General features: G+C 40.3%; 1 protein-coding gene across 1 annotated transcript; it reads left to right on the top strand.

Moving 5' to 3' along the window:
- The first annotated feature begins 103,738 nt into the window (after positions 1-103,738).
- TACR1 (tachykinin receptor 1) lies at positions 103,739-249,252 on the top strand. The gene is made up of 5 exons (XM_012757345.2): positions 103,739-104,664; positions 175,275-175,469; positions 242,043-242,193; positions 244,328-244,524; positions 246,045-249,252. Exons 1-5 carry the CDS (start codon positions 104,276-104,278, stop codon positions 246,334-246,336), a joined length of 1,224 nt encoding a protein of 407 aa, XP_012612799.2. The 5' UTR covers positions 103,739-104,275; the 3' UTR covers positions 246,337-249,252.
- The last annotated feature ends 39,106 nt before the right edge of the window (positions 249,253-288,358 follow it).

Raw genomic sequence — 288,358 nt, 5'->3', positions numbered from 1 at the left:
GCTTCATGTTCTTTGAATCTCTCAGTCTTTTTACTCCCTTCAACAGTTCTATAATAAAACACCTCTTAATATAATCTTCTTCATGTTCAAATCTATCAGGTAGCTAATCTGGATTGGGGGAGTTGTGAGGAGTGGTGGTGATTATGGTAAAGTGGAGGAGATATTCATTCGGAGGTCCTCTGTCCTCCCAATTCTAAGACAGGTTTCCCTTTAACCTGCTGCATGCAAGGTCCCACAGGAGCCACCTTGCCATCGTCCTTGGATTTCTCTTGCTTCCCTCCTGCTTGAGACTTTTGCTTCCTGAATCCTATGCTCTTCCCTTTCTTACTATAATCCTCACTTTGGTACAAAACATCCCTCTGTAGTTTCTTGAGAGGATTTGAACAAGGATAAATGTAAGTATGTTTTTGAGATTTTACTGTCCAAAAAATACCATTATTCTATTCTTATACATGATTGATAGTTTGGCTGGATATAGAACTACAGAATAAAGATCCTTTTCCCTCCGATTTTTAAAAGTATTTTTGTCTTCTAGCCTCCAATGTTGTTGTTGAGAAAATCTGCTGCCTTCTTGTTTAAGTCCTTTGTCTGATGCCTAATTTTTCTCTCTGGAAGCATTGAGAATCTTCACTTTATCTCTAGAGTGTTCTGAATCTTCACAATTATGTTGGTATGAGTCTCCTCCCCCCACACCCCTAATGTTCACTGTGTTGGGCAGTTGTTGCACCTGAAAATCTTGAAACAAATATCTTCTAGTTCTAGAAAATGTTCTCATATTTTTTACTCCTTGATCATTTCCTCTCCCACTAATTTACTTATTCTCCCTTTTGGAAACATTTATTAGTTGGATGTTAGCCCTCCCAAATCGATTTTTCGATTTCCTTATCTTTGTCTTTTCATCTGCTTTCCAGGAAATATCCTCAGTTTTGTCTTTCAAACATTTTACTGAATGTTTTCTTAGCTATTATATTTTTAATTTCTAAGATGACATCATTATGTATTAGCAACATGATATTTCACTTTAAGAAGAGAATATAATTTAATTAAATCCTCTATATTAGACACTTAGGCTGCTTACACATAATGATGCAATAAACATACCTCTCTGATTTATTTCAATACAATCTTCCAATATATATCTGTAGCCACATCTCTAACTGACTCAATAGAATGTTCCAAAAATGGACTTACTGAAACAAAAAATATGACTATTTTAAAATTCTTAGTATAACACATAGTACTAAACTGCTTTCTAGTACTTTGCATGCATCTGTAACACCACACACAGTAGTATAATCATTTATTTTAAGATTTGCTAATATAATAGATGAAATTTCATCACTGATATTGATGTTTTATTTTAATTTATTTTATTGCTAGTTAGGTTAAACTGTTTCTTTGGTTTATTGTGTTTGGTCTTTTTTGCACCTATTTATTGAATTTTGATATTTTTAATGGATTTTCCTGAGGTGTTAAATGTTAAGCATGTTCATATTTTGTTGAAAACATTTGATGCAAATATCTCCTATGCTTATGCATTTTATATTATTTTATAAAATGTACAAAATTTCATTTTGCATTATCAAATTTATTAGTATTTTCTGTGCTATGTAAAAATAATGAACAAAACCAAAGAAAAAGATAATGAAGTAAAAGAAATTGCCATAATGACATAAAAAAGATTAAAAAGTAATGTTCTTACTGTCCAGAGAGCCTGTTCAAATCAATAAGGAAAATTCTGCAACACTATTGAAGAACTGAGCATAAGAAACTTCAATTTACAGAAAAGACAAGTAGTTAATAAGCATCTGTAATACATGTTCAACCTCATTAGTCATCTAAGAAAAGTAAATTAAAATGCAACACCAATTTTTTGCCCATGAAATTAAGAAAGATTAAAAAAATAATAATGCTGGCTAGGAGTGAGGTGAGATTGGTATTCTTATGCTAATGGCATGTAAATGGGTTTAACCTTTCTGAAATTAATTTTATAATATGCATCCAAAATCTTAAGAATTCCCATAGCTTTTTGCACAGTAATTACACTTTCATAACTCTGTTCCAAGTAAATCATCAAATGAGAGCACAGCTACCACAAAGACACTTACCATAAAATCATTTATGACCAAAAAATGAAAACATAAATTTCCAGCACCAGAGGAGTGGTTTAAAAACCCATGGCACATACATATGATATATAAATAATATTGCTCCACCATAAAATGATTTTCAGAAGGAACTTTAAATATTATGGAACTACTTATAATGTTAATAAAAAAAGGGCACGAAGCTATATTACAACAACATCTCAAGGAGTAATGGTGTGCTCAAGGTCAGGAGTTTGAAACCAGCCTGAGCAAGAGCAAGACCCTATCTCTACTATAAATAGAAAGAAATTAATTGGCCAACTAATATATATAGAAAAAATTAGCCAGGCATGGTGGCACATGCCTGTAGTCCCAGCTACTTGGGAGGCTGAGGCAGGAGGATTGCTTGAGCCCAGGAGTTTGAGGTTGCTGTGAGCTAGGCTGGCGCCATGGCACTCACTCTAGCCTGGGCAACAAAGTGAGACTCTGCCTCAAAAATAAATAAATAAATAAATAAATAAATAATTAAAAAATAAAGCCAATGTGAGATTTTTAAAAAAAAGAAAAAAAGAGGAGTAGTGATGTGTATGTGTATGTAAGGAAACAGAGTGATATCTAGAGAAAGAGAGGCTATCACCAAGTTATTGGATTATGGGCAATTTTTCTTTCTTTTTATACTTCTACTTTTCAAATTTTCTAGAATGTACATGTAAAATGCCTTTAAAAAAGAACTAAATGTATGACTTCCTATGTTTCCTAACAGTTCTAGTAAAAGAGAACTTACTAACATCAAAATAATTCATCTTCCTCAGAAAGCTGTTAAGAATTTTGTTTGTTTTCAAATATTAAAGAAAAGTAGGTTTACCTAAAGCTCTTAATCATTATGACTTTTGCTCCTTTGGGGCTATCCAGATACATCTTATATCACTTCTGCACAACAGCTATTAGCTATTACTCCTTTCTAGAATCTCATCTTTTTACGAGTAAGCATTTTTTCCCTAACGTTGCTTCTGTGCCTATGACAGTCCCTGATACAAACTAGCCACACAGCAAATATTTGTTGAATGAGCTAAACATAGCCCAGGTTATCCACATCTTAGATGTAGTCTTCAGTCTTTCTCTCTTGGTTAAACTCCTTTATGTCCATTTGTCAATATTCTTAAGTGGCAACTGCTAAGACACTAAATATGGTCTGACTAACATCTCTCTCTGGATAATTTTTTATTAATACCACCTGGGATTGCAATAATTTCTTTGGCAATCAAATCACACTGCTGATATTGACCCCTCTGAATGCTAAAACCTCTACATCTTTTTATGAATGTGTCTGTCCACTCACAACTTTCCACACTTTCATTTGTTTAGTTGTTCTTTTTGGACCCAGGTACAAGACCTTACGTGAATCATCGTTAAATTACACTTTTTGCATTTGAATCCTGATTCTGTCTTTTATGTATTCATGTCTCTTTGCAGCTTTATGTCATATTCAAATTTAATTAGCAAGCCCTCTATGTCTTTATCTAAACTATGGGCAGGTTTCCATATTTACAAGAAACATCCCTTCAAGATGAAGTTGAGCTATTTGCCATATGGGGCAAATTCCCTCAATAAATTACAAATCCTTGTATTCTATACTCCATTCTTTTCCCATTTTATCCACTAGGCTATCACAGGAGATCATGGCATATGTCTTCCTGGGGCTCAAATATCCAAATGCTGGATAGCTATGGAAGATACAATCCAATTTATCCCGATACTCGGTCTCCCCTCTTCAAAAATAAGATATAGTTGGAAAATCATATTCTGTGTCTATATTGAGGAAGATAATTATTTTCCTGATTGCTCCACAATCTTCCACGGTAGCCACGGTCTTCAGCCCTGGTCTTCAGTGGAGGTGGCATTCTGCACTGTCTCTCCTTTGGGCATCTCCTGCCAAATCAGCTCTCAAAATGTTTGCCTCTCTAGGGATGTTTCTATAATCTTCTCTTTTTTTTCCTTCACATCTCAAATATAATTTAGCAGTAAACCCCTCATGATCACCTTCAACATACATTACAACAGGTGTCTTCAAACTGCGGCCCGTGGGCCACATGCGGGTGTTTTTGCCCGTTTGTTTTTTTACTTCAAAATAAGACATGTGCAGTGTGCATAGGAATTTGCTCATAGTTTTTTTTAAACTATAGTCCGGCCCTCCAACAGTCTGAGGGACAGTGAACTGGCCCTCTGTTTAAAAAGTTCGAGGACCCTTGCATTACAAATTTGACCATTGACTGTTACCACGCTGCTACAACTGTGGTGCAAACCACCACTTCTCACACCTGAAAGAATGTAATGGTCTCTTAGATTCTGCTCTGACCCTTCCCACTGCCAGTCTATCAGCTACGTGGTGGCAACATGATAAAATAGTGTGATATCTCTGCTTAAAATAAAATCGAAAATCTTTACCATGTCCTACAAAGTCCCACACGATCTTTCCCCGGCAATTAATGAAGAATTACCTCCTTACCCTCCTCCCTCTCGTCCCAATGCTGTAGTTAGTTAGATCTTCTCTTGCTCCTCAGCCATGCCAAGCATCTTTCCCTTCTCAGGATGCTTGCACAGGCTGACCCTTCTGCTTGGAGCACTCTTACTCAAAGATGATTTAAAGATTCTTACTTGTTAAATGCTAAACCTCTTAATGGCTACAGCTTAGCTACCCAGAAGACAGGTTTTAGAATTATTCTTGCCTTCTCAACCAAATTGAATTCTTGACAAACATATCATCATCCCACTACTTTTTATAAGAAAAAGGATGACAGTGGGGCCATTTTGATCTTCTAGTTCACCTGTCTTCTGTCCCACATATTGGGGGGCATGAGTACTGCTCTTTGTGGCTTATATGTATGTATAGATAAAGACACTCTCCTTTGAGCAAAACTTGGGTCAGCTCCTGATTCATTTCTGAGTAGGCCCAACCTTGGGATTCCTTCTCTATGCTTGTAGAATTTAGTATGAGCAAGAATTCTGCTAAGTCAGTTTGGTGAAAATCCCTCACCCTTGGTATCTGACCACTCTTGGTGGTCTTATCACTCTGGCTTGTCTTTAGCTATAATCCTATCAACTCAGTTTAGCCAGACACCCCGTATCCTTGGTGTTTCCTCTCAGTAGTTTTCTGACTGAACCTTCCCCCTGCTTCTTGGCTGCAAATCTCTGTTCACCCTTGTTGGAGTCAGAGTTGAATCTAATGTCTCTTCCCCCAGTGCGAGACCCCCGTTGTGTTGGGTCTGATCTTTCTTCAGTGCTGCAAGCACAGGCCTATCGCCATGGCTCCCCTTGGATAAAGTGTGCCTTACCATCTCTAACAAGTTTTATGAATAATTTTTTTCTTTAAGTATGTGAGTGTGGGTGTGTACTATGTGTGCATGTATGTATTTTTTTGTTGTTAGGAACTATAGCTATCTACCATGACTTTGATGCATTTATCTGCTCTTTGGTGAACCCCAATCATAGGCCATATCTCTTGGGGAAAGAGCTGTTGTATTATTCAAATTTAGATTTCATCTGGAATTTTTAAATTATTAAACATTAAAATTATGCTTATGTTATTAAACATAAAATCTTTCTAAAATGAAGTCATTCTCATTCCCATTGGGAGGAAGCATTGAGTGTAGATTAATCTACCATCTCTGAAACTCTCTTAGTGACTAGAGTCCAACTCAAGTAAATTATGGCACTCTGAAGCCAAAACCATTAGGACCACAAACATACATACTAGCCTGTATGGAGATGTACCTGGTAACTGCACTGCTTTGTCATTTTCAGGCTGGGTTAGCCCTGGGGAAATATTCAGCAGGTAGACTCCAGGGGGTGGGGAGGATTGCTGGCTGGTTTGGAGTTGCTCTATCTCCTTATCATTTGTTCCACTTTGGAAATTCTCTCTCCAAACCCTGCACTTGCCACAGTGTTCTCTGATATATCCTATAAATACCAGATGCAGTGTGTGAGGTATTGCCTTATCTGGCATATTATGATACCTGGTGTAATGAACTGAATTGTGTTCCCCCAAAATTCATATGTTGAAGTCCTAACCCCAACGTAACTGTATTTGGAGAGAGGGCCTTTAGGAGTAATTAAGGTTAAATGAGCAGGACCCTAATCCAATAGGACTGGTGTCCTTATTTAAAAAAAAAAAAAATGGAAGAGACACCAAAAGGCCATGCAAAGACATAGCAAGAAGGTGGCCATTTCCAAGCCAAGGGGAGAGACTTCAGGAGAAACCAAACCTGCTGATACCTTGATCTCTGACTTCCAGCTTCTAGAATTGTCAGAAATAAATTTATCTTGTTTGAGTCACTCTGTCCGTGGTATTTTGTTATGGCAGCCCTAGCAGACTAATATACCTTGCTAATGCATTCTTTTTTATTTTAGAGTTCTTAGGGTCTAAATGTGTTCATACACTAAGAAAAAACAAATATTATAAGAACTGTCCATTATTAAAAAACATGTTTATAAATAGTTGTACACAAAATTGTATATAATATACCTATAGAAAAATTCTAAAATAGTCTTTATTCCTCAGTTTCTCTGTGACATTTTAACCACTTTCCTACAGCCTTCAGCAGGCTGTAGATAGGAGGCTCCTCCTATCATATTGCCGGCTATTGAAGAACACCTTCTGACATAGTCCATTTTCTGTTGTTATAGCAGAATTTATAATAATTCTGTTATAATAACAGAATGGGTAATTTATAAAGAAGTTTATTTAGCCCACAGTTTTGGAGGCTGGGAAGTCCAAAAGCACGGCACTGGCATCTGGAGAAGGCTTTCTTCTATGATGTGCTGTCATAACACGGCACTGGGCATCACATGGTGAGAGCTGGGTCAGCACAAGAGAGCGAAGGAGAGGAGAGAGCTCGCTTTTATAATAAAGCCACTCCCATGATAAGGAACCCACTTCTGTGATAGTGACATTAATTTATTCATGAAGGAAGAAACCTCATTAAGCCATTAATACATTCATGAGGGCAGAGCCAACATTAATACATTTATAAAAGCAGAGGGATCAAGTTTCCAACACATGAACTTTTTGGGGACAAACCATAGCACCTTCCTACAAGTCAAACATCTAGGACCTGAGAGTAGGACATGCTTGATGTTTTGGTAAGGCTGGGGAGGGGGGGAGTGGGGAGGAATGGCATGGGCAATATATGTAACCCTAACAATATTTGTACCCCCATAATATGAAAAAATAAAAAATTAAAAAAATAAAAATAAAAAAACCATAAAAATGTAAACACAGCCGTTTACATAATTTACATATATGAATGGCTGTACAATCATTTATATGGTACATTCTATGATATAATCAATTTATATGGCTGTGAGTAAATAAATTTTAGACACTGTGGGATAGTCTTTTAAATAACTACAATCATCTGCATGTCATTTAACATTTTAGAATGTAAACATGATGCTATAGCAGTAAAATAATGGATTGAAAAAAAAAACAGTCTGTATGGAATCAAGTATAAACACCATATTATAGAGTTCCCTAATTAAATTACTCACTATCATGGTCATAGCTTTAAAAAAAAAAACACAAAAGAAAAACATCTAGCGATGCTTCTCCCACTTGTCTGCACCATTTTGCTTCAAACCTGTGGTCCTCTCTTCACCATCTTCCTCTCTCTATTTTTCTTGCCTGGCTTTGCTATCCTTTTCCCTTTTCCTCTTTATTTTTCTTCACCCCTAGATTGACTGGGTACAGTAGGTTTAATAATGGTCCCCTAAAGATATTTGTGTTCTAATTTTCAGAACCTATTAAATGTTTCCTTACATAACAAAAGGGACTTTGCAGGTGTGATTAAGTCAAGTATCTTGAGATGGGAGCGATTATTGGGGATTATGCAAATGAGCCCAATGTAATCACCAGGATTCTCATAAAAGGGAGGCAGGAGGGTCAAAGACAGAAGGCAATGTGATGAGTGAAGCACAGAAATGGAGAGAGAGAGAGAGAGAAGATGCCATGCTGCTGCCTTTGAAGAGAAGGAAGAGGCCAATGGCCAATGTGGCCTCTAGGAAAGGCAAAGAAACAGATTCTCCCCTAGAGCCTCTGGAGGAGCTCAGTCCTGCCCACCCATTTTAAACTATTGACCTCCAGAACGGTAAGATAATAAATTGTGGTGTTTTAAGCCACTAAATTTGTAATAGTTTGTTACAGTAGCAGTAAGAAACTAATACTGGCTCTCTGGGAAGCAGGATAGAGTGTCTTAATTTGTTTTGCACCCTGCAGTTTGTGAAACACACACATACAACTAAGCTTTCTATTTTTATAAGGATTTTACTGCTAGCAATTAGAGAGAAACCAACTACATATCAAATTTTAATGTCCTGGCAAGTATGAGGATGGACTCCATGGGTGTTTCTGTAGATAATGCTTACCATGAAGAAATAACACTAGAGTGAAAATTACTAGAAATTACAGAATGCACAAAGAACCTTGCCATTATTGCTCTGTGTTTAGGTGACATTGGTGCAAATCTATTAACTTTCTGCTCGATTCATTTCAAGAGTACCTCGTGAGAAAGAAGAGATAAAGACTTTTGAAAACTCCCAAACGTCAGACCTAAAATCTATACCAAAGGCAAACTCTGAAATATATTAGTTCCTATATAATAAAAAGACTTCCTGAAAGAAAAAAGTACACTTATTAATTTAATGATATGATGTCTGTAATTTGCTTCAAAATAATCCATGGTGGGGGAGAAGAGTAAAAAGGAATATAAGTAGATAATTCAGGATTTGATACTATTTTTTATACTTTTGTGTTTGTTTGAAATATTATTTCCTTCATCAATTCTATAAGACAATGATCAGAAAATGCATATCAAGTAAACAAGTACACAAGGTGTTTGCACAAATTTCTTCTGGAATTGGCTATTACCTCAGCTACCAAGATCTGACATTTTATTGTTTTATGTGGTTTGACATGTCATCTCATTTAGTATTCATAAAAACACTTGATTATCATCTCCACTGTGTAGATGAAGAAACTTAGGTTGTAGATGGATTCTTTTGTTCCTGATTACAAAAGAAGTAACTAATGGGGCTGGGATATGGATCCATGTCTTCTAACTTCAAGTCAGTACTCCTTTCCATTATAGGGCCCATGTTCTAACAGGGACATGGAATTCCAAATCTGTACCGCACGATGTAAATGATGTGTATTTTACAGCCAGAGTGTGCCTTGCTTGTGATGATCTCATTAAAAATTATCTGTGGAGTTCTAGACTTTAAATTATACCATTCTATGGAAAAGATCCTTATGGATAGAGGGCTAGGGAGAAGCTATCTTAGTATTTGAAAAGCCTAGGGCAAGAGAACAAATAGAGGAAAATACGTTCTATCTAAATATGAAGTTACAAACCAATCATTAAGTAAAATGTTACTTCCGACCTTAACAAACATATCTTTATAAAGTCAAAATCAAAAAGCATCTATAAAGCTATGCTTTTCATATAATGGAAAGTCAATAGAATATCAAAAGAATTACATTTTAATTATTATTGTTCATGTCTGGGTGTCTGGCAATGTTTAGATAAGTAATAATATTAAGACTTGCATAATTCAAAACTCACCATAAATTTATCTCATTATATTCATTTTTCTTGTCTCTATTCTGGCAAAATCATATGTTTTATTGATAACAATGATATAAAAAATTAAAAGTGAGCCATATTATATATGAATTCTAAAAAATTATGGACATTAATAAAAAAAAGACACTCTACAAAAAAGACATCTGCACTAGAATGTTTATAGCAGCACAATTCACAATTGCAAAGATGTGGAAACAGCCCAAGTGCCCATCAATACATGAGTGGATTAAAAAAATATAGCATAAATATACCATGGAGTTCTACTCAGCCATAAAAAACAATGGTGATCAAGCACCTCTTGTATTATCCTGGATAAAGCCAGAGCCTATCTTACTAAGCGAAGTATCACAGGAATGGAAAAACAAACACCGTATGTATTTACCATCAAATTGGTATTAACTGGTCAACACTCATATGCACATATAGTAGTAACATGCATTGGATGCCACGCAAGTGGCTGGGGGCAAAGGACAGGATGGGTATATTCACACCTAATGGGTGCGGTGTACACTGTCTGGAGGATGGACACGCTTGAAGCTCTGACTCAGGTGGGCAATATATGTAACCTAAACATTTGTGCCCCCATAATATGCTGAAATAAAAAAAGGAGAAAAAATTTAAAAAAAATTATAGGCATTTTATTTATTTATTTAGTTTCAAAGTATTATGGGAGTACAAATGCTTTGGGTTATATGGATCACTCTTGTAATGCTTGAATCAAGGTTACAAATGTGCCCATCACCCAGATAGTGTTAATCATACCTGTTAGATAGGTTTTCGCCCACCCCTCCCTCCTCCGCCTCCCTGCTTGATTTCCATTGGATTTTACTTCCTTCTACATAAATGCGTGCTCATCAGTTAGTTCCAATTTAATAGTGAGTACATGTGGTGTTTATTTTTCCATTCTTTAGATACTTCACTTAGGATAATGATCTCTAGTTCCATCCACATTGTTGCAAAAGACATTAAATCATCCTTCTTCACGGCTGAGTAGTATTCCATGGTATACATATACCACATTTTGTTAATTCACTCATGAATTGATGGGAATTTGGGTTGATTCCACATCTTTGTGATCATGAATTATGCTGCAATAAACATTTGAGTGCAGGTATCTTTTGATAAAAAGACTTCTTTTCCTTTGGGTAAATACCCAGGAGTGGGATTGCTGGATCTAATGGTAGATCTACTTTTAGTTCTTTGAGAAATCTCCACTGTTTTAAGATATGTTGTATTAATTTTCAGTCCTGCCAACAGTGTATAACTCTCTGCATCACACCAGCATCTATCATTTTTGGTTTTTTATAAAAGCCATTCTGACTGGGTGAAGGTGATGTCTCATTGTGATTTTAATTTGCATTTCCCTGATGATTATTGACATTGAGCCTTTTTTTATGTGTTTGTTGGCCATTAGTCTATCTTCTTTTGAAAAGCTTCTGTTCATGTCTTTTGCCCACTTTTAAATGGGGTTATTTGATTTCTTCTTGTTTATTCAATTGTATTCTTTGTAGATGCTGGTTATTTGTCCTTTATCAGATGTATATCTTGCAAATATTTTCTCCCATTCTCTACATCATTTGTTTGCTCTGTTGATTATTTCCTTGGCTGTACAGAAGCTTTTTAATTTAATCGAGTCCACTTATTTATTTTTGCTATTGCTGTGATTGTCCTTGGGGTCTTCTTCATAATTTTTTTTGCCTAGGCTGATATCTAGAAGAGTTTTTCCAACATTTTCTTCTAGAATTCTTATGGTTTCATGTCCTAGACTTAAGTCTGTTATCCGCCTTGAATTAATTTTTGTGAGTGGCAAGAGATATGGATCCTATTTCAATCTTCTACATGTGGCTATCCAATTTTCCCATTCACCATGTATTGAATAAGGATTCTGTAGACCAATATCCTTTATGAATATTGATGCAAAATTTCTCAGTAAAATTCTAGCAAACCAAATTCTGCAGCACATCAATAAAACAATACACCATGACCAAGTGGCCTTCGTCTCAGGGATGCAAGGATGGTTCAACATACATAAATCAATAAATGAGATTTACCACAAACACAGAAGCTAAAACAAAGTTCATATAATCATCTCAATAGATGCAGAAAAAGCATTCAACAAGATTCAGCACCCTTTTATGACAAGAACTCTTAACAAAATAGGCATAGATGAAAAATATCTCAAAATTATAAAAGCCATATACAACAAACCCACAGCCAACATCATATTGAATGGTGAAATATGGAAACATTTCCACTTAGAACTGGAAGATGTGGATGCCCACTGTCACCACTTCTATTCAACATAGTCTGGAAGTCCTAGCTGGAGCAATCAGGCAAGAGAAGAAAATCAACGGTATATAAATGGGGAAAGGGAAGGGCAAATATTGCTCTTTGCTGATGATATTATCTTATATTTAGTAAACCCCAAAGATTCTGCCAAGAGATTCCTGGAACTGATAAATAAATTCATCAAAGTCTCAAGTTATAAAATCAATGGACATAAATCAGTAGCACTCCATACACCAACAATGTCAGGCTGAGAATCAAAGACTCAATACCTTTCACAATAGCTACAAAGAAAATAAAGTACCTAGGAATATATTTAACTAAGGAGGTGAAGTATCTCTACAAAGAAAACTACGAATCACTGAGGAAAAATGTTGCAGAGGATGTAAAAAAAATGGAAAAACATATTCTCATGGATTGGCAGAATCAACATTGTTAAAATGTCCACACTACCCAAAGTGATTTATTTACAGGTTCAATGCAATCCCCATCAAAATACCAGCATCATTTTTCACACATCTAGAAAAAATAATTCTATGCTTTGTATAGAACCAGAAAAAAAGAGCCCAAATAGCCAAAGCAACCGTAAGCAAAAGGAACAAATCAGGAGACATACCTTTACCAGACTTCAGGCTGTACTCCAAGGCTATAGTAACCTAAACAACATGGTATTGGTCCCAAAATAGAGACATAGATCAATGCATCAGGACAGAGAGCCCAGATATAAAATCATCCATATATTACCATCTTATCTTTGACAAAGTAGACAATAATATACACTGGGGAAAATAATCACTATAAAACTTAAATAAAACAACATATGAAGTATCTAGAATACATCCCTGCTTATGGTGAAAGCTTAATAATTGCTTTTTGTAGCTTAAGGAAAATCACGTTATTTTAAAAATTGGCTGCAATTTGAGCTAGTTGGCAGTGGTTCTCAAATGTGAGTATATCTAAGATCCCTGAAAGGACATTACATTACTTATGTCATATGACTGCCAAGAATGTGTAACCTGAATCTAATCATAAGAAAACAATCAGGCAAAACCAAGTAGAGGGACATTCTACAAAACTAATGGCCAATACACTCTAAAAAATATCAAGGTCATAAAAGGCATAGATACTATTTTTGAATTAAAAGAGAATAAGGAGACACAACAACTAAATAATACTATTGTATCAATGTTAAATTTCCTGAATTTGACAATTATTTATGGTTATTTAAGAGATAGTCTTACTTTGGGGAAGTATATATACCGAAATATTTAGATGAAATGTCTTGATGTCTGCAATTTACACCCACATAACACAAAAAATGTGTGTGTGTGTGTGTGTGTGTGTGTGTGTGTGTGTGTGTGTATGTAAGAAAGAGGGAATAAAAGAAAAGGCTAAGGTGACAAAATATTAATTGGTGAATCTAGAAGGGTTATGGATATTTGTTGTTTGTTGTTTTTTTCTTGCAATTCTTTTGTATTGGCTTGGACTTTTTTTTTTTCAAAATGAAAAGTTAAAAACAAACAGGGACACCTGGGAAATTTATTGAAAATACAGACAGCTAAGTCCTTTCTCAGAGATCTACTTTGTTAACTATTGCCCCTGGTGATCCTGATACAGGCAATCTTTACCAGATATCCTGAACTTGGCCTCCCTGGATCTACTTCTCTTCTCCTGAGGAGGGGAAAGGCTGACCTGTCTGGGACACTTCAAAGGCCTCCCTTGCATTCTGGTTTTTGGTTAGGCTCAGCGCGAATGGAGAGTTCCGGAAGGAAATGAGAAGAAGGGAAGAGAATGAGTTCAGGGAATTTTGCTCCCAGCCTCACCCTACTGATTTGTCTTCAGTTGGCTGCAGCCCTGAACTGAAGGTCCCTTTCTTCTCAAGATATCCTTTTTGCGGGAGTCTCTTGTGATTGCTTAAATTAACATCTTCCTTCCATTGTCCTTTGGGATTACAGATGGTAATAGTTCTGCTGTTGCAGAACTGCTGTTGCAGACCCAGGTTACTGTGCTATTCATGACAGTTCCCTGCGTCCTGCTCCAACATTTATAATTTGATAACCAGTTTCCCCTGGGCCCCTGGCTGATATATGATCCCAGGTCCACATCTTGAAAAACACCATTATGGGATGGAAGAATTCTTTTAAGGAAAAGTTTAGGGTTTTTTTTTTTTTAATTGACTTAATGGTTTTTGCTGTTATTGTTTATAAAAGGTTAAGCTCTTGAATTAGTCTTGAAAGAAAGTGACAGTAAAACGAAAAGCATTAGATTATTCCATGCCACAGTATAAAATAATGGGAATTTAGAGGTTACCCCTGCCAGCTCTAGAAAAAACCAGGGAGTGAACCTGAGGGAATTTAGAGAAAAGGAGAAACGCAAGAGGAATTATCTACAGGAGAGCAGCCCAAATAACATGGTAAGTTTAAGGAGCTTGGGGAAAAACAAGGCCAGTGAGAAATTTCTTTCTCAATGAGATTGACTAATGAATTTCTGAATTTCTGACAATCTGACATTCAATTTTACCAGTTTGTACAGAATTTATTCTCTATTATCTTGAGTAAAGCTAGTCCTTGCAATAGCCTTGAGTTAGTGGCACTTTGGGGAATGAATAGGAAGTGATTGGTTCCATGCTTAAAGTTATGAGAGAAAGAGAGAGAACAGCAGCTGTCAGAGGTAAGATAGTGAATAAATATCAATAATTCAGTGAGGTCAAGAATTTCGAATAAGAACTGACCATGAGATCATAAACACCCTTGGAATGGAGTAGAGGCTTAAGCTATTTTATTCAAATATTAAAGGAAGAATTACCCCAGAAGGCTAAATGACTTGGGGACATCTGGATTACACATTGTTATCATTATTTTTTTGTCTTTTCTTCTATCCCTGCACTACATTTCAAAGCTTACTCCTCATTTAGTTCCTGGATTACAGCCCTTTTTAGACTTACCTACCTAAAAATGGACTAGAATTACTATGTTCAAACCTAGTATTTTATTGTCCACCCTTCAGGGATTGCTCATTTGTTCCAATATCTCCAAATTGCATAAGAAACCTGGTCCTGGTCTCTGTGATGACAGTTTTTGGGGATGAGTAAAGCAGATAACTATTTATTAACTATAGCTTATAATATGACTGAGATATGAGTTATAGCACAGATTTAACTGTGAATAAAGCTATTATTTTCTATCCTTTATTGGTTCTGATAAAAGGCCAAGCATGATTTCATTATTTTTCTACTATTGATAATGCATCATTTTTCTCTATATACTTTCAAAATTTCCTTTTTTTCTTTCCATTTTATGAATTTGACTATCATGTGTCTTGTGATTTTTTTTTTTTTTTTTTTTGCATTTCTACTGCTTGTGTTTGTGGAGCATTTTGGATTTCTAAATTGAAGTCTTTCATAAACTTCACTCAGTATTTCTTTAGGTATTTTTTGAGCCTTTTTTCCTCTTTTCTCCTTCTAGAACTCCAATTGCATATATATTAAGTTGCTTGATAAATGGTTCCATAATTCTCTCAGGGGGTCTGTTTAGTTTAATTCCATCTTTCTTTTCCTCTGTTCTTCAGATTAAATAATTTCTATTGATCTATTTGCAAGTTCACTGACTCTTCTGCTATTTTCAATCCATAATTAAGTCAATCCAATGAATTTTTTTTATATTACTATTAAATAATTTTATTTTTCAGCTCTAGCATTCACATTTGGTTCTTTAATATAGTTTCTATTTTCCTATTGAGATTCATTTGTTTATTCATTGTAGATACATTTTCCTTTGGGTCCTTGACCATATTTATAATAGTTGCTGTAAAGTCCTTGTCTACGAACTTCACCATCTTGGCAACTTTGGGATTGGTTTATATTTGCTCCTCTTCCTCATCCTTCTTCTTCTTGAGTATGATCATCATTTTCATGGTTATTCACATGACTCATGACTTTTATTGAAAACTGTAAATTATGAATATATGTGGTAGGTATTGAGAGCTGCCAGATGTCAAGGTGGTCAATTAGGGCAACTGCAAGCAACAATTAAGCCTCTATTTACTTGCTGCGATAGTGTGAGCAAGAAGCCAAGAAGAGAAGGGTAGTGCTGGCTCTCCAAATGTTCCATTTTTCCTCGTGGACTGGCAATAGGTGAGGGTCAGATGGATCCACTGTAGCCAGGGAACAAAAGATTCCTTCCATTTTCTGGACTCAGGGGCTGGAGTGAGGGAAACAGGTGAAAACTAGGAGTGAAAAAGACTGAGTCAGAGTGGGGAAGAGTGGCGGCCTCAAGGCCCCTGATAAGGAGCTCTTGACAGAGGTGCCTAACAGTGTCTAAGCTGAACCCCACCCCACACTGCACTTAAGGAGGCTCCTGAAATGAGATGCCTGGGCTGGACATGCAGATTCCATCCAGTCTGGGTGGGGAGAGGGTGGCTGAGTCCTTCACTGCAATTCCATTCAGAGACTGCAAGGCACTAGCTGTGCACCAAGACTGGCATGGGGAGGGCAATTTTTTCCCCATGAGGCTGCCAGGATGCCAGGTAGGATTTGTAATTGCTTGTGTCTGAGACTGAAGGGCCACACATAGGATTTTCACCTGGAGCAGCTCCTCAATAGTGGCTTTAGAGTCTGTTAGGTTTCTCCAGAGTGTGTTTTTTTGTTTTGTTTTGTACTAGCAGGGTGTTAACTTGGCTAGACTCAAACTCCAAACTCTCTCTCTTTTACTTGGCAGTGACTGAAATCTCCCCTCAGTCTTTCAGTTTCCAGCTCTTGCTTTTTTGACAAGGTTTGCTTGGGCCTCACCCATATGTGTTTAGCTTGACAGCTAATCAAAGCTTCGGGTGTGTTTTAAATGCACACTTTGGGGCTCAGCTCCTCTGAAGAGCCCTTCCTTCCAGGATTTGCTCCACGAAGTGGATTAAATGGTGGCTCCCCACCACCACTAAAGTGTATATCTACATTCTAATTCCTGGAACCCATGCATGTTACCCTCAAAATGAATGAATGCAATGAATGTGACAAATGACACGATTAAGTTAAGGGTCTTGAGAGGAGGAATTTATCCTTGATTATATGGGTGGGCCCTAAATGCAATCACTAGTATCCTCATTAGAGACTGGCAGAGGGAGTTTTGGGACAGACACACGGAAGAGAAGACATATAGAAGAAGAGGAGGCAACGTGACCATGGAGGTAGAGATTGGAGTGATAGAGTCACAAGCCAGAGAATGCCGGGATCACCAGCAGCTAGTAAAAGCAATGAGTGGATTTTCCCTGAAGCCTACAGAGGAAGCATGGTCCTGCTCAGAATTATAAAGGAATAAATTCCTGTTGTTTCAATCCACCCAGTTTATGGAAACTTGTTTAGCAGCCACAGGAAACCAATACACCTTCTAACTTTCTGGTCATTCTGCCACCCCAACCTTTGTCCTTAGATACCTCAAGATGATAAGTTTGAGGATTTCTGTGCTCAGAGTCCTGGGTGAATTGGGAAAGGCACTCAAGCAAAAAGCCTCAAACTATAAACCCTGGAGTCTTTCAGAATTATCCCCTTAGAGTCAGGCTGTTTCAACACAGCTCCTGGGTGAAAAGCTAGGATTGCAAATTATAAATAATAACCCTGCTTTTTGCCAGTCTGTATATAGCACTTCTGGCTACTAGACATGGGGTCACTGCTTCTAGCACGCATGGGTGTGCTAGTAGGACCTGAATGGAATTTAAGAAGTATGCTATAACACAATGCCAAGTGTTCATTTCTTACTGCCCAAGGCATTGCTTTCCCTGTCATGAAATCAGGAAAGCAAATTGTGCTGCCCTGTTATGAACCCTGGCTCAGTCTGTCTTTCTAAGAGCCCATGAGTAAGAGTCCATCAAGGTTATCTCTGACTGTCTCCACACGTGGCAGCAATGGGGATCATTGTGCTGATTTATTGAGTTTTAATCTCAGATTATCAGCTACCTCAAACAAACGCAATGCATCATTCCTTGGCTTAAAATCCTTTTTCTTTTTATTAATAACTTTCCATACCTTTAGAACAAATTTCAATTAGTATAGCATCCAAGGTTTTTCATTAGTGTTTTCTAACCTATGTTTTCAGCTTTTTACTGGGCTTAAACATGCCAGGCTCTTTTCCGCCTTTCTTCTTATCCATATGCCTCATGATAATTGCTAAGGTTAGTCACAAATATTTTGCCTCTCCCTCTCTGGGAACATGGAAGAGTGACTTCCCTGCCCACTTGAAGTTAGGCATGGCCATGTGACTTGTATGGTCCAGTGGAAGGTAGCAGAGGTGTTGTGTGTCACTTTTGGAGTCAGTATGTTTTGCTGTATTTACTTTTGTCTCTGGCATGGCGACCAGCAACGTTGGAGCTTGGTTCCCGAATGACCGCAATGAGCAGCGTGAGTGCCTGCACACCCAGAAAGGACAGACAGCGTGAACAAGAACAAACCATTGCGATTTTAAGCTATCAATGCTTGTTGGCTGTTTATTACAGAAACAGCTATAATGTCTTCTTATTCTCAATATGTCTAGATGAGCTCTACCTTTTCAGCATTCAATGACCAGGGAAAATGGCCCCTCTGGGAAACTTTCTCTAACTCCACTGTACAAGCAGGCATTTCCTCTTCTGTACACCTATGGCTGTTTTTCTTTCCAAGACCAATATATCTTGATAGTCGATGGTTTGGGCCAATCCAAGTTCTCTCAAAGAAAGTGAAAATAACTGTTGCTTTTTTCTATTTACTCTAGAACAAGAAAACAGTCTCTGCCTCTGTTTCTATGTCACCAAACAGAGTCCCAATTCAGTAAGTCATAACTTCACTGACAATTTATCCTCCCTTATAGGAAGCCCAGTTTTCACTAAGATGCTAGGAATTGAGTGAAGTCTGGATTTAAGCTAAAAAGCAAAACAACAACAACAAAACTACAGTTGTTTAGTTGTTTTCTGTCACAATACTAGGTTGCCAAGATGTCTTTCAAACATGTTATAGGAGAAGTCATCGCAGCAATAAGGAAGAACAACATAAGAAGACCTTGCTCATCGCGTCATGAGGGCCACCATGCCAGGAATTCAGTCACCATGTGTGGAACTGTGACAATTTTCCATGAAAAAAACAGAGATTCTGCCTTGGCCCATTGCATTTGGTGATGTCCTGTGCAGTAACAGATTGGCAGGTGCAAAGCAAGTATCATCAGGAAGGGAGAGCTTGAGGTACAAAAAGAAGAAGTTTCATGGCCAAGGTCCCACAATAATTTAATGACCAAGCAATGGCATCATTATTTGTTCATATATATGGTGTGATTTTTTTTAGAAGCATTCAGAACCTCTCTCTGTCGACAGTTGCCTTTGTGATGACTAAAATCCTACCACCAAAGAGTAATTTTCTTTGGATTGTAAAGTTTTTCAGACTTTTAGGGTCCTCCATTATCATGTAACTATCCTGGGATGACATAACAACTTCCTCCATAAACTAACTGTGACAATTTTGAAAACAATCAGAAAGCAAGGCTCCGTAGAGAAAGGGACAAGGCTAGGCATCTGTTGGGAGAGTAAGGACATGACCCATGTCCACTGATTTCTGCTTCAATATTTATCTGCCGGAATTCTAGCTTCAATATTTAGCTCCCAGAGCCAGACTCAGGCAGAGAGATGGGAAGAGATAGTCTAGGGAGGGAAGAAGTGACAGCTAGATATGTAAAATAGTTGATCTGAAATTATCCACTAATTCAAATTAAGGTGCATTAATTTCTCCAGAGGCGAGGGATGCTTTGTCTTGATGGAGAGAGCTAAATGAAGCTGTCCTGTAATTCATCATTGGAGTTACTGCCTATCACTTTCATTTCTCATGGGGCCTAGGCATAAGTAAGCAGATTACGCAGATTGCTATACACAGGCATGGAGTGTGCTTTTTTTGTTGTTCCTTTTTAAATGCAGAGCCGAATCCAAGTCTATGATAAGGTGATATGATTGCCAGAGTACTCACTGGGAGATTTAATCCCTCAATACGTTGGAACATGTTCAAGTTGTCCTGGCTGTGCTGAGCATAGATGGATGGGAATGGCATGACCAATTAAGGACATCATCAATCAGCTAGCCAATTAATAAGCACTAATTGAACAAATATAGGACACTTGGCTAAGCAATATGGGGTATGGGGGACATAAACATGCATAAGAACTGCTCGCTGTCCTTAAATTCTGTAAGGAATACTTGCATAATTTACAAAGGCCACTTTCAACCCTATTGACCACCCTCTCTCAGCTGATAGTAACCAGCACCTCCAGATCCACTCCGAGTCCATGCGGGCATGTAGGCAATGCTTTCCCCAAGAGTGCTCAAGCAATCTCAGCCATGGCCGAGCTACCCTAAGTGACACTGTGCAAGACCACACTAGCATGTAGACACAACCTGCCCTTCTACCACTGCTGGTAGTCTATATATCCAATGGGCCATGTGCCCTGGTTCCCAGGTTTTTGTTTTGTTTGTTCGTTTGTTTTGTTTTGTTTGTTCCTGTTCTTATTATTGCAGGATCTCAACCCCCATCCTTAGCCCAGTCAGCAAGATACCTGGTGCCCTCAGCCTCGTTGCCCTCCCACCAAAGCAGAGTTTCTCAAACTCGGCACAATTGACATTTAGAGTCAGATGATTTCTTTGTTGTGGAAGCTGTCTTGTGCATTTTAAGATATATAACAGCGCCCCTGGCCTCTACTCACTAGATGCCACTAACAGCCCTTCCTCCAGTTGTGGCAATTAAAAGTATCTTCAGACATTACCAGATGACCCCTGGGGAGCAAAATCGCCCCCAGTTGAGAACCTCTGCTCTAAACCCTCTCCTACATCTCTCCACTGACTTAGAAAGACTTCCTTAGGCTATGAGTCCATGACTGCAATCATGAACTTCTGACCCTTTACTTTTCTTTCTCTCCCCACCAGACTGCTAAGCCCCATGATGGCACGGTGCTTGTCTTCCTTATCTCAGAGCACAATGCCAGATGTAGAATAGGTACTTGATGTTTATTTTCTGAATGCCAAGGAGCCTGAGTACTTCCACCCTTGAATCAAAGACCCCTGGAGACAGATACTTGCTAGAACTAGACTTAGGTTGGCAGAACCCTTTGTTGTTGACAACTTGGACAGTTAGCTGCCTGGTCATGCCTATTACGCAAGTTGGTTTATCCAACCCACCCCCTCCTCAGCCACTCCATAAAACAGGCTCGCTGTCCCCCTGACAATAAAAACTCCCAGTGAGCCTTGAGATAGAGCCACGGTTTTAATGACAAACATAAAATCACAGGAAGGTTCCTAACATCATAAAGCAGCACACAATAAATTCAGTTCGAAAGATGCCTGTTACTGACTGGGATAATTGTGGAGCATTTGAAACTTGAATTGGGCTTCAAAGAAAGGGGTAATTTGAAGAAGTGGAAGTAGAAAGGTAAGGGAGTGGTTAATACCAAATGTTCAATGTTGGGGAAATAGTATGAGCAGTGCAGAAATTTGGAAAAAATATGGTATACTTTGGAGGACAAATGTTATGAGGAAATGACCCAGGTAGAAGGGAACCAATGACGAGACAAAGGTATGGGAATACACAAGGTATTTTTTTCCACAATAATCTAATGATCTGCCTATCTGGAGTGACTATATGTATATAGAAAGTGTTCCTGAGAAAAGGAATTTTCTCTAGCAGAGAGAACCTGAGAAAAGGATATACCTGATCAGGTACATAATTTATTCAACAAAATACATTGGCAAAATTATCCTTAGTTCATAGGGAGAAATGAACAAGAAAGAATACCTATGAAGTTTTTGACAAAAGATGAATGAGGGGGTTTGTCCTTGTCAGTTTGGGCATGGTCCAGTGTCAAGAGTGCAGGTTTGGGATCTGACAGCCACATAATGGCTTTGTAATCTTGAACAACTTCCTTAAACCTCAGCTTTAAAATAGGGAAAATAGAAACCTCGCATGCTCATTGTGAGGGCTATACAAAATAATATCTGATGCAGAGTAGACCCTTGCTAAATGGAAACTATTTCTTTAATTTTCTAAATATTAAATCATCTTTCAGATTTTCAGTGGACGCCATGGTATACTCCTGGCACATAGATATAGAGATAGATAATAGAACATAAATGAAAACTCATTAATAAACAACAATACCAATATATGTAACTGATCTGGACTAAGTAGTGCATACGCACAACACCACTGGGTCTTTTTTCTCACTATCCCCTGGTAAAATGACTCTCTTTAATCTTTTTTCTGTGGCACTAGATGGAATCTCAGGCAAATTACAGAACTTTTCCTTATATTCAAAATTCCAAAACTTCAATATCAAATACCAAAACGTCAATCTTTTATCCAATGTAAAACTTCCCTTCTTTCTTTACTCTGAATCAGGTTTTGACATCAACGATAGGGAAAGGGACTGTGGTGACTCTTTCATGATTTCTCCCTGCCTTGATCTTCTACCCATCTTCCCCACTGACTCTGCCTTTGGCTCCTGCAGGGTTGCAGACTTCGAGCTAGAGACATCCAGCTGCAGCTCCCGGTTACAGATGATGCCTGCTCCCCTGGTCACTGGAGACTCCTCACTCAGCACCTGGCTTCCAGTGGCTCCTGCTCCAGGAAGACAAAGAATCCCAATCTGACCCACAAGAAACACACACTCCCATGCAATGGAAGTCTGGTTCTCTCCCTCCTCTGTGCTGTCAGAACAGCTAGACAGCCTCTTATCTTTGGGCTCTTTGAGGAGCTCTCGTCTTTCCCTCTGTGGGTGGAGACTGTCCCCGCACTCTGACTCCAGCTAGACCTCTTGATGAATCCTTGGTTTGTCCTTACGTATCCTGGAGGTCACAGGAGCTAAGGATGGCAGAATTAGTTTTGAGTCATCCTCTTTGCAAATCCTGCAGAGACCATCAAGTAACTTGCTTTTGAATGAGGGGGTGCTTAATACTGGTTTTTCCTAGGTTTGACATCTAAGCTAAAAGTCCAACAAAGGAAGTTTCATTTTTACATCATATTACATGTATACTTGATGAAAGTTGAGGCATAAATACAACTGATAGTGACACAGTAACATATAGTGATAGATCATTTGTTGTCAGCCACTGTACAAAGAGCCACACAGAGTTAACAGTATAAACACAGAAACAACTCACTAAATCCTTGTAAGACCACTAAGTGTCCACTGCCACACTCATACACATACATATAATGGAGTATACATACATCATGCAATATTATTCAGCCACAAAAAGGGAATGAAGTTCTGACACATATTACAACATGAATGAACCTTGAGGACATCAGGCTAAATGAAATAAGCCAATCTTTCAAAAAGATAAGAAAGTGTATAATTCCACTTCTATGAAGGATCTAAAATAGTTAAATTTACAGAGACAGAAAATGAAATGTTGGTTGCCAGAGTGGGGGCAGAGGGTAACAGGGAGTTACTGTTTAAGGGGTGCACAGTCTCAGTCAAGCATAGTGAAAAGTTCTGCATATGGATGGTGGTTGCATGACAATGTGATTTACTTAATATTACTGTACTGTACACTTAAAAATGGTTAAAATGATAAATTTTATTATATATATATATATATATATATATATATATATATATATATTTCACCACCATTTTCAAAATTAAAAAGAAAAAGCAGATGGAGGAAGGGTCAGAAAACAGACAACTTGATGTGAATGCCTGAGGAGGAAAATAGCCTAAAGCAGCAGGGTGCTTGTGTCACAGAATTCAAGAAAAACCCAGATACAATTATTGGGTGAAGCTTGGGGCTGAAAACAGAAGGAATGAATTACAGCCACGGTCCCTACACCTACCCCATTACCGGACTTTCCTATGCTCTGGACTTGGCTGATGACTTTTCTTGGGAGAGTGACAATCCTACTGCTTTGCCCAGGACTGAGGAGTTTTCTGAGACAAGAGAATTTCAGTACTAAACCAGAACAAACAATCCTGCAAAGTTTAATGTGTTCTTCTGTCCTCAATCTTTCTTTAAAATTGAGGGTTGAAAATGAAGGCTGATCAGACTGAGGCTTAATTTTCTGGAAAGACTATTTTGTAGGTGGTGTTGGGTTCTTTCATCGGAAGACACATGACATTTCCTTGGGTCCTTTTTGTGTAGCGTTACCAGACACTGATGCTTAATACCTAGATTCACTCATTTTGCAATGTCACTATATTGTAATTCTGTTATTGTGTCTTTATTTATTAGGTAAAATATTTGTACAAAGAGAAATTTCCCCATCAACTCTTTAATTCTTTCTACTTGCCACTTTTAAAAATAATGAGTTGGTTCCTCAGTGTTCTCTAATGTTAACCAACTAGATTTCTTTGATATACTTATGAGCTCATGATTTTAAAAATATTTAATGTGTCTCCATCCATTGGAGTTATTTTCTTTCCTGATGCTCAATTGTCCCATCTTTGTCTATAAGGGCCTTTTACAGTGGGCTCCTGAGCCCTTTTGACATGATGCCATTAGTCATTCATAGCTTTCCTTGCTGTCTGTATGACAACTTATTCCGGGCCAGGAATCAGCCATTTGTCTAAATAACTCTGGCTGTTTTTAATGGGAAATGGTATTATGAGACTATAATACCTCTGGTTGCTAGGGATACTTACTATTACTGGGTTGGTCGTTATTTCTGGATCTCTTTAGTAGACATGGCTAGGATTTTATTTTTTTAATAAAACACTTGGCAAATTTAAGCTGATAATTTCATTTAAATTCAGAATAGGGTTTTTACTTAATCTCTTCTATTTTATCCTTTCTCCTAGGCTGAGAATCCTGATTTCATAACACTGAGGATAATAGAATTTAAATTTCACATAACTACTCATTTGTTCTATGTCACAATACATACTCTACAGTCTTAGAATAGTAATATCAATTTCTACAAACATATGATCACTGAAAATAATTTAAATATATTTTGGAGTAGTTTTGTCTTTAGGGTATAACCCATGAGTGTTGCATAGTCAAATTAGTGTGTTTTAAAATTACTTGGAATAGTTTCCTAATTAGTTTTTAAATACTTTATTCTTAAATATGAATGTATACCTCAGGATCACCAGATTTTTTTGTTAATGCTAAAAAAAAAAAAAAAAGGAAAATCTACTAAAACAAAGTGACACCAAAAAGGATATAAGAGTATGATGATAAAACTGAGAAAGTATTTTGGAAAGTGAGCAAAAAAGAAAAAAAAAAAACAAAAAGATATAAGGTAGGAGAGAAAAAAGAAAGAGGATCAATCCAAGAGAGTCAATTAGCAGAAATTCCAGTGGATCAGAGGTAGAATTAGGATATTATTAATATTAGACATGGCTGAAATATTTATCCAATCATGTTCTCTTTCTTAGAAAGATATGGAAGATATATTTTAGCAACATGAAGAATAAACTAAGAATAAGTTAGACAGGAATCCAGGAAACAGCAACTCCAACATAGGGAATAAGAAAGGGAAAGTTCTAGATCAACCAACCCAGATTAAAGCAGTAGAATCAAGGGTTCAAGCAAAACATATTTAACTGTGCATTATCAGATGCATTTAAGCATTTGTATAATAATATTGGGAGACATTTATTATACCTGTTAAGCAGGTTTACTGGGGGATTTGAGAAATAGTTACATAAATTAATTTAAAATGAGGCAAATATTAGCTCCAGAAAAAAATGTAAATGTTGTACCCAATAGGAACAATAACTACAGCATACTTTTGGGGTCAACCGCAAATATATATATGTATATATATATATATAATAATGTAAATACTGACTTTTAGTAGTTTACAATAGTTTGAGATTTACAGAAAAGTTGCCAATATAGTACAGAGAGTTCCCATGTACCCTTCACCAAACTTCCCTTCATTTTATTATCTTCTATAACACCGGGACATTTGTCAATACAGTACTATATTACACTACAGACTTTAATTTTACCAGTTTTTCCACTAATGTCATTTTCCTGTTTCAGCATCCAAGACATGATCTCACATTGCATTTAGAAACGCTGACTTCTGATTTAACTAAAAAGTGTGCTTTAACCACCTTAGGGGAGTTGAGGGAGACTGAGGAGTAAAAAGAGAAAACTCTTCATCTTCCATAGTAGGACACCACCACAGATCTCATCTAAGACTCAGAAGTTAAACTATGGTCATACAAGAATATTATTTTTAAAAATGAAAGTAATACGGAAGACACAGCAAAAAACTTGAAAGTAGTTGCTTCCGATGCCTGAGACTAGGTCCTGAGTAGGGGGTGGAGGAAGGGACTGCTGCTTTTTTGTCCTAATCCTTTTAGCTTTTAACTATATAGAGTTATTTTTATAGAAGTAAAAATGAATTCAAATATGTAATAAGCAAAATATAACTAATGTTCTTCAAATTAGCAGATTGGAAAACAGATTTCAATAGTACAAAAGGCAAAGATTATGAATAAACCATTTACATGAGAAAATAAAAATACCTAATAAAGTGTTTGTCTGAAAACAAATTCAATCTTTGTAATAATCTCATAAAGGCAAACTTTAAAAGAGCAAGTTAAAATTTTGCCAACCGGGTTCTAAAAGAATAGTAAAATGATAGTAATCAACACTGATTTTTATGTGACAAGGCAAGCTACTCACACACTCCTATTCAAATATGGGAAGTGTAACCTGGTAAGTATTTTGCAAAAATAAAAATATTTTGCAAAGTACTGTATATAAATGTGTATTAACCTGAAAAATGTTCATGCTCTTTGACTGAGTTAAAATTACTTTTTGGCTATTACTTTTGGGAATATGTCTGAAGGAAATAACTCAAAATATGGAGAAATCTTTACAGTGAAAAACTTTCTCATTTAAAAAAGTGATTTTTAAGAAGTATCTCCACTAGCATTAGAAAATGCTAATGTTATGATATGAACATTTAGAAAAAATACAAGTTTGTGTATATAGCATGATTCCAACTATGTGAAGGAAATATTGTGGATGAAGGAAATTCACCAATATTGTGCCTTCAAGGAAATTCACCAATATGGAAGTTAATGGCTACTATCACAAGGCAGTGAGATTATGGGCGATTTAGGTTTTATTCTGCATACATACTGAACTTTCTACATTATTTTATAATGGAATACATTGCATCCACTACCCCAGAAAATGTTAAAATGTTATTTAAAGAATTTGGGATATGTGCAACTGACACGAGGCAGGAATTAAGGTTTTGGGGACGTGTTTTGATTCCACATTTACTCTGCTGTCCCCATGCTCCTCCTGTTCCCTTCCTAGCACTCCACCTGCAGCCTCCAGCGTCTTGATTTCAGATAGTTTCTTTAATTTTTTCATTCGTCCAACGGCTATTAAAATACCTACTAGGTCCAATCCTCGCAGGGTGTCACGTGCTAGGCAACTTGATGCAAAGCAGAATGAAGCATGATCTCCTCAAACAGCTGTGAGCCTCACAGGCAAGTACATGAATAAATACAGCACAAGGTAATAAATACCATTAAATCAAACCGTATGAAATCGCCACTTTTATAGGTCAAAAACAGTCAACTCGTGGCAATTTCTTGTTATAAATGCTATAGAACAGAGAGATAAGTTGGGCAAGTGGCTTTAAAACTTACAGTGTATTATTTTTGTAATAGGAAGTTTCTTATGGTGGAATGTCAAGCCCTGGGACAGTCACTAGGTGACATGAAATGATAAGAGCCTTTGATTCTCCCGGGTGGTTGTTTGTGAGGGACAAACTACTGAATGAGGTCACTGGGAACTATAGTAAGCTTTTTTGCAGCCAGATGAAAGTCGTCTGCAGAGAGGTATTGGAAATCGGGAGAGTGGGTGTGCTTGGAAAGGGAGATGCCAAGAAAGAGAAGTGAACGACGTGCTGTGTGGTGGGTGCAGAGAGCAGGGCAGAGGAAGCCAGGAAGAGAAAGAAAGGTCCAGGCCCTGCAGAATAAAGGGGGAAAGAGCTCCCAAGGACGCAGAGTGCAAAAGTGCTGCACAGTGGGTAGAGATGCTAATTAACAAAGGCTATTGGATCTGTCCACAGGAGGGTATTGATTATCCTGACAAGAGCGTGTTTTCGCAGGTGGTCAGGTCAGAAACCAAACTGCAAAGGGGAGTAGCAAGGCCAGGTGCACAGTGGTTAACAGACACAGGTCGTGGGGTCAGAGGGCCCAGGTTTTCTGTATACATACTGGTTATGCAGCTAACAAGCCATGTGACATTAGGCACATTACCATTCCTGAGCTTCCCTATCCTCATACCAAAAAAAAAAAAAAAAAGAGAGATAAAAATGACAATATCCCTTTCTGTGATAGATTGCTCTGGAGGACCCAGTTCTTCACCCTAACGCATATCACATCCTTTGCCATGGAACCTTCCAGTACCCTCCACTCTTACTCTGCGCTCAGCCTTCTGACTTTCTTTGACCACTAGAATGAGGTAGAAGTGACCCTAAGCCAGTTCTGACCTCAAGAAGCCTTGTATGCTTCTTTTTGCTTGCTTTCTTGCCCCTATGCCCTCACCTGGAGAATGCTCTTGGATTAGCCTGCTGAAAGAAGAGAGGCATATTGGAATAAAGTCGAGTCTCCCTGGTAGTGCCAGCCTCGATCAGCTGACCCCCAGGCACGTGCCTGAGCAGGCACACTCGGCGGAGCCATCTAGCCATGCCCGAACCCCGCTTTGACTAAGCTAACTTCAGATTCATGAGTAATAAATACCTATTGTTGAGTGCACTGGGATTTGTGGGTGCTTATCAGGCAGCATGACTGTGAAAACAGACAACCAATATACCTACCTTATAGGGGTGTTGCAGGATTAAATGAGTTGTGTGTAGGTGATTTTGAACAGTACCTAACACAAGGTGACTGCTCAAACAAGTGTAACTGGTTAGAACATTTTCAGAGATAGTGATTATTTTCCTGTGGACACCCAGGGACCTATTGAGACACAAGGGTGGCCTGGGTCCCTCTCCAAATTGATGTTTTTTTCTATCTTTCTGATTGGTTATTTAGTGAGGGAGGAAGAAAACTGAATTCCTTTGAATAATTATTGGAGACAAAACTGATTTACTTATTTAGCCATTTCTACTAACTGAAAGAGAGTTGGTGTTCTTTAAAAAATGTCTAAATATCTGCCACATTTCTGTGTGCCACTTCCTTTCTAGTGTTCGTTTGTTATTTCCAAGCAAGAAAACTTCTGGGGCAATATATTGAAGGATGTAAAGCTTAGAAAATAAAACAAACCTCTAGTTTCCAGTAAATGACACTATACCATGCATTATTCAGTTTTGGAATTTCAGCTGAATGAGGCTTCTGACTTTCAGCTGACTGACTACATGTGGAGTCATAAAAATACTTGACAGGAATAGGATGCACTCCCCAGGAGGTTTTCCTTCTTTTCTTGTTTTTCTTCCTCTCCTCCTTCTTATTATTAATTCCACATGAAATCAAGATCCAGCTCTACAGAAGCAATATATATTTTTTCAGTTTATTGCAATGGAGGTTTGCTATTTCTTAGATTAAGCAAGAGTCCTGACACCTTAACAACTAACCCACTCCCTGCTTGGCTTTTGGGCTTTGGGGACACTGCGTAATCAAATGTACTTTTTGTAAATGCATCTGCAGATGCTGGCAGAATAGAATTCAGGAGGAACAGTGTGGCATCTAATGTCAGTATCTTGCTTTATAGTTGTGAAAGATCACTCGGCCCAGAAAGGGAAATATAAAAAACATGGTGTGTCAAACCAAAGGTTAAGAATCACCTAAATCCAGCCTCAGGTTTTTGTTCCTGCCTTTTCTTCCATTATTGATTGAAGCAAAGCACAACAGGGATAGATATTAACTATTCTCAGAGAAATGAACATTAACCACAAGCAGCAAAGCACAGTTCAGGAGTTTATACTCCACACAGGTACAGGCTAATTATCCAACAAGCTTCCTTCCTTTACAACTGTCTTCAAAAGGCTGGGAGCCCTCCTGGCAAGGGGACTTTTAACTCTTAGCTGACTGACTACATGTGGAGTGATAAAAATACTTGACAGAAATAGGATGCACTTACCAGGAGATTTTCCTTCTTCTTCTTCTTCTTAATATTATTATTAATTATTATTATTATTTCCGTGGGAAATCATGGTCTGGCTCTTTTTCAGTTTATTGCATTGGAGATTTAGTATTCCTTAAACAAGAGTCCTGAATGCCATCACAATTAAATCACTACTTGCTTAGCTTTTGGTCCAATCAAGTAATTTGCATTTGCCCCAGAGTAGAGAGTAGTGGCTCTTCAGTAAGTCTCTCACCCTGTTTCACTGGGTTCAGATTCCAGCTCTATCAAGTATTAGCTGTGTGGCCTTGGGCAAATTATTTAACCTCTCCATACTTCTGTTTTCTCATCAATAAAGTAAGGATGATAATACATAACACTTCCTAATGATGGTTTTGAGAAGATGTAAATCAATAATTCATACAAAGTGGTTATTACAATTTCTGCTGCATAGTCAGTGCTCATTTATTTATTCCACAAATATTTATTGAATCTACCTATGTACCAGGCACTGTTCTAGGCATTTAATAATACAGATCAAGGATATATGTCTTACATTCTAGCAAGGGAAACAGACATGTAACCATGAATAGGCTAAATGGGTACATTTTAGAGTATATTAGACAATGATAAGTAGTATGAAACAAAAGGAAAAGAAAAATTAATGGAGGGTGAGGGGGATGGGAGGGCCAAGTGGGAGTGGAGAAAGTTGCAATAGTTGAATAGAAATAGCCTTATTAAGGTGAAACGGGAGCAAAAACTCAAAGGAGGTAAGGGAGTGAGACAAACAGCCAGCAAAGAGCATTTTAAACCAGAGCCAAGGCCAGGAGTGAGGGGCCATCAGGATTAGGAGTCAAGGGAGAGTGAAAAGAGACAAGGTCAAAGTGGTAACAGAATCTGATCACTTAGAACCTTGAAAGCCATTTCAGAGTTTCAGCTTTTACTCTCAGTGACATGGGAAAAGGATGCAGGACTGAGCAGAGGAGTGTCGATCAGATTTACATTTTAAAAGAATCACTGTGGCTCTTTGTTGAGAATAAATTGTAGGGAAGAACAGTAAAGTCAGGGAAATCTATTGCTACTTTTTTTACCTCAGGGGATGGATAATATGAACTCAGATTGGGGTTTGGGGTTGGGATGGGGGTAGGGAGAAAAAGAGGAGGATAGCCCTGGAGATGATGAGAAGTGGTCAAATTTGGGATGTATGTTAAAGGCAAAGCTAATCACACTCTGGGCAATTAGATATGGAATATTAGAGAAAGAGTAAAGGCATTAAGTCTGAATAACTGGAAAGATAGTTTCTGTAAGATACTGGGCTATAAGGACAATGGACACCTTCCAGCTTCTGTTTATGCTTGTTTGCTAACCGCAAGGCATTATGAGTACATTATGGGATACAGAGGAAAAAGACAAAGAACGCGGAAACCAGAGTCTCTCAGCTAGGACCCGGAACAGGTTAGAGCCTATCAGGGCCAGGATGAAGTAAGAATCACTGTGGGGGCGGATGCATGACCAGTGTGTAAACAACTGAGTTATAAAAAGGGACTAACACACAAAGGAGGGTCCCTGCCTGGAGAAGAGGCCACTGCGCAGGCACTCTGGGGGCTCGGACCCTAGCTCGAGCTAGACAATAAAACTCCTTTTGATAATTACAGCCTCGGTGACTCTGTCTCTCATCCTGCGGCCTTGCGAATCTCGAATATAACAGTTTCCATCTGCTGGAATGTAAAGTTTGTAGACAGGAAAGAGCAATAGTTCAGGCTTGTTACTTAAGAAACCTTAGCTACTTTTATTAATAGTATTATTACATGCTGCCTCATACTGTTATAAATGCACGTACCTGTCTTTTCTCTATCGTCAGATGGCAAACTACTTGAGATCAGAAACCATATCATGTTCTTTCAATTGACCACTGTGCTACCACAATTTAGTTGATATGGATACACTCCAAATTAGAAACACATACCAGCTACATTCTTGGTACTTGCCAAGTAAGCAAAACAACTATTGTTCATCCTTCAAAGTCTTAACTGGAAATAAAAGGACAAGAGGAAAAACTGATGGATGGAAAAAAGTGGGGGTGACTCAGTAAGATGGGAAAATAGAACATCCCCTGGCACCACTCCCCCCTACAAAAATACAACTATAAACTGTTCAAAGACAAGAATACCACCCTGTATTCATGAGAACTCAGGAAAGAAGTGGAGAAATCCCCAGATCTACAGAATTGAGAGAAGCCACGACAGGTAGGAGAAATGGCCATTTCAGACTGTGACATCTCCTTTCCTAAGCCAGCATAAAGCCACTCAAAGAGAATTTTCCTAGACCCACAGTTTCAAAGATGAGAGGAGGGAATTGGAGGTGGACATTTGATCTCCCCACAGGTCTGGGAATCTTTTCAGGAAGCCCACTCTAGTCCCATTCCACAGGAACCAGTGGGAGTGTCAAGAAGGCTGAAATACCTGGGGTAAATTGGGGGCAAAGAGCAGGGCACTGACTGCAGTGAATAGCATGCAGATCTTGGTGGCTGCTCTGCATGTCAATCAGTGGGAACACCACATTGAAGAGACTGGCTAGTGCTGTAGTGCTTCAGGGGGTAGGGGGGAATTCCATGGTGAGGCCTAAATTCCTGGCTAGATATTCTGCAAGACCCAGGTGCTTATGTAGAGCCTTCCTTTGTCTCAGAAACAACTAAAAGGTCAGTATCAAGTTCCATTGTCTGCTTTAGTCTTTCCCAGACTGGGGAACAATAGCAGGGTAATTAATTAGTTCAAGTGCAGTGTTTTAGTTCCAGTGCTCTCTATAAGTTCTCCTCAGAATTAGAAGCAACAACAAATCAGCATTTAAGTTCTGATAATAAGTAGCAAAACTCTAACACCACCAAAGTACACTTGAAAAAACTATAAGAGGTGGCTATTTCCTTAAATGCACAGGCATCAGTTTTAAGATGCAAGGATTGTGAAAACTCAAGGAAATAAAACACCACCAAAAGAAGTCAGCAAAGCTCCAGCAGTGGACCCAGAAAGATTAAAGATCTATGAAATGTTTGGCCAAGAATTCAGAGTAATCCTTCTAAAGCTGTTCAGGAAATCACAAGAAAATATAGATAGAAAACTAAATGAAACACTAAACTGAAAAACTCATTAGAAAGCAGACTTGATCAAACAGAGAAATAAATGAGCAAACTTGAAGAGAGAACATATGAAATTACTCAGTCAGAGGAGCAAAAAGAAAAAAGAATAAAAAAGAGTGAAGAAGGCCTATGAGAATTGTGGGACAGCATCAAGTGAACATACCTCTGCATAATAGGAATCCCTGAGGGAGAAGAGAGAGAAAAGGACCTATAAAGCATATTTAAGGAAATAATGACAGAAATTTTCCCAAATCTGCAAAAGACAATAGCATCCAGATACAGGAAGCTCAGAGATCACCAATCAAATTCAACCCAAAGAAGGGATTCCCCAAGGCACATCATAATCAAATTAGCAAAAATCAAAAGCAAAGAAATAATATTCAAATCAGTAAGAGAAAAGAAACATATCAAATTCAATGAAGTCCCAGTACAGCTTTCAGTGGATTTCTCTGAGAAATGATATAGGCCAGGAGAGAGTGGGTTGGGACACTATATTCAAAGTACCAAAGGGGGGGGAAAAAGCCTGTCAACTGAAAATACTGTACCCAGCATAGTTACTGTTCAAACACAAAGGAGAGAGAAAGACTTTGCCAAACAAACAAAAGCTGAGGGAATTCATCAACACCAAGCATGTCTTATAAGAAATGCTAAAGGGAGTTCTTTAGCATGAAAGAAATAGATGCTAATGTGTAATAAGAAAACATCCAAATATATTAAATTCATTGGTTAAAAAAAGTAAACAGACAATTTTGGAATATTCCTATACTGTAACCAGGGTAAGTAAACTACTTACATCTTAAATATAAAGACTGAAATATAAAACTGTTGTAAATAATAAAAGCTACAACAATTGGTTAATAGATGGGTGATCTAAAAAGATGCAAATTGAAACCTCAAAAAGTCAAAATGCTGGATGGTATTTAAGTGTAGAGTTTGTTTTTGTTACTTTTATTTGCAATAAAACTTAAGTCATTATCAATTTAAAATAACCTGTTATAACTAGAAGATATTTTTATAAGTCTAATAATAACCACACAACAAAAACCTATAGTAGATATGCCAAAAATAAATAGCACAGAATACTAGTAGAGAAAATCATTTAACCTCAAAGGAAGACAGAAAGAGAAAAAAAAGAAGAAAGAATCTACAAAGCAACTAAAAAACAAGTAATAAGATAGCAGTAGTAAATACTTATCTGTCAGTAATAACCAATGTAATGGATTAATTCTCCAATTAAAAGACATAGTGGCTGAATGGATTAAGAAAAAAAGGACCCAACTATGTACTGTTTTCAAGAAACTCACTTCACCTGTAAAGATAAACACAAACTGAAAATGTAGGGGTGGAAAAAGATATTCCATGAAAATGGAAACCCCAAACCAGCAAAAGGAGCTATAATTATATCAGATAAAATAGACTTTGAGTTAAGAATGGCAAAAAAAAAAGAGATATAAAGAAGGCTATCATATAATGATAAAGGGGTTAATGCAGCAACACTATATAACAATTGTAAATACATAATGTACCCAATATTGGAGCACCCAAATATATAAAACAAATTATTAATAGATTGAAAGGGAGAGATTGACTGCGATATAATAACAGAAGAGGAATTCAACACCCCACTTTCAGCAATGAACAGATCATCCAGACACAAATGCTATCAAGAAACATTTAAATCAATCTGCACTCAAGACCAAATGGAGCTAACAGACATTTACAGAACATTCCACCCAAAAACAGCAGAATACACATTTCTCTCTATAGCACATTGAATATTCTCCAGGATAGCCCATGTTAAGTCACAAAACATGTCTTAGAAAATTTTTAAAAAATCAAAATCATATCAAATATCAAATATTTTTTCTGATCACTATGAAATAAAATTAGAAATAAATAACAGGAGGAACAGTAGGTACTGTATAAATTAATGAAAATCAAGCAACATGCTCCGGATCAGAGAATGGGTCAATGAAGAAATTAAAAATGAAATTGAAAAATATCTTGACACAAATGAAAATGATGATTCAAGCCCATAACATTCATCGTGCAGTCAAACCTCTCTGCTAATGATAATTTGTATTTGCAGCCATTCCCCAGTGCTACCATCACTGCCTCAGCTCCACCTCAGATCATCAGGCCTGAAATCATCCTCCTTCACCCCTGGGTTCATGGAAAAATTGTCTTCCATGAAACCTATACCTGGTGCCAAAGAGATTGGGGACTGCTGGTATAGAGGACATTCCTTCACTGATACATACATTTTATCTCTATGTTAAAGTCATCGAGAAGCTAGGTCCCTGATATGTAACATATAGGCATCCCTAAAATAGTTGTGTTAACAGTATTTTGCGATTAAGTGATGCCTTTGGCCAATATGGAAGAATGTTATAACAAATAGTCTTTTATATTTTATTTTATTTTTTTTTACCTCACTCCAAATGTCCAGGGAAAGAAATAGTCCTTTAAACTCAGTGCTATGCTTCCCATATGGATGTAGCTGAAGGTCTAGTTCAGTACATGACAATATTTCTTATTTTTTTTTGAGACAGAGTCTCACTCTGTTGCCCAGGCTGTGGGCAATAGTGCCGTGGCATCAGCCTAGCTCACAGCAACCTCAAACTCCTGGGCTCAAACAATCCTCCTGTCTCAGCCTCCTGAGTATCTGGGACTACAGGCATGCACCACCATGCTCGGCTAATATATATATACATATATATATATATTTTTAGTTGTCCAGTTAATTTCTTTCAATTTTTTTAGTAGAGATGGGTCTTGTTCTTGCTCAGGCTGGTCTCAAACTCCTGAGCTCAAACGATCTCACCCGCCTCAGCCTCTCAGATTACTAGGATTACAGGCATGAGCCACTGTGCCTGGCTGACAGTCTTTCTTTATGGGACAAATTTTTCTCTTGAGTCCATTTGGTGTCCCTAATACAACCCAATGTCTGCTCCTTTTTGAAATAAAACTGAGCAATGATGTTTATATCAGTGCTTGGCAAACTTTTTGCCAAGCAAAAAGTTGGCAAACTTTTTCTGATAAAGGGCCAGAGAGTAAGTATTTCAGGCTTTGCAGGTCAATGGGCTCTATTGCATTTAATCAACTCTGCCATTGTAATGCAAAAGTAGCCACAAACAATACAAATAGCTGGGACTGTGTTCAGTAAAACTTTATTCACAGAAACAGGTGGCAGGCTGGATTTAGCATGTAGGCCTTAGTTTCCTGAGCCTTGCTCAACATTATTTTTTCCAATTCTTCTTTTATTCTGTCTTAAAATTGTTGACCTCTCCATTGCTCTGAATCTGTGTTTTTGAAAATTACCAGTAACCTCCGTGTTGCTAATTCCAATTATCAGTTTTCAGTCCTTATTTTAACTTGACCAACAGAAGCATTTGGCACAGTTGATCACTCCCTCCTTGAAACTCTTTCTTCCCTTGTTGTCATCCCATATCACCGGCTCCTCCTTCTTTGGCTTGTTTTTACTGGTTTCTTACTTTCGCCCTGATTCTTAATAATGGAGGGCCTCCAAGCTCAGGACCACATCTTTTTTATATTTATTCTCATTTTCTGGTGATCTCATTGATGTTTAAATATAATTTATAAACTGATGAATATCAAATTTTTGTTTGTAGCGCAGACTTCTCTCCCACTTCCAGATCTTATTTATTTTTTATTATTTGTATAAATTTAAGGTGTACAAGTGTAGTTTGTTACATGGATATATAGTGGTAAATTCAGAGCTTTTAGTGTGACTATCACCTGAATGCTGTACATTGACTCCATTTAAGTAATTTTCTATCCTTCAGCCTCCTCCCACCTTTCCACTCTTCTGAAGTCTCCAATGTCTATTATTTCTCACTCTATGTTCATATATACACATTATTGAATTCCCACTTAAGTAAGTATCAGTCATACTTTGTCTTGAGTCATATCAAGAGCACAGAGAAATCCTCACCAGGAGACTTTTCTTCTTCAGTTTCTAAGCCTTCTCTCTTCTCAGGCTGAGATGCCATGTCCCCTCCCCACCCCAACTCCCCTGCTGCAGTTCTCCGTCTCTCCACTGCTCCAGTGCCAGCTGTTGCCAGCTCAGAAAATCACTTTTGTTTCTTCCGCAGAGCCTTTAGCACTTACTGTGCCCCCAGCACACATCCCAGCTCTTTAGAAGGTCCTGGTCTTCAAAATCAAGCACATTAAGGGCATACCTCTAACCTTTGCTAAGTAAAGGCAAAGTTATAAAATCTAACCAAAATGTTATATATATATATATATATATACATATATATATGTGTATATATATATATATATATATATATATATATCTGTTGTCAGGCAGGTAGGGGGCAGGGGATGGGTTTATATATATATACATTATAAGTGTGTTGTGCATTGTTGGGGGCATGGACCCGTTTGAAGTTCTGACGTGAGGGGGGAGGGAAGGTAATAGCAATGCATGAAACCTTAACATTTGTACCCCCATATTACGCTGAAATAAAAAAATAAAATAAATATGAATTAAAGGGAAAAAATGAGAGTATACAGTAATTGACTCTATGTTTCTGAGTTATTTCACGTAAGATAATGGCCTCCAGTTCCATCCATGTTCCATCCTGTTGCAAAAGACATTGCTTCATTCCTTTTTACAGCTGAATAGTATTTCCATTTGTGTGGAATATCTTTTCCCACCTATTTACCTTTGATCTATAAGTGCCCTTACCTATAAGGTGAATTTTTTAAGCATCTTAAAATCGCTCATTTTTTTTATCCATCTGTAAAGCTATATCTTTTGGATAGGGCATTTAATCCATATACATTCAAAATTAACATTGATATGTGAGGTTTTGTTTCTGTCATAATGTTAACTGTTATCTAATTGTTTTGTAGATTCTTCTCTCTTTTATCTCTGTCTTTGTGATTTGGTGAAGTTCTGTCCCGTTCCCATTTGATTTCTTTGTATTCCTCCTTTGTGTAATTGCTTTAAAAAACCTATGAGTTTTATACTTTGAAGTGTTTTTATGATGGCAAAAATTGATCCTTAGTTTCCATGTTTAGAACTTCTTTTAGCATCTCTTGTTAGGGCAAGTCTAGCAGTGACAAATTGCCTCAGTGTTTGCTTATCTGGGAAAGACTTTATTTCTTCTTTATTTATGAAGCTTGTTCTGGCAGAATATAAAATTCATGAGTGGAAGTATTTTTCTTTAAGCACTTTGAAAATAGGATCCTTTTGGCTTTCAAAGTTTCTGCTAAGAAGTCTGCTTTTAATCTGATGCAGTTGCCTTTATAGATGACTAAATGCTTTTCTCTTGCTGATTGTAGGATCTTTTCCTTCAGACAGTCTGAGGACTGTACATTGTGGTGAAGCTCATCTTGCTGTGTATTTACATGGGCCTCTTGTATCTGGATGTCTAAATCTCTTGCCAGACTTTGGAAGTTTATATCAATTATTTCCTTAAATAGATTTTCTAAACTTTTTGCTTTTTCTTCCTCCTCAGGAATACCAATGATTTCTAAGTTTGATCATTTTATGTAGTACAATATTTCTTGAAGGCTTTGTTCACTCTTTTTTATTCTTTTTTCTTTATTTTCATCTGACTGGATTAATTCAAAAGACGTTTGTCCTCTAGTTTTGAGATTTCCTCTTCTGTTTTGGTCTAGTCTATTTTTGAAGCTTACAACTATATTTTTTAATTCCTTGAATGAATTTTTTATTTCCAGAAGTTCTGTTTGGTTCTTCTTAACACATCTGTTTCCTTGGCGAATTTCAAATTCATATCCTGAATTTATTATCTGACTTCTTAGTATTTGTTTTCAGATTTCCCTTGCATCTCATTGAGCTTCTTTAAAATCAATATTTTGAATTTTGTATCTGGCATTTTGAAAATATCTATCTGGCTTTTTCACAATCCCAGTATTATTACACTGATTTCTTCACATTTAGAGAAATAGTCACTTATTTTTGAATTTACTTTTGTTGGGGCAGGACTTTTTTTTTCCTTGAGGATGTGACTATGATATATGTTGAGTGGAACCATTTGTCTTTGCTTCTGGGTATGTTCAGTGGCAAAGACTCTGTATGATTTCCTTGGTTATAAATAGCCTTAGTGTGGTGGCTTTCTCAAATGGTGGTTGTAGTAGCACTGTACTGGGCAGATGAGTGGGCTCATGGCCTCCTGAGGAGCTGCAGTGGCATAGGCGATGGTGTTAGCAGAGGTCACAGAAGTTTTTCTCCTTCCTGAGTACTGTGCACCTGTGTCTGTAGATGTTGTAATGGGCTGTGTGGGTCGACCTCTATGCAAGTAGATGGTGCTTGAAGGTGAGAGCCAGCTGTGGCAGTAGGGTTTATGCGTGACCTTTGCCAACCCAGGTATGCACTCAGATTTCCTGGGCAATGGGCTGGGCTGTGGAATGCTCAGTGGTTTGGGTTTGGTACTCTGCCTTTGAGGTAGGCGGTGAAGCTGGTCAGGGCTGGGCATCACAAGCCTACACTAGGGCCCCCCAGTGGAAGGCGCAAGCACTGGCCCTGATGGAAGCCAGGGAGCAGTCCTCAGACCCCTGGGGAAATGCAAGGAGTAGAGCAACTGCTGTTGTGCCAAAGTTCCAGCATAGGGAAAAGGCGCAGTCTCAGTTCTATAGCCAAGTGAGCAGGACTGAGATGCATTTCACTCTTATCCTGTGGACGTGGTGGGGCTTTCTTCCATTGCCCAACTCGGGCATTGGATCAAGACAGTTAGCCAACTCACATGCAGTTTGCCTTCAGTCTACAGAACTGCCTCAGGCTGGAAAAGTTGCTGCCCAATCAAAAACATATCTCTTGGGCAAATCCTCTTCCATTCTGTTCCCAGAAAAGGGTGGTGCCCAACTCTAGCACCTGTGCTGGACCCCACAACATACTTGCCTCTCAGTTCTGGCCAGTAGAGACACAATCACCAGTCTGTGTCCTGAGACTCTCCAAAGCAGTGGCTGCTGCTCCCGCTAGCTGGCAGGTTCCCACACAGCTTGCTGTGAGTTGGGATCAAAATGGCTTCCTTCTATTGTCATCCTTGTCTGGGATCATGCATGGGACACTTGCCAGTGCTGTTCCTTCTCCCAGCTGATCTCCAAGTTAGATCTAAGGCTTGGGAGGGTCAAAGTGCTCCCTCATGGCCTGGGTTGCATGATTCACCAGTGGCAATGTGTATCACAAGGACACTCTCTCCCCTTTTCCTGCACTGGAGATTCACTCATGGTTTTCAGCTGAATCCCATCACATGGGCTGTTGCCCACTTTCTTTTCCCAAGTCTGAAGTTTCTTTCATTTTTCCTGTCGAACTTCTGTCATCCTTCTTGGATAAAAGTTCACAATGTGAATCTCTACACACTATTTTGCTATTTCTAAGTGTGTGAGGTGCACCAACAAAGTTTCTATTCTGCTATCTTGGAAAAAAAACTTATCATAAATTGAGAATCATATTTCTAATGGCTTTTTAAGGACCTCTAGTTGGAATCTAACAAACACCTCAAACTCAATTGTCCAGAACTGAATTTCTGTTCTTTGTCCACAAATCTGATCCCCTTGCAGACTTCTGCATCTTAATTAATCTTAGAGTCTTCCCTATCCCCTCTCCTTCTCTCACACCCTACAACCAATCCACAAAAAAATCCTATTGATTTAACTTCCAAAACTATATTAACAAAATATGTTCTCTTCACCATCACTGCCTGGTCTAAGCCCTGTCATCTCTCACCTAGATGATTGATGTATCCCCTTACCTAGGTTCCCTAATTCCTTTTTCTTTCTCACAGTCAATTTTCAACACAAAAACTAGAGGGGTCATTTTAAAATACAAGCCAGGTCATATCACTTCTCTGTCTAAACCCCCATTTCACTCACAGCAAATACCAAAGTCTGTGCAATGCCCAACATCATCTCCCGTCCTATATCTCAAAGCCCCACATCGTCTCATGTTCTCTCTGATATTCTCCCTGTTTTCCTCTGGACTTATGTTGCTCAGTGTGCCTTGGACACAACAAACCCCTCCCAGTGCACAGCCCTTGCTCCTGCTGTTCCTTCCACCTAAAACACTCTTGCTCCAAATATTCACAAGGCTCTCTCTTTCACCCTACCAGGCTTTACTCGAATGTTATCTTCTCATTGAGTTCTACCTTCACAGCCCTCTTTTGTAGACTCTTCACTCCCCAGAAGTTCCCATCCTTCTTAACCTTCTTTGTTCTTTCCATAACACCTATCTCCTTTTAATGCCTATCTTCCTGGCGTGCCAGGTCCACAGGCAGATGTACCATCTGTTTTGTCCACTGCTGTATTCCCAGTACCTAGAATAGTACCTGTCTATAAATATTTTAATGGTCTTAGAACTAGGAATAACTATCCGCCTAAGTAGATGGTTTATGCTAGGAACAATATGGATTTAGCAATTGATCATACATTCCTCTTCAGTTTGGCTACTAGGAATTTTAGGATAAAATTTATAGCACTTACATAGGAACTCACATGCATTTTATGGCTGTGGTAAAGAACCTCAGTTCTGGAGCTATCCTTTGAGTACCAGTCTTTCCAACTACTAGATGTGTGACTATGGGCAGTATACTTAAACTTTTTGTGCTTTAAGCTTTATTTTTTTCTTGTAAAATGATTATAATAATAGTAACTTACGTCAAAGGGTTATTTTGAACTAAGATGAGATAGTAGATGTCAAGTGTTTAGACCAGGGTTTAGCATATTGAAAGAGCCCCATAATGGCTTGTTGATATATTAAGATGACAATCAAATAGGTTTCTCCAGGACTGAGGGGTTTTCCCAAAATGAGACTTTTGGTGCTAAAACCAAAACAGTCCCAGGTACACCATCTTATTTTTCTATAATGAAATTTCCTTTTGTCTCTCTTTATTTCTTATTTATATTTATTTTATCTTGCTGTAAAAAGTTTTAAAGGTGCTTTATATTTTGTTGAAACAAAGTGCAGTATAAATAAACCCTACATGCAGTCACTAATAATGTGTACATTATTAACCATCTTTATAAAGAATAAATGACTGAATGTGGGTGTAGTGATTTCTTCTCTAACAGGGTTTAAATTCACTCTTCTCAATACCATATGCAAACCAGATGCAGAAAAAGATAAGGCAGAAATGAGAAAGCCTTTAAGACTCTATCATGAGCAAGTTTAGTATTACACAGCAACCGTAAGATTATGTAAATGAAAAGACTAACACTGTTAAGTGCCATGCAAATATTGGTTGATATTATTATAACAATCTGGTCTTATGATACCCTGAGGATTCTTGAATAACAGAGAATTGTTAATGAAATGAGGCTACATATTTTTAGAATACAATACAAATTTTGTGTCTGTCATTCTGCACAAATTCTCCATATAATTAGCTTCTTCTATGATTGCCTTTATTGGCATTTTTCCCTGTTCTTTAACCTTTGTGAATACCTGAAATTTGAAATGGGTATAAACATCTTTCTTAATAGAAGATTATTAAGACTTTTAGAATTACAACACAAAGATCTTTCTCCCCAGCAAAACAACCATAACTGGTAAAAACTATGAAAACATTTTTTAGGTCTTTGGAAATTGTCCTAAGGGAATACGGCCAATGGAAAAACATTTATTCCAAAAATTCTAATATCTTGGTAAGAAGAATGAGAGTCTGTGGCATTTGAGTCTTCTCCTTCTTCTATCCCCCAAGTCAGCACAATGGAAGCCTTATTATGTGTTTTGGTAAAGCCAAACACAGGGCTGCCTTTTCCCCAGCTCCCAATCTAGGACTACAGAATTGTCCCAGGAGAAGCAGGACATCAGCATTTCTCATCCACACCCCACCCAAAAGTCCCTGCTGCAGAAGCTCTATTCCAGGCAAGAGAAGCTAAGAGATAGGGGGCTCCCTTCTTTAACATAGTACCCATTCATGGGGTAGAAGCTCTACAATGAAGCAGAATGGGAACATTGGACCCAATTTCCCCCACTGCAATTTGCTCTAGGGTGCAAGTTTCATGCCAGGAGAGGCAAACCAAGAAGACCAGAGGCTAATGCCCCCAGCCAGTGCCCCAGTCATAAAGTAGGTGTGTCACTACCCCCACTCCCACCCCCACCCCCAGCTCTTGAATAATGATGCAGAAATTTAGGTCAACAGGAAAGTCAGATAATAAGAACAAAGAGCTTCAAGCTTTTCTCAAGTGAACTAAATTTATTTGGAATAGAGTATAGAATTTCAAGCCTAAGGATGCTGTTAAAAACAGTGAGAGCAACATGTTTAAATGTAGAGAAGCTATTAATATAAACTTAACAGAGAGAACCAGGGAAAGAGGTAGCTAGAGAGAGCCCTTTTGGAGTTGAAATAGGCCTCCAAGATTATTTTCAAAGACTACTCTTGCAAAGAGGCCTGAATTTAACTAAATGAGAATATTGGAAAATATACATATCATAGCATTGCTGTAAACAACAGACAGTCAGCTAGCAACTAGTGGAGGCTAATACTGAGTGTGATACCACCAGAGACAGGCAGCTTAACAGAGAGATCAAGGAAAGAAACTGTCAGGGAGAGCCATGTTAAAACCATTGTCACTGCAGGGTGACTTTGTGCATACACAAGAAGACAACCTCTGAGGAATAACATGAGAAGTTACACATTGAGGAGAGAAATAGGCTGAAATAGTTCATCCAGGTCACTAAACAAACAAGCTAGCAAACAACATCACCAAGCTCCTGTGTGTATGTGTGTTTATCACGGGGAGAGGATGGAGGCAGGGTGAATCAATATTCAGGATTGTTGTATTACCTAAATATTTCATTTTCAACAAAAAATTATGAAAAATGCAAATAAACAAGGTAGTATGATCAATACACAGGAAAAAAATAGGCAATAAAAACTGCCTTCGAGAGGGCCAAGATGATGTTGGACTTAGCAGACAAAGACTTCAAAGCAGTTATTACAAATATAATCAATAAACTCAAGGAAACCATACTTAAAGAAGTAAAGGAAGGGAGATGACAATGTCTCATCAAATAGAGAATATCAACAAATAGATATAAATTATAAAACATTGAATTAAAAAGTAAAATAACCAAAATGAAAAATTCATAAGAGACCTCAACAGTAGATTTGATTTGGCAGAAGAAAGAATGTGCAAACATAAAGATATATTAGTAGAGGTAAATGTGGACATAGTTAAGCACTCAAACATATACATAATAAGAGTACCAGAGGAGGAGAGACAGAAAAAGGAGAATATTCAAAGAAATAATGGCTGAAAACTTCCAAAATTATAAAAGATTAATGTACACATTCATAAAGCTCAAAAGATTCCAAATAGAATAAATTCAAAGAGATCTCCACTTAGACACATTGGAGTAAAAAAGCCAAAGGCACAAAGAAAATTTGTGCCTTGTCACATGGAAAGGAATCACAATAACAGCTTTCTCATCAAAAACAATAAAGTCCAGTTATATGATATATTTGAAGTGCTAGAATGGAAAAAAAAACAAACCTGTTAACAAAGAATCCTATGTCCAGTAAAATATCTTTGAAAAATGAAGGTGAAATAAAGACATGCACAGATAAACTAAATGAAAATCATTTGTTGCTGCCAGACTCACCATATTGTTGTCCTGTTAACACATAGAATGTAATATATTTAACAATATGCACAAAGGAAGTGGGTGGAATCAAAGCTATCTTAGAGTAAGGAAATGAAACCAGATGGTGATTCAAATCCATAAGAACAAATGAAGAGAACTTGAACAGGAATATAAGAAAGTTAATATAAAAAACTCTAGGCCAGGTGCAATGGCTCATGCTTGTAACCCTAGCACTCTGAGAGGCCAAGGCAGGAGGATCACTTGAGGTCAGGAGATCAAGACCAGCCTGAGCAAAATGAAGACCCTGTCTCCACTAAAAACAGAAAAAAATTAGCCAAGCAACTAAAAATAGAAATAAAAAATTAGCCAGGCATGGTAGTGAATGCCTGTAGTCCCAGATACTCAGGAAGCTGAGGCAGGAGGATTGCTTAAGCCCAGGAGTTTGAGATTGCTGTGAGCTAGGCTGACACCACAGCACTCTAACCTGGGCAAAAGAGTGAGACTTTGTCTCAAAAGAAACCCCCCCCCCCAAACACTAGAAATATAACATATATTTTTTATTCTTTCTTCCCTCAGCTTCTTTAAAAGACATATAATTATATAAACCAACAATTATAACTGTCTATTGTTGGGTTTGTAATATAAATAGATAGAATATGTATAACAAAAAAAGAAGTGAAGACAGACTAAAACTATATAGGAGTCTATATCTTACTGAAACTAAATTAGTATAAATGTGAAGCAGACTCTGACAAGTTAAGATATGTATTGTGAGCCCTAGAGTATCTATTAAAAAAAAAACTCAAAAAATAGTTGAAAAATTATTAAGGGAATTAAAATGGTAAATTAGAAAATATCCACCTAATGCAAAAACAAACAAAAAAGCAATAAAGGAAAAATACAGGAATAAAAATACATGAGACATATAAATACTTCTATTGTTGGAAGAAACTAAAGAAGACCTAATAAATGAAAAGACATCCTATGTTCATGCATCAGAAGGCAATAATATTCCCCAAGCTGATCTACAGATTCAATACAATCCCTATCAAACTTCTTCTAGCTTCCTTTTTTTTTTTTTTTTTTTGGAGAAATTGATGAGCTTATCCTAAAATTCATATGGAAATGCAAGGGACCCACAAAAGCCAAAACAATCTTGATAAAGAACAAAGTAGTTCTAACAAAGTAGGAGGACTTACACTCAAATAATTTTAAAACTTACTAGAAGGCAACAATAATCAAGACAGTATAGTACTGACACAAAGACAGACATATAGATTAATGGAATACAATTGGGAGTCCAGAAATAAACTCAGTTAGATAGATAGATAGACAGGTAATTGATCTTCGACAACGGTGCCAAAAAATTTCAATGAGGAAAGTACATTCTTTAAAACAAATGGTGCTGGGGCAACAGGATATCCACATACAAAAGAATAAACTTAGACCCTTATCTCATCCTACATACAGACATTAAGTCAAAACAAATTAAAGACCTACATGCAAGTACTGGAACTGGAAAATTCTTATAAGAATATGTAGGTGTAAATCTTCATGAATTTGGATTAGTCAATTGTTTCTTCTATATGACACTTAAACATAAGAAACCTAAGAAAAAAAGTGGACTTTGTAAAAATTAAAAAGTGTTGTACTCTCTTGAGTAATTTTTAGGATACTCTCAAGAAAGTGAAAAGATGATCTACAGAATAGGAGAAGATATTTGCAAACCATCTATCTAATAAAGGTCTTCTAGAATAAATAAAAAACTAGTATCCAGAATATATACAGAACTCTTACAAGTCAACGACAAAAAGGTAAGTAACACAATTTAAAAAAAGAGTTTACAAACACAGTTCCTCAAAGAAGATATACAAAAAGCCAATAAGCACATAAAAAGATGTTCAACATTTTTAGTCATTAGGGTAATCAAAATCAAAATCATAATTAGGTGACACTTCACACTATGATGGCTATGATCAAAAAGACAGAAGGTAACAAGTGTTTACCAGGATGTGGAGAAATTGAAACCCTCATACATCACTGGCAGAAATGTAAAATGGTGCAGCTGCTTTGGCAAACAGTTTGACTATTAGGCTGTTCAAAGAGTTAAACATAGAGTTGTCATGTGACCCAACATTTCCATTCCTAGATTCAAGAGAATTGAAAACATGCCCACACAAAAACCTTTGCATAAATGCTTATATCAGCATTATTCATAACAGACAAAAAATGGTAACAAATCAAATGTCCATCAACTAATAGATCAATAAACAAAATGTGGTGTATCTATCTACACAATGGGCTATTATTCAGGTATAAAAAGAAATATTTACACATGTTACAACATGGATAACCTTGAAAACATTATGCTAAGTTAAAGAAGCAAGTCACAAAAGGCCACATATTATTATATGATTATATTTATATGAAATGTCTGAAATAGGCAAATCTATAGGAAAAGAAGGCAAATCAGCGGTTTCCAGGGGCTGGAGAAAAGGGATAATAGGAGTGACTGCTAATGTGTAAAAAGATTTCTTTTTGTGGTGATGAAAATATTCTAAAATTGATTGTAATGATGGCTGCTCAAGTTTGTGAGTATATTAAAAGCCATTGAATTATATACTTTAAATGTGTGAAAGTTATGGTATGTGAATTATATATCAATAATGTTTAAAAAGTTTTTATAAAGTTATTTTAATTGACTAAGGATATATAACAAAGTATCATTGATTCAATAAGCATTTATTAAGCATCTACTACTGCCTGACACTGTTCAAGGCACAGTGGATATAGTAGTGAACAAAAGAGAGCTAAATCTCTGCCCTCATAGAGCCGACTTTTTAGCAGAGGAGGCAGACACTAAGTGTAAAAAGAGAATACATTTTTAGTATTGCTGAAGATTTAACAATGAATAAATCCCCTGCATTGATGGAGTTTGACATAATGTATTTTCATCTTTATATCTCTTGTACCTAGATGTCATTATGAAAATGGGCTGAATGAAAACACACATATGACTTACATATACTGAAAATTCTCATACCACCAATTCATCCAAATCTGAAAGTACTTATTCAAAATATTTATTTCATATGCATGGTGACTGTCTCAATCCATTCCTGCCACCATAGAAAAGTCTTAGATTAGGTAATTTATAGGCAGTGGAAATTTATCTCTCCCAGCTCTAGGGGCTAGGAAGACTAAGACTAAGGTACTGTCAGATTCACTGTCTGGTGAGGGCTTGTTCTTTGCTTCCAAGATGTCACCTCTTGCTGCATCCTCTCATAGTGGAAGGAACAAACGCCATCTTCTCAGATGACAGAAGGAGCAGAAGGGCAAAAGGGACATGCTAGTTCCATCATTCCCTTTTATGAGAGCACTAATCCCATCAATAAGGGTGGATCCCTTCTGGTCTAATCACCTCTCCAGGGCTCCTCCTCTTAACACTATCACATTGGGGTTTGAGTTCCAGCATACATACTTCAGAGGGACAAATACATGCAAACCACAGCAGAGGCAGAGAGATTTCCTGGCTAGCAGCAGGCTCTCCCATATCTCTCACATATTCTGGGGTCTAAGGACCCAGAGTCAGCATCTGCAACACAAAAACATCCTTAACCATGTACTCAGTACTTTGGACTTTCCTGAAATTTGTTATACATCCATCTTCCCGGGTAACAGGGAAAGTGTGCCGGTCCTTTCTCTCTGGATTGCCAGAATGTGTTGAATAATGAAGCCTTGCCATGAGTCTGTGGCTTCAAGTATTTCATCAATGGGTGCATCATAATATCTGTATCCAATTTCCTCTTGTGGAACATTTAATTCTTCACAGATTTTGGACAATTTAAATATTGTGAGGAGAACTTTTAGCATAATATCTTCATTTTACCTTTGCACACCAAGGCAAGGCCCTTTCAGGTGGGTTTCCCAGAATTGAGGAATGATTTGCCCAAAGATCAGTTTCAGTCAACAATAGTGTAAATCAGAGAATTACTCAAAGGGTTGAAACTACATTTTTTTCTGAGGTATAGTCTCCTTGTGTCATACAGGGTCCTGACAGAAAACAGAGGGTAAACTCAAACTAGGTAAACTGAAACGAAGGGTGAGCAAAGCAGAGTGTAGGTAAAACTGTCAGAAGATTAAGCCAGTAACGAATTACCATTACAGTAAAAATGTACTGGATGGCCAGTATCTACCTGAAGGGACAAGGGGAGGAAGCAATTGTTAGATTTTCTTCATTCAACAAATATTTATTAAACACATACTATGTATCATGGGGAGTGTAGATACTAAAAGTGAGATGTTTAGGTAGGCAGGTGTTTCATTGCTGCTACCACCATGTGAGGAAGAAACCTTCCTTTAATATTCTAAACTACCTTTGGAAGGAAAAACTAATACTCTTTCCATTTTACAGATGAGGAAATTGAAGTTCAGCATGTTTAAGTAACTTGCCCAAGTTTGTAGAGCTAGTATGTGGCAAAGCTAAAATATAAGCCCAAGTGTGCTGGCTCTAAAGCTTTCAGTCTCTGTGTGTACGTTTTCTTCCACATGAACCACCGCTAAGAAAGCAAGAATGTGGTGATGCCTAACTTTGAGAAATAAATGTGGTCTTAGAAAGGGAAGACCTGTTTGAAATCTTTGCAGTGAAATCAGATTAGTTGTACCTTATTTATCAGGTGTGAAATTGGTTTTTAATCCTCTGCTGGTAAGCATAAATACATTCCTAGTTGCAGCTGAATTTTCTTGATCTTCTCAACTTTTATTTACTTAAAGAAAATTGATCTGACAGAAACAAATGCAGCCATCTCTGCACTTGTTTTTATGTTTTGGAAATGCACAGGAGAAGGGCCCCTGCGATGATTAATTTTATCTGTCAACTTGAATGGATCGTGGGATGCCCAGATATCTGATTAAACATTATTTCAGGTTGTGTCTGTGAAGGTGTTTCTGGAAGAGATTAGCATTTGAATTGGTGGGCTGAGCAAAGCAGATGGCCCTCAGTGTCCCCAGTGTCCAATCCACTGAGGGCCTGAACAGAAAAAATGGTGGAGGAAGGTTGGATTTGCTCTCCCTAGAATACCCTATTGTATGTGTGTGTGTATGTGTGTACATGTACACACATCTATATATTCTTATATATGCTGTCGCTAGAATATACACACACGTGTGTGTACATAATTGATTGTTTCTCAGCTCCACTGAGTTCCTGTACGAAGCAAATACCTTTCAAATTCCGGCATCCCTGAAACCAAGTCCAGCCATTAACTGACAATCCCAGAGCTACCAGGGATCCCCAAAAAACCACACAATTCTAAATACCACTATAAAAAAGAAAGGGAAATGGACTGGATTCGGCCCACTTAGCTCTCAGTTTTCACCTTAACAAAACATTATCTTCGATGATTCTCCTCAGATACCAGCACATTTTACATAACAGTTACTGCAAACATTTGCATAATTTCCTTCAGAAGTCAGCTAGGAAGATTTATGTGGCAAAATGGTATCTGAGTAAACAGAATAATTTCAATAGTGTGCTCTTTTTAGAGGGCTTTATGGTTTTGAAAATAGCATAAAATCTAATTTACAACTGATAGCAGCCTGTTGTGATAGTTTTGACTCTATTTAACAAAGGGCAAAAAGTAAGAACAAAAAATAAACAAATTACTGAAAGTTACACAGCTTGGAAGAGCTGGTGTAGAGCCCACTGCTTCTTATCCCTAGAACAGTCATCTTTCCATTCCACTATAAACCAAACAGCAGATTGGAAGCTATTCTGTCTCTTACTTCGAGCTTATGAATTTGTTAATAGAAAAGTCCTTGATGCCACATGAATGGATTAGGTGCTGATACCCTCCCCCATGATAGATGATAGAGATATAATTATAGATGTGGGACAAAAAAGATAGAGCAATGGGTTGATGAATTTGCTAATAGAAAATTTAAAAGTTTGGAGAATTAGAATGCGAGATCTATGTTGTTAGTAACTGCCTTTTGTTGAATGATATTGTTGTAGATGGAATTTTTAAAAATATTCTAACATCTCTCAACATCTCATATGCCTAATATTAACATAAAGTTCTCCCTCACAGAACCTTGAACCATCTATCCTCCCGAACCAACCCAAACTCTCTCTTTTAGATCTGATATACATCTGACCTCCTGAAATGTTTTTTCACTGTTCCTCTCTGTTAGAGAGCTCTCTGCTTCCTGGACACCAACTCTTCTTTTCTTCGTTTACTCCCTTGTTTTACTGAAGCACATCCTCTATTATATTCCTAAGGAAAGACATGTGAGAAGTATGTATTTCAATCTTTTGAGTATCTGAAATTGGCTTAACTTTTCACAGTAGACTGACAAAATAGAAGGCATAACATTGTGTCCTGAAAGTAATTTTAACTCAGAATTGGGAGAGCATTCAATCGATTGTGTTTAAATATTCAAATTGTTATTAAGGAGACATTTTCAATGCGGACCTTTGAAACTGCAACCAGGATGTCTTTTCTCGCGGGCCTTTTATTTTCGCATAGAAAAATTTTTTAATATCCTGATTGTGGGTGGGGGTTGGTATACCCCTTCCTGCTGGCATTCTGGAAGCAGTACTAGAGAAAGGGGCTGAGGGTCCTCAGTACAGGAGGTAATTTTTTACTTAACTCTCTCTGTTTTCAGCACTGTGTCTCATTTCAGTACACTAATGTACCCAGAGTACTTGAGATATTGCTGTTCAGTTTACCCAAAAATTAAACTTCAAGTCTCCCTGGAGGGGTAGTGATAGCTAGGTGTTGGTGGTGGAAGTAACGGAAAGGGGAGAGTTTCCTGCATGTGCACAGTAATGAAGGGACTCTAGTGTTCACCTGTTTAATATATACAGTTTTTTGTGTTTTTTTTTGAGACAGAGTCTTGCTTTGTTGCCCAGGCTAGAGTGAGTGCTGTGGTATCAGCCTACCTCACAGCAACCTCAAACTCCTGGGCTCAAGCAATCCTCCTGCCTCAGCCTCCCGAGTAACTGGGACTACAGGCATGCGCCACCATGCCCGGCTAATTTTTTTCTATATATATTAGTTGGCCAACTAATATTTATAGTAGAGACAGGGTCTCGGTCTTGCTCAGGCTGGTTTTGAACTCCTGACCTCGAGCAATCCGCCTGCCTCGGCCTCCCAGAGTGCTAGGATTACAGGCATGGGCCCGCGCCTGGCCAATATATACATTTTTAACTGTTCTTATTATCTTCAACCCCTCAGCTAAACCTTGTATTCCTTAGTTACCTGGAAGCTCCAAGTAGTGAGCCCTTCAGGGGTTCTTCAGAGTAAGTTGGCTTGTGTCTTATCTGAACTTACCATTATAGGCACTTGGATGACAACTTTCAAAAGTCTGCTGTGTCAGTTACCACTCTACCATTTGCTATAGATTCTTCAAAAATTGTGGAAATCTCTCAATTGCTACTCTCCAACTTTCTATTCTCTCTATCCTTATGGATTTATTATTTTTACTCATTTACCATTATGTTAGCAGGTCTGCAGAAGGATAGGAGATAAACTAGTACATAAATCCAACATTTTAAACCAGAAGTTGAGTGGGAACATTTTAAACATTTGGAGTGGATCAACAAAACTCTCACTCAGGACTGAGCCTCTGGGACTCAGAAACTAGTATTAGGATACTGGACTGAGAATCACCAAGTTTTAGTGCTGTCTCTTCTATTAATCTGTTCGCTTCAGGTCTGTTTGCTCCTTAGGTCTCATTTTTTTTTTCCACGATAAAACAGAAGTCATATGCCACAATTCCACCCAGCAACAAAAAAACAAACGTTCTAAGAATAAATGGGTCAAGAAACATCACTTTCACTTTATTTTGTTTTAGTTCGATGAAGAAATGATTTGTCCCAGTCATTTACCACTGAGCTTCAATTCTCCAGGAAATTAGCTCAGAAATCAACTGTGCTCCCACCTTTACCCCTTATGCCTCCCTCACCCAGCCACAAGATTGTAGGCATATTTCAGAATACTCATGCTTATTCACTGGAGGAAATATTTTATCAGCTATAGACAGTCTTCCCATTTTTGTTCTGCTTGGTTATTTAGGATTACATAGCCTCAGCCTGGGATCATTTTAGAGTAAAAACCTGGTGGTTTCTGAAATATTTAGCTATACAAGCCTTGTCACTAGTTGCAAATATTAATAGATCACGTCCTTGGTGGACACAGCCAGGACAGAAGATGTTTCCATGGGGAAAATGACACTGACACAGAAAACTAATTCAAAAATATTCTTAGGGAGAGGTCACAGTGGGAAAGTATTAATCAGTTCATGAACATGTGTGTGTGTGTGAGTCAGCTTCCCACTGCGATCTCTCTTACCACTTCAGAGTCTTCCTTCAAAGCAGTTATAATGATTTATAATTATGAATCTATTTATGGAATTATTTGTTTAATGTGGGTCTTTCCCTCTAGCTTTCTTGAAGACAGGCATCATGCCTGTTCTGCTCACCATTGGGCTTCTCTTGCCTAGAAGAGTGCCTGGAACATAGTAGGTGCTCAGTAAATATTTGTTAAACAAATACATGAAGATTCTATAAACAGGGTGATCTGACAATAATTTCCTTTCCTTCCCAATTTCTAATTCTAAGCTACTTGCTTTTCTTAAGCCAAAGGACTGCTCAGACAGATGGGTGCTAAGTATAAGGATTTAGACTCCTTTGGGGATCTCAGTAAGGAGAACTGCGGTGGGCCTTTCTCCCATGGGAAGGACAAGTGTCAGGAGAAGAGCATCACAGTCCAGAGATAAGAATCATAAAGCAGAGGATTTGGGAAAGAACTTGGTGTTCAGAGATCTGGAGTAGGAAGAGATTTGACATTTTCCTCACGTGAGAAGACTGGTCTCTCAACTCATAGAGGACTAAGGGGGAGGAGGAGAAGGAGGAGGAGGTGATGGATACCCCAATTACCCTGATCTGATTAATTCACATTGTACGCCTGTATCAAAACATCACACATATGCTATCCTCCTCCTCCTCCTCCTCCTCCTAAATAGTCTGAGTCTTTGTGCCGCAGAGGCTTCGAGAGTACATGAAGACAAGGGAGCAGCTTCCTCAGGTTCCTCAGCAGAGAGCTAACAGCCAGTCAGCCTCTACTGAACAGACCTTCTAGCGGCTGCAGAATTCTTGCTGTGCAAGGTATTCTATTAACCATTCTATCAACCATTCTATAACCCTGAGCCAACAAAGTGACAACCCACATAATGGGGCAGAGAAGCTGCAGAGAGGGAAAAACATGGAAAGAAAACATATGAAGACATGCCTAGTGGGGTTCTCACATTCAGCTGTGACAAAGCAACTACTCTGTGAGATTGGCAAACTTTTTCCATAAGCGGTCTTATAATATTATTTCAGGTTTTGAGAGCCATACAGTCTCTGTTACAACTACTCAATTCTACAGTTTTAATGTGAAAGCAGCCATATAAAATATGAAAAGTAGAGCTTGTTCTAATAAATTTTATTTTTTAAAATGCATAATAGGTCAGGTTTTGCCAACAGGCCATAGTCTGCTGACTCTTGTAAGGCCAACTCTAGGCCTGCCTTGCAAAATGAGGCCTAGACAAGATACACAAAGTAAACAGATTTTGAAGGTTGAGTTTTACTAAGTAAGATAGGCTTGGGAAATATCTTAGACATTCCATAGATTTTCCTTATCAAAGCATAAAACCAAGCCTACACAAGTTCAAGATGGTCAATCAATCAAGCTGACAGTTAGAACAAAATAAATGTTCTCCACTTAAGACAGCACTTAGTGTCTCTATAATGTATTATCTGTTAAAGCCAATATATATTTTTAGTTACCAAACATGTTAAGAAACAAGAAAATGACACCCAGAGGGAAGAGGAAAAAGCCAATAGAAACAACCTCAAAACTGATCCTGATGTTAGATTTAGCCAATAGATTAAAATATCTACTTAAAATATCTCAAAGGATTTAGAGGAAAATGTAGTCTTTTTTTTTTATGGGGAAAGTGGTTTTTATTAAGATTTATAATTTGTTGATTTCTTGATTTATAATATATTACTTCATTTATTGATAAAATGTCAGCTGATTACTTTTTATATATTTAAGAGTATAAAATGTAGAAATTTTAAGATTTAGCTTTGGAAAGTTGCTTCCTTCTTCCAGGTAGTGGCATGACAATGATAAAGTTGATATGAGAAAAGAGAGGATGAATAATATAATAGTTTAGTTTCTTTGGTCTGCTTTAGGTTGATTTGGATAATTATGGAGTGATGGAAGGTAAAAGAGAAAGAATGAGAAACCAAAAAGGAAGAAGTTTTCAAATATTAAAAAAAATCCAATTAGGAAGGAATTTAGAATGAATATTAGTCTTGACCTCATAGCTCTTTTTTTTTTTATTTCATCATATTATGGGGGTACAGATTTTAAGGTTTTAATAAATGCCCATTTCCCCCCCTTCCCCCACAAGTCTGAGTCTCCATCATGACCATCCCCCAGATGGTGCACATCTCACTCATTATGTATGTATATACCCGCCCCCCGCCCCCCTCCCATCTGCCCAATACCCTATTACTGTAGTACCTATGTGACCACTTAGGTGTTGTTCAGTTAATACCAATTTGCTGGTGAGTATATGTGGTGCTTGTTTTTCCATTCTTGGGAAACTTCACTTAATAGTATGGGTTCCAGCTCTAACCAGGAAAATATAAGATGTGCTATGTCACCATTGTTTCTTAGAGCTGAATAGTACTCCATGGTATACATATACCACATTTTATTAATCCATTCTTGGATTGATGGACACTTGGGCTGTTTCCACAGCCTTGCAATTATGAATTGTGCTGCTATAAACATTCGAGTGCAGGTGTCTTTTTTGTAGAGTGTCATTGGATCTTTTGGGTAGATGCCCAGCAATGGGATTGCTGGATCAAATGGTAGAATCACTTGTATCGCTTTAAGATATCTCCATATTGCTTTCCACAGAGGTTGAACTAGTTTGCAGTCCCACCAGCAGTGTAGGAGTGTTCCTCTCTCTCCACAACCACGCCAGCATTTATTGTTTGGAGATTTTTTGATAAAGGCCATTCTCACTGGGGTTAAGTGATATCTCATTGTGGTTTGGATTTGCATTTCCCTGATGATTAGAGATGTTGAGCATTTTTTCATATGTTTGTTGGCCATTCTTCTGTCTTCTTTAGAAAAGTTTCCGTTCAAGTCCTTTGCCCACTTTTTAATGGGGTTATTTGATTTTTTCTTCCTGATTTTCGTGAGTTCTAAGTATATTCTAGTTATCAGTCCCTTATCGGATGCATAGGATGCAAAAATTTTCTCCCATTCTGTAGGTTGTCTGTTTACTTTCATGACTATTTCTTTGGCTGTGCAGAAGCTTTGTAGTTTGATCATGTCCCATTTATTTATTTTTGTTGCTGCTGTGATTGCCTTTGGGGACTTCTTCATAAACTCTTTGCCCAGGCCGATGTCTAGGAGAGTGTTTCCAACTTTTTCCTCTAGAGTTCTAATAGTTTCATACCTTAGGTTTAAGTCTGTTATCCAGCGTGAGTTGGTTTTTGTGAGAGGTGAAAGGTGTGGGTCCTGTTTTAGCCTTCTACAGGTGGCTATCCAGTTTTCCCAGAACCATTTATTGAAAAGGGATTCTTTTCCCCAGCGTATGTTTTTGTCTGCTTTGTCAAAGATTAGATGGCTATATGAGGATGGTTTTATATCAGGATTCTCACATCTGTTCCACTGGTCAATATTCCTATTTTTGTGCCAATACCATATTGTTTTAATTACTATAGCTTTGTAGTATAGTTTGATATCTGGCATATTAATACCTCCCATTTTGTTTTTGTTGCCTAGAATTGCTCTTGGGAAAATGTAGTCTTAATGGGTAAACAGAGGAGAAGAGAACAGAAGAGAAATAAAATTTATCTTTAAAAAAAAAAAGTCAAAATTCTGGAGCTGAAAAGTACAATAAATAAAATAAAATATTCACTAGCTAGTCTTAACAGTAGATTGGAAATCATAAGTAAGGGCTGGTGAACTTGAAGATTGATACAAATCATCAAATTAGAGAAGGAAAAAAAAGACTAGGGACAAAAGACCAGAGTCTCAGGAACCTATAGGACAATATAAAACTCCAATATAACTAAAAATGGAGTCCCAGAAAGAGATAAAATGAGAATGCAGCATAAAAACATACTTGAAAATATCCTAACCAAACATTTCTCAAATTTGAGAACTTTAATACAGGAAGCTTAGTGAACTCCAAGCAAAATAAATGCCAAGAAAGCAACATCTAGGGGTATTCTAGTTAAATTGCTTATAAACACACATAAAAAAAGAGAAAAAATGAACTTTGAAAGGAGCCAGAGGTCACATATTAGGACTCAAAAGTAAAAATTACTGCAGACTTTTCATAAAAATAATAGAATTAATCAGATCAGGGCAATTGGGGTATCCATCACCTCAATTACATTTATCATTTATCATTTCTTTGTGTTAGGAACAAAGCAGACAAAAATATACACTGGGGAAAAGAATCTCTTTTCAATGGTGCTCAGAAAACAGGATAGCTACATGCAGAAGAATGAAACTGGATCCCCACCTCTCCCCTCTCACAAAAATCAATTCAGGATGGATAACAGACTTAAACCTAAGGCATGAAACCTGAAGAATTCTAGAAGAAGATATTGGGAAAACCCTTTCAGACATCAGCCTAAGCCAAGAATTTTTGAAGGAGACCCCCAAAGCAATCACCACAGCAACAAAATAAGTAAATGGGATCTGATCAAATTAAAAAGCTTTTGCACAGCCAAGGAAACTATCATTAGAGTGAATAGACAGCCTACAGAATGGGAGAAAATATTTGCTCTCTACACATCCGATAAAGGGCTGATAACAAGAATCTATCTAGGACTTAAAAAAATCAACAAGAGAAAAAAGGAAACAACCTCATCAATAAATGGGCAAAGGAAATGAACAGAAACTTCTCAAAAGAAGACATAATAATGGCCAGCAAACATATAAAAAGAAAGCTCAGCATCTCTAATCATTAGAGAAATGCAAATAAAAACCACAATGAGATATCATCTAACCCCAGTGACATTGGCCTCTATCAAAAAATCCCCAAACAACAAATGCTGGTGAGGATATGGAGAGACAGGAACACTCTTACACTGCTGGTGGGACTGCGAATTAGTGCAACCTCTGTGGAAAAGAATTTGGAGATACCTCAAAGAGCTAAAAATAGAACTACCATTGGATCCAGCAATAACACTATTAGGCATCTACCCAAAAGAGCAAAATATATTCTATAATAAAGACATCTGTACCCGAATGTTTATGGCAGCACAATTTACTATTGCAAGGATATGGAAAAAACCCAAGTGCCCGTCAATTCATGAGTGGATTATTAAAATTTGGTATATGTACACAATGGAATATTACTCAATTATAAGTAGCGACAGTGATGTAGCACCTCTTATATTTTCCAGGATTGAGCTTGAGCCCATTATGCAAAGTGAAGCATCACAAGAACAGAAGAATAGGCTCCACTTGTACTAGCCATCAAATTGGCACTGACTGATGAACACTATGGTGCTCACATTGCAGTAATATTCTCCAGGGATTAGGGGCTTGCGGGAGGGTTAACTCACAACTAAAGGTTACAGTGAGCAGTGTAGAGGGGAAGGGCATGCCTCTAACTCTCACTTGGGTGAGGCAAAGACATAAAATGTAACCAAAATGTTTGTACTCTCATAATATCCTGAAATAAAAAGAAAAAAGAAAAGACCTAGGCAAATCCTGGTAAAAATCCCAAACATTTAATATAGAAGAAAATCTTACATGTGTCCAGGCAGAAACAAGAAGTTATTCTTCAAGGAAAAAAAATGGCATTGACATTGACCTTCTAATCTGCAATGCTAGAAGCTAGAACATAGTGGACTAATAATATTGAGAGAAAACAAGTTTAATCTGAGAATCTTTAACCAGTCAAGGGATCATTGATCTTTTGCGGACAAGGAAGATATCTAAGTCTTGTCATGGGAAATTAGGATATGCAAGAACTTAAAGACTGCATCTAAGTACCCGTGTACCCCACCTATGGAAAATATTTGAGGAGAGATTCCAACCAAATAGAAAATGAACAAGTACAAAGACCCAAAGATGGTGTAAGAAAAACAGGAGAAGAAATAATGATGAAGCATAAATCACTCTCCAGCACTCTCCTTCCTTCCATCCTTCTATAATATATTTTAAACCATTAATTAATGTACTTCTGGAACGAAGAACTATCATGACTTTCTCATTAAAAAATAAAACACCTAAATTGACTAATAAATATGGAATCACTATATAAATATTTTAAAGCTGTCAGAAAATTATCTCCAAAAAAGCTGATGCACTGAGATGCTTTTTAAAAAGCGAGTTCAAAAGGCCAAAGATCAGAAAATTGGTTTACCACAAAAACTATTCCGGGACATAAAAAAATAACAAATAATTTACGAATTATTTTTCTATGACTTTGATATAAAAGTATGACTATCCTGAAGTCTTTGCTAATGCAAAAAAAAAAAAAAGTATGACTAAAATAGAGCTTAAAAACATCAATCTCAAGTATAAATCATCAAAAACAGAATTAATAGTGGTAAATCAAATCCAACAATATTTTTAAAAGACTATTTATTCCAGGAATACAAGAATGACTTCAAATTTTCAAATATATTAACATAATATTGCTATATTAATAAACCAAAGAAAGATAAGATTCCACACAATACTGACAATGAAAGTATAGTAAGCTAGGAATCATTTCCTTAGCATGTAAAAAAAAGTCATATAATCTCCATTGTGGTATAAGAAATACACACCAGAGTTTTTTCCATTGAAAACAGTAAAAATCTCTAAAGTTATTTAACGCAGTTGTGGAAATACTGTTGAATGCACTGACATGAAAGAACTAAGTACAATAATTATGAGGGAGACAGAATATGTCCTTATGAGATACTATAGACAGACACCCAGAAAATGCAGAAGTGTAAACTGAGAAGACCCTTTGAGTTGAGCACTCACTAAGCCTATTTTTGATACATACTCTACAGCAAACAGAAGACAACAATTGACAAATCTGTTCCTAAAGGGCGAGATAGCAAATATTTTAGGCATGCCAACCAGATCATCTCTGTCATAACTTCTTGATTTTGCCTTTGTAGTGCAAAATCAACCATAAACAATATGTAAACAAATGGACATGGCTGTGTTCAAATAAAACTTTATTTATAAAAATGTTATTTACAAAAAAAAGAGTTATATTTCTCCCAAGGCTGTAGTTGCTCATAGCTGATCTACAGTGTACAATATTGATTATTTTTTATTCAAAAGATTTACTAAATATCTATGACCAGTTTAAATATATGAGAAAATGATAAATATACATGTAAAATTCTCAGTAATAACATTAAGAAGTAGTATGTAGACCTACATAAAGAAAATTATAAAAAATGACTGATTATATAAAAATAACTTAAACAGAGAGGAATAAGACAATTATATACTTAAAGGGAGAAGGCAGTACTATAAAGATGCTAATTCTTCCTAAATGAATATTATGTTCAACATAATTGTAATCAAACCACCATGGGGGTTGGAATTTGATAAAATTATGTTAAAATTCACCTAAGGAATGAGAATAAGAAAATAATTTTTAAAAATAAGAATAATAAGGGGAGAGGAACTTGCTCTGCCACATATTAAAACAGATTTTAAAAGCTGGGATACGAAGATGGCGGACGAGAAACACAGCCAGACAGAGTGTCTCTGCAGAAAAAACAGATTCTAGCAGAAATTAGAAAAAAGAAGCAAGAAGACGAGCATACAGCGGACGAGGGCTAGAAGGAGGGGTACCTGAGACCCTGGGAGACTCCACGGGAGGAGGCTGCGGAGGAGAACTGGAGGCTGAGACCACCGGAGCAGCCCGGAGACCAGCGGCAAGGGTAGGTGGATTTGCTGTTTCCCCTCCCCTGCATTTGGGACTGCTGGTGGGCTCCCCAGCGGGTGGAGAGACCTGCGGACACCAGCCCAGAGACCCCCGCCGCCAGCCAGGGGTGAGCCTGTAGCAGACGTGGCACCGGGTTCCCAACTTCCTCCGGGCACCTCCGTGTGCACAGACCCGAGCCGCGCGGCAGGCACCATATTGCCTCCTCCTCCCCTCGGCCGACCCTACCTGCGGCTGCCCAGAGAGACAATACAGCCCCCAGCCGGAGGCACCTCCAGGGAACGGGACCTTCCCTTTTGGGACCCTACAGCTGACTCAGGGGAACTCAGACTGTGAGCTCCCTACCCGCCCACCCTCCCAGGTGCTGCTGGCACAGTGTTCCCAGGAGAACGGTGCCGACTCAGAGGCTGAGAGACATAGACCCAGATGGGCTCCCTGTGGGTGAATTGGGACCGGAACTCCTCTCCCTGGTGAGGATACAGTTTGAACTCTGGGACCCAGAGGTCGGACCTGCAGACCAGATCCCCTGCACTGAGGGCTAGAATTGCCCAGGGCACAGAAGGGTTATACGTGAACAGCCTACTGAGGTGTGTGTGCCTCCAGGGGCAGATCGGCGTCCTAGAGGGCAACCCTCCTCCCAGGAGGAGGCCGTGCGCCCAACCCAGGTGGTGTTCCTGTGCAGGGAACATCCCCGCCGGCATCACAGTCCGGGGAGGCCTGGTGGGTTGTGGTCTGGCCTGCTAGCAGAGGCCCAGGAGTAGCTGCGGAGTTGGGGAGGGTGGAAAGAAGCGAGGCCCGCTCCAGACTGTGGGTCTCAGACAGCCCCACCCCCACACCCAGACTTTCTGGCTCAGCAGGACCATTCCAGCTCTGCCCTGACAGCTTTTCCTGGAAGCAGAGAAGAGAACTTTGACCCCTGCTAATTGCCTGAGGGCAGGCTTACCCAACCTAGCTCCGCCCAGAACAAGAGCTGATAACAGGACACAAAATCAACAGCATAGCCTGTTCCTCCAAACAAACGTCACCTACTGACAGGGACAGCATCTTGCACAGCCTTTCCACGGCACCCACTGACTCAATATACAGGGAGTGGTCGAATCTCACCCACAGACACCACCTAACGGCTCAGAAACTAAACAAGGTGTGTGAATACCCAAACAATAACCTAAAGGAAAGAAACAACTGATTGACATGGGAAGAAATCAATGAAAGAACTTAGGAAATATGAAGAACCAAACAGAAAACACACCCCCAAAGAGAAGCACCGGCCCCCTAGAAATGGACACCAACCAAAATCAGGCAACCAATATGACAGAAGAGGAATTTCGTATGTGGATCATAAGAACACTCACCCAGCTGCAACAACAACTCAATAACCAACACAAAGAAACCACAAAAAGCCTCCAGGATATGGGAAAAGAAATAGACACAATGAAGAAAAGTGTAACCGAACTCCTGGAAATGAAGAATCAATTCAAGGAACTACAAAATACAGTGGAAAGTCTCAAGAACAGGGTAGATCAAACAGAAGAAAGAATCTCAGAGCTTGAAGATAACACCTTCCAATTAAATAAATCAGTCACAGAAATAGAGCAGAGAAACAAGAGAAAAGAGCAAAGCCTACAAGAGCTGTGGGATTATGTGAAGAAACCTAATGTGAGGGTCACAGGGTTACAAGAAGGGGAAGAAGACAACACTCAAGGGTTGGACAAGCTGTTTGAAGATATAATAGAGGAAAATTTCCCAGGCCTTGCTCAAAATCTTGATATACAAGTTCAAGAAGCTCAGAGGACCCCTGGGAGATTCAATGCAAACAGGAAGACGTCACGACATGCAGTCATCAGACTGACCAAAGTATCAACTAAAGAGGCCCTTCTAAGAGCTATAAGACAAACGAAGCAAGTAACATACAAGGGAAAGCCAATTCGAATAACATCAGACTTCTCTAATGAGACTTTACAAGCAAGGAGAGACTGGGGCCCCATTCTCACTCTTTTGAAACAAAACAATGCCAAGCCTAGAATATTATTCCCTGCAAAACTAAGCTTCATATATGAAGGAGAAATAATAACATTCTCAGACAAGCAAAGGCTCAGAGAATTCACCAAGACAAGACCAGCCCTACAAGAAGTACTTAAAACAGCGTTACGCACGGAACATCATAATAATAACCCACGAATATAAAAACAACCAAAACCCAAAGATATTAAAGGCCAGATATTACAGTGGCTCAAGACAGAAATCATAGCAACAACATCCAATCCAACAGAATGAGCAGTAATCTACCTTACCTATCAGTTCTCTCAATAAATGTGAATGGCTTAAACTCTCCACTCAAGAGACATAGGCTGGCTGAATGGATAAGAAAATACAGGCCAAGTATATGCTGTCTTCAGGAAACACATCTAACCTGCAAGGATGCATATAGACTAAAAATAAAAGGGTGGAGCTGGATATTCCAAGCAAATAGAAGCCAAAAGAAGGCTGGCGTGGCAGTTCTAATTTCAGACGATTTAGTTTTTAAACCAACAAAAGTAGTGAAAGACAAAGAGGGTCATATAATGGTGAAGGGCACAGTTCAACAAGAAGAGATAACAATTTTAAATATATATGCACCCAACTTAGGTGCACCCAGATTCATAAAGCAAACCTTACTGGAGCTAAGCAAATGGATTAATAGTAACTCCATAATCACCGGAGATTTCAACACCCCTCTGACGGCACGAGACAGATCCTCCAAACAGAAAATTAATAAAGAAATTATTAAACAAAACTTAAACAAAACTCTAGAACAATTGGGTATGACTGACATTTACAGAACATTCTACCCAAAATCCACTGAATATATGTTCTTCTCATCAGCTCACGGGACATTCTCTAAGATTGACCATATCCTAGGACACAAAGAAAATCTCAAGAAATTTAAAAAAATAGAAATCATACCATGTACCTTCTCAGATCACAGTGGAATAAAAGTAGAAATCAACCCTAACAGAAACTCACATTTCTACACAAAAATGTGGAAATTAAACAACCTCCTACTAAATGATTACTTCATAAATGTAGAAATCAAGACGGAAATAAAAAAATTCTATGAAGAAAACGACAATGGAGAGACAAGTTATCAACTCCTCTGGGACACAGCTAAAGCAGTTCTGAGAGGAAAGTTTATCTCCATAAATGCCTATAACCAAAAGATAGGAAGATCACAAATAGACAATCTAATGAAACGAGTAAAAGAGCTGGAAAAAGAAGAACAGACCAACCCCCAACCCAGCAGAAGAAGTGAAATCAACAAGATCAAATCAGAACTAAATGAAATTGAAAACAGGGAAGCTATTCAGGAGATTAACAAAACAAAAAGTTGGTTCTTTGAACAAATAAACAAAATTGACACACCATTGGCTAAGCTAACGAAAAGCAGAAAAGAGAAATCTCTAATAAGCTCCATCAGGAATAAAAAAGGAGATATCACAACTGATCCCAAAGAGATACAAGATACAATTTATGAATACTACAAAAATCTTTATGCACACAAACTGGAAAATGTGGAGGAAATGGACAAATTTCTAGAAACACACAGCCTCCATAGGCTCAACCAGGAAGAAATAGATTCTCTGAACAGACCAATCTCAACAGCTGAAATAGAAACAGCAATTAAAAATCTCCCTAAAAAGAAAACTCCTGGTCCAGATGGCTTCACACCCGAATTTTACCACACTTACAAAGAAGAACTAGTACCTATCTTGCAGAAACTATTCCACAACATCGAGAAGAACGGAAACCTCCCTGACACCTTTTATGAAGCGAATATTACTCTGATACCAAAACCAGGAAAGGATGCAACAAAAAAAGAAAACTACAGACCAATATCCCTAATGAACATAGATGCAAAAATTTTCAACAAAATCTTAGCTAACCGAATCCAGACACTTATCAAAAAAATAATCCACCACGACCAAGTGGGCTTCATCCCAGGGATGCAGGGATGGTTCAACATACGTAAATCTATAAATGCAATTCACCACATAAACAGAAGCAAAAACAAAGACCACATGATTCTTTCAATAGATGCAGAAAAAGCTTTTGACAAAATTCAACACCCTTTCATGATACGAACACTTAAGAAAATAGGCATAGAAGGGACATACCTAAAAATGATACAAGCCATATATGACAGACCCATAGCCAACATCATACTGAATGGGGAAAAATTGAAATCATTCCTACTTAGAACTGGAACCAGACAAGGCTGCCCACTATCTCCACTTCTGTTCAACATAGTGCTGGAAGTCTTGGCTACAGCAATCAGACAGGAAAATGGAATCAAAGGTATCCAAATAGGGGCAGAAGAGATCAAACTTTCACTGTTTGCTGATGATATGATATTGTATCTAGAAAACCCCAAAGATTCAACCAAGAAACTCCTGCAACTGATCAATGAATTTAGTAAAGTCTCAGGATAGAAAATCAATACACAGAAATCAGAGGCTTTCATATACGCCAACAACAATCTAATTGAGAACCAAATCAAAGACTCAATTCCCTTCACAATAGCAACAAAGAAATTAAAGTACCTGGGAATATACTTAACCAAGGAGGTAAAAGACCTCTATAGGGAGAACTATGAAACACTGAGGAAGGAAATAGCAGAGGATGTAAACAGATGGAAATCCATACCATGCTCGTGGATCGGCAGACTCAATATCATCAAAATGTCTATACTACCCAAACTGATCTACAGATTCAATGCAATACCTATTAAAATCCCATCAGCATTCTTCACAGATATAGAAAAAATAATTTTACGCTTCGTATGGAACCAAAGAAGACCCCGAATATCAAGAGCAATTCTAGGCAACAAAAACAAAATGGGAGGTATTAATATGCCAGATATAAAACTATACTACAAAGCTGTAGTAATTAAATCAATATGGTATTGGCACAAAAATAGAAATATTGACCAGTGGAATAGCTCTGAGAATCCTGATATAAAACCATCCTCATATAGCCATCTCATCTTTGACAAAGCAGACAAAAACATACGCTGGGGAAAAGAATCCCATTTCAATAAATGGTGCTGGGAAAACTGGATAGCCACCTGTAGAAGGCTAAAACAGGACCCACACCTTTCACCTCTCACAAAAACCAACTCACACTGGATAACAGACTTAAACCTAAGGTATGAAACTATTAGAACTCTAGAGGAAATAGTTGGAAACACTCTCCTAGACATCGGCCTGGGCAAAGAGTTTATGAAGAAGTCCCCAAAGGCAATCACAGCAGCAACAAAAATAAATAAATGGGACATGATCAAACTACAAAGCTTCTGCACAGCCAAAGAAATAGTCATGAAAGTAAACAGACAACCTACAGAATGGGAGAAAATTTTTGCATCCTATGCATCCGATAAGGGACTGATAACTAGAATATACTTAGAACTCACGAAAATCAGGAAGAAAAAATCAAATAACCCCATTAAAAAGTGGGCAAAGGACTTGAACGGAAACTTTTCTAAAGAAGACAGAAGAATGGCCAACAAACATATGAAAAAATGCTCAACATCTCTAATCATCAGGGAAATGCAAATCCAAACCACAATGAGATATCACTTAACCCCAGTGAGAATGGCCTTTATCAAAAAATCTCCAAACAATAAATGCTGGCGTGGTTGTGGAGAGAGAGGAACACTCCTACACTGCTGGTGGGACTGCAAACTAGTTCAACCTCTGTGGAAAGCAATATGGAGATATCTTAAAGCGATACAAGTGATTCTACCATTTGATCCAGCAATCCCATTGCTGGGCATCTACCCAAAAGATCCAATGACACTCTACAAAAAAGACACCTGCACTCGAATGTTTATAGCAGCACAATTCATAGTTGCATGGCTGTGGAAACAGCCCAAGTGTCCATCAATCCAAGAATGGATTAATAAAATGTGGTATATGTATACCATGGAGTACTATTCAGCTCTAAGAAACAATGGTGACATAGCACATCTTATATTTTCCTGGTTAGAGCTGGAACCCATACTATTAAGTGAAGTTTCCCAAGAATGGAAAAACAAGCACCACATATACTCACCAGCAAATTGGTATTAACTGAACAGCACCTAAGTGGTCACATAGGTACTACAGTAATAGGGTATTGGGCAGGGGGGAGGGGGGAGGGGGGCGGGTATATACATACATAATGAGTGAGATGTGCACCATCTGGGGGATGGCCATGATGGAGACTCAGACTTGTGGGGGGACAGGGGAAATGGGCATTTATTGAAACCTTAAAATCTGTACCCCCATAATATGCCGAAATAAAAAAAAAAAAAAAAGCTGGGATGCTTAAGACAGTATACTTCTGGACACAATGAAACAAAATAAAGTAAAATCAGATGTCTGAATTAAACAGAATAGGAACTGTGAAAATGACCATGCAAGCTGATACCATGCAAAACAATTTAAATAATCAATGGGAAAATTACAATCGGTTCATTATACTTTTTTTGAAAATTGCCAACCTCTGTGGAAAAAAGTATGGAGATTCCTTAATGTATCCTGAAATAATAAAATAAAATAAAAATTAGCATTCAAAATTTTTTTAAAAAATAAATAACTACCATTCAATCCAGCAATCCACTGCTACCGTGTTTCCCCCAAAATAAGACCTACCCATAAAATAAGCCCTAGCAGAATTTCTAAGCATTTGCACAATATAAGCCCTACCCCGAAAATAAGACCTAGTAATGGGCGTGGCTACGCAGTGTATCTGCACAAACCATGCATTTCATTGCAGAGCAGTAAAGAAGATGAGCAGCCCTTCTCATCTGCCCCATGAGAGCTCTATTGCTCGACATGAGAGATTGGGGCTAATGGTTCTAAAGGAAACAGAGTTGCAAGAAATTCAGGATGGAATTCAGGGTTTGGAGAGTTATGATGATGTTTCAGAAGAAGACGACTTAACTATATTTGAATAAATGTAGATTGTTGTACCGTACTTAAAAAAAATAACACAGCCCCTGAAAATAAGCCCTAGGGTGTCTTCTTCAGGAAGAATAAATATAAGACCCCGTCTTATTTTCAGGTAAACATGGTAGGTATCTACCCAAAGGAAATGAAGTCATTTTATCAAAAAAACAACTGCACTCAAATTTTTATTGCAGCACAATTCACAATTGCAAAGATGTGAAATCAACCTAAGTGTCCTTCAATTCGTGAGTGGGCAAAGAAAATGTGTGTGCATGTATATATGTATGAGTGTGTATACATATATATGTATACACACACATGCACATATACACACACACCATGGAGTACAACTCAGTTATACAAAGGAGTGAAATAATGTCATTTGCAGCAACATGGAAGGAACTGGAGACAATTATCCTAAGTGAAGTATCTCAGGAATGGAAAACCAAACACCATATGTTCCCACTAATAAGTGAGAGCTAATAGATGGGTACACATGGACACCACGCAATATAAAGGACACAAGAAACCAAGAAGGGGGAGGGCAGAAGGCTGGGTATGGTAGAAAAACTTACCTGTTGGTACAATGAACACCATTCTGGTGATGGGCACACCAAAACCCTCATTGACTTAAGCGTTATACAAGATATCCTTATAAAAAAAAACACTTGTGCTTCTGCCTCCTTAATTAGTATTTTGGTATAAAGAACATTTTTAAAAAGGGAAAATATGTCAAAACATTAAAAACTCACTGTGAGTTATAAATTGCATAGGAAAATGAAAAAATGGTAAAGCTAATATTTATTTAGCACACTGAAATTTAGAACATTATAAACATTGAAGAATTAAAATGTTTTATTTCTCTGTTAAAAACTTTTCAAGAGTCATTTTAACATTGCTTGCCTTCTTCTCATGGTATATCTCATGACAGAAAGCAAGCTACTTTTCTATGCCTTGGCGACTTGTCATATTCCTTTCTCAGTTTGGAATAGCTTCCATTATTTTACCCTTTGCACTTTCAACGTTGTGAAATATCTCTGAGAGTTCATTTGATGTTAAGTTTATTGCTGACAGCACTTCCTCCAGGCCATCTTCATCCTTTTCATCATAACCACTTCCCTCATTTATGCCATTAAGTGCACTTTTACTAAATTCCTTCTGGCTACTTATCTGAAATTTCTCCAATGGCAGCAGTGTCAACATTCCCATAGTCATTTATTTCTTTTATAACTCCATTTATATTCAATTTGATTTCCACCTCCAGTGTTACCACTTTTTATTTCTTTGCTGCACTTTCATCTTTGTTGGCCAGTTCTCTCATTGACTGTCCATTCTTCTGAACCATCACATGCATTACTGGAAGACGAGGCACTATAACTGCACACTTTTCTACCTGTGCCTAAACTGAATAACAGGTGCACAGTGACCAGATAGAGGCAGACTTTGAAGGAATGTGGCTGGTTATTGATTAAAATGCACATCTGTTTTTTTTTTATGTAGTAATTTATGGGCTGAAGCTTGTACTTTGTACATTCATTCACAAGTAATATACCATGGTAGCTGAAATTTAATTGTGTTGTTGGGGGACGGATGTCATTTAACCTAACCATGGTAACTAAAATGCATGTGTATCAGAATCATGCCAAGTAAAGAGGTGTGTGTGTGTGTGTGTGTGTGTGTGTGTGTATGACCATCTAATTCAGGGTCAAAGGAGGGAAAAATTATATAAGAGATACTGGGACAATTGATGGGTTATTTTTAATACAACAATGTTTTTATCTGTCACTCTATACTCCAGAATAAATACACTCAAGGTTGTTCAGAGTTAAAAGTAAAATAATCAAGCTACAAGAAAACTGCAAGTGAGATTTAAACATAGTTTGGAGGTAAGGCTGAAGTCTACAAAGCTCAGGATAATGTTGTTTGGGATGACTGAGCTACTAACCAATACATTTTATTAAAAATTGCTTTTTAATACATTATCTCATTCTATTCTTTCAACAATCCTGAAAAATAGCTAGTAAAGATAGCATATGTGTGAAAATGTCTTTGTTCCTGTAAGATGCAGGTTAAAGTATTTAGATATGAAGTGCCTTGATGTCTGCATTCAACCTTCAAACAGTTTAGTCTAAAATACGCATATCTATAAATATATGATATATAAACAGCAAATGAAAAAATATTAACAGCTGATAAATGTCAGTGAAAAGTATATGGGTGTTCATTATACTATTCTTTCCACGTGCAAAATTTTGGAAAATAAAGCATCAAGAGTATATTTTTAAAGGATATTTACATATAACTTGCTTTATAAATTTGATTTATTGTTTTCTTTAATAAGACTCAGAGGAAAAAAATGCATCAATTTGAACATTTGTCATTTTGGGCTTTGGGCATTAAATATTTACTACAGTCCAGCTGTCTTTTAGACAGACAAATGCTTCCCCACCACCACCACCACCGATTCTTCCAATGAATAGACAAATGCTTTTAAGGGTTTATGTTGACAGCTCTTTCCCTTAGTTAAAAGCTAATCAAAATTGGTTTGCTCCTGAGAATGAGGGTGGTAAGTGAGGCAGTTTTAGTAGCTGAGTGAAAAGATGAGCATTGTTTTCTAGTTTACAGCCTTTTACAAACCAGAAAATCTAATTTTATCCTTACTGCCTTATGTGGCTTTTCCCAGCTAGCTTATAATTGACCATCACTGGCAATTGGTCCTCTCCTTGACCATCTAGGACACAAGATGTGTGTGTAACAGTCGATTCTGCAGGTCCCCTCAGGAGCAGGAAGTGTGGTACCATGGGAAGGCTAATTTCCAACAAGATGAGGTGAGACATATGGGAACCAAACAACACTATTGCTTGAACATCAACTAGGTTTCAGCAGCTCCTCCTAGAGTCCCCGTTCTTTCCACCCACCAGGGCATGTTATCTACATGGATCTGGGATATTTTAAAGCATGACCAATTCTATAGGCTATTGCTGCTGCCTTAAGGAAGGCTTGAGTCCCCCCATCTCTCTGATGGTAGTTGCTCCTTCTACTGCAAGCTGAGGGCCCTGCAAACAACATAATCCTGTCACCTGTACACTTGGGTGAGTATTTCTTAAGGGAAATATAAGCATAAACAAAGAGTCTGCAGGTATCCATAGACCTCACATAAATTCAGGGCCTCAGTCTGCACTAGCATCAAAAACACTTTAACCATAATTCCATTTTGAATCTTGAGATCTGATAATTTCATCAGCTCATCCTCCTATCTTGTCAGCGCCGGTTATTCACTTTTTGCAAATTCATTCTGTACTCTTCTCATCCCTGATCTGCTCACAAGGAAGTCTGAACTCTATGGACTGCATTGATTGGTCTCCTTTGCCAACTACCTTCCAGTTGGGTGTGGCCAGTGGTGATGCTGGAAAGAGACTGGAGGAGAAAAGGGGAAAAAGTTCAGGGTGTTTCTTTCCCACTAACTCGTACTTTGCACTGCATTTGTGGCAGTAGCAGATCCTTCCACACTGTAGTTCCTACTGGGCCCCCCGCCCCACCTCTGTGGTGCAACTGTCACCACATTCCTCATGATCCTTCAAGCCTAGGGATGCAATGGCTGTGTCTTTTGCTGATCTCCAGGTACCTTGACACTCTGTGTTGGTCCCCATGACCCAGCCCACACCTCAGTGACTAGTCCCTTCACTTAAGCCTCTTCAACTGAATGATCTGAAGGGATCAGATTCTGTTGCCTGCAAGGACCCTGACTAGTCATCTTTCCTTTCTTTTACATCACGCTATACCATGTTTAATTTCTTATACCTTATATTTTGCACAGTTTACCTCACTCTTGACACTTGACAGTGTCCACTCTAAAGAACCATCCAATGGTTAACAAACTTTTCACTATCTTCACACTCATCACAAATGCACCTTCCCCCCTGCCTTAACTGACAATTACAACTTCCCTAAGGGTACCTTTTCTCCTACAGCCTCCTTGAGGGAAACAGCTCATCACACACAGCCAACATACTGTAGGTACAAGGACAAGATTTCAAATTATCTCTACTCCTCATTGCTGTTTGTGAATCAATATCCCACCACCTTCACTTAAAAATTATTTTTACTTTGAGACTCCTAGCACAGAACTAGAATAGCCTATTCTCCTTTTCTTGCTATCATTCATCTACCCCTTCATTCTTTGAGAATATGGCCATGTAGGTCAAAGTCATCCTCTCCTGTCATTATCCTAGGTGATTTCAAAGCTCCTTGATTCAATCAATGTCATTCAAGTTCACCTTCATTTCACTGCAGCCAAACACACCTATGGTAATGAGTTAAGACATAGATTCAGTTTCATGGAGCAAACATGTAAAATGATGGTAGATTAAACAACATACAAATTTCCTTCTTTGTCTTGTATAAGTTTAAGCTGGTATGTTGGCAGGGCTCTGTGAAATCTTTAGGGGCCTAGATTCCTTCCACCTGTTGCTCTGCATCTATACATTACTGCTGTTGTCTACATGGACCATGATGTCTTGCTACCATGTCTGTGTGTCAGTTGGTGCTAAGGGTGAAAAGGGCAGGAGAAAGCATGTCTTTTGTTTCAGAGGCATGACCAAGATTGCAAATATCACTTCTCATTTACCATTGGGTAGAACTTTGTCATATGACCGCATGAACTTGTAAGGGAGGCTAGAAGTACATTCTTTATTTGGGGTATCATGAATCTTGCTAAAAATTCTATTGCTAAGAAAGAAAGAAGAGAATGTATACTGGGATACTACTAACAGTTCCTGCCACATATCACATCCTAGACATTGCCATCACCCATATCCACTAGGAAATGCTTAACTCTCTAACAACCACCTTCTATCCATGTATCCCTCTCACTCACCAAGTCTAACTAAATTTATTTATCAACAAAAATAAGAATCTTATCCCTTAACCCCCTCCATATTATTTCAAGTTTTCAGATCCTGTTGCTAATAGAAGCTTCAAGATGCATTTCTCTCTTGCCTATTAATTCCTCTGCCACACGTGGAGAAAATCCAATTCATGATGATCCTAGTTTTTTGCCAATTTTTTTTTTTTTGCACATGGGTGGATAAACTCCCACAACCACATTGGTTGGTCCCATGGCACATTTCAGGTTGCCAATATCTATCTGTTGGGTTCTCAGTGTTGCCTGGAGACCCTTCTGAATGTTCCTCACCAGGTCCCTCTTCAGTTCTCCACAGTGAGTATCTTCCCTTCTTTAAGACCTTTGCCCCCACCAGCTTTGCTCTTATGTCCTGGAGCTGACTGTATTAGTTTCCTATTGCTGCTATAACAAATTAGCAGAATCGAGTGCTTAAATCAATACAAGTTTTTTCTCTTGCAGTTCTAGAGGTCAGAAGTCTAAAATCAAGGTGCCAGTAGGACTGCATTCCTTCTGGAGGCTTCAGAAAAAAATAATCTTTTCTTTGCCTTTATTGCTTCTGGAGGCCACCCGTGTTCCTTGACTTCTGCCCCTTTTCTCACATCACCAACACTTCTGTTTCCATTGTCACTTCTCCTACTCAGACTCTGCCTCTCCTGCTTTCCTCTTTTGCAAGGGCCCTTGTGATTACACTGGACTCACGCAGGTAATCCAGGATAATCTCCCCATCTGAAGATCCCTAATTTACTCACATCCAAAAAGTCCTTTTGGCCATATAAGGTAACATATTCACAGGTTCCAGGGATTTGGATGTGGACACTTTGGAGGGGTCGTTATTTAGCCTACCACACTGACCTTCCCCCCTCCTTCCCAGGCAGAAGATAGACATCAGATAGAGGCTCCCTTAAAATCTATTCCCACTCCCTCGGGGACACATTTATTTCTATTCAGGCTCATCTTGACCTCTCTCTGTCTCAGTTTCTGTGGAGACAGTGTTCTTCCTACCAAAGGCTGATCTCCCAATCTATATTTTTTATAACCAAAACTTCTTTACTCTGTTAATGCTTTCACCTTAATTTTTTCCTTATCTGATATTAAGATTGCTACACCAGCTTTCTTTTAGTTTATTTTTACTAGTATAGTTCATCCCTTTAATATTAAACTTTTTATGTCATTATACTGTAGTGGTTAATTCTGTAATTAACTGGATGCTTAAAAGTATAGTAAGTTCTGCTAAAACATGACATATGCATTCCTAAAAATCACCACGTTGTGCAAACTTGCACAGTAAAAACCACAGAGCTTATGAGAAAAAAAATGGACTTAAGGGCATAAAACTTCATCAGTAGTATATTCTGAAGAAAAAGAAAAAATGGTAAAATAGCATTACACATTTTAGACAGTTAAGAAATACAAAAGTACTGCAATAGATATGGCATTTTTCCTTGAAAAAGACCTGAAGTTTTCTTGCAGAATTCGATGTCAGAATGGTTGCAGTTTATACATTTTTAGAAAGAGGGTTAACTGAATCAGAAGGAAGGTTGTAACACCACATGTGGATGGAAGTGGTTTATAACGCGCGGTAAATGGAGGAGCCGGTAGATGTTTGAGGTGTGTGCATCCTGTGAGTCCTGCGCAGCTTGGCCCCACTGGGTGAAGTTTTCAGCATTCATCTAGTCTTTCCTGCAGATGTAATTACACAAAAGCAAAGCAAATGTGAAATTTGTGTTATGGTCCAAGTTCCTCCTAATATTAATTATTATTAATTATATATAAGTAATATTTAATTGTGTTAAGAAATTCCTATTTCTAAAAACAACCATTATAGCAAAATGGACTGTACATTCTGAATGTCTCTATATTTGAACAGGCTAGTTTAAATCTACAGTTTAAATCTAGTTTAAATCTACATTTAAGCTTATTTCTAACACTTTACCTTGTGCTTTTTGTTCTTCTTTTTTTTCTTTTTATTGTCTCCCTTCCTGTCATCTGTTGAATTTATTGAATTCCTTTCTTTCTTTTTTCTTTTTTTTTTCCTTTACTGTTTTGGAAATTATTTCCTTTCTATTATTTTCATTACCACCCTTAAATTTTAACATGCATAGTTACTCTGCCCCAAAGTTAGTCAATATGCCTATCATTCTGCACAAGTCCCTAGGGACATTTCAACAACCTTTAAGCAAGTTTCTCCCATCTTCCATACTATTGTTGAAATTCACACCTAACAGTTATGATGCACGCTAACTGGATGATGGACACACTTATAACTTTGACTCGACTGTATAAAAGCAATTCATGTAACCAATCGTTTGCACCCCTATAATAATCTGAAATAAAAAAAGAAAGAAGAAAAGAAAATACAATTTCACCTTGTTGTTAAGTGACTTGTTTGAAAACACTTTGCTTTTAAATACTTTCACCTTATTTTTAAACACCTTGTTTTAAACATTTTTTATTCTATTTTATAGTCAATTGTTGTCAGATTTACCACTATGCTTTACAAATGTCTTTGTGCATCTGTTACTTCTTGCCTCTCACTCCTTTTTTCTGAGTTCAATTTACTTTTTCTGAAGTTCATCCTCCAGTAATTATTTCAGGATAAGCTTGTAGGCAATAAATGTTATTATGAAAATTCTTCTATTTAGCTCTTCCTCTTGTGTGATCATTTAACTTGACATAAAGCTCTGAGTCTCCTTTTTCTCCTCAGCATTTCGAAGATGCTATTTCTTTGTCCCTGACATCTATTGTTGATAAGAGATCTGCTGTCATCGTAACTGTCATTTCTTTATAAATAATCTGTGTTTCCTCTTAGGTAGCTGCTTTCAAGGTTTTCTCAATAGCCATGATGTCTGCAATTTTATTACAAATTGTCTAAGTATGCATTTATTTTACTTATACTGCTGAGGATTTGGTGTATCATTTCTCTCCAAAGGCTCACAACCATTTTTTAATATTGGAAAATTCTCACCATTATTCCTTTCAACACTGTGTCTCCTCCATCCTCTTCACTCCCTCCTGAACTCCTTTCAGATGTATTATATATTGAAGTTTCTCATTAGGTGCTTCACATCTCTTAATTTCTCTTTCATATTTTCCATCTCTCTATGTCTCTGTGCTGCATTATGGGTCATTTCTTTTGATATTTCAGTTTTCTCATTCCCCACTTAGCTATCTAGGGTCATGTTTAACCAATTTATTCAGTTTTTAAAATTTCAGTCAGCTTCTTAAAATTCCTAATGTTATTTATCTACTTATTTCTTATTTGTAATATTCTACACTGGCCTTAAGTATTTCATTCCTTCCTTTATTTCTTTAGATGTTTAAATAAATTTATTTTAAAGTTTCTGTCAGAATGCCATACTATGTTAGCAGTGAATTCTTTCATTTCCTGTTTTGTGTGACTCTTCCTTGTGTTTCTCTTTTTCTCTATCTTCAATATTTTTCTCTCTCAGTAGCCTGCCCTCATATGGCTGCTCCTTGTGCTTCGTTTTTTCTGAGAGCTCCTCTTCAGCAGGAATGGTTTCCGTGGGACATCCTTCATAAGGCAATGCTGCGCAGCATTAGCCTGAGTTTCTGATTTTTCAGGAGTTACTGTCTTCCCAGCCATGGGTCAGAGCAGGTGTCCTGTTTCATGCTTGCTCAGAAATAGAGCAGCCCCTTCCCAATATCCAACTTAACACAGGGAGTGCCATTCCAACCTAGAAGCTTGAGACCTGACATTAGAAACTCGCCTGTCAGGAATTCCCTATTCTTCTCTTGGCCCTTTGGCTTCCACGCTAGTTGAGCTCTGTGGTTTGGGGTTTCTCCTTCATTTCTAATCCTGGAAGCTTTCCTTTTCCTGTAACAAAACATGACTGTGTGTTTACAACTATCTCATTCCAAGATATCTAACAAATATATGATATACATTAGGAGATAAAGGTCTTCCTGCCTCTGCTTTGTTTGCCACATTGGCCAGAAATCTTTTCAAATACTAGTATCTATGGATAACTCTAAAGTCTGTGTTGCTGACCCAGATATGACTTCTGAGATATTGAAACATGTCCTGTCACCTACAAATCACTGGATGCAGCACAGTCACCTAAACCCATAATGTACAAAATTACTTTTTCTTATTTTCTAGATTTCAAATCTTCAAGTCTTTTCTCCATTTTCCTATCGTAATAAATGTGCACCACCACCATTGGTCAAGATGCCCAGTTTAAAACCCTGGAAGTCATTTGTCTTTGACTTGCTCTAATTCTCTATCTCCCTGAAGGGTTCTGTTGATTTTGCCAAGGATGAATAATAATCCTAGTTTGCCAAGGACTGAAGGGTTCCCAGGATTTGGGACTTTCAGTGGTCAAACAAGGAAGGTCCCAGAAAACCAGGGCAAGCTGGTCACCTAATTCCACCCTTAAGTATTTCTTAAAACCCTGCACTTCCCTTCATCCCACTGCTTTAACTCGGACAACCACAATCACATGCTAGAATCCCTGTAGCACCTCTCACTCTGGTCTCCCCACCCCAATCTTACTCTTTCCCATACATCCTCCACGGCATTGTTAAAGTGACTTTCAGGGATGTGAATCTGGTTAGTTCCAAATTAAGTCATCCACTGGCTCCCATTATCTCAAGGACAATTTCTAACTTTTTAACACAATCTTCAGCAAATCCCTCCAGAATGCGGCTCTTGCCCGCTGGTTCCATTCCTTGATTCCCTTTTTCACAGACATGCTCCAGGCATATTGAATGACTCATAATTCCTCAAATGTGCCACAAGACTGGGTGCCTCTGGGTCTTCCAAACAAGCTACCCCTTCTACCTAAACTGCTCTTCTCAGACCCTTTATCTGGTGATCACCTACTTTTCACTCAAAATTCAAATTCAGAATCACTTCCTCAAGAAGCTTTGTCTGATTCCCTTGCTTTCCTATAGCCTGAGTTAAGTGTCATCCTTGTATGCACCAAAGTGCTCCCTGTGCGTGGAGTTATCATGGCATTCATTGTGTTGCGATTATTTATGTGCCGGTCATTCTATTAGACCACATAATGATTCTTCTATGTAATTCTGCTGCCTAGGATGTGCTCAGAAAGTGGACAAACAAGGAACTGGGAGTTTGAGGGTTTGAGAAACAGTCCTGGCTCTCCCTTTAACAAGCCACTTAGTCCTCCTGGGCCTCAGTTTTCTTCCCTCCCTTTGCTTGGCTACCCCTTCTTATCCTTGAGGTCATAGCTCATGTGTCACTGGCTCTGAGAAGCCTTCCAAAGGCAAGTTTTGATGGAACCCCTTAGGACACTATGCTGCCCCTGCCTGCCTGTCCATGAATCCCATTAGTGGAGGATTCACTTCTGACTTGTTTATCTCTATCCCCCACATCCAGCACATTGCCTGACACACAGGAGAAATTTAATAAATAATGGTTGGTTTAATAAATTATAAACTAAAAGGCATCAAACAGAAGAAGATACTTTTAGGCTCTAACCATCTGTCAAGCAGAATAAAGCCCTATATTTCTCTAGTAACCAAGAGTCATCAGATGACGTGTGCCACCTTTGGAAACTGCCCTAAATGGCATGGTGTCAGCCATTGTCAAGGCAAACACATATTCGACTGGGTTTTGGCCAAAAGTAGGGGAAACATGAATGAAAAGAAACTTGAATAAAAAGAAATAGTCATCTAAAAGCAATGCTAGAGAAAAAAGAAACACTAAAGGCAAACTATGTGTTCCTCATAAATATGGAAGTAATATGTTCTCACTAGAAGACATGATGCCAACCCACAGCAGGCTCATGGAATCTTCCAGCATCTCCATCGGGAAAGGCGAAGGATGCTCTAATTTCACCTTGTCTGCTCCACCTACTCCTGCCGCAAGGGACAGACCAAGCCCACAGATCAGCTCCCACGGACAGAGCACACCCCCTACAGGCTCGGGCCCAGCTTCTGCCATCACCAATCTGAGGCACCATGACTGTCTCTCTCCACGGGCGTCTCTACCACCAGCCCCAACCAAACCTCCTGACCGTCTACTGCAATTTCTTCCCTTCTCATCTTCCAGAAATCCCTGTAACTCATGCCTGTCTAGCCTCGTTCCCCTCTGACCACACACTCTATTTGGCAAATAGAGAGAATTCCATTATAATGACTGGCAGTGCCATCTTGCTTTTCCTATTCCTACGTTCATTTTACTCTTCCCCAGAGAGTCACTTTCTATGTCCACCAATTACCACCAGGGCTTCTCATCCTTTATCCCCCACAATACAGCTCTGTGCTAATTTTATATCTAAAGAGAACATGGATCATTAAGCCTTTATCAAGTCGTTTTCTTAAGTTATTCACCAAGAATCATCCTCAGGCCAGAATTCAAAACTTCGAAATGGCCAGACAAGATTAACACATTTTTTCTGGGAGGATTATTTGGATCCCAGGGATTTCTCTACTTCTTCCTATTATTGTCATAGCCTTTCAATTTCCTTTACTTGGGAAGAAGCATCTTAAGATAGAAAAAGCTTTAAAGTAAAATAGAAGTCTCATGTCCAGAGAGCTGATTTTAGAACTCCCAGGGGTAGGTGAGTGATGGAAAAGGAGAAAGCTTTGAGGAAGAGTGGAGACTGCTTCTGGGGAAACTCCTCTGTGAGCCTTGAGGAGGGAGCAGCCTCAGACAGAAATGGAGGGAGCGATTTCACTGAAATACTGAGTCGTTGCAATGCAGAGGATCACAGAGAGGCGGAGATGGATAATGCCCCCACTTCTGCTCAGTCTTGTCATCAGAGAGCCTTGAGGGTGGCCACTCGTCGGTGGGCAGCCAGGACAGAGGACTGTGGCAGGCCTCATTAAAGAAGGCTGGAGCAGGGTAAAGGAAACTGCAAGCACTATGTGGCAGCTGGCAGGATTTGTTAATAAACACCCAAGAGAGAGTCGCTGGAAATTTCTAGGAATAATTAGGAGAGACTTTTCAGGGTCCCGAGGTCCTTTTAATAATGGATGGGGCCAAGAACCAGTGTAATCAGGTCTACTGTAGCTAACACGACCCTGAAATCAAGTGTGGCCTCTGTGAACAGTTGTTCTACGTTAGAGGAGCTAATCCAAGGTTATTGATGAATTCTGACACAGCGCCCATCTGCATAATAGAATAATCACTATTCATAGAATAAAGCCAGGAGGGCATTGGCACCCCTGGTAGAGTCATGCCTTGAAATATGTGCCAGTTCCCAAGGATTGGGCTGATCCCACTCGAGGAAGAAAAAAATTGTTGAAGCTAGGTAACTTTCTAGGGGCAAATGCTGAGTGGGCTTGAGATAGATGGTGGACACAGATTGGGACCCTCACAAATTTGTGATTAGCCATAGGTGGGAGAAGTGTCAAAAGAAGAGAAGTCCTAGAAGCCAGTATCAATAAGAACTAATTATTTTTTTTCAAATAGGGTCTTTTCTGGAGTTGAAAAAGGTACTTATGATAGTAAGTAAGTGTGGATCAATTTGAATCCCCTTCCCTGTCCCATCTCTCTAGACAGAATACCCTGGGACGAGCCTCTGTGACAGGCCACAGGGAAAGCAGTGAGGCTGGGGGTGATGCAAATGGTATGCCGGATGGGCATGCTTGGGGACACTGCAGCTCCCAGTCTGTGCAGAAGATTTTGAGATTGAGTTAGGATGTGATACTCATAGCACCTGCTATGGTCTGAATCTGTGTGTCCCTCCAAAATCCATGTGTTGAAACCTAATCACCCCTATGATTGTATTAGAAGGTGGGGTTTGGGGAGGTGATAAGGTCATGAGGGCAGAGCTCTGATAAATAGAATTTACTCCCCTTATAAGAGAAGTCCGGAGAGCTACCTACCGCGCTAGGACACAATAAGCGGGCACCATCTAGGAACCAGGAGGCAGGCCCTCACCAGACACCAAATCTGCTGGGCCCCAGCTCTTTCAGAGCTGGGAGAGATAAGTTGCTGTTATTTGTAGGCTGCGCAGTCTGTGGCATTCTGTTGTAGCATTCCAAAGAGACTAAGACAGTGCCCTAGTGCCAGTTCCCTGAGGCAGAGAAGAGAACAAAAATTGTGGAAAGTCAGTGTTTCTGTCATTAGAGGTCATATATAACCTTGAGGTTGTTGGAGTCTTTATTGCAACTGACTGCTAAAACACATGTGGGGATTTCACACTGCATCACAGTGAAGGGAAACCCACCCCCCAGTTGGATCTATACCAAAAGTACTAATTATGAAAAACAGTGAAGAAGGGTCAATAGATTTGGAAACTGGCTAATGCGGGCCTATTTGGAACCTGTGACAATAGAGACTATAAACAGTGACATGTTACTGTGGACACTCAAATTGCATTAAAGTCTCAAGGCCTATTCAGGTTCTCACTGTCACTGTTAATCAGGAGAAGCAAATGAACAGCAGGAAAAGTACAAGACATGGAAATACTGCTTCAGGCTTTCGTGGTAGAAGTTAAAGTGACTGTGGCCCAGCAATTTAGGATCATGTTGTTGGGGTCATTGATGCTTTTAGGGAGTAGGAGAGCAAGGCCTCATCCCTGTTAGCAGAGACTCACTCCCAACACACACACACACACACACACACACACACACACACACACTGTTCTGTAGGAAAGAGAATGTGCCACAATTTATTAGCTCCAATGGTCAAGATAAAACACCCTCAGATTAAAAAAATTGAGGTGTATTTCAGAAAAGTAACATAAGCTTTTTTTTTTTTTTACATTATGAAAGAAAACACTTAAAATGCCTTAAATACCATTGACTAGTACATTGAACAAGTGTAAGTGAAGACTCACCTAACCACCACCCAGGACAAGAAAGAGAACATTGCAGCACCTGGTAATCTCCTGCATATTCCTTTTCATATACCCTAAAAATAACTACTGTCCAAAATGTTTTGGTAATTGTTTTTATTTCTTTATAGTGTTACTACTTAAGTGTGAATCCTTAAAATTATAATTTACTTTTTCTTGTTTTTGAATTTATATAGAGGGAAATTATAATATTTAGTCTTCTGTATCTTGTTTTCTTTCCATTCAGTGTTAATTTGTAAGTAATACTTTTATGTTTGTGTGTGACTCTGGTTCATTTACTCACATTGCTACATACCATTCCATTGTATGAGCATAGCACAGTGTGTCTGAATATTCTACTGTTGCTAGACATTTGTGTAATTATAGTTTGGGACAACTATGATCAATACTGCTATTAACATTCTTATCCGTGTATCTGGTATCCACCTGCTTGACTTTCTTGATGGTGTATACCTAAGGTGGAATTATTAGGCTGCATGGTTAGTATATGTATTAGTCAGGGTTGTCCAGAAAAACACAACTGATAGAATGTGTATCTATATAATTAGAGATTTATTTTAAGGCATTGGATCTTGTTATTATGGAGGCTGGAAAGTCCCAAATCTGCAGGGTATGTCAGCAGGCTGGAGATGCAAGAAAGAGCTGATATTGCAGCTCAAATCAAAGACCATCAGCTTCAAAGTCCACAGATTTAAATGTTAATCTCATCCAAAAACACCTTCACAAAAACATCCAGAATAGTGTTTGACCGCATATCTGGACACCATAGTCTAGCCAAGGTGAGACATACAATTAACCATCACAGTATTTGTCCAAGTTTTGTAAGTAATACTAAACTATTTTCCAAAGTGACTGTATGTTAGTGACTGCATGTTATGGGTGGGGGACTTCAACTTCTCATTAGGATACTGTTGATGTTGATATGCAGCCTATTTTTTTCCTTTAGGGTGAATAGCTCCTCCACTCCAACACCCCAGAGAAGTGGAAACTAGAATGATAGAAGGCCTTGCTCCCAAAGATCCATGGCTAATGAAATAGTTTTTCTGCAATCAACATCAGGCCACCTCTCTACTATAAAACCTGGCAGGGAGGAGTGTCTACATGTGAGTGCTGGAGCTTCTGCCTGTGTTCCCCATTAGTGAATGATGCCACAGCCCATGGGGTTGCATGATCAGAAACCGGGGTTTGACTCCTGACTCCTCCACCTGTTTACAGCTAATTACCCATCAATTCCTATTGAAGCTGCCTCCTATGACTCTCTCAAACTCATCCATGTCACTCTTTCCTCTTGGAAACTACTCGAATCTCTTGCCTTGGACAACTGCAAGAACCTCTGAACTGGATTCCTGCCTCCAGTCCTGCCCACTCCAACCCATTCTGGACTCTGAGAAGCCAGAATGATTTTTCTAATATATATGTATGCAATTATCACTCTTCTGCTTAAAATCTTCACTTTGACATTCAATGAAATCCTTCCTCTTGAACATGATGTACAAGGCTTAGCATGATGAAAACTCCCACCTGGTTTTTCTTCGTTCCCTTCTCCTACTCCTTTCTTCCAATATTGCCCTCACAGTGTTTCAACCACAGAACACCTTCTGTCAATTCCTCCAGTGATCCAAGTTCTTTCTAGTCTCCAGGCTTTCACACATTTAATCCCCTCTGCCTGAAATACTCCTCCCTTTCCATCCCCTTCACCTCACTAATTCCATATAATCTTCAAATTCTCAGCTCAGCAGAGACAATGTTTTGTGTTCGTCAAATCTATTTTCATATACTCCTTTCTTGGGCATATGGAAAAGTACACTTCCCAGCCCTTGTGATGTTAGGTGGAGCTGTACCACTCACTTTTACCAAGGAAATGTGATCAGAAGTGATGTGTGCCGTTTCCAGCCTGAGGCAGTGAAAGCTTCTGCCTGATTCTCATGTGTCGCTACATCTGCTATTGCAAACTTGGAGGTCTCGAGTTGAGAAGGTAGAGTCGTAAAGTTGAAGAAGCAGGATCTCTGGGTGACCACAGAAAAGAGAGTCACCTAAGATCACAGCAGGATTTGTGTGAGCAAAAAACAAGAGATATTTTGTTAACCCACTAAATTTGGAAATGTTTGTTACCCCAACATGGCCTCATATCTTTTGACAAATACAGAAAATGTTTTCAGGAGTTAAGCACTAGCACAGTAAAAATATATGTGTCATTGACTTAGTAGATGGGTGATAAAGGTAAGAAAATGGGTAGCCAAGGCTGGGAAAGGATTTCAGAATTGTCATGGACTAGCGACTACTGCATATTTCCTATTCTTCTCCTTTCTAAATGAGAGTGTTTATTGTGATTTCTTCTGTCCTATCTTGCCATTGCATATTTTGTGTATGGTGAAAGCACAGATATTGTCTATTTTTAGTTCACATGTTTACAGACCCAAGGTAATCTACATTCATATCTGGAAATATCTGAATATGTGTAGTATACCATATGTTTAATCACCAGATTTGTCCAGAGATCTGGACTTTGAATTGAGGCTGTAACTGGCTGGGAAACTGGACTGACTCACTTGGAGGATGGATTGTATTCCATGTGTGGAAAAGAGAATGAAGTAGATATCTGGTGGTCAAAAGAATGGATTGTGGCAGAGATAATGCTATGAATGCAAAAACTCTGTTTCACAGTCCTCCTTCCTGGGCACAGGTCAATCACCCTTTCTAAGCTCCTTGCAGCTTGGGGGGGGGGTGTGCATTTGACTAATTTTGTCACAGGAAATGTGATAAGATTGCTTCTTACTGAAGCAAGAAATAAATATCTATTGATTAAGCTAGTTGGACATGGGGCTGTTTGTTACTACAGTATGGCCTTGCCAGCTCAGGCGTCACCCCCATTGTGAAGCCTACCTCTCCAGCCAGGACCAGGTCCCCTTTTTATGTGCTCTATGCATCCCCTAATGTGGCATTTATCATGTTACATTGTATTTCCCTATTTACACATTTCTATTGTTGGGGACAGGAATCATACTTATTTATCACATGTGTATCACAGAATTTGGCACTCAAATATTTGTTGAGTGAACAGATGATGATTACTAATCTTAGACTGGTGAGGCTGAAATTCACTAAACAGATTATAGGGAGGAAGAGCCAGCTGTTGATATCCCATGGAAATAATATGAGAGAAAAATCCTTGATTGGGCAAACACCAACCCCACAAAAGGTTGTAGCTGATGACAGATGTTTAATTATGCTCTCCTTAATCACAGCAGTCTTACTTTCACAACATGGAGAAAAGTAGGAAGCAAAATAACTCCCAAACCATTTTCATCCCAAGCACTATTCTAGAAAATTCCATGAGCTGAGTTCAGACAAATTTAACTTTGATGACTTTTCAGTTTCTGAGACTGAAAAGGGGAGATTGAAAGTGCTTGGGGCTGAAGCAACACAATTTTCTCTACAAGAATGTGAATGGGGTGTGTTCAAAGCAACCTGCACACCGTGAAGCTAAATGACTCAAGATCATTCAAGGAAATATCTATTGACAATTAATGACCTGAAAAATCATATTAAAGAACTGCTGTTTAACTGGAGCATTACCAAAACCCACAGTCCATATGCTTTCCCCATTGTGGTTGTGATAAAAAGTCTAGAAACATTTGAATATGTGTGGTGTACTATACTCTTAATTATCTGATAAATATTGATGATTACACAGCAGCCCATGTACAAGATACATTGGAGTATTTGATAGGAAGCCAGCAGTTCACTGTGTTACTACATCAGAGTAGATATACCAGGTGCATATGGCTCTTGAAATTAAGGAAAAAATAGCCTTTATTGCTTGGGAAGCTTTCATCCATTTTGGAAGATGCCTCAAAAAATTTCCAGAGTCCCTCTTAATTTTAATGCTTAATAAAGAAGTTCATAGACAAAAAAAAAAAAAACTACTTAAAAATACTCAAACACATAGAAAGATATTAGAAAGGCAAAGTCTTAAGTTACCTGGTTGAAACTTCTGTGAAATCCTTGGCCAATGCCAGTCTTACCTAGACTTTATCATATATATAAGATATATAGTATTCCAAGTGAGAATGAGCACTGATTCAGAAAAGATTTCTCCTGTTACCTTTTGGCCATGTCACAACAACTATTGAGAATTAAAGACCTGTGCAAAGTACTATGGAAAATTAAAGAATTCTGGGGAATTTTATCTCTAAGAAAATTTGTGAAGCAATATTTCAATATTACAAAAGTTCTTTTTAAATCTGACACAGGGCCATCAGGCCAAAGCTAGGGCAATGGCTAGAAAATGAAGTTAGAAATGTTTTGTCTCCTTAGGTGTTAGGAGGAAGGGGAATCTGAGAGAGTTTTCAATGCTTTCCTGGCCTACTTGGCTTAGAAGCCAACGAAAACATAAGCCTCTCTGGTTTTTTGTTTGTTTGTTTGTTCGCTTGTTTACTACTACCAGTAAAACTATATTAGGAAGATCAAAGGAGAAAAAAGATCATGGCTTTACCAGCAGAAAGATGCCTGTCCACTAGCATGATATGACACTTTGTCTATAAGGACAGAATTTTGGCTCTGACATGGGCGATCGATTCCCTTCACAGACATTTACTGACAAAATATTCCTTACCTATGTGCTTGCTAGTGCCAGATTGTCACCTCAGAGAGCCAGGTAAAATACCAGGTCATCAGGGTGGGGGAAGTTCAAGACCATAAGACTTTAAATTTCCCTGGGTTCTTTCCCCACTAGGCACCAAAACTGGCAGGAAATCAAAGCAGTTATTCAGGTGTTATGCATTGTCAAGGCTAATAGTAACAGGAAAACTTGGTGAGGGGGAGGGGGTATATAGGAACTTGTGTGTTTTCTGTTCGTTTTTTTCTATAAACTTAAAACTGCTCTAAAAAGTAAAGTCTATTAATTAAAAATACATTGAAACACTTCCATACTTGTTAGTAAATAGGTACAGCCCACTGCCCAGTAGCTGCTTCCCATTCTGGCCAATCACATTGGCCCCTCTCCCCTCCAGGCCTTTGCCTTTTCTTAAGCACTGACTAAGAAGGCTGAGAAATTGAGCAGAGGTTTCAGTAGTCTCATGAGGCTGAAAAGACAAAAGATGGAGTTCCGTGATCATGAAGATGGAATGGTCCTTATACATGTCCAAGGAGTCACTTGGAACTCCCAGAGAACATTACCGTAGGAGTAATGGTGAACTGAAAATAAACCAGGCCTCACAAACACTAAACTGTCTCTTCTAATCAGCTCAAGCCCCGATTGGATTAAAGCCATTCTAACCACATGCCAGGAGCAAAAATAACTCCTCTCTCTCTGGGGAAACAGAACATTATCCAGGGCCTCAAATTATCTCCATAGTTTTTCAGATACTTTTTCATATACAATGAAAATAATCAAGCAGGCACAATGACAATAATTGACTAAAAATCAAGAGAAAAATAGATAGTAGAAAGAAACTCACAGGATATCCAGATATTGGTAGTATCAAGCGTGGACATTAAAGAAACTATAGTTAATGTGTTTAAGAAATTAAATGACAAGATGAAAATTTAAGTGGATAACAGGAAACTTTATAAGAAAGAAATGAAAGTTCTGGAAATAAAAAATAAAATACACACTGCAAGTACTAACCAAAAGAAAGGTGGAGTAGCAATACCAGTAACAGACCAAGTATACTTGAAGGCAGGAAATATAACTGGAGGTGAAGAATTATATTCCATAGTGATAATAGGATGAATTCAACTGAAATATATTCATACCTATCTTAAATCTGTATGCACCTAATAACACACCCACATAAAAATATACAAAGCAAAAGTTGACAGAATCAAAACTGTCTTTATTCCTTTCAATAAATGCATGCATAGACATTCTAGAGGAATCTAAAGTTAAACAATGAGAAATAAAAAGTAAATTTACCAAAGTCCCAAATATAAGGTCAAACTACAAAAATCAATTGTTATCTATATACAACAATTAGAAAATGAAATTTGAAAAATTACCACTTACAGCAGCACCAAAATTATCAAACACCTAGCAATGTATATAATAAAAGATGTGCAAGAACCTCCATACTGAACATCTAAAACTTAACTGAGAAACATTTAGAAGACTTAAATATGCCGAGATATACCACATCCTTGGATTGGAAAGTTCAATATTATATATATCAATCTTTTCCAAATTAATCTAGAGATTCAAAACAATCTCAATTTAATTGCAGCAGAGTTGTGTTGATTTCGGTTTTGTTTTTGTTTTTTATAAAAATGGATTAGTTAATTGTAAAATGTGTGTGGACATGCAGAAAGCTAAGAATAGCCCAGGCAACCTTGAGAAAAAATTGGAGGACTTATATTGCTAGATTATAATACAGGTTATTATAGACTTAGAGTGATTTGGGGGCAATGGAACAGAGTAGAGAATCAAAAAGTAAAATAGGCCAATGGAACAGAGTAGAGAATCAAAAAGTAAAACTTCACATGTGGGAGATATTTGATTTATGGCAGAGGTGGCACTGAAGACAGTAGAGAAAGGACATTCTTTTAAGTAAACTGTTCTAGGACAATTGAATATCCATGAGGATGTTCATCCATGAGGATGAAGATGAATCTTAACTCTCTACTTCATACCATTCACATGAATCAATTCCAAGTAGATTACTGATGTAATAGATGTGAAAGTTAAAGCAATCAAGTAAATGAAAGATAACATGAGAATGTCTTCATGACCTTGGGGCAGGCAAAGATTTCTCAAACAAAGCACAGAAAGCATTGACAAAAAAGGAAAGATAAATTGGGATTTATTAAAATTCAGAATTCCAGACCAACAAAAGACAGAGGCAAACCACAGAGTATGAAAGATTTGCAATACATATAACTGACAAGGAATCCATTTCCATTATATATAAGGAACTCTTACAAATCAATAGAAGACATCAACCAATAAAAAAAAATTGGACAAACATCTAGAACAGACACCACAATAAAAAGATGAAAAGATGCTCATCCACATTCCCTCATTCATCAGGGGAATGTAAACTAAAACTACAATGAGATCTATCACGGGTATCTCACTCATCAGAATGGCAGAAATTAAAAAGATTGACAATACCACTCATTGGCAAGGATGTGGAGCAGCTGTAGAACTCATGTGTTGCTGTGGAAGTGTAACTGGCACAGTAATTACATGTTTGTAAATATCTACTAAAGCTGAGCATATGCAAACCCTATCACCTGGCAATATATTCCCAGGCATATATCCAACAAAAACGCATGAACATGTGCTAAAAAGACATAGCAACATTATTCTCATTGCCAAAAACTAAAACAAATCAAGTCTCCATCAACAGTAAATGAATAAACTGATATTTTCAAACAATGGCACACTACATGGCATAAATGATTTGAAAATAGTCTCCAATAATAGAAAATAGAGATTTTCTTTAGGACAATGAGAACTATACAAAAGCCCATGAAAATTTTGCCTATAAAATCACATGAATCTGTAAAAGATGCTAAACAGTAGATGTAGTCTGTTAGCATTTATTCTGAAAGACAAGAATACATACATATATGCCCAAGCTAACCTTCTATGGTAAAGATTGTAGAAAATAGTTTAAAAAATGCAAAACTCTACTCATGGGCACTTCCTGTGGAATCAACTATAGAATCAGCTTCTTTCAACCAAAAGACCAATGTAGAAACTTCAGCAGAAGGACTGCTGGTAAATCTTGAATGTATCTTATTACAGATCTAGGACAGAAGAAAGGTAGAGATAGTGTTAAGGAATAAGAAGTAAATGGTAACTATTCCAACAAAGCAGAAATTACACAACTTTTAAAATGGGAGAAGGCAAGAAGTGAAAAGGGGAAAGTATTTTTGAACCATATAAAGTTACTGATAATCAACCATTTTTCACCTACAAAAAAAAAAAAAAACATTTAGTGTGGGTCCACTTAATAGGAAAAGCTCATAGACTGCTAACTGGGTAATGGGTGGGAATCACAGAACATCACTGAAAGTTGATAACCCAAATAATAGAAGCCTGTATGAATAAAGAGAGACTAAAAATATTATAAAAGATACTAGAATAAAGGTAGCTACTAGGGAAAAAACCACAAATCTTTCTAAATAAGAAAATAATTTTAAAGCAAACAGACAATAAACACAACTCATACATATACACCTAAATGCAAATAAAAGAATCAGGAATATAACAAAGTAATATGACAAACTTGAAGCCAAACATATCAGTCATATCATTAAATATAAATAGATCAAACTTATCTTAAAAGAAAATGATTTTCACGTTGGCTCAAAGAGAGAAACCAAATGCTATATTATATACTAGATCAACACATGAAACAAAGTCTAAGAAAGGCTAAAAGTTAACTAAAGGTGTGAGCATAGCTATGCCAGATAAATACAAACAAACAAACAACAACAACAAAAAACAAGAGCTGAGATCCTGATAGCAAGCAAGGCCGAATTCAGGCCAAAAAAAAAGCATTAAATGATATAAAGACGTTTTATAATATTAAAAGCCATGATTCACTATGAGGACATAAGTTATAAATATCTATGTACCCAAACGACAGAGCAACTATCCTCATAAACAAAAGATAGGAGATGCAAGAAGAATTCAAGGGACCACTCTACTAATAAGAGATCTGAACACACCATTCTCAGTTCAAAAGTGGACACAAAATAAGAAAGGATATGAAAGACCTAAATAACATAATTGGCTAGATTTCATGTATTTATACCAAAATATATTTTCTTCTCAAGTTTACATAGAAAATGTATTAAAATCACCATATTCAAGCAAATCTTCTTTTATTGCACTTGACAGAAAATGATTTTTTTTACAAATTGAAAGTTTGGGGCAATCCTGTATCGAGCAAGTTGATCAGCACCATTTTTCTAACAGCATGTGCTCATTTCATGTCTCTGTATCACATTTCAATAATCCTTGCAATATTTCAAACTTTCTCTTTATCATTATATCAGTTATGGTGTTTTGTGATCATTGATCTATGACATTACTATTGTAATTATTTTGGGGAGCCACAAACCAGGTCCACAAAAGACAGCAAACTTAAAACAATCAGACACTTGACTGTAAGATACTGTATGAGATTACTGCCATGAACTTTTCAAAACTATTAAGTTCACCAAAAGATTTTAAAAAATAATATAAAGGCAGAGGACTATTTTAGGTTAGGGGAAATAAAGTGACATGACAATCAAATGAATGTAGTCCATGGTCCTTGACTGACTCTGCATCCTGGGGGGAAAAAGCTAAAAATGGCATTTTAGGATGATTGGGAAAAATTAAGTGGAATGTTCACCATATATTAAATAATAGATAATATTGTATCAGTGTTAAATTCCTTGGATGTGATAATATCTTAATTGTGTATTGACTTCAGGATGATGGATCTTAAACCTATGTATATAGCACAATCACCTGGAGGGTTTATTAAAACACAAATTGTGCCCCTCCCGCATACCACACCTTCTCTTTCAACCCCCACTTTCTGATTCCGTAAGTCTGGGAGTCAGGCTTTAGAATTTGCATGCGCTGGATCAGACATCCAGCCCCCAGCAGGGTAGAGGAGTTTGTGGGGTGACACAAAGGAAAACCTCAGCCAGCAACTGGCTGGAGAGCCATCCAAAGTCAATGCTGTTGGCAAGGTGATTATTTTTCCCTCCATTATCCTTTTCCATATTTATAATTTTTAAAAAATTATAAGCTACTTTGATAATAAAAGAAGTGGATAAAATTTTAAAATTAAATATCTTTCCAGGTCATATTATAGAACCATATCTGAAAGGTGGACCTGATTACCATTCTTCCAAGTCAAGAACTGGTACCCAGAATGGGTAATGCATAGCAGAGCCTCTTCACAGTTGTTGAGCAACAGAACTGATGCTGTCTGACAGGTTTCAGTGTCTTCCCAGATCCTAACATGATGCTTCCAGTACTGAGAGATAAGTGAGTTTCACAGCAATGCCCTATAAATAGCTGCATTTGAAGAGCTTGAGAAGATGGCAAAGCCCAAAACATCTAGCCATCCTGAGCCATCCTGAGGAGTCTTTGTAACATCTAGCAGCTCAGACATCACTCTGACTGGAGGAGCCTGATGAGATGGCTCATGTGACAAGGTTAACCACCTCCCTGAGCCACTAGTTGCCAAAACCTTAATCTGCCCCAGAAACCTCAGAAGGGAGGAAGCTATGACACTCAGGTCAGCTGGCATATCACATCCAGGACCTAAAACAAACAAACATTTTCCAATTATTAAATAAAACCAATTTTGTACAGAAGGGTTTTGCAACATGATAGCTTTGTCATTTTCCAGGAGAAGATACTTTTCACAAGTTATGGGAATCACTTCAGCTTCACTGATTTTATAGTACAGGTCTCCAGATTGTATACCTGATTTTCCAATTTTAAAGAATTCCTCTTTTAAAATTTTATATTTTCTTCATGCTAAAGAAAAGTATATTAGTCATAAAAATATTTGGAAGATGCTGAAAAATGGACAAAAGAACATCTTAATTGTTTCTATGTCACCACTGCTAATTTTTTGTGGGGCTCTTTTCAGTCTTTTGTCTCACAAGTAATATACATACTAATTTTTACAGAACTAGAATCACTATCTTGTATCCTGCCACTCTCAAACATCTATTATAAACCCTTTCACAGATCATTAAAGTTGAAAATGTTTTTTCAAGGCTGGATCATTTTCCGTTATTTATAAGTGTTATGAATTATCTAACCCAAAGCTTCTATTGTTGAACACTTAATTTATGTTTATTATTTGCTATAATGTATAAAACTGTAGTGAATCTTCCTAAACAAAAATCTCTGTGCACATCTCTGATTTTTTTCTTTAGAATAAAAAACTAGAAGTAAAGTCACTGGATCAAAGGGATAAGTATGGCTTTAAGGCTTTTCATGCCTAACATCAAATTGTCCTCCAGAGAGTTTATATCAATTTACACCTCTGCCAGCAAGGATTTGATGCCAAAGCCCCAGTAGTAAAGAATGTCCATTCACCCAGAGTCTCTTATAGACATCTGCCATTCAGTAATGTAGGATGCAATAGATACTGTACCTGTTTCAGGATTTGAAGATCTTGGTTCCCAGCTATCAATCTCTTTGTATCAAAAGATGAGATACAAGAAGACAAGACCAACAATCAAATGTTTAAAATCTATTAGCATAAGTCATACTTGATATTGCAGTTTTCTCTCATTTGTTAAATCTGTGTCCATTATGATATATACTTTTGTTCATTTGGATTTTTACTTATTTCTTAAAATTTTAATAAGAAGTTTCATTTCCGAAGTTTTAATTTTTCATGTGAGAAATGATATTTTTTAACTGAGCCATGTTTGGAGCAAATTGTTTTAATTTTTATTGTTTTTGAAAGGGAAGAATAATTATTGAGTTAATAAATTTTGATTCTAAAAAACTCTAATTGAGCCAATTTATTTAATACCCTGTGTTTTAGAAAAAGGTGACAACATATGAAAATATTGGCTAAACCTGAGTTCTTTCTGTTAAATGCAATGTGTGAAACACAGACACATTTATATATATATATACATATATATATATATTATACATGTATACGTTCATAACTCTAGGGAGAACGTAAATACTGCAAAAGAGAAGTGAAAATGGAACCACAGCCTATATGTTTATTAATTTTTCACCTACCTTGTTATGTACTAGCTAGAATTTTAGTCTTTAGAGAGGAATGTCTATTTTTTATTTGTGAGCAAATGTGAACCTGAAAAAGACAATCCTGCAAGATAGATCCTGAGTGGCTAACTGGGCCTAAATGTAAAATACCGCAAAGTGGCCATTTGCTGACTAAAGATCACGCACATATTCAAGAGTTTCAGAACACCCCAACCCCTTTAACTGAGACTCCAGAGCTCACCTGAACCAACCACTCAGAGCTCACCTGCCTCAGCCAATGAGAGCTCAGCTGTATTGACCAATCAGAATTCACCGGTGCTGACCAATTAGTACCCAGTGAGTTTCAATCCTTAATTTGCATAAACAGACCTAGCTGCCTTGGCAGGAACGATTGCTTTTATAAAACCTTAGCCTTTCTCATTGTTCTATGGAACAAAGGCTGCATCTCCCCAGTTGGCAAACTGTTCATTGGAATAAAGTCTCTTTCCTCCAAATTACTTTTCAGAGAACTCTTGTTGACATATTTTAGTCTTCCTTTCTTTTCTGCTTCACAAAGAACATTCAGACGCTCATACCCACCCTGCATCTTGTTTAGTTTTTCATAAATACTCTCCTTCAAAAAATCTCTCAGATATATAGTACTGTCAGCCCTGCCCATGCTGATATGGGTTATCCATCTCAGGAACTCACAATACCCACAGCCCGGTATACCCTGTTCCCACGGATATCAGCGAACCAATAGCACCTGCACTCGCTCTCATGCCCTCTCCTCCCACCCACCTCACCCCGGTCCCGGTACTACAGCTTCTTTTCTTATCTTGGCAGTTGCCATCTAAACGGCAACTCCCAATCAGTTCAGCTAAAACAAAATAATTTATTTAAGGCTCTTTGTGGCAAATTCTTTCTCTAAAATTAACTCAAACAACTTCTGGGTCATTAACTCCCTTAAAAGCATGCTGATGTCTCTCTCCCTCTAGTAAAAAAAATGTCTGTATAGAAGCTCTTCAGACAGACCATAGCCCCTGTGCCTACTCTGGCTGAGCAAGCCACGCTGCCATCCCCACCGCCTGCAGTTTAAAGGGGTCTCACAGCTCAGTACATGACACCAGGTGGAGCAAGGGTCTGTGTGGAAAACAGCTGCAGTGAGACAAGCGTTGCTTGAGCCCGGAAAAATGGGAAAGGAATAACAACCACGTAGAGCTATAATCGCAGTACTCAAAATGTTTTATGTTATAAGCGCTGACAGAAGGTCAAGTAGAATATCTATACATAGGTAGGGCAGTGCCTGGCACATATAAGCACTGTTTAAGTGCCAGCTACCTTTCTCTTTCTTCCCCTGCTTCTTGTTATTATTATTAATTTTTATGGTTGTTTTGTGTTGAGAAGATTTATAGTTTGATGATTTCTATTCTGTTGCTGCCTCCTCACCTCATACCTCCTTCCTAAAATCAACCATTTTCATGCAAATCAATCCAGTTTAATATATGTGTATTGATCATCACCTCTGAGCAAAGCACTGTATGTATGGAAGAGGGTGCTAGGAAATGAATAGTGGAATAACGTAGTTCCTGCCCTCAGGAAACTACAATCTAATTTGAAAGAGACCTGATGCACGCCAGACGGTTTGCCTTATGAAAGGATGACTAAGGAGGGGGGCCAGTGACTAACAGCAACTTATCTGCACTTTGGAAGGAAAAAGGGGAGTCTCCGTACCAGTGGCTTGAGGGGACCTGAACATGGCTGCCCTCCCCTTCCCTGGCAACTCCAACACGTTGTCTCCCATCAGCCAAGAGGCTTCAGAACTTCAGCGTAGCCAGACATGAGTGAGCCATGGAGATTTGTTGGAAGACTGGGTGGAGAGAACACTAGAATTGGGGAGGGCTTGTTCTGGAAGACTTGTCATTGCTGAGAGATCAGTGTGGGAAACCCGAGGGAAAACCAAAGCAGAGGAGCCTGCGTAGACATGGTACTCAGAGATCTGAGCATGGGAGTGGCCATCTGCCTCCTGTTAGTGAACCAGGGGATTTCCTGATGCCCAAAAGACCTAGAGGAAGCAGAGAGAATAAGCTAGTCCTCCCTCTCTGAGGCTAGGAAATGGAAGGCAGGAAGGCTCCCTGGAAGTATGACAGCAGAACTCTGCCAGCCTGTCAGCCTCCAGATACAAGTAAGTGGAGAGGGGGAAGAGAATACCCCTAACCCTAATTCTTTTCTCTCATGACCCAGAAAATCTCTAAACTGTTTAGAGATTGTTTAATCTCTAAAGTGGGATTGTTCAATCCCACTGTTTAGCTTACTCCAATCACAAAACCTGAGCCATTGTGACCCAATAAAGAAAATAGCAGCTAATCTTAGTAATTGTGAATAATGCTGCAATGAACATGGAAATGCAGATATCCCTTCAACATACCGATTTCATTGAATATATACCCAGAAGTGGAACTGCTGGAACATATGGTAGTTCACTTCTATTTTTTAATTTTTTGAGAAATCTCCATATCGTTTGTCATAATGGGTGTACTAATTTACACTTCTACCAACAGCACAAAAGGGATCCCTCTCAAGCTCAATTGCCAAGACATGGAATCAACCAAAGTAACCATCAACAACTGAATGGAAAAGAAAATGAGGTATACATATATATATGTATATATATACACACACACACGTACACATACATACATACACACACACACCTATATACACAATGGAATACTATTCAGCCTTAAAAAAGAGGAAATATGTCATTTGGAACAATATGGGTAAACATAGAAAACATTATGTTAAGTGAAATAAGTCAGGCACAAAAAGAAAAATACCACATTACCTCACCTATATGTGGAATCTTAGAAAGTTGAACTCATAGGAGTAGATAGTAGAATGTTGCTATCAGGGACTGGGGGGAAGGGAGAATGGGGAGATATTGGTCAAAGGATACAAAGTTTCAGTTAGATAAAATGAATAAATTCTAGAGATCTATTATATAACATAGTAACTATAGTTAATAATAATGTACTATATGCTTTAAAATCCCTAAAAGAATAGATTTTAAATTTTCTCACCATGAAAAACAATGATAAGTATGTGAGGCAATGAATATGTTAATTAACTTTATTAATCATTCCACAATGTATGCATATATGAAAAAATCATGAAGTCATTATTTACAAATTAATAAACAGGTACGAGATGAGAACTGTGGTAGGGGCCTAAACTCTGCAATGGCACAGACATAGTTAGAAATAATAATACTAACCAGCCATTTCCCCTAGTTTGCTTTCCTATAATTGCTACTCAGGAGTCACATAACTGATGGTCATAAAGATTTTTAACTATCTCCATAGATAACATCACCCTTGTGAAACCTAAGACTAGTTTTTGAGATATCTTCCAGGCTCTGCATTCCAGTGGATCGGCTGACCCACTCAGAATATTGGCCCTTACCAAGGGACCGACTCGACTGGTATTGCAACCCCCACTCAGAAACCAACTCAGCACAAGTAGACAATTTCTACATCCCTATGGTTCCACCCTAAACCCAGCCAATTAGCAGACCCAATTGCCTAGCCCTTTGCCCACCAAACTATATTTAAAAACCCTTTTCCCCAAATTCTCAGGGAAACGGATTTGAGAACCTTCTCCTGTCTCTTTGCATGGTCCCTGCAATATTATACTCTTTCTCTGCTATAACTCTTGCTGACTCAGTGTGTTGGCTTCCTCTTGAGCAGCAGGCAATGAACCTAGTAATAAGGCTGTAACAATCACATTGTACCCCATACAATACATACAATAAACGAATAAAAAGAAAAAGGAAGAAAATAGCAACCCAAGCAAAAGTGCCTAGTAGTCAAGCAAGCTGGCCAATCAGAAAATGTGCTCAGGTAAGAGAGCTCCTGAAAGAGTTAGATGAACTCTGGAATAAAACATAACAATAATAAGAAAAGGGTACATAAGGGGAGATTCAAGTGCAAAAGAAGAAAAGCATGCTCTTCAGAAGCTAAACAAAAAACATTTTGGCTTAAATTTTCAACAGCTGTATTAAAAGACCCACAGGAATGGCTTAGAAGATCAAGGGCAAGAAATATCTTTGAGCACAAAGCAGAAATATAAAAAAATGAAAACCATGAAGAAAAAATTTGAAAAAAAAACCCTTACAGATGTGCTTTCAAATATTTTCTTACTGCAACCCATGATAAGAAAAAATGTATTTTACATTAAAACCCTATATATAGGAAGTTGTAATGGAAATAAAAGTTTCACAAAACAATACTTGTCCTTACTCTATCTATTATGTACTCTGACATTTTCTATTCCATGCTATTTCATGGAATATGGTAAATGCTAGTCACCACTAAGGAGTTGGGAATAATTTTTTAAACATTCAGAAGATGGGTCCAGGAGACTAAGCATAATACAATAAAAATTCCCAAAAATTGATGGAGAAGAGGTAATAATTTCAAAAATTACTAGAAGAAAATTTCTTTGAGATGAAGAAAGGGCTTACTTGGTTTCAAGCAGGATTTAAAATAAAAGACCCACATATTTTCAAAACTTGCTTGAAGATAAGACTGATGCAGGGTACTTGTTAAAAACATAGATTGCTGAGCCCCAGCCCAGACCTACTAAATTTTCAGGGAAATATGATAATATGTTTATTCAACAAGCATCTCAAGAGACTCTTATCATCTGAGAAATCTGAAAAACACTGGACATATTTTAACCTACTCAAACTTTAATGTGCATGCCAATCATCTAGGGTCTTATTAAAATGCAGATTCTAGTTGAGCAGTTCTAGGTCTGCCCAAGGAATTGCATTTCTAACTAGCTCCTGGTGATGCCAATGTTACTGGTTCCGGGACCAGGCTTGAAATCATTTCTGGCTACCGTTAAAGATGAGATGACTCCTAATTCATTTTTGGATACAAAACACTAGTACCAAAACCTTATCAAGAGAGGAAAGTATAGGAAAAAATTCATATATTAATCTCATTTAGGAAAACAGATACAAAAATCTAAATAAAATATTAGCAAGTTGAATCTAGCAATATATCAAAAGAATGACATAGCCTCTGATAGAGCAGAATTCATGCCAGGAATGCAAATGTGGTCAGTATTTGGGTCAGCATTAGGAAATCTATCCGCTTCATCCACTATGTCAACAAATTAGTGAAAAAATCACACAATCATATCAACAGATCCTGTAAAAGGCATTTTAAAAGAAATGACAAGACATTCCCATTAATACTTTAAAAATAAAGTAGAAATAAACCATTTAAACATGAAAGATTGTTTAACAAGTTTAACAAGAAATATTACCCTAAATGACAAAAATGCTATCTTAATTTAAATTTAGAAACCATACAGAAATATCTACTATCATCACTTTTAATTTAACATTGTCTTGGAAGGTAAAGGAAATTCAATAAAACAAGTAAATGTTAATGATGTGATTGAAAACTAAGGAAACTCATAAAACCACTAGAGAGAATAAGAAATTTAGTAAAATGGCTAGGATATAGAGCATATATATATATATAGAGAGAGAGAGAGAGAGAGAGAGAGAGAGAGAGATACACACATTCACACACACATATTGTCCCACACAAATACACACGCATACATATACACAAGAAGTCAATAGCTTTTCTCTTTGATCTATAAAGAGAAATAATATTTCATTTATAATAGGAACAGAAACCACAAATTACATTGAAATAAATTTAATCAGAAAACTACATCTATTTGAAGCAACATTATAAAATCATTTTGAAAGACATAAAACAAGACCTAAAGAAATAGAAAAGTATACCATATTCTTGGATGAAAAAAAAATAATATCAAAAATGTCAGTGTGCCAAAAGTAACAAATAAATTCCAGGAAGTTCAAATTAGAATACTAATGGGAATACTAACACAGTTTCTATTGTTTGCTTGTTTTTTAATCAAATAAAAAATATTGAAGTTGAAATGTGTTACCCAGAAATAGATAAGGAAAGCATGAAATAAATAAGCACTCAGGTGAACTTGCCTTACCAGTTGTCAGAATCTTTAATCTCATATTAGTCAGGATGAGCTATCACATGGCAAGTAAAAAAATCTAGGAGACTGTCTGAAAAAAGCAGGATTTGGGGAGACTTTTTTAAAGCAAGACTGGAAACTCCAAATGCTTTTAAAACAAATGTAACTACATAAAAATTGTTTTTATTTTTGTGAGAAATACGTAAGTTCAAGGGAAACATAACAGTATTAGAAAAAAGATTTGAAATATTCATGACAGGAAAAGTGTTTATAACTACAATATACAAAGAGCACTTAGGAAAAAATGACTAGAAAACAATCCAACAGAAAAGGGACAACGGATAAGAATGACAATTTAGAGAAGAAAAAATCCAAATAGCTAAAAGAAAGTCTTTTAAAAAGTTCAAATTCTCTAGTAGTCAGGAAAATGTACATAATAGCAATGTTATAGTATATTATATTACAGCCACCAGACTGACAAAACTAACAGGCTTACACTTTTTTTGAAAGGCAACCTAGCAACATTTAAATATAAATAGAAATATACAACACACAAACACATATAATATAAATATAACACATTACTCAGCATTTCCACTTTGAATCTTCCCATAGAAAGAAAACATCAGGCTGTAGAGACATAGGTAAGGAATGCTTATTGCAGTGTTGTTTTTAGAGACAAAAAGTGAAAACCAAGTGAATTTTCATGAATATGAAAATGAGTATATAAATTGTGATGCATCCACACCATAAGAATAATATTTAGCAACTGGAAAGAATGAGTTAAATCTACACCTGTTGACTGAAGCGTTTGAACAAAGTTTGGAGTGAGAAACACAAAATGCAAACAACAATGAAAATCCTATATTTGCATTTACATCTGTGAGTATTGTGCGTGTGTGTACTTCTGTCTATATAGTATTAAAGACCCTGGACAAATAAGGAAGGATTTATACCACACTGTCAATAGGATTTACATTGAGATGGGTGGTGTTATGTTGTGTGTCAAGGAGAGAGGTCTGCAGAAAGAGGAGCCAAAGGATTTAAAAAAAAACAAACAGCCTCTTGGAGGAAGGTAGCATGAATAGAATTTTATCTATACATTTGTGCAAAGTTATCCCCATGTGTGAAAGAAAGCCATTACTTTATTATAGATGGGACAATGCTAGAGAAGGTGCCTCCTCCTAATGTGTGTGAACTGAGAACATCTTCTTCTGCTACTGCATGGCTGAGGCTTGTTTTTTTATTCCTTCAGTTGTGAGCCCATCATGAGTATGCTCTGCTTTTTTGTAGGCAAGAAACTAACTTTGGTAAGTCATAAGTACTCCTAGGGTATGGCTACTAGCCATGAATAACCCAGAGCAGAAAAGAGCAACCCAGGCCAGCCTCATCAACACTGCAGGGCTGAGAATGCAGAGTCCTTATGGCCCCTGTAAGGAATTCAGATATTAGTCTAAGTGAGCGGGCCAATCTTTTGTGGGACTCTAAGCAGAGTGACGTGGTTTGACTTATCAGTCCACCGCCTAGAATATTCTCCTTCCTTCTGCTCTCAGCCTCTTCCCATCCTAAATCATTCTTCAGGTATCTTCATGGATGAAATCTCATCCTCATGGATGAGATTTTCTTCCCTCTACCCTGATTCCCGTCATTGTCTAGGTTAAGTGGCCGCCCTCCTCTCTCACAGGGCCTGGAACCTTTGCTCATCATAATTCTGCCCGTTCTGGACAGACAGTGGCCTCTTTCTCTTTCACTAGACTGCTGGCGCTTTACCCCCTCTTGTCAGGTGTGGGGACCATTTGGCAGGTGAGTGTTCCGTGGCTTTTGGTTCCCAGTCCCAAAGAATGGCTACTGGTACCGAGTTGATAGAGCAAACCAGCAGACCAAGCAAATTCCCAAAGTTTATTAAAGCATGGTATCTTCCAGAGAAGGAATGGCTCCACCCCCAAGAGCGGAGGAGACCCTGAGTTTAATAACAATTTCTCCTTTTATGCTGATTCCCTAATTTTATGGTTAGTGGGGGATGGAATATTCATGGATTTTCTCAGAAAGGGGCTGAGAATTGGGAGCCCTTCCTATTTTTAACCTTGTAAGGCAATTTCTGGGGGTTGCCATGGTATTTGTAAACTGTCATGGAGTGGGTGGGTGCGATGTTTTCTATGTTAATGAGAGTAGGTCACTTGGGGATACTGCCGTCACCTTACTTGCAGGCATGCTCCAGAGACCTTCATTTGTGGCCTTGATCATATCCCCACTTTGTGGCCTTTCGACTTCTTTCTGGTTGGCCAGTCCTTGGAGACCCCCTATCATAGACCAAATATCTGTTTAATCCTTGAAAGCCCCCTTGACATATCATCTGTTCCTTCTTGGAAGCCCGCCTTCCGGTCAATTTATTCCTCGTATTGTAGACAAGGCATCTCCTAGTTTCATCAATTCCTCCTTGGAAACCCCCTAGACAAAGCATCTGTCCGCCTTCCTCCTAGTCCCAACCTAACACTCCCTCTCAGGACAGGACCTGGTTCAAGGCATCAACTTGCTCTACTAATGAAAGATAAATGGGTACGTGTTTACTTTTTAGCTTTTATTTTGTATTTGTTTCTTTTATATTTAGCTTTTAATGTACGTTACATATTTAGGTTTAATTCTATTGCTTTTCCCCACCCCTCTCCCGCCCCAAGCATTGAGTAAAGTTTCTCTTGGAAGTGCCAACCTGACTCCATTGAACAGGGAGAAAGAGGGAAAGATAGCTTTGTAGAGCTTGGGAGGAAAAGTTAAAGGTGGGCAAACCTCACCCCACCCTTACCCCCTGCTTTCTCTTCCCCCTCCCCGCCCAGCTCTGTGAGGCGGTGGGAGCAGCAAGGAGTGGTCCGAGGTGGAGGAGGCGTTCCTTTCCACGAACACCTCCTCCGCCGCGGCTCTAAATAAGGGGGCGCTGTTCTGTTCAAGGCATCTCTGGAGTTTTCTCTGCAAGGTTTAGGGGTAGTAGAGGACTGGGCAGAGCAAGGTGCATTTCCTATATAAGCTGAAATCCCAGGCTCCAATAAAACCAGAGGGAACCGGCAGCTTCCCTGCCCCGACAAGGGGATCCGATTTTAACCTGGCGTTAAGTCAACACAATAAATTTCCCAGCCTTAAAGCGCTTCCCGAGGGACACTTTGAGCGCTCGCCATGCTAGTGCGTAAACGCCGCTCCCGGGAGGGTGCCGGCGGAAGCCAGTCCCAGCCACTGGGGCCGTACCCAGCAGGTCTGTGCCATGCATCCCCGCCAGAGTCCCGCAGTTCTGAGAGGAGGTGGAGCGGGCAGCGGGAGTAAATGAGCCCCTGGAGGATTCTGAAGGTTCGATTCCCGGCGGAACCGCATCGCCTGGGGAAAGTCCGGCTGGAGCACACTCCGGAACTCAACCCATCTCAGATTCTCTGAAAGGCTTCACACAAACCGGAGAGTTTTACCCCACCTCCCAATGCTCCGCACCAGCCCGACCGCTTGAAGTGGCCTTGCAGTGGAAGACACGGCCTCAAAGTCCCCCAGGGCCGGGGCGGGACAGGGTGGAGAGAGAAGGCGGGCAGACCTGCCCTGCTCTCCAGTCCCTACGCAAACCTGGAAAGGACCAGGGGGAAGAGTCCCCGACGCCACCCCGGACCCCGTTGTAGCCTGCAGGCCGGAGAGGCGCGGCGGAGGAGGCTACTTGGTCCCCGGAAGGCGAAGGCAACGCCGCAGTGGGTGCTGGCGGAGAGCCCAGAGTCGCGCGCGTCTGGGCGACACGCTGCCTATGGTCTGCTCCTGCGCTCAGCAAGCTTCGCAGGGAGCCCAGCCCAGTCCCCAGTGCTTGCGCAGAGGGTTCATCTGGAGGGCTCAGATGAAGCTTTTTCTGGAGCTAAGGGCCAAGTCACCAGGGTGGCCGAGGAAGGTGTCCCCAAAGCTTATAACCTATCATTGCTTCCGAGGGAAATCTGCCCGCGAGGGAAAGAAGCCGGGTTTTTGAAGGCGTGTTTCCTAAATACGACTTCAGTAAAGTTGTTTCCCGAACACCTGGAACCTGGAGTTGCCTCCTCTTGCTACTCGGTAGCAGCTAGAGCTAGCCTGCGGTGCGCTCCGGCTGGAGCGCAGCCGGGAGCGCAGCGCTGGCACGTCGCCCCCACGTTTGCCAGTCTCCCATTGCCACAGGCAGGCGCCTCTGCAGAACTGTCGCAGGGCTCTGGGCTACCCTCCCTGGAAGTTGAGTGTCCTTCACTCCAGCTGTTTCCCAAACGCTTTCCTCACCCCAGCACTGCTGGTGCAACTGAAGTTCCAGTTGCAGACCCCAGCTGCTCAGTTACTCCCAGGGCACCTACTGCCCCCTCGCGGAATGCGTGGGACTCCCGGCTTGCAGACGCCCACAGCAGGTAGCAAACAGCAAAAGGCGTGGTGGCTGCGGCGGTGGAGTGAGACAGTTGCCAACAGCTGGCGCAGCTGCCGCGCTGCGCACGGGGACTGGCGAGTACGCAACTCAGGTACTGCCCCTTCGCGGTGACGTCTCTGCAGCGAGTTATAAAAGCCTGGTGCGCAGCCTGCTGAGGTTCTGCTAACTCCCGAGCTGAGAGGTGCTTGCGAAACTGCAGGCGGCGGCGGCGGCGGCGACAGCGAAAGCGAAGGAAAAATCTCAAGCTGGAGCCGGGGCCCCAGAATCCTGGCCATCCACTTAGAACTTTTACAGGTCGCGCCGTGAGGGCTCCGCTCCGCCCCCTTTGCTCCCAAGTCCTCACGCAGAACAGGGCTTTGCCTTTCCCGCCGCAGGAAGGGAAAATAGGGGAGTTGCAAGCAGCAGCAGGTGCAGAAAGACGGGGGTCTCTTGCTTCCTAGAATCGTGACTGGTGCAATTCTTTTCCTCTTCCAATTTAACGCAGGAGAGACGCTGTCTCCAGATTTCTGAACTCAGACGCTTCCTGAAGCTTGAAAGTGGAGGAATTCAGGGGCAGACAGCAGCACATCTTGAAGTGTTTATCTTCTGAGCAGCAAGCCCTGCTTCCAAAAAGAGTTCTGCCAAGAAAGAGCCTTCTGCCCTCTTGTCTGACTTAAGCTGGACCCTGAGCCTCAAGGGCCTGCCTCAAGACTCTCCTGCAAAGGGGGTGTGTGTACAAAGAGGAGGACTTTACCGCCTACCTGCAAAATGGACAACGTCCTTCCGATGGACGCAGACCTCTTCCCAAACATCTCCACTAACACCTCAGAGCCCAACCAGTTCGTGCAACCAGCCTGGCAAATTGTCCTTTGGGCGACTGCCTACACGGTCATCGTGGTGACCTCCGTGGTGGGCAACGTAGTGGTGATGTGGATCATCTTGGCCCACAAGAGAATGAGGACAGTGACCAACTATTTCCTGGTGAACCTGGCCTTCGCAGAGGCCTCCATGGCTGCATTCAATACAGTGGTGAACTTCACCTACGCTGTCCACAACGAGTGGTACTACGGCCTGTTCTACTGCAAGTTCCACAACTTCTTCCCCATTGCTGCTGTCTTCGCCAGTATCTACTCCATGACGGCTGTGGCCTTCGATAGGTGAGCTTGCCTTTTGTGCAAAAGGAAGAAAGTTCATAGACAACCATGGCATAGCTGTGAAGTTTTGGGGCTAGATCATTATATGGTCCAAAGGGAAAATGGGCTCACTCATGCCCTGGGGTTTTTACTGACAGTCTAAGTAGTAGTGAAATAAATGAGTCAGTTGTTGATGGGGAAATTTATTTTACTTAGCTTTTTTCTTACTCTTTTTCACCCATTGCCAATCTCCTTTCCTCTCTACACATACTCTTCTTCATTTATCTCCCCTTTCTTCATCCTTTATCCACATCTTCCTGACTCTTTCTTTTCAACTCCTGCTTTTCTCCCTCCCATGTATTCCTTCTCCCCTTTACTCTTAAAGCCCGAAAGTGATATTCAGGGCTCCTGGTTCAGGCTTTGTCAATTCCTCCAGGCCTGCTCTTCTGTTGGGCAGCCTCTTGTTGCCTTCGTGTTTTAATTATGCCTGGGCAAAATACCTCATTTTTCACTTTTTCCTGAAGATTCTGGGACTTTCTGGTCCCACTTCAACTCTCCAATATTGTTTAGATATAAAGAGCATTTCATCAGAATCATAAAATACTTAGGATTCTAATTCAGCTCCCTCTATGCTGCTAGGAGTTCTCATTCAGGAATGAGAGGCAGCTACAATGTGCTTAGGGAACTCCACAGATCCAGATCCAGGGAGCTTACCTGAGAGGTTTCCTGAATTTCTCTTGCAATGTAAGGTCAGTGTTTTTAGCCTGTCTGTATCCACAGAGAAACGTGCTTGGCAAAGGCAATTGACAAGACTTCCTTTCCTGCAACCAACAGGGGTTTCAGAAGCTGATTGAAAGTGATAAGTTTGACATTTTCAAATACCGGGGCTCTTCAGTTATCATGATGGAAAATTGACTATTGGTATTGACTCTCGCGTAGGTGTTCTAGGTCTTTAGTGTGTATGTCTCTGTGTGTGCACAGGTGTTAAATGTCTACCTGGAATGTGGAGGTATGTTTTAAACACCTGCCATTGTGGATTCAGTTGATGTCCTTGCTGAGATAAATGAATGTGAGAAACCCGAAGAAGAAGCAAGGAGAAAACTTCAGCAAATAAATTCCCCAACTACTAACCCCTTTTGCATAAAGATTATTTGTGACTTGCAATAATTGATTTGAGCTTTTTCAGCTTCTGCATTCAATGAACACTAAAAATCAGGGAAATCTATACTTCCATCCTTTGCAGTGGTGTCCAAATGCTGATTTGTTAGTTCCATGCACATCTCCCTTTATCCGATCCTAATATGCTTGATATGTCATATGTAAAACAGTTGTGCTGAATCAATTTATCTTTTACATGTAGAAAGTAAACTCACTACTCAAAGTAGTCGTGAAATAAAGTATTTTGTAAATGTATCTTTATGCTACTCTGGTTTTTAGATACTCAGTTTGCTGAAAGTGAGGTATACCTGTAAATCTTTCTGCATTGACTTGCTACTTTAATCTTACAGCAGCTTCCTTAAACTTAAAAAAAAAAATCTATGGCATAGCATATAACTGAATATCCAGGCAGTGAAACCTGATGCCATTCATCCTTATACATGTTTTCTTGTTGATCCCTAAATTAGAGAGAAAAGGTTTTTTTGTTTTGTTTTGTTTTGTTTCTGTTTTTTGTCTTGCTTTTTTGCTGCATTGGGGCCTTGCACAGCTCTGGGAATACCTGTCGTTCAGTGTGAGCTGAAGCATTCCACAGCTGGTGGAGCATCAGCAGATAGCTCTGTCCCTTGGCTTATACAGAAACATGTTCCACAGCCCTGCTCCTTCCCCTGGAACTTAGAAGGGCTGGGGAAGGGATTCAGGTCAGAGTCTTCACAGTGGATTGGACAGGAAGCCAGATTTCAGCTCCACTGTTGTTTTTCACTAGGTAAATCATGGCAGGACCCTGATCCTCCATGACACCTGCTCAGTGAAATCAGAAGGTCTCAGATGCCAGAGCTTCGGGAACTGACAGCAGTGAGAAATGTCCCTGAGTTTCTAATATACAGATACAGCCCAGGGAAGTTATCAATGGGTAGAGTTGGGGCTGAGGCTTCAGGTCTCTATCTTCACGTCCTCCAAGTGCTCCCTTTTTCCTTGCTCAGCCTGGTGAACACACCATGAATTCATCCCCTCTACCGACTGTATCCACCACATGGGTGGTCATCCATTCTCTCCCAAGAATAGTTTAGAAAGAAAGGGGGCCTTAAGTTCTCTCCATATGAATTTTCTCTCCTTTTCTCCATGTAAGTCTACATGGAAATGCACACTTAGAGGAATTGCTAAATTAGCTTTGTGTATGTTCCTTGAATTTTTAATGGACAACCTTTGAATCAAGTCTTAAAAAATAACAGCATTGTGGTTTTCCTGATTGTAAAATTAAACCTTGTTCATTGCAGAAGACTTGGGAAATATAAAGAGTGTAGACACAAAAATACAAATCACCATTGACTCACCATCCCAAAATAACACCTGTTAACATTTGTATTTCTGTTTTATGAATATTACACTACATAATGGAGGTCAAATTCTCTATGATTTTGTAGCTTACTTTTTCTCATTGATGTTAATGGAAAATATTAATATTTTCCCATTTATTAAAAAGACTTCATAAGCATAATTTAATGGCTTCAATTATTCCAGGATGTGAATATGCTATTATTTACTTAGCCATTTCCCTATTTTTGGGTATTTAGGCAATTCCTAGATTTTTTGCTGTTATGATTAATGCTATAATGAACATTTATATATGATAATCTTGTTTTGCCTTCTCAATTTTTTTTCTTGGGATAGATTCCAAGAAGTGGAATTCTTGGATCAAATGAGATGAATTTAAAAAAAAAAACAAAAACTCTATCTTCTAATTTTAAAGGATTTTTAAAGGAGTTGTTGGGTGGAATTATCTCAGTAAGCTTTGTCTAATTTCCTTCTAGAACTAAAATGTACATAGAGAAAGAAATTTTAGCTGCACTTTGCAGTACAAATTGAAATGTTTTCTGTAGCTTGTCATAAATAGAGGGCCAGGGGTTTAAAGTGAGAGAAAGAGAGGAAGGAAAAGGAAAAGATACCCCTTCAAAAAAATATTTATATGTTAAAGGCAGTGATTATCTGGAATAAAGAAAGTTTCAAAGACAAATATAGCTCAGTAAGATCACATCTACCTCTATTTAAATTCCAACAAACACCAGGGATTTTACCTATTGAAACTCTGTACTTTCTCCCATCTAAGATTTTAAAATTCTTTCCTACTGTAAAAACCAAAAGGTATGTATGGCGTTTCATGAAATTTGAAGACGAGGAACACTGAGAGGCGACACACCCAGTTTTCAGGGGTCAGTGGCAATGACTGGTTCTGTTGTGGTGCTGAGGCCCCGCATGGTGGAGCAGAAACTGAGAAGGAAGGAGCAAGAAGCCCCACAGGAAGGGTGAAGGGGCAACAGGTAATATGACTTGGAGCCATGCGCTTAGCAACAGGAGGCTCAGAAAGCACTGGCCTGGTGTCATTGCTTCTCTGCCTGGTAGGGACAGGCTTAATTTCAGTGAGACAAAAGGTAAAGGCTACTCACTACTCAGACTAGTTCTGGATACATCATGTTTGAATGAAAGGAAACATCCAAGTAGGGATGGTCTCCCGAAAATTTGAGATATGGTCAGGATCCAATATAGTTGCCCAGATGGGAGTAGCACTTGAAGGCAAAAGAGGAAATGAGCTGAGAGAGTAAAAGAGGAACCTGAAATAAAGACATGCATAAATAACAAAATGTTGCCCACTGACCCCTGGTATCCATTCCACTCTGTCCCAGCCGTACCTAGCTACCAATGTCAGTAGCCTGCTTCCCAGGTCTCTACTAGACCTGCCATCTGTCCTTGAACCTTACCTTGTTGGCTGGATACCCATCCTATTGTCTATCTCAGAATAGACCTTCCTCACCCCACCCAGAGGCAGGGCTTGGATTCCAGGATCCTTTGCACTAATTTAGTTGGATCTAGAAACCTATTACTAAGCACCCCTGTGAAGTTGAGAACTGTCTTTACCATATAAAAACTTCAAATGTCAATGTTGATGTGGATCACAATGGAGGGTTTTTAAAACTGTATTTATTTGTATTTATATTTTTATTTTCTTTTTTTATTTCAGAATATTATGGGGGTACAAATGTTTTGGTTACACAGATTGCTTTTGTACTGCTTTAATCAAAGTTGTAAGTGTGCCCATCACCCAGATAGTGTACATTTTACCCATTAGGTATTGAGCATTTTGCATCTTGCATGGGTCATTTAGGTGTCAGGACCTTTCCTAGAGAGGATCAACATCCACCTCCTCTCTGGAGTTGCCCTACCACACTCGCCACACTCTCCCCCTACTCCTGGGAGTCTGCAGTGTCCTGAATGGTCAAGGCTGATGTTTTTGTTTTTGTTTTTAACTGGCAGAAACATAGGTTAATTGGGGGAAAATAAAGAGTAATTCTCAAAATAAAAGTACATAATACAATCACAAGTCTTTGTTACTATTATTGTTGTTGAATTAGGAAATAGTAGAACAAGGATCATAGGGAAAAACATTCACTGTTAAACTTAGACAAAGTATTCAATCCATCAAGTGCTGATGCCACCAAGGTAAAGTGGTATTTCCTAACTCAAAATTTCAAAGGGCTTATGCTGTGTATTTGGGCAAAGCAGACTGATTTAGAGGTGATTGCAATTTAAGGTATTGAGTGATATGTTTCATAGGGATTGTATGGACACCTTCTATAGGACAGAAGAGGAGGAGATCATGCCCAGTGGTGGTGAATGATTGAGGAAGACCTCAAAAGGTGGAAATGGAGTTGGGCCCTAAAGTTTAAGTAAGATTTTTAAAGAGGATGATAAAAAAAATGGTGGCATTCCAGGTAGAAGAAACTGTATGAGAAGAACACAGAGGTCAAAAGTTGCAAAGTATTTGAGGGAATGACAGGTTAATTCAACAGAAGTGAATTCACAAATGAATGGAGGAGTTGGTAGGAAGATGAGTACGGTTTGTGTTGGATTTGATGGGAGACTATAATGAGTAGTTGGAAATGCCCACAAAGCAACTTGAGAGGTGGGGTAAAGAATAAGAAGCCAGAGATCCAAAGGTAGATTTAGGAGTTTTCCAAACAGGTATTGGAATTGGAAACATAGAGAACATCTCTTCTGCCTGTGTTTCCGGAGAAGAGGCCCCAGAGGCACAGGAATGACCCACCAGGCACTAGGAGGGAGAAAAGAAGAAACAGAGTGTTAGTAGAGAAATCAGGAAATGTGGAGTGACAATGGTTAGGAGCCGCAACTTGTGGTTGATCATATTAATTGTTGTGTTAGTTAGTGTCATTAAAATCCAAGGATGATGAAAACATTGGATTTGGCAATTAGAGAACATTGATGACCTGTAAGAGACAGTGTCCGCAGAGTATGGTAAGGCGGAATAAAATTAGATGACAATGAGGGCAACGGCCTTTTTCCTCATTCATCCAATCATCAAACCATTACTGAGCACCTCCTATGTGCCAGATTCTGAGACATAAGACACTGTCTTTGCCCCTGTGCTCTTAGTCTTGAGGATTGACTAAGTCACAAATACGGAATACCACATTACCCAATGCAATTGATGTCACTCTGAGGGAGCTTGGAGACAGAGCAAAGAACTACCCTTGGAAATGCAAGAAAGACTCACTGGTAAAAGGAGAAGGAGAAGGATGGGGAGTGGGTTAGGGGAGTCAGGAGGAAACAGGAGAGGAAAGGGAAGGAGAAAACAGAAAAGAAGAGGAGGAGGAGCAGCAGCAGCAAGGTACAGAGAAAAGAATGTGGAGTTTTGTTTTTTAATTCAAGAACACTGGATTGGGAATACTCATAAAGATTTATTAACTTTTGTCACCTGGAAACTAGAAAGGATAAAGGATATCTTATGTCAATTAAGTTGATAATGATACCTTTTGTGTACTCGCCAATCCATTGCCTCATTTAACCCTGATGATGCTGATAGGAACTCTGTTTCTACCTTGGAAAGGCTATTAGGAGCAATTTCTTTCAGCACTGTCCTCCCACTCTCCACCCACCCAGCTTGGAGACCCAAGCAATTTACTCTTATGTGCCTTACACATCTGCCTACGTACTCCTGCTCTAGGTGGCTTTGGGATGATATCTCATCTAAGGAAAGCTGTCACTGAAGGCAGAAAAGCAATGTAAGGGTCCTATTGTTCCAGAGAAGATGTTAGAGACCATTTTGACAATTTTCCACCGAAATTAAACTTCAAGCCCACAGCCTTGCAGACAGGACCATTGTAAGAGTACCAAACTGTGCTTAAATATCTCATCTGTTAAATTCAATCAATTGTCAAATTATTAGAAAATTCTGCCTTTTGTTGAACTAAAATCCACCTCGCTGGTTTTGGATTGTTCCTAATAGTCTCATGCCTCTTCCATTATGCAGCCTTTCCAACATCCCTCCTGAAGCTTTCCCATTCTGATTAACTGTCTGTTTCCTTGATCTTTGCATCCTCATTTGCCTCTATTGGTCATTTCTATTTGTTAATGGTCCTCTTAAAAGAGGGCAACCAGAACTGAGCATAACCTGATTACCACTAATTACCCTGTCCAGCACCACCTGCTGTAGGACTGGCATCCTACCTGGTGACCATGTTGTCCTCTTAGATTTAGTTCAGGAGTCACCTCCACTAAGAAGCTGACCTTGACCTGCAAGTCTAGATGAGGTGTCCTTCTTACCTATTCCCATAGCATTTGCCCGATGGTGTTGTACCTGTCTATACCTTGTCTGTCTCTCCCACATTCCCCTGCCCCCTAGACTGCAAGCTCCATGAAAACAGGAATGCCTTATTCTGGTTTCCTGTTCCCAGCACCTATCCAAGTGACACATGTGTGTCATGAGCAAACTGACTATGCTTCTCTCCTGCTCACATCAATCAAAGTCTGAAAATCAGACCCAATGCATCAGGCACACCTAAAGCACACCTATGATGTTATCCCTTGAAGCAAAAGAAAAACTGGGCCAAACTTCTGCCTACCATGGAGTTTTGCTACAATTTAGAACAGTTATGATTCAGAAACCCCTGTTCTAGAATAACTATGGCTTCTAATTCATACTTTCCTCTTCCGCACTCCCGGTGACTGAGCCCCACAGGGTTCTTGCTCCATATCGTCCTGCTGCTCCCAACAGATACTGTGCTCAGGATAAGGCACTGGAGGAGGTGCTTATTATTTCCATCATACCTCTTGTCATCCAGGCATACAAGAAACTCGCAGACTCTTTATGGACCCTTCTGTGGCCCAACTCTTATCAACCTCCTGCCTTTTTCTCCAATAAGGACACTCTCCACTTTACTTGTCCCCCTTAAGGTGAGATCGGCAGTAAACTACAGTCCACTCAGACCTCCAAGTGCTGTAGCAACAGTTGTCTAAATGCCTAGTCCATATTATATTAAAATGCCACAGACACAGGAAAATTCCAGCATCCAGTGGTCTGAGGAAATCACAGACTGGAGGACAGACAAGGGGATTGGTTTGCATCGCCCGAAACTCCCCTCTTGCCTTCTTGAGAGGCTGAAATTCCATCTCAGTGGAAAGGAAAATACAAGGCTATATGGATAAGAAACCCCAGGGATGAAAAGGTGCTTTAATGATGTCCTTGAGACATAAACTCAGCATGAGCTTTCATGCAGCATATGAACTCTTCCAGGAAATTTGTCTAGCAGCCCTGAGCCTGATCCCTTGCCCTCCTTTTTTTTTTTTTTTTTTTTTTTTTAATGATTCCTTACTTAATCTGCTTTCTGATTCAGCTTTACCACCAGGTGTAATATGGGACTCTCTGTGGCATCGTGTCTTTTGTGGGAGAGTACCCTTACCCTTTAATGACCTTACTTCCAGCCCTTGGCAGTAGTATGGAATACAGGAAAGGGGCCAGGTGGTGGGTCCCAGTACTAGTTCTACCACCTACTAGCTGTAGAAATATAGGCAAGATACTTAACCTTTCTGGGCCTCAGCTTCCTCATCTGATAAAGTGGATATAATGAAACTCACCTTATAGGGAGGGGGGGAAATGGGCATTTATTGAAACCTTAAAATCTGTACCCCCATAATATGCCGATATAAAAAAAAAAAAGATATTTCATGCAAAAAAAAAAAAAAAAACCTCACCCTATAGAATATTGTTGCAAGGAGAGAAGGAAAGGTGTGGAAAGCCTCCAATTCATTGGCGATACCCGGTAAGAGCTCAGTTAATAGTAATTAACATCATGATCTCTAATAAACCCTGTCACACCAATGTATCCATTATACATGTCCATTCTTGTCTCAGCCTCCTCCTCGATTCCTTCTGTATAAGGGACTTCCCTATTGCAACAGGGTGAAACATTTATATCCTTCCCCTGTAAAACTGTAGTTTAAAATCCTCCTGATCAGGTCAGCAAATCTCTTTCTAATTGCTTTTTAGCATCCTTCCCATCTATGGAGACATACACACACTCTACTAGAAGTCCACCATTTGGATATTGTATATCATGGTTCAGAAAAACCAGATGTTTTCTTTTATACCATCCCCCAAACCACACATTCACTTCTCAGTGCTTTATGTCCCACAGTCTCCACCCTCACATGAAGAGCATCGTTTGCATGTTTAATATCTGAGGGATATTAAGACTCACACAACTTATAGCTGTATGTTTTAATTGATAGTCAATTTATTTAAGTTGTAGTATTTCTGGGCCTTTGAACATATCTTATAAATCATGGAAGTTTTCTTATAAATCTAGTTTGTATTAAAGTGTTAAACATTCACCTTCCTTTGCCCATTGACTAAAGCTCAATTAATTCTTGAACATGAGATGAAGTCCTTCTCACTAAATATTGGAACACCATTTTCGAACTTAATTAAATATCTTACATATTTTCAATTAGTCACAAGTTTTTATAAACTTGACAAATCAAATAATCTTAAACGTGTAAACAGCATTTACAAACTTGATTAATTAAATTCCTCTAAGTATTTCAAACTATAATCACAAATTTAATGCATCTGGTTTTCTTAAAAATTTTAAATCCCTAACAGGATGACTTACAATTGGGAGAAACAAAATCTTTCTCAGGATTTACTTAGCTCTTGTAAATCTAATAAATCAAAACTTCTAAATTTAGCATATCAAATTCTCTTAAAGCATTTCAACCTCCTGAGAAGTAAACTTACAAATTCAGTAAATGAAGTTCTCCTTCACATCCAAACATTGACTACAAAATTAATTTGTTAAATCCTCTAAGTACTGCAATTAACACATTCACTGCCATGTGAGTTGTATTTAACTCCGACTGGTTTTGAGCCCAGGGCTGTGTGAAGCAAAACCCTGCAGTTGGCTGGTGATAATCTTACTTGTTGATGTTATTATTGTTGTAATATTGAAAATTTAATTCTAAAAGCATTGATTGCATTGCATATAACTTAGGCACAGAAAATAAAAAAATAACAGATTAGAAAGGATCGTTTTGTTTTAATAAAACACTGTGGCCCCAGGGAATTCTTTTTTTCCTAAGTGGCAGGCAATGTGTTAAAATTACAAATCTAGAAAGCCGGAAAGTCAAATTCTCTAATATATCAGATTCTCATTTCTAACATCTTAAAAGCAAATCACACACAACGCAACATATACCAATCACAAAACTCACTATTACACAAGAATTATTTACAAAGAAGTACCATATCATCATGTCTACTTACTTTTTTAAAATGCCTTCCCAGCGTTACAAAATGATACATCAGAAGTGGAAGAATCGTCTTGTCTATAGGGGCAGTTGAAGTTCTGGAATCAAGAGTGAATCAGACCCAAGTCCGGTGTCTCACCCAGAGCTGCAGCCCAAGGCCTGAGCCCCTTCTCACAGCGGAGCTCTGCCTGCCCAGGGCCCTCAGGGTCTACCCACACTTTTCCCCTGGGGTTGAGTTTTGTAATCCCAGTGTGCCTTGTATTTCCTTAGCATGATTCAAGTTTTATTTTACCCTTTCCCAATTTTTATCTTCACATCTTATCATCTGATTCACATAGGTAAAATCATGTAGGGTCTCACCCCACCCCTAATTTGCATCCTCTTTCTGCCTGATTCAAGTTAACTGCATTCTGTACCTTCTTATATTTTGCCTTTTTATTGATCTCCATTTCAAAATTGTGCATTGACACAGAAAAAGTGATGCCCCTGTAAAAATAAAAAATCACCATCAGTCCTGGATCCTTTGTTTTCTTTTTTGAAGCTTTGAGTTCATGGAAAATATGTGCCAGAATTGTTTTGGGTGTATCCTGTTTCCTCACATGAATCATCAAAAATGGGGTAGTGTGTGTTGGTTTTGACAAATCCAGACTCTCAAGCATATTTCAGACCTGTGCTCCAGAGACATTGTGTGCCTGTTATATAGAAGGTCCACACAGCAGCTTTCTTTCCTCTTGGCATGTCCTATTCAGTGTCAGGAGCCTTCCTCCTGGAACCTGGAGACCTCCTAGCACGCTAGACCCCCGATTACCTCATTAGAGTTTCATTCTTCAAATCAACTGGGTTTCCCCTATAAGCCAGAATCTCATGGCTTTTTCATAGTTGTAGGAATGCTGGGTTTCTTAACCTTCCATTTCTCCTCAGTGCCATTGATTTCAGGTAATAAAAAATAATCTAAAATAATGTTCTGTTCTTACAGCTCAGCCCAGTGCCCTGGTGAGCAGCTACCTTCACAAATCACACAGCTGCCTGAGCTCACACAGGGAGGGTGCTGAATAGTCCTGCTGGCCACCCCTCTGTTCCCTCTATCATAGAATATAATTGAGACACTAATTTTTAAAAGCTTTGTGTGCACACTAAGTGGAACATGAGGAGATTAGGAGCATAAGCTTAAACATCCACCTTGTATGATTTATTGTTTTTATTTTACGGTGAAGAAACATCCTCTTGAATAATTAATGTGCTTTCATAAGAGGATTTGTCTGACTCCAAAAATGTTTAAACAAAAGACAAGCCCACAAATTGCTGAGATATTCTCCTAAATAGTCCCAGGGAGCCAGAGAGGGCTTAAAAATGCCGTAGAATTCCCAATGGAAACTACAATGGAAGCAGCCCTGAACTGTGAAATACAACTAGTTAGCTCAAAAACGTAACAGGGCCCTTCAAAGAAGGGCTAAAAGATTAAAACAGAAAACCTCACTGGAGGCATCGTTTAAATTTGTTCCTGAAGTTCCTTTCTCTTCCCAGATGGAAATGATGAGGTTTGTAGGAGTTAATGAGTCAAAGACTCAGCTAGAACATCTGCCAAATTAGGTCCACTGTAGGCCTTCAGTGGCCCCACTAAAGCACTGTCATTCTAAAACTTTAGACAGAATGCAAGGAAGGCACAGATACTACCCTCTTCCTTTCTGGTGGTTTCCCTCCAATAATGCTCAAGCCTGCACCGAGGCACTCCCCGATGCTGCCTCACAAAGGCACGATCCCAAATTACTGCTCCGTGCTCTTCATAGCCCAATCCAATTTAGTAAATTGAGTTGAACCAAGAGAAGAGTAGCTGATTAAAATCACACTATGGTAGGAATGATATGGATTTTTTCTACCTCCCACGTCCTATTTGTATTTTACAATGGGAATGTGTTAATTATATAAATTACTCCTTGAACAGGAAAGACTGTGGAGAATCAAGACAAACTTAGGTTCTAGAAGCTGTGCAATATGGGATGCAAGAGGTGCTGGAATTTAGGTAATACAGAAGTGTCCAGAGTTCGGCTTTCACAAAACAGTCCCACATATCTACCAAGGAGTCTGCTGGAGAATACTGTGGGGGTGGGGGTGACCCTGTCACCATGAGCCTGGATTGCTGTTGGAAGACCTCCTGTAACTGCCAGTATTGTCTCAGCCCTGAGGGGCCAGTGAACTTTGCATTTGCATTTGTATGGAGAAATAAGGTTGCATTCGCTTCTGTTCTTCATACTTCTTTGTAAGTCACTAATTGTCTTGATAAATATGTAATATTTTTATAACTTGGAAGGATCTTCTTATCAAGAAGGGTCCAGGCACACCTATAGCCCCAGCTACTTGGGAGGCTGAGGCAGGAGGATCACTTGAGCCCAGGAGTTTGAGGCTGCACAGAGTGAGACTTTATCTCTAAAAATTTTTTAAAAAGAAGAAGAAGGGACTTTTTGGATCATGGACCCAGCCAGTTTAGTAGAAGTCAAGGGCAGCTGTGCAGTCCTGTTGAGATGGCCAAATTGATCCTTTACCTCCCTTGCATCTTCATCAATGGATTTGTGCTGTTTACAAATCCTGAGGTGAGGGTCAGTTTCCAAGAGCTGGGCTTTCTGCCAGGATTTGTCTGGCCCCACACTTCATCTAAAAGCTTTCATCCTTTTTTCTTTGTCTATATCTTTCCTTTCTCCCTTTCTGTATATACCTGGATAAAAATTTCATGCTCCACTTCCTGCCAACCCCTCCTCAGCATTTTGAAAACAGCAGAGCTCCGAGAAACGTCAATGACTGAAAAATGGAGATAGAGCAAACCAACAAAAGCCATTGTGTATAGAACAGTTGACAAGTACAGCAATATAAAAAGTGCAAACTACTATGTTCTGATTAAGCAGATGAGGCCCGAAGGATTCTGAAAAGACTCCTTGAGGCTATTTGTTTAGGTATGGACCTAAGCTACCTTTTTAAGAAAAGTGACTTATATTGAATATTATCTGTCCAAGTCCAAATTCCCTTCTGAACACATTTAAGTTTATAGTTTAGAAAATATTCTACTTTTCTATAAAATATTATATAACTATTAAAGAGAATTAGCAACTTATAAAAATAGTATGAAGAAAAATAAAAGCACAATCAACTATCATCTCACTGCCCAAACAACACTATTTTCAATTCACTATTGTCAATGATTTTATGCCAGGACTTTTTGCTCTATGTATATGATCTTTACTATCATTATAGTTCTACAGCATATGCAATTTTGTTTTTATTTAACATGGTAAAGTGAGAAATGTTTTATGTAATAAATTTTTTTAAAAGATCATGCCAAATGGTGATAAAGTATAAAGTAAATAATTCTTCATCTATAGATCTTGTAGGTGATTCTACGTGTTGCCACAGTATATAATTTGTGATCAGTATGTTTTAGCTAACCTAGAACACAGGCATAATTATCAGGATAAATTCTTAGAAGAAAAGTTGTCTGTTCAGAGTGTTAGACATTTTTAAGGTTTTTGCTTCATTCTGCTAAATTGGTCTTCAGAAACACCTTAGCAATTTAGCACCATGAATCAGAATTTATAGAACTAACATATTGAAATGTTCCTTTACCCTTACTCCTATTTCAGAATTATAATTTCCAATTTAAACAAATAAAATTATTACTTAGGTTTGCATGTATTACTAATGAGTACATTTTTGTATATTTTTTATTCCTTTATATTTTATATTTATGAATTAATGTATTTTTAAAATTTAAACCTTAATTTTAAAAGTACATATTGAATTGCTGAAGCTCTATATTAAGGATATAACCTTTTGACTGTCATATTATGCAAATTTTATTTCTGTTTCAGGTTAAAATTTTAATTCTTTTTCAGTGATTATCTTAAAGTATTTTTGAACACCAATAATTCTTAGATATGGCCTTTTGAAGTGATTTTCTATATCTTATAGATGATCTTTTTTTCCTTTTTATTCTTTTTTTCTCATCTATGTTTTTTCAGATAGCGTATTTTTAAGCTCACTGATTCTTTCCTCTGCTTGATCCATTCTGCTGTTGAGAGCCTTTAATAAAGTTCTCAGTTCAGCAAATGTATCTCTCAGTTCCAAAATTTGTTTGATTTTCCAAAATTATTTTAATCTCTTTGTTAAATTTCTCTGATAAACTTCTGAATTGTTTTTCTCTGTTACCTTGGAGATCACTGAGTTTCCTTAAAACTGCTATTTTGAATTCTTGATTAGAGAGTCCACATATTGCTGTCTCAATAGGGTCAATCAGTGGTCTCTTGCATTGTCCGTTTGGGAAGGTCATGTTTTCCCACTTGTTATTGTTTCTTGTGCATGTATGTCTCTGTCTTTGCATTGAAGGATTATTTTTTTATTACAGTCTTCGCTGTCTGGCTTGTTTTGGTTTTTATTGAATATATTTGCTTACAGATTTTTTTTGGTAATTTACCTGTTGATTATCTTTCTTTTTCCCCTCCAATAGGTTTTTGCCCCTTTTTGGCACTAGATGGCACCTTAAGGCCAGATATGCTTCAGCTCTAGTAAACAATCAGAGTGCTGCCCATCCAGAACGAGGGAGGTCCAAAGGAGATGTCTTGGTAGTGTGGGAAGGCAGGCCAGAGGTTTGTGCCTAGGGGACCTGTAGTGCAAACCTCCTACAGTGTGATGCTGCCAAACAGCCACTCTGATGGCATCTCCTTTGACCACATTACAGAGCAGCAGAGTTTCTAGGGCTGGAGAGTGTAGTCTTACCTCCTCCTTTGTCTCTGGCTGTCCTCAGAGACTTCCTCCTTTCCTGCACCCCTACTGCTTCCAGTGAATTGAGGCAGAGACAGGTTTCCTGCCAGGGAACCCAAAATGATGGGGAAGCTGGTTGTCCACTTCAATTTCACTTTGTCCAGTGTAGACACTATAAAATTTTCCAAACTCTTAATGCTGGGCAGATTGGGGGAGAGGCATCAAGAATATGGTGTTCTGATTCTATTACCATCTGCTTGAAGTTTTTTCACTTTTCTGTGGTCCCCAAACTATCTCAACCTTATGTTTGAGTTCTGAGATATTGCTGATGATAATCCCAGTGCTATATATTTGTTTGTTTTTTTTTTGTGGGGGAGGGATGGAGAGTAAAGCCAGCTTGCTTCCATGGTGCCATTTTGGACCCAAAAGTCCCTTAAATTATTTTATGTGGTTATGTCCAAGTATCTTTAGTTTTATGGTTTCTCTCTTTGGTATTATGTTTAGAAAGATGTTCCTTAACCCAAAAGTAAATAAATGTGCAAAAATAATTTTATTTACTGTACTTTTATGATTTTGAAGTTTTCATAAATTTTTAATCTATCAATAATTTAACTTAGAATACATCTTTTTTAAATGCAAGGTATGTTTATCCTGTTGTCCAAATACCACTTATTGAATGATTGTTTTCCTATTGATTTGAGATATTACCTTTGTCCTACATTGAATTTTATTTGTACTTAGGCTGCGTGAGATCTATTTTGGTGACTATTTCTTTAATAGCACCAATATGTATTTATTCTTCCTGATAACACTGGATTCATTATTTAAAATATGTTGGTTGAAAGGTCTTATTGAAATTTTTATTAGAAATGCATTAGATGCATTAAATTCAGAAATTTGGAGAGAATTGTTGACATATCAAGTTTTTTTTAACTGTATGAATATGGTACATTTTCTATGTAGTCAAGTTTTTAATATATTTTCTTATATGATTTTTTTAAATATTTTTCTTCATATAGGGCCTGCATACTTCCTTAAAAAGTTGTTATATATTACATAATATATATAAGCTTGTGTATATTATTATACATGTTATATATATATATATTTAACATTTTAATTTGGTAATGAAAATGTAATCATTTCCCCATAGTTTTTTCTAATGGATTATTATTGGTGTGTTAGGAGTTATTAATTTTTTTAATAGTTATTTAAAAAATTTTTATTGTTATTTCAGCTATCTTAATGAGACTGTAATTCAGTTGAAGTTCTAATGATTTTCCTGGTATTCTTCTTAGATTCTCTTGAGATAATCATATAGTCTATAAATCATTGTCTTTCTTGTAGCTTATATCTAGTGCCTGTGTCCTTTACTTCTTTACTAAATCTTTTAGAACAATTTTCATTAAAACTGATGATAGTAAACATCTTTTTCTTATCCTTGATTGCAATGTTTCTCTTAAAATCACTGTTAAATATGTTGTCTGTTTATTTAAGATAGACGTTTTAAAATTATATCATCCAATTCCTAGTTTAATAAAAGATTTAAGTAGATCTAGATATTTAATTTACTCATTATCCTTTTGGCATCTATCAGTATGTTTTTTCTATTGCCTAGTTTTCTAGTTTTCAACCATTCTAGAACTCCTAGAATAAACACCACTTGATCTTTGTTCTTTTAGAGTACTGCTAGATTTGCTTGCTATTAATACTCTGTTTACATTTTTGCATCTTTGCTATAAAGTATAACTAGTATACGCTTTAATTTTTTTTTGAATTCTATCTTTTCAAGTTTAGGTTTCAGGGCTATAAATAAGTAAAATAAAGATTTTTCCAAAATTTATTCTGTTTGCTGAAATAAGTGAACTTTGGTGAGAAGCTTTTCTTTCAATTTCCTGCATAATATTGCTTCCCCATTTTTCTCTGTTTACTCATCACACGGAAGCACAAGGCTTCTCCTGGGCCTTCAGGTGAAGCAAAGGAATAAAAGAAATAACACAATAGGTTATTGATTCAGAAAACTAATGGGAATGGGGTCTGCACAGTAGTTTGAAGATTTTATTTTCTCAGCTTAGTTAGGAGCCTCAACAGACAATGACATAAATGCAGGGAAAGAACCCCAGCCACACATTCATTGTCTAGGATGATCAATGCAAAAGCCAGCCCTGGGCAGAGCAGGGAGGGAGTCCAGCAGCGATTCGCAATGAACTGAAGCTCCTCAGAGGCAGAGGCCAAACCTCAAAGCTCCATCTTTTCTCTGCTAAAATACAGTGTCCCAGGAGATACAGATCCTTAAGGGCAGAAGCAGATTTTGACAAAACCCAGAGAAGTGTAACAGGTAAGCGAAGTACAACAATACAGACTTCTTCAGCTTGGGTGTGTATTTTGCACAACCTTTAACAAAACCTGTGGCTAATATAACTCCTTTTTTGAGAATCTCAATAATTAACATTTTTATGGGAAAATAGATAAACATTGCAATTTTTAAAAACTAAACTTTACTTTTAAAACACTGCATTTTATTTTTTCCAAACTATCCCTTCCCATAAGTAATATAAATAAGGCAAGTGAGTAGATACTATTAAAGAAGAAATATAAATAAATCTTACTTTGTGGTTTAAAAAAAATCAGGAGTACATACAGGTTATTGGTTTCTGATGTGTTATTTTTTTAATACAACTCAAGTTTGGAATGTTTTATTTTCATCATCACTTTGCTTTTGAAGTGGTAATTTTTATGTTCTACTATCACTGAACACCCTCATGCTGTGAAAATGTAGATCTAAATATTTATATAGAGACATACATCATACATACCCTAGCCCAGGGATACAATAATCAGCAGGAATCAAATATGCTTTCTGCCCTCAAGGAGCTTACAGTCAAGTAGGAGAAGCAAGTATTAATAAGACATTAATCCAATGATTATTCAAATCAATGTATAATTACAAACCGTCTTAAGAGCTAGCAAAGAATATTAATGCTATGAGAGTGAAGTCATGTATCACTTAACAACAGGGATACCTTTTGAGAAATGCATCATTAGGCAATTTTGTCATTGTGTTTACATCGTGGAGTATACTTACACAAGTCTAGGTGGTACAGCCTACTACATACCTAGATTATATGAGCCCATTGCTCCTAGGCTATAAACCTGCACAGCATGTTACTGTACTGAATACTTCAGGCAAATGGAACAAAATGGTAAGTTTTTGTGCACCTAAACACATCTAAACATAGAAAAGGTAATGCATTGTACTACAACCTTACAATGTCTATGACGTCACTAGGCATAGAAATCCTATTTGAATCTCACGGGACCACCATTGTATATTCAGTCTGTTGTTCACTAAAACGTCATTATGTAACACATGACTGTATATGAAAATTCACTTTGTCTGAAGATTTGGGGCTAAGGTCTAAAAGTTGAGTAGGAATTCAGGGTGGGAGTGTAAGGGATAGGCATTGTGGCAGACTCTGTAGACTGGCCACACAAACGCCACTTACAGTCCGCTTCCCTTTTACTGTTCCCTACTGGTGATGCTGTCACTGTCCCAGCCTTCCTTGCAGACAGCACAGGCCACGTGACCAAGTTTTGGGCAGTGGGGTACAGGAAGAAGTCTGTAGGTTGAGCTTCTTTTCCTGAGTAAAAAGGCAACAGCTACAAGGAGAAATGCTCTTTTACTCTTTGCTTTCCCTCTTCTTTCTCTCTGAAACACAGGCAAGAGGCCTCAGTCTACTGTAGGTCCAATTTCTCTCCTAGGCCACTCCCTGAAAACATTACTTGGTTGCAGGCTGTTTGCATCTTGCAACTCAGTCTTCTCAACCTGAGCTCCTTCGTTGCTACCTTAGAGGAAGAAAGAACTGAGAACTGTACAGAAGTTCTGCCTTATCCCAATCCAGAGGTGATACACATCACTTCTCCTCACAGTCCATTAACAAGAACTAGTCACATGGCCTGGCCCAACCCCAAAGGGAGAGCATGTGAATATTCAGGGAGCATTAAAAGTCTCTGCCACAGCAGAATAAGTTTGGATGTCATTCTATGTGTGATAAGAAGCAATTGGAGGATTATAAGCTGGGAAGAGACATGATCATATCTACTCTTTTAAAAGATCATCGGGTGTTTGTGTGGCAAATAGACAGTGGGGGCAAGAGTGGAAGCAGAGAGACTGGTCAGGAGCTCTCCTCTGGTGACCCCAGGGAAGAGACTGTGGGGGCTAAAACCAGGTGTAATGGTAGAGATAGTGAGAAGTGATCAGATTTGAGAGATGTTTTAAATGTTAAGCCAAAGGATTTGCTGATGGAATAGATGTGGGATAGAAGAGAAAAAAAAGCTCAGTCAAGAATGACTCTTATCAGGGCCAAGAGAGGTGGCTGGGGGATTGTGCTCCCTGGGGCCTAGGGCCTTTCCTTCTTGCAAGTCCCTTCCTTGTCCTGGGTGCCTGGAAGAGGTGGTCCCTGGACCAGGGTTGAGGTCCTGCCTCATGGACTGGAAGCCAGAGGCCTGGTTACCCAGCCTCTTGGCAGAGCTCGTTTTTTTGGACCGGGTAGAATATTTTTTCAGGCACGGATTCCTTTCTTCTGGGCCCTGGTGGGTGGGCCATCGTCCTCAGGGGGTGTGAGTGTGGGGGAGGGTGGGGAGTTGTCTCTTGAGGGTGACATGCCCTGTTCTCCCAGGTGTCTTTCTGCTGTGGCGTGGGTTGCATTTCCTTTTGGACTGGGTACTCGGGACCCCACCCTCCAGTGGGAAGGGGGGACCCAGGCTCCTTGCCTAAGACCTGGGAAGGACCTATCCACCAATTGTTGGCTGCAGGTGATTTCTGGCACCCCCTCTTTGTTCCAGAATCTTCCTCTCTCCCTATTGGATGGGTGGCACCTGGGCTCAGCCCCTGCCTGGCAGGACCCAGGGGTGGGGGATCCCCCAGGGCCTGGGGAAGGAAAGCAGGGCTGGCCCTTCTGGAGCTGGGCTCGGAGGGTCTGCCCCGGTCAGCCTTGGGCCTTCGGCCTCCTGGGGAGTTCTGCAGGGCCACACCACCTGTGCCCTCGGACTCCTCTCTCTGGCAGCAAGGTTAGTGAGATGCCTTAGTCTAGGGGTGGGTGGGGGGCTGGGGCCCTGTTTTCTTTGGTCTTCCTCTGGATGTGTCTCTGGCCCCAGACCTGGCAGGTGCCTGCCTAGGGGTAGGTTGGGCTGCAGGCTCCAGAACTCCTGAAGAGACCTGCGCCCCCTCCTCTGCCCAGGAACTGGTGGTGCCTGGGGCCTGCTTCCAGCCCTTGGACAGGGGAGGAGGGCCCCGTGGGACTTGTGCTTTATGTGGGTGGCGCCCCTCCCCCGCCCTGCCTGGCCTCATCCTTGTATTTAATTAATTAAACGAGCCCTTTTTAAAACCTTCAAAAAAAAAAAAAAAAAAGAATGACTCTTAGATTTGATGCTGAGCAACTGGGAGAATGGAGATTCCATTTACAGAGATGGGGAAGACTGGAGAAGGAATAGGTTCAAGAACAGAAATCGGGAGTGATTTTGGCCCCATAAAGTGTGAAGCAGGTAGCAGAGAGATAAGTGGAGAGATTGAGTGAACAAGCAGTTGATTTTTAAACCTGGAGTTCAGGAGAGCAATAATGGCTGGGATACAAATGTGGGAGTTGTCAACACAGAACTAAAGCCGCAGGACTGTGTACAATCACCTCAGAGAGTAAGATTGAGAAGGTTACCCTACCTGAGTCTGAGGAACTCCGAATTTAGAAAATTAGGACGATAAGAAGGAAGTAGCATGTATGACCAAGAAAGAACAGCCAGTGAGTTAAAAGAACTAATAGGTGAGGTGCTCTAGAAGCTAAATAAGAAAGCCTTTCAGGAAGAAGTAAGTATCCACTGTGTCACAAACTGCTGAGAAGTTAGGTAAGATGACAACCAAGACTGGACCACTAAATTTGACAAGATGAGATCATTACTGACTCAAAAATGGCTTCAATAAAATGGTGGGGAGTGATTGGGATTTGCTAGTAGAAGAGTGTAAGGGGGAAGAGCAGTTGTAAATGGGAAAAGGAAAAATACAGTAGTCAGAAGGGTCATTAAATTAAGAGAGGGTTTTAAAAAAAATAGGGAGAAGGTATCACAACATATTTGTGTAGAAATAAGAATAGTGAAATTGAGAGGGAGAAATTTATGATGGTGGTGAGGGAAGAATGAATGTAGGAGCAAAGCTTTTGAATGAGCAAACGGGCATGGGTCCAGGGTTGGCCTTCAGAAGGAAAAGGGACGATCTGCAATGGGAGGGAAGGTGGACATACAGGTAGAGGTGAAGACAGGATGAAAGATCTGAGGATAAAATGGCAGTCCATTGTCACTGCTTCTGTTCACCAAGTGAGGTAAAAAGCAAGGTCATCCACTGAAGGTGAGGAAGGAAGAGGTGTTAGAGGTTGAAAAGAGACAAAAGGTGAAATAGGCATGTTGTGGAGCTAGAGAGTAAAGTGACTATAGAAATAATTTAGGATTGCCAAGCAACGTTGAAGGGCCACTTGAGATTTATAAATTGATGAGAGAATTTAGAGATCAGTCAACAAAATGTGTTTTTCTACAATGTAAGCATTAGAGTAGGCAGAGGATTATTAGCACTGGGGTTTTGTCAGAGGGGTTACATGGAGTCCAGGATATATGGGTGATTATAGGGATGGACCTTGGATCTGAGCTGGGAAATAGAGAAGCAAGGACACAAGTGGGTGAGGGGTGATAAAAAGTGGTGGAATAAAAAGGGCCGGAGATCCTGATGCATATGAGGAATTGTTGGACCTGAACTGAAAAGGGCATGAATGGAAAAGATAGGAGCTGATGGTCAGAGAGTGAGGAGCTTGGAATAGAAATTTTCCAAATGCTGTAGTTACTGATCATGACAAAGTCCAGATAATGATTCAGCGTGAGAGTGGAAGGCTGGAGGCAAGTGGAGGAAGATACATTAGAAGTAGGGACGCCAAGGAAGTCAGTCAGGGATTCAGATTGATCGTGTCTGTGGATGTTATAGTCACCAAAGGCGAAGACAGGATGAGCAGTGGGTGAGAAGACAGGGAGCCAGGGGTGAAAATCTCCCATCAATGAGAGGGACGAGCAGTAGCTGAGCCAGGGAGTGGCTGCACACAACGCAGCAGGTGTGGTGTAGTCTGAGCCACGTGCTTTAGAGGTCTGCAGTTTGAAAAAGGAAGAAGGAGCAATGGTCTGGAGGTGGCAGTGGGGAACAGAGAGTACACTGGCCCCTGTCCCAGGATCTCTGGTGGACTGTGGAGGAAGAACAGCCACCGCCTGAGATGACTGCAGTGTTGGAAGTGGTTTCCTGAAACAACCAAGTTTGAGGTAGTGAAAAGGTGAAAGGAGACTTTGAAAAAGAGGGTAAGAATTTTGCTGAGGACACACTGAGTGCTCCTGGGGGTCAGGAAGGGTGGGAAGGTACATCGGGCTAGGAAGATGTTTGGAGGCATATTGGAGATAGCAGCCAACAGGGGAGTGGTTAACTGGAGACACTCAGACCTTTGGTGTTGGTCGGAGAAGTAAGGATCAATGGGATTGGTTATTGGGGGTCATTAAGAGGAAGACCCACAATCTTCCTAATTAGAGCTTCCTCCTCGATGTTGGACACGGAGACCTCCTGTAGTGGTAAAAACAGTGGTGCCATGAGGACAGGGTAGAGGTCTTAGCAGGAGTGCAGGTGTCTCAGGGGGATTCCTGAAGCCCTGCTGTGGAACAATCTAGACAGAGGCCCTCAGAAGTCTATAGGCCTCCTCCAGAGATCTTCCTGGGAAAATTCATGGTTTAGGGAAAGAAGTGATATCATAACTACAGAATACATCATGAGGGAATTGCTGATGACCTTAGCAAGGACAGGTTCAGTGGAGTTTTAAAGGACACTGCAGGGACTAAAAGCCAATCCATGGACAATAGTGTCAGCCTAGAGAAGAGAGACTCTTGCGTTGAGAGAGGCAGCAGAAATCAACAGAATTCATGCCCTACTTTTTGTTAAAAGATATTTTATAATGTCCTCTTTACTATAATGAAATAAAATTCATACATATAATCTACTTATATACCAAGTTTCAAGGTAAAAAAAAATCAATACAATGTCTTAACTGTATTATAAAAGAGAAATAAGAGAAAAGCAATTTATGATAAAATACTATATTTCAATGTAAAAATGAGATAGAGAGTGACTGTGCTAGGCTTACATCTTTATTTAGAATAAAGAGAAAGTGACAGAAGCAGACGCAGGCAGACGCAGCAGTGGGGTTTCTTTTTATTTTTTTTTTCCTTTTTATTTTTTTCTTTTTATTTTTTGACAATTCAAATACAGTGAGCCATGCTGCTATCAGTAATGTGAGATTCTGAAATGGGGATTGATTTTTGGTAATGAATAAAACAAAATAAAATCTTCCTTTATATGATAGTCAGGTTCCTAGAAAATCTAAGATATGTTAAAAAAAAAAAAACTTTTAAACAATACTCTTTATATAGTAGGCAGAATAATGCCTTCCCAAAGATGTCTACATTGTAATCCCTGGAATTTGTGAATAGGTTATTTTACATGGCACAGAGGACTTTGTAGATATGATTAAGTTAAAGATCTCAGGTTCAAGTTTCCCTGAGCTATGTGGGCTGGCCTAATGTAATCACAAGGTCCCTACAAGGGAAAGTGGGAGGCAGGGGGGTGAAAGTTAGAGAGTGATTTGAAAGTGCTGTGCTGCTGGCTTTGCAAACAGAAGAAAGGGCCATGAGCCAAAGAACACAGGCAGCCTCGAGAATCTGAAAGAGCAAAGGGGACAAATATTCTCCTAGGGTCTCCAGAAGATTGTTGCTCAGCAAAACCCATTTTGGTCTTCTGAACCTAGAACTGTAAGCTAATACATTTGTGTGGTTTTAAGTAGCCACAGGAAATATTCACTTTATTTATACAAAAATCATAGCTGGGTTATAGGTTTTTCACCAGTATAAATATCTGGAGAGCCAATCAAAAATGCTTTGGGGCATAGGACCACATTTCTTGACTGTCCCATCTAGTGCAGGACATCCAGCATTCCTAGATCCCACGACTAAATGCATCTCTCTCAAGACATTGTGACAACCAAACATACTCCCATAAATATTCAATTTGCAAAAGAAAATACCCACCATCTAGAAGCAAAGAGATTTGAGGACATTCATATCTGAGGACTTCTTTGAACTAGAAATACCATTTCAAAGATGCTTTCATTGACCTCTAGTTACTTGGCACTCAGTAGCCTCAAAGGAGAATGGAGTGAAGATCAATAAACTATTGGGATTCTGATCAATCAATAAGTCTCCCCCGTTGATTCCTCAAAAGCCTATGTTTAGCCTCTCCTCATCCCCTGCCCTCTGAAATTTGGGACTAAGAACAGAATTTCCATTTGGTAATAAAAGTCATCGAAATCCAGAGCTACCTAGTTTCCCGGGGAGACAACTTTAATGAAATCCCCAACCATTATAAAAATTCTCAAGCAGGGAGAGTTAATACAATTAAAATGGAAATAGAAGAGATTCTCCTTTAATTCTCCATTGCTAAGGATTAAAGGAGAAAAAAAATGAATCTTCTTCTATATTATACCTCTTCCTCCGTCAGCAGCCATTTGTTCTTACATTAGTACACCCCCGCCCCATCCACAGTTTTGATTTCCATGGTTTCAGTTACCCACAGTCAACCAGAGCCCAAAAACATTAAATGGAAAATTCCAGAAATAAATTCTTAAGGGTGGGAATCATCTCTCTGCCCAGCTTATCCACGCTATCTATGCCATGCTCCCATTACTCCCTTAGTAGCCTTCTCAGTTATGAGATCACAAAAACGTAGTACAGGTAGGATCTGGTACTATCTGAGGTTTCAGGCACCCACCGGGGGTCTTGGAGTGTATCCCCAGAAGAAAGGGGGGACTACTGTGTCTGCAAAGATGGTGCACGCTTAGCAATTGATTTCAATAGAGAAATGTGTGAAAACAATACATTGTCGCAGTGGCTGTCATAATACTGATGTCACTCGCCAGTCCAACAGGGGATTCTGGATACAATACTGATAGAAAGGATCACCAAATTCAGGGACAGTGATGCACAGACTGGAACCACGTCAGGAAAGTCCCTAGGCTTGGGAGTGCTGCGGGAGAGTAGGGAAGCAGGGGAGGAAAGAGAATGTTTCGTTCCTGAGCTGCAGTGTTGTAATTAGCCCTCACCAGGGAGACTGGTGTTTAGCACATCAGGCTGTCTGTCCTCGGGGAAGGCCTCGTGGCTTAGAAAAATGGAGCAGAGTAAGACAGCTCATTACAGAGCTGTTCTTTGCATAAGAATGGGAAGATCTAATTTCTGCCTCTCTCTCTACTTAAGAATGTGGTTTGATCATTACCAAGTCAGAGGATGTTCTGTTTTGGTGAGGGAAAAGTATGATGAATATTCTTTCAAGTTCAAAGAGTAGATAATTGTTGTATAATTAGACAAAACTTCACCTTAGGATCCGCTGGAGGCTCACCCCTGCATGAAGGTTAGGGAAGGAGTTGTTTTCCTTCTTTTTCGCCTGCTTCGTTATGGAGACCTCAGCTGCCAAATTCCTCCAGCCATTTCCATCTCTCCTTCATTTTTCACATTCCTTCTTTAGTTTAACCAGACTTATTTGCCAAGGAGATCAAAAGACAACTTCCTAGGTGGAAAATGACCCCTAGTTATTAATCATGATTCAATAAGTAAACCAAAGAAGGTATTAATACAATTGGTAGTGATAAAGTGTGGTAGAGCTATAGCAAAATGGACTCCAAAGTCACTCATTTATCAGCAAACATCTGATGATTAGAACTTCAAGGTTAATCTGGCTGTCAGCTAATAATACCTGACAGAACCTCTCCAGGATTTATGCTTGCAATATAATACTCAACAAAGCAGACATAATTATAGAAACCCATAATAACATTGGGTACCAAAGTTAACAGCTGAATTCGTGCCAGTGTATGGGGGACAATTTTTACTGGATTGCAATAAGCTTACCAAGGCTTGTGTATCCCTTGCCCCTCTAACTGGAGTTGCACTGAGTCCAGGATAGAAGACAGAGAATGGACTTGCCAGCACTGTTGAATTATGCCCCACCATCAAAATTCATATTTTGAAGCCCTAACCCCCAGTCCCTCAGAATTGGCCTTATTTGGAGATAGGGTCTTCACAGAGGTAATCAAGTTAAAGTGAGGTTGTTAGGGTGGGCTCTACTCCAGCATGACTGGAATCCTTTTTGTAAAAGAAATGTGGACACAGTGGGAAGACGGTATGGAGAGACACAGGGATAAGAAGACCATCTACAAGTCAAGGAAAAAGATCTGAACAAATCCTTCCCTTTAAGCCCTCTGAAGAAACCACCCCTCTGGACACCTGGATCTTGAACTTCTAGCCTCCAGAACTGTAAATAAATTTCTGTTCTTTAAACTACTCAGTTTGTGGTACTTCCTTGTGGCAGCCCCTGCAAACTAATGCAAGTACTTTCTGCTGCTAATATGGGGAAAGCAGGTTTTGCAGCCTCCAGGGCATGTCATTATTTTCCAAGGTGACCAGAAGACAGTACTCACTCCATTGCCTTCCCCACTTAAGAGCCTCTTGTCCTGGGGGGCTATAGGACGCAGCTGAGCAGCTAGGAGACAAGGAGGGACAGGTACTGGCACATGACATGTGTGTTCAGGTCCCAGAGGGAAGACATGAAAGAGAGCTGCAGAGAAGGGAGAGAGCCCAGAAAGAAAAGTGTTCAAGGAGCAGCTGTTTCTCATATTCCTTCTCTGATCAGAAATTTATGTGAATATTCTTTCTTATTGAGAAATGGACATTTGAGAGAAGAGAAACTTCCACCTCAGTTCAGCAAAATTACACAAAATTAATACTTTCTAGGTCCAAAAACTTGGGCTGGGGCTGTTCAACGTGCCTTCTAGATTTAGATCCAAGAAGGGACTCTACTAGTTCCCAAATGTTCAATGGACCCTGTTCATGTCAAACCCAGATTTGGGTGGCTCTCCATTCAAGAAACCAATTTGGTTTCTTTCAATTTGGGGCTCATAAAAAAATGCTCTATAGCACAAGATGAGGAGCGCATTCTTCTGAAGAATTTTTTAAATGGCATTCTTTAAATAATTTAACACAAAAAAAGAGAAATATAAGAAAATATCTTTATTAGGTTCTCCAAATACACAAGAAAAATTTTCCTTGCTCAAATAGGGGAATCAGATGAGAAGAAAATCAAAAGGGTCTGGCTAAGAGAAAACCACAAGGAAACTAAAAATGCAATTTCAGAATTAAAATTACATTGAAAGTAGTAATGGAAACAGCAAGACAAATCAGTCTTGCAGAAGAAAAATGCAAGTTGTTCTGAAACAGAGAAGAAAAGGGAAGAAAAATGAAAATTTGAGAGGGAAGTAATTAGTTATGAAAACGATAAGCCAGAAATCCAACTCACATATCTAGAATTCTTGAAAAAGAAACCAGCATAAGTTGAACAGCTACCATAAAATTACAATAGAATAAAACTTTCCTGAACAGACTCCACTTTTCAGAATCAGCATAGAATAGGCTTACATATTCAAGGTGGCATTAATAGAAAAAAATCTATGCCCATTAATATTCCTTTCACTTTCTGGAAAATTTTTGAATTCTAGTTTTAAATTTAAAAATCTCCTCAAACATCCTAGCAGAAAAAATAACAGATACCTAAAAGGAAACAAAAATTACTCTGACCTCAGTCTTCTGATAGATGGCAATAAATGTCAGACAGCAATTGAGCAAAATCTATATAGAATTTTTAGCAGAAAAGATTATGACCTTACATACTTTGCTACATTGTTATTCATGTCTGAAAGATTATATCAGGTATGCAAGGACTTTGAAAATAGAGCAGTTACATCCTTTTTGTTGATAAAAACTAAATCAATGAAAAGATGTATTTTAACCAATGAAAAATGAATCAAAATTGAGGACTCAAAGGAAGAAGTGGTATAAAAGAAATGATAATGAGAATTGTTATCTGTCAAACATGATTTCCACTCAGTTGCTATATAGTAATTAAAATGGAAGCCAAAGTTAAAATTGAAAAAACAATCTTGAAAGAGATTTATATTTTATTAAAAATAATAATACAATAATCCTTTTCGGTGAATATTAGACTAAGATTTAGGAAGGCTTGGGAGGGTAGAAACAGTTGTCTTAAGTAAAGCTATTGTAAATTAGGTTATTGTTGATTTAATAATTAGAGATATATAGGTTAAAGTACATTTTACCTAACATTTATTTGTATCTTTTTCTGATTATAAAAGAGAGACATGTTTATCTTGGAAAATAGAAAACCAAGTAAGAAAAAAAGTCTTTTATAATTACACAACCCAAACATAATCATTGCTACTGTTTTACATTTCCTCCTTGGAGCTAGGCTGCCATTCTTACAATTTTGTAATCTGCTTTTTACATGTAACTAAAGAGATTCTTAACCAATATGAATTTTAATTATCGATAGCAAATTATCCCATTTGTATCAGCTTTCTATTGCGGCTGTGAGAAATTGCCACAAAATTAATGGCTTGAAACAACACAAATTTATTATCTTACAGTTCTGGAAAAGTCTGACATGGGTCTCAGTGAGCTAAAATCAAGGTGCTGGCAGGGCTGTGTTCTTTTCTGGGACTATGGGAGTGAATCTGTTTCCTTGCTTTTCCTAGCTGCTAGCGGCCGACTGCATTCCTTGGCCCACTGCCCCCTTCCTCCATCTTCAAAGCCAGTAACACAGCATCTCTCAGACCACTCTGCTGTCACACTGTCCTGGGACCACAGCTGAGAAAGATTCTCTGCTTTTAAGGACCCATGTGATTAGATTGAGCAGACCTGAGAACTCAGGATAATCTCCCCTCAGGGTCCTTAATCACATCTGCAAAGTCTCTTATGCCTTGTAAGGTAACATATTCACACCTGGGGTTTAGGGGTTAAACTTCTTGGGAGTGCGGGGAGCATTATTCTGCCTAGCATACTATGATATGGCCATAAATCATTTAACCAACTCCTCTTTGTTTGACATTTGTTTCAAGATTTTTAAAATAATAAATAACAAATATTCTCCTACATAAGTCTGTGCAAACTTATTTCTACAGGCCAAATTTCTAAAATTGGAATTCCATGTCAAAGGTTGTTTTTTTAAACGCCAAAGCTCCTGACATGTGTTGAATTTACTTTCTGAAAGGTCTAAACTCATCTGTCTCCAGTAGTGTATGGAAATGCCTGATTTGGCATCTTGGCAACTGGGGACTATGTATCTGCTTTTAAAAACGTTTTAATGTTTGACAATTTGATGAGTAAAAAATGGTATCACCTAATTGTACCAACTATATTTCTCCGATCATGAACCTAAACATCTTTTAGGTTTTATCTTTACTGGCCATTTGTATTTCTTATGTTTTGAAATTGGTTTAACTTAAGCCCATTTTCAAATAAATATGATTTATTTGCCTGTTTCTAAATTGGTTTGTAAGAGTTGTCTCTGTTTTAAAAATATTAACTTGTATTTCTCTGATGATTAGTGACGTTGAGCATTTTTTCATGTTTATTGGCCATTTGTCCATCTTCTTTTGAAAACCTTCGGTTCATGTTTTGCCCAATTTTTAGTGGAGCTTTTGTCAATTATTATTATTATTTTTTTTTTGCTGATTTGCTTGAATTCTTTGTATATTCTGGATATTAGCCCTTTATCAGATGGATAGCTTGCAAATATTTTCTCCCATTCTGTGGGTTATCTTTTTGCTCTGCTGATTATTTCCTTAGCTGTGCAGAAGCTTTTTAGTTTAATCAAATTCCATTTATTTATTTTTGTTGCTGCTGTGATTGCCCTTGGGGTCTTAGTCATAAATTCTTTGCCTAGGCTGATATCTAGAAGAGTTTTTCCTATATTTTCCTCTAGAATTCTTATGGTTTCATGCCTTACATTTAATTCTTTAATCCATCTTGAATTAATTTTTGAGTGGTAAGAGATAGGGGTTGTTTCATTCTTCGGCATGTGGCTATCCAGTTTTCTCAGCACCATTTATGAAGTAGGGCTTCTTTTTCAAATTGTACTGTGTTGTCTGCTTTGTCAAATATTAGTTGGCTGTAGGTGGGTGGTTTTATATCTGAGTTCTTTATTTTTGTTCCATTGGTCTATGTCTCTGTTTTTGTACTAGTACCATGATGTTTTGGTTACTATAGTCTTGTAGTGTAGTTTGCAATCTGATTATGTGATGACTTCAGCTTTGTTTTCTTTGCTTAAGATTGCTTTGGCTATTCCGGCTTTTTTGTGATCCCAAACAAAGCATAGAATTATATTTTCTAGATTTGTGAAATATGATGGTGGTATTTTGATGAAGATTGCATTGAATATGCTCATCATTTTGGGTAGTATGGACATTTTAATAATGTTGATTCTACTGATCCATGGGCATGATATATTTTTCCATTTTTTTTGTGTGTCCTCTGTAATTTCTTTCCTCAGTGTTTCATACTTCTCCTTGTAGAGATCTTTCACCTCCTTGGTAAGTATATTCCTAGGTATTTTATTTTCTTTGTAGCCATTGTGATTTGTATTGTAAAAATGGTATGTATATATATTTGGTATATATAATGGTATATATATATTTATTGGTATATATAAATGGTACTGATTTATGTGCATTGATTTTGTATCCTGAGACTTTGTGGAGTTGAGATATCACCTTACACCAGTTAGAATGGCTTTTATTAAAAAATCCAAAACCAATAGATTCTGGCATGGATGCAGAGAAAAAGGAATGCTTATACACTGTTGGTGGGACTGAAAATTAGTACAAACTCTATGGAAAACATTATGGATATTCCTCAAAGACTAAAGGTAGACCTACTATTCAATCCAGCAATCCCACTACTAGGTATCTACCCAAAGGAACAGAAGTCTTTTTATCAAAAAGACACCTGCCTTTGAATGTTTATTACAGCACAATTCACAATTGCAAAGATGTGGAATCAACCAAAGTGCCCATCAATTCATTAGTGAATTAACAAAATGTGGTATATACATACCATGGAGTACTACTCAGCCATGAAGAAGGATGACTTAATGCCTTTTGCAACAATTTGGTATACATTCACCACATTTTATTAATCCACTCATGAATTTTCTTTCCAAATAGTTTACCAATTGTGTCAGAAGGATGTCTTGACAAATCTTTCTTTTTGCATAAATTTATAATATCATGGGTATCTTGTACTAAATTCTACATATAGTAGAATAGGTCCCTAGGTACTTTATTACAATTATGTGATTCACATTTCAATTCTTGTGTTGATACTATACTCTTTTAACTATTAAGACTTTATTTTGATACCTGACAAGGCAGGCAGGTGCCTTCAACTCATCCTGTACATATCATTATATTCTCTTTCTGATTTGTTGGACCCTGTTGCCAGATAATTTTTCCATGTGAACTTTAGAATCACTAAGTCATGGTCTAAGAAAAATCTCACTGTAATTTTTATTGGAATTGCATTACAATATAAAAATGTTGGGAGATAATTGATATCCTTACCATTATAAACCTTCCATTTTTAAGTTTTACATTTTACCACCGACAAGCTCTAAATGTATCCATGATACGAATGTCCTGCACACTTTAGTTTGATTATTCCTGTAGTTTATCTTTTTGTTGCTACTGTGGAAAATATATTTTTATTATCAAATATAAACTTATTTATTATAATTATAATTGTGAGCATATAAAACATCTACTGTTTGATGTCTATTTTGTAACTAGCTACCTCTCTGTAGCAGCTCAACTCAAGCTACCACAAGCAAAAAGCCCATTTTATTAAAAGAATACTAAGGAATCTATAACCCAAAAGCAGGACCGCAACTCCATCTCAGAATGACCTAGAACTGGATTCTCCTGTCCCTTGCCTCTCTGTATGTCTGCTCCATCATTCTCTCTCTCAGCAAACAGCCTTCCTCAGATAACCTGAACCAAATAAAAGTGGATGTAACCCGTGATAGCATCCAAGTTTTACATTTTGCAACTCCAGCCACCCACTATCTCTAGCCCACTTGCTTGCTGTGCTCTCATTCCCTCACTCTTGCTCTCTCTCTTCCAAAATGCCTTTAGAAAAGACTATTGGCTAGATTGATTGCAGATTCCACTTCTGGAAGAGTTTGTGACAACCCCGAGGCTAAAAGCCAATAAAACTGTATGGGGAGGTGTGGGTGGTAAGAGGAAAGGGTGCTGATTGCTTGGCCAACAGCTGAGTAAGTGTCCATTATGATCCTCTGGAATTTTCAAGTTAGTTGATCATGTTATTGTATTGAATTGCTTAAAGCAGCTATAATATTAAAACGAAGTAATAATAGTGAACATCCTAAATATGATGGGAATGCTTTTATAATTTCATCATTCTCTATGTTGCTTGTTGATTTGTGATTTTTTTTACCAGGCAAAGAAAGAATTTGCCCTAGTTTCTAAGATTGTATCAAGAATGGATGTTGAATTTTATTGAACCCATTTCTGGTCTCTATCCAGATGGCCACATGCTTGTCTTCTATAACCTAATGAGGTGACATTTTATTATTAATGAATGTTCTAATATTAGATCATTCTTGTTTTAATAGAGTAGTGTGCCTGTGTGGTTGCATGTTTTGGATTGTCCTAGAGTCTCATTCCTCTGTACTCACAGTGAGGGGGAAAGTATCCCTTTAAAGAATGTTCATTTGTATGAAATTTTAATTAAATGATAATTTTGTACTTCTTTAATAAATATTAATTGTTTGAATTGGCTTGTTAAAGTATGGAGTGTGGTCCATAAGGGAAGGACAGAGAAACATGAGCCAGGGGTAGGCCCTGACAGACTAGGGGCTGTCTCCCTGCCTCCATGGCTGGTCACTTGTTATAGCAGAAGTGGAGGACAAAAGGACAGGACCTGAAGCTAAGGAATTTGCCATGGTAAGCAGCAGGGTTGGCCTGGGCACACCATGTTTTGTGAGATGTCAAAGGGCCCTCCCAAGCCACTCCAGGGGCTCAGTGTTCTGACCCGAGGAATGGAAGGTGGGACACCAGCCTCAGGTGGGCATCACCCCTTGGCTATTCCTAAGGGGTATGTAGTGAGCAGATGGAGCCTTCTTACTTTTTCAGGATCTTTCACTCAAAAGAGGCTTAAAGCCAGAGGCAGGAGTTGTGGCCAAATTTATGCTGAGACATTTTGTCTTAGTGGTTTTCCTTATGGGAATCAAGTCTGAACTCCTGTCTAGCTTCTGCCAAGCCCCTTGGGAAAGAGGTAAGACTAACATGGATGCTCATGTAGTCCATGCTGTGCTCCTGCTGGTGCTGGTCCCATGCATCCACCTCTCCACCCACCCACTGCAACAGGATGACCCACAAAATCCAGGAGCAGGACTGGGAACTAGTTCAGTGTCGGACTGCCATAGACCCAACCTCATGCCTTGACTTTGCTTTGTCTATGGCTTCCTATGACTAATTAGTTCCATAAAGTGTTGATGGAGCTTGGGACCAAGCATTGCCAAGAGCCTCTGCAGAGGTCAAACAGATAGGGCCTTCTTGCAACCCAAGAAGCCAGATTAGTAATAGTCATAGAATAGTAATTCTGCTTTTGCTAATGTGTTGCCTGCCTTGGTCCTCATGAATTTGTATTATAAATATTTCCTTACATTTTTTGAATTGAGGGAAGACACAGTTGAGGACATACTGATGACTCATCAAGATTGTGCTTCATGAAATCAATTTGTAGGTTTTACCTATTTTTCTTTGTATAGCATTATAGCATTAGTTTATGTGTGATAGGAATCATATCATCCCTTTTTTAAACAGTTTACTTTTTAAACTGCCTAGGCCCAAAGTCATTCAACAGATGATTTTTTCATTTTCTTCCAAAATTATTATTCCTTTTAGATTGCCAGTTTATGTTTCAATTGGTTTTGGTAATTTACATTTTCCGAGAGAATTATCTATTTCATTTCCTGCATTTAATTTTCAAAATTTAATTTTCAAAATATGTGTTTTTTAAGATAATGTCTTTAATCCTTACAAAATAATTCACTTGAGCATAATAATTTTTCTAATCTTTTTATTTTATACAATGTAAATATTGTCACTCCTGCTTTTTTAGTTTGTGTTTGGTTGTCTTTGTACATCCATGTGTTTATTTTTTTATGGCATATGTTTTTATTTCAAGTCTAGGATGATGATGTTTACACTACTTCATGAAACATTTCACAGAAATAGAAGAATCATTCTGTACAAAATAAAAACTGGTTAACCTACATGAAGAAACTTAAATGATTCATTTTAAATTATTTTAATTGAATTATTAAAGCCATGAAGAGTAATAATGCAATATTGGAATAAGAATCTTTCTCTCTCTCTTCCTGTCCCTCTCCACCCTTACTATTAAGACATCTAGATTTTTATAATGAATAGACTATTTCTTCAAAATAAATCATATAATGCTTCTAATGAAAACAAAGTTGAATGTCATATTTTTAACACACCTGTGCACCAACTTTCTAGACTAAATCATTACGGAGGAAATTCGGAGTTCATTGTTCCCATCTCAACTTTTTTCCCGTATCTGCTAAAGATTTAATTTGAAAAGTAATAATAAACCTGGAGATATTTACCTTTGCTTTACCAAGCAATCAATGTAGAAATGCATTTAATAGAACATATGCATATGAAAATTAAATTGGTTATTAAGGCTTATTTAAATGCCCTTATTTTAGAGCTTGTACATTTCAGGTGCTATGAACTAACTCACATTTTCATTCAAGGCAAATAAATATTCATAGGTCCTAAAGAACTTGAGCCCAAAGGAACAGGCAAGAAAAGCTCATGTTAGGGTAAGTAATCAATAACAGTTGCAGAAGACAAACCCTGACTTTTCAGTAAGTTAGCACAACAGTTTACTGCTTGCTTCCCCAAAATCTGATGTACGTCAGTTGGGGCTGTCTCCATCTGATCCTCAGGGATCGCATCTCCCTCCCTTTGGTGATGTTGTCATTTCAACGCATGACTTCTGAGGTTGTCATGGCCAGGTAAGAGGGAAGTGGAGGTGGCACATCAGCTCTTAACTGTCTTAACCTGGATGTGACATACATCACTTACACTCACATATTGCCGGTTAGACTTATTCACACAGCCTTGCCTAATTACAAGGAGACTGCTAAGCATAATCTCTGACAGGACTAGGACAGAGAAAATGACTGGCTGTGGGAGAGCCCCAGCAGTCTCTTGCACAAGTGATAAATGCTTAAGTCTTCATCCTCAACAACCTTGAAAGATCAGCAAAATTTCTCTGAGTCACCCATCTTTCAACGAAAGGGTAACATACAAGTAATGTGCAAAAGATTTTAAGTAAAAAAGAGTCAGTGTCTTGCATGTCTCCCAGACATAAATAGTGCACAGAAAATTGCTAAAAATATAATCATATTGACCTTCAATTACAGGGAACTGTATCCCATACCAAGAAAGTCATAAAATATAATTAAGTATGTCTGAGATGAAACAGAGCTCAAATAGATCTGTTTCCTTTTATATATTTTAGCTGAAGATTCTCAATTTCTGGCATGTTTTATTCTAGTCCCAAGGTTTTCTTCCTTAAAATAAAATAACAAAATATTATATATTTCATATGGAGACACCGGTTCTCTTCTGGTATTACTTGGAGATCCAGAACCACTGTCCATTGACTTGAATTAGTTAGGGTACCCAACACTGTGTGCCTCCACTATATATTTTTTAAGATTCTGCCATTTTTATTAAAGACAGAGTCATGAAAGCATGCAGTATTTTAGAATGCCTTTGACCATCATAAATCTGATTATGTAAACTTTGTATTGCATGGCTGCCTTCTTTTGAATTTGTGTCACAAAGCAGTAACATTTTATTCTAAAATGCACTTTCAGAACAGTCTTTGGTTTATGTTCTGCAAATAGATTTCCAATATGATCCTGAGTGATATAATTGGAAGATTTACAACATTTCCCTTTGTGTGTGTGGGGTGTGTGTGTGTGTGTGTGTGTGTGTGTGTGTGTGTGTGTGTATGTGTGTGTTAGATTCTTGATTGGGCTTCTCTCTTTAAGTTTTGACAAATTCATCTAATATTCATCCTGAATTAGTGATTACCTGATTCACCCACCTGCCCTAGACTCAATACTGCCCATATTTTTCTCTTTAGACCTGATGAGAAGATATGATTCAATTGCCATAAACCATATTTGTATACAAGTTGTCCATCTTTTCATTTGTAACTTTTCCTGAGTAATATTTTTCTTTAGGAAGTCTATAACGTTTTTTACATATTTTTGACCTTTTAAAGGTCAAACTTTCATGACTTTCATGACTCTGTCTTTAATTTTCTTTTAGTAAAACTGTTTTAGCCATCAACATTTCTTGTAATAGTGTCTATGCCTAGTCTACTTCTGTTTCTGTTTTAGGTGATTTGTTGTCTCTTTACTGTTTTCTTTTCTATACCTTCTTTACTACATGGACTATTTTCTTTGACTTTGTTTTCTCTTGTGACTTGAAAGTTATGTATTCTGCTATTATTTTTCCAGTGGTTAGTTTTAGGTTTTAAAAAACATACTTAAAACCATAGTTTTCTTCCTGTCAATGCCAAGAATAAAAGTGTATTTATTGGCTAACTCTATGAAAGATTAAAATTTTAGTATGCATTTTTAATTCTCCTTTCCTTTCTCTCACTCTCCCAGTTTTTTTGTGATATATGGAATTTTAACTCGTATTTTTACCATCAAATTTTATGCTGTATATTTTCTGCTTAAAGAGCTGTTTTTGACATTTGTATTAAGTCTTATAATAATATTACAACTATTAAGCCCTAATTTTCTGTTTAAATGTTTGAAATGTTTGCCAAAATTCTTTCAGTCAATAACTTTCCTTTTCTTGTACTATTCTAAGCTGTTTCTCTTCAACTGAATGTCTTTGAATAGTCATTTTTTGTTTTTGTTTATTTTTTTCAGCTATAGTATTGCTGATATACTTTCTGATCTCTGTGATCCTGAAAAGTTCTATCTGCACATGAAACACAACTAGAAAATATCAGTAGATATTTTCTAGTATAAAATTATCAGTCAATAATATTTCTCTTATCATAATTTTATAAATATGGATCCATTATTTTCTGGCATTATGATAGGAGAGAATTAGAGGCTAGCCTGATATTTTTTCCCTTGTAAGCAAAATGCTTATCTTCTAGATGGCTTGTAGAATTCTTTCTTTACTCTTGAAATAAGAAAAAAACATATCAGAATATTTCTGGGTATGTATCCCCCTCCCTCATATATATTGATTTTGCTTAGTATAAGCAAACCCAGACTTTTATTCAATTCAGGAGAATTATTTTCTATTATGTCTTAAATCATTACTTCTATCAAAATGGTTTAGGTCTCCTGTCTAGGAATACAATTTCATAATTATTTTCATCTTATTGCCCTTTTTCTTTTCATTCTGAAGCAACTTCTAAAGCTGGTTCTTTGATTTCTAATTTGCTTTTCCACAATTTACATATTCTAATGATGAATTTAATTCTGTCACTGCATTTTAACTCCTTCAAAATTGTTTCTCATCTCAATCATTTTTTCATTCTGCTTTTTTCCCTCAGCAAGCTCCTTTTTATTTCAAATTTTATTCCTTTGATCTCCAATTAGAATAGAGTCAATGTTATCCTGAATAGTTTTTAAATCCCAAAGCTACTGTATTCTAGAATTTATTTTAGAAAACCATTGTAAATCTCTTTCAAAACCATGTTCTTTCTCTGCCTTTTGAACTTTATGTTCTCATTTTATAATACACCAAGTTCAAGTTCAATTTTTTTTTTTCTATTTATTCATACTTTAATGTGGAGAGGTCTGTTCAGGCTAGGTTTTACCATCAACTCCCAATGTATTTTTTCTTAACTTGTTTCCCCTCACTATCCATGTAGTTGCTGATAAAATTCTTTTCTCAGATTTTAAGATCAAATATTGTTTGATATTCACAGTTTCCAGCCTGTTTTTTTGCCATTTTAAAGTCTTGTATGTAGTGTGATATATTGCCAGGAGGAGATATCTAGTTTATATCTTTTCATGAGGGGTGTTGATTCCTGTATGGTGAGACATTATTTCCAGTTCTTTACCTGCCTGACCCAGTAAATGGTAGGCTTGCTTACACATAGTAAAATGCTCAGTAAATGGTTTCTCCAGTATTCAATATAACTCCCAGAATGCACCACAACTCTATCAGGCTCAGCTCCTTCCAGCTGCCAACCAAGCCCTCCTAGATATAAACTCTCCTGGCCACATAGTATTGTGTGTAATTGTGGTCCCAGACTGACAGAAGAAACAGTAATTAATGTCAGGGAAAATGTGGTGAAAATGGCTCTGATTATTCAAGAAGTCAGATCTGAGCTAGCTTCCCTTTCTCTGATGGGAAGACTCCATATTTCTAAGGAATACATCTATAGTGTATGTAGCTTGATAGAATAAAAACGTGGTAACTCTCTCCCTTTCTCCTGCCTGTACGCTTCCTTAGAACTTTGGCTAGGGGAAATTCTTTCTCTTTCCTGGCATCTCATTGAGAAATACTGAGTTTCTAGCTTTATGTAAACTAGTTTCTTTTTGTTTTTTCTTAGTTATTTCACAAAAAGTTGGGGAGGGGGAAAAATCAGCATTTATAAGATTTTAAAATAAAAAATGATACAATTAATTCACAATTATTTAGATTTAACTGAGTTTGGTACTTACCAGTAGCTCTTTTATTGCATGCCTTTCCCATTTGAATTCTTTACTTTGGTTTGTGTCTCAGTTGGCTTGAGTACTCAATACTTTAAATAACGTAACTGGAGAAGGCATGTGGTTAGGATATGCCTAATGAACTCTGAGAAGATTTACAATTAGTAAATAGCCAAGCTAAGTTAGAAATCAGGTCCCCTATTCCTTGGCCTTTCCTACAAAATGAGCTACCTATCCCCACCCCAAAATTTAAAAAAAAAATACCAATAAAAAGTTGTTTTATTAGCTAGTAGTGGTTGTAAGAATTAAATGAGATAGTATATTTAAAGGCACTTAGCACAGCCACCTTCTGAGGTTGGTGCGATTACTAGCTCTCCTTACAGATGAGGAAGCAGATGCTCAGAGACCAAGATAGCCAGCTGCAAAGCTGGTCAGTGGCAGAGCCAGGCCTGGGACATGGGACCATCTGAGTTCAGAGCAGAACCTTGACTCTAAATTGCCACCCAGCAAGCATCTCCCCTAACCCCAGATTCCTTTCTTTTCAGCTCTGCTTCCTTAGCTATCCTGAGCATGTTGATTTGAGGAATACTCAGCTTTCAGGGCCCAGCTGCCAAATTAGATTATGTTGCAAACATTCAGCTGTCTCCATGTGCTATGCCACATACTCAGCAGGCATTTCAACAAAAATTAATTGACAAAAATATATGGCAATCACCCAAAGCTGATAAAAACAACTTTTAACCCTGCTGCTAAAAACTAGCAGATTCTAAGGTTAGAATTTTGCCTGAGGCCTGAGATAACTCCCTGCCTTAGGATCATTTCCATTTTTGCTATTTATCTAATTAAATATGTATTTTATCTTAGAAAATAGCTATCCTATTGCCACCTCTTATAGTAATCTCTCTTATTAAGTCAGACCCTGGGGATACATGATATGCGGTTCTGCCCAGGAAAAAGGCAGACAGCAATGGAGAGTTAATAAGCCTTGGAAATCTCTTCATGTCCACTTGGTCTAATTAAAATTTCACTGATTAGGTAGTTACCTGGAGTAATGCTTTTCCCATAAATGCCCAGGCCTTTGTTCATCTAAAGATCACAGAGACATTTATTGGAATGAATTAGATCCCAAACGTAGGGTTGAGGAGTGCTGGAGGACCAACATGGGTCATAGAGTCCCATGTTGTCTTCTGCCCTCACCTGTCTCTATGATCTTAGATAAATTCTTCGCATAGCTACATTTCCATTTTCTCATTCGTAAAATAAGGTTTAGACCTAATCCATGAGGCAATAATGAGAATTGCACAAGCTCATGTGTACACATGCAAGTTCTTTGAGAAACAAGCTCTAAACTAAGACTCATCTCCATGGGGGACTTGGACTCAGATGCCCTCAGACCTCCCTGTCTCTGGGTAGAAGTGCTGCAAATTGCTATGCTGCTGTAAATTCTCTTTCAATAATCAGAAGATTTTCTTTCAGGCGTCTTCCCACATCTTTCTAATCAGGGCCGGCAGCCAGAAGCAAAAGAACAGAATGAAATGCTTGAATTGCTCAAGACCCATCTCTTCCTGAATAAGATAAACTCCTGGGCTGGGACGGGCTTCCCACTGATGCCACTTGTCCTGGTCCTGGCCCTGGGCTATTTCGAGGCTGCCTGGGCCACTTACCTGCCCCTTCTTCGGCACATTGTACATGAACAGGTGGAGGAATCAGGTGGGGGCACGATCCCCCTTTTCAGCTATTAACAGTGATCCCACCATGTCAAATCCTTGTTCTTGTAGGTCCCCATCATGCCTAGGAAGGGCTGTTTGGCAGGGCCTGAGTCCTCCCTTTTGGGAGGGTAGGACAGAAAAGTGTGAGTCCCTGGGTGAGCCTGTCTTGCTTCCGTGAGCTGGTGGGGAGGACTACAGCAGGCACTGCAGGTGGAAAGGGAAGCGAAAGGGATTTGTTCAGACTTGGTGGAGTGGGGTCTAGCTTTCCTCCAGGTCTCAGTTATCAGTTTGCTCCAAGTTACTGCCCATTCTTCCTGCACTCTCTTCCTTATCAACCTCCCAACCTCTCCCCCAACACACTATCACAGACCTGAATGAGTGCTGGAGAGACAATCCCTCCCAGCCTCTGTTTCTGACCCCACTGACCCAGGGCAGCAGCTAGAATGCACTGGAGACGTGACTCTTTTGGAGAAATGGATGGAGTCCCCAGCCCCACTCCCATCTCCACCATGGGAGGGGGAGGGCTGTCAGCTTCCCAGTGTGGAACATTCTTTTCCATTTTCTTATTTACTTAAATAGAAATGTAATGTACCTTGACATTTCACCACCTCTTTACCTCCTTTAGGAGAAAGCTAAACTTTCATGAGCTAAGTAAACTACAATGCAGAAAGACAGAATGGAACAGGTATTGGCAAACTTTCTGTAGCAGGCCAGTGTGTTCGTTTCCTAGGGCTGCTATAACAAATGACAACAAACTGGGTGGCTTAACACAAGAGAAAGTATTTTCTCAAAATCAAGGTGTCGGCAGGGCTGTGTTCCCTCCAAAGACTCTCGGAGAGAATTCTTGCTCGCCTCTCCCAGGTTCTGGTGGTCCCAGGTGTTCCTTGACTTGTGATTGCATAATTCCAGTCCCTGCCTGTTGTCACACAGCCTTCTCCTCTGTGTCTGTATCTTCTCCTCCTCTGCCTCTTACAAGAATACTTGTCATCGGATTTAGGGCCCACCAGGATAATCCAGGATAATCTCATCTCAAGATCCTTAATTCCATCTGCAAACATCATTTTTCCAAATAAGGTAACACTCACAGGGTCTGAGTCTTAAGGCATGGATGTATCTTTTGGAGGGCCGCCATTCAACCCATTGAAATAGTAAACATAGATAGTAAACATTTTAGGCTTTATGAGCTGTATAGTTTCTGCCACAGCTACTCGGCTCTGCTGTTGTAGCTCAAAAGCAGCCATAGACAATATGTAAACAAATGAGCCTGGCTCTGTTCCAGGAAAACTCAATGTATGGACACTGAAATTTAAATGTCATAGAATGTTCACACATTCTGAAATAAACTTTTTTTTTTCAGCCATTTAAAAATGTAAAGATTGTTCTTCACCCACAGGTCATTAAAAAAAAAAAAAAAAACAGACCACAGGTTAGATTTGGCCTATGGGCAGTAAATTGTCAATCCTTGTTAGAATATCAATAATAGAATATATTTTAAATCATCTTCACTTCTTTCTAAAAGTCTCTAATAACCTTCTAAAAAGTCCAACTATCTGTTCTCTGTCTTCATTATTCTAAATGTTTCTGTGTCTCTGGAAACACATTTTGACTACTCTTTTTGAAACTGTCCCTCCAGCCGTGTAGATATGAAAAAACGTAAATGTGGTTTCTCAAGAAATATGATGAGGGAGGGCAACTGGTGATTTCCCAAGGCAGGAAGGTGATGGTCTTGACTCTTTTACATGTATCTGAGCTAAGTGACCCTGACAGCAGTATACCGTCACCTCTCTGGAAGGAATAGAACCTTCTGCAGGTAGGGGGGACCAGATGGGCTGGTGATGCGAAAGAGAGCTGGGCAGAGCTCATGGACATCCGAGTGGGAGAAAGAGGCAGAGAGAGGAGAGAAGGGAAAGCAGGGGGTGTAAGCCAAGAGGAGGAGGACAGGGAAAGGGAGAGGAGAAGAGAGACAGAAAGATGAACCGAGGCTGTTCATGGCAAGACAGGAAATTAAATCCAGATGATGCTAAGTGACATGGAGGCTCATTAGGCCACACAGGAGAGGAGACGGTTAGAGACATCCTAGAGCTGAAGAGAATTATGACGTGGTAGGAGCCCCGTCCCCAGAATGGAGACAGGGTCCCTGAGGGGCTGAGGGCAGGACAGGCCAGGATGCTTAGGCTAGGGAACAGTTTTGGAATGTTTGGGGGTTCCTGTTTGTTTTATTTCTTAAATGGAACTCAAAGTGTAACAACCTTCCAAAATAAAGTAAGTTGCAGTTATCTAGCACTTTGGTTTGGAGAGCTGGGGTCAGAGATGTGCTCCGAGTGAACTTGGAGGAGCAAAGGAGGGGGCTCAGCCTTGCGGGGGGGGGGGGAGGGAGGTGGGAGGGCAGCGTCCTCTGCTGCCGTGGCTGAGGTCAAGAGTGAGCCATGTGCGACCTTGGAAGCCACGGCAGAGGCTGGGCTGGAAGGAGGGGAGGGGGGACCAGGCCCTGAGCAGCACTTTGGAGAGGAGCTTCTGGTAGCTCCTCTAACAGCAGCGGAGATGCAGGGTGAATGGACAGGGAGAGACCTGGGCAAGAGGACCAGAGGAGAAGACAGGACAATTAGGAGTCTGGGGCTACAGTCCAGGCAAGGTGCGGGAGGGCCTGACCCACAACAGGGATGGACAGGAGGGGAGGACAGAGAGGCACTGGGCAGAGGGAGTCACCGTGGCTCAGTGGCTGGCAGACCGGCTAGCAGCTTTTCTCACTCAGCTGTGCTGGGTTTCATGCTGACTCCCCAGCGTTTTGTTTTTGTTTTTTATTTTTATTTTTTGCCTGGCTGATTATCTCCCCAGGCCAAACTTCCAATTATAAATCTCCCAGAGTGAGTGGCTTCAGCAGCACCGTCCTTCCTTGTGACATGCTCTGTCTGGAGGGTCTAACTGCTCCCCTGGGAGGCCCTCAAGGGTGGCGGCGTTTGGGATTTTCAGGAACAGGGCCATCATGCTTACACCGCAAGAGCATGACCCTGCTGATTCAGATCCCAAGGGAGCCGCGAGCCTGCAGGAGGGCAGCAGTGGACTCAGCCTTGCTGTGCACCCAGCCCTGCTCTGGGCAATGGGAGGGGCACCCAAGGGAGCTCCTGTTCCACACAGCAAGCCCCACCCCCACCCTCCAGCTCATCAGCCAGCAGGCTCAGCCTTTACTGACATCCTCCAGTTCCCTTACTAAAGGCCAGCATCCTTGTAGAGCAGGGACCATCTGAGTCATTTTCTTTGTACAGCACCCTGGATAAAGCTGAATAGTGCTGTCCACAATTGGCAACTCCAGGAAAACATTTAATGAGTCTGATTAGAGTATTTATAGTACACCGATAACCTGGAATTAGCTTGAATAGGAAGAGAGGACATGCAAGGAGTTAAACTCTTCCACACAGGAGTTAAAACTGCCTCTTCCCTTTCTGTTCCTGGTCATCCTGGATCCTCCATCCTGACAAATTGTAAGGGTTAATGGACCCGTGAAAGGAAACAGGGAAGGTGCCAGGTGAATTACAGATATCTTGCTGCTGTTTCTTCCCAAGTAGCATACAATTTCAAGAATACTCCAGGAATTAAGGGATTTGTTTTAATTTATTTTTTATTCTGAAAATGAATCATAGGTCGTTAGATCTAGAAGAGAACTCAGAGCACAATCAGCCAACATTGACATTTCACAAATGAGGTCAGTGATCCTCAGAGAGGTGAGTGGCTCGTCCTGGCTCAGTCACTCCATTTAGGTGTCAAGACTATCTTCTGAGCAGCAGTCTTTCCTACAGTCCCAGCGAGGCATGGACGACTTCAAAAAAAACCTCCTGATGATTTCTGCTCCCGTGCCATGGCATCGTGCTAGATTCAGGCAAGGTGATTGCGACCATGGTGCCATTCCCAGCCTGGCCTCTGCTGAGCTTTTGACTAAAACAATTCCTTGGCCCATCTTTCTTTGGGACGAATAGCCTTTGATCTGCCTACTAAAGATGGCAGAGCAAGGTGAATAGTCCATTCTCCCAGGGAACACCCATTTAGAAGTGAATTACTCTGATGGAAAGGGTGTTGGGGTGTTAGGAGAGCTATAATCTATAGCCCTGGTTCGTGATATTCATCAATCACTTATTAAGCATCAATTGGACATCCACTATGTACCGACTGCTAAGCTTGCTATTTTCAGAGTTAGAAGGATTCAAACCTCTGACATACTAACTCTCAGCATTGGAACATACATTTATTAAAGTTCTTATCTCACCATATTATAGTTAAGTGCTTACATGTTTCTTTTTTTCACTAAACTCTGACTGAGCTCTTCAAGGGCAACTCAATGTCATGAATGTCTTTGCAAACTTTATTCCTGGCAAAGTGCTTGGCATTTCAAAGATGCTTAATAAACATACTTTGTAGGGCTGGGTGAAGGACAGAAGGAATATAAGGCTAAGCCCATTATGTTATGAACACCTGATAGTTGTCACTGGCATGTTTCCACTGAGGGTCTGAGGAAATGTCAGCCCTATGGCTGTTTGAGATCCACACAATAGGAGTAAAGGACAATTGAAATGTCAGCTGGTTTTGGCCACATGCCAAGTATCTCGGGGTTATGTTTGATGGGGGTGCTTTCTAGTTAAATTCTGGGAAGGAACATGGTGTTTAAATGCTGGCATCTACTTAGACTAACAGGAAAACACTCTGCCACCTCACTTGACTGGAACTGGAATTCTGCTGCCATTTGATGGCTGGAACAATGCGCAGCATTGCAAAACATTTCAGATCGGTTTGGCTTCCCACGGCAGCTTAGCTTGCGTCAGTGTAAAAGCACACAGCAGATTGCGTTTCTGTGTTAGCAAGGTTACAGAGCCCATCCTGGGATGAAAATCAGGACTACAGATGAGGTGATGGGGAAATTTTTCAGTCTTATTTCAGTGCCATCATCTTTAGGACATTCACATTAAAATGTTGCGCAGAAGTTCATCAAAACCAGAAATAACACCATCTGTTTGTATAGTGTTTTGTGGTTTAAAAAGCATTTCACACTCATTATCACACTTTTTTTTTCTGCCACTGCAACTCTACTTTATAGATGAGGAAATTGAGACTCATTAGGGCTTGGTGATTTCACACAGTAACTAGCAGATTCCGTATGTCTTTGCTACTCCACCGTTATTCGCATCACAAGAAATTCGGTAATCCTGACCTCAACTTTGCCAGTCCCCACAATTCCACTGACCTTGTCCTGCCATTGTGACCACTAATCTCCTAGAAGCCAAATATAATGGACTATTTAACATTTTGATCTTGCCTGACCCCTCAGTAACAAACGACCACATGGACTACTTCTTAGTTCTTAAGGATGACTGCTTTGGTTTCTAAGGTGCTGCTCTCTCCCGGTTTTCCTCGTATGCCCTGAACCACCCATCTCATTTACTGCCCCCTCTGTCTCGTGCACCCTGAAAATGTTGGTGTTCTCCAGGATTTGATCTTTGGCCCCTTTCTCTTTGCTTTTCTCACATTCTTCTGGAGGTCCTCGTCCTGTTCATGGCTTCAACCATTCACTCTATAGGAGTAACTCCCACATTTCTGTAGCCTACCCAGATCTCTCTACTGAATTTAAAATATATATCCAATCTGCTTCCTGCATCTCTCCACCTGCGCTATGTGCAATAAGAGCCTCAAATTCCACATGCCTAAAACTGATTTTACTAGATGGTTCTACTTTGCTGTATTATATCTGCTCATTCAGCAGCATATAATGTTTCTTCACTCATTCAAGTTTCCATTATTTCTTTCATCAAGAAATGTTTGGCAGTTTTCTTCATATAAGTCTTACATATTTCAATATGTGTTTATGTCTAAGCATTGTATACTGTCATCACCATTGCGATATGATCTTATTCCCATTACAGTTTATAAATAGCTATCCCATTATAGAGGAAAACTGATTTTTTAACACATTTTGTTGGAAACAAGCTAGCTTCTGAGATCTAATTTGTTTTACTTGTTTTGCAACTGATCCTCTTTGGTTTTGCAGATAGGCTATCATCTACAAATAATGATAGTTTTCTTCTACTTTACACTATTTATATCTCATTCCTTTTTCTTATCTTAATTGCAGCATGTTTAGAACAATATTACTACTGATAATAATGGTCCTTTCTGTGGTTCTTGGCGTTAATAGAGCACTTCTATTTTTCATCATTACATTTAAAATACTTTCACCACTAAATTAAATATATGAACTTTATTTAAACAAGGGTATATCATTATATTTCTATCTTACATTAGAAATGGTCTTTATTAAATATCTTTTAGTCATCCAAGGAAATGATTATAAATTTTGATCTAATCATATAATAAGTGATATTAATAGAGTTCTTAATATTGAATCATCTTTGTAGTAATGTTTTTTCTAGAAAAGGCCCATTTTTAATTTAAGAATTTAAAGTCTCAACCAGCTCAGGATACTATATTCCAAATATATTGTTAATAATTATTGCATTTTCTTATAGAATTCTGTTTTATCTAGATACTATGTTTTATCTGCTAAACCTATCCTTCATATTTCTTATATTTTTATATATTATATTTATCTGTGTGTTTTGCTTCAGAGTATTTGGAGAATTTCTCAAACCGGACTTTTGAATCATCAGTATGATTTTTTTCTATACTACCCAATCTGTTATTCACAGCTACCACTTGCAATTAAAAATTTGAAATTTAAAAATTGAATTTACAAATTTATAAGATAAATTTACATTTAAATTTTAAAATGTTTAAAAGTAATATTATCTGATATCAGATTGTTGCTTTTGGATGGGGCAGGTGCTTGAATCTCTGTTTTATTAAGAATATGAGTCAATTTTGTTTTGTTTTGTTTTTGAGACAGAGTTTCACTCTGTTGCCTGGGCTAGAGTTCCATGGCATCAGCCTAGCTCACAGTGACCTCAAACTCCTGGACTCAAGCAATCCTCCTGCCTCAGTCTCCTGAGTAGCTGGGAATACAGGCATGTGCCACCATGCCTGGCTAATTTTTTCTATATATTTTTAGTTGTCCAGCTAATTTCTTTTTATTGTTTTAGTAGAGACAGGATCTCACTCTTGCTCAGGCTGGTCTCGAACTCCTGAGCTCAAACGATCCTTCCAGCGTGCTAGGATTGCAGGCGTGAGCCACCGCGCCCGGCCGAGAATATGTCAGTTTTGTTTCGTTTTTGGTTGTGTGTCACTTTTTGAAGCACATTTCCTTCAGAGGAGAACATTTGCTTGGATTCTTCTGATGAGCTTTTTTAAACTGCTAAATCATTTCATAGATCAGATGATTTTTCTGTGTTTATTCATTTTCCCTGAGAAGGTACTGCATGTTCAGTGTTGTAAGTTACAATGATTTCTCTCAGAGGTTGTAGAGATGCTTATTCAAATCTTAAATCCAAGAAAAAGAAAAGGAAAAGTCTGCAGCTTTAGTTTTTAGGGTACAGTTAGCTATGAGGAGCAGGAAGGGGCTATAGCCAGAGGCGTCTGCACAAGAGAACCTCGTGTAGTGCTGAAAGGTTCCTTCCAGGCCATGGTAAAGTTCCCGGTTATCTGAGAAGCCCACAGGCTGTGCCCACACTTTAACCATCACACCTTTCCAGGCCAATGTGGGGGTCCATCTGTCAGCTCCCACTGTACTCCTATACATTTATGTAAGTTCACACTTTTTGTCCCAGTAGTGGCCCTATGGAGTCCTGGCCCTGCTGCTCAAAGTTAGGAACATTTGTGCCAAGTTAGAGTTCCCCTTGGTTGTGGAAACTAGGAAACTAATTACCAGGGAAAGCAGTCCTGTGGCAGCAAGCTCCACTGCTAAGCAGATGAGAAATTGTTCCTCTTCTTTTGTTGTTCTACCTACTGGCTTTAGAACACTGTCTGTATACCCAGCCCTTAGCCTCACGCTATTTGAAGAACCTCTAAGCCTGAAAGTTAGGAGGATAGCACTATATACCTCATCGCCTACTGCCTGGATCAACTTCTCCTTCATATGCACAGACTTCAAGGCAACGGGTCCATCAGTCAATCCAGGCCACTAGCACCATATTTTCATAATATATCAGGCAGTGCAATACTGTGAGTAAGTGCCTAGTTTCTAGAGCAGGTCTCCTTAGGTTGAAATACTAACTGTACCATTATTTGTGGGACTGTTGGACATAGTGGCTTTCCCTGTGCTTGTGGTTTCTTCATCTGTAATAGGAGAATAATAATAGCCCATCAATGTATAGTTGCTTTCCCTGTGCTTGTGGTTTCTTCATCTGTAATAGGAGAATAATAATAGCCCATCAATGTGGACAATGATAGCACCTCCCTCATGGAGTACCATGAAAACTCAATGAGCCAATAGATGCTAAGCATTTCAGACAAGGACCACACATAGTAATACTCCATCAATGTTAATTAAGGCAAAAACAAAAAAAAAAGTCAATACTTCTGGTTTGAGGAAGAAACGTTCCTTGATTTTTTTTTTTATTTTTTTTTTGTATTTCTTTGGATATTTCAATGGGCTTTTAGAAGGAGAAGAGTTAAATGTGTAGGCTCATATTTCCATCTTGTTCCAGAAGTTCTAAAGTAATGTTTCTGAAATGAAAACTGATCATTTCACTCCCCTGATTTAAACCTTTGAGTGGCCATCTGTGTCAAAAAGAGTAAAATTCAAATTTGTTGAATCAGGATCAAAAAGGTCACTTGGAATCCAGCCTACCTGCTAGACTTTTCTCTAACCTGGTCTCCTCTCATACCCCAGGCTGCAGCCCAACCAAACCTCCCTGGCTCATCATGGTAGCTCACCCTCAGGGTCTCTGCTCAGGTGGTCTTCCACCTGGGAAGCCCTTCCTCCCGCCCTTCTCAGCACCTCATGCATCTAACTTGCTTTGTCTACAGTTCTGAAGGCTCACGTCTTATATGGCCTCCTCTGTGAAGCCCAGAAATACACTAACTGATCCTTCCTGGGTATCCACCCTGTAGCCAGTCCAAAGTTCTCTACAAAATGTCTGTGAGGCTTTCGTCCCCAACAACCATGATTGTTGAAATTAACTAGGGAGCTTATTGAAAATACAGAAGATGGCTCTGGAAGATAATTCATCAGGCCAGGGGACGGGGGTGCAGGAATCTATTAATATATATTTGCAAAACAACCGAGATGATTCTGAGAATGAGCTGGGTTTGTGTTAATGATATACTCCCTCTGGTTGGAGTGCTCTCCCTCTGATTAATCTGCCCTCCCCTCTGGTAACTTGCCCATCTGTCTGGTTAGTACATCCTCACCTCTGATAGGCCATAAATTCCTTTAGTACAGGCACTATGTCTTATCTGTCTTATGTCCCCTGCACTTTACACAGTTCCCAGCACTCAAAAATGTGTAGCATAAATAAATGAGTAACTGAATCACCTCTTTCCCTCCAGTCTACTAGGTATTTCTATCCTTATTGTTCATCGCTTTTGCCCACCCCATCCGATTTCGAGAGACTTAATTAAAGAGCTTGCAAGAGGGGCAGGAACCATTGTTCCCAGTTTGGCAACATACACCAGACTTGTTGGCCAGACTTACTGTGAACCTTCTGTGTTTTTGAGAAGGGAGGCCCAGGGGATCAGAGGGGCTATTATGAAACAACCTTCTCCTAAGACTTAAATATTTGGCAACTTCAAGCTTGGCACAAGGATTGGCACAAGGAATGAGAAAACTGAGCACTCAGAAAGCGTGAACTGACACCTTAAATGGACTTTGTGACGGACTAGCCAGCGAGTGGAAGCAGCGGCCAGAGGCTCTAGGATCGAGCCCCATCTCTGCTCCACTGACCCCCACTGGCTGGTTACTTTAGGCAAGTCGTTAGCTACTCTGAACCCCGGGTCTTCATCTATAAAAGACAGATGAAAGCAGATTATCACAGGGTTGTTATGAGAATCAGATGAAATAGTGTATGTGAAAGCACCAAATATAGTGCAATAAATGTTTCCTTTCTCCTTTCATCTCAGGCTGTGACCTGGAAAATTACAGCAGAACAGTAGAGAGCAGCCAGCCAGAGGCCTGGGCTTGGACTCTCGTGGTAAGATGGGCAGACGTGGAGTCTGCAGCCTCAGGGCACCAGAGAGAGTCCACTCAAGCCCCATTCCAGGTGGAATGAAAACAGAGCATTGAGGTAGACCAAGCAAGCAACCTTCTCAGACTACCCAAAAATCCCTGTGGAGTTGTAACGGGATATGGGGTAACACATACTGAACACACATACGTGCTTTTTGTGGAAAGGGCCATGCTTCATTCATCTGCATATTCCTAGTGCCCAATAGAGTACCTGATAGAGGACCAAGAAATTTTGTAAATTGAATAGCGGGTGGACAAAGGCATAGCTTGGTGCCTCCTCTCCCTAGTTTCCTAGTTCTTTCCTAGTTCCATCTCCAAACAAATTTTTGAGTTTCTTTTTTTTTTTTGTCTTGCTTTCACACCTGGATATGGTTCAGCCATCCTCAACAGAGCTGTATCTCCTATGCTGCTAACTTCAAGGCTTCTAGAGTCCACGCATCTCCCTTCCATGGCAATTTTGAGCTTCCTTTTCTGGGATAAAGCTGTGTTGCAAAGCACCTTTATTTGGGAGGGTTTAATGTTGGAGAGGCAGCAAGCTCTGTTTAACAGAGTAGGGGAAAGTCACTATTAAAGCTCCAACTGTTTTCTGAGGACAGTAGGTCTTATTATGATTTGGGTTTGTTCTGCTGAGACCATATGGATATGGATTTGCAAACTAGAAGAGCTACATATTGAAAGGAGAATGCTTCTGTCTTCTGGGGCAATCCTAGAGAGAGATGAGGAAGAAGAGAGAGTCGAAAAGAGGATGTGAGCTGCCTGGTGAGACCCTCCTGAGAGAATTCCCAGTTCTTACTGGGCTCACCAACCTTTATGGAAGTCAGTAAAACTGTGAGTTTGGCATACAAGTTTATGAGTTGGGGGTTGGGGGGAGAGACAGTCTATGCATTTAGGAACTAGTCATAATGGGAACCTGAGAAGAAAGACCATGAGAATCCTCACCTATCATGGATGGAGCTTTGACTTTTACCAAGATTATAAAACTGGGAGCTTGAGCCAAATTAATTCAGACCACTAGAGGGGCTGGGAAGAGATGTCTCAAGTGATACCTGAGTTCTCTGACTGTGGCCTCATTCTAGACACCACAAGGATGCATAACTAACATGCAAGCTAGTCCTTGTCCTCAAGGGGCTTACAGTGTCACTGTGCAGATGAGATGTAAAGCCATTGTGCATCATGCCTTCAGCCTGCATTTCAATTTTGACAGAAAATGATGGAGGTGATTAGAGAAAGGATTTGAGGGGGAATTCTTAAGGGGCCACCTCAGAGTTGAGTCTTCAAAGGGAGATGACAGGATTTGGTTTGGCAGAATCCTGGGAAAGACTTTTGAAGAGCTCCCTGTCAGAACCTCCTAAACAGACCAGCCAGGAACTACTCAAGACAGAAGCAACTAATTCCATCCACTGCTCATTTTAAGCACATGCCTCACACAATCTGCCTCTGTAAACTTGGCAGGAAAATATGATTTCCTTTTACTGACTTTTAAAGTCATTTTTCTAAAGGGACATAGACCTGCCTTTGCTCTTGTTCCAAAAAGTAGGAAAGCTTTGCTGCTGCTTCTAGCATCCCACCTTCACTTTCGTTTGCCCTTTGCCTTTCTGAGCAAATTTCCGTAGGAGGAAGGTATGCACGTACCACCCACCCAGCCTCCTGCCCCTAACAACAGAGTGTCTGCACTCAAAGCAAAGGAAAGGAGGCCACTTTGAGAATTTAAAGTTGTAACTTCCAAAGGTTAATGGGTGCATTTGAATATTTCCATTCTCACTGTGCCCAGGAAAGGTAGAGATAATCATACAGTCCCCAGAAAATGACTGCTTTATATGATGAGAAGTCAATTTCCATTTTAATGGAAACATGTTGATTTAAAAAAGAACAAAAGTGGATTTCTGAATTATATGTCTCCTCTCCCCATTAACAACCTGGATGTGCATTTGAATTAATGGGCTACATTTTCAATCCCATTTTACTGACAGGCATTGACCAGAGCTGTTGCAATTACCTGATGTCTAATATTTCTAGCGCTTACTTCCTCTCCCCTACTCTGTTTCCCAGCCCCACCTCCATCCCCAATGAGATGTTGGTATTTTGGCTGTGTCTCAAATAAACGTACAATTCAGGTTTTTACTTCTCCCCCAGTGGAGCCTCTCAAATCCCTTATCTTTAGCTCAACAGGAAGGAGATTACTTTGGTACCAGGGTACTGAACACTGATGATTTACTTGTTTATATGTGGGGAAAAGAAAGCTCTGGCTTCTTCTATTTCCTATACAACAGTTCCTGATTCTCTCCGGAGGGACCCAGTGGCATAAGTGCATTGAAAGATGCTGCCTTACACTGAGCTGGGAGGGAAGGACACCTGGGCGTGTGGTCAGTCAGACTGACCGGGTGCACAGCTGTGCATCTGAGACCACAGCAGGGAGACCAGCAGCACGGATTCTCCTTTGCTGCTGTCATGTTAGTAGAAAAATTATAGGTGCTAAAGTCAGACAGCCTGGACTCCAATCCTGTCTGATCCCTGACCCCAGCCTAATAGGCGCCTCCTCTGCCCCAATTCCTTGCTAGCAATGTGACCTGGGGCAAATGACTTAATTGCTTTGTTCCTCAGTTTCCTTAGGGGTAAAATATTAATATGAATATTACCTGGATGATGGAGCATTTTATAGGAAATAAAAACTATGAAGGGCCCAGCATGTACTTGGGCAGCCCCATTTGTTAATATCCTATGTGGAATACTTAAAAAAAATGTTAATTTCATTTCCCTTTGCTTTAGGAGGCTAAATTAATACCGTTAAGTTCAAACTGTTTAGTGCAGGTGTCAGCAAACTATAGCTAATGGCCAAATCTACCCAGACACCTGCTTTTATAAATAAAGTTTTATTAGAACACTCATGCATTTACATGTTGCTTATGGCTGCTTTCACACTACAACAGTAGAGTTTAGTTGCAAAAAGACAATGTATATAGCCCTCAACATCAGAAATATTCACTGTTTGACCCTTTAAGGAAAAGTTTGCCCATCCCTGGGTTAGCAGAAAGAGGCTGGGTTTTAGAGAAATGGGTTCGAGTCCTGGCTCCAGTATTTAAATGTAAGGCACTGAGCAATCTAAGGAAAATTCCTAAGCCTCAGTTTGCTCATCTGTAAAATGAGAATAATACTGCCAACTTCAAAGGGCTGTCTTGAACATTAAGCAATAGAAAGCATATAAAGTATCTTAACATTATATCTGGTTCCTCACATCTCTTCCTTATTTAATATCTGAAAGGAAAAACAAAAATCATTATTTTGTAGAAAGAAGAGACCTTAGAAGTGATCTGCTTCAGTCTGGGAGCACTTAAAAAACACTGGTTTGTGGGCCTCACCCCAGAAATTCTGATTTGGTAGGTAGAGAATGACAATGGCATCTCACTTTTTTATAGCTCCTTAGATAACCCTGAGCACCAGTCAGGGGGAGGTGGATGGGGATTCATTCCTCCCCAAATGCTTTATAGGTAGGGGAACCGGCCAGTGAGTGCAGAGTCATCATGGCCCCGAGACACCTTGTGCTGGGTCAGAGGCAGTCACAGTAGCATGGAGATCACAGACAGCCTGCCCACTCTGCACCCCTCCCATCAGAGCAAGGAGTCTGAGTAGGTGGACTTGCTGCCTGCAGACTCATCACTCCAACCCTTAGCAGCCGTGTCTTTTCTGCAGTTCCCCTTGAGGCCCCAAACTCCAGAATCCCAAGGACATGGGATGCTGGGTACTGCAGTTTATAACTGAGCATTTATTCTTACTTGCCCTTGGCCACATGAGGACATGGTCCTGGGAGATTATGAAGACTGGAGACAGAGGATCTAAGACGACCCCCAAATCTTCCTGTACCCAGCAGAGTTCAGTGAGCCAAAGTGGACTTTAGCATGTGAACCTGGCTACCCCATTCCTTGCCTTGAAATCATGCAATGGCTTCCCATTCCCATCCCATCCCACCCTGCTCACTGCTCTTGAGCTACCTGGAGAGGGGCATGGCTTAGTAGCCATGTGACCTTGGGTGTGTTACTTAATCTCTCCGTGGCTCAGTTTTCTCCTGATTGTTGTGAGGATTAAATAAGCCCACATATGTAAATCCCTTAAAACAGTACCTGGCACAAAGTGAGCTCCCAATGGTGTAAGCTATTATTATCATCTCACACTATTCTCTCTCTTGCTTCCTGTATTTGAGTTCCTTGAATGTGCCAGTCTCTCTCCTACCACAGGGCCTTTGAACATGCTGTCCTCACTCCCCCTGGGGAATGACTTTGTCCCCAGGTTACTCTTTACTTGCCAGATCCAACTCTTTTTGTAGGTCTCAATACAAATGTCATTTTCTCAGAATCTTTCCCTGACCCCCAAGACTGTCCAGATCCTCTTGTTCCATGTTCTATGGCCCTGTTTTTTCATAGCACTTACCACAGCTGTGATTGGACATGGATTTATAGGTTTAGTTGATGATCATCCACTGCTCTTATAAGACCAGAATTTCCTGAGAGAAGAGCTGGTATTTATGATCTCTTCTTCTGTATCCCCCCTCCACCGCCATAGTGGCTCTGATGGTCACTCAGTAAGTATTTGAATGAATTAATGAATGAGTAGATGAGTCTCCAGGCCACCATCCAGGGATAGGTCAAGGCTACAAAAGTGACCAATGAGGGCAGAGCCAGAGAGGCAGATCCTCCCACCCCTTGGCATGACTGCAGCCCAGCAGAGGTCTGATTACCATGGTGTGTAGTGAGGTAGTGCAGTCCAAGGCTCCATCAGAACCCAGCTACATCAACTGGGTGACATTCCCACCTGCATGGGGTGGACCTGATCACACACTTCCCCAACCTTGAGTCAAGAACATGGAGCACGTCTCCATGGGCAAAGGACCACTCCAACCCTGTAGTCTATTTCTCCTTGAGTAGCTACCTCCTTCCTTGGGAAGAAGGCAAGAGTCCAGGCTAAGTGGCTTTAGTCATGGGTAGAAAGCAAAGATTTCAATGCGTTTGTTCAGTCGTTAATCAGCCCAAAATGGAACCGTTCCATGGCACACAGCCCCTGGCACATAGGAGGTGGTTAAAATAAATAACTGCCAGCAGTGATGCTAAAATTTGCACTGAGTCATCCCCAGTCCTCTTTCTGCCAGGCCCCTGAACTGTGGAGGACTCTGCATACCCCTTCCAAAGCATGGGATTTGAAATAAGGCAGAACTGATAGGTCCCATCTCTACTATTGACTGCTTCACGTCTGTGAACCTGTTTTCCCACATGTTGTCAAGGGATAAAGTGGTGGTGAATTTGTTCATCTTTCCCAGCATGCCTCACTGCTGGCGTTTGCAGTCAGCCATTCTATCCATTGACACTATGAAGCTGTCTTAGATGGAAACAGGGCCTGAGCTGCACTGATGAAGCCTTCCAATGTGTGTTCAGTACTCTGCAATGGCTTATGCCCAAGATCCCATTAGGAAGAAACACCATAAAGATCTAGGAGTGTGGAGAAAGGAAACCAGTATAGGAAAGACAAAGACACTCAATGTCTCGAACATTGCAGGATCCTAGAGGCCAAAGGTTCTCTGCAGACAGCTGGATCTTTAAGGCATATTTTTCTCTTGGACCTAGAAGAGGAAGGGAATTGGAGGGGGCACCAAGTGTGACCACTCTACCTAAGTGGCTAGGATTCTGTTTATAGAAACTCTATTTTATAAATACTAAAAAACTTAAATAACTTGCAGGAGTGGATTAAAATAAGCTGTTCTCCTTATTGGAAAATGTGGCCTTTCTATTAAGCTCTGTAAAGACCTGGAATGTGTTGTTTGAAATCCTAAGGATGTCAGAGACATACGAATGCTGAGTTTGCCTGGAAGCCAGTGGCTGCAAGGAGACCCAGTGTCCCCCAAAACACCAAGGGTGGTACAGGGGCTCATTATCCATGCTAAGACTTGAGGTCACCACGTCAGTAGGGCAGGACAGCAGTCTTACCTCCTTGTCAGTGTGCAGTTGTACAGCCACCACTTATAATCACTTCACTTTGGTAATTGAGCAGCGCACTCTTTCAATCTCGCAATGCTTTAAATTACAAGCCTCTCGTTAGCAGAGCTAGATTTCCTCCTCTCTCTGCATGTAGCCTCTCTGGCTCTGAGTTCATCACTCTCATAGGACTTTACAAAAACAGCAAGACAAGAGCCCATAAATGCCATTGGTCGTAACGCTTCAGGATTGAGCAGCTGGAGATCTGGCTTCCAAGGAGCAGAGAGCTGTATGTTGACTACATAGGGTCACCGAATTTCAGAGTCCTTAACCTCTGCATTCCCTTACCCCAATAAGTTAATGCCATATTTTAGATTCTGCCCAAATCCACACCAACATACAAGTGCCAAATTCTCTTATCAGTTCAGATTCAGATCAGCTAACAGTAACGGAGACCTGACTGCTGTGTCTTAAATACACAAAGGTTTATTTTATCACACAAAATAATTCCAGAAAGAGACAGATGGAGAGCCAAAGGATGTCGGAGACATGAAAATGCTAGGCTTACTTTAAAGCCAGTGAAGCCATCAGACACCTGGGCTCCTTTTAACTTTCTGTTCACCCATATGTGGATTCCATTCTCAGGTCACCTCATGGTTCAAAGTAACTGCTGAGGTGCCAGTCATTGCATCCACATTCTAGGCAACAAAAAGGGATAAAGGAAGAAAGGAGAAAGGTGCTCATCCTGAAACTCTTCCACTACTTTCCACTTAGATCTCTTTGATCAGAATTTACATGGCCCAAATTAGAATTTCATTACTGAGAAAGAGGGAAAGAACAGAGGTTGGTGTGGGCCACCAGCTGGCTCTGCTCTATACAGCGATTAGATCACATATCTCAGAGGATGGGGAATTGGATGTGTGCTATAAAAATCACATGCTCAGAGACTCAGGGAGGCACTGCTTTCTCAGAAGGGGAGTGGGTGCTCGCTGAACCCATCCGATACTCAGGAGTAAACGATTGCAAATGGGCCACTAGACAGCAAAGGCGTGTTGATTCAGCTAGAAGTCAAATCACTACTATTCCAGGGGTTTTACTAGACTCCCCCATCCCCTTCCTGGGCCCCGCCCCATCTCCCATCCACACCATTCCCAACTGTCCCCTACAGATGGAAATGTAGTGAGGTGAGGGTAATGGAGGGGGAACAGCTTAAGGATAGAAGAGTAATTTTCTGCACATTCCTTGATATCAGAAAAACATTTCTACAAGTTGATTCCACCGTGTCAAAAAAGCCATATCAAATCTATCGAGTCAAAGTGTCCTGCTGCATTTCAGGTGCGCGTCCTGACTCAGCGCAGGGCCACATGAGATTCCAGGAGCCACCAGAATGTGAACTATCCAACTCCTTTCAAAACAATACCTCCTGGAGTGACATCTCTGTCGGTTGGCCCAATCCCCAGTCACCCAGGGAACATGCAATCACTCAGAGTAAATAGTCAAAAAAAAAAAAAAAAAGAAAGAAAGAAAAGAAAGAAAGGAAGTGTTGGGAAGAGAGGCCAGCCGGGTAACAGAAACAAAACCAAGGAAGCTGCTCAAGCAAGCGTCTTTAATCTGTTTGTGACGCCTGTCGCCAAGGCACAGAAAGGGCCCCCGAAGGTCAGAGCCCTTCCCGACACAGCATGAGAGAAGGTCCCTTCACAAGCCCCCTGGAAGGCATTTTAAAGCTGAGCATAAATCATTATCTTTCCTGTGTGCTGTTATTAGTATAAGTAAAATCCACTTGTAATGAATTCTGTCAGCCCTCCAAATTGCGTTTTGTGGCAACAGAGATTGGTGCTAATGAGTTTGTTGCTAGAAATCACTTTCCTGACCTTCTGGGTCTGGGTGCGAGGTGTAGGTGCAGGCGGGCGGCTCTCTGCAGCGCACGTGCGTGGTGGCCCCAGGCAGGCCCGACTGCTCCCCAGCTCTGCCTCCACGGCAGCCTGGCCGAGGCTGGAGCCTGGGCCAGAGGATGGGCTCACCGCCGTGTGCGCCCAGGAGGACTTGCCCTCGTTTACATAAAAGCGTTCAGATGGCCACACCTGGTGGGGAGGAGCGGGAGAGTCCAGGGCCTTGCGCCACGCTGGCACCAAGGGTGGCTTTAGTTCTTTCCCGTCCACATCAGCTCTTCCCTCCCCCTCTCTGATGTGGACAGCTGACACTTTTCCAGTCTTATGTAGAGTATCATGCAAAAGCAGCTTCAAGACCCGCCCCCCGATATCCTCAGCTCCATTTTTTCCCCTAACCCTTTCAATGTAGAAATTCCGGAGCCACACCCAGTGGCTGCCTCTCTGGGCTCACTGTCCTCTTGTGTCTAGTGAAGGGACTAGACTAAGCAGCCTCTAATTCCTCGCCCCATCCTCACAGCCTACATGGCCACTGAGGTCTCATGTGCCATCGGCATACAAGGAACACGGACACACTAACCCCAATCCCTGGCTCAAGCTGCTTCTGGTGTAGTGAGTTACCACCAACCTGACACTTTATCCTCCATGTCCAGGCTAAGGGACCATACGCATTGATGGTTAGAACATCTTCATCCCATTGCGGTCCCAGTCTCGGCCAGGTGTGGGCACCACCGATTCCCTGGGCAGACAACCAGGCCTTCTGCTCTGCCATCATCCAGCCCCGACGGTCTGTGATCTTTCTGAAACTCTGAATGTGGCATAACACACCATCAAGAGTTGCCTTTCTTCCTGTCTTCCCTGTGCCTGAATGCCTATTTGATGAGCATCCTAAGAATGCCCCACAAAACAATTACAGTCCCTTAACTTCTATCTTCTTCCATCCTCACAATGACCACGTGAGATGGAAAAGTTACAGTGCCTGTTATGGATTTGACCATTTCTGATGGAGCAAGGGGCCTTGGAGAGATGCTGGCTGAGGAGAGCTCTAAGATGGGCAGGGTTCAGGGAGGGGACAGGTCTCGCCGGAGCAGGGAGAAGGCAGCCTAGCTACACCTTCAGGCCCTAGACTCATACATGGCCCTTACGGGACATCTGCAGAAACTGTTCGCCAGTAAGGACACCAGGACTCAGGAGGAGGTAATCTGCCATAAGCTCACAGCAGTTGGTGACAGAAAGAAAAAGACTGGAACTCAGTTCTTTCTGACTCAGGTGGGCTGGCCGATGACTTTTGGTTTCTGTTGTCACACTCGGCTATGGGCCGATAAAATGAAGAAGCGAGGGCCAGACCCACTGGGGCTCAGATCCACGTCTCCCGAGGGAGCAGCTGCAGCACAGGGCAGGAAGGCAGCCCAGAGAGAGGCCGGCACACAGGGCTCTGGAAGCTCGAGGACCCCAGGCTGTGTCCTGTGAGATGACGTGCCTGGGCCCCTCTCCACAAAGCCCAAGTCCCACCAACGCCTACCCACCTCGTGCGCTTTCTTCTTGCACGAGGGAGGTGCCTTTCTCCTCCTGTACAGTCCTGACATCCGCAGTCTGTGTGCGTCACCCTCTGACAATGCTCCACCCGTCCCTGCTGTCTCTGCTGAGCGTCTTAACAACCATTCTCAGAAATAAGATTTACAAAAGACTGAAACAGAATGCTGAATGGAGAGGGGAGGGAATGGGTGAGGCAGGAAGGGGTGAATCAGGATCCTCCTGCACAGGGGAGCTGGACACTGGGTCCCTCTTCAACAGGGCAAGTCACTGCAGCAAACCCTGGAGGACAGCCAGCCTGTAGCTGGCCGGGTGTTCGTGTCGCCTGGGACACCATGTTTCAGCAAGTGTCATGCTCAAGTATCTCAGTGGAATTAGCATGCGAGGACCTGGGGGATGAGTAACACTACTCCAATTTATTTTTTCCCATGAAATACTGTTTAAGTTATAAATTGAGTACTTGATTTGGCAGCAGCTATTAAGCTGACGCCACTGCCTCATTGGCCTTTCGCTGTTTTGAGTGTCTTTAAGTGCCTGGTCCTGGAACCAGCCTGTGGCACTGACGGTTTAAGTGTCTGGTGCCCTGAGCACCCTGGGTTTAATCTAGGCACCGAGTCTCTGAAAAGAGCCCGCACATCCCGTGCAGATACAAGTCACAAAGATAAAGAAGAGAACGTGGATGTGTGTTGTGTGCCTACTGAGCACTGGACTTTGACCATTCCCTTCTTATATATTATCTCATTCAGCCGTCACTGCCCAGTAAATATTATCAATTCTAATTTCAGAATGAGAAAACTGGGATTCTGAGAAATCACGTTAAGAGAGATTAAGTAGCTGAGAAGGCAATCAGTAAGCGGAATGGGGAGAGAAGGAGCGATGTCCTGTGCTGGGGGCCCCTGGGAGTAGGACAGTCACAACTCAGGCAGCAGGGCCTCCACTGCCTGGGAGTGCAGACTAAGGAAGTCCTACATCACAGCAGGACAGGCCACAGGGTGGTCTGTAAACACAGGTCTGGGGAACGTTTATTTTCTGGAAATCATGTTTCCTCTTTTGGCCTCTTGCTCTGCGCTTGGCAGCCCTGGTCCCAACATCTTTCTTGCGTCCCTCTGAAGGCTAACAGTCTCTAGGCACCTCCCCAGCAGAGGCCCATAAGACCGTGTACTTCCTCACTGAGCCTTCTATCCTTGTTCCTTCATCCACATCTGGAGAAAGCAAATTCAGAGGCCAACCTCTCCGCCAGCTGTGTGCTTAATAGAAGGAAGGGATCATTAGGTCCATCGGCTGCTAGTTACTAAGGAGCTACCTTGTGCCTGGCCAGGTGCCATAGGGGAGTCAAAGAAATAGAAGATGCAATGCTGACTCCTAATAAGCTTCTAGTAAAATGTTGCAGGCTGCTTATGAGCAGCCATTTCTTGTCAAGACTCCAGGCCTTTGTATATGCTGTTGCCTTCTCTTGTAAAGTATGTTGCACATAGCTCTCCATAAATGTACACGCCAACTGAACCTTCCAGATCAAATTCAAGTGTCGCCTCCACTGAGAAACTCCCCAGACCTCCCTGCACAGGCTTAAATGGCCTGCTGTCTGCTCATGCTTTGTACGCATTGCAACTCCACGGTAGCACGCAGCACACTGCGTCGTCATTACCACGCACGCACGCGCCTCTCCGTGAGACAGCCGCACTTCAGAACATGAACACACTGGGCTCTGCTCTGACACACAGAAGGGGGTTAAACAAGATTTACTGAATGGATGAGTTAAAAGTCAGTACAGGAAAAAGTATGGATGTATAGCTTTGCACGTTCAGAGAAAGGAAGATTACACCCATTGGCGACAGTGGGTGTGAGAGTCCTGAATAATGTCTTGATTAAAGCAAAGCAAAGGCTCCAAAGCCAGACTGCTGAATTCGAGCCCAGCCTCACCAGTTGGTAAAAATATATTAATTATCACAATAAAGGTAAACAGATTAAACTCTCTGGTTTAAAGACAAAAAAAAAAAAGAGTTACTTGACTTCTCTGAGCCCAACTTTCCTCATCTGGAAAATGTGGGTCATAACATTAGCTTATATTAAAGAATTGCTGAGAGATAAAGTGAGTTAATACAAAGAAATCACATGAAATAGAGCCTGGCACTTACCAGGTGCTCAGTGTATTAGCTGTGTGTTACCTATGGGCCCAGGTGGGACAGAGGCTTTCCCTGTATAGCTTATGGTATGGCTTGAATTTTTACTCAGAATAATTAGATAACAAAAAGATAAATGAAAAATAGAACAGCAGAACTTCTGCTTCCAATGAAATGGAAGACTAGATATACTGACTGAGGGTCTTGAAATTAGCTGAAAAATGCTGGCTAAGATACCACACAAGAAAATCCCAAATCATTGCTTATCCTGCAAGTAAGTTCAGTTACTTTGTACCTACAAAACTTTTTATAAATTTCAACAACTACAGCTCCTATTTCAATTGGTAAAATAACACAGTGTATTTTAACATAGTTGCAAATTATGTGTATCACAACCTATTCAAAGTACATTTCTGTTCCATGGCTTTCTTAATTTGCTAAGAACATTATTTTTACCCTGTTATATTCATATTAGTACCAAAACAAAACAAATCAATTTATCTTCACTATTGAAGGTTTGAAACAAATTCATTATAACATTCACAACAATGTCTGTTGCTTCACCTTCCAAAAACTTTGAATCTATGAATTGGATTAAAAAAAACTGAACCATTATTGAAATTAATTTTCGATTTGAAAAATCTGATGACAGCAATATTAGAATCATACAACTATTTGCCAAGTTCTTCTTCTGCTAACTGAGCCAACATATTAATAGCTATTACTTGACCTTTTGTACATGCACAAGAAAAATTGGAATTGAGAATGAGTGAAATTAATTTAGAAGAACAGTGATTTAATCTAAATGAAAAGTCATGCTTCACAGAATGGTGGGCAAAGGCACCATTTTCACTGCATAGCTTAAATCAATGTCTTGGAGCACAATTTTCTTAAAATCACTACTAACTTCTTGATGTAGCTGATGCTGCTTCTTTAGCAGATTTGTGTCTTTTGATTTTCATATGTCTTGTGGTAACACTTTGGTCCCATAGAAGGTAAACATCTAAACTTACTTTATGCAAGTTACACATTCATCATCAATTTTTGGGAAAAGCAGAAATCCAATACTTAATTTTTCATTAAACATGTGTTTATGGCTGTCAAAAGATTTTTTTTTAACTAAGAAGTCACTATCAAAAAATAAATAAATAGTGAGTTTACACTATACAGTGAAAAGCAAAATCACTGTAGCAAAAGTGCCCAAATAATCTCTATACTGTCTACAACCAGATTACTCAGGCTCTATCCTGCTCATGTTACTGATAATTTTCCAGGCTTCCCACTGACCCTGCCACCCTGTGGTCTGGTGGCCTGGGACATTTCAGGCCTGCAGGTACAGGACACAGCACAACCTACTGGTACCTCAGGTGCCTGGCAGGGGCGGCAGCATTGAATAATAGTCCCACTGCTACCTGGATCGGAGTACGTTTCCTCTGATCGGTGATTGTCCTGCCTGGTGCACTTGAGTGGGAGATATTGTCAGGGCTGGGATTAGGGTGAAACAAATGTGCACTAGCTTTGCGTGCAAAAGTTAAGGGGGCACAAAAAAAATCAGTGATCAAGATAAATAATAATTTACTTCAGTCTTTTAAAATATCATAATTAATGCAAAAATATCTATGATGAGCATAATATCAAGCTTTTAAATAAAGGCAGGACCTAATTCTGTACTTGGACAACCCTGACTGTGAGTACCTTACTCGTGTCACCCTAACTCTGGCCCACAGATCCTGCCTTTATGGGTCGGATAAAGGAGATCTGTGGGAGAAGAGAGGCTGCCTTGAGTGAGGAGGAGGCAGGAACATGCCATTCTCTGAAACCCCCTCCTAGCCCACCCTTGTGTTCCATGTGCCACTGCTTTAAGTTGGCTGCTGCTGAGACAAGTCAAGCAAAAAACATGTTTTTGGTCATTCAGAAGACATGCCTATCACTGGGAAGGGGGGAATTTCAGAAAATCAGGGAAACTCTAAATATACTTTCATGTGACTGCAGCAGTTTTTATATAGCCTGCCAGGCCCAATGAAATGGATGTGTTGGCTCCATAAGAAATGCATCTTTCTTTTAAATATTTCCCACAATGTTTTGTGTTATTTTATTATTTTTAATTGACACATTAATTGTGCATATTTATGGGGTACCAGTGATTTTTGATACATGTATCCAATGTGTAATGATCCAATCAGTGTAAATAGCATATCTGTCACCTCAAACATTTATCATTTCTTTGGGTTGGGAACATTCAAAATCCTCTCAAAAATAATTTATTGTATATTTTCAAATAGCTATAAGGAATGTGTCTTTTGTTTTTTGTTGTTGGTTTTGTTTTTGTTTTTGTTCTGAGACAGAGTCTTGCTCTGTTGCCTGGGCTAAAGTGCCATGGCATCAGCCTAGTTCACAGCAATTTCAAACTCCTGGGCTCAAGCAATCCTCCTGCCTCAGCCTCCCGAGTAGCTGGGACCACAGGCATGCATCACCATGCCTGGCTAATGTTTTCCTATTTTTAGTAGAGACGGGGTCTTGCCCTTGCTCAGGCTGGTCTCGAACTCCTGACCTCAAACAGTCCTCCTACCTCGGCCTCCCAGAGTGCTGCAATTACAGGCATGAGCCTACTTCCCAAAATAGCTCTCAGGAGTTCATTGTGGAAAGAATACTCATATCCGCCCCATCTAGAATTTCTGAGTAGAGCCACCAGCTTGCAGCTGCTGAATGAAGATGGAGTTCTTTGAGCCAAAGTCAACTGGCACATCCAGGCAAACTGTTAGCAGTTATGTAAGGTTCTTTGTTAAGTTTCCTGGAAGATAAAGAGATAAGTGAGCACAACCCCTGCACTCAGGAAGCTTGTCCTCCAGTGCTAGGATGGAATAAGATCACAAATTACTCTGCTATAAGCGGGAATATGAGGGTTGTATAAGACAGCACAGGCAACAGGAATATGGGAGGGTATTCAACAGAATGTGAGTATGATTATCTCCATGGGACTTTTAAACAATCAAAAAAGTTTTCCCAAAGGAGATAGTGTTTGACCCACATTTAAAGGATGGATAAAATTTTTACAAATCGTATGCAGAATTTAAGGAAGCACAGTGGACTTGCAGGGTCTGGGATCACCCCCTCTCACTGGCTCCTACAGCCGGCACTTTGTTCCCCAACAATCTGGGGACTCCATATCTAAATCTTCTTCTAACCTTATCGGTCCTTCTTTGATCACATGGGGTGGGCAGGACAGCTCGGGTAACAGTCAACTGTGTCACTTCCTTTGCTTCATGCTAAATCGTCATAGGCATTTTTGTTCCATCTGTCTTTGTGTCTATTTCTCAGGGTTCTGCTGGCAGTGCCCTTACTGTCAGCTGGCACGTTTTGAAGTGAGTCCACTGGCTGTGGTGTGGATCCGCACCAAACTTAGAGATGGAAACCTCGTGCTTTCTAGAATTGTGTGCAACACAGCAGTGAGGATGCAAGGGGCTCTCCCACTAATAGAAATGAGTTAGAGTTGTGTGAACTTTGTGTCGTCTCTGCATGCTGCCCAAAGGCCTCTTTGTTAGCTCTGTGAGCTTGAGCTTAGTTGAATAGATAAGGTTTCTGGACAAGCAATCTGGTTAAATGGAGCCCCTGGATTTTGATGATAGAAGAAATGTCATTGGAGAAAATCCCAACTGATGAAATGTTAGTGACCTTAGGTGGAAAGACTATATGCTCCCTGAGATGGAGGGAGGATGGAAGGAGAATGGATGGAGCAACTTGTTCAGAGGAAGAGCCAGATGGTGATCCTGTATGCAAAGCCTGAATTCTGTGCAGTTCTCCACATATGGTCAATGCAGAAGTTAGTCAACAAATACTTACCGAGAATTTATTTAAGGGCTTGATGTTGAGAGACAGGAAATTCTGAAGACCCAGCTCCAGTGAGGTCACTCCTGTAGGACGATCCTGGATATCTGTATAACAAAAAACACTTCGGTCTCACATGACAGTCTCACATGCATTCAGACTGGGAGGAATAAATTATAATGTGGATGTCTTTCTCCTGCTGCATTAATTTTCATTCAACATTTATGGAACCCCTGCTATGTGCCAAGAAATTTGCATGCTCATTTATTCAACTAAACTTTTATTGAGTATTTACTGCACCCTAGGCCCGGAGGCAGGCCAAGGACCTGTAGAGGATAAAGAGAGAAGAGATACATGTGCAACAGAAAAATAAAGTGAAATGTGATCACCACAAAGTGAGAGATCTTCCCAGTGGTAAAGGTAGGGCACCTAACCCAGCTGCAAGGACATAGTGACTGGGCCAAGCTGTGAAAAGAAGCAGGAAGGATCAAGGAGGAAAAACACCTTGGACTGATTGACCACTGTGCTCACCTGAGAGACAGGAGAGACCAGATTCTGGGTCATGCTGGCAGCTGTCAGGGACTGCCTTGCTGACTGCTTGTGGGCTGTAAGATTTATCTACCCAACGAACTTCAGTCTGTCGGAGGTAAAGAGTGTTTCTGAAGACGACACCATGCCCTCCTATGGTTCTAATTCCTCCTGCTCTGCACTCTAATTCCTTCCCATACACTAGAGCATGGGACAGAAAACTATAACCCAGGTGCCAAATCCAGCCCACCTCCTATTTTTGTAAATTAAGTTTTATTGGCATACAGTCATGCCCAATAGTTTCCTTACTGTCTAGGGCTGTTTTCATACTATGAAGGCAGGGTTGGGTAGTCACAACAGAAACTATGGGGGCCACAAAGCTTACAATACTTAAAATCTGGTTTTTACAGAAAAGGTTTGCCAACCCTCAAACTAGACATTAGCAGCCACCTTCTCAGCTGACACCGCCCCTGGTGGTTTGAACTCAGGAAGATGTGGTTCTTTAAAGGAAACTGGTAACATCCCAGGAGGGAGTAGGGATAAGGGAAGGCAGGGACTGGAATTGGAGGGGAAAGGCTGTGGAAGGGCCTGATAGGCCACATCTCCTGGGGGAGGAAAGTCATTCCCTCCGTCCAGTGATTCTGGGATGGTATAAGAGGAAGTTATGAAGATACTGCTGCTAGTCGGGAGATGAGAATTCTTTTGCACAATAAGATGCTTTTACTCTACCTAAAAAAGAATATGCAGCAGAGAGTTCTTTCTATAAAGCATAATCATGCAAGAGGAAGACTATAGCTCAGGTTTTGCAGCTGGGAGGGCACATACAATTCAAATCAGAGCCGATGGCCCTGTGTGGGGCGGGAACACCCTGAAGTGGAGAACATAATCCACATCCCACACAGCCCCCGGAGCCCCGTCCCTGGCAGCCTGATGATTAATGCATAAACCGGAAAGACGTTTGTTTCATTGACTGCCTTGGAGTCCTGTGAGCACAGAGCAGTCAATAAATATTTATTGAATGTATTTTCCTAGGGCTTGCAGCATTTGCTCAGTGACATCTTATAACTAAATAAGCAAGAATTGTTCGGGGTGCTTCCAAATAAATATATAAAGGTATGCTAATGGGATCCAAGCTAGGAATTGGGAGCAGGAAAGAAAATATTCATCCTTCTGTACGAGTTATCTGAATGGTACTAGCTTTTGGGTAAATAAGAAAGAAGCGTGTTAAACAAGCCCCAGAAGTAAGGATTGCAAGAAAGAAGAAAGGGAAGGAGGGAGGAAAGAAAGAAGGGAAGGAAAAGGGGCAGGCAGGGAAGGAGAGAGCAAAGAAGATAAATACCTTTGTTTTGAACAAATGAAAATATATACATTTTTTAAAGCCAGTCTTTTTTATTCTCTTTGGTTGTAGGTAGGTAATACTTTCATCTGTCACTAAAATGGCTCCTACACTCAAGGAACAGCAGAGAGTTAACTGAAAACAGATTCCCAAATTGCAATTTTTGCAATAAAGATAAAATACGGCTTTCTGGCACCCATTTGCAGCTACAGTGCCAATATGCTGGTGCAATGCCCTATAAACCCAGTCACACTAGATTCTGAATGGTGTATCACCAATTTGGGTGTGGGGATTGGTGTTAGAGTCCATTTATTTAAGATTGGGTATTTATCCTGAGTTTGAAACAAATTAAAATCTTGCATTTGAGATAATACTAAAAGAAGGCAAAGCAATTACCACATTCTCCCCTGTGCATTGTCCTCAGGCTCCCGCGAAGCCTGAGGACGCACGGCCGCCTGTGAGGTTGGCGCCTGTGCAGTGCTGGAGGTTGCTGGAGGTGAGATAAGGCATCTTCATGGCTGCATGTCCAGCTTTGTCGGGAAAAAAACAATTTTGCCTTTGGGAAATAATCCAATAAGCCATCCTACAATTTTAATGCAAACACTCAAAGAGATTCCGGCCATGACTATTCAGGCCCAGCCCTCCACCGAGTTGGAAAGAAGGTAAAGATAATGGTTGCACAGGCCCTGCTCCAGCCACTCTGACTCTGGATTTCCCTCCACCCACCCCCACCCCACGACCGGAGAGGAAACTAAGTCTCTATCACTGTCAGGCAGCAAAAAAGACACAGGTCCGGGAGGGACATCAAGACTTCTCGGGTTCTTTGCAGGAGACAGCTCCAGAGAGGTAAGGTCATCTGGCCTATGGTGTCCTGGGCCTCCCTTGGCTGTAGATGTGGCCCTTTGGGTAAATCTAATGAGGACAGACAAGACTTAATTTGCAACATTTTGGTGTTTTGGGGTTTTTTTTTGTTTTTGTGGGGTTTTTGCTCAATTTCCTAAGGATGGACGATTTGCCACATTTGAAAGTTGGTTTTGCCCTTTTGACACAGCATTTGTGTGATGGGCTTTATAGCCACCAACTCAACCAGGGAATCTTGCCCAAAGATTTATACTACTCACCCCCACTATAATATATTTTCTAAGCTTCTTCCTAATTCCACTCTCTCCTGACTTTACGACCACCTAGCCACTTAACAAAGGAGGCAGAAGGAAAAGTTTCTGAGGGTTTTCTTACTGGGAGCCACTATGACTAAAGGCTGACATGAAGCATCCTTGTAACAGCCAGACTCTGTACACTGAACACTTACAGCGGCCTTGCTCTTACAGACCAGAGGAGGAAAGTCCAGGGACCCAGCATAAAAATGCAGAGAAAGAGATTCTAAAGTGCAGGATGATAAAGGGACAACCAGGGAGGCCTTTGTGAAAACAGAGCCTAATCCTAACACAGGTAAGGGAGAAGACTCCGAATGCTTCCTGCCGTTGGAGCAAGATGCTCAGCAGGCTCTCCCCACATCCAGCCCAATACACCCTCTTTAAGCCCCTCCAATAGACTGTCTGCCATCCCAAGACTTAGTTACCTCTGCAGCTTCCCTGAGGCTCTAAGGCGTTGATCAGATTACTGCGTGAGGTCACTTACCCTACTGTCGTGTTTTGTGGCTGCTTACTGATGCACCTCTTCTCCCGGGAGAAATCAGAAGCTCATAGCACAGAAGGAAATGCTGTGCCGAGTGGGAATTTGCTGAGTGTGTACTGAATAAAATTGCTTTACTTGTGACCCTGGCCCCAGTTCTGGCCCAGACATCCTGGGAGTCCAAAGAATACAGTACATGAATGATGTGGAATTACGTAGAGACAGCTGACAGCTGTGCTGCATTCGTCTGCACGTTTCTGAAGTCTCCACTGACCATTCTGTGCCACAGAAGCCAGAAATATTTTCATGTCAGAGAATCGAATGCGTGGTTCTGTGGTTTTGTTAGATAATATTTAAACCCCAAAAGCTGTATAAGACATCACTCCTACTCTGGAAAAGATGCATATTTTAAGGGATAGATCTATCAATTCTGCAAGAAAATATCCATAGGGAAATGCCTTTTAAAATGAAAGAGGCAGAATTGATGTGCTTATAACAGATATGAAATGCTGATTGGAATATTTATTATCCTTTAGATCACTGTGACATCTCAGAGGCAGTGCACAAATTCAAACATGTGGACACACTCATTCAGATGACACCATTTAGTGCCAGATCCCAGGTGGGAGTGGAGGAGGAATGGCTCCAGGCTCGAAGTTGTCATTCTCTGTGCTTTTGCCTTCCTGCAATGAGCTGTCATCTACCCTGGCCTTTTATGTGTTCTAATGTGTCTGTCTAAGCAGCTGGAGACTGTCTTTCTCCTCATGAAGCATGTGTAGTTAGCCACACACTGACTCCTAGATGCTCAAAGACTTGATAAAGATTTCTCCAGGACAACCGGGCGAGGTGGTTCACACCTGTAATCCTAGCATTCTGGGAGGTCAAGGCAGAAGGATCGCTAGAGGTCAGGAGTTTGAGACCAGCCTGAGCAAGAACGAGACCTCATCTCTACTAAAAATAGAAAGAAATTAGCTAGACAACTACAAATATATATAGAAAAAATTAGCTGGGCATGGTGGACATGCCTGTAGTCCCAGATACTTGGGAGGCTGAGGCAGGAGGATTGCTTGACCTCAGGAGTTTGAGGTTGCTGTGAGCTAGGCTAACACCACAGCACTCTAGCCAGGGCAATGGAGTGAGACTCTGTCTCAAAAAAAAAAACAAAAAAACAAAGATTTCTCCAGGAGCTGGCTTCAGGCCACTGCTTTCTCACACACACACACACACATTCACTTCCTCTCAAATTGTATGGACGGATGTAGAATTGCTAACATTTTATTGCCACATAAGGACTTGAAAAACTACTGTTTCTATTCCCCTTATTCCTCAATCCCAAAAGGATAAAAGGTAATCTTTATATTGAATAAATTTACAACATCATCCTTATTTTTCTAATTTGGCCATGTGCTCCTGACCTGTGTTTGGCCATCATGTCCCCAGCGTGTGCATTTCAGTGATGAAAATGTCTCTCCTTGAATGTTGCTCTATGGGTTCTGAAATTGCAAAAAATCTAGCTAACTTTTCCTATGAATTTTAGAATTGTACATCATAAGCCATAAAGCTTAAGGTTAGAATATAGAAAAATAATTGGAAAATAGTTGTCATCAAGGATTTCCAGGAATCAAAGGATTTCCAAAAATTTTTTCACTGATAGGAAAAACACATAATCACTGATGTAGATTTTAGTGACCAAAGGAGAACTTTGTCCTTTCATCTCTGTTCCAGGTACATGGCCATCATCCATCCCCTCCAGCCCCGGCTGTCAGCCACAGCCACAAAAGTGGTCATCTGTGTCATCTGGGTCCTGGCTCTCCTGCTGGCCTTCCCCCAGGGCTACTACTCAACCACAGAGACCATGCCCAGCAGGGTCGTGTGCATGATCGAATGGCCGGAGCATCCCAACAAGATTTACGAGAAAGTGTGAGTACAGATGACTCCCCGCTCTGCTCTGAAGCTACTGTGCTGCAGGGTGCCTTCCCTGCCCCTTCCTGTTCGTTCTTTCTTTCCATATTCTTGTTTTAGCTAGGATTTAATGCATAAGTGTAAGCATTTCTCACATCCACCCTGATATCAGACTGGTAAATCTATAATTATCAGGGGACTATACTATATACTAGAGAATTTTTACTTGTAAGATCGAGATCCTGTTATATAGCAGACCCTTTGAGTGCCTTGCCACATCCCTCGGGCCCTTTACCAGAGACATTCCCCTGCCAGTGTCTGCATTTCTTTGCCTGGGAATTTATTCCTAAGCTACAGAATGCTTCTCTGCCCTCCTGCACAGCAAGCCAGAAGGTGGGGGGATTACCTCCCACCCCCAGCAGCTCTCAACAATGACTGATGGGAGTTGGCGTACGAACACTCACCCCCTCAACCCTCAGGAGGGATGTCTCTGAGGTTCATGTCGTACACTGCGTCCAAGGTTTTCTCATGGGATTAAGCTCAGTCACCCCCAGTGATAGCTGGCTAGATAATGCATTCTTTATTGGCCACTGTTCCGGTTCCTTTCCTGTCCCACTGCCTCCCTCCCTACTGGTGTTTCTCTCTTCTCCCAAATAAGGTACTTGCACTTGAAGATCTTGACATCTTCACATCTTCAAGTAAGTAAGTACCCAAATAAGGTCTTTGCACTTGAAGATCTTGAGATAAAGATCTCAGGATCTGCCTCTGGGGAAGACAGAAACCAAAACACCTACTTCCAGGATTTTATAGTTAGAGAAATAAGACATATGCCTGTAAAACTCATGGGAATTCAAGGCCAATGCATTGAGTGCTTATGAGTTGCAAATCCCTTGCAGGGCAGTCTTATCTTCCAGGGCCTGGCTGATCACATTTAGGGTTTTTCAAAGTACCCTGGCAATTTTCCCCTTACCCTGGAGGCAACATTGAAATGGCTCATTCTTTGTGTTGTTTTGCTCAAGTGAGCAGTGATGTGATATTTGTATTACCATTAATTTTCTGGACTCAGAGCACAGGATAACATGCATCCTTTTGAAAGCCCTCTATAGCTCTCCAATCTTGGGTTTTTTATGTGACTCATAAAAGAACACTGATGTTAGAACCAGAAGATCTGGATTTTAATCACAAGATTGCCAGTTACTAACCATGGGACCCTGAGCAAGGATCACAGCTTCCCCTCGTTATTGAAATGAAAGATAATAAAGCACTGTTTCCTATAAACGATCATAGTGAGGATCAAAAGAGATAATGTTTTTTCACTTTGTGAGCTACTAAGTGCCACACAAAGGTATGAACCAAACTCATCAGATAGCAGTATAATTATGAGGCCTTTAAACTTATTAAATGTTAAAATGAGACACTCTACCTGTCGTTCCGCCAAGATTTGGGGTTTTGAAAGCCTGTTGCACAGAGTTATACTGCTGCATCTGTTCCATAGAGCATGGAAATGCAGCTTGCCAGAAAGCAATACATAAAGCTCAGACATTGCCTTCCAGACACAGACAGTGGGATTTAATCGATCAACCAGTGGGGGGATTAATGTTCAGCCTAGAAGGAGACATTGAAAATTATTCTTTCAAATGAAACTACAAGCCTGAGCAAGGTCTCAGCGGGAGAAAGAACACAGCTTTACAAGCTGTACAGGACCCATGCACATGTTCAAGCCAGAAGCTTTCCTCAAAAGGGGAGGGAAAAAAGCTACTTCTGAATTAAAGCTCTGTTACATAAACTGTTTCAGAAACTACCTCTGACTGCATGGGTTGTAGCTCAGTTCTTAGTTCTCCAGATCTTTTTAAAGTCTCATCAGCTTTCTACGAATTTTGTTTCAAAATATTCACTCTGGGAGGCCGAGGTGGGAGGACTGCTTGAGCTCAGGAGTTTGAGACCAGCCTAAGCAAGAGCAAGACCCTGACCCCGTCCGTCTCTACTATAAATAGAAAGAAATTAGCCAAGCAACTAAAAATAGAAAAAATTAGCCAGGTATGGTGGCCAAGCATGCCTGTAGTCCCAGCTACCTGGGAGGCTGAGGCAGGAGGATTGCTTGAGCCCTGGAGTTTGAGGTTGCTGTGAGCTAGGCTGATGCCACAGCACTCTAGCCTGGGCAACAGAGTGAGACCCTGTCTCAAAAAATATATATATTCACAGGTTTTTTTTGTTGTTGTTGTTGTTGTTGTTTTTATCTTACAACAAATTTAAAGTCTAACTTGGAAATGAAGATTGATTTTCCTACAGGTATCTAGGGTCTTTGTCCAAGACACTGTAATGTTTAGAGTCTTACTTTTGTAACATTTTGGTGTTTTATTCTTATTAATAACTAAAAGATCCCTTTCTTTTAGACTCAACACAATGTATGGGATTTTCTTGTTTCCTTGCTCTGGGCGTTTAGGGTAGCTGCTACTGGAGGCACGATTAGGTTTGCCATCATGGCTTATTTCATCATTTTAACCTTAAAAAGTGAGTCTGGCTTAAGAGTATCTGATTTTGTCTATTCAAAATGTTTAACACGTTTATTGACACAATACTAAATCTAAAGAGTCTATGTTTGTCATTCACATATTGACTGTGATGGAAACATAAGTCAAGTGCATAGCAAAGCTTTTATTCAAACTTGTTTTCTTTTCGTCAGTATCATTCATAATGCATTATGATATATTTTTAGGGCCCTTAAATTTTATCATGTCTAAACTAAGTACTTAATTATATTCTCTTTTTTTAGAACTAATGATTGCCATTTCCGCAGTACATGATAATCTCAAGTTTGAAACCAGATGGAACCTTTGTCTTCAGGCAGTATAATCATTAAGTTAAGAGCATGTGCTCTGGAGTTAGTTAAGGGACCAACGCCCAGCCCATCACTCTGTAGTTGAGTCATAATGGTCAAGTAATTGAAGGCTCTAAGCCTAATACATGGTCCCTGATTTAGGATGGTTCCACTTAGGATTTTTCGACTTTAGGATTGTGCGAAAGCGATACGCATTCAGTAGAAACGGTACTTCGAATACTTATACAAGCATTCTATTTTTCACTTTCAGTACAATATTCAATAAATTACATGGAATATTCAACACTTTATTGCAAACAGGGTGTCTTTTAGATAAGTTTGACCAACTGTGGGCTAATGTAAGTGTTCTGAGCACATTTAAGGTAGGTTCGAAATATTAAATGCATTTTCGGCTTAAGATATTTTCAATTTACGATGGGCTTATTGGGATGTTGCCCCATCATAAGTTTGGGAGCATCTGTACATCCCACATAGAGGCATTGAGAGAAGTGAGTAAAATAACCCCATTGAAGTGCTCAGGCTAGTGTCCTGCACGTGGTGAGGCTCTGGAGAATGTCACTACCGATGTCAGCATCATTCATTGATCCCGGTCCACTGGCGGCAGACAGTGTGATGGACAGATGCTTAGGCCCAATTTGTCTGATGGATAATTAGTGCCAACTAATTACATAAAACATTTCATGAAAAATCTGAGATTGTGGCATATGCCTTCAGGTTGCATGGTGAACCTCCAACCCTGATCATTCACCATTCAGACCATTAATGAGTTAAATTAAGCACTATTAAAGATAGGCATTCCAGTAAAAGAATGGGCAAAAGTTTTGAACATGGGCCTCACAAAAGAAATCCAAATGGCCAATAAATATACGAGGAGGCACACAACTTCATTTGTCACTAGCGAAATGCAAATTAAAACTATAATGAGATTTTACTACATACCCGTCAGATGAGCCAATGTTAAGCAAGTCCAATAATACTAAGTATTTTGAACTTTGGGTAAAGAAATGGAAAAATAAGAACCTTTGTCAACTGTTAAAAGAAGTGTAAATTGCTGATCACATTAGAAAATACTTTTCTAGTGTCTAGAAAAGAAGAAGCTATGCATACCCTATAATTCAGAAATAATCACTTGGAGGTAATTACCCTAAAAATACTCATGCACATATACACCTAAATATATAAAACATAATGCTCAAATCAATGTTACTTTTAATGCCCCAAAATGGAGATATTTCAAACATCCACCATCAATAAAATGGATAAAAAATTTTGGTACAAGCATGTGATGGAATACTATACAGCTAATAAAATAAATAAAATGTAGCTCCATGCAACATGGATGGCTCTTAAAAACAAAGTTCTAGAACAAGCAAAATGAAATTACATTTTCAGGAATACATAAGTAGGTGGTAAAACTATAAATGCAAGCCAAGAAGCAGTCACCATGGAAGTGAGGTTGTCACTTTCATGTTATCTCTCACAGGAAGGAAAGTGATGTGATCAAGAAGGGACACTTAAGAGTGATTCTGAGGAGATGGCATTGGTGCATTTCTTGAGGTCAGTGGTTATAGCATGAGTACTTAAAAATTACTCATAATAAACTCAGATAATTTGATTTATGTATGTTTTTCTGGAATGTGTTTCATGTTTTTTAACGTTAAGCACTATGAAAAGGTTTTTGTTTCTACAAGCTCTCAAGAAACTGCTTTCATTGGAATAATCCCAAAAATTCTTCCAGAAGAAATTATCCTCTGGGATGTGGGGCTTTGCCCAGGATGACATTATTCATAGCTACCTACTGCTAAATAAGCAAACTGCATGGTCCCCACCCTATTTTGATGATTCTTGACCACTTGCATTTTTTTTGCTAACTCGTATGCTTCAGGCCACCTGGAATTTTCCCAACAGGTCTAAGGGAGTCTGAGCCAAATGCTTGTCCCTAAAGGGCTGCAAGGAATGTTTAACCAGAGAACAAGGCCTATACAGCCAGGGCCCTCACCCCTTGCTTCTGCTATGTTGATAGGCATGTACCTCTAAACTACAAAAAGCTACAGATGCACTTGGTTCATCTTCCTGAAAGTCATTTAAAACATTATTTTGCATTTAAAAATATGAATATATTACAGAGAAAAATATTTCATTGAAAACTGCTATGACTTCTTTCACAACTTATATTCCATTTACTAACACTTTGATGACTATCCTTCCAGTCTTTGATACCATCTCCAGGTAAATGCTGTTCTTAGTTTCCTCTGAAGTGTCTCATATGCGTACAAGTCAACAAGATTATTTCCTTCTTTGTAACAGAAAACATAGCTTCTTATGCACACCATTCTGCACCCTGTTTTTTTAAACAATATGTCTTAGAGATCTTTCCATTACAGTTTATAAAGATCTTCTCTATTCTTTTTTCAGTATTCCAGTTTTTAAATGTACAATATTATCTAACTTGTCACATATTGGTGGACTTTAGATTGTCTTCAGCCTTTTGCTATTACAGAGTGCTGCCATGAATAACCTTGTACATAAATCATGCTAGGATATTTGTAGCATAAAATCTCAAAAATGGAATATCCCATTTTAATTTTTCCCTCCATATGGGATTATACTAATTTACATTCTCACCTGCAATGTGTGAAAGTCCCTGTTTCTCCACAGCCTTACCAACAAAGTATATTGTCAAGCTTTTCGATTCTTACCGACCTGAGGAAGAAAAAAAATGATATCTCATAGTTAAAATTTCCATTTCTCTTATTAGGAGTGGAGTTGAATATCTTTTCATAATTGAATAGCCATTTTTGCATATATTTTGGAATCTGCTTACTTCATTTACCTTACCATAAACGATTTCCTGTCATTAAAAATGTTTCTCTAATGTGAAGTGAACACACACACATACACACACACACATATATATTAACAAATCCCCACCTTTGAAGATTGATTACTCCATTCATTTCTCTGAAGTGGCTAGTAAGATAAAACACCAAACTTCAAAGTGAGCTGCTTCTAGCTATATTCCTAGTTCCCTGGAAGGACTGGTTCTGTTTTATCTTTCATTCCCTGTTTCTCCTTACAATCACTTTAGAACATTCATGAAAACAGAAATTTGGGCTTATGATTAATACAATATTATCATAATTTGTAATGAAGTTCTGCAATAATTAGCAACCTGGCAGCTTAGTGTAGCTGCTCTAAGGAAAGAAACTGTGACACTACCCAGGAAGTCCTATAAAGGTGGAATTGATTGACAGGTGATGAAGAAAGGTTCCATGTATGACCAAAGGTGACTCTTCCTGGTGGAAAAGAAAGCACAGAGAAAGGAAGATTAAAGCATAAAGAAGAAAAATTGAGCTTTTCAAAATGCATTGCCCCCTTCCCCTCTTCTATTAAAACTATTAGGAATGTGCAGGAGCTTTCAAAATTAGTAAGAGCTAAGCCCACTCTTGCAGGTGCTATCTGAGCTGTAAGGAGGCAGTGGTCCCAAAAGGTACTGGGCCACACCCCTAAGGACAAAAGAAGACAAACAAGCCGACATTTCTTCATCAGAGAATATGCCAACAAGGTCAAGAAAAGATCTGTAATAAGGATGAAAAATGAGAAAGAGATCCAAAAGAATGAGATTTACACAGCCTGCGGAATTTCAGCCTCCCTGAATCATTTATTAATATTGGTCATATGTCATTTTCTGTTAATTAAACTTCTTTATACATAACTTTGTGGTAGAATTTCAGTGAGAAGTAAAATACGCCTATTCTGAATTATTACAAATATTATTACAAATAAATTACAAATATTATTACAAATATTACCAATAATACTGGAAGAGAAGACTATGTTAGACAACAATATCATTCATGACTCTAATTACCTGGATATTTTGTGGAAACTACATTAATGTGGATATGGTGACTCTAATACAATTCTCTATAAGTACCAATTATAACAGAAGACTAAAAATATGCCATTGTCCTATTTACAGTATTTCATCTTTTGTACATATGATCCATTATTAGAAATCAGCTGAAAATGTATATTTATACATACCCTTTACTTTCATTAATAATGAAAATCTGCTCATTGGTAGGGAGTTAAGAGGGAAAGGGGAATATTAAAAATTATACCTCCAGCATTACTTCTCAAATTTTCTACCTTCTTGATTATTTCACAAATTAAAAAGAAAAAAAAAATGTGGATCCTTTGCCAACCTGCTCCAAGCCTTGGCCAGAGGAGTGTCAGCATATTTGTGTTTCCAGGATTGATTGTTTATGTTAGTTGTTGTGATTAATTTCCTCCCTTGACACCCACTACATTTATAAATATAGCCCAGGGCCCCTAGTATTATTACCGCGGTTGATGAAAAGCAGTTAAACCAAGACTGAAGCATGCATTGACACTGCAGGGGAAGATGGTAGCATAAAAACAAGCCCTTAACTAGGAAAGCTGCCATACAAATGCCAGAAATTTCACTACGTTTCTGGCACATATTGCCAGATAGAGCCAGACAGGAGGCAGCCACCGAGAGCTGTTACGGACGAGACAATATATGTACCAACAGCCCCTAATGAGGAGGTGCAAACGTGGGCCTTGAAGCCTTGAGAAAGATGGGACCCTCAAATTTGGAATTCCTTTAGGCTGCTACTGTCCACTACTGGTGGAAGCTATCCTCAGATTTAGAAAGAGAAAGCACAAACAGGCCAGAGAGCATAAATGATAATAAGATAAAATGGATGATTTCCTATAAAATCATAAATGATCAAATTGATAGAGCTTGTGGATAAGAGGAAGTGAAACCAATGTTCATGAATTACATTTATAAAAGGTACTGGGATCAAAATATGTGCAGGAAATTTCTTTTAAATGCCCTACAAGCTTTTCAAGAGCACAGAACAATATGGAGATCTTGCTCGTTTATTACACAGATTTGGCAAAACCTAAATGTTAAAAGCTAACAAAGAAAGCTCCAAAACAAACCTTCAGTCCAATTCCATTTACAAATATAGATGCAAACATCCAATTAAATTATTCACCGAAAACTTCAAAATTATACTGAAATAGCAATGCTTTGTTTTCGAGCATGACTTTTTTTCCCAGCAAATAAGGTTAGTAAATTATCGGGGAATCTGTTATTATATTTCATCAAATTAATTGGTCAAAGGGAAGCATCATATATTCGTCTCAATAAATTCCAAAAGTAATTCGTTAAAAATGTATTATCTGTTAAAGAAAAAAGTAGCTTGTATCAGCAATCCTTGACAAAATAAAATAAATAATGGATCTCACTTCCAACAGAAACAAAATAAAAATACTTAGAATAATTAAGAAATAGCAAAGATTTATATGAAGAAAATGAAAAATATCATGCTATTTTAGACTTTACTGAATGGTTTAAGAGAATATTTTAGAAATATATTTCACATAATTCAAAACTCAGAAAGTATTTAAGGGTATATAGGAAATGGTTCCCCTTCTATGTTTATATAACTCCTAAAGATCACAGTTCTTCTCAAATTATTTCCAAGAATATGGTTAGGTGATTGATGAGTGAATCATTTAAAACAATAAATAGATAAAAATAGTACAATAAAATATTGAACAAGAAGAGTTAATTTTGATATCAGCAAAATAATAAAAAAGAGTGATTAAAAATGACTTGCTCTTCCAGATATCAAAATACTCAGTACTGGGGGTAGAATTGGTTGATAAGAAACATACTAGAAATCACACACACACGCACACACATACACAGAGAATCTCAAAAATATAATATTGTATGTTTAATATATGCTAAAGATAGCATGTCAAACCTGTAAGGATTATTCCTTACTTTCTTTGGAAATCTGGAAAACCTAAAATTTTGTAGGATTCTATACTCAAATGAGTTTGTAGAGAACTGTCTTGTCCACCACCACCAACTTGGAGAGTCACAATCTATATTAATTTATTGAAGCCTCTGAGAGGGATTCCTTTTTAAAATTTTTTTAATTTATTTTTATAGATACTATATTCACATGGTTTAAAAACCAGTAAGTGTAAAAGGGTAATTAAGAAAAGGTTTCTCCCACTCATCCTTTTTTTTTATTTTTTATTTCAGCATATTACAAGGGTAAAAATGTTTAGGTTACATATATTCCCTTTGCCCCAGCCATGTCGGAGCTTCAAGTGTGTCCATTCCCCAGATGGTGCTCACTGCACTCATTTGGTTTGAATATACCCATCCCCTCTTCCCCACTCCCACCTGCCCAACACCCGATGAATGTTACTATTATATGTGCATGCAAGTGTTGATCAATTAATACCAATTTGATGGTGAGTACGTGTGGTGCTTGTTTTTCCATTCTTGTGATACTTCACTTAGTAGAATGGGTTCCAGCTCTATTCAGGATAATATAAGAGGTGCTAGATCACCATTGCTTTTTTGTGGCTGAGTAGAACTCCATGGTATACATATACCATGTATACACATTTTATTAATCCACTCATGTATATCATGATGGGCACTTGGGTTGTTTCCACATCTTTGCAATTATGATTGTGCTGCTATAAACATGCAATGGCAGACGTCTTTTTTATAAAATGTCTTTTTTTCCTTTGGGTAGATGTCCAGTAATGGGATTGCTGGATCAAATGGTGGTTCTATTTGTACCTCTTTGAGGTGTCTCCATATTAAACTTTCCACAGAGGTTGTACTAGCTTGCAGACCCACCAGCAGTGTATGAGTGTTTCTATCTTTCCATCCATGCCAACATTTATTGTTTTGGGACTTTTTGAAAAGCCATTCTCACTGGAGTTAACTGATATCCCATTGTAGTTTTGATTTACATTTCCCTGATGATTAGAGATGTTGAGCATTTTTAAATATGTTTCTTGGTCATTAGTCTGTCTTCTTTTGAAAGTTTGTGTTCATGTCCTTTGCCCACTTTTTAATGGGGTTGTTGAATTTTTTCTTGCTGATTTTTCTGAGTTCTATATAGATTCTAGTTATCAGCCCTTTATTGGATGTGTAGCATGAGAATATTTTTTCCTATTCTGTAGGTTGTCTGTTTGCTCTTGTGATAGTTTCCTTGGCTGTGCAGAAGCTTTATAATATGATCAGGTCCCATTTATTTATTTTTGTTGTTGCTGTGATTGCCTTTGGGGTCTTCTTTATAAATTGTTTGCCTAGGCCAACGTCTATAAGAGTTTTTCCAACATTTTCTTTTAGAATTCTTATAGTTTCATGTCTTAGGTTTAAGTCTGCTATCCACCATGAGTTGATTTTTGTGAGAGGTGATAGGTACAGATCCTGTGTCAGTCTTCTACACATGGCTATTCAATTTTCCCAGTACCATTTATTAAGTAAGGATTCTTTTCCCCAGTGTATGTTTTTGTCTACTTTGTCAAAAAGTAGATGTATATATGAGAATGGTTTTATATCTGGGTTCTCAGTTCTGTTCCATTGGTCCATGTCTCTGTTCTTGTGCCTGTACCCTGATGTTTTAGTTACTATAGCCATGTAGTATAGCTTGAAGTCTGGTAAACTAATGCCTTCCAATTTGTCCTTTTTGCTTAAGATTGCTTTTGCTATATGGGGTCTCCTCTGGTTCCACATGAAGTGTAGAATTATGTTCTCTAGATCTGTGAAAGATGATGTTTGTATTTTAATAGAGATTGCATTGAATCTATAGATCACTTTGGCTGGTATAGACACTTTAACAATGTTGATTCTGCTGACCCATGAGCATGGTATTGTTTTCTACTTGTTTACATCTTCTGCTATTTCCTTCCTCAGTGTTTAGTGGTTCTCCCTGTAGAGGTATTTCACCTCCTTAGTTAAATATATTCCTAGGTATTTTATTTTCTTTGTTGCTGTTGTGAAGGATATTGAGTCTTTGATTTGGTTCTCAGTTTGACTGTTGCTGGTTTATAGGAATGCTACTGATTTGTGTACATTGATTTTATAACCAAAGACTTTGCTGAATTTATTTATTGATTCCAGTAGTCTCATGGAAAAATCTTTGGGGTTTTCTAGATATAAGATAATATTGTTAGCAAAGAGCAATAGTTTGACCTCTTCTGCCCTCATTTCGCTGCCGTTGGTTTCCTTCTCTTGTGTGATTGTTCTGGCTAGGACTTTCAGCACTATGTTGAAACTATAGACCAATATCCCTTATGAATATAGATGCAAAAAATTCTCAGTAAAATCCTAGCAAATCAAATTCAGGTCCTTATCAAAAAAATAATACATCATGACCAAGTGGGCTTCATCTCAGAGATGCACGGATGGTTCAACATATGCAAATCTATAAATTTGTCACATAAATATAAGTAAAAATGAAAACCACTTGATCCTCTCAATTGATATAGAAAAAGCATTTGACAAAATTCAGCACCCTTTTATAACAAAACACTTAACAAAATAGGCATAGACAGGACTTACCTAAAAATGATAAAAGACATGTATGACAAACCCACCACCAACATCATACTGAATGGGGAAAAATTGAAAGTATTCTTGCTTAGAACTGGAACCAGACAAAGTTGCCCTCTATCTCTCACTCACCCTTGCCCCTACTACTCCTACCCCTTAGTAGATTACCACAATTCTTAGTTTCCTGTAAGCCTTCCAAAATTTCTTTATGCTATCCAATTAAGTATATATATATGTGTGTGTGTGTGTGTGTGTGTGTGTATGTGTGTGTGTGTGTATTCTTAATGTCTCCTTTCTTAATGCAAAATATAATATATAGTACACCCTATTCTCGCTTTATCTGTTAACAATTTATCTTGGATATCCATTCCCATCAGTATATTATAAGCATTCTCACTGTTTCCTTTACAGCTGCAGAGTATTCTTTACAGAATTCTTACAGTATTCTTTGTGTAGAAAAACCTTAACTTATTATACTTACACAATATGATATTGATGTGTATTTGGATTGCTCCTAGTACAACATCAAATGATATTGCAATGAATATTGCCCACTCTGGTAAGTTTTGCAGTAAAGAAATCCAATGATTTTGCTTAAAACTTGTATTTCCCAAACTTATTTAATCAAGGAATCCTTCTTTTGATTAACCCTGTTAACATCCCACAGACTATAAAAAGTCTGGGCTAACCATAAAACTGGACTCCTTTCTCACAACTTCAAACCAATATGAATTCTAAATAAGTTGGGTTGGAATAGAGGCTTTCAAAGCATAACACCGAAGGCAAAAGCCAGAATGAAAGATTGCTATTTGAATATAAAAGTAGATATAGATACAGATATAGACATAGATGTATTCATTAAATTCTGTCTATCAGGAAACTCCATGCGGAACTTTTGCAAGTGACAAATTGGGGGGAAAATGTAATATATGAGACAAATTAACATAGAAGACTCTGACTTATCAATAAGAGTAAAGCAAGACCAACAAAACTAACAGCCCATAAAAGAATGTGAAAAAGTGTTTTCCAATAATGGGTATAATTTTCCCTTTATTTGACTAGTCCACATTAAACTTAATGAAAATGCTAAGTATTAACGAGATTGTGGAGCAGATGTGTGCTGTTTTCGGAAGGATAGTTTTACAACATCTATCAAGTTTTTTAATGTATACTTGATTTGAATAAGCAACTGCACTCTTAAAATGTCTTAAAAACAATAATATATAAGAATTGATGTCAGCATGGTTTATAAGGTTGTAAAGTTAGAAACAAATGCCAAATCATAGAGGACTGATTAAATAAATGATGGATCATCCATACAAAGAAAAACTATGCAGTTATTAAAATAGCATTGTATAAGCAATATTAATCACATGTAAATATATTCATAATGTTCTGATCAGTAAATAAAACAGGCTTCAAAGTAGTATATACAGTTAGCGTCATTTGTGTGTTTTGTAAAGCGTATGTACACACGTACCTATAGATTACAGGAGGAAAGTCTGGAAAAATATGCAGCAAGTTTAATGCTCAATGTTTTTGTCTTTAATGTGGAATTACAGGTCATCTAAAATTTTTAACTTGCTTATCTGCAATTTAAGTTTCTCCATATTGAATATAAATTGTCACCTCCACTGCATTTTTTAATTCAGTGGTGTGAAATTTTTAAGATATTTACTTCTGGAATAAAGATATTATCAGTTGAAAAAAAATCATCAGGGAATAAAAAGATGAAATAAAATGAATATTTTAGCACCTGGAAAATAGACCACAATCATTTTCTTTCTAAATTATTACAATATTGTGCCATGGTCTTCTGATATGTAGTTTTGTGAAGATATTTGATGCCATCTGACTTTTTCCATTTTAGATAATTTGTGATTTCTGCCTGCATGCATTTAAGAACTTTTCTTTATCATTTCTGTATTTTAAAAAGCCATGCCATAATGCATATGTATTTAAAGGGTTTTATTGTATTTTTTCTGTCATTTCTGAGACCTTCCATCTAAAGTCAGATCTCTAGTTCAAGGAAATTTTCCTTTAAAAAAATTTATTTTAATTGCCTGACCTCTGTTCTAGTCTCCTGTTCAGAGTTAGTGCTACGAATAAATTGTTTCCCTCAAGTCTATGCCCCCTCCTATTTTACTAACCTTGATCATTTCTTTCATCTTTTTTATGGTTTCTGAGTGGATTCTCAACCATTTCTGATACAATTGCAAAATCAAAAGATTATCTGCTCTTGTTGCTTCTGTTGTATTTTAAATTCTGTAATATGCTTTCATTTGAAAGTGGTATTTTCTGCTCTTTTCATAGGTGTAGCAGCCTCTCAAATCTTGCTTTAAAAACAAATAAGGGATTCCCTTGAATTTCCACTTGTTTCTTTTTTTTTTTTTTTTGGCATATTATGGCGGTACAGATTTTAAGGTTTCAATAAATGCCCTTTGCCCCCCTCCTCCCACAAGTCTAAGTTTCCAGCATGACCATCCCCCAGATGGTGCACATCTCACTCATTATGTATGTATATACGCGCCCCCCTCCCTCCTGCCCAATACCCTATTACTGTAGTACCTATGTGTCCACTTAGGTGCTGCTCAGTTAATACCAGTTTGCTGGTGAGTATATGTGGTGATTGTTTTTCCATTCTTGGGATACTTCACTTAGTAGTATGGGCTCCAGCACTAACCAGGAAAATATAAGATGTGCTATATCACCGTTGTTTCTTAGAGCTGAATAGTACTCCATGGTATACATATACCACATTTTATTAATCCATTCTTGGATTGATGGCCACTTGGGCTGTTTCCACAGCCTTGCAATTATTAATTGTGCTGCTATAAATATTCGAGTGCAGGTGTCTTTTTTGTAGAGTGTCATTGGATCTTTTGGGTAGATGCCCAGCAATGGGATTGCTGGATCAAATGGTAGATTCACTTGTATCGCTTTAAGGTATCTCCATATTGCTTTCCACAGAGGTTGAACTAGTTTGCAGTCCCACCAGCAGTGTAGGAGTGTTCCTCTCTCTCCGCATTCATGCCAGCATTTATTGTTTGGAGACTTTTTGATAAAGGCCATTCTCACTGGAGTTAAATGGTATCTCATTGTGGTTTTGATTTGCATTTCCCTGATGATTAGAGATGTTGAGCATTTTTTCATATGTTTGTTGGCCATTCTTCTGTCTTCTTTAGAAAAGTTTCTGCTCAAGTCCTTTGCCCACTTTTTAATAGAGTTATTTGATTTTTTCTTGCTGATTTTCATGAGTTCTAAGTATATTCTAGTTATCAGCCCCTTATCGGATGCATAGAATGTAAAAATTTTCTCCCATTCTGTAGGTTGCCTGTTTACTTTCATGACTGTTTCTTTGGCTGTGCAGAAGCTTTGTAGTTTGATCATGTCCCATTTATTTATTTTTGTTGCTGCTGTGATTGCCTTTGGGGACTTCTTCATAAACTCTTTGCCTAGGCCGATGTCTAGGAGAGTGTTTCCAACATTTTCCTCTAGAATTCTAATAGTTTCATACCTTAGGTTTAAGTCTGTTATCCAGCGTGAGTTGATTTTTGTGAGAGGTGAAAAGTGTGGGTCCTTCCACTTGTTTCTTAAAGTAAGATCTTCCACAAAGAGACATTTACTTCTTCCCAAGATTGGTTCTGATATTAGCAACGTCAAACATCCAACCATTTCCTCTTTTTGCTCATCCTTATGAAATGGGGTCCAGTATGGGAAGTTAAAATAGATTCCGAGTTGTAGGGGTCTCCACTCAAATCTTTCAATCCCAGATAGAGGAAGGAGTAAGTATGAGGTTACTATGCTCTGGCTGTATTCAGATATTCAGAGCCCCGCCCCCTCCTTTAGTCATTAGATTTCACACCCGCCAGCTGTTCCAGCCAATGGGAAGCTGCGCATTGGCCCCTGAGCTGTCAATTTCTTATCCTGATGCACATCCCAAAGCTGATAGTAAGTTTGAGGTTTGGCTCCCCCCATCCCCTCAAACCCTTCCTCAGTTCCTTCTGAAGCCTTCAGCACCGGGTTTTTTACAGCTGTTTTCTAAAGTGGGTTGTTTCTCTGCCTGGCTAAACCCTCCTTTCAGTTGCCACTCAGCTGTTCAGTAGCCCGAGGAAATTTGCTCTAGCCAGCTGGTAACACCTGCCCTTGTTTCCAGAGCTGAAATGGATTTTTACATATCGGTATCTTCAATGATTTCTGGGACCATTTCAGAGGGAAAAGAAATTAATTAATTAATTATTAAATTATTAAATATGAAATGTCCGATTTTGAATCAAAAGTGTAGTTTATTATATCTAAAACAAGAAGCGATACAATTAATCAAAGTATATGCCTAAACGATCCGCACAGTTTTGCCATCTTAACGGTAGCTTGCTTATGCCAGAAGTGAAGAAGCCTGAAGAGCAAGTGGCAATGAACTTGTGAAAGGCGTTTTCCACAGTTTGTTGAGAATTGAATATTTTTCCTTGCAAGAAGTGGTCCAAAGCCTGGAAGAAGTGGTAGCCAGTTGGTTCAAGGTCTGGTGAATACGCCAATGACAGAGAGTTTCCAAGTCCAGCTTCTATAGTTGAAGCGGCATTATTTGTGCAACGTGTTGTCTTGCAAGAAGATTGGCCTGTCTCTATTGACCACTCTCAGCTGCTTAATCACAAGCATCCTCATCATTTCGTCTGCTTGGATGCAGTAGACATCCACAGTAATCGATTGACCAGGCTTCATGCACCACCAAACAGACACTGTTAGCTTTTTTTGATGAATATTTGGTTTTGGACTGTGTTTCAGTACTTCATCTTTATCCAACCATTGTGCCCAATGCTTGCGATTGTCAAAAAGAATCCATTTTTAATCATATGTAACAATATGGTATCGAAATGGTTCACTTTTATATCATGACAGCAAAGAAAGGCAAGCGTCCAGACAATTTCTCTTCTGATGCTTATTTAATTCATGATATGCCCATCTATCTAGCTTCTTTACTTTGCCCATTTGTTTCAAATAGTCCAATATTGTTGAAACGGTAATGTCAAACCTTGCTACTAATTCATGTGTAGGTTGAGATGGATTAGCTTCCATTACAGCATTCAGCTCACCATTATTCACCTTGATCTTAGGTCACCCAAATGGCTCATTTTCAAGATTAAAATCACTAGAATGGAACTTTTCAAACCATCAACATACTGTGCATTCATTGGCCACATCCTTCCCAAACACTTTGTTGATACTTTGAGCTGTCTGCACTGCACTGGTTCCACCATGGAACTCATATTCAAAAACAGCAAGAATTTTTTACTTATCCATAGTTTCACAAAAATTGTTCTAAAAAAAATTGAAAGATAATCCCAAGCCTAAACAATTTTTACCTATCATTTATCATTTTGTTGTGAGAATTCCTCTTACATACCACATATTTTAATATTGGTTTGTAACTTAACCTGAAAATCTTTTTCTTTTCAATAGGCAACTCTAACATGTCTACCCTCATTGTTACTTTATCCACATATATTATTATATTTGGTCTTCCTTTTCAATTGGTTTCACACTCTCTAGTTTTTATTGTTTCCTCTTCATTCTGTTTTTGATTTGTAGACAGTTTTGTTGGCTATTATCTTTGGTAATTTTGAAGATAAATATCTTTTATTTCATTCTACAATTACTTTAAAGTTTTTAAGAAACATTCCTTACTATTTTTTAACTACTCAAGTCTATAATGTCAATTGGCATTATATTGACATAATGTTAATAAGAGAATTCATTTTTGACTTCCATTTATAGGAATAAGAAACATGTCACTTTCTGTCTTCATCTTTCCTTGCCAGTTTTCTGTTAATAATCTGAGGTTTATAACCTGTGTTTTCTACAATATAGATCAGCCATATCTCAAAGTTTGGTCAGAGAACTCCTGAGATACTTTCAAGAGGTCCCAAGGTCAAAATTATTTATATAAAGATATGAAGCATTATTTGCATTTGTCACTCTCTTTCTCCCAAGAGTGTACAGAGGAGTTTTCCAGGGGCTCCTTGATTTGTGATTTCACAACAGATTGAATATAGAAGCAGATATGGGAAGCCAGCTGTCTTCTATTAACCCAACTACTAAAGTAATTTGCAAAAATGCAAAACAATGTTACTTTCTTTAATATTTTTTGGGAAATAAATATCGTTATTTTTCACAAATATATTATTTATGTTAACTTTCAATGGGTTTATGATTGCTGTTTTAATAAGGTTATATTTTAGAACAGTTTTAGATTTATAGAAACATTCCAAAGATAATATAAAAAGTTTCCAAATATCTTATGCCCAGTTCCTATTATTATTAATGTCTTATTAGTATGGTACATTTGTCACAATTAATGAATTCGGTATTGATACATTATTATTAACTAAAATCCACACTTCATTCAGATTTCCTCAGTTTTTCCCTAATGTCCTTTCCTGTTCCAGGATCCTTTCCAGGATGCCCCATTATATTTAGTCATCATGTCGCCTTAGGCTTCTCTTGGTTGTGACAGTCTCCCAGGCTTTCCTTGTTTTTGATGATCTTGACAGTTTTGATGCATACTGATCAGGTATTTTGTAGAAGATCTCTCTGTTTGGGATTTGTTTGGCATTTTTTCTCATGATTATACTGGAGTAATGCTTTTTGGGGGAAGAAAACTATAGAGATAGAGTGCCGTTTTCATCACATAATATTGAGGGTATATGCTATCAGTATGACTTTTTACTATTGATGTCAATCTTTGTCACCTATATTAAGGTATAATTGACTAACGAAAATTGTATGTATTTATGGTATGCAATAGGATGTTTTAATATATTAGGAGATGATCAAATCAAGCTAATTAAAATATCCATCACCTTGACACTTTTTCTTGGTGAGAACATTTACTCTCTTAGCAATTTTCAAGTATACAAAGCATTTTTATAACTATAGTCACCATGTTCTATGATAGATCTCCAGAACTTATTCATTCTGTCTAAACAAAACTTTGTACCCTTTTACAAACATCTCCCCCTTCCCTTTCTACCCCTCTAGGTCTTAGAAACTGCCATTCTACTCTCTGCTTCTATGATTTGTCTTTTTTAAATTCTACATATCAGTGAGATCATACTGTATTTGTCTTTCTGTGCCTGGATTATTTCACTTAGTATAATGTCCTCCAGGTTTATCCATGTTGTCAAAACGGCAGGATTTCCTTCTTTTTGTAAGGCTGAATAATATTCTGGTGTGTTCATACAAATTCATTTTATTTATACATTCATCCATCGATGGACACTTAGGTTGATCCATATCTTGGCTATTGTAAATAATGCCACAATGAACATACAAGTGCAGATATCTCTTTGAGATACTGATTTCATTTCCTTTGAAATACCATAGATGTGGGATTACTGGACCATATGGTAGTTTTATTTTATTTTATTTTATTTTATTTTATTTTATTTTATTTTATTTTTGTTACAGAGTCTCACTTTGTTGCCCATGCTAGAGTGAGTGCCATGGCAACGGCCTAGCTCACAGCAACCTCAAATTCCTGGAATCAAGCTGTCCTCCTGCTTCAGCCTCCCGAGTAGCTGAGACTACAGGCATGCGTCACCATGCCCAGCTAATTTTTTCTATATATATATTAGTTGGCCAATTAATTTCTTTCTATTTATAGTGGAGACGGGGTCTCGCTCTTGCTCAGGTTGGTTTCGAACTCCTGAGCTCAAACTATCCACCCACCTTGGCCTCCCAGAGAGCTAGGATTACAGGCGTGAGCCACCGCACCCCGCCAGTAGTTTAATTTTTTAATTTTTGAGAAACCCTCATTCTGTTTTTCATGATGACTGTACTAATTTACTTTCCCATCAACAGTACACAAGTGTTCCTTTATCTCCACACCCTCTCCAACAGTGGTTATCTCTTATCTTTTTAGGAATAGCCATCCTAACAAATGTGAGGTGATATCTCATTGTGGTTTTAATTTGTATTTCCCTGATGATTATTGCTATTAAGCATTTTTTTCATATATCTACTAGCCATTTGTATGCCTTCTTTTGAGAATTTTTCCTCCTGCTATTGATTTATAGTTTCATGTCATTTTGATCAAAAAAGATACTTGATATGATTTCAATCTTCTTAAATTTGTTGAGACCTGTTTTGTAACCTAATATATGATCTATCCTGGGGAATGCTCCATGTGTTCTTGAAAACAATGACTATTCTGCTGCTATTGGATGGAATGTCCCATATATGCCTATTATGTGCATTTGGTCTAAAGTAGGGTTCAAGTGCAATGTTTCCTTATTGATTTTCTGTCTGGATGATCTATCCATTGATGAAAGTGGGTTATTGAAGTCCCCTAGCATTACTATATTGCTAGTTATTTCTCTTTTCAGATCTATTAGTATTTGTTTTATATATTTGGGTGCTTTAATGTTGAGTGCATATATATTTACAGTTGTTATATCTTCTTGATAAATGGACTTCTTTATTGCTATATAATGACCTTCTTTGTACTTTTCTTTAGTTTTTGACTTAAAGTCTATTTTGTCTGTTATAAGTATAATGAACTCCTGCTCTCTTTAACTTTTTGTTTTCATGGAATACCTTTTTCTATACCTTCACTTTCAGTCTGTGTGTGACCTTAAAGCTAATGGGAACTCTTGTAGACAGCATATAGTTGGGTCATATTATTTTATCCATTCAACCACTCTATGTCTTTTGATTGGAGAATTTAATCAATTTATAGTTAAGTAATTATTGATACATAAGTACTTACTACTGCCATTTTGTCAATTGTTTTCTGGTTGTTTTGTAGATTCTTTGCTTGTCTTTTCCTCTCTTTCTGTCTTCCTTTGTGATTTGATTATTTTCTGTAATGGTATGCTTTGATCCCTTTGTCTTTATTTGTCTGTATTCACTATATGTTTTTGCTTTGTTGTTACTATGAGGCTTACATAAAACATGTTACAACTATAATACTCTATTTTATTTTTTTCATTTTATTTATTTATATTTTATTTTATTTTACATATTATGGGGGTACAAGTGTTAAGGTTACATATATTGCCCATGCCTCCCCTTCCCCCTTGAGTCTGAGCCTTAAGCATGTAATACTCTATTTTAAACTGATAACAATTTAGGCTTGTATTCCCTACTCTACCATCTTGCTAACATCACTCCCTTTGATGTTAATGTTGATTACCTAACTTGAGGTAGCATTTGCCAGGTTTCTCCACTATAACATTATTACTTCTCCCCCTTTCCCATACTGTAATCTCTAGAAGGAAGTTACTACGTGCAGCCCATACTTAAGGAGTAGGGACTTAAGCTTCTCTTTCTTGAGGGTGGAGTAGATACATAAATTATTTGGAATTCTTCTGTTCTAAAGATTTGCCTCTTCTCTGCCATTTATTTATTTATTCAATCATTTATTTATGTATTCAATATGTACTCATGGATATTTATTTTGGATTTAGCATATAATCACCAAGGGTTACTTAGCTTATTTTGTTGTACAAATTGTTCCAGTTTTGGCCACTGGAATCTCTTTCACATACTCATATCCCTTTGACATAATCCTTTACGACATTATTGGGATTTAGGGTTTTGTGTTTTGTTTTGTTTTTCTTGTATCATGCTGCGTTTTGAGCACTTTCTTACTTTGTAATACTACAACATGCTCCAGGCTTATCTTGTATATTTCCTGCCTCAGTCCTACAAACAACCATATCTCTAAAAAGCCTGGTTTCTTTTATTGAAGAATGGCATTAATAACCAAGATCTGGGCTCCAGATGTATTACTGGTATTTCTAAATGACTTAACAAACACTTTAAATTGTCCACAGTTTTTGTTTCTAATGTGACAAACATTGATAGGTATAACACACATGAACAAAAGCTCTTTGAGGTCCTCAATAATTTTTACTAATGTAAAGAAATCCTAAGACCAAATAACTTGAGGACAACTGATATAGATCTGCTGTCTTAAAGATGTTTACTATTCCATTCATAATTATGGTTCACAATGATTTACTGTCATCTCTGTGTGCTTTTGTTTTACTAATCATCATCATTTTATTAGCCTTATGGCCTCATTATTTTTAATTATCAATTTTGATTTATCTTTCATTATCCTGGAGCATGTCTTTTGGTAGTTTCTTTGCAGAAAAGAGTACTTTCTTGCATATTTGAGAATGCTTTTATTTGGCATATACATACAAATGGCTATTTGATTGGGTGTGGGTTGTGGGACTATCATGTATTCTTTTAACCTCAGTAAAAGTTGCTCTTTTGTTGTTTGAAGCTAAAATGGTTTCTTCTTTTGAAGATAACCTAACATATACCCCAAGACACTTATAAGATTATATGTTAATCTAGAAAAATCCAAATTAGATTGAAATATTAAGCCCATCTAATACTGTCAGTGTTTAGGCCAAGATATATTTTAGATCTGAAAAAATATATATTTTACTCTATTACAGTTGCAACTTTTGCCTGCAAGTAACAGAAGTGGTTTTGTATAGTGTATCAGTTAGTTCCTGCTGGGTAATAAATCACTCACAAACTTACTTCTTTAAAATACCAACTACTCATTGATTTTGCAGATTGGCTGGCTAGTCTAGGTTGTGTCAGCTCAACTGAAATCTATGGGACTTTGTCATAAGTCTGCAGTCACCTGTGGACCTTCTGGCTGCTTGATAACTTAGGAAGCCTTACTCACATATCTGGCACTTGGAAATTGTCGACCAGGATGACAGGGGTTGATTGAACCATGTCTTTCATTATCCAGCAGGAGATTTTAGGCTTCTTCACATGGTGGCTAGATTCTAAAAGCAGCATGAGAGAACAAGCTCCATTGCACTAACACTTTTCAGGCCTTTGCTTGTCCAACATATGCTAGCATGCCTTTGGGCAAACAAACCATATGGCAGAAAATATGTACACGACTTTACTTTCAATTGCTGAGGAGAGTCTGGCATTTATTTTTCAGGTACAGTTCCAGAATCATAATGATGATTTGCCTAACCTGAGCCAAGAGCTCACTCCCAAAGTCATCTACAGTAGGGCCACCACTCATGAGCTATGTGACTTTGGGCAAGTTACTTTATCACTCCTCTGAACCTCAATTTCCTCATCTTAATATTAGGAATAATAATAGTACCTACATCATGAATCATTATAAGGATTAAATGAAATAATTATGTAAAGCCCTTGGCACAATGTTTGCTACATAGTAATAATCATCCATCTAATTTTAAGATGTTTTATTTATTATTATTACTAATATGCAAGGTTTCAAAGTACCATTAATTGGAGGACTTATAAAAATATGCTCACAGTAGTTTTTCTTATTGCTTCATCCCTATTATTCTGATCTCTGTCAGAAAATCTTTCTATTAGTAACTAGGATCTCTGAGAATCTCGCTTCCACTTCTATCATATTTCTTATCTTCTTTTTCACTTTGTTTTCCTTTTTCTAATATATTCTCAGTGAGTAATCAAGTTTCCCTCTGCTTAATTCAGTTTTCTGTCTTGTCCAACATGCTATTCACTATTCTTTTTTTTCAAATTCAGCAACCATGTTTTTCATCATGGTTGTCTGGGGATGGATGTTGGAATTCATTTAATGGAAGTTTCCTTTTGTTTCTTAAAGACAGAGTTATTAAGTACATAAATTAGCTATTTCAACAGGATTTTTTTCTTGTGGTAATCTATTTCAGGAGGCACTTATTTATATGAAGAAGGATGTTCAGTGAATTAGGGGTTGCATTTCTGTGAACCACAAAATTTCCTTATACTTCCCACGAGCTTTCTTTTGTGACTTATTCTTACAAGGAGAGAGTTATGGTTAGGCAGTGTAACTTATTATTTCATTCATTCACTTAGCAAATATTTATGAACCCTTACTTTTTATCAAGTGCTATGCTGGAGATAAAACAACAGCCAAATGCACTCTCCTCCTTCAAAGTTCTTAAGAGTTTGCTAGGAAATCAGAAAGGTAAACAAGCCATAAATACAGTGCTGCATGAGAGTAAGTCCATGGTGCCAGTGCACCATGAAGGGGTGTACATTACCACGGAGTCATGATATGCTCAGCAGGCAAAGTAAGCAGTCAGCCAAGTCCTGCAGGTTAGGCATGAATTCATCAGAATCCGGGTGGGAAAGCAAAGTGATAGGCAGGGCTCGTTGGAAGAAAGAATTCCATGTCGAGGCAACCTCATGTACAAAAACCTGAAATACAGATCATATATTATGCTTAAGAAACTGACTTTAAGAGCGATAATAACTAACATTCATTAAGCACCTATGGTGTTCCAGGCACTCTGCCAAGAACATTACATGCACCATCTCATTTCATCCTCTAAGCAGCTCAATGAGTTAGGTTATTTTTCAAGATCCCCCAGCTAGTATGTAGCAAAACCAGAATGTGAACTAGGGAAGTCTGACTTTGGAGCTCACTCATGAGCTACTACATCATCCTGCCTCTCTGGGAAACGCAGCGTGGCTGTGTGGAGCATGTGCGTGCACATGAGGAGGGGGATGGTGGGTGAAAGAGGATGGGAATAAGTGAAGAAATACCAGGCTGGAGACACAGGCCACCTGAGCTTAGGCTTTACCCTGACAACAGTGGGGACTCAGTGCTGGAAAGGAAAACCTGGAACAGGAGAGTACTCATGAGACGCCTGTGCGATGAATCCCAGTGGATGTAGGAGTCCAGCTCACAAGTGAGGTCCGAGGTACAGATATAAAAACATGAGTCATGGATGGATTCACAACCTTGGAAACTGACGAGTCACCTGGAACGAGCAAATAAGGAAGGTCTGGAGAAAGCCCAAAGGAAGTCAGTAGAATAGGAGGACTCAGCAAAGGGGACTGTGAGTCAGTGGTCAGAGGATAGGAGGAGAACTAGGGGTGTCACAGAAGCAGAGAGGCCCAGGAAGCTACAATCACAGCAACCTGACTGTGCACACCTCCAGAGTTCAGCCTCTGGGCCAGCTGTGGACAAGAAGGTGGGTGGTTGGATTCATCTCAGCCTGAGATTTTTATCAGGTGAGTATCATAGAGGGAGGAAAGCGTAAGGGAACTAGAGGTGTCTGCATGGGAGTGATTATTCTGATAGACAAAGGAGAAACCTGAATAGGCTGAGGAGTAGAAAGAAAGTGGCAGGTTCAATCCATGTGAGTTCCTACAGAGGCAGAACTGTGACAGTGAAGGTACTTGAGCAAGTGACTTGTGAGGATGGACGTGGTATTTATGAAGGGGATATTTGAAAAGTGGTGCCTAGCCCAGGCGTGACCAGGGAGCAGGGAGCTGAGGTGGAGAAGGGAGGAAGGGGAATGGAAGCAAGGAGTCTCGGCGCTGAGGGGCCAGTACTGGGTGGTCTTCCTCGGGGAGGATGAAGTCTCTGGGGTGAGACAGAGGCTGGGATGGAGAGGGAGGCTCTGAGCTGAGGTCCCCAGTGATTAGGGAACAGTGGCCAGGAGGTTGGGGGATGAGAGCAACAAGGGAGAGAGATGATGCGGCCGGATATATGCTCCTTACTGGGCTGGTATTTGACAGGACAGACGGGAGAAGTGTCTGGAAGTGACACTGAGGAGCAGAAGAACCATTGCTCACCTGCTAGTTCTGAGAGGGATAAGTGTGAGAACAAGAAAGGGAAAAAAATGCCAAAACATTGAGGCAGCTGTGCCCTGGCATTTCCCTTCATCTTTCTTACGCGGCGGCTGTTCCCTCAGGCCTCTTCAAAATATTTCTGGGAGATATGAGGATGTTTATTAAGGAAAACAGGATGATTTTCAATCAAAACTTGGAAACAAGCCCAATGTGCCATAATATGGCCTATTTGCCCATGCATTAGAATATTATACAGCTGCTGAAATGTTTAGGACAAATTCATAATATGAGAAAATGCTTATGTTTGGGTAAAAAAAAAAAAAAAAGAAAGAAAGAAATAGGACTGCAGTTCAGTGGTGACCACTATGTAAAACTAAACACTAAAAGCAATATGTAGGCCCAGCGCACTGGCTCACGCCTGTAATCCTAGCACTCTGGGAGGCCAAGGTGGGAGGATCACTTGAGGTCAGGAGTTCAAGACCAGCCTGAGCAGAGCGAGACCATGTCTCTACTAAAAATAGAAAAATTAGCCAGGCGTGGTGGCTGGTGTGCACCTGTAGTCACAGCTACTCAAGAGGCTAAGGCAGGATGATCACTTGATCCCAGAAGTTTGAGGTTGCAGTGAGCTATGATGACACCACTACACCCTAATCAGAGTGACGGAGCGAGACTCCATATCCAAAAATAAATAAATAAATAAATAAATAAATAAAAGCAATATGCATAGAATTCTTTCTTTTTTAGAATGATAGAATCAATATTGTTAAAATGTCCATTCTAACTAAAGTGAGCTGTAGAATTAATGCAATCCCTATCAAAATTCCACCATCATTCTTTACAGATTTAGAATGAAATATATCAAATTCTAAAGTCATTTTTTAGATGGCAAAGCTCCCAGTCGTTTTTTTCTCTCTGCATTCTTCCCTGCATTTCTGTGATTTTTAACTTTTCTGTGGGATGTGTATTATTCCTTTAACAGAATGTGTGGCACATTCAGTAGCGTGAGAGCCACCTGGCAGAAGCCACCTGTGCACATCTCCTCCCAGCTCCACACTCAGTGATGTCATGTGAAAGCTTGAAACTGAAATTGGCCATGGCAGAAGTACTTCCACCACCTAATGCTACAAATTAGGGATTTTTCTTTTCGGGGAGCCAATTGTTACCAACATACCACTGGCTGTGTACCACCACCAGGAACAGGCAAGGATCTGAGAGACCAAATACCCCATTTTTCTTTACCCAGATGCAGACCCCTAGAGAGGAGAGAAACCATTTGTTCACGGCTCTAGCAATAAAAAATAAACAAAATCTGTCTCTTGGATTTAGAGAGTAAATAACAGCTGTCTCAATTTTGGGTGTCCCCCAGGCATGGACAGTGATCAAATGCTTACCCCAAGAAGGGGTGTAAGAAGGGTACCTGAGCCTGGCCCAGCTCCTTATAGTACTGACTCTTGTATGATGATCTGTCATTGTCATTACTTTTAACATGTTGAGCTCTGTGGTTTTTGTCATTTATTTTTAAAGATTCAGGTTGGCTCTAATTCTGAATGTGCTATTTATTAGGTGAGAAGATGTTTAGGTCAAGTCTCCAAATACTCACGTACTTCACAGCACAGAAATAGTTTCATCACCTAAAGTAGGAAGAAAAAAATGAATGAAGCAGTGACAATGCTGAAAACCCAAAGTGAGGAAGGATCAAAGAAAAGTTATTTCATCTGGTTTACTAGTTGGAAAGCCTTTTTTAATACTGCATACCTACTCAGAACAAAAGTCTCTGAAAAACCACCTTCTGATCTTTATTTGCTCATATTCATCACACTCATGAAAAATCAATTGACTGTTTAATTGTGGTCAGAAGGCATCTACTTCCATTCTTCCCATCCAAATGAGCAGGGAAGCAGAGAACTTGGACTATTTGTTCAGAAATGTATGTAGTAAAGAAAAGGAGAGAAAAATAACATTTAACCTTATGAGGCACTATGCTAAGATAATGTCATTGTCTAGGATACAAGAGACTTGAACACATTATCTGACTGAGAGAATGAAGTACTGAAAGGTACAAGGCAGGTAGTGTGCCAGGTGTAGTGGCACACACCTGCCGTCCCAGCTGCTTGGGAGGATCACTTGAGGCCAGGAGTTCAAGGCTGCAGTGAGCTATGATCATGCCACTGCACTCCAGCTTGGGAAACAGAGAGACACTGTCTCTAAAAAGAGAGAGAGAGAGAAAGAGATAGAGAGCAAGAGAGAGAGAGAGAGAGGTTGATCAACAGAGAAAAGTTCCCAAGAAAGTGTTATAGAATGAAGTTGTGAGCCCAAGTGGGGGGTTTTACCCTGGAGCAGAGCAGGTCCATCTTCCTGTAAAGCAGGAGAGAAGGATGAGAGAATGTGCAAAGGTATGAAGAGAAGTTGAGACACCCATGTGGGAAGTCGTTGATATTCTCAATGAAGTGAGAGGCAAGGTCATCCACAAAGAAGTAAGAAGGTTCTGGAATGTGAACCATAGGCAACATGAGAGGGAGCAATGAGGCCCTAACTGAAATAGTTTGCAGCTATGCACACATGATAACAAACAAACCTTACATGTTTGCAAAGTCCTGAATAAGTACAACCATCATTCACACATTGTCCAGAATGAGTCTATCCAACAGCCCTCACATGCCTCCACTTCTGCAAAACTGACCCGACTCACACCAGTGCCTAAACCTCAGCCCCTGCTTTCTTCCTTCCTGAAACACCCTCCCTCCCTGCTGATCCAAACCCCACCCTTCTTCAAGATTCAGATCAAATATCACCTCTTCCAGGAGATTATTTTAGACTCCCCACCCTTCAGTGAGTTCTCTCCCCATATGGGGTCTGGGGGAAGGGAGCCGTCATCTCCAATGGATTAGCTGGAGCCTGGGCAAATTGCAGACAGAGTTACAGCATGGGAAGTGTGCACACTTGGGGACGGCCAAGGGACAGGAAGCAGTTGAAATCCAGCCACGTGTTCAGCTGCTCAAAAAAGTTCACAATGACTCGAAAGAGTTAAACAGACCCCAGACAGAGAGACTACCATATACTGGGCACTGTCCCAGACTCTACAGAAAAGCCAAGGAACACGATTGGCCACCCTTCCCTCCTGGAGCCGATCATTCATTGCACAGAGCGTGACTCTCCCTGACCCCCTCCCTGTCAGCTGTCAGGCTCTGCTGACCCACAAATGACTAGTGTATCTGCTCTTATTTCTCTATGCTACAGGTTACTGCTGTGGGTGAATTTTCGTCATTTTTCATTTGAATGATTCTACTCATCTTCTAGCTGTTCTCTTTGCCATCCTGAGCAAACATTGGTTCAAAATTCCTGTCCTAGCATCCAGGGTTGTACCAGATGGCTGTAGTGCACCCGTGTGGGGTTACCTTTCACACTCTTACCACATGCCGGTCACTCCACATTCCAGCCAGTCAGAGAAACTTGCCCTACCTAAGCTGCTTCCTCAGCTTGGAATTCCCCTTCCCCAAAACTTTGCCTGTTGAAATTCCTACCTATCTTTGAAAGCTGAGTGCAAATGGCACATCCTTTACCACTGCCACCACCAGCACTACCACCATTACTGCCATTATCACCACCACTATTATGTCCACCGCCGCCACCACCATCACCAGCACCAACACAACCAGCACCGTTGTCACCACCAGCACCAGCACCGGCACCTCAGCTCACTGTCTTGGAGACGCCTCACCACAGAAGGGTTTAGAAGTCATAGACTGTGTAGACTTGGCATACTACGAGTGTTGTTTACTTTAAGAGCCCGGCCCCCACCCAGGGAGACTTCAGAGATCACTGTGGTCCCTGAACTGTAGCAAATACCCCTCCTGGTGATGGGCAATTTAATACTTAAAAGAAAGATTAAAGAAATAAGCCTTTGGTTCGATTTCCTTAATATTTTACACAACCAAATTCCATAGCCTGCTTCTCTCTATTCTAACTTAAAAGAGTGCATATGGAGTACTTAATTTGGACCTGGAACCATGCTTTAACTCCCTTGTTTATTCAACTTTATCCCTTCCACTTAGAAAACTGTAGGGGTTTCCCCCATATTATCCCATAGTTAAATCAGCACCCACAGCATTGTCATCATCAATCACAAATTGTTTTAAGGAGATATTTCCATGTGATGCTATCTGCACGTCGTACACATTAAACAAAACCATGAGAACACAGTGTCAGAAGACAGCACTATTGCTAAGGATTAGAAGACTTGACTTCTAGTCCTGGCTTTGCCTCTAACATACTTTATAACCTCAGTAAGTCTCTGCTTCCCTGTGGGCCTATCTATTTCCTCACCTGCAAAAAGGGAGAGCCTCTTAAACTACATCACTTCCAATGTCCCAGGATTCTAAGGCAAAAACTCTCAGGTTTTGTCTTGTTATCCCACAGGTATATACCCAGGTATCAAAGAGGACAGTCATGAAACTTTTCCAATTAAAATGCCAAACAACATTGATTTTTATGTTTAACAATAATATAAATATTTTTTATTTATAAATCACTATCTGCCAAATGGCCTATATGGTTGGTTGTTATAAATCAAACAGACAGTGCCAGTCCTAACCCCACAAAGACTTAGAATTACCACGCAACCATGTGTGAGGCAGAGCCAGACTCCGCAGTGTACCACAGATGGATGGACTCAGCGGCTGCAGACTCCTGTCTTTACCTCAGAGATGTTAAGGCCTTTGGTGCCCAATGCCCAGCACATAACCCTTCATCAATGTCTCTAGCAAGCACAGTCTCAAGTTGCTTGAAAATTCCACAGGGGGATTAACAGCAGATCCGATTCATTCTGCTCCAAATTTACCGATGGAAAAAATCTCCCTGAGAGAGCAAGGCTTACAGCTGTCACCGACACGCCTTCTGGTTCTTTTCATTGTCCAACCTCTAGTTCCTGAGATCTGTGAGATCTCTGCTGCACAGATACTATGCAAAGATGGAAAATTAAAATCTTTAGTGTTCAGCTAAATCTTTTTCCTGTGCAAAGTCAGGCAGGAGAATTAATTTGTGAAGAAGAAGAATATCAGGATTAAATATCCTTGGGTTGTTGTAAACTATAAAAATGACACTGCAGCACATCTTCACCCCCTCTCCCGTTCCCTTCTCCCTTGCACTCTTGAAGGGCCCCACCCTCAGATACACAGTCTGTGTCTCCTGCCTCCCATTGGTGGATGACTAATAACTTACTAAGATATTGAAAATGAATCTAGTTTACCACACATAAAATAACTTTGCCTGTAGATGACAAGGAATACTTGAAAACTTCTTATTTTGGTAGCTTTAATTCCATTTCTCCATTTCTTTGCACCTCTAGATTGCTTCCATGCCTGCCCCTCTTCCAGATACATTTGATTTCCACTGAATTCTTGCAAGGAACCCTTCAAACAAAAGCAATCACCTGGCACAGTACATCAGGCAGGTGGTCCGTGATAGGCAGTGTTGATCAGTGAGACTGGTCTCGTGAACCAGATGACAGAGGACGCCGTGTGTCGGCCCCAGGAGTAGGGTTCTGATCCTCTAAGTGAGGCGAGTCTAAGTGGTCTTTGGAGACCCCCTCAGCCCCCTCCCGGGAGCTGCCGTAAGTGGGTTGGCTGTGAGAATTCAGTTGGGCTCTGGATCTTCAGTCTACTGTCACCTAGTGTAGAGACTGGGAGAGCTTTGGCAGCTGGATATGGTCAGCTCAATAACTCTGAGCACAGGAACCCCAGTTCCAGAGCTACCTTATCCAGCACTGGATTCCCTTGATCCGAGTGTAGCTCTTTAGAAAATTTGATTAAAGTGTTCATCTCCCATTTCCTACTTCTCTCTCTTTCTGCATTATTCTTCTAAGTTACCATTAGAAGTTTTTAATGATGAAGATGGCAATGACAATGCACGAGGGAGAAACAAGCTTTATTATTTATAACTCCAATAACTGCCCAAAGAGAGTGAGTCCTGTTAACCGGCAGGGACTTTGTTTTCTGAGCACCATGATGAGTTAAAGGACATGAATTTGGAAATTAAAGCTGGTGGCATTGTATTCTGTAGAGCCAAGTGGGGACGTTTGTAAAGTTGGGGGAGAGCCGGGAGGGGGGGAGCAGAGAAGCTCAGCATCATGTGGGGAAAGCAACTCAGAACATGAGTATGGAACTGTTTGCTACAGTGTGTGTGACGTAAACCCCCTCTCTGGCACCCTCTAAGATGGCCGGAGAGGCCTTTGCTGATCGCTAGTGTGTGTGTGTGTGTGTGTGTGTGTGTGTGTGTGTGTGTGTGTGTGTGCCTGTGCATGTTTACTTTTGAGAGAACTGGAAAGTACGCTGAGTTCTGCATCCAGGTTGGTTTGGAAGAAGAATAAACAACATACACTGATGTTACATTCATTCCCTTTATAAATTTCTCCTAGAATTCATAGGAGGTAGGTGTTATTTTCCTTATTTAATGGATGAAAATAGTTTGTAAACTGAGGCTTATAGGGTTTACATAGCCTTTCCACATCCATAGGTAAGTGAGTGAAGAACTACTTCCTCCCCATTCAGGGTGCCTCTCCCCAGTGCCAGCCTCAGGGAGCCCCTAGAGGGTGTGGCCCAGCCCACACAGCACACAAGTATCAGAGCCAAGCAAGAAAATGTGAATGGATCCCTCTCCTTGAAGGGAATTCAAAGTTCACTTCAGATCATTTGAGGTGCATAAGTCTGTCACTTATGGCAGATAAAAAACATATATCTAAGACATGAGACAGTTCAGAAGGAGGAAATGGACACAGGGTATAGACAGACTTGTGTTAGAATCCCAGCCTTGTCTTACTAACAGAGTCACATAAGCAAGTTGAGCTTTTTAACAATTCTGAACACTCATTTTCTTCATCTATAAAATAGGTATATAACCTCCCTTATAGGATCATTGGGACAATTGGAAATGACATGGTTGAAGGATCTGGCAGACATTTGTGAATGGGAACTATCATTGCTATTATTGGACATGAATTGTGCTATCAAACTGCATGTGATTATAGAATGTGAAATCTAGGGAGGACTAGAATATCACCCAATTCAACTTTTTATCTGTAAAATGGAAAGAAAGTGATTCAGAGTGGTTGAATAGTTTCCAAAGGTCACCATGGGTTATGACAAAGGCAGGAGTGGAAGTTCAGTGGGAAATTTCTTTGTACCTCCAAGTACATAAGAAATGGAGAATTACAGGAAGGCATTCTGTCAAGCACCAAAATATGTGGGATTAAAAAAAATGACTTCATGAGCAATCAGGAAGAGGTAGAATCAGTGCAAACCAGAGCCAAGAGTGAAGGTTATGACTTGATTGGAACTTAAAGGGAAGAGGAGAATGCTAATGGAGAGAGAAGGTAGTGACAGCTTTTTTCAAATAAGGTAAACCGTGCTGGAGGCTTAGCTAGGTGGCCCCATTTCTGTGACTATGTGCAATCCAGTCTGGGAGATATCATTTAGAGTAAGCACAAGCTACTCAGGCACACTTCTGAACCTGGACCTCACATTCCACTCTTCTAGAAGAATGGCTTTGGGATTATGAAGGATGTATTCTTGATGGCACCATGGGTCTGGTGGAATGGTCACCACCCTTCCTTAGGAAATTTTTGTCCTAATTCCCCAATTTTTTAAGATAGTATAGAAGTTCAGAGAGTGGTAACTGGGAATGTGATAACAACTACTAGGTGGCATTTGTTGTTCGATTAGTGCTTCACATATATTAACTCTTTTAATCTTTGCATGAACACCATGAGGTAGGTACTGCTACTATCCCTGTTTTGAACATGATTAAACTGAGACCAGAGAGATTAAGTACAGACAAATGTCATTCTATTATACTTCACAGATATTGCATTTTTCTATAAATTGAAGGTTTATGTCAACCCTGTGTTGAGCAAGTCTATCAGTGCCATTTTTTTCCAACAGCCTGTGTTCATTTCATGTCTCAGTGTCACACTTTGGTAATTCTTACAATATTTCAAACTTTTTTAATATTATTATATCTGTTATGGTGATCAGTGATCAGTGGTATTTGGTGTTACTATTATAATCTGGGGGGCGGGTAAGGTGGTGCCACAAACTGTGCCCATGCAAGACACTGAACTTAATCAATAAATGCTGTGTATTTTCTGACTGCTCCACTGACTGGCTATTCCCTCATTCCTCTCCTTCTCCTGGGACTTCCAGATTCCCTGAGACACAACAAATTGAAATTAGGCCAGTTAATAACCCTACAGTGGCCTCTAAGTGTTCAAGTGAAAGGAAGAGTAATAAGTGTTTCACTTTTAATCAAGCTAGAAACAATTACTCTTAATAAGGAAGGCATGCTGAAAGCCAAGACAGGCCTCTTGCTCCAAACAGTTAGCCAAGTTATGAATGCAAAGGAAAAGTTCTTGAAGGAAATTGAAAGTGATATTCCAGTGAACACACAAATGATAAGAAAGCAAAAAGGCCTTATTGCTGATATGGAGAAAGGTTTAGTGGTCTGGATAGAAGATTAAACCAGACACAACATTTCCTTAAACCAAAGCCTAATCGAGAGCAAGGTCCTAACTCTTCAATTCTGTGAAGGCTGAGAGAGGTGAGAAAGCTGCAGAAGAAAAGTTTGAAGCTAGCAGAGGTTGGTTCATGAGGTTGAAGGAAGGAAGGGGTCTCCATAACATACAAGCTCAAAGTGAAGCAGCAAGTGCTGAAACAGAAGCTGCAGCAAGTTATCCAGAAAATCTATCTGGATTTGATGGAGATCATTGATGAAGGTGGCTACACTAGGCAACAAATTTTCAATGTAGACAAAACAGTCTTCTATTGCAAGAAGATGACATCTAGGACTCTCATAACTAGAGAGAAAAACTCAATGTCTGGCTTCAAATCTTCAAAGGACAGGCTGATTCTCTTGTTAGGGGCTAATGAAGCTGGTGACTTTCAGTTCAAGCTAATGCTCATTTACCATTCTGAAAATCCTAGGGCCCTTCAGAATTACGGATTACTGAATCTACTCTTCCTGTGCTCTATGAATGGAGTAACAAAGCCTGATGATAGCATGTCTGTTTATAGCATAGTTCACTGAATTTTTAGGCCCACTGTTGAGAACTACTGCTCAGAAAAAAGATTCCTTTCAAAACATATTACTGCTGATTGGCAATGCACTTAGACAGTCAAGAGCTCTGATGGAGATGTACAAGGAGATTCATGCTGTTTTCATGCCTGCTAACCCAACGTTCATTCTGCAGCCCATGGGTCAAGGAGTAAGTTTGAGTTTCAAGTCTTACTATTTAAGAAATACATATCATAGGGCCGTAGCAGCCATAGATAGTGATTCTTCTAATGGATCTGGGCATGGGAAATTGACACTCTCCTGCAAAAGATTCATCATTCTAAATGCTATTAAAGAACGCTATTCATGAATCAGGGAAGGAGGTCAAAATATCAGCATTAATAGGAGTTTGGGAGAAGTAGATTCCAACCCTCATGGATGACTTTGAGGGGTTCAAGACTTCAGTGGAGGAAGTCGCTGCAGATGTGGTAAAATAGCAAGAGAACTAGGATTACAAGTGGAGCCTGAAGATGTGACTGAATTGCTGCAATCTCATGATAAAACTTGAGTAGACGAGGAGTTGCTTCTTAAGGGTAAGCACAGAAATGGTTTTTGAGATGGAAGCTACTCCTAGTGAAGATGCCATGAACACTGTAGAAATGACAACAAGGGATTTAGAATATTACAAAAACTTAATTGGTAAAGCAGTAGCTGAGTTTAAGAGGATTAGCTTCAATTTTGAAAGAAGTTCTACTATGGATAAAATGCTACCAAACAGCAACTCATGCTACAGAGAAATCTTTTGCAAAAGGAAGAGTCAATTGATGTGGCAAACTTCACTGTTGTCTTATTTTAAGAAATTGCCACAACCAGCCCAACCTTCAGCAACCACCACCCTGATCAGTCTGCAGCCATCAACATTGAGACAAGACCCTCCATCAGCAAAAACATTATGACTCACTGAAGTCTCAGATGATTGCTAGCATATTTTAGCCATAAACTATTTTTAATTAAGGTATATACATTGTTTTCTCAGACATAATGCCATTGTACACTTAAAAGATTACAGTATAGTATAACAATAACTTTTATATGCACTGGGGAACCAAAAAATGCCTGTGACTCACTTTATTGTGATATTTACTCTATTACAGTGGCCTGGAACCAAATCTGCAATATCTCTGAGGTATGCCTGTAACTTGCTCATAGTCACATAGCTAGTTAGGGGTGGTTTCTGGCTCTAGAGCCCACTCTCTGAAATAATAGTCACTTTAGAACCAGATCTGGGTTCAAATCCCAGCTCAGCCATTTTCAAATGATGTATTTGCTCACTGTGTGCCTAACAATATGTTCACATGGCTATATGTTTTTTCCCTAAGATTTGCAAAAGTAATACTATTCTATTCTTTTTATTAAACAGAATTTCCCAAAATTGTGTCAATTTTGTCTTATGAAACCCAAGGCCTCCCCTATTTGTTGACCTCATCCTTTAGGTGCTGAGAAAAGTTTAAGCATCAGAATAGAAAAGTCTGGCTTGTATATTTAAGATTTTATCCTGGTTGCAGAGTGGCAGATGGATGAGATGAAGGCAGATAAGAAATAGTAAGCCAAATTGAGAGAACATTGCAATCATCTAAGTGAGAGATGATAGGAAGACATCATGGAGAGAGGCAGGAGGGACAGAAATAAGATATGACTAAATCTGCAAGATCAAGGCACCAACTGAGTGGAGGGGTTGGGGAGTGCAGAACATTCTTGGATAACGCTGGAGTGTGGAGCTCAAATAGAAGGGTTGGCTGACTAAATGCAAGACAAGGAAATTATAATATTATTTATTTGCCTTTTTGTGCCTGGCACTGTTCTAGGTCACCATCTGGTCCATACTGCACTTACACTCAGGACAAAGGAGAAAAAAGATAAACAATAGATAAGCAATGAATAAGCAAATTATATCATGTGTTAGAAAGTGAAAAGTGCTATGAAAAAAAGAAAAAGCAGAGCAGGATAAGAGGATGGGCATTCTGGGGAGGAGAAGGAAGAGCTTTCACTTTTCAGCAGGATGGTTGGGCCATTGATAAGTGACATCTGAGCAGACCTGAAGGAGGTGGGGAGTTTACTTGTTTTAGCAAATAGATGCGATAAGTCCTAACACTTTCCTTATGGATAAGATAAGGAATTATAGCAATTAAATACATTGGTGATAATGATGATGATTTTGACGAAGATTAGGGTGGTAAAGAGCCATCATATTTGGTGCATTTACTTTAGTCCAGACAGTGCTTTCCATAAATTTATTTCTTTTAATATTTATAAGACCCTTGTAATGTACCATAATTTGGGTGGAGAGACTGGACATAGGGTGGTAGTGGTGACAAAGATAAGACTTCCAATGTCTACACTGAGCATTTTTCCTCTCTTGGCCTCACTGTCCTCCCCTGTCAACTAAGGTGTCAACTCTGCCACCAGCACAACATGTGCCCCAGCCAGGTGTCCACGTGGTCAGACATTTCATCCCTCTAAAACTTCTAGAAGTGAGATCTTCTACATACGATTTCATTTAAGGAAAGAGCTCTATTTATTTTTTAAGTTTGAAACCATTTCCCTAATAGCTATGGTCTCTTATAAGTCATCAGATAACTTCAAGCAGGAGTGATGACTTTCTAAAGGGCATTTTTTTATTTCAAAATGTTAAGGGGGTACAGATGTTTTTGTCACATGGATACCTTTTATAATGCTTAGGTGGGGGTTTTTAGTGTGCCCATCACTCAAACAGTGTTCATTGCACCCAATAGGTAGGTTTATACCCTGCCCCTCCTTCTGCTTCCCCCCTTCTTGGTTTCCAATGGCAAAAAGGCATTCTTAACCTGCCCACGTTTAACAATAATTCCAATGGTGTGCCTTTCCATTTTTCAGGGATTAAAACCAGGGGGAGCCAAACAAAATCTAGAGGAAAGATGCTGAGTCCACACATTTGCCAGATCACATTGGGGCAGAGTCCTGGAGGAGGGGGGAGGGTGAGCCACGTGCACACCTGAAGGAATGGGATCCCGGACACAGGAAACAGCAGGTGCAAAGTGCAGAGGCAGGAACATTCTTGGCACAATAGAGGAACAGGAAGGAAGTCAGTGTTGCTGGAGTGGAATGAACAAGGGGACGGTACTAAGACCCAAGGCTGGAGAGGCCAATTGCATGGGCTTCAGCTTCACTCTGAGTAGTCCTTGGAGGATCCTAAGCAGAGGAGTGACAGGGATGAATTACATTTCAACAAGACTACTCGAAATGCAGTGTTGAAATTGGGAAGCAAAGACAAAAGGGAGACTATGGCAATAATTTTGGAGAAAGATGGCCATGGCTTGGACCAAGGTGCTGCCAGTGGGGGTAATGAGAAGTGGTCTGAGTCTTGACAGATCTTTGAAGGGAGGACTAGATTTTGGTGATGAAAAAAACTTGCATTTATGCAAAAGGCGAGTCAAGCAGCACCTGCTATGTAAGATCAAGACAGCTCTGGTCTTTAGGAGCTGAAGAATTCTCTAACCAGTGGCCTCTTCTAGAGCTCTGTACCTGGCCCCAGCTCTGTGTTCTAGGCCAAATGGAGGAGTGTATAGTGAGCCTCTGTGATATCTAATTGAACACATGGAATTCAATTAGTGCATGTTAAAACTAGAAACCTCTATAATCAGATGGAAAAGCGCCTCCATGTATCCCAAAGTGCTTGATGGTGTCCATGGTAAACTGCCAGACTAGCAGGAGAGCAGAAGCAAATGAGGAAAGGGAGGGGAGGGAGCCACAAGCAGCCAGGCCATGGGGAACAGGGAGAAGATTGGAAATCCAGGGAGAAGGAAATCTCAGGGAGTGAGAAGCAGACCAGGCCAGGGAAATAAGGGAAGGAGGAGCAGTTCGAGGTTCAGGGCTGAAGAGATGCTAAAACTCACACCTTTTGCATGTGCCTGAGCTGTCCTGACTTGTGACTGACCCCAACCCACCATCACCCCACTCATGGTAACTATGATCTAAAGCACAGGGGTCTCCTCCACCTGCTGGAAGAGGAAGAGACAGGGGAGTTTCTCCATCATCACCACCGTGTGGACAGTGGACCTGCCAGAGCAGTCTGGGCAGTCTGTAGCAGGAGCAGAACAAACACATTTATTCATTCATTCAGCAAATATTTATTGAATCTCTATCCCTGGGGATACAGCAGTGAGCAAAACAAGCATTAGCCCCACCCTCTAGCTGTTTAAATTCAAGTGGCAAAGACAGACCCCAAATAATGATACGACCAGATAAACCATATATCATCAGCTGTGATAAGCACTTGGACAGAAAAGCCCAGGCCACAGTGAGAGCAAATCAAAAGGCTGGAGGTTTCGAGAAAGATGCCCTGAGGAGCTAAGCTTTGAAGAGGATTAGCTGCAGGGAAAGGTAGGGAAGGGGGGATGTATTCCAGACAGAGAGCTCTGCAAGGCCAGGTCATGAGGCTGTAGGCAGCAAAACCTGATTGAGGACAAGAAGCAGGGCCAGCCTGCGTGGCTGGAACAGGGTGCAGGGGAGAGTGGTCTGAGATGTGGCCACAGAAGGAGCAGGGGCAGGCCAGGCAAAGCATCTCTGACCACACTGATGCTTTGAGTCTTTATCCATGTCACAAAAGGGATAGGCTGGAGCTTCCAGCTGCAGGACCAAACCGCAAGGCAGTGATCAGCTAGAGAAACAAGAGTCCAGGCACAGTGGGACCACAGAGGCGGAAAGTTCATTCCACCATAGAGGAGAGCTTCCCTTAGATGGATTCCCAAACCAGTCCCTGAATGTCTGCCACAGGAGGCTAAATTCCTCATCTGTGAGCAGTTCTCTATGTAATGCTGCGTAGCACTGGGCCAGATACCACAAATAGCAACCAGGCAATTAGGTTCCTGAACCTGCTACAGCTGTGACAGATGTTTAAGTAACAGTATCAATAGCGGTTTTTCGATTTCTCCAAAGTTGATAGACTAGTTATGTTTAAAGGACATTTCCTCAGCAGGGGAAAAGTGATTAAGAATGACAAGGAGATGAACTGAAGTCCAATTATTTACTGTTTAAAATGGCAAGGAGTGGGGAGAGTCGGTGAGGACCTGGAGATACAGCTGGGGAAGTGTTGACTAGCACAAAAGGGAGTTTAATCACAGATTTCTGCTTGAAGTTGTTTGGGACTGATGGGGCTTTGTTAGGCGAGGGTTTTAATTAGTTTCGATTTGAATTTACACTTCTACAGCTTTTCTCAGCAGTAAGCCCTGTCAAATGTGTGTGGTGAATGATAATCATTCTTTGCAACCATCTATTAACGGTGTCTTCCAAACACTTCAGAGAGATAAACATTGTTTTGCAGAGAGAAGTTTGCAGAAGCTTGTCCCTGTTCGTCCTCAGGGAAATGCTACTGGGATCTCTTTTCCTGGTTGTGTGTCTAGGTCGTGTTATTTCATCAGTCTAGATCAGCATAGCCTGAGAGGAATATAATACAAAATACAAATGTGAGACACAAATGGAATTTTAAATTTCCTAGTAAACACATTTTTTTAAAAAAAAGAAATAAGTGAAATTAACTTTAATAGGATGCATTATTGAACCTATATATCCATAGTAGTATCATTTGAACATGTAATCAACATAAAAAGTATTAAGGAGATATTTTATATTCTTTGGGGGAAAGTGTGGGTGTGACTGTGTACTGACTTAGAAATTCGGTATGTGTTTTACATTCACAGCACAACTCAATTGGACTGGCCACATTTCAAGGCTCTAAAGCCACATGTGGCTACCATATTGGATGGCATGGGTCTAGACAGTGAGGGTTTCTTCTACCTGATTATGGATTTCACATTTTGTGTCTTGCATTGACAATGACTCTGAAATCTGCCTTTGCCTGGGAAAGATGACCCAAGAGTTCCTGAATCTGCCACTGCCATCACAAACTCAAAGGCTAGTGTTGAATTAACCATCCTTTCCCTTTTGAAACTTCCCCATTTCTGATTATCATCCTTCTTTTTGGCCTCTGCACTCAATAATTTAGTCCCAGTTATTGTTTCTCTTAGGAATCTCTCATATCCATCCTTCACCTACACTGCCAATACCTTGACCAGGCCGTTCTCTCACACATGGACCGTTGAAATAATGTCCTGTTATTCAAACTCAGGCATGCTTCCTCCTGGAACTGTAGTGCAAGGGACTGAGCATATGAGGCTCCCTAGCCTGGTTCATTCATTTATTCATTCGGTAAATATTTATTGTGTGTCCACTATGTGCCAAGACTGTGCTTGCCCCTGAGAATAATTCGCACTTTATTAAACTGGCATGATAAATCTTCCAAAAGGGTTGGTTTTACTCTGTGATAAATAATTTAAATTTTTATTTTAACAGGCACAAAATGTTTCATGGAGTAGAATATAAAATCTGCATGACGTTTTAAGATAAAACAAGAGATTTCACACAAATGTCTAGACTTCACATGAATAGGCTTGACATAGCCGTAGGCTATGTTCTCGCTTTCCCCAGGTGATGCATGTTCCCCATTCCTCTGCTGTAAGAAATAACTTTGATGGAAAAGTCTGAGAAAGAACAATAATTTCTCCTCCTCCTCTATTTTCTCTCTCCTCAACCCAAACAACACAGAACTGTCAGATGGCCTTGCCACGTCCTGCCTTCCTAGTCACTCTGTGTTTGACTGAGGGGCTCTTGCTCTGCAAGAGTGCCTACTTTTAAGGAAACCAAACTAATACTCCAGAAACTATGTTTCACAATTAAATTCTAAACTAGGTAGTACCGACTAATAATGCCTATGTAAAGTACGTTCTCTGAAAGTGCTTGTGCATACTGATGGTGTGGATAACGAAAAAACAAAGGTGAGTTTATGGAATGAAGAAATCTGAGACTTAAGTGGAGCTTCAGAAAAATGTGAAAATAGGGTAACCACAGCAGGGAGTAGAAAGAGTGATTGGGGCTGAAAGGAATCAATAATGTCTGACTCCAGCCTGGTTACCATCATAACCTCCAGGACCTTGCTCAGTTGTTCTCATGCCTGGAAATTCTTTCCCAACCTGGACAGAGAGTTCAAGGCAAAACTCAGGTCCCACCTCCTGGGGGGACTCCTCCCTGATGCTTGCAGTTAACTTCAGCAAGAATTAACTTCCTCCCAATCTTAGTATTTTGAAGTGTAAGTAATAGACATGCAACACCTTTTGGAAAACTAGAGAGTAACTCCTGCCTTCAGTGCTATGATCTGTGGGCAAATTAGCTTAATTAGTCTCAAATCAGCTTCTCTTCACCTTGTGATACAGCAATCTGCCCGAGGTAATGCATCTGCTTGGGAAATGTTGGGCTCTTCCTTCTCCAAAGTACTGCAGCACTCAGACCTGCCACTAACGTGTGCAGGCCAAAAACAAGAGTACAGCCAGCACATTATGTCTAAAACATTTAAAAGTTATATATCAAACTAAAAAAAGATTAATGAAAATGTCTATCCTCTTGCCTTGAAAAATATACCTTAATACCAACCTGAAGGCTGGGTTTGAACCCTGGACTCCTTGGAGTTCTTGTGGGAACTTGGCCTTATAGGACAATGCAGCCCTTATCTCTCAACCTGGTCCATTTTCCTTCCCACCCTCCCTGACTCTGCCCTCTACCCAGAGGGGCCTCATAGATGTGACACCCCGTTTTCTGCATCCAAGCTATTTTTACATCCTGTCCCCATAAGCAGCTGCCCCTTGGTCACCCCCAGGCATCATGAGCAGCATAGTCTACCCTAGGGAGACTGACCCAAAGGAAGAGGCTTGCAGAGGCCCTAGATGAGGCTTTCGGGAATTTCTTTGTCTCAGTACAACAGCATGATGAGGGTGCAGGGGTCACCTATGGGTATGTCTTCTTGGCCCCACGGACTTCTCATCCTATGGGTGTGGGCCTATTATAGGACTGCCAGGTTCATTTGCCCACTGGGCAATAACAGACCAATACACTGAATGAGCAGGCATTATAGCAGAGAAAGAATTTAGTAATTATTGGGCAGCCAGATGAGGAGACAAGAGGAAGCCCTCAAATCCAACTTCCCAAAGAGTTATAGGCTGGGGTTTTTAAGGGAATTTTGGTCAGCAGGGTCTAGGGAATTGGGAAACTGGCTAGATCAGGGTGGGATAAAATTATAGGATATAAAAACAAAACTATATTCTTGCTCTGAGTCAGTTCCTCAGCAGGGATCCTAGGTGTCTCCAGTTTGCCCATGTGGAATTCAGGGTCTGGAAAATATAGTAGAAAATATCTTAGGTTTAACATTGAAGATGTTGTCTATAGAAGCAATTAAGCAAAGTTATAGGACTTTGTGGCAAAAGGCTACATGACTCTTAAGCAGTAAACACCTTTAAAAGAGTGGGCTATATGGCAAAAGCTGGTTAATGTTTAGCTGTGTGTGTGTGTGTGTGTGTGTGTGTGTGTGTGTGTTTTAAGACCTACGCCTTTGTTAAAATCTGAGCAACTTGGTTCTAATTAATTTTATAAGGATGATTTTAGGCCTGGCCATGGGAGAGCCTCAGTAGTGGCCCTTTATCACAGAATCCAGGACAGGACTCCTGTTGTCTGAGTGTAAGGGTCGAGCTGGCACCACTAACACGCTTTCTCTTTAGACAATTTATTATACAGTCTTATTCTGTGTCCTGATTTACAGCATGTTTCTCTATTCAATTGTAATTTCCCCCAGGGCAGGCCTGGCTCTTCTTTTGCATTCCTCCTAGCACCTGTGGTGGGATGGATTGAGAGACTGGTGCATTGATTGACGTGCCCATTGTTTTCTCAAGCAATCTGGCCTGGAATTATGGCAATTTCCCAGTTGGTTTTGTGAAGAGGAGCTTTCTCTGACTCCCTAATTCATCCATTCTCATTCTGTCTTCCCTATTTCCTTATCTGGTCCCTGCCCATGCCTGCTTTCCTTCTAACTTTCCCCAGGTATTGTGGTTTAGGAAGAAGTGTTTCTTCTGTGAATGCTAACGCATTAGCTAACAGGATAATAATTAAGTAACAATCACATCAATACATAATACTTGGGTGCATTGTTCTTTTTAATTTTCCTAAGTAGTTTCACAACAGTTATTTCTACATATCCTCATAATAGCCCTGGGAGGTGGATAATACATCTGTTAACCCTGTCTAGAAGCATGAAAGGATAAAACATCTACTCACACTCACAGGATTGGTGAATAGAAGTGCCAGAATGGAAGTTCTGGTCTTCTGTCTCCTAGAGTTAAGTGTTTTTCCCCTAAATCAAGCAATGGTTCTAGACCCCACATCAGCTTCCTGAGCCAGCGAGTAATACTCTTGTATGGTGAGCAATTCAATGTTTCCAAGTTCCAAGTCAAAAAGACTATAAAATTTGACTATAACTGGCCTAATGGGCCAGTGATTGTGTGAATATTAAGAATCCAGATGAATAGCTACTTCTGAGCATACCAATGAGGATAGGTGCTCAAAGGAAGAGATGATGGGTGGGGCAGAGAGGCAGTTCATGCGTGTGCGCTGTGTGTGTTCAGCCTTCTGAAGGTCCGGCATTTTCCCAGGGTGGAGTGACTGAGTACTACATTTCTCTTCCTTAGCACATTTCAAAGAGACATTTACCATTCCGGCCATTTGAAATTGTACATTATACTCTTATAAATATTTATGCCAACTTAATTAGAAAGTTTTAATTGCATTTAGCCTTCTAATTTCAGTAAGAATTAACTTCATTCCAGTCTTAATATCCTGAACTGTAAGTAATAGATATGTGACAACCTTTTGCAAGATGGAAGAGTAACTGATTCCTCCAGTGGGCAGAGCAGTTTAATTATTTTAAACTGTGGGCAGTGACCTGTGGGTAGAGTATTTTAATTATTTTGAAATCTGCTTTCTCCAACCTTCCCTGTACCTTGTGATGCAGCAACCTGCCCAAGGTGACACGGTTGCTTAGGAACTATTGTGGTTGCTCCACCCGCAGTCTTTCTCCCCTCCGGATAACCTGAAAGACCACCAGGGGACCAATCTTCCAGAAGGTTGCTGCAGTTGGGTTAGCCCCCTGAACAACAATCTCTCAGAGGATAGATGGAAATGACTCACTCCAGAGTGAGGCAAAAAAGCATCAGGTCTAGCAGCACAGTTCAGACTTTCCCCAAGATACAAATGAATCCCATGTGAACACAGAGGGTGAAGTAGAGGAACCTTCCAGAGAAAGAATCAATATGAAGCAAGTCAAATCAATAAGGTGGAAAATCACAAAGTATTTTTGGCATCAAATTGTCCACAGTGCCTGCAGATAGCACTGAGCACCACCGGCCCAGGGGCACGGTGAGCGAGGAGACAGGAAAGGTAGGCTGGGCAGGGTAGGGCCAGCAGGGGAGAGTGGGGAGGACAAAGAGGTGACAGCACTGGCCCAAGTGCCAAATTTAACATTTGAGCTTTAACCAGGTTTGGGGAAGAGAGATCTGGCAAGAATGGGGAAGATTGGAAGGGAGAGAATAGACACAGAGGGACATGCTAAGGAAACATAATAGCCCATTCAAATATGATAACAATGCTATAGCCATGGCCATGTATTGGGACACAAAGGGATGTACACGACAGAGGGAGAGAAAAGCTGTCACATAGAAGAGGTGTGGGACTTACTCTGGGTTGCTCCAGAGAGCGAAATGGGGACAACTGAATGAAAGTGGCATGAATGCCTGTCATGTGGCTTCCACGTGAAGGCAAGTGCAGGAGTAATTACTCCTGGGCAGTAATGGCACAGGCTGCCTGGTGAGGTAGTGAGCTCCCCTACACTGGCAGGGCCTCAAGCACAGAATGAACTTGGATGTTTTCATGTGTTTGTCAGAGAGTTAGTGTGTATGTGTGGTACTTTACATGAACTTGAGAATTATTTTGTTACATTTTCTCTTGAAAATACTGAGAACCTTCAGGACTAAATAGAGGGTGGGCAGAGGACAGGGGGCTAAAGAAACGAAGAGCTCACTTTACCCAGAATCTACAAAAGCTGAGCCATGGTGCTGAACATTTTGCGCACAGCATGATTTTCAGAAAACGAACAAATGAAACCAAAAATATTCATGGTTTGGAAACGACTTAGAATTACTATTTACTTTTCTGATGTCCAAAGAAGATCCTTAGTTCCCTTGAATGCACTCCTGCCAGGCCTCAGTTTCATCCCTGTGCTACCCCCATGATGTTGGAAGTTGCACGGATGGTGTGACTGGGGGTGTTGGGGTCAAGATTGGGGACGCAAATCAAATGGCACTGGACATCCTGGTTAGAAAAACAGTGACTTAACAGAAAGGAGAAATAATAAAATGAAGACAAGCGACTAACAGAAATTAAATTCTTATTATTTTAAAATAATTTTAAGTTTTTATCAAGCTCTTATTATGAGCCAGGTACTGTGCTAGGGACCTTAAATGACTGATCGCTTTGATCTTCACAACCTCCTTTGAGGAGGGTTACAACATAATCTCTACCCTACAGATACCTAAACTGAGATTCAGAGAGTTTGGAAAATCACTCTCGGTCACGCGACTTGAAAATTCATGGAAATCTATGACCCCAAGCTCAAACGAGACAACGGCCAAGAACTCAAATAAAATCTGGACAAGGACAGTGAATTTAGCATTGGGCTCAAGTTGTAAAGTATTATATTCAAGATCGTCACACTTGACAGCTCTTTCAGATAGCTCTGTGCTATTTTAGTCCTTCTCTCCATGGCAGCGGTAGGAGGTTGATCTAGGGGGGCCCTCCCTCACCCCTGGCCTGAAACATTGCCCTGCTCCAATAATGGTAGTCACGCGAGTAGAGAAGTGGTTTGTTTGATATCAAGAGTCCCAGGTTAAAATGCAGATGCTCCAGCAGGGGTAACCAATAGGTGTAAATGAGCCTTCCAACTTGAGTTAGCTGGTCTGAGTCTGCTTATGGGGAGAGAGATATGAGCACAGAGCTGGGACTGGGTGAAACAGGGAGAGGAAGGAGAAAAGGAAGAGAAGATCATGAATTTTTTATGTTCCTGGGAGCCTTCCCTGACACCTCTTGTCTGGGCAGGAGCCCAGTTCCGTGCTCCCAATGATTCCTCTGAATTCTCAGTAAACTTGAGCTCCAAGAGAGAAAGGACTAGGTCAATTCATCGCTGAGGCCAGCACCTCAGTCCTGACCCACAGTTCACACCAGACAATATTTGCTAAATGGATGCCGGAATGAATGAATGCAGACACTCAGCTGTCGCCTGCGGGGCTGTGACCAGGGTAGCCTGCTAAGCATCCCTTGCCAGGATGCCATGTATTTATGTTGTTCCCATGTCAATTACCATCAGATAATGTGTGTTTTACCAACAACCTCTCCTTCCCTCCAGCCCCTTCTGGAAGAGTGCCACCTTACAGGAACAAAAAATCACAGCAGATCTGTCTAAACTCTTCATGAAGATGTCCTAGCCACTGGAGTAGCTTGTAGTGGAAAAAGCACAGTCTTTAGTATCAAAAGGCCTAAATTTGAATCCTGTCTTTGCTGCTGTCCAAAGTATTCCCTCTCTGAGCCTCAGTTCTCATAAATAGAATTAAAATAATAATATAGGTGGTGAGAATTATATAAAATCACTTACATAAAGCATCTGGAAACTAGTAGGCAGCTGGTCAATGCTAGTTCACTTCCCCCTTTCCAACTGAATAAAAGGGTCATTTAACAAAAGAGTTATCTTGCCGCGATTTAGAGTTCTCAGTCTCTACGAGAGCTGGGAAGGCCCAGAGGTTAGAACCCAGTCCCATCAATTTGGAGATGAGGAAGAGATGCAGAGACAAGCAGTGTGTTGCCCACGGTTGCACCAGTGACTGCCCAGGCCGGAAAACCAGCCCCAGGCTCTATCACCACGGCAGCACTACCCGTTTAGTCTTTTCATGCTGCATTTGGAATCGCCACCCGGGGAAGCTGCACTCCTGTCTTTCACAGCTGGCCCCTTCCAGGTTTCCAGGCGCAGGTGTCCTGTACTAATGCCAATCCCAGACTGAATTGCTCAATCTCACCTCCTAATTGATTTCAAGAGGCAATCCAGACACGCAGCTCCAAGAATCCGGGTCTGTGGGCTGTGCTTTCACTCTATCCGCCCTGCAGCTGACAAAGAGGTTTAAAAGCTTCTCTGTGTGTAAGGCTGCCTGGGATAGGTAGTAGGGATTTGAGAAGGGGGCATTGTCAGGAAAAACAGCAGGAGATGGCTCACCCACCAGCAGTAATTAAGAGCTCCTGTTGTTCTATGTCCTTGCCAACACTTGGTATTACCAGACTTCTTAATTTTTTCCCTAGCTAGCCAATGTAAAATGCTATCCTCTTGTGTTCCTATTTTGTATTTTCCTGAGGAACAAGTTCTTTCAAGCAAGAGGGATTGATCAACTTAGTGTAGAAAGCTGCTTCCCAGGTGCAGTGGTTTAAAGGGTCACCCTTCTGAAGGGTGCCTACATTCTAACATGGAACGATTCCTTGACTCAAAGGAATGGATCTGAAATAGTGGATGATCATCCCTGTCACATGCCAGTGAGGAAGGGAGGCTGAAAACAGGAGTTGGCCCAGCACCCCCACATCTATAGCAAACAGCCACCCTGGTTTGCCTGGAACTGAGTGGTTTCCCTGGATGTGGTGCTTTTAGTTTTGAAACCGGGAAAAATCCCAGGCAAACTGAGATGAATTGGTCACCTACCAACACTATACATGTAGATGTTCCCCGGCCCTGTTAGTACTAAAATGCTCTATTCCATGCAAGGAGCCAATTCTCACACACCCCAAATGGGTCTGGCCTCTCTTAGGCAGATGACAGTCTATAGACTACAATCTGAAGCCACCTTCTCACCCTAATAAAAAAAAAAAAAAAAAACCAGCCCATAGGAGCCATTCCTTAATAACTAGAGTAAGTGAAAGACTTGTATTAAATATTTCTCACTTGAAAAGAAAAATCTGGGTCACATTAGTTTTTATGACAGTGCATTCCTCAGTAGCTGTTTTCACAAAAGCTCCCATTTCTCCAGGCTGGGGAAATGTAACATCTGAACAAGACATCTCACAACTGACACGAGCTCTAAGGCCAGTCTGCCTGGGAGAATCAGTCACATGCTGTGGAGCCACACTGTGCAGACATCAAGTCTGAGCTCTGCCTCCCCTCTCAAGGCCTGGGCGGTCCCAGGAGCTCCTGACAGATGCCTGTGTCTACAAGCAGGTTTAACAGGGCTCTTGCTAGAGGCTGACGTTTCAGGGGACTAAGATGGCAGGAAGCCCCGTTGTCAATTTATCTCCTTTGCAATAAGTGACAACAGCGCCAGCCAACACTTGTGTTGATGGTTTCTCATTCTGCAAATAAGCCGAGTGCATGAGCAAGGGCGCCACTCAGTAGGAGCACACGGGGTCGCCAGTTGTCAAAATATTTTGATGCTTCCTGTCCATTTGGTAAATAGTATTACATGATAAGTGGCTTTAAAAGACTAATTAGTAATATAAATTCTAGTGTGTTTGGTTTAGCTCAGACACTGTACATACCATGTAATTCTAAGACGTGTTTTTGGTTTGGGCAGAGCACAGAGTGGGGGAGCGGGGGAGAAGGACCACTGCAGATTTATTTCGGGGGTTGACAGTTGCCTTCAGGTTCAAAGCCTTTTGGGTAGCTGAGCCAAGGAGAACATACTCTGTAAACGTCTGAAAGAAATGCCTCACCCTGCCCAGCAGAAACGGTCCTTGTGAGTTTGGGGAGCCTGGTTTCTTCTGGCCATGTGGCCCTTGGTGAGAAGTGGCCATTTCTATGTGAGGCTCTGGAGAAAGAATCTGCCCAGGGCCCCATCACACAGCCAGCAAAATGAGTGAGTGTCCAAGCAAATGGAAGAATTCCCTCCTCTGTGGCTGATCTCCAGATGGAGAAGCCATGTGTCAGCTCCACCCTCCCCCCCAGACCAACTCCATGGGCGCCCACCTGAGTCCTGGCGGGGAAAGCCCCACAGCACACCCTCACCTGTCAGCAGACACCGTCTCCTCGTCCTTTATTCCCTCTTTGGCCTTGGTCCCACTTAGTAACAGGGCTCACACCAGTTGCTGCCTTACCTTCCCAGCCACTGCCAAACTCGTGTATGGTCCCCTTGTCAACACACACTCGCTACCTTGGAGGGGAAATCAGACCAGAGATACTAGCTCCAGCCCTGGTGACCAGAACCAGCCAGTCACCACCTGCTAGCCCTCCCTCCTCCTCCTCTTGGAAATAAGTTACCTTCTGAGAATTCCACTGGAAGCGTCCCCACCCAGAAGATATGGGCGCTGTCTTCAAATCAGGGGCTGGTCTATAAGAGTGACACTGTTGAGCCTGGGAACCCCAAGGCTCCAGTCAGTGTGATCAGGAAGGTGGGGCAGGACGATGATTGTGAGTAGAAGGAAATGAAATCAGCTGTGCTATGGGTCATCGGGAAGGTGACTACAAGGGGTTCCAAGCACCCAGTCTATAGACCTGTGAGCAGTGAGGTTTTTCTCTCAATGTAGTAAGGGCTCTTCCCTTAACGATCTGCCTTTTATGCTAAGATTATCCCCGTACTTTCTTTCTGGTGTTGAAATATTCTAATGAATGTAGTGATGATGACGACAGCCAATTGCTTACTTTAGTTTAGTTTAGCTTAGCTTGGGATTTTAATGTCCTCACTTGGCATACTGAGAGACTGAAAAAAATAAAAGCCTACATCAATCCTCAAATTTTGTTTAAAAATTTTCCATATAATGCAGAAATCTGGGAGCCATAGACCTTGCGAATTAGGGCAAAAAAAATGCTGAAGTCGGCCTGACCCGCCTAAGCCATCTCCAGGACACCAGCTGTGTGCTAGGCCCTGTGTCAGGACAGCTGAGCTATGTCCCTTTGGGGGCAAGCGCATGCACCCTCCTGCCACATAGATCCTCACTGTGGAGTGGGGTGCACATGCCTTTCAGGCTATCAGAGCCTGATGCCACAAAGCCCTGGAATCAGTCCAAGAACCCTCCCGGGGCCGAGTCTGCTTATGTGACCTGCAGCCTACTGGTATAGGCAGCACCAGTGCCCAGTTTGCTTAGCAGTCCTGTTTCTCCCTCAAAATGCTTTACAAATCAGATTCTTGGGAGCACGGTTACCATGCCCATGCCTCAGAGGCTGTGCATAATGACAAACCAAGTTTCTGGGACTGAAAGACTGGGGCCAGCCCCTAGACTGGAGAGAACTTAACAAGATAAGTGCCCTTTGGGGAGATCTCTTGGCAGCTGGCCAGCCAGCCTTCCTGGGAAGCACCTTTGTGTGCCTCAGACACCTTTCTTCTTTCAACCTGCAACGGAGGTCACTAGTGAATCTGTCTCTAAAAAGGAATTTGGATGACTGTCCTAAACTAGACACCATTAGGACGTAAACCATTTTAAGGTGGAAAGTTTAGATTCCTTCTTAGAGCACCATTTTCTTCATTTGAGTGGCGGCCACCTGCCTCAGAACCCCCAGGCACTGAGTGTGTGCCCGGCCCTAACCCACGTTCCCAGACCCTAACTCTGAATGGGGTAGGGCCCAGGAATGGGATTTTAAAAGCATGCCTGTGGTGATTTTTTTTTACACATTCTGTTCGAGAATAAATTCCACAGAATGGAAGAGAGAAAATGTGTTTACATATGATGGAAAAATTTCGTTTTTCTCCTTTCAGACCCAGGAAGCTACTTTCTTTTTTGAGACAGAGTCTCGCTTCCTTGCCCAGGCTAGAGTGAGTGCCGTGGCATCAGCCTAGCTCACAGCAACCTCAAACTCCTGGGCTCAAGCAATCCTGCTGCCTCACCCTCCTGAGTAGCTGGGACTACAGGCACGCACCACCATGCCCAGCTTATTTTTTCTATATATTCTTAGTTGGCCAATTAATTTCTTTCTATTTTTAGTAGAGACAGGGTCTCACTCTTGGTCAGGCTGGTCTTGAACTCCTGAGCTCAAACGATCCGCCTGCCTTGGCCTCCCAGAGTGCTAGGATTACAGGCGTGAGCCACCATGCCCGGCCATGCTTTCTTTCTTATCTTTAAAAACTTTTTTATTACTGTCAAAATGGCACCAAAATTGGTTTCTATCAGAGTGTCATACTCAGATACATTCAGAACGTCTGGAATGAATGAGATTGTCTTAGCACAGCAGCAGGGCTGCAGTAACTAAGTGCCATAAGCTGGGTGGCTTACACAACAAATATTGATTTCTCACAGTTCTGAAGTCTGGAGAGTCCACGATCAAGGTGCTAGCTGATTCCGTTCCTGGCGAGGGCCCTCTTTCTGGTTTGCAGAGAGATGACACCTTCTTACCATGTGCTCATGCGGTAGAAAGAACAGAGGAAAAAACAAGCTCTCTCATGTCTTTTCTGAAAAGGGCACTAATACTATCATAAGGGTTCCACCCTCATGACCTAATCACCTCTCAATGGCTCCATCTCCAAATACTGTCTCATTGGGGACTGGGGTTTCTGCATTTGAATTTGGGGCAGGGGTGGACACAAACATGCAGGCCATAGCCAGGGTCTTGCTGGAAAGTCCTAGCAAAGAACAGAGGTGTCTTGAGGTTGGGCCCTTTCGAGTCCCCTTCCCACTGCTGATTTTCTGTAACTGGATACAGGACAGAACAAGGAGTTGTCAGCTCCCTCTATCTGCCCACTGCTCGCAGGTGAAAACTGGTACCTGCAGGACTCTTGCGTTATACAGAAAAATTCAGCAGAACACAAGCACCACCCGAGTGGTCAGGTGAGCCATGAAGGATCACAGAAATGGTGATCACCATGAGATGGGATTGTGATTTGACAGAAACGAGGGCACTGAAGAGTCTCCTGATCCTTCAAGGCTTCACTTACCCCCCCTAATCTGGGCTGCCCAGGGGCCCCTTGGAACACCACGTCCATGGTACAAAGGCAGAATAGTAGAGTGGAAAAGAAATAAAGATCTGGATTAAAACCCCAGCTCAAACCACATACTAGTCCTATGATACCCATCAAGGAACCTCTTTGAACCTCAAATTTAATTGAAAAATAGAGGTGATGAAAGCCAACCTTAACAGAATTTGCATGGACATTAAACAAAGCAACACAGGATAAGTTTCTATATCACAGTTGGTGCTAAATCAAGGTTGGCCCGATAAATGTGTTCACCGCAACATCATTCCCAACGCTTTCCATGCCCTCGTGGCCCATCCCAACCACAGCCTTTCTACCTTATGTTTTCCTTATCTGTTCTGTCTCTCTCACCTGGGTCCCCAAGGCATGCTTGCAACAGACAGGAAACCATGCTAATTGTGGTCATGTTAATTCATGCTGCTTGGAGATCTTTCAGCGCTTCTCTTCTGAGGCTGTCAGCTGCCCGCCTGGGGCTGGTCTCAGATCTCCAGTCCTGCCCTGCATCCCTTGACTTAACGGATGACTTCATGTCAACCTCACTGAAAGGACAGAGACTAGACCCTTTCTTCCCACCCCTCCATTTTCTCTCCCCGGTGCCCTCAGTCCCTCCTCCTGCTCCATCTGAGCTATCCCTAGCTAATCCCTCTTCATGCTGCCATTGAGTCATGCCCGCAAACCCGCTCTATGCTACCTCCAGACTAAACACGGGGCTCCTGGCTGCCACTCACCACCACCCCCTTCTCAGCACAAACAAACACCTACACTATGCTTGCTGCAGTCATTTTTTTTATGACGTACTCCTTTAGTTCCTGCTATCTGGCTTTTGTCCCCACTCTGACACTGAAATTGCTCATGAGTGACCTAATAATTGTCAAATCCTGTGATCTGTGCTCAGCTCTCTCTTCCAGACTGGCAAGAGTGTGAGAGAAGGCAAAGGGAGGGAGAGCAGGAGGGAACATTGACAGGGCGGCCACTCTGCTCCAAGATCTGAAATTAAGCAGTAAGAAGTAAGATTAAGGATTATATTGTGGAGATCTTTTAATGTCATATCAGAGTTTGTGCTTAATTTGGTTAATCAATTATCAGAGCTGGGTTTCGGAAAACTTAATTCATGGTTGGTAATGCAGGGCGTGCAGAAGAAAGATACCCGAGGTCTCTACTTTCAAGGACCTTGCAGAGACTTGAAAGATAAAGCTGATGTGTGTGAAATGAAGAACTGCACAAGGCAACGAGTAATCACAAACCAAGTACTGGTAGATATCAAGTGCTCTGGGAGTTCGGAGGAGTGGGGTGGATTATGAAGGCTAGATTGGTGTGGAGAAGCCCCCGGCAGCACAAGATGAACCTTGAAGAAGGGGAGGCTTTGGGTGGTACCGGAGGAGGGACAGCGTCTCGGTAGCAGAGATGAGGCCAGCGCCAGCACAGGGCTGGCAAGAGCCGGCCCCGCCTGTGCTGCTTCCCTCCGTAATGCTGGCAACTCAGCCCCTCCCCTTTGCAGCTGGTGACTTTAGGCTCACTTCTAGAACAGAGGTCAACAAGTTTCACTTTAAGAGGCCAGGTCATAAGTATCTTAGGCTTTGCAGGCCCTACAGTCTCTGTCACAGTTACTTCGGCCATTGGAACATGAAAGCAGCCACAGACCGTCCTTCCACGTGGGAACATGGCTGTGTGCCAAGGAAATGTCTTTTAGGGACATTGAAATTTGAATTTCATCAATAATTTTTACATGCTGCGAAATGATGTTCTTCTCTTGGTTTTTATTTTCCACCAAACATTTTAAAGAGTAAAAATCATTGCTGCTTTGGCCTGTGGCAGCCCTTGCCACAGAGGGCTCAAGCGTGGGTCCTCAACTCAGAGCCCACGGAGTAGCAGGACCGGGGTGCACCTCTGACCTCCACTGCTCACCAGATGCACGCTACCCAGTGTCTGTTCATCTCTCTGTGCCTCAACTCCCTCACCTGCAACGTGGAGATGAGGATAGAGCAGCCCCTGTCTTCTCTCGTTGTTGTGGGGATTAAATGAGCAGGAAGTCTTGAACCCATGAAATTTACCCAGAGACATGGAGGAGCAGCAGAGTGCAGAAAATAACAGTGTGGCAGGAAGACACTTGAGGCTTGTTGCCATGAGACTTAGTTCAAGGTCTGCTGCATGACCCTGGGGAGCCAGTTCCTTAATTTCCTCTCATGGAAAGGAGGAATGATTTCACTCACTTTGAAGGGTAGGTGTGGGAACAAATGTCATAACATATATGACTGCACTTGGCAAAGTTAATGAGGCTCTGTATCACCCAGCATCTAGACGGTGGTTTCTAACACCATTCTCCAATAAAAGGAACTAGGGCTGATTCTAGGGCTAAGGCAGTGAATGTGCAACGTCATCTTGAATCACCTTGTATTTCTAGAAAGAAAGTGCTCCAAACACACGCAAGAGAGCGAGCGTGCACACACACACAAAATGTTGGGTATATGTCAAAGGAAAACAGGAGTCAATTGAAAGAACTCCAAATGGACAAAGTTTGAACAATTAGAAGAAAATAAATAAAACACTATTGTATTATAACCCAAAGTGTATGATAAATGTCCATGAGTCCAAAATATGTAATAAATGTCCATAAGCAAAGTATTGAATAAATAAATAAATGAGGGAGAATAGACAAATCTCCCATGCAGAATAATTCAAAAAAAATAGCATAGGCTATCTTCAAGGAGGGGAGCTCATCTCCCCACTTCTTAAGTACGGGCTGCACATAGTGACTTCCTTCCAAAGATCACAGTGTAGAAAGGGGGAAACAAGAGTATCCTCACAGTGGAAAAACCTGACAACATTATCTCAGCCTAGAGATCAAGATCAGTAGCACCAGTGACGATGACAGCATGTACCCTTGATATGATGTGATGAGAATGTCACTTATGATGGTTAATTTTATGTGTCAACCAGGCTTGGCTACTAGTCAAACAGTAATCTAGATGTTTCTGTGAAGGTATTTTTTTGTAAGTGTGATTAACATCTACTCTAAATAAAGCAGATTACCCTCCATAGTGTGGGTGATTCTTATCTAATCAGTGGAAAGCCTTAAGAGCAAATGCTGAGACTTTCCAGATAGGAATGAATTCTGCTTCAAGACCACAGCGTCAACTCTTACCTGCCTTCCAGCCTGCCAGACTGCCCTGCAGATTTTGGACTTGCCAACTCCCACAGCTGCATAAGCCAACTCCTTCAAATAAATCAATCTCTATAGGTAGATACATACATACATACACATAGACACGGACATAGACATCTCCTATGGGTTCTGTTTCTCTGACCCATACAGCCTTCTAGTCCCAGCCTTCCTCATGTCTTGTCTCAATGGAGGTGCAGCCTCTCACCCAGGCCCAGGCTTGCATGTCTAACCACCCCCAAATAAAAGGTGGACATGTCCCATCCTGCTTAACCCCTTCAGTGGCTTTCCTTGGCACTTTGAGTGAGGGCCCAGCTCCCGAGAGCATGGCCTACAGGATCCTAGAGGCTGTGGCCCCTGCCACATCTCATGGCCCTCACCCACGAACCCCTACACTCCAGGCACAGAGGCCTTCTCTTGGCTTCTGGAATATGCCCAGCTCATTGGGACCTCAGGGCCTTTGTCTTGCTCTTGTGTCTGCAAGGGACACCCACCCCTGCACCCTACCTTATCAGAGTCCTTTGAGGGTGAACCCCTGGTATTCTCCACCACTCCCCCCAGTCTGTGCCTTTATGCATTTAGCACATTTATGATTTTATATTTATTTACTGATGTATCTGTTTATTCTCTATCTTCCCCACTATACTTTAAGCTTCTCAAATGCAGGGACCATGTCCTTTTCGTTCACCACTGCATCCTCAGCACCGAGGACGAAATAGGGGATTCGTGAACAATTGTGTGGCTGAATGAATGGGCCTGGCAGCAACTGTGCAGCCTCTTCTCTCCAGGTTCCTTACCCACAACTGAAGGTGCTGCCTCAACACAGGGCTCGCCCCAAACCTAAACAGGTGACTTTGCTAACAATATGTGTGCAACTTTTATAAAGTCTAAACATACACGATTCAGAAACTAAACGGAGTCAAGTTGAGGAAGCCTGGCTTAATAGGCAAATGTGATAAAATAGGAATTCCAATAAAAAGTACCCAAAACAATTGTCCACAGCAATACCTACAAAAAAGTCCCTGTCTTTGCTGACCTCTTGCTCTCCTATCCCACACTGTTCCCCTCAAAGCCTCGTCTTCCACATCCAATCTGCATGGACCTTCCGCCTCTATTGCATAGATCAGCTTAGCTTTTCTTGCAGCTATAAAGACCCCTTTTTTGTAAGAGTAGGAGATTGCCTTGAAATCTGGTCCAGAAATGATTACATTTTCTTTGGCTGACTTGGGGAGATAGGAAACTCTGTCTATGCTCCCACATTAAAAATGTTTGTCCTCTCACATACAACACACAACAGACTTCAAATTGATTAATGTAGTCCCCTTGATAATTTCTTGTGAGACACATAAATCGCGTTGCTCAATTTGTTAATGGAAACTATAGATTGGCAGCCTATGTGGCTCATGGCATAAGGGTCCATTGTCTACGCTGAGAAATTTTGGCTGAGGAACAGAAAGTAGGGTGTTTGTCTTTCCCACATATTTCAGTCAACTGAGAGTCTCCCTGGGCTCAGGGTTCAAGACAAGAACAGGCTGTGGAAATACAAGAATGAATCCAGACACAAAATGGAATCCAAGACTTGGCCACATTCCAAGTCACCCATCTAAATGCATCTCAATTCTTGGTCTGATTTTTCAAGCTATGCTATTTTTCAAAATATTATTTATCTGCCATTATTAAATGTTGCAAATAATTTTTGTGCTTGACATATTTGTTTGTTCTTGAAAAACTGTAGTTTCCCTGCTTTGAGTGACATTTCTTCATTCTTTTTCTCAGCTCATCTGAGCAGAAAGAGAAAGAAATGTGAAGGGTTGAAATGAGAAAAGGACAAATCTGTTTTCTATTCCCATTTCAACCCTGAGTGACTTGAACAAAGCAATTACCTTCCCTGTGCCTTAATTTTTCAATTTAAAATGGGGTTAGCGATATCTGTCTCTTTCCGAATTCCCAGAGGTAATGAGATGAAGTCAAATCCACTTTCCAGAAACACCTTTACAATGAAACTACTGCACATAGAAAATGTGAAATTTCTACATCTCCTACAAGCCAATGGCTGTTTAGCCTGTATCACACTTAATAATAGCTTTCATCAGAAGAAAAAGTTTCTGGTCCTTTGTTAATAGTTGTTCTGCTAAGATTTGTCTTGTGGACAAATCTTTTCCAGGGATAGCAAGGAGGAGAGGCACTTAGCATGAGAGCTATGAGTCTGGGCGCTTAGTTCAGACGTGGGGACTTAGATGGTTATTAGTCACAGGCTATTGTGACTAGAACTGTTTTGATTATTTTAAGTGTTTTTTTTAGATCTTGGGGACTAGAGGAAGTGTAAAATACCAACCAACACCCATACTTATGGTGTAACTTACCTATTATCAGGAAATGTTTACTCATATCAGTTGGCACCAATTGAAGCAGTTTCTAAACAATCCCCCCCACCCCAATAACCTCCTTTTAAGTGCTAGACAGAATGGCAAAGTACAAGCTTCAGTCCTGCGGCAGGTATCCAAGCTCTCCCCAGCTCAGCAGCCAAGACAGGAGCTCATGCAGGGTCCCAGCACGGAGATGCCACTGCAGTGGCAATTAGCTAACCCGACCTCAAGCAGTGCACAACACAACAGGGTAAAGACCCATCTAGAGGGGTAGAGGGTGGGCAAGTTATATCAGCAAAACATGTATCAGTGCCCTCGGATATTCAAAGCAAACATGTCACAGTTAAAATGCACTTTGGTCCTCAATGGGCTTGTAAAATATTCCAATGAGGTTTTGCAAAGCTCATGCTACACGGTAAAAACAAAAACACAAACCACTCATGCCACGCAAGGTACGTACTGGCAAACAGCACCACGACATGGTAAGGGATATGGGGGTTGAGAGGTGGGCAGCATGTGGTGTACAATGAATTCAAGCGCATAAAATGCGTGTCTCTTTATTGCTAGGTTACCGAAACGCTGGTAACCTAAATGGAATACTGATGGGCCCAGGTGCGGGCTGCAGTTTGTCGCCACCTGGTGGCAGTTGTGGATTATCTGGGTCCTGTGACTGAGGACTTGGAGAACATGCTCAGGAATGACTTGGCATCATCTGCCAGACTGCAAAGATTGACCAGGGAGCATAATGCAGATTTGGGGACACCCTCACTGTCTCCCTCCCCACCACATCCCCTTCCCCACCCAAAGTAAGAACCTTAAGTTACCACTAGGAGCTTTGTGGTCTCCACCATCCCTGGCCAGCCCACTTGGCTCCTCCCTGGAAAACAGTCCTCCTCCTTCATTTCCTCAAAGCCTCACTAACATGCAGTTGTTGGGTAAGGCATATTTTACTGAAGATTTTGGGATTGGAATCAAGGAATCACAGAAAAATTGTGTTTTCTTGAATTTACACTCAAATACCACTGTTCTTTACAATGCATTGAGCAATCATCACTTCAGGAAATTTCTTGCTACCTGTGTCATTTGGCAAGTCCTACTTCCAACCAACCGTGATACTCAGATGCACTTTCTGCATCCGTTTGCACTCGCGCTCTCTCTCTCTCTTTCTCTTTCTCTTTCTCTCTCTCTCATGCTTAATATCTTCTCTTTCTTTTTTGTTACCTATACTCTTGATATTTTCCCCCAACAGATCAACTTAGTGTTTTCACTCCACCCCAAATTAGGTTTCTAGCCCATTTTTTCCTATCCTAAAATCCCCAAACACAGTAAGGTTCTTGGTCAAAGCAAGAGCCATCTAATTGGTTCTCTCAGCAATACAAAGGCTGCAAAAGCTTCATAATTCAGGGAGCATGCGTGTGTGCGTTTTGTGTGTGTGTAGCATATGCACCCGATCAAAATTTCAGGCAGGACTATTAGCCACCTGCCTCCACACACAGCCATCCCCATGCTCCCCATCCCATCTCTAGCAGACTAGAGAAAAGAGGGGTGTGGGTAGGAGAGCTTAGCTTCGTTCTGCTGGAGTCTGTGTTGCAAGTCCTCTTTTTAGAACATTCTCAAACTCTGCAGTCACTCCTGGAAACAAACCCTTTTCAGGACCTTTCTATTTTCCTGAGACAGCTGCCCAAAAGTCAGAGATGGGGCCATGAGTTCCTGGGTAGACCAACAGCAACCACATTGCACTGCATTGTGAGTGCCATGCCTGGAAGGGCCAGGGAATTCACAACCCGATATAACTTCTGAGAAGCTGCAAACCTGGCTGCAGATAACTGAAACCATCCTCTAACCTTCTTCTTAAGACATGTGCATGTCTGTAATGGGACAGAACTGAGAACCCAGATATAAAACCATCCTCATATAGCCATCTAATCTTTGACAAAGCAGACAAAAACATACACGGGGGGAAAGAATCCTTATTCAATAAATGGTGCTTGGATAGCCACATGTAGAAGACTGAAACAGGATCTGCACCTTTCACCTCTCACAAAAATCAACTCATGGTGGATAACAGACTTGAACCTAAGACATGAAACTATAAGAATTCTAGAAGAAAATGTTGTAAAAACTTTATAGACATTGGCCTAGGCAAAGAATTTATGAAGAAGATGCCAAAGGCAATCATAGCAACAGCAAAAATAAAATAAATGGGACCTGATCAAATTAAAAAGTTTCTGCACAGACAAGGAAACTATCATGAAAGCAAATAGACAACCTATAGAATAGGAGAAAATATTCTCATGTTACACATCTGATAAAGGGCTGATAACTACAGTCTATACAGAAATCAGGAAAATCAGCAAGAAAAAAATCAAACAACCCTATCAACAAGTGGGCAAAGGACATGAACAGAAACTGCAATAAATAAATAAATAAATAAACAAATAAGTAAACATGATATGATAGAAGCCATAAAGAGTTCTCACAAATTAATGACATTATGAATACCATAATATAAAATTGGGTAAATTATACAGTAATTTACAAAAGAAGAAATGAAAATGATTAAAAAGAATAATTATAAAACTCCAACTTAAGATGAATTAATAATTAATATTAAACCATGTGTAAATCATCATGTTGGCAAAGACTACAACACATGATAATGCCCAGGGCAGCAGTGCAGAGGAAAGGGCAATCTCATAAGCTGGTATTGGTGACATGTATTTTCTGGAAAGTGGCAATACGTATCAAGCCCTTAAAACCCTGTAACTTAATTCTAGTTAATTTAACCTTGGGAAATATGAACGGGTGCAAAGACACCCATTGAGCATGTGAGCATACAGTACTTGCAGTGAGAAACCATTGATTCAAAAAGGAAGAGGTAAGAAATGCTCAGGCCTTGTCTCTCCACCTGAAAGCCCTGCATTCATGCAGACGCAGGGCCGACTCCTGCCGAGGATGCTGTCAGGAGGGCTTCTTGCTAGGCACAACGAGGAATGAACCAGGAGAGAATTCTAATGTCCTTTGAAGCCTGAGATGGTATTTTTCTACGAAGCATTTTCTTGGTGCCAGTTTTGTGATGAGAATTAAGAAGAGCTCCACATGGGCTCTGCCTACAAGGAGAACATAATCTACTCAAGCAGGGAATAAAAAAAAAAAAGCACACATAAACAAAAAAGTAACCTGGAGAACAGCACAATAAAATTCTGACTTGTGCAGCTTGGGCAGTGACTGCAGGGAGAATTTGCTTCATTTCCTGTCTTGTTCCTCAGGTGGTGGTGGATGTCAGGGTGGCCCTCTCTGCCAAGCACCCCACCCTCCCCCACCCCACTCCCCAGAACTGAGGAGCTCCCGCCAGAGGGCAGCACTGTTCACGCACAGCGATCTCGTGAACCCAATCTTTCCCTGGATGAAATGGTGCACTTGAGCATCTGTCTTGATTGGTCACCCCGTCCTAAGAGAGGCCAGCTCTCGGAACATTTCTGCCCAGAGTTTATGGCTGGTTGCAGTCAATGGAGGTTTGGCCCTGCCCTGCCTCTGAAAAACAGGGAGATGGTAGGCTGGGTGAGGTGCCAGACAGGTACAGAGGGCTTCCTGCCCGCTATCCTTTCAACCTAACACACAGGCATCTTCCTTTGGCCCTTGGCCCCATTTAGCTTCTGCCCTTTCCCCGCCCTCTTGTGGCCAAGTGTATTGGAGTCTATACCCACTGCCTCCACTTCCTTTCTTCCCACCACTCAGCCCACCTGGTCTGAGCACTCCAGTAATATTGAACCTGCCCTGACCTCTGATTTCCAAAAGCAGAGAGCAAGTTCCTACCCTCAATCCCTTGGAGGCAGGCTCCATCTGCCCAGGCATCTCCCTCCCCCTGCCCTCCTCCAGCTTCTCGCCCTGGACTCCCCCCACCCCAGATATGGGTTTCCTCTGTCCTCACATCCATCCTGCATCCCCTCACCTTCTTGTGTTTTTGGACACACAAGGACTCCCAAATCTAATGCCAGCCCAGACCTTTTCTCCCAGCTCCAGATCCAGACATCTAACTGCCTGCCCTCTGGGTCAGCAGGTCCAAAACGTGATCCACTCAACAAAGCAGAGTTATTTCATTAGACTGAATATGGAGAGCCCAGAGCTATGCCCTCTTGGCCTCCTTCTTCCCCCACCCAAAGACACCTAGAGTCTCTACCAAGTACATTATGAAGACACTTAGATATTATTTACTAAACCTATTGATCTTGATTTCAAATGCTAAGGATTATTTCAGAAACTGAAACTATTGATGCTTTGAACAATAAGGTTATTCCAGCTAGTGAGACATAAGGAAAACTGGATTAGTGAACATTTAGATATTATGACATTAAGGACATGGGGATCTGCAGGATTTGGGGCTACATGGTCTGTACTCAGCAAACTTATCTTGCAAAATACCCCAAGCCACATTCGCTGCTTAGAGGAGTGAACTAGAGGGAACAAAGGCATGCAGTTGTTGCACGAGCCTTCTTTCTGAATGTTCCGATAAGCCCATCAGTGGGATTTAATGATCAAAGTCACTGTGCTAGGTTCCCTCACGCCAATACCAACCCAGCACGTATCTCATCATGTGGGGACCAGGCAGTCCCTTCTGTCGCTGCCTCCTGTTGCCACCCCTGGTTCTGTCTCTGGCTCACTCTTGGTGCATCCTTGACCCCAGATCTCTTCTCCCAAGACAGGTATTAATTCTGAGAGCTGATAAAATCCTGCCTGGCAGGAATTTAGGCAATATCAGAATGAGAGCCAAACAAGTGTGGCACTGCACAAAAAAAGATTACGCTGGTTTGTTCATTGACCAGCTCTCTGAAATAATCTCCACTTAACTACAGGATATAGTAAAAATTTCTCCCAAAAGGTATCAAGGTGAAAGAAATGTATTTATTTTCATAGTTTCTAATGATGGGATTTCATTCATTGGACCTGCATTCACTTAGAATTTTGGATAACTTAGACATGGTTTGGAATAAGCATTTCCAATTTCTGTGTAAAGGTAAAGGCTGTTTGTCTGAGCAATACTTAGAATGATGTGTTTAACCTTTGAACCCATCCAAACCTTCCGTGTTTTAGGGCAGGAGTGGTTGTCAAGGAGTCCCTGGAAGGAGCAAAAGACTGCAAACCTGGAGACCTAGAATGCCAGCTTGGCTAAATTTTTCTTACATAATTTCTTACTTAATTTTTTTATTGTGATAAAATACACATAACAAAATTTACCATCTTAACCATTTTAAAGTATATAATTCAGTGACATTAAGTCAATTCACAATGTTGTACAACCATCACAACTACTCACTTCCAGAACTTTTTCTTTATCTCAGACTCTGTACCCACTAAACAATAATTCCCACCCTCTCCCTCCTGGTAACCTCTAACCTGCTTTCTTTCTCTGACTTCGCCTATTCCAGATATTTCATATAAGTATTTCATATTGTAGGATGTTTCAAAACATCCTACAATGTTTTTGCTTTTGTGGCTGGCTTATTCACTTAGCAGAATGTTTACAAGGTCCATCCATGTTGTAGCGTGTGTCAGAATGTCACCTGTTTTAAGGTTGAATGATAATCCACTGTATGTACACACCACATATTGCTTGTTCATTCATCTGTTACTGGGCATTTGGGATGTTTCCACCTTTTAACTGTTGTGAATAATATCGGTGTGCAGATTCAAAAAATGCCTGTTTGAGTCCCGGCTTTCCAGTTCTTTTGAGTCTGTATCTAGAAATAGAAATTGCTGGATCATATTCCTATGCTATTCTTAACCACTTCGGTACGGCGCTCACTGGCCCCGAAACCTTGCCCACAGCCGGCACCCACAGTCCGCACGACAGTTTGTGCTGCGCATTGATGGTGAATCCGTTTTGCTCTTGTGTGGTGAGGAAAGCTTTAAAGCACTGAAAGCTTGTTTTACTTTACAGGCAGCTTTACTTGTAATGTAAATCAGAATAGGTAACATATATGTTTTCATTACATTTCGTTATTTTTAAATGTTTACCATTTTATTTTGATAAATGAAAAATTAGAAAAGTCATATCACGGCTGTTGGCTAAAGTTGACGCTCGGCTGTGCGGCTTCATCTGTGGCTGTCGACTATAGTCGACATTTGTACCGAAGTGGTTAATTATCCCTCTTACACCATGAATAAGCCAATGAATACTCCACCTAACTATAACACTTTTTAGCTGAAATTAAACCCATACTTTTTGTCATTTTCAAATAAATAACAAAATTGTTTTTCCTTCTTTAAAAAGGGAAGCATAAAAAAGACTGATAAATTATGTTTACTGATTCATCTTAGCATTTTCATAATGGCCTGGTCTGTGATCTCCCCAAGGGCACATTGTTTTAAAATGTAGATTTTATTTTGTATTCAGTTATGGTGAGGTCAACAGATCAGGACATGGTCACAGTTGAAAAGATACTTTATTACTGGCAGTTCCCAAGCTAAAGGGACAGGGCCCATACCACTGCCATGCCACCTGGGAAGGCTTTCTTGGGGTTTCCCAGGAAGGAATGGGTGAGGCAGGGTGAGCAGGTTTAGTATTAACTAGTTTGAATAATTTCAGAAGGCTCCAGAGTGTACGAGCTGTCCTTAGATGTCTGATGCCTGGCTTGGGACGATTAGGGCAGAAGAGCAGTGTCCTCCAGAGTGAGAACACTATAAAGCAGGCAGGTGGGGGGTATGGGTTTAGGATTAGCTAGTTTGCGAATGAAAGGCACCCTGGCTGAGAGTCATTTGTTCTCCTAGGAATTAGGCTGGGCCTGATAGGGGTAGTCCCTCCCTGATCAGCAAAGCTCCAGACACTGAAGGGCAGGTTTTTGTAAACCAGAAAACCGTGGTTAATACACTTTAATAGAGTCATTAAATCACAAACAACAATGGTGTCCCAACAGGCTTATGGACCTAGGATCTGAAGCAGTGGTTCTCAATGCTAGCCATCTATCAGAATAACTTGGGGAATTTTCTAAAACATAATTTCTTGCTCCCACACCCAGGCCAATTGAATGAATACCTTCGGGCACTGATCATTTTAAAAGCTTCCCTGGTGGTTCTCGTGTGCATCTGGGGTTGAGAAATGTTGCCCTAAGATAGTGTTTCTCAGAGTCTGAATCAGGAACAGCAGCATCAGCATCTCCTGGGAACTTGTTAGAAATGCATGCAGGTTCCCAGGCCAACCCCAGACCAGTTGAGTCAGAAACTCTGGATGGGGCCAGGCCTCTGTGATTGTACAAGCCCACCAGGCGATTCTGAAGCCTGCTGAAGCTTGAGGACCCCAGGTAAGGAGCACTGGCGACTTGATGCAGTGTCCTCCCATCACATTCCTGACCCCAACAATCAGTGCTCAGCGCTCTGAGGCAAGGCCCTGGCAAAGTCCACTAACACGTGTGGGTCACGAACCACGTGTCAGCCTGCCTGAGGAGGGGCTTTGCTTACAGGTAGGAGAAGTCGGTGCCACTTGGAGGTTCTCAGGTTCTCCCTGCCCCTGTTAGTCTCCAAACACTTGGCTTACAAGCACTGTCAGTCCAGCAACAAGAAGATCAGGTAAGAAACACAACATGCAGCCACTGCTGTGGTGGCTGGAGAACCCAGGGGCTCCTGGGAGGTGACAATTCAGGGGCCTTTGAAAGCAACGTGAGACCGGAGCAGCCTGTCTGCACAGAACAAATGCACTTGGCTCCCTGCTTGGCTGAATCTGTGGTTTGTTACTTAAGAGTTCTTCAAGCATTTTCAAATTGCAAATTTTAATATTCAGAGGGGGCTGAATAAGTGGCGAAACTGTGAGGCGTTACAAAGAAGCGATTGAAAGCAAACAGTGTATCCACAAAGGAGAAATTGAATGAATAAGTGAGTTTTCCTTACTGGAAGAAAATCATTGCACAGGATAAACATAGACTGTAAAGAGAGTAGAAGAAACAAATCGTTGGGTAGGTTTTCTCCAGTGACAAGAAGCTGGTTCTGGAGTGACAGACCTGCATGATAATCCCAGCCCCTCCCTTTACCAGCTGTGAATTTGAGCAAATTAATTAAATTCTTACCTTTGGTTTCATCATCTACCAATGGGATTATGATGGGACATACCCAGGCATTTGCTTTGAGGATTAAATAAGATAATGCTAGTAAAATGTTTGCCTTGTGCTTTTTATAAACACTCAATAAAATTTAACTACTATTTCACTATTAATACTATCTTTAATATTATTATTGGCACAGTGACCTAAAGTTCCCCAAATATTAGCTGTTCTCATTATGATTGTTATGAATTCTGAGCCTTTCAATTATACTCATATCTAAGAAAAGAGCTATAACAAGCCAAGGACCCCCTAAGAAAAATATCCTTTCTCAAAATTCAAAAATCGTATTTGACTCTCCTACTCATTTAAGTCTCTTGTCTTAAACAGAGTAGAGTAAGTTTTGCTATGTAACGAACCTCAAAATCTCAGTGGCTTAACACACCAAAGGTTTGTTCTTGCTCGTTACTCTGGTCAAACGTGAATCAGTTGGCATCTGTCCGCAAAGTGATGACTCAGAGACTCAAGCAGTTTCTATCTGAAGATATATTAAGTCCAGGATTAGAAATGGTTTATACTACATGGCTAGTTCTAGGATTAGTCTTATCTTGGATCCTAGTTCTAGGATTAATCTTATCTCTCTCCTCCGAGCTAATTATTCTCATACCCACAAATCCATTTGTTATCTAGCATAAATTGGGGCGTAGTAACTATTTTGGTAGTTTTCACTTGAATGTATTAGTTGGTCTACATTCCTGCACTAAAATTGAGCATAAGTGATGTGAATTGAGTGATATCATCCCCTCCTTCATTCTAGAGAATATACTTCTATTAATGCGGCCTACATTTGCATTCTTTTGGAGAGAGTGGTGTGAGTGATATTGAACTTAACATCAACTAAAATTGCCATAGGTATACAACAAATTCAGTTCCCTTTCATCAATGTTTTTTCATTTCTTTTCAACTTGAACAGGAATCTCCATTATGGAAAAAGTCCACAAGAAAAACATAAATTGAAGAGATTTGCTTTCTCTAGTTTATCCATTAATATCACCCATCCACCCTACGCAAGTGGCAAGTCTCCCTGAGGTGTGCCTTACAGCCTGAGCTTGTTAATGGCAAATGCTGAGAAGGGCAGCTGCCACACCTTGACCACCCCTGTAATAACAATAACAAAAAAAACAAACAAAAACAAATCTAACTTAAGAAATATCTTAGACTGACCCCGTCCGGTTCACCTCGTTGCAGGTACCACATCTGCGTGACTGTGCTGATCTACTTCCTCCCCCTGCTGGTCATCGGCTACGCGTACACCGTGGTGGGAATCACGCTGTGGGCCAGCGAGATCCCCGGAGACTCCTCTGACCGATACCACGAGCAAGTGTCTGCCAAGCGCAAGGTGAGCAAGGGGCAGGCTGGCAAGCAGGGCCCGCAAGCTGGGGAGCCCCAGAGGCGGCAGCCACAAAACGTCCCCGTGTCTGGGGAACAGCGGAGAGGATGGGAGGCACCTTGCCTCTGTGTCTTTGTAACCCAGGGCTGCTGCACAGGCATGAGCCAGCTTGCTGGCTGCTTAAAAATAACTGCAACTTGTCAATCCATGTGCACGTGTGCACACACACAGATACACACACACACATACACACACAGATACACACACATACACACATAGATACACATATGCACACACAGATACACACACATATACACATACACACACATACACACACATACACACACACTTTAACTACAAAAGCACTGAATAGTTATTTGGTCTTCTTTTTATTATTTGTTTAACATTTAACAAAACAATACATTCACATGGCTCAAACATCCAAAAGTATTCAAAGGAAAGAAACAAAATTATAGTGATAAGTAATAGATAGGGGTTGCCCAGGGCTAGTGTTTGGGGCTGGAGAAGTTGCCAATAAAGGGAGAGAGTAAGTGAGTGGTGATGGGACAGTTCTGTATGCTGACTGCAGCCGTGTTGTCACTTATCTATACATGTGATGACATTGTATAGACCTGTTCACCAAAAAAATAAAAGAAAAAAGAAAGACAGCGCATGTAAGAACTGGCCGAAAAGCTTGGCAAACAATCAGCTTCCTGGTTTGGATTAATTGTATGGTTATGTAAGATAGTATCATTGGAGGAAGCTGGGTGAAGGGTACCTGGGATCTCTTTGCACTACTTTTGCAGCTCCTTGAAGACCTTAATTAGTTCAAAATTAAATGCTGAAAAAATATTTTAAAAGTCTTACCACAAAAAAGCTCCCTCCCTTCTAGGCATTCCATCTACCCATGTGCACACAATGGTAACAGCTGTTTGTTGTTTCTTGTTAACAATTCTAGATCTTGGTACTTATGAGCCAAATAAATATGTATTATTCTCTCTTATTTTTATACAAATAGTAAATACACACTGTCCTTTTATTACTTTTTTCACTCAAAATCCACAAGATCTTTGAAAGTCAATATATAAAAAGTCTCATTTGTTTTTCTTTTGTTACTTCTTTACATAGTATTTCATGGTATGAACGCTGTGTAGTTCTCTGAAGATTTCTTGGGGATAAAAAGAAGAGGGTTACATCACCCAGTGTCTTAGTCTATTCAGGCTGCTGTAACAAAATATCTTCGACTGTGAACTTATTTCTCACAGCTCTGGAGACTGGGAAGTCCAAGATCAAGGTGCTGACAGATTTAATGCCTGGTGAGGGTCCACTTCCTGGTTTATGCATGGTGCCTTCTCACTGTGCCTTCATGTGACAAAGGGGTGAGGGGTCTCTCTCAGACCTCCTCAATAAGGGCACGAATCCTATTCATGAGGGCTCTGCCCTCAAGAGTTAATCACTTCCAAAAGGCCCCACTTCCTAATATCATCATCTTGAGGGGTAGGATTTCAACATGTAAATTTGGGGTGACACAACATTCAGACTATAGCACCTCACATTCTTTCAAATCCCTGTTAAACATCTGGCACTCCCTTGCTGCAGCTATCCAGATCTCTTCCCTTCTCCTTCCCTCCCCTTGGTCTCCAACCCAAGCAGCCTGCCCTGGCTCATTGCCTCCTCTTTCCCACCCTTCTGTGGCTCCCCCACCAGAACTTTCTCTCCTGAACACCCTTTCACCTTTGCTCATCAACATGGTCTCCCTTGGCTTCTCCAGTCATTGCCCAGAAGGATAATAAAACGCAGCAGTCCCCAAATATGAGTATGCATCACAATCATCTGCAGGGTTTGTTAAACATAGAATTCAGGGGCCCATGCTTAGAGTAAGTCTGGGGTGGCATCCAAGAATTTGCGTTTCTAACAAGTTCCCAGGTGATGATGGTGGTGATGGTGCTGGTCCTGGGGCCATGCTCTGAGAACTGCTGACCTAATGGAAATCCTTTAGCAGCACATATCAAAGATCTTTCTCCTCCTCGAAAGGGGTTATTTTAAACACTTCCCACCCCATGCCACACTGTGTGCAGAGAGAGGGCTGGGAGGAGACAGAAAGGGTGTGCTGGTGGTCTCACCTGTCTCACCCTCTTGCCAGGTGGTCAAAATGATGATCGTCGTGGTTTGCACCTTTGCCATCTGCTGGCTGCCCTTCCACATCTTCTTCCTGCTGCCCTACATCAACCCGGATCTCTACCTGAAGAAGTTCATCCAGCAGGTCTACCTGGCCATCATGTGGCTGGCCATGAGCTCCACCATGTACAACCCCATCATCTACTGCTGCCTCAATGACAGGTGGGAACTCCATCCCCCCTTACTCCCTCCAGGCCCCACAAACCCTCTGTCCACACAGCAGCCAGGCAGGCACCCTGCGTGGGCAAAGCCAGCTGTGAGACAAGAGGGAGAGGTGGGGACTGCTGCAAACTAAGCACCACACTGCACAGCCCCTGCTAATTATAGAATGTGAGCCCAGGGTGAAATGATTTTTTTTTCCAAGTGGAACCAGAAATCTCAAGGGAGCAGGGAATTACAAACCTCTGTGATTAATGCATAGAAAGCAGGCCTGCAAGCTGGCTGCAGTCTCTTGTCCATGTCCTGTAAGTTTGCTCACTCTGCCCTGTGGATCCAGTGGAGAAGGCAGGGCACGGTGGCTCATGCCTGTAATCCTAGCACTCTGGGAGGCCAAGGCAGGCAGATTGCTCAAGGTCAGGAGTTCGAATCCAGTGGAGAGAGAGAGGGACAGAGAAAAGGGTGGCACTAGATACCACCCCCAAAGAGCACATTCTCCCTTCTTCTGTTCTCTCACTTTCCTCTTCCCATCCCATCTTATGATCTGGGCAGCTTTACCCAGTTTCTTCCAGCAGTTCCAGCAGCACAGGGTAAGCAGAAAGGTTTGATTCCTGCCCTCACCTGGTCGGATGGGCTGGGGAGAGCCATCCTGCAGCAGAAGCCAACCTCAGACAAGTAGGAGAAGGGGGAGCCCACCAGGACTGTGGGCACTTGGGAGTCCAGGAGGGTCAGGGACAGAAGGCCACAGCACAGTCTGCGATCCAGAGCACCACCCCAGCCTCCGGGTGGGGAAGGAGGCAGCAGAGGAAGAGGAGGAGCAGGTGCTTCCCATCCTTTGTATCCATCAGTCCTCAGCCTGTAAAGTGCTTTGTGTGAATGAGACACTCAGGCACTGTGAGTTTGAGGAAAGACATTCTCTTAAACTTGTCCAAATGGTCTCTGTTAGTCTGACTCACAGATTCATCCTTCTAAGAATCTGACGACCTGCCTAAATTTTTATAGGTTAAGTCTCCCAGCATGTCTTTGAGTAAAGGCTGACTTTCCCTGTTTTAAAAACAGGGAAACTGAGGCAAGCTGCAGGAACATGACTGGCAGGAAGTCCTCTTTAAGTCAAAGGGCTACTACTGAGGGAGAGGGCTGAATCCTGAGAGGTGTTTTTACCACCCAGTGACTAGCACGGTGCCACGTGCATGGTAAACACTTCGTGCGTGTGTTTTGTGGAGTTGAATTGACTCCGAGCCTGGCTGTCCCCATCCCCACACCAGAGAAGGCAGCATAGCTCAGCAGCTGCCCTCAGTGACAGCATGCATTTCACATGAACCTGGATTCTAGTCTTGAATTGTTTTTTCTGGTCTTGAGTTTGAGCTTGATGATTGACCCTTATACCTTTTTGGCCTCAGCATCTCTGTCAGTTAATGTAAAAAATAATAACAGAGCTACACTTGGGTGTGTCCATGTGTGAGAGAGCTGAAGGCCCTCTGAGCAGGAGTCCCCAGGGGTCACCTCTTGGTCTGCCCTCTCTCCAGGTTCCGCGTGGGCTTCAAGCACGCCTTCCGGTGCTGCCCCTTCATCAGCGCCGGCGACTACGAGGGGCTGGAGATGAAGTCCACCCGCTACCTCCAGACCCAGGGCAGCGTGTATAAGGTCAGCCGTCTGGAGACCACCATCTCCACAGTGGCGGGGGCCCACGAGGAGGAGCCGGATGACGGCCCCAAGGCCACACCCTTGTCCCTGGACCTGACCTCCAACGGCTCCTCGCGCAGCGACTGCAAGACCATGACAGAGAGCTTCAGCTTCTCCTCCAACGTGCTGTCCTAGGCCACAGGGCCCCCGTAGGTGCAGCACCCCCGCCTTTGTCCTGCTTCACTCCATGCATAGATGCTTCCTCGAGATGGAGACCATCAGAAACACCCTAACATCCGGGCTGTGGAAAGGGTCAGAGAACACATTCCATCCTAGAGCCTAAAAATCTGGATTCCTCCCTGTCTTCACCACCTCCATGCTGTGTGACTCAAACCACATCACTGAGCTTTGCTGAGCCTGTAAAATGAGAAAGTTGGACTAGATTTTCCCTAAAGCCAATTCCATGACTCCAGAAGTGACTTTGCATGTGGGTGCTCATTTTGGGATGAGTTGTGCAGCGCAGCCACAGACCCAATGGACCCATTTGTCTGGAGCCCTGTCTGACTTCAATCCTGTTGCTCTCAGTCACACTCAGACAGCTCCCTGCGGCTGGTGGCTCACATCACACCAACCTTCACCTGACAGCGTAAACAAAAGAAGGCTGCGCAGAAGATGTGAATGAGAGATTTAACCCTGTCTTCTAAGCAGATGTGAAAAGATGTTGATTCGTCTGACCCTTTTTGACATCTCAGTATTTCAATATACTTAAACATCGTGGGATTGAGAGCCCAGGTTCTTCTGCAGTATGTCCCCAGTGACAGTCCTGAGCAACCAATGCAGGCAGAACATGTCCACTGGTACCTGCTAATGTCTGTTACAGACTGAAAATCAGGAGACTTGCACCGCACTTAATCTGTCTGAGCCTCTTTCCTTATTTGTAAACAATGGAGCTGAACTAGATAATCAAAACATCCCTTGGAATATTAACTTCCCATGGTTCAATGATTGTATGTGTTTTTTTGTTTGTTTGTTCCACCAAAAAGATGGTGGTCTCAGAAACAATAGGAGCAGTAAGTCTCATGACTAATCCCCAGTTCCTGGAGATGTAGCCACTGCTAAGACCATGTGTAACTATCCATCCAGACATTATCTGGTTTATCCTAAAACTCTGAGTACCGTCCTTCTCCTGGAAGGTTTTGGCCTTTGACAGTGCGGAGAACTTCATGCCAAAGCCTGCATCTCTCCAGCAGGCTTCAGCTGGCTGATTTACATAGCTGGAGAACACTGTCAAGGAATACGAGCATGTGGGCTTCCTGCTCTGGCCTTTTGGGTATTTTAGGGCAGGGGCCCCAACCCAGATTCTTAACTTTCTACTACCATAAGGCTTGTGCTCAGACATGAAATGAGCAAGGATGCCGCACCCTGCAGCTTCCCACTTCTGGGAAGAGGGCGCGTTGCATCTTCCTTTCAGATCTCTGAATCTCCCTTTCCTGCCCCACGGCTTCGCTGGCCTCCTGTCTATAAGATAGAATGACCCACAAACCCTAAAGGACAGTCAGTCTGATGAGAGCCATGAACTGAACGCTCAGTTCCTAATACAGCTTTGGAGATTCTGGAAAGTGAGAATGCAGTTTCCTTCTGTCTCTCAGATCTGTGCTTTGTCCGGACATGGGGAAACAGAAGCTTCATGTAACATCTGTCAGTATCCTCCTCATAGTTTGAATAATGGGTGCACATGTGCTGCATCCATAGCATTAAGGGGAGAACAATGCTACCCGCAGAGTTTGCAGCCTTTACCAGCCCTGCTGGCTCTAATTCTACCAGGCCTGGGGGAAGAATCAATAGTATAAGCCAGAAAACCTTAAGAACCGTATTCTGCAAAGTAGCATGGAAAGTATTAAATAAATTAAGTAAATCCAGCTCAATGCAGATCTATGAATGGAAGACAAAATTCAGGGCAACAAAAGTCCATGCTTAAACATCAGTAATACTTCCAATAGAGAATCATGCCATGTATGGACTGTTCACTTCAGAAGGGTGTAAAGAACTGACATGATTATGGGAAGCACCTAAGATGAAAGTGTCAAGGAGTTGGGAACATCCCACCTATGGAAGAGAAGGTTAAGGTTGAATCCAACAAGGTTTTATTGGGCACTTGCTCTGGACTCCGCCCTGAGCTGGGGACACAGTTCCATCAGCTCTGCAGAGCCCGCCATGTTTGCTATTGCTAACTCCCCAGTCCTAGTGGGTCTGGGCTGCCCAGAAAACCTGGAGGCATCTGAGGAACAGATTCTCCACCGGATTGTAGAAACCCACACTCAACGCAGGTAATCAAGCCAAAGGCTGGGACCTTTGGAGGGCCTTTGTTATGAGAGTCCTCTAAGATCATTCCAAAGGGAGCCACCCATCGGCCCCAGGGAACTAAAGGGATGTGGTTGAACAGCATCATCACTGTGCCTACTAAAAGGGAACATGCGATGGCCTTGGGCAGTTTCCAGGACAGCAAAACAGCCCTCGGAGAGTGCCAGCAAGCCTTCCTCTGACCCACTCTCCAACGTCCATTTGACTTATAAAAATGTCATCAGCTCCCATGTGTGAGGAACACCGTGATTTGCACTGTGCATGGGTCTCATTCTTATTATAGAAATGTGCCACCCTGTGTTTATCTCCTACGTGTGTTTCCTTGGTGTACTGTCCAGTAGTAAAACAATATAAGACACCAGGGGGGTGTCTGTGTTATGTTACTTCCAAAATGTGGGATCCAATTGCTGTCACTGTGATACTTGTGCTGTGCCTGTCTCCTCCTCCTCCTCCTCATTCTTTCTCAGGGAGGAGCTCCCGTGTACATCATGGACTCACCGTCCATGGACCATAGTAATTGAGGGGTGGAGAGGGGGACCTTTAGGGGAAGAACTGGAGACTGAGGGTCCTTATCCTCCTTGCCCCTCTCCCCCTAGAAGGCTGAGATGTAAGGACTGAATGGAACCCTGTGGAAAGGGGAATCAGGCACTGACCTCACTGGCCTGATTTCCATGCAGACGGATATAAGTGGAGAGGGATCATTCCTGAAGTTTCCATGTTTTCCAGCCTGGGATCCTGGAAAGAATGTCTATACAGAAATAAAGTATGTGTTTGACTATCTCATGCCTCTGTCTCTTCTCTAGGGAACTAAACACCCTATAGAAGGCTTAATGGGATGGTACTAGGAACCCTAATAACTTTCATAGCTAGAAGGATGAACCCAACATCAGCAGACTCCTAACTCTGTAATGAAGTGGGTTGGCAAGATGTAGGGACTGTTTACAGGTTGAGATCTGGGAAGGTAAGGTGGGATTGTGTGATGTGACCAGTGATGTCACCTGTGCATAGAGAGTGTGTTGGTTCAGGCCGTCTAGGTTGCAGACACCAAGGCAGAGTTATAAAAACTTTACTGGGGTGGTGGGAACACCTGGGAAAGATAAAGGGGTAAAGAGGAGAGGAAGCAGAAGTAGCCAGGGAAAGGCCACTATGCACATGTGACCCCCATGAATAAAGGGGTGGGGGGAATGGGCAGGAAGAGCCTCATTCTGCAAAGCAGCTCCTGGGCTGGCCCAATAGCGTACAGAGGTTGCCCAGAGAGAGGTCTCCCATTGGCAGAAATGGCCAGGCCAGGCACCTGACGTGCTCAGCCACTGGCTGGAACTCTCTGGAGAGAGTGGTCTGTGCTTCAATGCTATGGTGGGTCCTAAAGCCCTGCAACTGGAAGCTGTCAGCTGACTGCACACCCCAACACTCTCTCTCAAAGGGGGATCTGAACCACTTCCACGACCACCACCAGAGCTTTGGTCCAGCCTCTTATGTTTGAAAGCATGTGTCAGGAAGCCCTTGGCAGGATTTGGAATGACAGTGGTAATCACTGAGCCCTAGAAACCTGTCTATTTAACCTGAGGCATCTTCAGTTGGGGGGGGGGGACATAGATAATCTTCAAGGAATCCACAAGTCCCCTTGGAGATCCCCACAAATCATATGTAAAACATTGTGTGTGGATGTTTAATAAGAGGTGCAATTAAACCTGGGTCTCCTCAAAAGAAACCATTCACCCTCCACTCTCTGGAAGGAGGGGAGAAATTAAATTGTTTATAAAAGAAGGGCGAGGAGCCTGGAGACCGCCAGAGCCCAGTGAGAGGCAGATGAGCCCTGGGAGAACCAGAGTGGCTGCCGGGAAACCGGAACCAGCTTTGGAATGAAGTCATAACTCACCTCAGGTACCCAGAAGAGCTAAAGCTGTAGGATGTCGTTAAAAATGTTTGTGGGAGTAAAATCACTGAATTCACCATGAAGGGGTAAGCTCCCTTTTCTCCATGGAAAGACGAGGATTTGTTAGCTAAGGAAAGACCACGCCTTAGTTGTAAGTCAAGAAATAATACAAGGTGTAGGGTACCGACATTCCCATGGAAATGCAAAGATGTTTTCATTTATTCCTGGGCACACGTGGGCTGCACACACACTGAAGACACTTAGCCTCAGGAGCCACACCCGGCTTTGGTAATGCTCTCCCCCTGGTGGCCTCGAATCCCTTTCATGAAAATGCAGAGCATACATGAGTGTGTGGAGCTCCTCAGCTCTGGGACCCGAGAACAGGATTTCTTTCGTGGCCCCCAGCAGAGGTGGGTGTGGTGAGGACTCACCAACAATTCTCCCTCCTTCGTCTTCAGAGGTGAAGGGAGCATCTGATTATAGAAATTGCTTCCCTGAACCCCACAGGCAATGCTCCGAGACACCATCATCTATTTCTACCCAGTTCAGGTAGAAAACAGAGAGAGGGGAGTGAGACCACGGAACATTGTATCTCACACCCACCAAACTCTGCATAAAGGGGATGTGAACCTTGGTCCTGGCTTGTCTCTTGAGAAGGGCTGCTTGCAAGGAGAAAAGGCTGCTTGCTAAAAACAAGTGACTACACAATCTCAACAATGACCCTGCCACCATCCAGTGGCACGTTAGCTGTGCATATTTCACTAGCTTCAGATATTTTCATGCAGACAGATTCAAACCCAGGTTCTCTGCATTTGGTATATTTGCCTCCTTTTTTCCTTTCTTCTTTTTACTTCCAGTTTCTGTTTTTCCTCCACTTTTAATCCGACAATGCTCTTGCCCCTGCAAGCTCTATCCTCCTCATGCTTTCTCTGCTGAAATCTCTAGGTGTTATCCCCACTGCTCTAGATGCCTTCCTGGTGCACTAATTAATGAGAGGTTTGGCCTGTGTTATGGATTACATGTTATGTTCCCCCCAATTCATATGCTGAAACCCCAACACCCAATGTGACGGTGTTTGGAGATGAGGCCTTTGGGAGGTGATTAGACCATGGAGAGCCCCTTATAATGGGATTAGTGCTCTTATAAGACAAGACATGAGTGAGCTTGCTTCTCTCTGCTCTCTGCCATGGGAAAGACAAGATAAGAAAACAGACATCTGCAAACCAGGAAGAGGCCCCTGATCAGAAACCAACCATTCTGGCACACTGATCTTGCACTTCCAGCCTCCAGAACTGTAAGAATAAATGTCCATTGTTTCAGCCACTCAGTCTGTGGTATTCTGCTATAGCAGCCCAAACCGACTAAGTCAGTATGATAGTGAGAACTCACCCTTCCCTACTAACAGATCCCTTTACCCATCTCCAAATCTCCCCTGCCCACTCCATGTCCCCATCCACCCACACTTTCCCTTCATCCCCTTGCCCCCATCTCCAAATCTCCCCTGCCCACTCCATGTCCCCATCCACCCACACTTTCCCTTCATCCCCTTGCCCCCATCTCACTCTCAGCCACTTTCTTGAATTGAGATGGCTTTCACAGCAGGGCTCCCCAAGTTAGTCCCAACACTAAACAGATGCAGCTGAACAGAAGACATGGACGTTATAGACCAGCATGCAGTGAGCTCAGAGCCCATCCCCAGCTCTCACCATGGGTGGGCACCCCTTCCCCTTTCCTGTATGTTCCAATCATGCTTGAAGTCTCTTTGGCCCTGGATGTTCATGCTCCCTGGATTGCATCTGTACATTAAATGGGGTGGGAGAAGGGACACAGTGCAAAGTCCCCAAGGTCCCTGCTTGATAGAGGAAAGGGGCATGTGAGTGGAAGCAGAAATGTGTGCTGCAGAAAAGTTTAGAGCCCCTAAAAGTAGAAGAACAAAACTGCTTCCTCCCTTCTCCCCAGTGCAAGTGTTAAAATAATAAGGGCCATGATAACAATGATGGCAAGGATTACTCTCTGGATTGCTTGTGCCAAACACTGAGTGTGCATTGCAGTATTAATCCTGACACACTATGAAATCAGTAATTATTGTCTTTAATTTAATTTGAGAACAATGGGGCATAGTTGAAGCACCTTGTCTGTGATCCCATGGCCAGAATTGAATCCCCATAATGCCCAATTCCAATGCCCACAGCCTTAAGCAAGACCTTCTGCTGTCTTCTATTTGTCATTCCCCTGGACCTCTGTCCTTCCCTTAGGTTCTGTAGCCAAGGCTGCCATGACCCCACCCCCCAAACACATTGCCAGGAAGCTAGTTCATGAAGTGGTGTTTCCAGGAGCAGCAAACAGCCCCATTAGACTGGCAGAAAAATATTTCAAAATGTAAATTGTCCTCATAGTCTCTGTAGTTATTCCTCCAAATAGGCAGCATATGTAGCCACATTCTAACCACGGTCGGCAGAGTGCTCCTCAAGGACTTCCGGCTGAAATTAATCTTAGCACACTCAGTCTCGAGTACATAAAATTCCCTACATATGTACTTCTTTGGAGGATGAAGGCTTCTTTTAGAAAGGCAAATGTGTCAGGCGTGGTGGCTGACGTCTGTAATCCCAGTGACTCAGGAGGCTGAGGTGGGAGGATGGCTCAGACACCAGAAGTTTGAGACTAGCCTGGGCAACATAGTGAGAGCTTACCTCTAAAAAAATAATTAATATTAATTAAAAATTGAAAAACAAAAAAACATATCTTACTGGATAAGGTAATATCTTATGTTTACAACTAGCAACTTGTGTATCTGTGTTCTGCCTGTAAGGCTAGACTCACCCAGATATAGGGGGCAGAGGTGCAGGGGGCACTGCTTCATTGCCTGTGCGAATGGTGCACAAGAGAGGCTACTATAAGGCCAAGATGAACCAGAATATTAGCCAAAAGATTGTCCACAGAATTGTTAAGTCAGGAAAGAAAAGTAAGCTCAGTATCCAAGCAAAGGAACTGAGAAGTTGAAAACTGGAGGGACTGAGTCAATTATTTTCAAACCCTGATAGGCGTAATTTACCTAGGGGATTTGCCAAGATCTGGATTCCTGGCCTCATTCCCAGAGATCCTGATTGAATAGACTACTGGCTAGGCCAAGGAGCATGCATTTTAACAAGCACAGCAGTGATTATAGTGCAGATGGGCCGTGGAACCAGCACGGTAGGGAAAACAGAAACAGAAAACACGTTGGAAAGTCACTGAGAAGGGCCTTTGACAGGAAAGAATGAATTACTAGTGGGTGAATGGAAGGAGTTCCTAACACAAGCCAGGGTAGATTCTCCAAGGCCTGGGCATGAGACGTTGGTTGGCAGTGAGGCCCTCCGGTCAGCACCATGCGAGGGAAGAGGGACAGTGGGAGGAGGATTGGGGAGGGCAGGTGACAACCCAATCCACTTCTCAACTTTGCTCTGTCTGGGCCCCATTCCCAGCATTTTCTTCCAACATTTCAATGGACTATCCCTCTAAAGCAAAGATGCTCACTATGCCCCACCAACACACCCTGCCCCTGCTTTTAGTCTTTCTTCCTTAAAGTTTGCAAAATCAGAACTAAAATCTAAAAATTTCATTTTCCAGATTTCCAGACATATGCCAATAGCTGCTGATGTCTGAGAGGCCCCAGTCTTGGACTGTGTCCAACTCAGGATGAAATTGTTTGTTTTCCCTGAATTCTAAATCAATTCCCAGAGAATTTTATAGGAAAATACTTTGTTTTTATACAATCCTAACACTCAACCTAATTTTATGACTTTTTCAATTATTTACAGCTTTCCCCTTACATTCAAGTCAGATTCATATCTAGGCAAGGAGAGAAGTCTACAGAACAGGGCAATGTTGTTCATAGTGGGATGTGAGAGAGGGGGAAGAAGGCTGAAAAATTGCTAAGACAAAAACAGAAGTCAGACAAATTTTCTCTTTATAACAAGTAAAAACAAAAAAAAAAGACGCGAATCACAACTCTTCCCAATTCATCCCTTGTTAGACAGCAGCACTGGGTTCCATGGCATTTCATGATGACAGGGACAGCACCCAGAGTGTGGTTGGGGGCTGGAGCGCAAGATGCCTTCATGCTGTTTCTTGGCCACATAATGACAGCAGGCCTGACTGTGAGATTCCCCAAAACTCACTCTTTCAACAAATATTCACTGAATCCCTAGAAATGTTCCTTCACAGAATATGATTCATTTCCACAGAAGCAGGACAATGTTGGTGTTTTGACACACTAGAAATAATCTCCAGTGGTCCCTGTGACAAGGACTATGATGCTTCCTTCAAGTCAGGGCACCTAGCCCTTCATGCTTTCACTCTGTGATGTCCTGCCATGCCCCAGGCCCTGTGCTGGGCGTCAGGACACAGCAGGAGTGAAAACACACGTGGTTCCCACTCACAAGCAGTGTTCAGGCTCAGGGAAAGGTAGGCGAATCAAACAATCTCAGGACAGGGAGTATAATTAACAACTGAGATAAGGACTTACAGGAAGAAAGGCTCTTTTATGAAAGCCTGTAACAGTGGAACGAGACATAGGATTTGAGATCAGGGAAGTCTTCTCCAAAAAGTTGACCAGACAGAGGAGGGAAAGAGCCTTCCAAGCACAGGGAATGGCATGGGGAGAAGCCTGTGAGGGACTATGGCATTTTTGAGGTATTGAATAAGCAAGACATCAAAGTGCCCAGACAGAAGAGGGAGGAGAGTTTGGTGGGAAGTGAATCTGAAAGAGAGGGAGGCAGAGGATGTTGGAGACCCTTGCAGGCCATGATAAGAATTTTGGTCTTAGTCTTGAAGCAAAGGAAGTCACCAAAAGATTTAGGAAGTGATAGGATCTATCTTCTTTTAGAAAAGGTCACTCCAGCTGCAGGAAAACCAATTAGGAGACAATTGCTATTGTCTAAGGAAGAGGAGGTGGGATCTGGGACTAAATTGGGGCGTGTGGGTTGGGGGAAAAACAGATGGAGTTGAAAAGTGTTTAGGAGCTATATGAGAAGCTTTTTGGTGATGGGTTGCACTGGTTATGAATAAAGGATGAATTTGATTTCTTATGTAACTAATTAAATGACGCTATCATTTATTGAAACAAAGAACACTGAGATACCAAGCTTAGGGGAGGGAAGAAGCAGAAATATTATGAGTTTGATCTTAAACACGCTGTGTGGAAAACTTTCAGACATCAAAGAAGATACCAAGTTGTAAGCAGTTGGATATGCAGATCCAGAGCTCAGGGAACAGGCTGGGCTGAGGATATCAATTTGCAAGTCAATTAAAGATGGCAGTTGTGCTATGGGTATGAATAAACTAGCCAAGTATGATAGTATTGGGTAATCAGCTGCAACTTTTAATAGCTGAATAGAAAAGGAGTCAGGCTCTGCCTAGAGAGAAAGAGAATATTCAAGGAAAGATTTCTGTGATGTTAAATACTGGGAATTAGTGGAGAAAGAGAAGAAGTAGAAAATGCTCAGTAGGTTTAGTGCTGAAAAGATCAGTGGTGCCCTTAACAAGAGCAGTTTGAATGGAGTCATGAGATAAAGGCAGATCACAGTGAGCGAGGGATGACTGCTTGGTGAGGAAATAGAAATTCAAACCTACAGAACTTCAAAAAGGCTGGTAGAGAAGGAGAAGACAGAAAAGGTGTTAGCTAGAGGGATTGCGGGACCAAGGGAGGTATGTTTAATTTGCATTTGTTGTTCAATAGAAGAGATTTGAACATGCTTCCTTGCCTACAGGAATAATCCTTTTGAGAAGTTACAGTTGAAAATATAGGAGGGAAAGAGACAATAGTCAGCAATTTCTGAGAAAGCAGAATGGTGGTATGCAGAGCACAGCTAGAACATGGAAGACAAAGGGCAAAGGCAGGTTAGGAGATTTGATAGCAGGATATCACCAAAATTCCTCTAGATAATGGTTTCAATTTTCTCTGAGAAGCAGACAGCAAGGCCATCTACTAGGAATGCAGCAGGAGGTTGTGGAACAGGGCTGTGAGCATATAGATTTCAAATAATCGTTGCAGATTTCCTAGAAACTGTGATTCAGTAGTTCTGGGGCAGTGCCTCCAAATCTACATTTTTAACAAACAGCAGGGCAGAATCTGATTACAGGGACCAGACTTTGAGACATGCTGGCTGAGAGTTTTAAGATATGTCCCACTTTGTGTCTCCACGTGAAAATCACCGTCAAGAATGGAAGAAAAAGATGTTTCCAAAAAGTACACACTGGTGTACGTGACGAACTGTGTGATTGTACGTGTCCACATAGTCCCATTCCCACAGGGGGCTGTTTGACCAAGGCAACTCTGGAGCCATTCTTGACCTTACAGGAAATTTAATGCATCTTAATTTAGTTATGAGGCTACTCAACATTAACTCAAACTAGGCTTTTATTCTGACTTCAAGTTCTCGTCCTAATAACCAGTTGCTATGGACTGAATGTTTGTGTCCCCCCCAAAATTCATGTGTTGATATGTGACGGTTTTGGGGGGTGGAGCCTTTGGGAAGTGATTGTGTCATGAGGGTGAAGCGCTCATAAATGAGACCACACCCCTTATAATACAGACTCAGAGAGCTCTTTGGTCCTTTCTGCCGCGTGTGGACCCAGCAAGAAGACTGCTGTCTATGAACCAGGAAGAGGGCCCTCACCAGACACTGCACCTGCTAGTGCCTTGACCTTGGGCTTCCCAGCCTCCAGAACAGTAAACAATAAATGTTTATTGTTTAAGCTACCCAGTCTATGGTATTTTTCTTAACAGCCCAAATCAGACTAAGACACCAGGATTGTATCTTTTTCATGCTGCCCTCAGCCAAATCCTTTCATTCCCAGAATCAGCATGAGTTACAACATTAATCATCTAATTTATCTATGAGAACTCCAAGATAATAGTACATGAGTATGCACAAAAAGGTCAAAGTCAACTTCACCCAGTTTAATTTTGGAAGAAGAATAATGTTTTGAAAAAGCACTGTAACTGTGCCAAGATCACACATCTTGACACATGAATACTTTCTGTCCATGACTTTGAAGCCTGAGGATAGATCAGTGAACTCTACAAGGCATCTTACTTGGTTTTTTGTCATTTTCTCAGTGAACTTTCCTTCACTCTTTGCTTGGCTAACTCCCATTTATCCTTCAAGTCTCAGATCAAATGTTACTTCCTCAGAAATGTTTCCCCTCGCCCTCAGCCCCAATCCCAAATAGATCCCCGTTGTTATTCTTTCTCTTCTCAGCCTGTTCTCTTCTTTCATGGCACTATCACAATTTGTAAAAATATATTATTTGTATGATTTTTTAAATATGCAATCTCTATCAGACTATAAATCCTATGATAAGCCATGCCAGTTTTGTTTTACAATGTACACTCACTCCCTAGCACAGTATCAGGCACAAAGAGCTGATTTTAGATTAGATTAGCTCAAAAAAAGTCTATTGAATAAATACAATAAATGAGTGAATACGTAATTGAGGTCAAGTTTAATAGGAGTTAATAATATTATAGCTGTACTTGCAATCTATTTGTTTCTCATGGCAAATATTCAATTAAGAGATTCAAATCTGAAATATGTCTCTAGAGCGAAGCTTGCAGAGGATTTTATTATTACTTGCCAGGAAATGCCCTATAATTAGGAGAAATTAATTGTTTACACTTTTTGAAAATGGGTAAAATCCATTTTGAGTTTTCAAAGGGGCACAAGGTGATCATATTGCTTAATATTAGATGGTCCACAGATGTGATAAGCTGGTCAACAACTAGTTCTCTGAGAAAAATAAATTTTTTGTAGCATTTGCTGACTTCCCTGGCATAAATACTACCACTGTGGCCAATTTAAAACTACCAATGATTTAACAACCAGCTCACTAAATTTCTTAAAAATTGACAATTGGCTCCCATAAGTTGGTACAGAGCAGATGCAACACACCATCCTCATAGACATATTACTGGAGGGCTGAAAGTTTTCTAAGTCACCATCTTCTCTGCCGTGTTTGATGATATAAAACCTTGGTGGCTGAATCAGGAATTCTGTGCAAGAGTTAGAGATCAAACATCTTTCTGAGAAAGAAAACAGCTCTGACTTTGCTTGAAATTATCTCCATGGCTCATCTCTGTAGGGAGGTAGGCTGACTTTCATCTGGAAATGATACTAGAGAGGGGATTCCAACTCTTATAAAATTGTATCAACTAACTCTGATCATTTGGAACATCACAGGGTCCACATGTACCTTAGGAAGTCAACTCCTACCCCATCCTTGCTGGTTTCCAGAGCAACATGTAGTGATAGCCGTCCAAGCTCTGGTCACTCTAACTGAGAGATGTGATATCCAGGGAAGAGAATCTAAGGCAGTGGCTCTCAAATCCTTATGACTGTCACTTAGTCAGAGAAATCTACTCCAACAGACAGAATTCCATGAGGATAAGACACTGGAGCAAACACATTTTGAGAGGATTATACAGACATCAACTTCGGCAATACAGTTGATGCATATATACATCATAACTCATTGTGGGGCTAACCAAACACACTTCAGAAAGGTAAATGTATGCTTTAAAAATCAAGAATAGTTGCCGTAGAAAAACCCAATAAATGCAGGATACTGCTAGTGATGAACTGATAACAAGCCACCCCGATCTCTGATCTTTACAGTGTTATCAAGCACTCTGGAGTAGCCAGACTTCTTGGCAGAATGCAGAATTGGGATCTTTGGAACATTCTAGTGTAGTGTTAATGTGAGTTTTTTGAGTATCAAATTTTAGTAACCCTCAATAATTCACTTAGTGGCTACTATTAATAGTAAGCAACTTACTGAAAGTCTATGGAATTGAACCTCTTTTCCTGTATGAATTTGGATTGTTTATTATTAGTTTCCTGCCTGTCTAAAGGATCCTCATAGCTTACTGGGTGGCCAAGAACCATGTCTGAGATTGATGGTCTAGGAGTTGTGCAGTTCAGCCATTCCTCTAGGTCCCCTCTATTCTGTCCTTTGATCCAATAAGGACAGTCCCATACTTAGACCACATTAGCTGTTGCTCCTGTTGGCCACCATGAGTTGTGTTAATGTCATGCTCTGGGCTAGAACTGCCTCAAGAAACAACTAAATAAAATCTTCTTCTATGTTTGCTATAAAACAGTCACTGTGCATGTTTATTATGTAATTTTTATCTTTTATACAATGATGACAATGATGATGATAGTTAATGTTTATTTGGGTTTACTAGGTGCCGATCATAATTTTAAGAGCTTAGCATGTTTTGCTTCATTTAATCTTCATATATCCCTAAGGAGGAAGGTGCTATTATTAATCCATTTATCCAAAGGTCACAATATACTGCTTAAATAATCTCTGCATGAGAATTTCTTTTGGAGTTTACTGCCAGAAAAATTTTGATTCTATTGGGAAACTTGTGTATTTCCTCTTTCCTGATCTTGAGTTGAGTAATGTTCACTCCTCGCCTTTTATCCATGGATTCCAGAAATTTCATAGTAGAATGAGTCTCACGTACAGGCTGGTGCTGTCTTCCAGTATATTGATTTCCATTTATTTGTCTTTGTTCTGACTTTCTGTGGTTATTTAATTTGCTTTGTTGCATATATCCTTGCTACTAATTGCCTCACAACTTTTTGGAAAAAGGAAAAGTAAAAATAGATTTAATTAAATAAAAAATACACACTTTGAGTTTATCCAAGAGCACTGTGCCTGATGAATCAGCGAACAGAAATTGAGAACACCAGCCCCACCCCTTGGGACAAGTTTGAAACAATTTGGGAAGCAAAATATCTTTTTCTGGAGCTTCCAGGATATGATGGCTGTTCATATATTTTAGTGAGAATGGAGTTATTGAATCCCATCTGGGGAGGGCCCTGAGATCTATGATAAAGCCTTTGGCCAGAATATCAGAGGGTTTAAAGGAAGTGGAAACATCCTCCTATTATAGAAACCATGCCAGAAGCAGCTATCTTTATACATAAGCATCTATTAGGTACCTCTTACCGTAATACGAATACATTATTTAAGGGAAATGTTTTATTTATAAAATAATTTGACCTTAAACATGCATGTATTGCTAGGTATTAGGGGACAAAGACCTATAAAACTTTGGCTTTCTGTTTCCTCTAGAAAATGAGCACAACTGCCTATAAGACTCAACATATGAGAAAATTTAAAAATAATGATAATGTATTCAGAATAAACAAGAGTATCACAATCCTTTCCTTTTATTTAAAGGGATTTGGTATTGTCAGTTTGCTTCAAGCAATGGGTCTAGAAATGCCAGGTGTTTTATTTTAGCAGCTATGGTGACCACAGAAATATGGCCATCCACTCCTTATGACTCTTAAACTTCCTTGAGAGGTATAGCTAAAAGTTTGATGACAAATGGCATTTACTATTCAAATTTCATCAGAAAAAAAAATTTTTAAACACAAAGTAATTGCACTTCTTTCTATGTCTCCCATTAGACTTTTCTTAGCCAATCCATGCAGTAATTGTGTGCAGACCTTCTAGAATTCTGGATGACAGTAACCCCACTATCACTCTACTAGCTCTAGCATTCTCAGCAACGGGTGCCTACAGTCTGAATTTTGATTGCTCAGAATCTTAAGCTCTTTTGGTGTTCCACAGGCATTTCAACTCTTTTCTCAAAAGTTCATGCTTCAACTGATCAAGCTGATTTATCTTGAATTTGTGATTCTTTTTTAACCCTCAATTTGTTAAATTTATTTTCTCTTAAACTTCTGGGCTCAGAATGCTTGATTAGGGTCTGAGAATGTGTAACTGGTTTAAAGAATTTCTTATGTAACAAAATACTCCAGATTTTCTTTTCTTTTTTCCCCCTCTCCATTAAAGCAAAATGCACACCTCTGGACTTTCAGTGAAGAAATGCAAAAAGTGTCTGCATCCAGAAAGAATTACCAAGGCTCTGTTCATCCTCCCTTTTCTCTCTAGACAAGTGCTTCTCAACTTTAACGTGTATATGAATCACCTGGGCACCTGGTTAAACTGCAGCATCTGATCCAGCAGGTCTGGGACAGAGCCTGAGATTTGAGTTTCTAAAAGCTCCCAGATGATGTTAATGAGGCTGGTCCAGAGACCACACTTGGAGGAGCAGGGAGCTACATCTAGATCTAGAGCAACACACCACTTATGTACCTAAATTTTCCAGTAGCCACACTAAAAAATTTAAAAGAAACAGGTGGAAATAATTTAACAATATAATTATTTAACCCAACATACCAAAATGTCCTCATTTCAATGTGTAATCAACATAAAAATTATTAATGAGATACTTTATATTTTTTTCATTCTAGTCTTCAAAATTTGGTATGGATTTGTCTTAGTCTGTTTTATGTTGCTTTAACAGAATATCACAGACTACTTAATTTATAATAAACAGAATTTTTTTGGCTCATGGGTCTGGAGACTGAGAAGTCCAAGAGTGCAGCATCTGGCAAGGGCCTTTGTGCTATGTCATCCCATGACAGAAGGTGAAGGGATGAGAGACATCGAGAGAGGGCCAAACTTACTTTCATAACAAACCCACTGCCTCGGTAATGACATAATCCATTCTTGAAGGCACAGCCCTCATGACCTAATCAACCTTTTATTAGACCCCACCTCCCGACACTGTTGCATTGGGGATTAAGTTTCCAACACACAAACTTTGGGGGACACATTCAAAGTCTAACAGTATTTTACATTTATAGCACATCTTCAATTACACCAGCCACATTTCAAGTGCTCAGTGGCCACATGCAACTAATGGCTGCTATATAGAACAGTATAGGTCTAAAGGGTCTGACTGTTTTCTTCAAGAAATTCTGTCCAGTAATTCTTGAGTGCTTCAAATATCTTTGGGTATCAATCTGTGGTGGTAAGAGCCTCTTACGTGTATGGCACAGAGAAGGCCAAAGGCACCTTCTCCTTTGCCTCAACACATCCTGGTTGCAAGTTGAACAAGGTCCACAGGTAAGAGGAGGCACCAAAGATCTTATACTTGAAGGAAATTCAGAAAGCTGGGTCAAAATGTGTGAGATGGGGAGTAATATGCCAGAATGTGAGCAGAGACAAGATAGAGCAGGATCTAGAAATCCTCACTTAGGAGTTTGAACTTTATCTTAAGGGCAATAGAGAACCATTCAAGGATTTTAAACAGAGAAATATGGTATTATCAGGTTTTCATTTTAGAAAGGTCCTTCACCAGCAATGGAAATAAGTTCTGAAGGAAGACAAGATTGAAAGCAAGGAGACCAGTTTAAAAACATCTTCAGAACTCCAGGTGAAAGTTGATAATGGATATTAGTTCTGAGATTGGAATAAAAAGAAAAAATTATTTTATTTGTAATAAAAAGAAAAGAATTTTGTTTATACTTTGGTAATAGATTGTAGTTAGAGAAAGGTGATGAGGGAAGAATCAGGGATGATGTCTTGGTATATCAGGCAGGCCCCTAACAGGGAACTCAAATTCGGAGAACTTGAGAAGGATTAATAGAGGCAACAGTGTGGACAGGGTGTAGAGAAGCCAGAGGGATTGTGCAGTTTCCCAGAGGTGGCGCTGATACCACCTGTAGGCCTGAAGGCACAAGAGACAGGAGCATTTACCGGACCTAGAAGGAAAGGGTTATACAACAGGTTGCCACGACAGGAAGTGACCTCTGGTTGAACAATACAACCAGACAGAGGCGAACCAGCAGGGTGAACCTGGGGGACAAACACCCCGTCCTCACTCTCCTCCCCTCCTCTTACTTCTTTCCAGGGCTCCCCATTGACTGACCCCCTAACAGAAGCCAGAGAGCAAGGAAACCATTTGGTGCAGTCCATAAAGGTCCCAGGAGAGGATGGAGACAGAAAAGTGTCTGGAGAGGTAAAGGAAGGTATCTGGCAAGCCAGTTTCCTGATTGGGTGTCTGCGTGGAGCCATTCACTGAGCTGGGGAACACTACAAATCTGGTGTGGAAGGAAGAGGGTCATCATGGGTGCTCAAACGCACATCAGCCCCTGGAATCTCTTTCTACCTGGTGTGATCTTACAACCCCCCATTCTCAAGTCTTCCTGTTAAGATGCACACCACCCCCTGCCCTCCAAAAAGAAGAGACCATCACCATGAACTTGCAAAAGCTGCTCCAGGTCTCCCTGCTTCTTTCCGCCTCTACAATCCATTCTCAGCACAGCTCTGCAAATATACATCAGGTCATGTTTTTATTGCCCTGCTTAAAAACCTTCAGTGGTTTCCCACCACTCTCAGAATGAAACCCAAACTCTTGGCCACACCCACAAGGTGCTGTGGAACCTTCACCCACTCACCCCCCACTCTCTTCTATCCACTCTCCGCATGTAGGTGGCTGGTTCCCTCTCAGCTCCCCTGTCAGCTCTCCAGGGGTGCTCCTGGACCCTACCAAAGTAGAAGCCCCACATGCCCTGGCTTCTCCAACACTTAAAATAACTGCTGTTATCCCCCCAGATAGAAAAGTTCCTGGCCCATGGCTGATATTCAATCATTATATAGTACATTGATCACAAGTATGAATGAATACAAAATGCCAGCCCTATGAATGGGTTATTTCAGAGGAAGTGGGTGGGTCCCCTGGCTCTGACTCTGAGGGCCATGCAGCTAAGACCTGAGCTGGGTGCAGGTCGCTGAGCACTTGGGCCTCTGTGAAGACCCAGGAACACATATGGGACCTGTCTCCAAACAAAGTCCTGACACACAATCTGCATAAGAGGTCTTCATATACATGAACATATACCTGTGAAAATTTAAAGAAAGGAGAATATGTTAAATTAAATACTCCCCTTCATAACCATCACCAATACTACCATCTCAGAGGTAATACTATTAATAGTTCCTGGGCAGTCCTCTATATATATGTATATAAATACATATATATTTATATTTGTTATATATACTGTACCTATATAAGCTATTATAAAATATTTAAATATATATACTTACATATTTCTACACTTAAATCCAGACATATGCTTTACATATACACACTCATAAAGTACATATTAAGTATTTAAATACATATATATACTTGTCTACTTCTACATTTAAATATATATATAGTTTGTCCTTTTTTACATAAAAGGAAAGGTACTATAAAAAGTTTTTGTCATTTGGTTCTTTCACCTAACAATGTGTCCGAAAGATGTTTTTTTTTACATCAGCGCAAACAGATTTATCACTTCTTAATTGCTGCATAACATTAAGGGTTCATAAATTATTTAAACATTCTCCTGTGGATAAACATGTAGGTTATTTCCTCATTGTGCACACGTGATTGTTTCTCTAAGACAGACATCTGAAAATTGAATTGCTGGACTGAAAGTCTTGCATGCTTTGAATTTTTTTAGAAAGTGTCAAATTGCTATTGTATTAATTCCCAAAAGTTTATTTATTTTCCTACCACCAATATAGGAGAGTATCTATTTCTCTCACATCTTATGAATAATGGATATTATCAATCTTTTTAAAAATATTTGCCTATTATTAATTTTATGTGCTAACTTAGCTAGGCCACAGTATTCAGATATTTGATCAACACCAGTCTACCTGTCACTAGGAAGGTATCTTTTAGAGGAGATTAACATTTAAATCAGTAGATTTTGACTAATGCTTTAGTCAAAATGCTTTACCACCCTCCATAATGTGGGTGGTAAAACAGTTGGAGACCTAGAGAGGAAAAGACAGAGGACCACTGAAGAAGAGGACATTCTGCCTCCAGACCCCTTTGGACTTGAGCTGCATCATAGACTCCTCCTTGGATCCCCAGCATGAGCCCGCCCCAGAGATTTCAGACTCGCCAGCCTCCACACAATTGCGTGAACCAATTCCTTTAAATAAATACACATACACGCACATCCTATTGGTTCTGTTTCTCTGGAGAATCCTGACTAATACACTTGTTAAGCGAGAAATTATATCTCAGCTTAGTTTCAGTTTGCAATTTTCTGACTACTAGTGAAGTTCAAAGTTGTTTATGTAGTTTTACCATTTTTCTTTCTTTCTCTGTATTTTCTGTTAATAACCTTTGCCCATTCCGAGTGGGTATTTTGATTTGTTCGTGTAGGAGCTCTTTCCATATTTGCATTTTGATTACTTCTTTTGTAAGTTGTATAATCTGCCTTCTGTCATAACGTGGTGACCTTGTAGCCTCTGACCTTAGACATTCTCTGCAGTCTAAAGAATGGCTATTGCCTCTCTACCCACCCACACCTGAGCCTCTCTGCAGCTGCAGTCTTCTCTATGCTGCTTTCTCCATAATTCAATCACATCTATTTTCTACCTTCTAGGAACCCTCCAATTTTCCAATGTACAATGCTTTTGTGGGTGCGTTCTTTCTCTTGTACCTTTTGTGCCATTTCAGACAAGATAGAATGTGTTCAGCGGGTATGGCCATAGACTCTTTTCTGCCATTTCAGCAGGATTTGGGGAGGGCAGGGAGATAATGTGGGAGCTCAGTGGACTACATTGAACCAAAAACTGAAGGAAACACTTAACAATGACAGCAAGACAAGAGTTTTCAAAATCTTTAGGACCCAGCTGGTTACATTTTTAAAAACCTATTCAAATATAGTAATAGAACCTAAAACCATACAATTACCCCTAACTTGCCATGAGGAACAAACAGAACAGTAATGTGCTCTTTTAAAAGTACCAATAAGCCTAATAACTGGGTTTCTGTACAAAGAGGACTACAGGAATATGCTTTTGGAAATCTAAATGTTTACCATAGAGAAGTGGTTGATACAATCACTGGAGGAGTTAAAATAATATACAATAATGCATATAATTAAGACTAATTTTTTTTGTTTTTTATATAGAGTTCTGTCTGGTTTTCATGAAACAGAAAGAGTTGCATTTGATGGAGAAAATACTACTTTTTACATTACGTATAATTTACAAACAAGAATTAGGCATACATGAAGCCAAAGACATTCCCTCTCTGAACGACATCTTAACACAAAACAACTGGGGAAATCATTCACACATACTGAGGGACAGACAGCAGGTTCCCAAACACTGCCTGGTAAACAGCCCTTGAGGGCGAGAATGGAAAGAGGCATGAAATTTGCCTCCTGAGTTGGAAACAGATGGCCGATTTCACTCCCTCCATCCCTAACAAACCCAGTGCTTAGCAAAACTCCGGCCTGGCTGCCACGTTTGCCTGTCCCCCAGCCCAATCCCGCGGCTGCCCTCCATTTTCCTTTGGAGCAACCTTGGGGGAGCCATCAGGCAAGTGCCCCTTCCCTCCCCATGACCCTAGCTGGCTCAGGATATAACGTGCAGCACAAAATAAAGATCCAATAACCCTTGTTCAACAAGCAGAGCAACAGCCAAGCATTAAAATAAGCAGGAGTCTTTGAGGCACAGGTGTGTGCCCATGAAGCCAGCCCTAGTTGGCCTATTGGATTCTTGAGTGCCTCAGGAGGAGGAACAGGGGAGATGAGCCCCCCTCGGCAGAAGTCCATGGAGACATCCATTCATTCCTGTGACCAGATCCCCAGGGCCACCCTGGTTTCTGCTCTTCCCTTTCCAAGGCCTGGTGGTCCTATTCTGCAGCTTCGCCTATAATTCTGTGAGCTGTCACCTCATCCTAAAAATTTCTTTTGGTTTGGTTTTATTTTTCCTTGTAAGTTTTTGTGGCTTGCACTAAGAGATCCTAATTGACACAGAAGTGAAGCGGTTCCCATTTATTAGGCATGTTTTTATGCTAGGCATAGGAGAGAAGGCAGTGAACAGTCAGTAAATTCCTTGCTCTCACAGAGCCTCCTTAGCATAACATAGACAATAAGTAAGTCAATGAATAAATAAATCATTTCTAAGAGTAAAAGTTACTACAAGGAAAATAACCAGGATAGTATGATAGAGGGTATCTAAGGAGAGGAGCATTTGGACTCAGGGGACCGGATCCCATAACTTAAAAGGAAGAAAAAGACATATGAATGATAATAGCAGTTGTTGGCGTTTATCGAACACCCATTCTGCATCAGGCTCTACGCTAAGCACTTACACCATTGCCACAATAGCTCTCACCCCACAACAACGGTATGGGGTCAGAGCTATTTGCCATTCCCATATTACAGACGGGAACACTGAGATTTGGAAGAGTAAGATTTGCTCAAGTGCTGTGAGTGATGGAGCTGGAATCTGAATCTATACAATCTGGTTCTGAAGTTCTCGTGCCTAAGGACTATTCTATACCACCTGTCCGTGGACAGTCCAGGCATGGCTAACAAAATTCAAAAAGACATGGAAATTCAAGTGTAACCCAGGTGTCCCCATGAAATAGCAAAATGAAATGACCATCCCACTATCCCACATAAAGACGGGATCTTTCTCACCTTCCCCAACATCTTTAGGGGGCTCACTTTTTCCCAGAACCATGTCTTTGGGAAACATAGAGGTTTATCTCATGTCCACCACTGGGGTAGCCCAAGCCAGATCTGGCTCTGCTGTTCCTTGACCCTGAACCTAGGTCTCCAACTCTGTATTTCTGACAGGCACACTTTGCTCCTGTTCAAAACCCAGAACCCTGGGTTCACCACCCCACATCCTATGTATGTCCCTCATGCACATCCCATTCCCCCAAACACTAGCACAAGACTGTAGCATGTAGTGGCCTTTTACTAAAAGTTAGAAATAACAATGGGAATAACCGCACAGCACAGAACTAGCTGTGAACTACAGTTGAACATTAGGCAGCGCTGTTGTACAGTTCAGATCAGGGTCTGCACTTGACTGACTGGACCATAAAGTAAAGATCTGCATAGGATGATGGAGGGAGGTACCCATCTCCCGTGGGGCCATAGGCATTGTGGGAAGAGGAAGAAAGGGAAGGAGGGAAAATTGAAAGATGTGTTCTGATTCTACCTCCCCAAGATGTAGCCCAGAGGGGGAAGGTATGCCCCATTTATAATAACACTCACATAAGCTGGATAAAACTAAATGCTATTTTTTTATGTACAGCCTGTGAGGGGGCTCATGAAGACAGCTTGGTCAAACAGAGGCAAAATAAAGGACCAGAATCACCATTTCCTCGTCTCATTTGATGCTACACTGATAAAAACTATATTTCAAGAACCATACTATTTATAGTTTTGTATCTTTCTTTTTCAATTAAAATAAAGTTTTTCTGTTGTCATTAAACGTTCTGTGATACTTTTTATATTTTCAAAATATTTATATTTAGAGGCGTCTACTCTAATTTGCTTAATGTCACTCTATTTAGGTTTATTTTTTCAATTTTCATTATTATAAATAATGAGGTGATAAACTCTCTGCACTCCCATTTATTTCCTAGACATGAAAAAGTCAAGATTAATGAATATTTTAGGGTTCCCAGTAAGTTCTGCCACATTGTTTTGCATAAATAAAATACTTAAATTAACAATTACAGCAGCAGTGGATGAATGGGCTGATTTCACCGAAACTTTATAATCATTTATTCAACAAATATTTATCAAGGGTCTATTATGAGCCAGTCATTATTTTACGTGCAGGAGATACTGTCATAACTGAGACAGAAAACATCTCTTTTCTCAGGGAGCCTCAACAGAGGATATGTCTTGCAGTAATAAGTTCCGTGAAGGAAAATGAAGCCTGACAAAGGGATAGAGCAAGGATCCAGCAGCCCCAGGACCAACTCTTGCCAGCTGCCTGTTTCTGTAAATAAAGTTTTGTTGAAACACAGCCACAGCCATTCAGTTATGCATTGGCTGTGTCTGCTTTCCCTCTACAAGGGCAGACTTGAGTAGCTGCAACAGAGCCCATATAGCTCACAAAGCCCTGTGTCGACAGCATACAGTCTCTTTCCTAAAGGAGGGAAGGTCCAAAGCTTCCTGGACACTGCACTGGCTGTGGTAGGTTAACTGCAGTAACAGATAGACCCCAAAATGTATGTTGCCACATACGCAATAGAAATGTATTTCTTGTTCACATAACAGTAGTGGGTATGTAAATAGACTGGCAGGATCCAGTCTATCGGGGTCTTTTAGGGACCCTGAATTGACAAGGCTTTGCTTCTCCAACAATTGGCTTCAGGCCATTCCAACCAGCCAGAAGGAGCAGGAAACATGGTGTATTTCTGCCTGGGAGATTTTTATGGGCCCAACCCAGAAAAGGCTTGCATCAGTCCCACCAACGCTCCACTGGCTAGAACCCAGGGAGGCGGCAGCGGACTGCGTGGGTTCCTGGGAATTGTAGTCCCCTGACTGCTCAGCACGTCCCAGCTCTGCACCACAGAGCAGTGAGGGCACAGGCTTAGCAGGGACAGCAGCTTCTCTGTCTCAGGTAACATAAAGTTTCCAATTTCCAACAAGAGGTGGCAATTCATTGTTGTTCTATTGAGCATTCACTTGATTAACACTAAAGTATACATATATATAATTTTTGTATGTTTCTTAGCCATTTATAATTTCTGCTCTCTGAATTTCCCATCTTCATGTCCTTTGTTTGTTGTTCTAATGAGGTCTTGGAATTTATTTTATTTTGTTTATAGTAGGTTTTATTAATTACTGAATAAATACAAAAGAAATGTATAGCATAAATATAAGAAATGACAATAGAACAAACTGAAGTATCCACCATTAAGAAACACAAAATAAGCACACATTGATAAAATTAAAATTAATTTTGTAAGGGTAATACATCACATGGTACAAATTCAAAATGTACAAAAAGATATATATTGAAAATTTTTCCAGTCCCCAGTAAGTAAAGCACTTCCTCATTCTTTCTTATAGCTACCTAGCTAGTATTATATTGTATAAATTTAGCATCATTTATTTAACCAGTCACCTACTGCTTTATATTTAGTTTATTCCTAATATTTTGCTGTTATAAAAAAACACTGCTGCAAAGACTAACCTTATTGTAAATAATTTCATACATATACCTCTGTAGACTAAATTCCTGCATCAAAGGGCATACATATTTTCATATAGAGAAAATTTATACTTCTACCAGCAATGTACGAGAGTGCTTGTTTCCCTGTACTTTTACCAATGAAATGTGTCATTAAACCCTATCAACGCTGTAGGTATGGTATCATGGTATCATGGTAGAGTTTAGATTTGGATTTCTTTTATTATTACTGAAGCTGAGCATCTTTTTATATGTCAACAGCCATCTGTGTTTGCTCTTCTGTGAACTGTTTGTTCATCTTCTTCATTTATTTTTATAAGGCTTGTTGGTCATTTTCTTATTGATTTGTAAACATGATTCATTTAGGGAAATTTGCTCTTTATCTGATATTAATCCTCTTCACCACCCGCCCCCCTGCCCAGTTCATTTGTCTTTTTACTTTGTCTGGGTGATTTGTGCCATGCAGAAATTCTTTTTTATCATGTAGTCAAGTGTGTCAATCTTTTCTGTTATGGTTTTTGAGTCTGTGATTTATTTATTTATTTATTTATTATTTCAGAATATTATGGGGGTACAAATGATTTGGTTACATAAATTGCTTTTGTACCATGCCCATCACACCCGTTAGGTGTGATTTTACCCATCCCCTCCTCCCCCCCACCTGATTGATTTCTGATGAATGCTATTTCCATATGTGCACATAGGTGTTGATTTATTAGTTCCAATTTAATGGTGAATACATGTGGTGTTTGTTTTTCCATTCTTCTGATACTTCACTTAGAACAATGGTCTCCGGCTGGTCTTAGAATTTTTTTTAATCATTTTTATCAGTGATTAAATGATTAAAAATTATAATCACCATTTGTTCTTTTCTTTTTCATGTTTACTCAGTTTTTGCAGGGTAGAAGATTTTTTTAATATTATATGATCAAGTTTACATGTTTTGACTTTGTAATTCCTTCCATTGTTTTCCACTTGGGAATATCTTACCTATTCAAAGATACATATTCATTTGCTTTCCGTTTTCTTCAAGTTTTTTCAAAGCTTTATGGACACTTTTAAGTGAGGTTTTAAGTTTATTACTTTTGAAAATAGCCAATTTTCTCAACACCAGTTATTAAACAATTCACATCTTTCTAATTGATTTGTGATGCCTCATTTACATTTTAAGCTATTTTGTGTTCCAGAATGTGTGTCTATTTTTGTCTTGAGTCAGTATCATGAAATTTTAATTGTTATATTTTTTATACTTTTTTTATATATTATATTCAAATCTGGTAAGCTAAGTCCTTCCCATATTACTTCTTTTCCAAATATTTATTAACTGTATTTCTCATTTATTTTTATAGATGTATTTTTATCTCATTACAAAAATAATAAATATGCACTTTTATTCCAAAAAATACAGTATAAAATAGAAAGTTTGTAGTTAGCTTTTATAATAGTTTAATTAAATTCCTTTTAAATTTCTGGTATTATAATTATGTCTATAATTCTGGTATATAATTATGTCTACATTATATCCACAAATTAATTTAGGAAATCAACATCTTCACAACCTAGAAAATGTTCCTCATTTGTTCTTTTATGTTCTTCAGGACACTCTTTGGCTTCCTTCATATGGATCCAGAACATTTCTTATCAATTTTATTCCTAAGTATTTTAATGGTATTTAAATATACTATTCTTCCAATTAATTTTAACTGGTTTTTGCTAGTATGTTCTAATGCTATTAATTTGTATCTATTTATGTTGCAGCTGGTCATACAGGTTTTCAATTGATTTTCTTTTCTTTTCTTTTTCTTTTTCTTTTCTTTTTTTTTTTTTTTTTTTTTTTTTTTTTTGAGACAGAGTCTCACTCTGTTGCCCGGACTAGAGTGTCTTGGCATCAGCCTAGTTCACAGCATCCTCAAACTCCTGGGCTCAGGCGATCCTCCTGCCTCAGCCTCCCGAGTAGCTGACACTACAGGCATGTGCCACCATGCCTGGCTAATTTTTTCTACATATTTTTAGTTGGCCAATTAATTTCTTTCTATTTATAGTAGAGACGGGGTCTCGCTCTTGCTCGGGCTGGTCTCGAACTCCTGACCTTCAGGGATCCACCTGTCTGGGACAACAGAGTGCTAGGATTACAGGCGTGAGCCACCATGCCCAGCCTCAATTGATTTTCTTAAGTTTCCTAGAGAAACAATCATATCATTTATCAAACAAAAACAATGATCTATTTTTGTAAATAAATTTATCGCTTTTGTGTTTTGTGTGCTTTTTAGTTTTTGCCTCACCGCACCCCTCTAGTACAATGTTGCCCAATCCATGGTCCACAGAACCCTAGTGTCCCATGAATTTGGAAAATGCTAGAACTTTCTCTCTCTCTCTCTCACAGCTTCACTACTTAGATTTGAGTCTTGAGGGCTTTGAAAAGTCATGTGGTAAAGGATTCTAGTTAAACTTATTTAACCTTGCATCACTAGTATACCCAGTGTCCAGCAAAACATGTGTGAATATACCTCTAGACAATGGCAGTCCTACCTAAAACACCCCATCCCTCAGTATGTGTCTTCTTAACCTTTCCTACCTAGGAATTCTACAGCCACCACTCCTCAGAAAACCTGTGCTCATGAATTAAAGTTGTCCATGATTCTGGACAACTTCCAAAACAATGTTGAAATATGATTGTGATAAAAAGGCACCCTTTGATCCATTAATGTGATATATAGTGTCCAGACATGGTGGCTCAGGCCTGTAATCCTAGCACTCTGGGAGGCCGAGGCAGGAGGATCGCTTGAGGTCAGGAGTTCAAGACCGGCCTGAGAAAGAGCAAGACCCCATCTCTACTAAAAATAGAAAAAATTATCCAGTCAACTAAAATTAGAAACAAAAAATTAGCCGGGTGTGGTGGCTTATGCCTGTGGTCCCAGCTACCCAAGAGGCTGACGCAGGAGGGTCGCTTGAGCCCAGGAATGTGAGGTTGCTGTGAGCTAGGCTGACGCCATGGCGCTACTCTAGCCCAGGCAACAAAGTGAGACTCTGTCTCAAAAAAAAAAAAGTGATATATAGCGTTTAGTTAAATCTGTTTATTTGTGGGTTTTTTCCCCGAATAGACTTGCCAGAAGTTTATATAATTCGTTGTGTTTTTTTAAGAATCTGCTCTTTCATTTATCAATTCTATAATTTTTGTATTTTAATTCAATAATTCTGCTTTTAAATTTACTGTGTTTTCTTCCTATTTTCTTTCCTTGAATGTATTTTGCTGTCATCTTTTCTAATTTGGGGAGGTAGGTGCTTAGTTCACCTATTTTCATATTTTCAACTATGCATCAAAATGTGTGGGACTTAGCCAAATGCTACAGTGCTCCCATTATTTGAAAAAAGAAAAGGGGGAAAGATTAACTCATTAAATTTCAGGCTCATTGCTTCTCTCACAGCACACAACACATTAATTAAACTTATCTCAAAAAGAGCTAATAGAGATAAGATTAGGGAACTACTGGCTGTTTGAAACAACTTTGAAAAACTAATGAGGAATGGTGGACACCAAATCCAAATTCCCTTCAGCTCTGGGCAAATCAAAGTCACATGATTAAAGTCATATGATCAAATCAAAGTCATATGATCAGTATAGAAAGAGCTCTGCCCAAACTAATACACCATCATCAGGGGCCCTTTTGTAAATAAAGGTTGGTCTTATATTCAGTTCAAATTGGTCTCATGGTTTTAGAGTCTGTTTTGATTTGGGTTCCTGCAGAAGCCAACCCTCAGGCAAGAATTCCCAAGCAAGTCATGTATTAGGGAGGTGATCCCAGGAAGAGTGGGAACATGAGATAAGGAAGGAAGGAAGCCAATGGACGAAGACTACTGTCATCACCCAGTGAGTAGTTGTAACAACTGATTAAATATAGGGAAAACCTCTTGATTAATAAGCGCTTGCTTGTAAAAGTAAATAGTTCTCACAAGAATTTGCTCAAGCAAGTTACCAGTATCAGCCACTGCAGCTCCATTCTGCTTGGAGCTCTGGGGGCCAGTGTAGAGCCCCATCCCCGGGGTGAGGGAGCTGGGGCATTTATTTATATACACATCAACTCCTGTCAGTTGCCTGAAGGCTGCTGAGGACAAGGAGCACTTTGGGCCTGCACCTTGCATAGGAAAAGCCCTCAGTTTAGGAAATGCACTTACTGGCAGTCAGAATTCAGCCCAGAGTGCATGAAGTGATATAGGTGAGGGGATAAGATAACAGTGGAGAGTGAGGGGATGGCAAGCGCCCTGGCAGCTGCCATATGGGCATTGAGTTTCCTTCCCTTCAACTAGCCATGAATATCTCAGCTAGGCTTGGGAGCAGTGCCTGGAGTTATTTATGTGCTAATTTGCTATCTGAGAGACATCAAACTTTAAAAGGGATTTGTTCCTAGGGCTGCCCCATGACCTTCTGCTATACTCTCATCGTCAGAGAAGCAACCTCTGGAAATGCAACAAAAAAGGAGCAAAGGGTGAGTCCATCCGTGGATGCTATCCAGAGAGGATAAAGCACGTGGGAGCCAGTGATAAGGACAGTAAAGGAGGAGACACCAAAGGTCCCTGGGGGTGTTGCTAAATGGATTCAGACTTCAGGGCACTGAAATTGTCAGAGAAATAAAAAGGGCAGAGGGGACAAATTGGGCTTTCATGACAATTTTATTGTCTTCATAATTGCTTCGCTCTTGTAGGAAGCCCTTGTGTTACAAGATCCTAAACCATAGTTAAGAAAAATGTCCTCTCTCCTTTGTCTAGTTCTGTCTAGATGACCTTGAGTCAATTTCTTCACTGCTGAATAGAGAGGGAAATAAAAACTGCTTCACCCAGAGAGCAGTTGTAACAACTGATTAAATATAGGGAAAACCTCTTGATTAATAAGTGCTTGCTTATAAAAGTAAATAGTTCTCACAAGAATTTGCTCAGCTTAATTAGTGTGGCAATCTGTTCTCCAAAGCAGAACCCAAATGCCATATAAATGAAAGGGATTTGACCCTATTTTTCATTGCCAATTTCCGAACAGTGGAGAATAATAAAATCTAGGTTCCAGTCAGCTCTTTTACACTGATAAATTTACTCTCCAAAGTGATATTTTGAAAATTAAAATGTGTTTTCATCAATACCATGCCCTTTTAATAAATGCAGTTTTCTTTCATTCATTAGTTGAGTTTTATAAACTGCTCACTACAGCCACAGTCCAATAGTCACCAATAGTACTGGCCTTTGTTTTGCTGCATGCGACTCTCAGTAGATCTCTGAAGAAGCTTTTCGACTGCAGAAAACATGTCACCTAGGTCATTGTCACTTGCCTGCTTTTTTGATGAATGACTTCCTCATCTCAAACCCTCACATGCCAATTTGCAGTACTGCTTTCCTCTTCATTTGTGGTGGCAAACAGCTGTGCCCTGGCAAAACTCCTTCCCTCATTTCAGCTTAAATTGAGAGCCCACAGGATCATTGCACCTGGCTCAGTGTCTATGCCACTCAGGTCTGTGCACATGACTTGTCATAGCAAAATACAAAATACCACAGACTGAGTGGCCTAAGCAACAGATATTTATTTTTTCACAGATCTGGAGGCTAGAAGTCCATGATCGAGGTGCCAGCAAATTCGGATTCTGGTGCAGGTCCCCTTCCCGGCTTGTAGTCAGCCACCTTCTCACTGCATCTCCACATGGCCTTTGCTCTGGTGTCTCCTCCTCTTCTTCTAAGGACCCTGTATCTTCTCATAAGAGCCCTATTGAATTAGGGACCTATTCTGATGACCTCATGTCACCTTACCTACCTCCTTATAGGCCCAGTGTCCAGACACAGTGACAATGGGTGTTACTGCTTCAACATACGAACTCAGGGGGATGCTATTCAGTCCATGACAGGCAACACTTCCAGGGTCAAAAGCTGGAACATGTCATTTCCTGGAAACTTTAACACCAGCTGTGACTTCTTGTCCTTCAAGCTCTCCAACGCCCTCACTCTCACTGCGTCTATTCTCTGACTTCCCCGGATCCTTCCATTTCTCTCTATCTTCTTCTCCTCAGCTCCTACTCTTCTCGCTCTTTTCCCCACCTACCTTGGACCCCGTAACTGATGCTCCATGAGCCCCTGGTGCAAGCATTTAAGGACACCTGCAGCATCACCACCTCTGGGCATCCCCAGGAAACGTGTGTTTGAGAATCCCCAGCCCGACTGCATGGCCACATCCCGTCTCCCCAAGCACTGAAGTGATGCCCAACACCATGTCACCTATTTCTGAAGGAGGCCTTGTAGGACATCCAGAGACGAGCAGCAATACAGGAGTCCACTGGGCACCACCTATTGTCCATCCCTCCATTCTCTGCCAGGACAGAAGCACAAGAAAACAAGCCGAGGAGAGACCTGGCCCTCACCATCTCATGTGGCCAGTGAATAGAATGCGCTCCCTAGTTCCCAACACTTCTTAGTTGTCCTGTTGCTGGGCAGATTCTGAATCACACTAAATGTTTATCTGCCCTCGTCCCCCATCCTATTCATCCTCAAAAGGCTTCTCTTACCCTCACTTCCCTTATATGTAAAAATTCAAAAAGTGACACCACTTACAAGTCAAATAGAAATTGGATTAGACAATATATGTAAAATAATATCTAGCCCAGTAGCTGAAGCCTAATAGCCCCTTAATGAATGCTAGTTCTTGACCTGTTTCTTAACCATTTACATTTTATGTGTTTATTTTATATAAGGAATAGATAGGAACATTACATTGGGTAGATATAAAAAGAAAAAATCACCAGTAATTCCATTATCTTAACACAGCTATTTCCCATTTATATTCCTTGATTACAACGGTATGTATTTTTAGGGCACTGTAGTCAAGAGGGTACATATAATTTTACATCATTAAGTTCCTATGTTGCTATCATCTCTATAATTAAAGTTTTCCTGACTTCATAATATTTCATCAAGGGAATGTAGTATGGTTTAATTAATCATCCTTCTATCATTGAGTAGTTAAGTTGGTTCAAATGTTTTCCTATTATAGAATGGGGTTGTAATAAACTATTTTGTGTTTATTACTTTTTTCCCTTATTTGGGGTTGTTTCCTTCTGATTTATTCCCAGAAGTGGAATCTCTGTGTCTACAACTGTAAATATTTTTAGAGTTCCTGGTGCATTCAGCCGAGTCGCCTCCCAGAGCATCTCCAGCAGTGTCCACTGCCACCAGGAGTGACTGAGTGGGAACAGTGGCATTTTTAAAAGGACATTTGTTATTCTCCAGTGCTCCCTGCTTGGTTCTCTAAAGAATTTAAAACCAGGAGTGGCCCAATCCCTAGGGCTGCTCGCCCTGAAGGGAAGGCAGTGAGCATCTAGCTTTATATTCACATAGTATTGTCTCTAAAACAATTACTTTCCAGAGATACTATCCTCTTGCCTCTCTTTATTGCTAGAGCCTCTTTTTCCATGCCAGCTGTCCCGGCCCGCGGGACCTTCTGTTACTCGAGGGGGCGAGGGGGACCATGCCTGAAAGAGATGGGGGAGAGAAAGAAACGAGACCAAGCAAATGGTTGTCAAGGTCTGCTTTACTTAGATTCTTAGTAGGTTTTATAAGCATACAGAAACAAGGAAGTAGAAACAAAAAAATAGAGTGGGGCGACGATGAGGCTTGGGTCTGGGTTAATCAGCCCCAATCAGCGTCTTATCGGTATCCTGTTTTTGACTGGTTACTCATCTCCAACCTGGCAGGTGGTCGGGAACAATTGCAGTCAGCACTCCCTGGAGCATCCCGTGGTCAGCACATCATGGAATGCATTCTTCTTGGAGCTATAGCTGGAATTTTCCAGGGCGAAGTCCGTGCGTAGGACGAGTCATAGGGGAGTTGAGGGTCTTTGAGGGTCCTTGCCTCTAACAGCCAGCCCTGAATTTTCATCATATCCAAGCACCGGCTCTCTCGTTAATCATGCAAACATGACAGACATTATGTTGGACGTTATATCAACTGTACCATTATGAGTAACACAGGACCACCTTTGCTGGACTGAAGTCCAGAGAAAGAGAGACATCGGAGGGCTCTCTGGACAAGGCTGCCTCCCTCAATGACACCTTTGAGGTATCCCCAGAATCCAGGAACAGGTCCTTAACTTTGCAGGTCCCAAAAGTCAGATTTTCCTGATCTCCAGCCCTTGGGGAAGGCCATAGCAAAGGTGGATTTGCTCAAACCAAATCCAAGCAAAGTGGTGACTTTTCGTTAATGACTAGAGCATGCAGATAATGTACCAATTTGAGTGACTGTGTTCCAAAAAGAATCTGAGCAGGGGGAAGCAGTTCATAGCTGGGTCAGCCAATCTGAAGAAAGGCAGAGAAGTAGTTCCCCATCTGGTAACCGGGTAAGAGGGAGAAACAAGGGCGCTAAAGACGGAGGAGTAGAAGCATGAGTAGGTGGGGTGATGAGGGTAAAGTGAGGAGTCTGCACGAGGGGGTGGAATGCTGAGGTGGTGTGGACACTGCTGCTGAGGTACAAAGGCATGGTGGGACTGGAATGCCAGGGAGAAGGATGTTCAGGCTACAGACACGGAGAGAATTTGTAGTAGTAGCAGCCTCCCCCCAGGGCCCAGATAGCATCACCCTCTGGCAGGTTGTCACAGGTGGACGCTGATGTGCAGAGTTTGGACTGGGGTCCCACTGGGATTCAAACCAGGGGTCTAGTCTGAAACCTTATGGGAACATGGAGGCCAAAGAGCTCCAGCTGGAGCTAGTATGAGTGGAGTGGTGCAGAGGCAGCATGTGAAGCTGGGGAAGTGTGACCCCCTTCTAGAACCATCACACAGGGCGGTGGCCCCAAGCCTGAGTGCCTGTGTGAAAACAAGGGGAGTGCAACCGTGGCGTTTTAGTAAACTGTTGTTCCAGTAGAGTTCTGGAATATCCATAAATACAGCCACGCCTTGGTTGCCTGGGCCTGGCCTGAACTTGGAGGCAGAGGTCCAAGCAGGCAGTGTCCCAAGAGTGTCAGAAGAGGAGCACCACACTCAGTGGCCCGAGGGGCTGCACTCTCATTGGGACCCAGGTTGAGCAAGTAGGTGACAGTCTCACTGACCAGCACACACAACCACCCACTCCGGCCTTAGACAGGCACTTCCTAAAGCCCCCTGGCAGGCCCAGAACCTCCTTGGTTGGTTCTGTGGTCCTTCCATGTCCACCAGAGTCCTCAATTGCATAGTTATAAGCAGAAGGTTTGTGAGGAATTTCCCAGAAACAAGTTGCTTCTCTGTCTCTTTCTAAGATAGAGCATCTGCCTGTTGCTTCAGCCTGCCTGAAACTCAGCAGATGGCTCACGGCTCCCAGCTGGTGAGCACTCCAGTGGGAATTGGGCAGAGAAAGCTAATCAACTGGGAAGAAGCGGTTGGTGTTTAAGTAGGATAATTTGCTTTGAAGCACCCAAGTCACCCATAATGCAATCATTCCCCTCCCCGTGGTGAAAGTCAAAACAACAGAGATTTTCTCAGCTATTCCCAGTCCTCAGGGGCTTCTTTCTGAAATGGGAGTGGTTCAGTATTGGTGTCTACAAGGTGGATTTTCTTCATTTTAGGAAATTCTGAGGTTGTGGTGAGGCCATATCTGTCCATTGAAGGCTTTATTCATTAGACATCTCCACCATATCCCCGATGCTGTCGTAGTATATCAGTTCAAGTGCATTTGGCTACAAGTAACAAAATCTCTGGCTAATGGTGGCTTAAATGATGAAGACATTTAATTATTTCACAGAATCAGAGGTCTGGACATAGGCAGAGCCAAGGTTGCTGCAGCTGCTCAACCACAGTGGCAAGAGCATAGAATCTTCCCTCTGCCACCCATGGTGAGTCAACCACGTCTCCATTCATGGGTTCCCAGTGGTTTCCACAGCCCTAAGTATCAGACATTATATGTGACAACCTCCCAAGGAGGGAGGAAAGGATCAGAGGCAAAGGAAATTTTCACTCGCATGGATTTCTCTTTTCACTAAGGGTATAGATCTTTCCAGAAGCTGCTGGAAGACCAGGACTAGATCACATGCCATCTGTACATCAGTGACTGGCACAGGAGAACAGGAGTGCCTCATTGGCTTAGACAGTTGTGGGTGATCCCTTGGAGATGGGCACAGCAGCCTGGGAACAGAACCGAGGTTCAGTCATGAAGGAAGTGGTAGACATAGCTGGTGGGAAGCTACCCTCACTGTTTGCCACAGCCCCACACGAGAGGTACAGCGATGAACAAGATAGACTCTCTGCCCACACGGAGCTTGCAGTTCAGTGAAGGAGACAGGCAAGAAACAACCACTAGATATATGATCTCAAACTGCACTGATCACTATGAATGGAAAGCTGGGTTATTTATAAGACCAAACTTCACTGAGACTAACTAGAAGGTAAACTAACCTCCCTCACCCACTACAACCATATTTCATTGTGTGGTAGCAGGGTGAGTTCCCAAGCCACGTGCTTCACACCAAGTCCTCCAGTTTGAATCTGCTGTGGCAGGCAGAATAACGTCCCTCCCCACAAGATGCCCATGCCCTAGTGCCTAAAACCTATGAAATGTTACTTTACATTGCAAAAGACTCTGCAGATGTGATGAAGCTAAGGATTTGGAGATGGGGAGATTATCCCGCATTGCCCAGGTGGGCGCAATGTAATCACAAGGGTCCTTATACGAGGAAGACAGAAAGGTCAAAGGGAGAGGAGATGTGATCATATGCTAGAAGCAGAGGTCAGAGTGATGCCGCTCCAAGTCAAGGAATGTGGGCAGTGTCTAGAAGCTGGGAAAGGCCAGCAACAGATTCTCCCCTAGGGCTTCCAGAAGGAACGCAATTCTGCTGACACTTTGATTTTAGCCCGGCAAGACACATTTGAGACTTCCGATCTGCAAAACAGCAAGATAATAAATCGGTATTGTTTTAAGCTAGTGAGTCTGTGGTGATTTGTTACAGCAGCAATTGGAAGCAGGGTTACACCCAATAAGCGCCCATGCAAACCCTCTACATGCATGTGTATCTGTACATACCTGTAGACATTCTGCATTACTGTTGTTTTACATATAGCTGCTTTCTCAACCAGACTCCTGAAGAAAAGACCCTGGCTGTTCATAATATCCCTGGCAACTCACACAGGCAGGCATTCAAATATTTATTGAAGGCATATCAATTAGAGGTTGTGTTTAGCTACTTGTAACAGTGACACAAACAGAAATTTGTGGGTATTATTTTTCCTCACATGCTAAGTCTGGAGGTTGGAAGCCCAAGGCTGCTGTATTCACACAATGGTGGCATCGATGCCCCCGATACTGTCTATCTTTCTGTTTGTCTTCCCTGAGCTTGAAAATCTCTAGTTCACCTTAAGTCTGCTCTGCATTCCAGGAAGCAGGAAAAAGAAGGGTGTGGCAAGGATAAAAGGAGCTCTGCTTACATCATGAACGCAAAACTTTCTAAAATATCCTCACCAACTTCTAAGTATATCTCATTGGCCAGATCTGTGTCATGCGGCCACCCTTCGCCACAAGGACAACTGAGAAACATAGTTTGTTCACTGGGCACATTGACATTCTGAACAAAATCAGCATTTTCTTAGAAAGACATAGAGAATGAATACTGGGTATGCAATGAGCACAGAATGTGTGCGTGGGAGCGTGCATGAGAAATTGGGGCCTAACAAGGCACTTAAGACAGAAATACCTTTGTAAAAGGTGTACTTAGAGATGAAGCTTCCAAAGGTGAAGGTGCCCAGTCCATGAACAAGTACAGAGAACACTTACTGTAGTGGTTTTCCTCCTAATTGTGGAGCTTTTAAAAAATGTAGATGCTCAGGCCCAATCCTGATACCACAGAATCAAAATCTTAAAGGTTGGGAATCTAAAATGTAGTTCTGCCACATACAGCTGTGTACAACTGACACAACTGTCTGGCATGGTCCCACAGACATGTGAGGCTTTTGAAAACTCTACAGGCTTTTCTACTACACAACCACGGTTCAACGTCTACCTTAGACTCTTCTCCTTTAAGACATAAGGTCAAACCTCAGATGAGCAGATGGGCATATAGTGCAGTGAGTAAGTGTGTGGGCCCCACAGTCAGACTGTTTGTGCCTCCCCAGCTAGCGTGTAATCTTAAGTAGGTGAGTCGACGTCTCTGGGTATCATGTTCTCATCCTTGAATGAGAAAATAGTATCTCATAGGGTTATTAAGAAGATCAAGTGAGATGATACCTATGTAGCATAGAATTAGAATTGGGGTCTGGCACATAGTAAGAATTCAATAGAGGTTCTGTACTGATATCTGTACCTAACAGATACAGATATGGCACCCTAGATCTCTGAGTAAAGAGTGAAGAGATTTTATTCAATAGGTTTCTTGAAGATTCCTTTTATCAAGTTGAAGAAGTTCCCTTTTATTTCTAGTTCACTGAGAATTTTTATCACAAATGGATGTTGAATTTTGTCAAATGTTTTCTCTACATCTACTGAGATGATCATTTGATTTTTCTCTCTTATTCTGTCAATGTGACTATTATATTGATTTTTTTAATGTCAAACCAAATTTGCATTCCCAGAATTAAACCCTACTTGGTCATGTTATTTTATACATTTTTTAGTGTTGTTTTCATTTGATTTCCTAATTGTCAACAATTTTTATGGCTACGTTTAGAAGGATATTGATCTGTAGCTTTCTTTTCTTATAATATCTGCCTAATTTTTATATCAGACTAATGCTAGCCTCATAAAATAAGTTGGGAAATAGCCCCTCCACCTCTACTTTCTGAGAAAGTTTATACATATACAATTGGTATTCTTTCTTAAATGTTTGCTAGAAATCACCAATAAAACCATTTGGGTATGGAGTTTTTGTGTGAATGTTTGTAACTATACATTCAATGTATCAATATATGCAGGGCTAGTAATTTTATTCCACTAGAAACAAAAGTCTTAGCAACTATGAAGATAAGCCACAGTCCCTCCTTTACTACGCCTTGTAGGAAAAACTCACAGTTAAGCAGAACCCTCTGGCCAAGTCTTGCCCCATGGAAGAACAAGGCAGGTTGCAATAACACTAGCTAGGACCCAGGACCTCAGCTTAAATTCCAGCTGAGCTAAAGCAAGCCCACTGTCAGGTGTGAGCCCGAATGCAGCTTTCCTACCAGCTTTCTTCATGAAGGGGAACGAAGAGTCAGGAAGCTAAAATTAGGTCCACTTGGGCCCCAACAGACACCACAGGTGAGATTGAGCACACTGGATATTACATGACTCTAGGCAGCCTCGTTTGCATTAGAGATATCATAGTTTGCGTATTCATTACAACAGATTTGCAGCAGATGTCAGGGAAGGTTCTCCAGGAAGGTGAGCTGGCCTCAACTGGTTAGTGAAGCCTATGGTGACCTTGAAGAGGATCCTGTGGCTGAGACAGCAGACAGAGTCAGCCAATTCATTCATTCAGTGGTCCAACAAATATGTGTCAGATAACTGTTCTAAGAGCTGTTGTTTTCCTAGTGTACATTGTTGGGAAAATCATTTTATCTCAAGGTAAACACAGATATATATTACCAAGTCAATAGCACAACTGATGTAAACTATTAAGATAAAACAAAAAGCCTTCAAAATTGTTATGCTCTCCTAGTCCCAGTCTTAGGGCTCCAGGCCCCCTAGGGGTACACAACCTGTCTCTGTTTTGTGAGGTCCTTTACCCTAAGAGAACAATTATCCATAACAACATAAAAAGTTTATGGAGGTCAACCACCAACTGTAGTACATACATTTTTTTCAATTATACTATTTACCAGAATTAAAAATATACTGGGCCATAAAATAAATCCCAATCAATTTCAAATGTTTGACATCATACAGAATATATTTTCTAGCCCCATGGAATTACTTTAGAAAAAAACAATTAATAAAGTAAGAATTAGAAAAATCCCAAATTAAGCAATTTTTTTTTTTAGACAGAGTCTCACTTTCTTGCCTGGGCTAGAGTGCTGTGACATCAGCCTAGCTCACAGCAACCTCAAACTCCTGGGCTCAAACGATCCTCCTGCCTCAGCCTCCCAGGTAGCTGGGACTATGGGCCCTCACCACCATGCCCGGCTAATTTTTTTCTATATATTTTTAGTTGGACAATTAATTTCTTTCTATTTCTAGTAGAGACGCGGTCTCGCTCCTGCTCAGGCTGGTCTCGAACTTCTGAGCTCAAGCAATCCTCCCACCTCGGCCTCCCAGAGTGCTAGGATTATAGGCGTGAGCCACCTCGTCCAGCCTAAGCAATATATTTCTAAAAAGAAAAAAATATTCCTGGGTCAAAGAAGAAATCACAATGGACATTAGAAATTATTCTGAACTTAATGATAATTATAATATGACATATCAAAATTTTTAGGATGCAGCTAAAGTAGTACTTATAGGAAAATGTAGAGTTTAAAGAACTTACATGAGGGGGGAAAAGGCTGAAAATCAATTATCTAAGTATATATTTCAAAAATTAGAAAAAATCCAGCAAATTAAAATATATGCAAAGCACTTACTGCCTAGTACATAATAAGTATCATGTAAGTGTTAGCTATTATTATTATTACCTAACTTAGGAAAAAGTGGATACAGGGTACAACTTACCAAATTCCCTGCATTAAAATTTGGGCTTAATCCTTATACATTAATAAAATAGCTTATCTATCTATCTATTTATTTATGGTACAAAATGAAGCAAACAGCAATGGTTAAGGTGGACAGTTGTAAAGCTAAGCTGCCTGGGTTGGATCCTAGGATCTACCATTGACAAATATATTACTGTATAATCATACTGTTTAAATATATCTCTGCATAACAAACTGTCCCAACACTAGGTTGCTTAAAACAACAACACTTTATTGCACCGAATTTAGTGGGCTGGGAATTTGGGCAGGCCTCAGCAAGTCTATGCTCCACATGTTGTTACCAAGGACCAAGTGGAGGCCATCAGATATTGACAAGGCTGGTGGTTCAAGATGGCCTCATCAAATGAGTAGGGCGTGGTGCCAGCTGTCAGCTGGCACACATTGGTTCTTCTCCACATGGTCCAGTTGCTCATTCTCCAGGGTCCCTATTACCATATGGCCTGTCTCTTACAGGATAGCTTGGACTTTACATGGAGAGTGAGGGTTCTAAGAGAGTGAAGACAGAATCTACAAGGTCTCTTAAGGCCTAGGCTTGGAAGTTGCACCATCTCACTGTCCTTGAATTCTGTAGGTCAAAGCAAGTCAAGTTCAAACCAGTCTAGTTCAAGGGAAAAAGATTCCACCTTTTGATAGAAGTAACAAAGTCACATTGAAAAAGTAGGAGGGATAGCTGCCAGCATCTTTGAAAATAATACACCACAGGGACCTTGAGCAATTTACTCAGACTCTCGGGGCCTCAGTTCCTGAAAGGATGGCCTTATTAATAAAGTAACTAACAGAGAAAAATAAACTATCTAACACAAAGTAGAGAAATAAACTCACAACACCTTTGAAGAAAATTGCCCCTTTGAAGAAAAAACCCGTAACACAACTGCCCTTGTGATTGATCAACCACGTGGGACTCAACTCATTGTCTTTAAGAATAAAATTGTTCTATTTGAGAGTTTCATTTACACAGCCTTGAAGAGCACTAAGCAGACAGCAGGGATGGGAACTCCCCCCTCCAGCTCAGCCAGAACCAGATTCCAAGGACTCTGAGAAAGCAGATTCCAAGGACTCACAGAGAAAAGGGGAAAAAAATGGAAAAACAAACACAGCCACTCCACAGCTGCTTCTGTTATCAGTCTGCAGCGAGGGGAAATATCCACTTGTACCCTTTAAAAACACTAGTCACCTTCCCTCACCTGACAGCCTGGCACTTCCATCTCTTCCTTCATGAGCCATGGCCACTCCCTTCTCTCTCTCTTTCTCTCTCTCTCTCTCTTTTTTCAAGAAAGCAAAATAAACTTTTTTCATCTTTATATCCTAATCTTTGTGTGAGAAATCTTTCTTATCCCTCATACAAATTCACACCCTACCAGTTCCACCATCTTTATGAGGGACATTAATAGTTCCAAGGTTAAGAGTGGTCGTAAAAACTAAATGAGAATAAAAAGCGTTAAGCACTTAGGATGAGTCTCCGGGCAGTGATTCTCAAACTTGATGTTTATCAGAATCACCTGAAGGGCTTGTTAAAATGAGATTCCTGGGCCCCCACCTAGCATTTCTAATTGAGCAGGTCTGGGGTAGGGCCCCCAAATTTTCATTTCTAATAAGCCCCCAGGCGATGCTGCTGCTGCTGTTCTTCTACCAAACTTCAAATAGCACTGGTGTAACAATAATTGTTACCTATTTTTATTTTAAAAGAAGGGGAGGGGAAGATTATGGGCAGCTTTGCTATTTAGATCCTGAAGGCACAAGAAAGTTAAATTTATTCCACCCCCCCCAGAAGGAGATAGTTTATGTTTATTAAAAAAATGTTGCAAAGCAGCATTAGAATAAGTGGTATAAGTGGTAGAGCCTTTAAATGCTGTGGTTCGCTGAGGGACAGTCAACCTCCCTGAGGAAGTGGGTTTGGAGCTACACAGCAAAGGATGAATAGAAACTAGACCAGGAAAGGGGAGTGCCTTCCAGGTAGAGGAAATGCATGAATCAGTCACGGTCATCTTGCATGTTGTTTAATTTAACGGATCATTTTTTTTTAAATCAGGCAATGTTGCAGAACTGTGACGGAAAAAAAGAATATTCATTTCTACCCGATTTTCTCATCCCCGTTTTTCTCATCCAGAATCAGGGTGCCAAGCTTTGTCAGCTCCACAAAATCACCAGCAGACTGAGCGCTCCAAGTTGTCATGGTAACAGAATACCTTCATCCCTCCTGTTCTTCCTCACAAACTATTCAAAAGAATGAAATACCATGGCACTAGGATCTCTTCCATTTTTCAGCTGAATTTTTCTGGAAACTGCATGTTCTCAAGAGCAATTTGTAAGTTCTCAGGGTTGGGCCCTCTTTGGTGGGAAACCCTTGTCAGAAATCCAGCTTCTTTGTGTTCTGAAGCAACATATAACCTTGTATTTCAGCTCTGGGAGAATTTGACTTTTGCACTCTGGGTCCCCTGTTCCCTGTGACTTTGAACATGTCTGTGTTTTCTCAATGAGAAGGAAGTGTATGAAGTTTTAACACAGAGTTTATTCCAGCCCTCTGCCACAACACCCTGCTCGATAAAAGCCCTCAGAACAGGAAAAGGAAAGCACAATTGTAACCAGCTCCATGTACAAATTTCGATGATCCCTATATGCTTTTTATATAATCCTCTCCCTTAACTATTAATAACTACTTGACCTGTTGAGTTATTTCCCAGAAATGGTGGATTTTCTGCAAGACAAAGGAGTTGAGATCGGAAGAGACTAGGCAGACTTCCAGATGCCAAGACACACCACCCCCCACAACCTGCCCCCAATGCATGTAGCCCCTTGTTAGTTTCACCACCACCTGCCCTGAGGCATGTGGCTCCTCCTTAAAAAGCCCATGATCTTTGTTAGGGAGATAGATTTGAGGCAGTTTCTCCCATTCTGCTGACAAGAAATCTTTTGTATTTAAAAAAAAAAAAAAAAAAAAACTCCTTTCTTCCTTGGCAATCTTCATTGTCTCAATAATTGGATCTTTGTGCAACAAGCAACTCGATCTAAGCCAAAACCCCCTTGTGGTTTCAATAACACCATTTACCCTACATGCTGTTACTGTAAGGATCGCTTAGATGTGTTTTATATATATATTTTTAAGTCAGTTCTCATGTTTTTATGTCATCTATTTTAATTTAAGAGAATCCTCAAAGTTGTGTTATTTAGATCATCTATGCCAGTTGTTCTCACACTTGAGCCAGCATCAGAATCTCCTGGAAGCTTTGTTCAAACACAGACTGCTGGACCCTCCCCCTAGCATCTCTGATTCAGCAGGTCTGCAATGGAGTCTGAGCATTTATATTTCTAAGAAGTTCCCAGATGATGTTGATGCTGCTGGTCTGGGTACCCCATCGATGGTCACTGTGGCTAGTTAGTAAGCTATGAATAATCAACAATTTGCAGGCTCCTGAAATGCAACTCTGGTTAACCCGTGAATAGCCAGAGCCAATAAATGGCTCTCACAG

This window comes from Microcebus murinus, chromosome 3, assembly GCF_040939455.1.
Source record: "Microcebus murinus isolate Inina chromosome 3, M.murinus_Inina_mat1.0, whole genome shotgun sequence".
Lineage (NCBI taxonomy): Eukaryota > Metazoa > Chordata > Mammalia > Primates > Cheirogaleidae > Microcebus > Microcebus murinus.
Note: the sequence above shows the minus strand (reverse complement) of the source record. Positions and strands in the feature narration are given on the sequence as shown.

What these genes read in the sequence shown, in the direction of transcription:
- TACR1 (XM_012757345.2), top strand. Translation starts at nt 104,276, where the DNA reads ATGGACAACGTCCTTCCGATGGACGCAGACCTCTTCCCAAACATCTCC. An exon ending in AACAAGATTTACGAGAAAGT is followed by an intron (nt 175,470 to 242,042) that starts GTGAGTACAGAT and finishes ACCTCGTTGCAG; the next exon opens with GTACCACATCTGCGTGACTG. An exon ending in TACTGCTGCCTCAATGACAG is followed by an intron (nt 244,525 to 246,044) that starts GTGGGAACTCCA and finishes CCCTCTCTCCAG; the next exon opens with GTTCCGCGTGGGCTTCAAGC.